We start from the raw sequence: 264,982 nt of genomic DNA, 5'->3' as shown, positions 1-264,982 counted from the left end.
CTCCCCCTCCCCTTCACACCAACCCCCTCCCCTCGGCCCCCGCCCCCTCCCCTTCACACCAACCCCCTCCCCTCAGTCCCCTTCCCCTCCCCTTCACACCAACCCCCTCCCCTCAGTCCCCTTCCCCTCCCCTTCACACCAACCCCCTCCCCTCGGCCCCCGCCCCCTCCCCTTCACACCAATCCCCTCCCCTCAGCCTCTTCCTCTTCACACCCTAATCTAAAGGGTTAACATTTGCAGGTTCCCGCCCATAACCCTCCTCTAGCCTCCTCCAATCAGAAGGCCCAGTAAGGGGTAGCCCCGCCCCTTCACTTCCTACTGGCTCAGAGTTCTCGAGCGCGTCTCATACGATGGAGCTGGCCAATGAACGCTGCCGCCTGCCATGGTCCTCCACGGGGCCCCGCTCCCTTCCCGATGCATGCCGGGAGTTGTAGTCCGTGGATGGAGGAGCGGCGCTGTCTGCCGCAGGGTTCCGGCAGCGCGAGAACTACAAGCCCCAGCGTGCCGCGCGGCGCAGCGGGTCGCTCTCCGGGCGGCGGCGGTGCCGAGTGGAGGCAGGCTGTGACTCTCCTGTTGCAGGCACCGCGATGAGCGGGGCAGCGGCGGACAGGGCGGCCTTCCTGCGCTTCTTCCCCCAGGTGCTCCGGGACCTCACGACAGATGGGCTCCAGCACCCCGAGGTGGGCGAGGCGGTCGCCCGGCTGAAGGAGGTGAAGCGCGGACTGCGGGGGCTCGCGGTTACCGGGCCAGGGCACGGCGGGGGGGAGCGTGGGAGCTGGGTGCTAACTGCCGTCTGTAGGCTTCAGAGTGAACGTCTCGCTGCGATGAATGGGGCAGCCCCTCCCCCAAGCTATTGTTTCCGGCCGCCCGCAGGTTTACTGGACCAGCTCTATGTTCCGGTCGCTCTTGCTCTCTAGTGTGATGATTGTATGGCAGTACTGTGATGGTAAGGCAAGGCCTTCATCCCTCTGGGACCAGCGAAAGGCTCCTCCTCACAGTGCGTACCATGCAGGTGGGCTTTGTACCTCTCTGCAGCATGGGCAGGGAACTGTGGGATGAGGCCCTCCTGGGATGACTGCACAGCTTCCTTTCCCCTTGTGTCCTCTTCAGATTCTGGAATACAACACCTTAGGTGGGAAGTATAACCGGGGCCTGACAGTGCTGGCTGCCTTCCGGGAGCTGGTGGGGCCAGAGCAGCAGGACCCAGAAAGCTTCCAGTGTGCCTTGACCGTTGGCTGGTGCATCGAGCTGGTTAGTGTTTACTCTGAATCGGGCTCAACCTGGAGCTGAAGATGCTCTTATTGGGGTGGTATCTCAGTGTCAAGGTGGGATTTTGGGATGCAGAAGCTCCGTAATGGGGCCTAGTGCAAGTTTATCTTATAACTCCTTTTATTGTAGCTTCAAGCTTTTTTTGTGGTGGCTGATGATATCATGGACTTCTCACTCACCCGACGTGGCCAACCCTGCTGGTATAAGAAGGTAATAGAGGCTGTTGGGGTCTTAGTGGGGGCACTGGGGCGGGTGAGAATGAGGCTGGGGTGCCTGGGGTATTGGAGGAGAGGTGGAGGAGTCTCTAGAAAGTGGGCATGGGGGTGCCTGTGTGGCTGGGCCTGCTGGTGTAACCTGTCCTTGTTCTGTTGCAGGAGGGAATTGGTTTGGACGCTGTGAATGATTCCTTCCTCCTCGAGTCTTGTATCTACCAGTTGCTGAAGAAATACTGCCGGGGGCAGCCCTACTATGTGCACCTGCTTGAGCTCTTCCTGGAGGTGGGGCTGGTCCCTGTGCCCCCAAGATCTCCCATCCTTGGGTCACCCCCACCTCACTGCACTCACAGGCACTTCAGACCTTGTTCAAATCTCTCTGCTTTGTTCTTAGAAAGTCTCTGCCTTTCCTGTGCATTGCCCCGGGGCTGCATCCCTGCAGCACTGGAGGGGAGTGCCTGTGGGGCAGTGACAGTGAGATGGCAATTCCTGCCCCCACCTTCAGTGATGGTGAGGAGGTGGGCACTCAGGCTCCCCATGTGCTGCCTGACGTAGGTAGCTCCTGGGTCTCTTCTCAGAGCATAGTATGAACGTTGTCATGTAGGGTTGGGTTCATAACATCTCTTGTCCCCAGACCTCATACCAGACTGAGCTGGGACAGGCACTGGACCTCATCACTGCTCCGCCTGGCCACATTGATCTTAGTCGTTTCACTCTGCAGAGGTGAGGTGCTGGGGCAGAAGAATCCTGCCTGGTGAGGGAGGAGTGGAGTCCTCGGTTCTCTAGGTTGAGAAGTGACCTTAACTCTCAAATAGTCCGGTCACTTCGGAGTTCTGCTAGCTCTGTCTAGCTTGGGAGTTGTCAGAGAGGGGTGCTTACCTCTCTTCCAGGCCCATTGGGCTCTAGGGACAGCCCTGCAGGAGCAACTTCTCCCTCCAAACTAGCTGGAGAAGGGACACTGTCTCCTCAAGCTGGGACACTTGATTCCCCTGTTGCGGAGCAGGACTTGTACCCGACCTGTCCCACAGGAAGTGACCCTAGTGTCTGCACCGAGCAGATACAGGGACTTAGGTTGACCTGAGGCCAGTGTTACTGAGCGTGGATACTGTCTGGCAGGTACAAGGCAATCGTTAAGTACAAGACCGCCTTCTATTCCTTCTACCTGCCGGTTGCAGCTGCTATGTACATGGTGAGTGTAGCTCCAGCTGCTGGTTTTGTGGGTTCAAGCAGCAATGGAGAGGCCATGGGGTGTGAGCCAGGCTGGCCGGGGGGTCCCATGTTAAGAGGCGTGGGGATGGTGGGGTCTGGAAGGAGTGGGAGGCTGGGATGGAGGGGAGCTGGTGTTTGAGGATCAGGTGAAGTGGGGAAGGAAAGAAAGGTGGTGGGGAAGGATATAACAGGCTGGGGGATACATGTGCTGGAACATGCCAGCGAGTGTCTCAGCCCCTCCCGTCTCTCAGGCCGGCATTGACAGCGAGGAGGAGCATGCCAACGCCAAAGCCATCTTGCTGGAGATGGGGGAGTTCTTCCAGATCCAGGTAGGAGACTCCTCCCTGCCCCAGGGTGTTCCTGGGCACTGGGACTGGGAAGCTCACAGTGCGGAGGCCTGTAACTGGCTCTCTGCCCATAGGATGACTTCCTTGATTGCTTTGGGGATCCAAACGTGATGGGTAAGATTGGCACTGACATCCAGGACAACAAGTGCAGCTGGCTGGTGGTGGAATGCCTGCACCGTGTGTCGCCAGAGCAGAGGCAGCTCCTGGAGGTAACAGCAGCAGCTGGGTAGAGGGTGGGGAGGCAGCTTGGCGTAGGTGGGAAACAGTCCTGACCCGAGGCACCAGCTTGGCTCCAGCTTTGTTCCCCTACAGTGAACCTGTTGGCAGAACAGTGAATGTGAATCTGGAAAAGCTCGCTTCTCATGAGAAGTCCTGCCAGCAGACCCTGACACCTACTAGGCTCTAATAGTCGGGGGTTGTCACGGAGTCACTGGGCGATGCTCTGGAACTGCTCCCCACAAAGCCAGGCAGGACTTTGGGGAGCCTCCTCTCCCATGGAGCAGATTCTTGTCAGAGCAAGAAGCTCACACGGCTTCACCTCCTGGATCTTTCCTGGGAGCATTCAGCATATGCCCCTCCATGCACTTCTCACAGCGAGTCTGCCCAGGCGGGGTCCTAGGGAAGCCACAGGGTCCTGCACCTCCACTTTGCAGTCAGACGTGACTCTAAGCCAGCCAGTAAAACAGAGGTTTATTAGATGACAGGAACATGGGCTAAAACAGGTCTTGTCGGTCCAGCGAATGGGATCCCTCCGCCGGGTCCATTCTGGGGCCCAGAAAGCCAGACAACCCTGTCTGCACTCACTCCTCATCCCCAACCAGCCCCAAACTGACACCCCCTCCAGCCCCTCCTCCTCTGGGCTTTGTCTCTTTCCCAGGCCAAGAGTCACCTGATCTCTCTGTTCACCTTTAGCTATTTCCTTGCAGGGGGGAAGGGTCCTGGCCATTTGTTGCCTGGGAGACAGAGTGTCAGTGATCTATGCACACTGGCCTTTATCCCACCACCTAGAGACTTAAGAAATGCATTGGGGAAACTGAGGCACCCACACAGTATTCAGCGGAAACATTAAGAACAGTCCCACTTTGTCACAGGCATCTAGAAATATATAGTGCTGAGTCCTATGGCAGGAGGATGCAGAGCCCAGAACAGGGGGCGATGATGGCTTCCAGTGCAGCTGGTTGTGGCAGCCAGCAGCTCCATCCTGGGCTGGGCCTTGTCTGACCGTGTTCCTTGGCTTCCAGGAAAACTATGGGCAAAAATCGCTGGAGAAGGTGGCCAAGGTGAAGGAGTTGTATGAAACTGTGGGCATGAGGGAAGCCTACCAGGAGTGTGAGGAGAGCAGCTACCGCCGCCTGGGGGAGCTGGTTGAGAAACATGCCAACCACCTCCCCAAAGCAATTTTTCTTGGCCTAACCGAGAAGATCTACAAGCGTCAGAAGTGACGGGGTGGGCTAGCTCCTCAGGGCTCTACCAGGACAGGCGTTGACAGGCCTCCTTCCACGAGGCCCAGCTTCTGGCATGAGAGCTGACTCTTCAAACTCATCTGCTGTGGGAAAGGTGATGCCTCCCCTGTGCCCATTCCGTTGGGGATGACGAACCGTATACTCTCTTGTTGGAGTGTGTGGGAGAAACTGCTGTCCATGTAACGGATCAACTGTGATAGCAGAGATGCAAAGCATTTGTATCAATAAACATAATTTATTGTAGCTGCTGCCTGTGTCATTATGGGGGGACACCTGGCCCTGAGAGCCTCTGCCTCTCTCACCAGCACACCTGCCTGCATGGAAGGGAAGGGGGAGCGTGACACCTGTGCCCTGCTCAGCTGGTGTGAGCAGTTTTGCTGCCTATCTGGCCTGGGGCGGACCTGGAGTCTGGTCCCAAGGAGCTCAGCTGGCCCAGAGATGAGCTGGTGAACTGCCATAGAACCTGACCTAGCTGCACCACTAGTGTTCCTTTGGCAGGATGGGCCTGGGGAAGGGGAGCGTCTCCAATCTGGCCTCTTGGTAAAGGGCCTGTCCAGAGCATCCGCTCTCATCCCACCTGAGCAGGCTGTTGGGGAGACTCCCGCATGCAGAGGCTCCCAGGGAGGGAAAGCTGACAAATGAGCAAAGCAGGTCCTAAGGGTGGAGGGACAGATCCAGGTTGGCGGGTTGTAAGCGCTGGTTTCCTTGTGAGGATGGAGGGTTGGAGGTAGTAGAGGTTCTCTTGTGCAGGCAGTTCCTGGATTTGCAGCCAGTGTAGGGTATTTCTGCAGTGGGGGGAGGGGGGGGGGCGGACAATGGAAGATTAGTCCAGGCATGAGGATGTCTGCAGCCCGGGGCAGGGAGGGTTAATGGCAGAGGCTGGCGGAGGATGGATCAGTCATCACTGGCTCCTCCCTGCAGCTGGTGAGCTCAGCAGAGCTGCTGCAGCCTCTTTCTCCATCCCCTCCAGCCGCAGAGCCATCCCAGGAGCTAGGCAACCGTGCGCTGCCTGCAGCAAGGACAGGTGAGCATCCCCTGGGGCACAGCATGCTCCAGCCTGGCTGCGCTGCCAGCCACCAGCAGGGAGCTTGCCAGGCATCACCCATCTGTGGTGGGAACCCCTTGGTCCAGGTGCAGGACTTACACCCCTCAGGGGGCCGGTCCCCAAGCCCCACAGCGCCCTGGTGGAGCTGCAGCGCCAGTGGGTCTCACCCCCCTTCCCAGCCAGGCACAGGTGTGGTAACCCCTCTCCAGCGCCAGCCCATTACATCTCTGCGGGCTGCAGCTGATTCCCCCTGCCCCGCAGGAAGCGTGGAGGCCCCCTGTCCCTGCTGGGGGTCAGCTCCTAGCCCGTCCCCTCTCCCCTGAGTGTGCGTCCCATCGCAGGCTGCCTGTGGTCGCTCCAGGCTCAGCAGGGAGTGGCCCCTATCAGAGCCTGGCTCCAGCCCTCCTCCGATTGCTAGCCCCAGCAGCTGTGCTCTTAGTATGGACTCGGGGAGGGGGTGGATGGTGACCCCCTCACTCCGGCAGGAAGGCAGCACCAGGGGACTAGATTGGCCTTGCTGGGCAAAGCCCGGGGGCCAGGCCAGAGCAGGGCTGCTCCCTTCCCTCCCTGGTGGAGAGGCCATGCTCCTCTCTCTGCTGGGCAGGGTTACAGGATCCACTGGAGCAGAGCAGCAGCAGCTCCCTGGCACTGAGACCAGCCTCCCCTCCATGCAGCTGGGCACAGGCTATGGGCTTGTGTTGCCTCCTAAAGACCTCGCCACCTGCAGCCTGCGTGCAGGCCCTTCTCGTATTGCTATGGGCAATGTCCAGGGCCTAGGAGCCCCAGTCATGCCCCAGGTCCTCCTGGTGCCGGTTGATGTGCTAACCCGGGATGGGGCTGGGGCTGGGACAGGCTGAAGAGTCTGCATGCAGGTTACAATGTAACACCCCCACACACACACATCTGAGGAATAGGATGTTTCCTGTTGCCTGTGTGATGAGCTGGGAGTCTCTGCTGGGCCCTAGTGTGACTTTCTTGAGCTGTTCCAACCAGGACTGCCCTCCAGGGGCAGGGATTGCAGTGAGGAGCCCAGAGCTCTGTCTCTGGTTTATTTTTACAGCAGTTGTTGGGGAGGGGAGGCGTCGGGGGCTGAGCAAAGATGTCAGCAGCCCCTTGAGCCTGAGCCCAGGGCCGGCTCCAGGCACCAGCACGCCAAGCACATGCTTGGGGTGGCATGCTGCGGGGGGTGCGCTTTCAGTTGCCGGGAGGGCGGCAGGCGGCTCCGGTGCAACTCCCGCAGGCACGCCTGTGGATGCTCCACCGGAGCCACGGGACCAGCAGACCCTCCGCAGGAATGCCTGCAGGAGGTCCACAGGAGCCGCGGGACCGGCGAGCGCCAGAGCGCCCCCCGCAGCGTGCCACCATGCTTGGGGCAGCGAAATGGCTAGAGCTGCCCTGCCTGAGCCTCTGTCGTCGTTCCACCTGCCAATGGGCCCCAGCCCTCTCAGGTGTCAAAGGAGGGGTCATGTACCCAGGGTGCATTTGACACCAGGTTCTGCCTGCTGAGACTGATAGCACAGGGGCCTGGGGCTGGATTGTGAAATGTGGTTTGTGAAGAACTGGTTTGAGATCCTCCAACTCATTTCATGTGGGAGTCGTGGATTGGCACCTCCCACCAGGGCTGGATCAAAGCCAGTGTCCCCAGAGGGGAAAGGCCTCCCCTCCCATCCCCCCCAAAACCAGCCTGTCCCCGCTCTTTATTATTGGAGGGTCTCCCTACCACTCATGGCTGGTGAGTCTCTTGGAGATGCGGTAACCAACAAGCAGGAAGAAAATCCATCAGGCCATAGCTGATTCAGGCTCCACCTGTGGCTCGTCCCAGCCACGGACTCCCCCTTACCCACCCTCCCTGCCAGGGTTATGAGTTCAATCCTTGAGAGGACCATTTAGGGAACTGGGGTAAAAATCTGTCTGGGGATTGGTCCTGCTTTGAGCAGGGAGTTGGACTAGATGATCTCCTGAGGTCCCTTCCAACTCTGATAGTCTATGATTCTATGATGGCAGAGCTGGGTGTGGCATACAGAGTCCAACAGGGCTGGGCATGGTGCAGAGGGCAGGTCCACGTGACAGGAAATAGCGGTTGTCATGAGAACAAATCCCTCCTTGTGAATTATTGATGACCAGAGAGATGGGGAGGGGAGGGGAGGGGACAGAAGCGGAGGCAGGAGGGGGTATGAGTGCAGAGGCTGCCTCTTATGTTGGTGGGGTGAAGCAGCCTGAAATGCCCCAATTCCCTCTCTCCAAGCTCATAGGTGGGGGGTTGGTACCAGCAGGGGCTGGGCTGGGCTGCCACTGGGGGTGTGGGGGGGAATGAACAAATTGCCATTTGGCTGCTAGGATGTTGCAGCATCACTTGGCCTAGTGGTGCTTCCTGCAGCATTTAGCAGAACCATCCTTGTGGCCTAGGGTCAGCGAGTGCCATGCTGCGAAATTCTCCGAGGCCCCTCAGAGATCACCATACACACGCGCAATCCCCATTTGCTGCAAAGCCCTGACAGCCCCACACTCTGCAGTGGTGAGGGGACCAAAGGAAGTGGAGGGTGAGCTCCTGGGAGATTCAGTGCAATGGCCTCAGCTGACACAAAACAGCTGTACCTGGAACAGGAAGCTCAAGAGAGGCCTCAGGTCAGGAGCAGTTGCTGGCACCGGGGTGAGGCAGGGAATGTGACCTGCCTCCTGCTTTCCTTTGGGGAATGGGACCTGCATGCAGCAGCAGTGGTGATGTCTCTGTGCTTTGTCCCTTCTATCCCTGCAGTCCATTTCTCTGATGCCTGCCCATGTGTTGGGGCAAAGCCAAGCAACTCCCTGGACGCGACCCCGGCCTTTTGGCTGCTCTCCTCTTGATGCTGGGGAGCCTTTTGGCACAGCCCAGAAGCCTTCCTGACAGCGAGGCTGAGCCTTCAAGGGCATCATCTCCTTGACTCCGCATTGCTGAGACACTGGCTGACGGAGACCTGGCAGAGGTAAATCAGTCCTGCTGCCCCTGCCGAGCGCCAGTGACCCACAGAGCTACCATTCCATGTGATGTGAAATCCCAGAGAACAGCTCCCAGGGCCAGAGAAACGGGACAGACTCTACCTAGCCCAGAAATACAGGGCAGTTCCCTAAGACTGGATACTTTAGAACATTGTCCAGCGCCAAGGAGGAGTCAATTCCCAGCCAGGCCCATCTCCCTGTCCAGAGGTGATGGGGCTCTCAGCCCCGCATGGGAGATGATTCCCTGACTGGATCCATCTCACTGTCTGGGAATTCTTTTGTTACTTGCCCTCAACTTTCTCTCTCCTGATTCCATCCCATTTCTCCCAGCTGTGACCCCTTGTAGCAGCCTACACTCCCATCATGCCCTCCTAGTATCTGTGGACCCTGAAGCTGTCGCTCCCTTTAGCTGAGCTGCCCAGATCAGCCCCTTAATTGTCTTCCCATAAATTGGTCCCTCCGGTGCATGCCCATTTGGCTGATAACCTGCCTGCTCCAGTGACTGATAAGCTATTTTGCTGTTGGCAGGGAGTTTGAGCTGGGTGTTCGGAGCAACGTGCCTGTGGAGGCCTGTGACAAGCTGAGGAATCCAGGTGCTGCCAGCCAGCGCCATGCTGTCCCCAAAGAAAGGTCTGCTGTGCAACCTCAACCACATCCACCTGCAGCACATCTCCCTGGGGCTGCACCTCTCCCGTCGACCCGAGCTCCAGGAGGGCCCTGTCACAATGGCTCCGGGAGACCAGACAGGCTGCAACGACTGCCAGGAGAACTGTGGTGCCTTGGAGCAAGTCGATGCCAACTCCAACAACACCTCCATGCAGTGCCGGTGCTGCAAGTCTCACCCGCAACAGACCCCAACACTGGATCTTCGGAACCAGCCTCTCCTGGAAGATCTCCCTTCCCTGCACACTGAGGAGGAGGTGGCTTCCCCTTCAGACCCGGCTTCCTCCTCTGTCAGCAGCTGCTCTGATTTCAGTTTGAATGACACGCCAGTCTCTGTTTACTGCAAGGCATTCCCCAGTGAAGAGGCCCTATCTCCTGACAATCAGCCAAACATCGTCCCCCTGGAGGATGCCCACGATGCGCCCTCACTGACTGACAAAGGGGAACCATCTGATGGGAGAGATGCTAACCTCAACCTCCAGGTACAAGAGCGACCAGATCCTGGGGCCCGGGAGATGCCAGACAGCCTGTGCAGCAGCAGTTTGCTTGACTCCGCATCTGATGACGCTGACTCTCCCAGTGGGAGTGGGCAGGAGAACATGGCAGAACCACTCCCTACCAGCATCTGTGCTGAGTTGGACTCCAACTGCAATGCCCTGCCTGCCCTAAGAATCCAACCGTGTGGTCTGTTTGCGCTAGCACCAGGAAAGTGGGTCCCCAGTCTGAACAGTTCAGTGAGGGCTCCCCCCCCAGTGCCCCCGAGGGCTAAGAGGGGGCTGCAGGTGCTGAACAGGAGTGGAGTGGAGAGGCCTGCCCCAACAGAGGTGCCCCCTGGAGACCAGTGCAGAGATGCCACTTGGAAGAACATCACCTCATTCCATGAGTTGGCTCAGAAGCGGAAGAGGAACACGGCTGGGCCACCCACCCCACAGGCCAGGAAGGACCGAAGCGACTGGCTAATTGTATTCTCCCCTGACAAGGAGCTGCCACCCCCCAACGAGCTCACCTGCTGCAGCACCCTGTGCCCAGAGCCACTTGGGCACCAGCTGCAGCCCAACGAGCAGGCAAAGCCTCCCAGCTGCAGCCAGAGGGAGGTGACCACATTCAAGGAGCTCCGGTACCGCAGTGCCATCAACAAGCAGAAGGGCCAGCTGGCCTGGGAGCCAGGGGACAGAGCAGCATACCAGGAGCAGCCTGAGCCCCAGCAAGCAGCAATGGGCAGAGATGTCTCCAGTGGCAGCAGCAGGCTCCAGGGCCCCGGCGGGGTGCTGGCTCCACAGCTGGATGGGCACCTCCTGGCACTTACGGAAAGCCACCAGACGAGGAGGCAGTCTCGGCCTGGGCTGCAGCCCATCACAGAGGGGCTGCCGGGTGATGCAAAGGAAGGGGTGCGACCCCTGAAGGGCTACGTCCTGAGGAGAAAGATGCCTGGGTCTGGCTGTGATAAGGAGGCACTGGGCTGGAGGCTCGGGGGACCGGAGGGGGATCTCTGGGTGTCGGGGAAGGCCCAGAGAGGACACAGAGCCTGCAAGGAGGGTAAGAGCACCAGCTGCTATCAAGGCACTTCCCCCTCCTCTGCTGTAGGGGTTCCCCAGAACTGGACTGGGGTTGGGGACATTTCCCCATGTATGGAGGCCTGTGTTCCCTGGGGACAGAGCTGCAGAGTCCCCATGGGGTTAATACAGGGTTTCCTCCTCCTGATCCTGGCACACCCCCATCTCCATCACTAACCCCACCTCTCTCTCCACTTGCCTCATTCCTGGCGGGCTGCAGGGCTGGGGGATGTGGAACTGGCTTCGGCTTGGGGTGCAGGGTCCTGGCACAGGCAGACTGCGTTAGGTGTGCCTGAAATGGGTGTGTAGGGCTGAGCTGAGGCAGTGGGGCGGGGCTGGGATAGGTTTATGGGACAGATTGCCAGAGTGAAGTGGTGGTGAATGCATGTTGCATCTGTGCACTGAGCTGGCCAGTTCTTTGCTATGCTGTGCAGATGATTTCTGTGCAGCTCAGCTGCTTTGCAGAAGCCAGAGCCCCTTTACTGGGAGGAGGCATCCCACCCTTACCCTCCTTGTCCTAGCCTCTCCTCGCATACACTCCCTGCCCTCCCGGCTGCACTCTCCTTCCTCCATGGGTGTGCTGCAGCTCACCACTCCAGTGCAAACTCAGGCATAAGGGGCTTGGAGCCTGTTTGACTGCAGGGGGAGAGGGACGCACTGAGCCAGGTGGCAGACAGAACCCAAGGCCATGGGTTAAACAGCTGATCCATCTGCAGCTCCCTGTGTGTTGACTTGGGGAGACAGCCTGGCCCAGGTTCCCTCAGATAGAATGTGGTGCAGGCAGAAGTCCTCCCCTAGCCTAAGAGCTCTGGGATACCCTGAGCCTTGTGGGATCCCTGAGCAGCTTCTGCCCAGGGACCATCGGGGATGCACTTGGTTGCCTTATTGGGCACGAGGCTTTGCTGGGGTCGCACGCTGCTCTGGGCTGAGAGATGAAATGGGCTCTCAGTGGGGTGGGTGTTTCCAGCTGGGGGGCTGAAGGGGATTTTTTAGGGGCAGGTGATGGAGAATGGCTCAGGATGGGGGACAGAGCACTGCAGGGAATGCTGATAGCAGAGCTGGGCCCCGCTTCCAGCCAAGGTCCCCGAAAGCCCTTGGGTTGGCGGGCTCCTAGGGCTGTCCTCGGTGTCCGGGAATAGCTTCTTTCTCCTCCTGCGCCCTACCTGGGGTGGGTGGTTCCTGGTGCTCCGTTGGTTCCTGTGGGTTGGTAGGAGGAGCCCTTGGTTCAGTGGCTCCAGAGACCCTGAGCAAATCAAGTATCTCTAGGGAGAACAGTGGACATTGCTGGCCCACCGGGCTGCAGTGTTGTGCCTGAGTGGCCATGTCTTGGCACTGGAGGAATGTCTCTGTTAGTGGGGGACAGCACAGCCTTGGCTCCCTGCTCCTGAGAAGGGTGCTCCAGGACTCTGGGTCTGAGGGAGACCAGGACTGAATTTCCCTTTCTCTGAAGGCTGCCTCCATATTTTCATCATGCTCAGCCGCTTGGCCCTTAGCACCTCCCTCCCTCTGTCCTGTTCTCTTGGGGAAACCTCCCAGGGGCTGGGGCTGGGGCTGGGGCTGGGCTCCCACAGACCCTTTCCCGATGCAGGTTGGGGCCTGTGCAGTGACAGAGGGCACAGGCGTGTCCATGTGTCGTCATGGTTGTGAAGTTGCTGTGTGTGTGCTGTGACTCCTCTGAGCTAACTGTCTCTCCATCTTTCTCTCCTCCCCCTGCCACCCTGTCGCTGCTGCCCTGGGAATGGCTCACTCTGATTTATTGGGGGGTGTCCATTTTCTGTTCCATGCTTCCTGGTTTGTTTGATTTCCACCCCGTTGTTCTCCATGCCCACATATCTGCCTCTCTCCATTTCTCCCGCTGTGTTCTCCATGCCCCCATATTCCTCCCCACTGTGTTCTCCATACTCTCCTTTCCCCTGCTGAGTTCTCCATGCCCCCGTATTCCTCCCCCGCTGTGTTCTCCATACTCCCCTTTCCCCTGCTGAGTTCTCCATGCCCCCGTATTCCCCCCCGCTGTGTTCTCCATGCCCCCGTATTCCTCCCCACTGTGTTCTCCATACTCCCCTTTCCCCTGCTGTGTTCCCCATGCCCCCATCCATATTCCTCCCCCGCTGTGTTCTCCATGCTCCTGTATTCCCCCTTCCCCCCACTGTGTTCTCCATGCCCCCCTGGTTTTGGTTGCATTTCTTTGCAATGTTCCTGCCTGCAGTTGGCTCTCCCCTCTCTCGCTGCCCCAGGCCTCAGATGCTGCCGTTCCAGCCTCTGCTCTTCCATTTCTCGGCCGACGGGAAGCCTCTCTACTGCAGCGCAGACCCAGTGACACCTCCCCTGCCCTTGATCCCCTCCCTTAACTCCAGCTTGGAGAGCATTGAGCTGAAGTCTCCTGCCCTCTTCACCCCATCATTTCGCCCCACGCTGAAGACCTTGTCCTGTGATGAAGTCTGCCTCCTGGCCAGCAATAAGGGGAGAGTCTTGGGCACCTTCTCCCCAGAGGAACTGCTCCCCATCCGCCTGTCCCCCATAGGGGCCTACTCCCCCCCACACCGGGAAGTGCTGCCTTTCCTGGACAGCTCAGACCTGTCTGTGCTCTTCTCCCCGCTCTTCCCACGAAGCAGAACCTTCCCAACTATGGCCTTCCCCTCCCACCAGGTCCCAGAGCTGCCACTCGGCATGGAGGTGTCCAGAGCCTGCTGCCCCAGGGGAGAGGCATGTGCACATAGTCAGGCTGGAGCACGCTCTGGGGCAGCGTCTCCTGAGAGAAAGCAGAGCAGAGGGGCCAAGAATCCAAGACCTCCCAAGCAACGTAAGCCGCCCGTTTCCTTTCCTAGCTTGCAGTCTGAGCACCTGCTCTTCCTCTCTGCGCTGGGACCAGGCACCCAGGAAGCAGCTGTGTGTGGTGATTGGGAAGTTATGCCGGGAAGATGGGCAGAGAGGATGGGACAGTGCAGGAGAGCAGAGCATGGTAGATGGGAGCAGTGTATGGGGGCCAGCTTCCTGGAGACCCGCACACAAGGTTGTGTCTGGAAGGATTCTAGGGGCTGTGATGTAGGCAGGGCTGCTCCTCTGTGCCAGGAGCCAAGCACTCAGGGGAAGGCTGCAACAAAGACAGGCAGGATAGCTTGTGATTTGGGTCGGGCACTAGCCTGGGACTCTGGACACCTAGGTTTAATTTCCCTGTCACCTCGCCTGTCTGGGCCTTCGTTCCCATCGCGACAGTAACACTACACTGCCCTGTTACACAGGGGCACCTGATACCATCTTGCAGGCTCGTTCCAAGGGCTGGGGATGTTTCTGGGGTTCCCTGGCCCTCTCAGCTCTGCTCCTTTGTGCCCCACGCTGTTTATCTGAGAGTCAAACTCACCTGACAAGCTCTGGGATACCTAGCTAGCAAAGAGTAACTTGGTCAGGTTGTCGGTTGTTGTCCCCAGAGTGCGCCTCGGTGTGGAGCAGGGGAGCTCTCATCGGATACTGTGCTTCTAACGCCCCACTCCCCATCCTGGTTGGCTTGTGTGGTCACCACAGGGCTCAGACACACCGCACATTTCTTGTGTTACAAGCTCAGAAAGCCTGCGTGTGTGTGACTCGAGGTGTGTGTGCATGATGGGCTGGGAGCATGTGGCCCCCACTCCCCAGCTAACACTGAGGTTTCTCAGTGAGTACCCAAGGGGGGCTTGGAGCAGCAGGAAGGAGGCTTAGGCTGGGGGATCCTGCTAGACTTTGTGCCAAGGGACCCAGCACACCTGCCTTTTGGGGTCTGGACAGGGTGCTGTGCTCGCTCACTGTCCCCTCCATCTCTCTGTCCATCTGTCTGTCCTTCTGCCCCATTCCCTCTCTCCCACTGTCCTTTGCCCTGTCACTCTCCCAGACCTGCCTGGCGGAGCCCAGAGCCATGTGCACCCCCCCAACCCCAGCACTGGTGCAGATGCCCCGTGACTGTGCCCCTCCCAACCCCAGCACTGGGGCAGGGGCAGGTGCCCTGTGGCTGTGCCCCCCTAACCCCTAGCACTGGGGCAGGGGCAGGTGCCCCATGGCTGTGTCCCCCCAAATCTCCAGCACTGGGGCAGGGGCAGGTGCCCCGTGGCTGTGTCCCCCCAAACCTCCAGCACTGGGACAGGGGCAGGTGCCCTGTGGCTGTACCCCCCCACCCCAACCCCAGCATTGGGGCCCTGCTGCCTCCCGATTGGAGAGCCGCAGTCAGCTGGGCACTGACATCCTGCCCCCATAGCGGCCTCTCGCATCTGCTGCTGTCACACTGTCCCTGCCCAGGCTGGGGGGCGCCTGTAGGTGAGTCCCATACCCAGCGGGAGCCTCTCCCCTTGGCTGCCCCCTTCCCTGGCCCCTGCCTTCCAGCCTCCTCCCCCCGGAGCTGCTGCTGAGGCTGGGCAGTCACTTCCTGGTGCATGGGGCCTGGCAGGTGGGGAGCTGTGCTGTGCCCAGGTGCCTCCGGATCAGCCGGTACCTGCCAGCTCAGCACCCCAGACCCCCAGCCCTGGGACCGGTTCCCTCCAGCTGTGCCTCCCTCCAAACCCTCAGTCCTGGGGCAGGCTCCCTCCAGCTGTGCCCCCCTCCATACCGCCAGCCCTGGGGCAGGTTCCCTCCAGCTGTGCCTCCCTCCGAACCCTCAGTCCTGGGGCAGGTTCCCTCCAGCTGTGCCTCCCTCCGAACCCTCAGTCCTGGGGCAGGTTCTCTCCAGCTGTGCACCCCTCCATACCCCCAGCCCTGGGGCTGGTTCCCTCCAGCTGTGCCTCCCTCCGAACCCTCAGTCCTGGGGCTGGTTCCTTCCAGCTGTGCCTCCCTCCAAACCCTCAGTCCTGGGGCAGGTTCCCTCCAGCTGTGCCCCCCTCCATACCGCCAGCCCTGGGGCAGGTTCCCTCCAGCTGTGCCTCCCTCCGAACCCTCAGTCCTGGGGCAGGTTCCCTCCAGCTGTGCCTCCCTCCGAACCCTCAGTCCTGGGGCAGGTTCTCTCCAGCTGTGCACCCCTCCATACCCCCAGCCCTGGGGCTGGTTCCCTCCAGCTGTGCCTCCCTCTGAACCCTCAGTCCTGGGGCAGGTTCCCTCCAGCTGTGCCCCCCTCTGAACCCTCAGTCCTGGGGCAGGCTCCCTCCAGCTATGCCCCCCTCCATACCCCCAGCCCTGGGGCTGGTTCCCTCCAGCCGTGCCTCCCTCCGAACCCTCAGTCCTGGGGCAGGTTCCCTCCAGCTGTGCCCCCCTCCATACCCCCAGTCCTGGGGCTGGTTCCCTCCAGCTGTGCCTCCCTCCAAACCCTCAGTCCTGGGGCAAGTTCCCTCCAGCTGTGCCTCTCTCCGAACCCTCAGTCCTGGGGCAGGTTCCCTCCAGCTGTGCCCCCCTCCATACCCCCAGCCCTGGGGCTGGTTCCCTCCAGCTGTCCCTCCCTCCAAACCCTCAGTCCTGGGGCAGGTTCCCTCCAGCTGTGCCCCCCTCCATACCCCCAGCCCTGGGGCTGGTTCCCTCCAGCTGTGCCTCCCTCCGAACCCTCAGTCCTGGGGCAGGTTCCCTCCAGCTGTGCCTCCCTCCGAACCCTCAGTCCTGGGGCAGGTTCCCTCCAGCTGTGCCCCCCTCCATACCCCCAGCCCTGGGGCTGGTTCCCTCCAGCTGTGCCCCCGTCCATACCCCCAGCCCTGGGGCTGGTTCCCTCCAGCTGTGCCTCCCTCCGAACCCTCAGTCCTGGGGCAGGTTGCTTCCGGCTATGCTGCTCTCCGAGCCCTCAACCCTGAGGCAGGTTCCCTCCAGCTGTGCTCCCCTCCGAGTCCCTCAGCCCTGGGACTGGTTCCCTCCAGCTGTGCTCCTCTCCGAACCCCCAGCCCTGGGGCTGGTTCCCTCCAGCTGTGCTCCCCTCCGAGCCCCCAGCCCTGGGGCTGGTTCCCTCCATCTGTGCCCCCTTCCGAACCCCCAGCCCTGGGGCAGGTTCCCTCCAGCCGTGCTCCCCTCCGAGCCCCCAGCCCTGGGCCAGGCCTGGGTACCGCATGACTGTGACCCCCAAGCGTCCTGCGCTGCGGCAGAGATGGATACCCACTCTGGGTCACCACAGCACTAGAGCCAGGGTGCGGGCTCCGTGGGGAGCAGAGTGGGAGTTAGTTCTTTGCCATCCCAGACCCTGCCGCCTCCTAGGTCTCCCTCTGGTCTCTCTTGCCTGGGTTTGTGGGATGCCCTTGGAGGGAGCAGTGACCTGCTGGAAGAGCAGCAAACGCCCCTGCCTCTCTGGGAGCTGGGCTTGAACTCCAACTCCTCTCACACAGGGACAGCTGCTTACCAGGGGTCTGTATATGAGTGACTCACTTACAGGGCCTGTTACAGGCTCCCAGGGAGGGCTGTATCCCTGGGCAGCTGTCCTGGTCTCCCCACTCTCGGGAGAAAGTGTTCCTAGCTTGGAGGGAGGCTGTGGCCATAGAGGAATTAATTCGGCAAGCCCCATGTCCACAGCAGCTCAGGGATTCTGGCTTGTAAGGGCCAGCGCTAGGGGCCATGCCGGGGCCAGCGTCAGGGGCTGTGCCAGGGCCAGAGTTAGGGGCCGGGCCGGGGGCTGTGCCAGAGCCTGCACCAGGGGATGTGCCAGATCTAGGGCCAGTGCCAGGGCCCAGTGCCAGAGGCCGTTCTGTGGCCAGTGCCTGGGGCCAGTGCCAGGGCCAGGGGCTGAGCTGGGACAAGTTTCCTTTGCTGGGGATGTTTCCATCTTTGTCCACCCTGGGAAATCTCTTCTGAGCAGCTTCCCCTCATCTCCAGCTGCCGAGCCCTTTGCTCTGGCCTGGGAATTGGGGTCTGGACGCTGCACATACCCATTCAGGGCTGAGCTCCCTGAGCCACTGGCTAGTAACCTGGAACATACTGTGCAGGCTTCTCCATTGCTCTCCCCCCCCTCATCCCAGCCCTGACACTGACCTGGCCTCATTTCCCTACGCTCTGGCTAAGGACACCCAGGAGTCCATGAGAAGGGGGAGGTGAGACTGAGGTGAATGAGGGACCGTCTCCCTTCCCAGGGATGGATGCAGCCCCGCTAGCAGGAATGTGCTGCACTGGCTGGCTCATAGAAAGGCCTATGAGGAAGGACCCTGCCAGCCCCCAGTGACTGTGGCCGTGGTGCTGTTTGCTCCCGGACAGGGCGTGCTGGGCCCGGCCCCTGTGGTGCCTGTGTCACATAGCCCCTGCCAACTGACTGACCAGGTTTTCTTTCTCTCTCTAGTCAGACATTCTCAGTCCTTTGCTGGTGTTCCAGGGGCAGGCCAGCACTGGATGGCAAATACAGACAGAGCCTATGACCATCTGAGAGAGCAAAAGAAAGGTAACCGTTGCCCACCCTGAAATCTGTGCAGGGGGAGCCCTTCCTTGCTCTTGGAATCCAGATGGGTGGGAAAGTCCTGTTCTTGAGGGGGTCTCGTTTAATTTCTGAATCAGCTTTGCAAAGGCACAAGCAGGCCCAGCCCCCTGGGACATCAGAGCCCAGGTGACTGCCTCAGACGTGGAGTTTTTCACTGTCCATGCCATCTGGAACGCCTCTCCAGAACTGTAACAAGGAATTTTTGCACCCGAGACAAGGGCTGGCTCCAGGCTCTTTGGCAGCAATTTGGTGGCGGGTCCCTGAGTCTGTGTTGGAGGGAAGGACCTACTGCCTAATTGTTGCTGCCACTTCATTCATTCCTTGGCGGCAATTTTGTGGCGGGTCCCGGAGTCCCTCTCGGAGAGAAGGACCTGCCGGTGAATTGCCATCGAAGAATGAATGAAGCGGTGGCGGCAATTTGGCAGCAGGTTCTTCCCTCCGACACAGACTCAGGGAGCCGCCACCGAATTGCTGCCGCCGAAGCGCCGCCGATCGCCATAGAGCTGCGCCCCTCCTCTTTGCACACCCGAGGCAAGTGCCTCACTCGTTTGGCCCTTGTTATGGCCGGCACTGCTCCTCTCCTACCACAGGGTGATACTTTTGTTATAGACGCATCGATTTTAAGGCCGGTAGGAGCTATTCACTTAAGAAATAAATTGGTAAAGTCCAGGTGGGGAACAGTCAAATGAAACAGAATCCTATTTAAATCTAACATATGAAGGCAAAGAACTAAATATTGACAAAATGTACAAGTGCTTACATACAAATACTAGAAGTCTAAATACTAAAGTGGGTGAACCAGAATACTTGGCATTACAGGATGATGTCCGTATAACAGGCGTCATGGAAACCTGATGGAATGAAGATAATCCATGGAACATGGAAATACAGGGTATAAAATATGTAGGAATGACCGAGTAAGTCACACTGCTGGGGAAGTGGCACCATACATTAAAGAAAGCATAAATCTTACATGAAATAAATGGTACTATGGAATCTCTTCGGTTAGAAATTCCATGTTTGACTAAAGAGAGTATAGTGGTAGGACCATACTATTCATCATCTGGCCAGGAAAGTGATAGTTCTTGTGAAAAGCTAAGAGAAGTTAGAGAAGCCACAAAAGCAGGAAGTGCAATAACACTGGGTGACTTCAACGATCCTCATATTGACTCATGGCATGATGCAGAGAGAACATTTCTAGACACCATAAATGACTGGTTCTTGGAGCAGCTAGTCCTGGAAGCCACAAGGGCAGAGCCAATTCTTGATTTAGTCCTAAGTAGACCACAGGATCTGGTCCAAGAGGTAACTATAGATGAAGTACTCGGTAATAGTGACCATAATGTAATTAAATTCCACATCCTTGTAGGGAGATAATACCAAAGAACACCCCTCACAGGAACATTTAACTTTACAGAGGGGAACTACACAAGAATGAGGATATGCTTGTTAGACTTAAATTGAAAAGGAGCTGTCCCAAGTCGTAAATGCCTGCAAGCATCCTGGGGACTAGTTAAAAGAGAGTAAGGGGACCTAATGAATGCCACTCTGAGTAAACAGCAGAGTAATGAAGGCTGTTGGCGGCAAAAAGGCATTGTGTAAAATTTAGAAGTCAAATCCTATGGAGGCTAATAGTGTGATGTATAAACTCTGACAGATTAGTGTAACAGTATATTAAGGCAGGCCAAGAAAGATTTGAGAAGCTACTTGCTAAAGACTCAGAAAGTAACAGTAAGAGTTTTGTAAAGTACCTCAGAAACATAAAACTTGCCAAACAGGCAATGGGCCAGTAGATGACCAAGATTTTAAAGCTGGTGTCTCACCAAAATATTTGGGTCCAATAAAAGATACTACTTTATAGCATATCAGGGTTGGAAGGGACCTCAAGATGTATCTAGTCCAACCCCCTGCTCAAAGCAGGGCCAATCCCTAGACATAATTTAACCCTGGTTCCTTAAATGGCCTCCTCAAGAATTGAACTCATAACCCTGGGTTTAGTAGACTAATGTCCAAACCACTGAGTTATCGCCCCCTCACCTTGTCCTGCCAAGGCATTCAAAGAGCACTCAAGGAAGACACAGCCATTGCAGCGAAGCTACATGAGTTCTTTGCATTGGTCTTCACATAAGAATGGCCACACTGGGTCAGACCAATGGTCCATCTAGCTTAGCATCCTGTTCTCCGACAATGACCAATGACAAATGCTTCAAAGGGAATGAACAGAACAGGGCAATTACTGAGTGATCCATCCCCTGTTGTCCAGTCCCAGCTTCTGGCAGCCAGAAGTTTAAGGACACCCAGAGCATGGGGTTGTGCCCCTGACCATCTTGGCTAACAGCCATTGATGGACCTATCCTCAAGGAACTTAGCTAATTCCTTTTGAACGCAGTTATACTTTTGGCCTTCACAATGTCCCCTGGAAATGAGTTCCACAGTTTGACTGTGTGTTGTGTGAAGTACTTCCTTTTATGTGTGTTTTAAACCTTCTGCCTATTAATTTCATTGGGTGACCCTGGTTCTTGTGTTATGCAAAAGGGTAAATAACATTTATTCACTTTCCTCACACCTTTCATGATTTCATAGACCTCTATCATATCCCGCCTTAGTTGTCTCTTTTCCAAGCTGAACCTCCCCCCAGTCTTTTAAATCTCTCCTCATGCGGAAGCTGTTCCTAATCATTTTGGTTGCCCTTCTCTGCACCTTTTCTAATTCTAATATATCTTTTTTGAGATAGGCGAACCAGAACCGCAGGCACTATTCGAAGTGCGAGTGTCCCATGGATTTATATAGTGCCATTAGGACATTTTCTGTCTTATTATCTATCCCTTTCCTAATCATTCCTAACATTCAGGGCCTGCTCCAGGCACCAGCAAAGGAAGCAGGTGCCTCGGGTGGCCAATAGAAAGGGGTGGCACTTCGTCCGCTGTTGGGGCAGCATGTTCAGGTCTCCAGCGGCAATTTGGCGGCGAGTCCGTCCCTCGCTTGCCCTTCGGCAGCAACTCCATCGCTCCGCTTCAGTCTTCAGTGGCACTTCTGCGGCAGCTCAATCAGGTTTTAATTTTTTTTTTCTTGTCCACTTGGGGCGGCAAAAAAGCCGGAGCCGGCCCTGCTAACATTCTGTTCGCTTTTTTGGCTGCTGCTGCAGTTGAACAGATGTTTTCGGAGAACTATCCACAATGACTCCACGATCTCTTTCTTGAGAGGTGACAGCTAATTTAGACCCCATCATTTTGAATGTATAGTTGGGATTATTTTTTCCAATGTGCATCGCTCTGCACTTATTAATGTTGTATTTCATCTGCCATTTTGTTCCCCAGTCTCCCAGCTTTGTGAGAGGCCTTTTGAACTCTTCACAGGCAGCTTTGGACTTAACTATATTGAGTAATTTAGTATTGTCTGCAAACATTGTCACCTCACTGTTTACCCCCTTTTCCAGATCGTCAATGAACATGTTGAAGAGCACAGGTCCCAGTACAGAGCACTGGGGGACCCTGCTATTTACCACTTTCCATTGTGAAAACTGGCTTTTATTCCCTACCCTTTTTGTTTCCTCTCTTTCAACCCATAACTGATCCATGAGAGGTCCTTCCCTCTCCCCCATGACTGCCTACTTGGCTTAAGAGCCTTTGGTGAGGGACTTTGTCAAAGGTTTCTGGAAGTCCAAGTACACTGTGTTGACTGGATCACCCTTGTTCATCTGCTTGTTGACGCTATCGAAGAATTCTAGTAGATTGGTGAGGTGATTCCCCTTAAAAGACTTGTTGACTCTTCCACACCCTATTGTGTTAATCTTTGTGTCTGATAATTCCGCTCTCTGCTATAGTTTCAATCAATTTGCCTGGTACTGAAGTGCCAGAATTGCATCTGGAGCCTTTTAAAAACATCAGCATTATGTTAGCTACCCTCCAGCCGTCTGGTACAGAGGCTGATGTAAGTGATAGGTTACATACCACTGTTAGGAGTTCTGCAGTTTCATATTGGAATTCCTTCAGAATCTTGGATGAATACCATCTGGTCCCGGTGACTTATTACTGTTTTCTATCAGAGGGGTAGCTGTGTTAGTCTGGATCTGTAAAAAGCAGCAAAGAATCCTGTGGCACCTTATAGACTAACAGACATATTGGAGCATGAGCTTTCATGGGTGAATACCCACTCTGTCAGACTTTGTCACCCATGAAAGCTCGTGCTCCAATACGTCTGTTAGTCTATAAGGTTCCACAGGACTCTTTGTCACTTATTACTGTTTAGTTTATCAGTTTGTTACACAACCTCCTCTACTGACACCTCAATCTGGGACAGTTTGTCACCTGAGATGTGGGAATCTTCTTCACATCCTCTGCAGTGACGACCGACTGATGTAGAGAATTCATTTAGCTTCTCTGCAACAGCTTTGTCTTCCTTGAGTGCTCATTTAGCAACTTAGGCCATGTCTACATCTAAAATTTAGCAGCGCTGGTTGTTACAGCTGTATTAGTACAGCTGTATAGGGCCAGCGCTGCAGAGTGGCCACACTTACAGCAACCAGCGCTGCAAGTGGTGTTAGATGTGGCCACACTGCAGCGCTGTTGGGCGGTTTCAAGGGGGGTACGGGGAACGCGAGAGCAAACCGGGGAAGGAGACCAGCTTCGCCGCGTTTTGCTCTCGCGTTCCCCGAACCACCCTGCAAACCGCAGGGAAGGAGACCTGCTTGCTCGGGGTTGCGGGAACGAGAGAGCAAACCGGGGAAGGAGACCAGCTTCGCCGCGGTTTGCTCTCCCGTTCCCGGAGCCACCCAGCAAACAGCAGGGAAGGAGACCTGCTTGCTCGGGGTTCCGGGACCGAGAGAGCAAACCGGGGAAGGAGACCAGCTTCGCCGCGGTTTGCTCTCCCGTTCCCGGAGCCACCCAGCAAACAGCAGGGAAGGAGACCTGCTTGCTCGGGGTTCCGGGACCAAGAGAGCAAACCGGGGAAGGAGACCACCTTCGCCGCGGTTTGCTCTTGCATTCCCCGAACCACCCTGCAAACCGCAGGGAAGGAGACCTGCTTGCTCGGGGGTTCGGGGAACGAGAGAGCAAACCGGGGAAGGAGACCAGCTTCGCCGCGGTTTGCTCTCGCGTTCCCCGAACCACCCTGCAAACCGCAGGGAAGGAGACCTGCTTGCTCGGGGTTCGGGGAACGCGAGAGCAAGCTGGGGAAGGAGACCAGCTTGATTACCAGAGGCTTCCTCAGGTATGCTGGGATACCTGCTTATTCCACGGAGGTCAAGAAAAGCGCTGGTAAGTGTCTATACTTGATTACCAGTGCTGGATCACCAGTGCTGGATCCTCTACACCCGAGACAAAACGGGAGTACGGCCAGCGCTGCAAACAGGGAGTTGCAGCGCTGGTGGTGCCCTGCAGATGTGTACACCTCCTAAGTTGCAGCGCTGTAACTCCCTCACCAGCGCTGCAACTTTCTGATGTAGACAAGCCCTTAATCATCCAGTGCTCAGCTGACTGTTTGGCAGGCTTCCTGCTTCTGATGTACTTAAAAAAGTGTTCACTCTCTTCCAGTTCTTGTTTGGCTTTCCTAATTATACTTTGACACTTGACTTGCTGGAGTTTATGCTTCTTTCTATTTTCCTTAGTAGGATTTGACTTCCGTTTTAAAGGATTCCTTTATGTCTCTAACCGCTTCTTTTACTCTGCTGTTTAGCTATAGTTAGGGTGACCAGACAGCAAGTGCAAAAAAAATCAGGGTGGGGGTAATAGCCTGTATAAGAAAAGACCCCAAAATCAGGGCTGTCCCTGGTCACCCTAGCTATGGTGGCATTTTTTTGGTCTTCTTACTGTGTTTTTTGTTTGGTTGTTTGGATATACATTTAGTTTAAGCCTCTATGGTGGTTTTTAAAGTTTCCATGCAGCCTGCAGGCATTTCATCCTTGTGACTGTTCCTTTTAATTTCTGTTTAACTAGCTTTCTCATTTTTGTGTAGTTCCCTTCTTTGAAGTTCAGTGTCACTGTGGTGATTTTCTTTGATATTTCCTTCCACTCCCACAACAAGGATGTTCAATTTAATTGCATCCTGGTCACAGTTACTGAGCAGCTCACCTATATTCCCTCTTGAACCAGATCTTGTGCTCCATTTAGGATTAAATCAAGAATTGCCTCTCCCCTTGTCGGTTCAAGGACTAGCTGCTTCAAGAAGCCGGCATTAATGGGGTGCAGAAATTTTATCTCTGCATCCTGTCCTGAGGTGACAGGTACCCAGTTAATATGGGGTCACTTGAAATCCCCCATTATTATTGGGTTTTCTGTTTTTGTAGCCTCTCTAATCTCCCTGAGCATTTCACATTCACTGTCACCAGCCTGGTCAGATGGTCGGTAGTATATTCCCACTGCAATACTCTATCCATAGAGATTCCATGGTACAGTTTGGATCATTTAAGATTCTTATGATATTTGACTCTTTGCTTTCTTTCACATATATGCCACTCCCACACCATTTAATATCAGGCACTCAAGTTCACCCATCTTAGTATTTAGACTTCTTGCATTTATATATGAACACTTATAATATTTGTCAATAGTTAGGTGTCTGCCTTCATGCGGTGTAGTTAAATGGGGCTCTTTTTCATTTGACCTTTTTCTCTTTAGTTCCTTCCAGTGCTTTATTAACCTCCAGCCTTTCCTCTTTATTAGGATATAGAGTGAGCATTGGCCTGCTAAACCCAGGGTTGTGACTTCAATCCTTGAGGGGGCCATTTAGGGATCTGGGGCAAAAATTGGTCCTGTTAGTGAAGGCAGGGGGCTGGACTTGATGACCTTTCAAGGTCCCTTCCAGTTCTAGGAGATTGGTATATCTCCAATTATCATTATTTTTTATTTATTTATCCTCTCCTAAGGGACATCTTTGTCCAAATCATGTGCTCCTCTGGAACTGTCAGCTTTCCCCAGCCCTCAGTTTAAAAACACCTCTACAGCCCAAAGGAACTATTAGGAAATTATAGAAAATAGGACAGAAAATATCATAATACCACTGTATAAACCCATCGCATACCTGCACTTTGAACACCGTGTCCCAGTCTGGTCGCCCAGGCTCAGAAAGAATGTAGTGGGCCTGGTAAAAGTTCAGAGAAGGGCAGAAAGATGATCAAGGCTTTGGAACCATCCATAGTAAGAGAGACTAAAAAGACAAGGGCTGTTCAGCTTGGAAAAAAGATGATGAAGGGGGGGCTATGATAGTGGTCTGTAAAATCATGACTGCCATTTACAAAAATGACTATAGAACTATTATTTATCCTTTTTCACAAGACAAAAAACAGGGGTTACCCAATGAAATTAATAGGCAGCAGGTTTAATACAAAAAGAGGAAGTACTTTTCACACAATGCACAATTAACCCGTGGAACTCATTGCCAACGGATGTTGTGATCGCCAAAAGTATAACTGAGGTTTTGCAAAGAACTAGATAAGTTCATGGAGGATAGATCCATCAAATGGCTATTAGCCAAGATGACCAGAAATGCAGCCTCATGCTCAGGACCACCTTAAACCTCTGTCCACTGGAAACCAGGCGAGAAGATGGGTGGATATGTCGAATTGCCCTGTTCAGTACGCGCCCCATGAAACTCTGGCTTTGGTCACTGTTGGAGACACGATACTGGCCTAGATGCACCACTATTCTGACCCAGTGTGACAGTTCTTAGGTTCTTATTCTGCTCCTTCAGCCAATCTCCTGCATGACAGGACAGATAATTCCACTCAGCAATTCCTGCATCCAGCCAGTAATGTGGGTTAGCAAGAGCGTATCTTTGAGAAACCCCCAATTTTGACCCAAAGGCTCCAGGTGCATCCCAGAGAACCCGCTGCCCCTAGGAGATGTTGCCCTGTGCAATCAGCCTTGCCCTTACAAATTTGTACCTTATCTGCAGTTTCAGTTTGTCTAACTTGGCCTTCCAGCGGCAGGCTTCACTCTCCTTTTGGCTGGGAGATTAGCGGGCTGGGGGTTTATGGACTAACATCCCACCCTCTTGGTACCTTTTTTGGCTGATGCATTCTTGTTTGTGACCTGGAGTTGTGGCTGTGGGGAGCTCCTGGAGACTAGTCTTTGGGGAATCATGCTCCCAGTCTTTTCCAGCAGGTGGAGCTGTTGAGCCTGAAAACTTGGAGCCCCAGGTGAGTAGACTGGTGGGAGTGGCCCTGGATTCTACAAACACCTTTAATCTTCTGTAGCAAACATTTGCATCTTTGACTTGTGTCAGGGTAACTGCCAGTTTCCATTGCACCTTTATTCTTAGACTCCAAAGAATTGCTAAATAGATGATGGTTCCCATGGCAATGCCCTGGGTTCCCCAGCAACTCTGGTGCATCTACACAGAGCTCAGCAGTCAGCCTGCCCACCAAGGGTGACAGACTTGGGATTGCAGGGCTGGCACTAATGCTCTGAAAATAGCTGTGTGGAAGCTGCAGCTTGGGTTGGAGCTGGAGGAGGCGCACTGCCAAGGGCTGAGTAGACTTACCCAGAGGCTGGAGCCACCCCGAGGGGCCCAGGTTCTGTGGCTCGATTCAGTCCCAGCCAACAGGGGGCACTGAAGGGAATGGGGAGAGAGTTTCACAGGGGAGAGGGGCCGAGCCCTGTCCCAGCCAGCGGGGGTGCTGCAGGGAACAGTCTGGTAGAGATTGCAGGGGACAGGCGCTATCCCTGTCCCAGCCAGCAGGGGGTGGTGCTGCAGGGAACAGTCCAGCGGAGATTGCAAGAGACAGGCACTGTCTCTGTCCCAGCCAGCAGGGGGCGGTGCTGCAGGGTAAAGTCCAGCAGAAATTGCAGGGGACAGGCGCTATCCCTGCCTTAGCCAGCAGGGGGCGGTGCTGCAGGGGACAGTCCGGCAGAGTTTGCTGGGGACAGGCACTATCCCTGCCTTAGCCAGCAGGGGGCGGTGCTGCAGGGGACAGTCCGGCAGAGTTTGCCGGGGACAGGCACTATCCCTGCCTTAGCCAGCAGGGGGGAGGTGCTGCAGGGGACAGTCTGGCAGAGTTTGCCGGGGACAGGCACTATCCCTGCCTTAGCCAGCAAGGGGCGGCGCTGCAGAGTATAGTCCAGCAGAAATTGCAGGGGACAGGCGCTATCCCTGCCTTAGCCAGCAGGGGGCGGTGCTGCAGGGGACAGTCCGGCAGAGTTTGCCAGGGACAGGCACTATCCCTGCCTTAGCCAGCAAGGGGCGGCGCTGCAGGGTATAGTCCAGCAGAGATTGCAGGGGACAGGCGCTATCCCTGCCTTAGCCAGCAAGGGGCGGCACTGCAGGGTATAGTCCAGCAGAGATTGCAGGGGACAGGCACTATCCCTGCCTTAGCCAGCAAGGGGCGGCGCTGCAGGGTATAGTCCAGCAGAGATTGCAGGGGACAGGCGCTATCCCTGTCCCAGCCAGCAGGGGCTGCTGTGGGGAATGGGGGAGGTTCACAGAGGAGAGGGGATGCTCCTTGCCTTAGCCAGCAGGGGGTGGTGCTGCAGGGAACAGTCCAGCAGAGATTGCAGGGGACAGGCGCTATCCCTGTCCCAGCCAACAGGGGGCACTGTAGGGAATGGGGAGGGAATGTCACAGGGGAGAGGGGCCGAGCCCTGTCCCAGCCAGCGGGGGTGCTGCAGGGAACAGTCCAGCAGAGATTGCAGGGGACAGGCGCTATCCCTGTCCCAGCCAGCAGGGGGCGGTGCTGCAGGGAACAGTCCAGCGGAGATTGCAGGAGACAGGCGCTGTCTCTGTCCCAGCCAGCAGGGGGCGGTGCTGCAGGGTACAGTCCAGCAGAAATTGCAGGGGACAGGCACTATCCCTGCCTTAGCCAGCAGGGGGCGGTGCTGCAGGGGACAGTCCGGCAGAGATTGCAGGGGACAGGCACTATCCCTGCCTTAGCCAGCAAGGGGCGGCGCTTCAGGGTATAGTCCAGCAGAGATTGCAGGGGACAGGCGCTATCCCTGCCTTAGCCAGCAGGGGGTGGTGCTGCAGAGAACAGTCCGGCAGAGATTGCAGGGGACAGGCGCTATCCCTGCCTTAGCCAGCAGGGGGGCGGTGCTGCAGGGTACAGTCCAGCGGAGATTGCAGGGGACAGGCGCTATCCCTGCCTTAGCCAGCAGGGGGGCGGTGCTGCAGGGTACAGTCCAGCGGAGATTGCAGGGGACAGGCGCTATCCCTGCCTTAGCCAGCAGGGGGTGGTGCTGCAGAGAACAGTCCGGCAGAGATTGCAGGGGACAGGCGCTATCCCTGCCTTAGCCAGCAGGGGGCGGTGCTGCAGGGTACAGTCCAGCGGAGATTGCAGGGGACAGGCGCTATCCCTGCCTTAGCCAGCAGGGGGGCGGTGCTGCAGGGTACAGTCCAGCGGAGATTGCAGGGGACAGGCGCTGTCTCTGTCCCAGACAGCAGGGGGTGTTGCGTGGCAGGGACCAGTGTATGAAGTGATGCTGTCCAGCCCTAGCTATTCAGGGCTCCCTTTCCATGGTCGTGGGCTAGGGTGACCCGATGTCCCGATTTTATAGGGACAGTGCCGATTTTTGGGTCTTTCTTATATAGGGTCCTATTACCCCCCACCCCCTGTCCTGCTTTTTCACACTTGCTGTCTGGTCAACCTATCGTGGGCTCACATGCAGCTTTTGTGGGGTTACATGGTTGGACCTGGTGTAGGGACTCAGCACAGGCCTGACTTGTCCCTTCTCTGTCCGTCCCAGCCCTGCTGGTTGGCATCAGCGCCTCCGTGGAGAAGCTCATTGCTCACTTCAGCATGGCAAGGAGCCTGGTGCAGAAGGTAAAACGCTGGGCAGGGGTGGGGTCTCTGGCCGGGGCCGTGGATCTGGTGGAAGAGGCTCAGCTGCTGCCTTGACTATTAGCTAGGTCTTGTCCCCTCCCTGCTGGCTGGCTGGGTGGGTGGGGCTATGTGGGCATCGTGGGCACCCTGTTCCCTGGCCTGTGTCTCATATGCCATGAATGGCGGGAGCTGGAAGCAACATGGCGGGCTGTCCCAGGCAAAGGGAACTCACCATCCCTGTCCTGCCTGTTCTGGGGGGGGGGGAGGGGAGGGGACACGACTCCTGTCTCCCCACCACTCCAAACCATCACCTGCACCTCTCCTTACCCAGACACAGCTGGGCGACAGCTGGCTAAGCCCAGATGTGAGCTACCTGCTGCTCAACTCCCTGTGCCCGGCACTCTATGCCCTGGTGGCAGATGGGTTGAAGCCCTTCCAGAAGGACATCATCACGGGCCAGAGGAGGAGCTCGCCCTGGAGCATGGTGGAGGCCTCAGTCAAGCAGGGTAGGTTGGGGGGGATGTTGCTGGAGGGGGCTTAGTCTGGCTCCAGAAGACACCATCGGTTTCCCCTGGTCGAATAGCGAGATAAAGCGCAGGGGGTGTGTGGGAAGGGCCAGCCAGGTGCCTCCAGCTCCAACGCACCAATACATTGGGATGCAGGTGACTGGGGCCATGTCCCCAATGCCTCTCATTGGCCTGATGCAGCTGTGGCTGTTGGCTGCTCTCTGAGCAGGGCTCCCAACTCCACGCCAAGCTTCCAGGAGGGAGAGGAGCCAAACTCAGGGGAGACCGCTGTTGAGTGGCTCTGTGCTGTGTGTTCTACAGGCCCCGGCACTCGGCCCCTGCACTCGCTGTACAGGCAGGTGTCCCAGCTGGCTCACCTCCGCAGCAGCAGGCAGAGGTTCCACGCCTTCATACTCGGCCTTCTGAAGTAAGTACCAGGCTTGGGCACTGCTTTGCCTCCCTAGGAGAGACTGGGAGAGCCTCTGGGCTCCCCAGGCAGGATGGTCCCTGCCAGGGGAGTGCTGGGCTTGGGAAGGGGGTGGTTCTGGTGTCTCGGAGCCCTTCTCCGTGCCTCAGCCTGCAGCTGCTGGACTTACTTGTGGGTGTGGGTGTGCACACTCTTGTGCTTGTTCTCATCCTCCTGCTCACGGGTGCTCCCGTGTGTGGGCGTGTGCACTCTCTCGTGCTTGCTCTCATCCTCCTGCTCACAGGTGCTCCCGTGTGTGCTGTCTCTCAGTTTCTGCCATTCTCTCGCTCGCTCACACTCATGGCCATGGCCTCACTCATGTTTACGGTCCTACATTTGTTCTCAGCTGAACACTGGGACTTATTCAGGGTGAGATGGGACGCCTCAACCCAGGGGAGAGGAGCTGGGGTGCAGGCAGATGGGGGAAGGAGCTGATGCTGGCTCCTGCTGTATGAAGCACCCAGGTTCAGTCTCAGGCCTGGTTCAGGGCGCAATGGCGCCAGAAGCTTCGCTCTGGTATGACACTGGCACAAATGAGCAGAACTTGGCTGGGGACACCCTCGTGTCTGCTACCTTCAGACGGGGATCCCCCTGTGCCTCTTGCACACTCCAGGAGCTGGACCCTTGGTAAAAGACGGTTACTCACCTTTGTAACTGTTGTTCTTCGAGATGTGTTGCTCACATTCATTCCAGTTAGGTGTGCGCGCCGCGCGTGCACGCTCGTCGGAAACTTTTTACCCTAGCAACTCCAGTGGGCCGGCAGGTCGCCCCCTAGAGTGGCGCCGCCATGGCGCTCCATATATACCCCTGCCGGCCCACCCGCTCCTCAGTTCCTTCTTGCCGGCTACTCCGACAGTGGGGAAGGAGGGCGGGTGTGGAATGGATATGAGCAACACATCTCGAAGAACAACAGTTACAAAGGTGAGTAACCGTCTTTTCTTCTTCGAGTGATTGCTCACATCCATTCCAGTTAGGTGACTCCCAAGCCATACCTAGGCGGTGGGGTCGGAGTGAGAAGTTGCGGCATGGAGCACTGCAGATCCGAAGGCCGCATCCTCTCTTGACTGCTGGACCAGGGCGTAGTGAGAAGCAAAGGTGTGGACCGATAACCAGGTCGCTGCCCGACAGATTTCCTGGATGGGCACACGGGCGAGGAAAGCCAGCGACGACGCCTGCGCCCTGGTAGAATGCGCAGTCACACGGCCCGTAGGAACGTGGGCCAGCTCATAGCAGGTCCTGATACAGGATGTTACCCATGAGGATAACCTCTGAGAGGAAATGGGAAGCCCCTTCATGCGGTCCGCTACTGCCACGAAAAGCTGGGGGGATTTGCGGAACGGTTTGGTCCTCTCCACATAGAACGCGAGAGCCCTACGTACATCAAGCGAGTGGAGTTGTTGCTCCCTGCCCGAAGAATGAGGTTTCGGGAAAAAAACCGGGAGGAATATCTCTTGGTTGACGTGGAAGGCTGAGATCACCTTGGGGAGAAAGGCAGGGTGTGGCCTCAGCTGCACCTTATCTTTATGGAAGACTGTATACGGGGGGTCTACCGTGAGAGCCCGGAGTTCTGACACCCGTCTAGCTGAGGTAATAGCTACTAGAAAGGCAGTCTTCCAAGAAAGATAGAGTAGGGAGCAAGTAGCTAACGGCTCGAAGGGGGGCCCCATGAGCCGAGACAACACCAAGTTAAGATCCCAGGTCGGGGCAGAGAGTCGGACGTTAGGGTATAGACGTTCCAGCCCCTTCAGGAATCTAGTCGCCGTCGGGTGAGAAAAAAACAGAGCGGCCATCCCCACCCGGGTGAAAGGTGGAGATAGCCGCCAGGTGGACCCGCAGGGACGATATCGCCAGGCCCTGTTGTTTGAGGGACCAAATATAGTCCAGAATATTGGCCACCGAAACTTCCCTCGGGAGGAGACCTTTCTCCACGCACCAACAGGAGAAACGCTTCCACTTGGCCGAGTATGTCGCTCTAGTGGAAGGCTTCCTGCTGCCCAAGAGTACCTCACGTACCGGGGTGGAGCAGCGCAACTCAGAACTGGTCAGCCATGCAGGAGCCACGCTGCTAGGTGCAGCGACTGGAGGTCCGGGTGACAGAGAGTCCCGTGGTCCTGGGTGATCAGGTCCGGGTGAAGGGGCAGGGGAACAGGGTCGGCTATGGCCAGGTCCAGCAACATGGGGTACCAATGCTGTCTGGGCCACGCCGGGGCTACCATGATCACGCAGGCCCTGTCCCTGCGCACCTTCAGAAGGACCCTGTGGACCAGCGGGAACGGGGGGAACGCGTAGAACAAGTGGGTCGTCCACGGAATAAGGAAGGCGTCCGCTATAGACCCGGGTTCCCGGCCCTGAAAAGAGCAGAATGCCTGGCATTTCCTGTTCCCCCCGGACGCGAAGAGGTCCACATGGGGACAACCCCACCTCTGGAAGATCGAGAGGGCAACGTCCGGGCGAAGGGACCACTCATGCGAGAGGAAGGATCTGCTCAGGCGATCCGCCAGCGTGTTCCGTACTCCGGGGAGGAAGGAAGCCATGAGGTGAATGGAGTGGGCTATGCAAAAGCCCCAGAGTCGCATCGCCTCGTGACATAGGGGAGAGGATCTGGTGCCGCCCTGCTTGTTGATATAGTACATGGTCGTCGTGTTGTCGGTAAATACCGCGACACAACGACCCTGAAGCTGGTGACGGAACGTTTGACAAGCAAGGCGGACCGCTCTCAACTCCCGCATGTTGATGTGCAGCTTCACCTCCTGTGGGAACCACAGGCCCTGTGTTCTCAGGGTTCCCAGGTGGGCCCCCCAGCCGAGATCTGAGGCATCCGTCGTTAGGGACACCGAGGGCTGGGGCGGGTGGAATGGGAGCCCCGCACACACTACGGACTGGTCTAGCCACCAGCTGAGAGAATCCAACACCCCTTGGGGGATTGTGATCAGCATGTCCAGTGGTTGCCTTGCCGGCCGGTAATGTACGATGAGCCACGACTGGAGGGGCCTCATGTGGAGCCGAGTGTATCCGGTCACAAATGTGCATGCTGCCATATGGCCTAACAGGGTTAGACATGTCCGTATCGATGTCAAGGGGGCTGCCCGCAAGCGCTGAACGATCGCCGACAACGCCTGGAACCTTGGCAACGGCAGAAGGGCCCTGGCCACGGTGGAGTCCAGGACGGCCCCAATGAACTCCACCCTCTGCGAGGGGAGCAGGGTGGACTTGTCCATGTTGATCATGAGGCCCAAGGTAGCAAACAGGCCGGTGATCCTGCGTACGTGGCTGCAAACCTGTAGCTCCGACGTGCCCCGAATTAACCAATCGTCTAGGTAAGGGAACACGTGGATACGACTGCGCCGAAGATGTGCCACAACGACGGCCATGCATTTTGTGAATACCCTCGGAGCCGTAGAAAGGCCAAATGGGAGGACTGCAAATTGGTAGTGAAGGCGGCCCACCACGAATCGAAGGAATCGTCTGTGGTGTGGCCATATGGCAATATGAAAATAAGCGTCCTGCATGTCGAGGGCGGCATACCAGTCTCCCGGATCCAGGGATGGAATAATGGTCCCCAGGGATACCATGCGGAACTTCAACTTCGCTAGGTACTTGTTGAGCTCTCGCAGGTCGAGGATAGGCCTGAGGCCTCCCTTGGCCTTGGGGATCAGAAAGTAGCGGGAATAAAACCCCTTGCCTTTCTCGTTTTCCGGGACCGCCTCTATAGCTCCTTTGTTGAGGAGCATCTGTACCTCCTGCCAAAGGAATTGCTCGTGAGAGGGGTCCCTGAAGAGGGACGAGGAAGGGGGGGCGGGAGGGAGGAAATAATACAAACTGCAGGCGGTATCCCGTCTGCACCGTGCGTAAGACCCAGCGATCGGATGTTATTTGGGTCCACGCCTGGAGGAAAAACGAAAGGCGGTTGGAAAACGGAGGGGAAGGATCCATGGGGGAAACTGGTACTGCGCCCTCGGGCGCACCTTCAAAACGAAGGTTTGGGCCCAGGCGGGGGCTTGGAGGAGCTTTGATTGTGCCCCCCTTGGTTCCCCGACTGTCTGCGCCTTCCATTCCTGCCGCGGCGCCTATTAAGGTCCTGCTGCTGGCGGAACTGGGGGTATGGCCGACGCTGCTGCTGTTGTTGCGGCCGGAAGGGTCTGCGCTGCGTCCCAGGCGTGTGCATCCCAAGGGAGCGCATAATGACCCGATTGTCCTTAAGACTTTTCAGTCTGGGGTCTGTCTTTTCTGAGAACAGGCCCTGGCCTTCGAACGGGAGGTCCTGGATGGTGTATTGGAGCTCCGGTGGAAGGCCAGAAACCTGAAGCCAGGAGATGCGGCGCATCGTTACCCCCGAGGCGAGGGTACGGGCAGCCGAGTCTGCAGCGTCCAAAGAGGCCTGCAACGAGGTTCGTGCAACCTTCTTGCCCTCGTCAAGAATCGCCGCGAATTCCTGACGAGCCTCTTGTGGCAGCAGCTCTTTAAACTTGTCTGTTGCCACCCATGAGTTAAAAGCGTAGCGTCTAAGAAGGGCTTGCTGATTGGAAACCCTGAGCTGAAGGGCCCCAGCCGAGTAGACCTTGCGGCCGAGGAGGTCCATATGCCTGGCCTCCTTGGATTTGGGGGCTGGGGCTTCCTGTTCGTGACGCTCCCTCTCGTTCACCGACTGCACCACCAGGGAACATGGTGCCGGGTGAATGTGGAGGTACTCATAGCCCTTGGAGGGGGCCATGTACTTCCTTTCGACGCCCCTCGCCATAGGGGGGATGGAGGCCGGTGACTGCCAGATTGTATTGGCGTTGGCCTGGATCGTCCTAATGAAGGGGAGGGCGACCCTGGTGGGAGCATCGGAGGAGAGGATGCTGACGACGGGGTCCTCAATCTCAGAGACCTCCTCGGCTTGCAGGCTCAGATTCTGTGCTACGCGCCTGAGGAGGTCCTGATGTGCCCTGAGATCTAGCGGAGGAGGGCTATTGGAGGAAGTGCCAGCCACCGCTTCGTCAGGAGAGGAGGATGAGGAGACCCCTGGCAAGAAAGTGTCCAGTGGGGGGTCCGCCTCAGCCCTCGCCTCTGGCTCAGGAGGAAGACCAGGGTCTTGCTGCTTCGATCCTTCCTCCCCATCCGGGGAGGGAGGGGGGCGGGACAACGACGCCTCCGGCACCCTGTGCTCCGCCGTTGCAGGCCTAGGAGGAAGCTGTTGGGGGCCCTGGGCTTGATGGTACGCCCAGGGTGTCCAGAACCCCCACTGCTGCGGACCTTGGTCTTGTTGCGGAGGGTCCTGGAAGAGACCTGCTTGTCTGTCGGTGCCCAGCGCATATACGCTGTCCGCCTGTGATGACACTGACGGCTGTCTGGAAGGCCATGGCGGGGCTGACCGCGGCTGGTAAGAGTCTCCGCGGTCCGGCACCGAAGATGTTCTCGGTGCCGGGGACCGGTACCGGGAGTCATACCGGCGCCGGGATCGGGACCGGGTTCTGTCTCGGTGCCGGGATCTGGACCGGTACCGGCCGCTGCTTCGGTGCCGGGATCGGGACTGGGACCTGCCACCGACGCGGTGCCGGGAGGTCGACCGGGACCGGGACCTGCCACCAGCTCGGTGCCGAGAGGTCGACCGGTGCGCTGAACGACGGCGAGACTGGCTCCTAGAGTCCCGGTGCCGGTATCGGCGGCTGGAACCAGACCGTGACCGTCTGGAGGCTGATCGGTGCCGCGAGTACGACCGGTACCGCCGAGGGGAGCGGTGCCGGGACTGTGAGCGGCGGCGGGATCTCGAGTGACCGTGGCGTCGGGACCTCGATCGCGAGCGTGAGTCCCGAGACGGCGCCGTCATCATGGGTTTGCCCCTGGACGCTACCCGCACCGGAGGTACCAGGGGTGGCGGCTGAGTTGACTCAGTCAGGGCAATAAGGTCCCGTGCCGAGGCGAAGGTCTCTGGAGTGGATGGGACCAATAGCTCAACCCCAGATCTTATGGGGGAGCTTGGCAGGACCGGACTCAACGGACCCACCGGGCCCGGAGTTGACGGTGCCGGTGGTGCCGCGGCAGATGTCGATGCTGGGCGCTCCACTCGAGTCTGCCTGGCTGGAGTCGCAGACTTCGATGGTCTTGTTTCTGCACCCGGTGCCGGGGAAGGTCGGTGCCGGGGAGTCTTTCCGGTGCCGGTGCGATCCGGTGCCGGTGTAGAGAGCACGGTCTGCGAAGCTGCTGGGTCAAGTGCCACTTCCATTAGGAGAGTCCTGAGTCTCTGGGCTCTCTCCTTCTCTGTTCTGGGCTTAAAAGCCTTGCAAATGCGGCACTTGTCCGACCTGTGCGATTCCCCCAGGCACTTTAGACACGCGTCGTGAGGGTCGCTGGTCGGCATCGGCTTCTTACAGGCCGCACATTGCTTGAAGCCTGGCGAACCAGGCATGAGCCCGGTGCCGGGCGCCGGGAAGGGCTGCGGCCCAAACCAGCTAACAACTATGTACAATATTATTTACACTATAAACTAAATAACTAACTATACTTAACCATTAACTAACAACGGTAGAAACAACGGTAGTAACAAGGAGAGCTAGGTACGTGGAGGACAGCAATGCCGCGCTCCACAGTTCCAACGACCGACACGGCGGTAAGAAGGAACTGAGGAGCGGGTGGGCCGGCAAGGGTATATATTGGGTGCCATGGCGGCGCCACTCCAGGGGGCGACCTGCCGGCCCACTGGAGTTGCTAGGGTAAAAAGTTTCCGACGAGCGTGCACGCGCGGCGCGCACACCTAACTGGAATGGATGTGAGCAATCACTCGAAGAAGAAGCCTTGTGTTCATCTAAGTGAACCCAGAGACCCAGCTGGGTGGGAGGAGCACTAGGATGTTGCTGCCCCTAGGCAGACGTCAGCAGATGTGGGCCCTGGACTCCTGGGCCTGCTCCAGCTAGGGCGGCCCCCGAGTCAGGCAGTTTAGTGCTGTTGGCACGGCCCAGTCTGGGGCTGTCGTTATGAACAGTTGTAACTTGGACCTTTTCCGTCTCATTCAGCATAAAGCAGCTGGAACTGTGGCTCTCCCACCTGCAGAAGAGCTCAGGTAGGGAGCAGTGGGCTCTGTGAGCCCCCCAGGGCAGTGCCTATCTGGGGCTCCTTTAATGGGACACAGGAGTCCTTTCCCACCACCATGCCTCAGCTGAGGATCCCGGGCAGCCTGGTTGCTGAAGTACAGATGGAAACTCTCCCCCTGTACAGGCTGCTAGTGACAGACCCAGAAGAGACAAGCTGGTGTCCCAGGGTGGAGGGGTGGGATGCGGGGGACTTGGTGGGGTGGTTCTGTGAGGTGGGGGGAGTCTGGGGGTTAGTTATGTGGGAGGGAGCTCAGTGGCGTGGGGTGGCTCTGAAGAGTGGTTCCATGGGGGAGCTCTGTGAGATGGGGGTCTTGGTAGGATGGGAGGTTTCTGTGCGTTGGTTCTGTGGGATGGGAGGGCTCTGTGGGGTGGTTCTGTGGGATGGGAGGGCTCTGGGTAGGGTGGTGCCATCTCACCCTGCCTGTGTCTCTTAGATGTCATCTCTGTCTTCTACCTGCCCACGGCCTTCTTCTCTCTGAGCCACGGCCCCTGCCCGCACTTGGCCCGTGAGCTGTTGCTCCTCGTCCAGCCCCTCTCTGTGCTGACCTTTCACCTCGACCTGCTCTTCGAGCATCACCACCTGCCCATGGATGTGCGGCCCCTGCCCCGCAGGCCGGACTCTCCCCACAGCCACCCTCTTGGCCCTGCCCTGGTGGCTGCTCCCGCACAGGGCCGGGACCCTAGTGACCAGGCCGAGGGGGCTGAAGGTGGTGCTAGCCCAGAGCACCAGCTGCCCACCAGTGGCCCCAGGAAGGCAGCCCTGGTGGGCTCAGAGGAAAGTGCTAGATCCCAGTACAGTGCAGCAATCATCAAATCACCTCCCAGCCTCCCGGCAGGCGTCGCCCTGAAGCAGACATTCCAGCAGGTGCTGCAGTGGGGGGAGCAGATCACCCAGACGCTTCTGGGACCTGAGTGTCCTGCCGAGCCTGAGAAACGGCAGCAGCCTGTCCCACAGGACACAGGAGAGAGGCGGGGCAGCTGGTGGGAGCAGCTAAGCCAGACCTCCGAGGTCTACACCACGGCCATGAAGGAAAGGTTTCCCTTCGCCTGCTGGACAAAACTGCGGGTGGCTGCAGGGGACACCAGCTCCAGCCTCGCTGCTCCTCCCCACGGATCCAGCCAGGCTTCCGCGAATGAGTTCGGTGCTCGGGGAGGGGAGGGGGCCAGCGGCACAGACCTGCAGCTCCTCAAGCCCAGAGCTGGGGAAGGTGGTGCTGAGGCTCCAGGTCCAACATCCTTCAGCGAGGCAGGAAGCTTGGAGGCTCCTCGTGCTGAAGAGCTGCCGCCGCAGGCCAGGAGCAAGGGATGCGCAGGCCCCAGGGAGACTGAGCCATTGGAGCCCTCTGCCAGCAAGCCATGCCTGCCCCCGTCCAAGGACCCAGCCCCTGATGGGAGCCCGTTGGCCACGCCCAACCTGAACATGGGCGGCTCCCCCATCCGCCCTACCTGGCTGGGCCGACTCTTTGGGGCCACGTGTCCGCCTGCCAGAGCCTTCCCCGCCGACTCTGACACCAGTGTAGCCAAGTCCAGGTCAGTGCCGGGCGGGGCGGGGCAGGGTGAGCCCTTGCAGGGCTTCCTCCTTTTTCAGGGCAGTGGCATGGCCCATGCCCCGCAACTGTGTCCAGCGAACAGCCTGCAGCATGGGGCGTTAGCAGCTTCTCAGTTACAGGCTCTTGGGTGCTATTGCATCTAATGGTACCTGCCCCCCAGGGGAGGGGCTGCGGGCTGCTCTGTGCGGGGCCCAGTGGAGGAGCAGGTTCTGGTCCGTTTCCCCGATAGACATTCAGGCCTTTTGCTCAGCCTTTGGCATCACTTGCCCAATTCCAAACTCACGTGGGATGTTGCTGCAGGAGAAGAAATGCCCAATACTGTTGGGTCAGTAACACCTCTCCCTCTCGCCCCCGGCGCTTGCACCCAGCTTCGCCCATGGGTCCAGGACGGTTTATACCGGACCTGGTGGGAATGTTATGGGGGGGGGGGGAGATTCCAAATTTTGGACACAGTCTTTGAAAATGTGACTCTTTCTTGCAGTGTTTTAGTTGAGGGGCCACACTTGGGGACCTGGGGATCTTGTCCCTCCTTCTTTGCCCTTGGAGATCTGTGAGCCTTTCTCTGTCCCATCGAGGTGTTTCTCAGACTTTCTGGTGACTACCTCTGCTCTCTGGCAGGAGACCTTCCAGCTGGCTGCCCCCCAGTGTGAACGTTCTCGCCCTGGTTCTGAAGGGAGGGCCCTCTGAGAAGGGCTGGCCTCAGGAACAGCAAGAGAAGAAAGTGTCTGACTCGCCCCAGCTGCACAGGTGTCCGGGGGGCTTCCAGTGTTTGGGATTGGGTGGGTTGAAGACTTTGATGGATTTCTGAGTTCGCAAAAGCACTGGGTTGGTGCCAGGTTCCATGTTCTTCTTCCTCACTGTCCTTCAAGTCTGCAGCCCCTGCTAGCCCAGCCCTGGTCTGCCTCCACATGCGCAGCCTTGTCAATGTGTCCCAATCCCAATCTGCAGTCCCCTTCTATTCCAGGTCTCTGAACTGCACAGTGGCTTTGTGAGGGGGATTCTTGACTGAATTTGTCTAATTGACCTTGGGAGCCATCTGGACTAAAGGCCCTGGTGTTTCCTCTCTGGGACTCCTGGCTCGAGTACGACAGGGCATCGGATGTCTCAGGTCACTCCACAATGTCTGGTCATGGGTCAGCACCTGTTACCTCAGTCTTGTTGGAACCTTTTTCTTGGCTTGTGGACTGCAGGTTACTCACCCTTTATGTATCCCGGTTTGTGGATTGCCAGCCACGATCCCTCTGTGGAACCCCATCAGAGTCTGGCATAGGGTTGCCAACCTTCCAGGATTGGCCTGGAGTCTCCAGGAATTAAAGATTAATCTTTAATTAAAGACGCTATCATGGGATGAAATCTCCAGGAATACATCCAACCAAAATTGGCAACCCTCAACCATGCCCCTGCCCTATAGGCCTCCTCCCGTGGGTCTAGCCCCTAATTGAGCCCTTGTTTGTTGTGCAGGGTTGTGCGGGCGCTGTGTGACCACACCGGGGCTGGAGACGATCACCTGAGCTTCAGTAGAGGGGACGTCCTGCAGCTCCTAGCCACAGTGGATGAGGACTGGATCCGCTGTTGCCATGGAAACAACACCGGCCTAGTTCCTGTTGGCTACACGTCCCTGATTTTATGAGAGGGAATCCCGCGTGGAGCATCTGCCAACCCCAGGGCAATGGCCGTGACCCTGTGATTTCCCTAAGCAGCTTTGGGGGGCTAGTTCCAGGACACGCGTACAAAGGGTTCTCTATTGTCATTTCTCTGCAGTTTAGCAGCACCAAGCCGCAGGCTCTAGCCAAGAGGTGCATCCTCACAGCAGTGCCAGATGGCTCCCTGCCACCCATGCTTCTCTGCAGCAGTACACAGTTAACTTAGCGCCCGCTCTGAGCCCTGCCCCTGCATCGCAATAGTCCTTCTGTGTCTTGTCTCAACTGTTGTCCCTCTGCTCCTGTGCAGTAATTACACTTGAGTGTGTATCTTCCTGCTGCCTCCTGTCAGCCCAGCATGCCCGAGTGCTGCGCCCCCGCCTCCCAACCCCAGCTGGGTTATGCAGCACGCAGGCCCAGGCTGCAGCAGGGCAGTGGTTGGGGCCTTGGCTGGTGGGGGGCTTAGCCCCAGCACCATGTAAATACTAGTGATCATGGGAACAAAAAAACACTGGGCACGAATGGGGCAGAAATAAAAGGTGTAACTGAAACACAACCACCTGTCGCTGGCTCATTGCAAACCTGGTGCTGTGCACAGACCGCAGGCAGGCCCCCAGAGCGCCTGTCACAACGCCCCTCCCCGCTGAACCTGTGCATCAGCTGTCCCTCCCGATTTTATAGGGACAGGCCTGATAGTTGAGGCTTTTTCTTACACAGATGCCTATTACCCTGCACCCTCTGTCCCAATTTTTCACACTTTCTATCTGGTCACCCAGCTGCAACTCAGAGCTCCAGGGCCCAGGCTTCCACTTTCCTGGGCACGAGCATCTCTAGGGCTGTGCTGCCATTTCTGGGCAGCAGGTGGTAAAAGGTGCAGCAGGTGCAGGCCAGTGTGTTACCTGCACCCACAAGGGCTAATTGGGATCCCCACGGAGGGAGGGAGGGCGAGGGTGTGGGGGGTGTGGGTCATGGAGGGAAGTGAGGAGTAGTGTGCGGCGAGTCACAGGGAGCGGGGGCTGGGTTGTGGTAAGAGCAGTGTAGGGGAGTACACAGCTGGCGTGTGGTGGCTAATGGCGGTACATGGAAGGGGTTGGGGGGGTGGCTATTGGGGATGGAGGAAGGTCTTGAGGAGCAGGGCTTGAGTGCTGGCTGGGATGCGCAGTTGCCGCTTGGCCAAGAATTGCTCTGTATTCCCCAGCCTGCAGCTTTTCCCAGCTGTTGCTCAGGTCTAGTGAACCCACAGAGCAAGGTCAGAGCAATGGAAATTCCTCGTGGTTCTGAAATGAAGCCAGCGAGGCCCTTGCACGGGGCGACAGCGCTGCCTCGCCCGCCCCCACAGGCCCCAGCTCCAGACACCCCAGGGAATCAGGGGTGCTGCGTTGGGCAGTTGCGTTTTTTTTTTTTCCCTAGGCAGTTAGTCCCATCTCAAGCTAAATCCTGCTGGGTCTGTGCTGCTTGTAAGGGGCTCACAGTTAGTCCCTGCTGGACTCTGGCCCAGCAGGCTGCACAGTAAGGAATCGACCAGAGTGCTGCGTGCGGAGCAGGAGCTGTTTACAGCTTTTATCCCCAGGCCCAGATGGAATCGCTTTCCCTAATGCAAGCCACGTTGTTTGTCTATTCTTGGCTGTGAGGGATGTGACCTCAAGTAACCTTTCTGGGGCTGGGCTGAGGCACCTGGGCTATAAGAGACTGTGAGAGGATTGCTGTGTGGGTTTGCTGCCCTTGTCTTGTCACCAGCTGATGACTGCACCTGATGTGGTCAAGGGGGTGCCAGTTACTGCACAGGCTGCATAGTGTCAGGGAGGTGGGTTAAACCTCCGAAAGCAGGGATGTGCTTGTACAGCGATACCTCAGGGAAAGATACACCACAAACTATGGCCATGAAATCCTACAAAGGAATGAGCTGAAGGGGGTGAAGCCCAAAGGTTGAAGGCAGCAGGAGGGAGGTGCGGGCTGCTCCAAGAGTGTGGATCTAGGCTCAAGGGAAAATATAACAGGCATAACTGTGACATGTTTCCCTAATGGCTTGGGGTATGCAGAATGACACAGGCTGGTTGCTGGACAAGCCCTGACCCAGCCACGAAATAAGCCACCTAAAGCCTGTTGTTTCCTGGTGCAGCTATTCCACCTATTGAGCTTGCTCCCAGGAGACTGGAGTGAATTGCACTAAGACACAATTGAGCCATCACAGTGAGCTGAGCAGGTTGGCTGTGGCCAAACATGGTGCATGGGCACAAGCCTGCTGAGGGGGCTGTAGGGTTCATGTTCCCTCCTCTCAACACAATGCAACTGCTGGTGACTGCTCGGAAGTCAAAGCTGGCCTCGTCTGGCAAAACAGTAGTCTAATGTGAGTCTGTGCTTTGAGCCAGTGGGATCCAGAATTTGGATTCTTTTTTAAATCTTTTCTTCCTAGCCTCTGCACTGCTGGGCGTATACTGATCCATTCATACTGCCATCCCTTAGGTGGTGAGGGTTGTCCCCGTGCTTGGCTCTATCACCTGTTAAGACTAGCTTCTGCTACTTGAACACAAGTGCAGCCCTGACCCAATATGGTGTGGGGAGGAGTTCAGGAAGCCTGGACAAAATATGTCCCCCTCCAGCCCTGTCACACCCATGGGAGGGACTGATGTCGGGAGACTATGCTAAGTGAGGCTGCTCCCAGACTCATGCCAGCTGGTTTTTAGCAGAATGTCACAGCAATCCTGCTAGGGTGCCAGCAGCATGGGCAGCCTACATGACACTAGAGGACCAGCATGTGAAAGGGCTGATGGGTTTTCTTTTGTGCGGGGTGAAGGGAAGTTGCCTTTGTGTGCTTGAACATGACCAACACATGCAGCTTCACAACTGACCATTCCAGAAAAGGCCTGAAGTGTCTCTGAGCTGCCCTCCCCCGTGCCTCCTGCATTGCCAGTGAGCTCTTATTTAAGTCTGGAAGGGGCAGCGGTGCAGCGTCGGCTCCCCATGCACAGAAATGAGCAGGGCTCATGTCCTAGCAGCGGATGCTGACTTCAATGAGGCACAGCACATTGTCTCTTCATGCTGTTTGTCAGTCCCTGTGTCTCAACTTCTTGGTGGCTGGAGGAACATTTGAGTTTCTCATATGCGAGTCAAGTACCAGAAATAAAGTGTGCTGGAGCCTGCCCAAAGGAGACACAGGTCTCCAGGCACACATGCTGTGAGCCCATGCTAAAAGTCCCACACCCTGCAGTGTGTCTAGTCTACACATTTGGTGTCTGCCTCTGCTCCTCACCCCACACCTCCTCCCATGTCACCTTGATTTATCTTCAGTCCCTATTTACCCACTCATTCCTGCTCTTAGTTTTTAGTGGGCACAGCTGCAGAGGCCCCAGTGTATTGGGTGATGCTTACTGCCCCCCCACCCCCCAAGACACACCCTGCTCCAAAGTGCTTACAGGCTAAACGAACCAGTTAGACAAAAGGTGGGCACCCAAAAGCAGCAATAGTCCCATTTTACAGATGGGAGTCTGAAGTATACAGACATTAAGTGACTTGCCCAAAGTCATACAAAGAGTCAGTAGCAGAGCTGGGCATTGAACCATGATCACCAGAGTTCCAGCCCAATCTCTTAACCCAACCCTGGCTTCCTCAACAAACTAGTTGTTGATTGCCATGATCATGCAAGAGGGAGGAGCAAGCAGACCCATCTCTTTTATATGTATCCTCAATATCTCCCCAGATCCAGTCTCCTGGATTCTTATGCTCTTGCCTTTATTTCCCTCGTCTCTTCATTCCAAGATGTCTCTTTATTACTCCCTGCACCAAGGCACTGCTCCCACAGCAGCAGCTATGGGATACACTTTCCCCATATTCCCTGTGGCAGCATCTCTCCCTGTCCCAGGGATAGGGGACACTGGACTTCCCTGCTGGGCTGATAGGGTGCTTGCCTCTTTTTGAGAAGGGACAAGTTCACTGAGGGCATCCATAATGCGGATAGCTTGGGGCCAGGCAGCCACCCCCCCTTCCATTCCTGCTTGCTCTGTCATGCTGGCTTGCTAGCAAATGTCTTTCCTGAATGGACTGGGCTTCATCCATTTGTCTCCTGCAGGGGAAGAAGTCTATGGTTGACTGGTGATACCGTCATGAATGGGATGGAGGAGGTGGGGGCATGTAGGGTACTGCAGTTCAGATCCTCCCCCACAACAAGTGTATTTCCGCTCCACCTTATAACAGCTCTACATCCCTTGGGAAAAGCAGTGATGTGCTTGTGACATGGAGGTTGACACAATCAACAGGCAACACACTAGCCCTGCTGAGTGATTGAGTTTCCCATTTACGAAGGACACTGCATTCTTGACATGCTCTGAGACCACTGTACATGTGCCTGGGAACCTGGTTGTCTGCAGCATGCTTTGTGCCTCGGAAAGAAGGTGACCTCAGAGTACCTACCATAGCAGATGTGCAAGCAAGAGCCAGGCAGGGCCCATGGGCTGCATAACAAGCTACTCTCAAAACTGGTGCGGGGGCAACAGGCCAGTGTGTGGAAGTGCCTTACTCCCACATTAATTAATTTACCCTCTCACACACAAGGAGTGAGTCAGTGTCAGAGCCAGGAATAGAGTTCAGGAATTCCTGGTTCCTAGTACTCTCTCTGTTGACAGGGCCTAGGCTCGCTCTTCATCTTGCCCTTGTGGAGGCTGTAGTAGGAGATAGTCCTGGGCCTGACACTCAGCTGTTGACCATTTGTATTTATCAGCAAATTGATTAAACATACACATTTACTGAGAGCCAGTGTCTCACCAGTGGTACCTGCCCCACAGGACTATGAGCATTTCCAATAGTTTATTTGCAGGACGAATATTGTACATGCTGCGAAGAGTTAGAAGAGACACCCCAAGTCACTGGACATCTGTCTCAGTGTTTGGGATTTGAGCGCTGGCACATGAACCAATTGCCAGTGAGGGCCTGTGTACCCTCCCTTCCCACTCTACGGAAATGTGATTAAAAGTTGGTTGCATGCCAGTATAAATGAGTGGTTTACTCCTAATTGTGAAGTTGGAGTTGGTGCCTGTGGAAAGTCTGCTTCAAGGTGGCATCTCATAGAAAAACAAAGCACAATTAATCTGGGATTCTTTCAGTCAACTGACCACAGAAGAAAGTAGTTTTCCCCAGTAAGAAATTTCCATAGCTCTCTCCATGGCTTAACTAGTTTCTTAGTGAGCACCCCTAGGCAAGCCAGAAATGACCTCAGAAAGGCTGAGTCATCTATCCTGCTCTGCTACAAACTAACACAGATGGTGTGTGGGGGCACTCAAAGTCTTTGGTTCCTCTAATGATCACAAATATTACATGTACAATTACTGTGTGTGGCACCTGCACTGACCAGGTCTATGAACTTTGGCAGAATAATAGAGTTGGACTGAATGGTGCCTGAGTTGATAGCCTTTTCCATCTCCAGTGCCCATGATTAGGCACATATTCTTTGTTTCACGGTTTTCAATTGTTTTAGGCCTAATCAAGGTTTCAATTTGTTTCAAATGGAATAACTGGGCATAGGAATTACTGTCCCTCAGAGTTCAACCCCAAGGAGATCCTGACCCATAGCTGCTGGTGAAAGATTTTCTTCAGTTCTATGTCAGGTAGCATTTAAGTGGGTTCCATCTGAAATATATAACTCCTATTGCCAAAATATCACTTGCCAGTTGGAGCTGGAAATTTGCTTGTCTAGTCCTGGCATCTACCCTGCCTTTTCCTGCTGTTGGGGTGTGAGATGAGTCTAGCCCCCTCGAGCTCTGCCTTGTACAGAAGTATCCTCATGTCCAGGAGACCAAAGCCAGGTATTGTTACAGTAATGGAAATGGTGTAACCTTAAAGCAATGCTATTTGCTTATTCCTTTTCTTGGTATGTTCAGCACTGGAAACTTAACTGGCTTTGCATTTCCCATCATTGCTATGGATGCAATACAGAATGCACACTATCCCAGTTTCTGACTTGAAAAGTTGATAGCCGCTATTCTTAGGACCCAGCTTTCCTGCCACTGGGTTTCTGAATGACCACCTAGGCCAGAGAGACTTTTAAACCCTTTAAATGAGATTTTAATAGCATGAGTCAATATTTTGGTAACTGGTCGTTGTTCTATATGACAGGATAAAGGGCTTATTTTATTCTGGTCTTACTTCCAGCTCTCTGTGTAATTCTTAGCCTTAGACAAGGGACACTGCATCTTAATTGGAATGTTATTTTGCTTGCATGTGCTGTGTATATGTATGACTGAATTCCACAGCTGTCTCTGGACTCTGAAATGGGGTCAGCCTGGCAGGAGATGAATCCGGGTGCTTTTCAGTTATTTGTTTAATAATACAGTCTTTGAGATGATATCTGCAGCATGGAGGGAACAAATGCAAGTGTATGGGTCAGATGAAGCATTTTAATAGTAATACAGAGAGTCAGCCTGGGGCTGGGCTCCCATATCAGTATGCTTATTTTTCTGTATGTTACATTACAGCAGTTGGCAAGAAACCATTCTGTCCTCAGCGACCAATACAAATAGACAGCAAAATGTTCCTGGTGACTGCTCCATTTTCCTGTGAAATACAGGAATTCCTTAATATATGGGAACTCTGGAGGCCATTAAATTAACAGAGCAGGATAGTGACCTGAGTCTCATTGTCACCTCCTCCATGTGCAGCAGAGTACAGGCTAAGCACTTCAAAGGATTCAGAACAGCCTTCTTGGAAGGTCATGGTCCCAACCTCAGAGGGAAGAGCTGAGTGGACTGACTCCAGGTGAACTTCTGAGAAATGGTGTGACAAGGGACCTAGTGCAGTTTTTGGGAAGCCAGAACCAGGGATCAGGTTATTAGAAATGACCCAAAAAATGTGATTTCTAAGGGTTTTTGGTGTTGTCTCCTACATGCATTCCACTCACAATGTGTCCGACAATGCAACTAGACTCTCCTGAGGAGAGTCAAAAGGCCCATAAGGGGATGGTAATACTTGGCCAGGCTGAATTCTTCAAGGGACTCCAACTGTCCCTTATTCTTTCCTAGATCACCTTTTTGTTTTTTTGGCTATTTCCTTTTATATGGGACATGGTTAGCTGTTACAATGTCAATGTATTTATCTGGCACGCCCTCTGATCTAATATTAGTGGCAGTGAATATGCAGGATATGGTGCCACTTTGAGATTAGTTTGTGGTTATTGGCATTGATGCAGACAATTTAGCAGGAATTGGGGCAGTGATCTGAGTTCCTCTTGATTTTGGATATGGGCATCATATTTATAGGTTTAATGACTCATACACCAACCTGCCAACATGTGCAATCAAGGTTATACATCCCTCTGCTTAGTAATACTGGATGCCTGGGCCTTGTGCTGCAGCTCCATTTAGGCTCCTTACACCTCCACTGCGATTCATATCAAGGTGTATTCAGTGCCTGCACACATGGCTGTCAGCATCCTTTCTACGACGGGCTGTACAGCAGCAGGAAAAACAACAGCACCCAACTATATCTGCTCAGTATGCCAACAGTGATCAGGCAATGTGATATTAAAAGGAGATGGGGCAGCCATACAACTTAAAAAAAGGCTGTAAGAAGCTCTGAACACATCACAGGAACTGTTGGGACAAAGAAGCAAAAAAGTGAAATCAAGAACATGTGAAAGAAAAAAACCCACAAGTCATTAATAGGAAAAGTTTTTCCATTTAATACTAGACTCTCTCAGGATTGAGATGCAGGCTTTTTATGCAATTACATCCAATGTTAAAATTGGTAATACATAATTTACAAAGATTAACATCAAAACAATGATCTATTTAGATATGCTTTTGTAAAAAGGAAATATATTAGCAGCATTTATTTTCAGCAATCACACAGCCTACACCCATGCAGACTAAGAGTTCATATCTATTTGCAATAATGTAGTGCTTCCTGGTCTTAAAACAGCGATCCTGGTGACACACTGGTCTTCTCATTATTATAAAATAACCAAAAAATAAAAAAAGTCATTAATTTCTACACCAGTAAGAAAAACAATTCTTTGCACTTACCTAACATTTGATTGTCTAAAAAACATTTTGTTTAGTCTTTCAACAAAAGAAAGATAAAATGACAGAGCTAGTGTCTTGCTTCTGTACGCACTTTATTTTTTAAAAAGTTTTTAGTGTTTAACACCGTTTGAGACAATGATTTCTGTTATTAACTAAATGAGACAACCCAAAATTTTGGACATGCGATATTCCTACTACACGCATGAGTATTTTATACTCAGGGTTCCTGGTACTGTACAGTGCTTCTCTACAGTAAGAAAATATTTCAAACTATTTTCTTATTTCTTTTTTTTTTTTAATAAAATATTTTTTTCCTCAAAGGGTTTTTTCCTTTCTTTTTTTTTCTTTTTAAATCAACACATAAAAGTTAATGGAATGAGTCATGTTCCACTAAGAGTAAAATAATAATTATAATAACAACAAGAATGTACATTAGGACAAGCTTGGTCCATTAAAAAGGAACATGTAACTACCGTATTGCTTTACATCCACGCAGCAGATATATACAACTTGGCACATTAAAAACTGGTTTCTCTTATAAGAACATCTAAAACAGGACTGTATATGCATATGTACGTCTGAAAGACAAAAAAGCAAAGCTATTTTAAAGGGGCAGTGTATGCCTACTGCCCCCTCCCTTTGCCACTAGCAGGGCCTGACCCAGAGACAGATGACAGCTTCATGGCACTGGCTATAGGGGAAGGTTACATGTTGAAATACAGGGGATCCCAGTACAGCACTAGTTTATGGCAAACTATGGCAATCACAATATCATGCAGTGAAAAGTTAACGCCTTGGCTGTAGCCTTTGGGAGCAACACTTTCATAACGGCAGAGAGAGGGAGTGGTAAAATACACTATCTCTTTAAGAGACAGACGCTTTAAGCTGTACAGTTAGAACACAAGAATAGTGTTATTAGTTGATATATTCTACAGTTCACAACAAATACTCGCTCTGAATACTGCTTGACGGTTCATGTAGTGAAGGTTTCTTTTTTTATCTTCTTTTAACAGATTTTCATTTGCACAACACATTGGACACACAAGAACCACAGCTTATCAAAAAACCAACAGCAATGGTGTCGTCAGGATTCGACTCGCTTTATAAAATTTCTCTGCAGAAAAAATGTGAAAAATTACACACCCCCATTTCAGGATGTGGAACAACAAGTGCTTCGAACAACCAACTCTTGTTTCACTCTGAGCTGACTGGGGGCTTTTCCTCTCTACCGATCAAAGGAGCATCTGGGCACTGGCCGTTTCACGGTGAACCTTTTATACATCCTGGAACATTTCCTTCCTCTCTGAACTTGTGCAAAACTGAGGCCGCTCCTTTAGGACAGCCTTTATTTTAATCCACTGGGCCTTCACTCTCCCTATGGACTTCATACATTGGTACATGCCACTGGCAGTGCCAACGGTATCTTGTACAATCATAGGACAACTGGTCTGTATGGGGCATATTTTCATCAGAGTAAATCAGTCCTCATCCTTCTATTTACCCCCTCTTTTTCCCGCCAAGTGGGGACATTAAGCAAAAATAAATTAAATCTGACCATCTTGGACAAATAATCACAAGGTTTTCTCAGTACCTAACATCAATACAAGGCACGGCCAACAACACACACACCATAAGAGCACTGCAGAGCAAGGCAGGGCCACCTGCCTGTCCAGACTTCTAAGTGCTAACTGTATTTATGTCAGTTTTCTTCTACCCATCTCTCCTTGGTTGTACAGGAAGGAGGGAGCTTCCCCATCAGTCTCTAGCAGACCTGGTAGTGGACTCCAGATCACAGTCTGCTGCTGGGACATCACTTCCGGAAGCTGCTCTCCAGGATGGTGAGAGTACGCCTCCTCAATTTTCTTCCTGATCCTTCCTCCAGCAGGTAAGTGACATCAATAGCTGCAACAGACCACAGGGTTCTTAGTAAGGAGCTGATACAGTATTACTCATTGTACCTGATGCTCTAGTATTAATCCCTGTAACATGACAGAGAAGTGTGGTCTACTGGTGTGAGCACAGAAACTCCTAGGCTCTAATTCTGATGTTACATTAAACTCTTTCTAAGGCATAGGGCAAGTCTTTAAAGAACTGATCCAAAGCCCACTGAAGTCAATAAGAGTCTTTTAATTCACTTCAGTGGGTTTTGGATAAAGCCCTCAATCTCTTGTGCCTTTCTCTCAATCTTCTCATCTGTAAACCAGAGACAATAATAATTAAACTATCTATCTCATTGGAGGGAGGGAGTGAATAATTAGTAATGACAATGCAAATTCAAAAAGTCCTATATAAATGCCTGTTTCACTATTAACAGGAGATTTCACTCATCTATTTAGTGGGAATTGCAAATGCTTCTTATATAAGGCCTAGCAAATTCTTGGTCTATTTTGATCAATTTCATGGTCATAGGATTTCAAAAATCATACATTTAATGATTTCAGTTATTTAAATCTGAAATTTCACAGAGTTTTAATTGTAGGAGTCTTAACCCAAAAAGGACTTGTGTGGGATGGGGGTCGCAAGATTACTGTATGGGAGGTGTGGTCAGGGCCGGCTCCAGGCACCAGCTGAGGAAGCTGGAGCTTGGCGTGGCGTATTCTATGGGGCGGCATTCCGCCCAAACCTAGGGCAGCACGGTCGTTTTTTTTGTTTTTGTTTTGCTGGTCCAGCCGCCCTGTAGGGGTGGCAGTGCGAAGGAGGGAGTGCCCTGCAGCAAACTGGGCAGGGCAGCCCCTGTTCTTCCCTCTCCACTGACTGGAGTGGCGCGGAGCCCTCCCTGCAGGCGGCACAGTGGTCGGGACCACGGGACAAGAGCCCCGCTGAAGCCTTGGCCGTCCCCCTGCTCTCTCTCTCCCCCGCTCCCTTCCCTTCCTCCCTGCTAGACTGGGTGCGCACTCTGCTGCACATCTGCAGCACAGGGAGTCCCCCTGCACCCTGGCTCCGGCTGCCCAGTAGGCGTTTTTTGGTTATTTTTTTCCCCCAGCTTTGCCGCTCTGGCCATGCTATAGGTCCCTCCTCCCCGCTGCTCCGGCCGCGCTGCAGGTTTTTTGTTTGGTTTTTTTCCCTCCTGCTTTGCCGCTCCGGCCATGCCACAAGTTTTTTTGTTCTGTTTTCTTTGCCGCTCCGGCCGGCGCTGCAGTTGTTCCCCCCACAACTTTGCTGCTCTGGCCGCGCCAGAGGTTTTTTAATTTTGTTTTGTTTTTTTCCCCTCCTGCTTTGCTGCTCTGATCCCCCGCCCCCCGCGTTTTTGTTTTTATTTTTTTTTGCTTGGGGCGGCAAAAAAGCCAGAGCCGGCCCTGGTTGTGGTACTGCTACCCTTATGTCTGTGCTGCGGCTGGCGGCGGCACTGCCTTCAGAGCTGGTCAGGTGGAGAGAGGTGGCTGCTGGCCAGAAGTCCAGTTCTGAAGGCAGAGTCACCGCCACCGGCAGGCAGCACAGAAGTAAAGATGACAGACACGGTATTGTCACCTTTACTTCTGCGCTGCTCCCTGCAGAGCTGGGCCCTCCGTCAGCAGCTCCCACTTTCCAGCCACCCAGCTCTGAAGGCAGCAGTGCAGAAGTAAGGGTGGCACGGTATGGTATTGCCACACTTACTTCTGCACTGCTACTGGTGGGGCATCCCCTTCAGAGCTGGCCACCTGGTCAACAGCTGCCACTCTCCAGCTACCAGCTCTGAAGGCAGTGCAAGAAGTAAGGGTGGCAATACCACAACTCTCCCTAAAATAACCTTGCGTTCCCCCTGCAACTCCCTTTTGGGTCAGGATGCCCCAATTCTCACCTGTGAAATCAGCACAGTATAGGGTAAAAGCACCTAAAAGACAAGATTTCATGGAGGAAGACCAGATTTCATGGTCTGTGATGTGTTTTTCATGGCTGTGAATTTGGTAGGCCCCTATTCATAAGAATGGCCTACTGGGTCTGACCAAGGGTCCATCTAGCCCAATATCCTGTCTTCCAACAGTGGCCAGTGCCAGGTGCCCCAGAGGTAGTGAACAGAACAGGGAATCATCAAGTGATCCATCCTCTGTTGCTCATTCCCAGAAAACAGAGGCTAGGGACACCATTCCTGCCCATCCTGGCTAACAGGAAACGTTTGTTAGGAGAATTCTGGACACAAATCGTGTCCAGTAGCAATGAGTTCAGTTAAAAGCATTTGCTTTACTAATATGCCATGCATGACTCCAAAAACAAACCTAGAGAGGAAATCATTGTATTGCAGTGTATTGAGGGAACGGGTGTTTGCTCACCATTTTTCCCTGGGATTTTCTCTAAGAGGTTGAGCAGGATTTGATTAAGTCTCTCTCTCTGAATATGCCGCCTTTCCTCTGGAGTGCACAGTTGCCTTGTGACAGAGTTACTTTCCTCCACCTTTTTATCATTCTCACAGCCCTCACTAGAGACTGCCTCTCTCTCTGGCTCTTCCAGGCTGCGCATCTCATTTGAAGCTTGTTCTTGGCTTGCTAGCACATCCTCAATGAGTGGAAGAGGATCTTCTTCTTGGTTCAGGTCTTTGATCTGTGGCTTTGAGCGGTCTGTCTTCCAGGATGATCTAGCAGGGAGAGAGAGGTTTAAAGATCATAGTTTTGGAGACACTTGACAGAAAGGTCTATTGTCAGTGAGTCAGTAATCCCAACTGTGGAGGGTCTTATGAATTTTCTGTGGTTTGGAGCCAATCACACAGTAGAATCCATGAAGGGGAAATCTGCAGCCAGACACAGTAATTATAAAGCATGAGAGGCAATGCCCATAGCATCAGTTTACCTTGCAAAGCTGCAAATGTTATTGCACATTTCCTGGGTTACTTCTGCATATTTAAAAAATAAAACATAATTCTCCTACTACCCTGAAAAAATATTTTTTTCCCAAGTGCCTAACCTCAGGATCCACTGAGAACTTTCTCTCTAATCTTCAACAGTCTTGACTAGGTGTTTCTAACCCCCTAAATGGCATAAGACTGTGGGATCTCTTTGAGCCTCATCCTGTTGTCAATCTGCACCACCCTCTGTTTAGGAATCTTTAGTGGCTATTCTGCCTTTGCAGTGGTGGGCCCTAGGGCTCCCATGACACGTCTTAAACTGCTTCTGCCCACTTTCAAGAGCACCTAACCCCACTGTCTTTCTGCAAATGTGTTTTAGGAGGATTGCTGCTGGCTCCATATTTATTACCGTTCCCTCATGTTCCCTATCACTCGGATCTGTTTGAATTTTGAGTGGGTTGTTTTTAATTACTTGGCTTTACTGTTTTTACAGCATCTCAAGGGTACTGATAGGGCATGGGTCCTTTACAAATAAAAACAACTATCCCACCTCTTTCACTAAAGAACAACTCAGTAGGTAGGACTCACCTGCCTCCATTTCTCTTGTAGTTGTCTGGTACATAATGAGGCTACAACAATAATAAAGGTCACAGTTAAACAAAGCACTAAGAGCTCAGCATTGGACAGTATAAAAATATCACAAATTAAATCCAATGTAGAAGGAAGAGATGGCGTGCCTCATGCATTGGAATTTAGTGGCTTAGGAAAAGGGATTGAGACCCATCATGATAAATACAGGGTGAAGGCAGAGAACTAATCACCCTTTAGCACCAGTCCTTATTACTCATCTCTTAACACCGCAGCCCTCTAGGTTTCCTGGGTAAGCTTCAAAACCAGTGGGATATTTTGCTATAAAACACTCCTATTCAGAGAGCCTGATTTTCCCTCTGCAGGAATATGGATAGAACCTCTAGATCAACTACAACAGCTTGTTGCTCCTGAGGAGGAGAAACAAGCTCAGCTCTGAAAGCTCTGCCAAGGGTGCTTCTGAGCTTGGGGACTAAGCTGCTGACACTGCTAGGGGAAGGGGTGTGTACAGGAAGCAGCTCGTACTTCCAGGGTATGGTGTGGTGAATGAGAGAGACAGGGAAATGTGAAGGTATCAATGCTTGAGATAGAGAGGGGCACTGCACTTCATGGTCTGGTAGCCTATCTGGAGTTCTCTTCTTGATAACAGACATGTCATTTTCAGTGCTGAAGGTCAATGATATGCAATTTGATGGAGCTGAGAGAAAAAAATTGAAATTGCTCCTGTTCTATTGAGAACTGTTGTTTAGGGTTGGCTGCTCAAAACAACTTTTAGCAGAGCCCGGACTTGGGATAGTTAGACACAGAATGTGAGATGCGCTTACACTGTAAGCAGCTTGGGACAGGGAGCAAGTCTCTAAATAAATTAATGTTAATAGTGTTACTATTAATATTAATGCCCAGGAGTACAAAGCCAGCACAGACAGGGTCACTGTGGGGCTATTTTCTGTGAAGTTCACTGAAATATGAAAATGTGCTGTGACTGCTGAATTGTTGCTTGAGTCAGGGTTCAAGTTTTCTCCAGCCAGGAATGTCCTTGGTGAAAGCAGCACTGGGGTTTCTGTTGGAAACCAGGATGTTTTCGGCCGTACACATCTCCATTCATTCTAAGTGCATTTTCCTGAGAATTGGCAATGGTCTGACTGCAATCAATTTTCTTTTCAGATTATTTTCTGATCAACTTTCTATCCAGTCTGAGTGTAGTGTTAACATGTCAGTTCTCCTTGGTTTACCAGGCTTCATTCAGAAGCAGGGAGGCAAGAGTTTTCCAAGACTGTGTTCTGTCTTACATTAAGAAACTGAAAGGTCATTAGAAGAGACACTTACTGAGAAGTCTCTCTTGGGTGTGAGTTTCTTGGGGAAGTGGTCAAAGGCATACGGCTTGGTGCAGGCAGGATAGTGATTCCGGTGGATTTTATAGAAGAGGTGGGCTGATTTATCAAGGCGGTAATCACAGATATACACATCCGGCTCCTTCACTCCTTTTGGCCTCCCTGCAGTTACAGCAAAAACCAAAGTACATATAGCATTCCAGGACAAGAACAAACAGCATACACTATGGTATAGCGATTTATTGTGAGCACTTACACTGAAGTCCCAGCTACTCTTGTTCTATTCAATTCAGATTCATAACAAACAGGGGAATCTTTAATTCAATTTAAGAAAGAAACTTCCTTGCTCTAATCCCACTATGCACCCATCCCCACGTACAATATATTAAAAAAAACTAATGAGAAGGAAAATGCAAGGAGGTGGGGCTGAGGAGAGCTGATGTGAAAGGTAAAAGAGGAAGAAGGGAGCATTCTCTACTGTAAGTGTTTATTTTCTCACCGAGTAAAGCCTGCTTACCTTTACAGTAGGTGTAGAGGTCCAGCACACAGCAAGTCCCCACCACAGCCTCTAAGGGGATAATCTCATACAGTGGCACCCGGAACAGCTCATTGTGATAAAATCTTCGGGAAGGCGAATGGTGGGTTTCATGTGGACGGAAATAATGATGACCAAACGCAAACCGCTCCTCTCTGTTAAAAGGTGTGAGAGACAATTTCCCTTGAGCTGTGGTTTTGACTTCACTTCATGCCCTACATTCACCACGCTTTTTGAGTTATCTATATTGCCCTTTTAGCATTGGTTATGACCACAGACAAGGTCACATCAATGTGCCCTGTGTTTTCTTGTTTACCCCTTCAGCAAATACCAATTCCAGTCTGATCTCTAGACCTTGTGTCATAAAAAAACCAACTTTTCTTTACACTATTTAAAGAAGACTATTGCAAGTTATTCTATTTTTGGCAGATACCCAAAATGTCTTGAGTGCAGAAAGTGCCTTGAACATACTTTTCATTTTTCCAAAGTTTTTCTATGCGGAAGATATCAAGTTTCTCCCTGTTAATGTGTGATAGCAGCCGGTAGGACTGCCGGACAGGATGCCCATCTGGAGTTCTTCGGCTGTCTCTCATCAGATATACGCAGTCACCTGGCAATAGGCACAAGAGACACATCCTGTAAAGAACGTCTCGTGTGACACAGCGGCCAAAAAACAAAGAAGAGGCAGGTTTAGTTAAAACAATAACATGACACAGCTGCCCCATATTTAACTCTGGAAGAGTAAAATACAAGTAATGCAGAGCAAGCGAACAAGGGTCAGATTGCCCTGATTTCCTTCATGACACATTCTACTAGCAGAGAATGAAACATAACGTGAATTTTATGTCCCCAGCCAGAAATGATGATACAGATTCATTGATTCCAAGGCCAGAAGTGGTTTGACCTCTTGTATAACACAAGCATAGAACTTGCCCAAAGTAATTCGTAGAGTATATCTTTTAGAAAAACATCCACTCTTGATTTCAAAATTGTGAGTGATAAAGAATCAACCATGACCCTTGGTAAATGGTTCTAATGGTTAATTACCCTCACTGTCAAACAGTTATCCTTACACCCAGTCTGAAATTGTCTAGTTTCAACTTCCAGCCATTCGATCATGTCATACTTTTTTCTGCTAGACTGAAGAGCCTATTTGTTTTCCATATAGATACTTACAGACTTTACTCAGGTCACCCCTTAATTATCTTTTTGTTAAACTAAACAGACTGAGCTCCTTGAATCTCTCACTGTAAGGCAGGTTTTCTAATCCTTTAATCATTCTTATGGCTCTTCTCTGAACCCTCTCTAATTTATTAACATCCTTCTTGAATTATGGGCACAAGGAATGGACACAGTACTCCAGCAATGGTCACACCAATGCCAAATACAGAGGTAAAATAACCTTTCCAGTCCTACTCGAGATTCCCTGATTTATTTTTCCAAGGATCATATTAGCCTTTTTGGTCAGTGTCGTACTGGGAGATCATGTTCAGCTGATTACCCATCATGACCCCCAAATCTTTTTCAGTCACTACTTCCAAGGATAGAGTCCCCCATCCTGTAAATATGGCCTACATTTTTTGTTCCTAGATGTACACATTTAGCAGTATTAAAACACATATTTTGTCTGGCACCCAGTTTACCAAGAGATACATGGTGCTCTGAATCAGCAACCTGTCCTCTTTATTATTTACAACTCCCCCAATTTTGATGTTATCTGCAAACTTTATAGTGAGGATTTTATGTTTTCTACCAAGCCATTGATAAAAGCATAGGGCCAAGAACAAATCCTTGCAGGATCCTACTGGAAACACGTGACTGATGAAGATTCCCTGTTTAAAATTATATTTTGAGACTTATTGGTTAGTCAGTTTTTAATCCACTTAATGTGCACCATGTTAATTTTATATTCTAGTCTTTTAATCAAAATGTTATGTGGTACCAACTCAAATGCCTTACAGAAGTCTAAGTATATTATGTCAACGCTATCATTTATCAACTAAATGTGTAAACTTATCAAAAAGATATCAAGTTAGTTTGACAGAATCTATTTTCCATACACTCATGATGATTTCCATTATTCTCTTTAAATTATTTTTTAATTGCGCCCTGTATCAGGCACTTTATCGTCTTGCCAGGGATTGATGTCAGGGTGATGGGCCTATAATTACCTGGGTCATCCCGTTTATCCTTTTTAAAAACAGATACAGCATTAGCTTTTATCCAGTCTTCTGGAACTTTCCTCATGCTCCAAGGCTTATTGAAAAATCAACATTAATGGTCCAGTGAGCTCCTCAGCCAGCTCTGTTAAAATACTTGGATGCAAGTTATCTGGACCTTCTGATTTTAAAATGTATAACTGTAGTAGCTTCTGTTTGATGATGATGTGCTAGCACCACATGATAAGACTATATCATGTTTTTTCCCCAAATACAGAACAGAAATATTTATTGAAAACTTCTGCACTTTTGCATTATTAGTGATGATTCTACCATTTCTATCTAGTAATAGATCAATACCTTTGTCAGTATTCTTTTTGTTCCTATATATTAAAAAAAACCCTTCTCATCATCCTTAACTCTGCTGGCCATAGATTTCTCTATGTGTCCCTTTGCTTCCCTTATCATTTTTCTACAATTCCGAACTTCTGATTTATTTTCATTACAATGAATTTCCCCTTTCTTCCAATTTTGTTTTATTTTTATATATATGATGATGATGTTCGTCCATCGTGGTCGATGAAGACCTCAACAACTCATTTGTTCGATGACCGGGCTCTGTGCGTCCGAAGATGACTGATCAGTCCGGGCAGACATGTGATGGCACTGTCAATGATGTCACATGTCGGGCAGCCCTGGACTTGCGTAACTCACGCTTTCTTTCAGCCTCAGCAGTACGCCTCGCCTCAGAGATATTACTGCCTGTGTGAATGAGGCTGCGCCATGCTGGACGGTTCAGTGCGAGGGTTTCCCATGTGGCAGTGTTGATCTTGAGGGACTTCAGAGAAGTCTTCAGCGTGTCCTTGAACCGCTTCTATTGTCCTCCATGGGAGCGCTTTCCCTGGGTGAGTTCTCCATAGAAGAGCTGTTTAGGAATGTGCTCGTTTGATATTCTCATGACATGTCCGGCCCATCTGGTCTGGGCTCCCATCAGCAGTGTGTGAACTGACGGCAGACTGGCTCTGGTAAGGACTTCAGTATTGGGCACTTTGTCCTGCCATCTGATTTTTAGAAGCTTTCGCAGACAGGAAATGTGGAAGTGATTGAGCCTTTGTGCATGACTCCGATAGACAGTCCACGTCTCGCAGGCGTACAGCAGAGTTGGAAGCACTACTGCTTGGTAGACTTTCAGCTTCGTTGGTAGGCTGATCCCTCGACGTTCCCAGACGTTGCAGTGCAATCGGCCAAATGCAGAGCTGGCTTTAGCAATTTGGCAGTTTACTTCATCATCAATTGACACTGTTCGGGAAAGGGTACTGCCCAGGTACGTGAAATGGTCCACTGCCTGAAGTCTCTGTCCATTTACAGTGATGGACAGTTCTGAGTACGGAGCGTGGGGAGCTGGCTGGTGCATGACCTCAGTCTTCTTGATGTTAATGGTGAGACCGAAGTTGTTGCATGCAGATGAAAACTTGTCCATACTGGCTTGCATTTCTGGCTCTGTACTAGCATTCAGAGCACAATCATCGGCAAAGAGAAAGTCTCGAAGTACAGTTTCCTTCACCTTGGTGATGGCACGCAGTTGCCTCAGATTGAATAGTTTCCCGTCAGTTCTGTACTTCAGGCCTACTTCTTCAGTGCAGTGTTGAAAGACATCAGTCAGAGTGGCAGAGAATATCATGCTGAACAAAGTGGGTGCTAAAACACACCCTTGCTTGACACCGTTGGTGACTGGGAAGGCCTCAGATGTTTCACCATCATCCAGGACACGGGCCATCATACCGTGATGAAACTGACGTACCATTCGTATGAATCTGTCTGGACAGCTGAATTTCGACATGATCCTCCTCAGGCCCTGGCAACTGACAGAGTCAAACGCTTTCGTGAGGTCCACAAAAGTTATGTAGAGTTCACGATTCTGTTCTTGACATTTCTCCTGTCGCTGACGCGCAGCGAAGAACATGTCAATAGTCCCACGTCCCTTGCGAAAGCCGCACTGTGATTCTGGTAGTAAGCCCTGCTCCAGGTGAGTGATCAATCGTTTCAACAGAACCTGTGCAAGAACTTTCCCCACTGTAGAGAGCAGCGAGATTCCACGGTGATTGTCGCATACCTGGCGATTGCCCTTCCTCTTATAGAGGTGCACGATGGACGCGTCTCTAAATTCCTGTGAAATGGATCCCTGCTTCCAGAAGGACTGAAACAGCTCAGTGAGTTTCCGTAGCAGCACAGGTCCACCGACTTTGTACACCTCTACTGGTATGGCATCTGACCCTGGGGCTTTGCCACTTGACAGCTGGTTGATGGCTTTCTTTACTTCGTCCTCTTCTGGTGAAGCGTGCGCACGCACGCACGCACACACCCCCTCCCCCGGGTTTAAAACAAATAAAAGGAAGTTCTTCATGCAGCACACAGTCAACTTGTGGAACTCCTTACCTGAGGAAGTTGTGCAGGCTAGGACTATAACAGCGTTTAAAAGAGAACTGGATAAATTCATGGTGGTTAAGTCCATAAATGGCTATTAGCCAGGTTAGGTAAGGAGTGGTGTCCCTAGCCTCTGTTTGTCAGAGGGTGGAGATGGATGGCAGGAGAGTGATCACTTGATCATTGCCTTTTAGGGCCACTGGATACTGGACTAGATGGACCTTTGGTCTGACCTGGTACGGCCGTTCTTATGTAACCAGCACAGCCCTATTCCTCAATTGTGGCTAGTAAGGAATTCTTAAATGATTCCCAATTATCAATCACATTTTTCTGATTAAATTCTTCCTCTCAGCTGATTGAGCTCATAATTGTTTTCAGCTTTGTGAAATTCGCCCTATTAAAGCACCAAGTGAATATATATATAAATAACTTGTGCATTTTATTCTGCTTGCACATTATACATGCAAAGCAGCAAAGAATCCTGTGGCACCTTATAGACTAACAGACGTTTTGGAGCATGAGCTTTCGTGGGTGAATACCCACTTCTTCAGATGCATGTTTTCCACCCACGAAAGCTCATGCTCCAAAACGTCTGTTAGTCTATAAGGTGCCACAGGATTCTTTGCTGCTTTTACAGATCCAGATTAACACGGCTACCCCTCTGATACTATACATGCAAAGAAGTCATAGTCATGTGCCCCCAAGTTACTATTAATTATTAGCTCAGTTATCAGTTCTTCTTTATCTGTTAGGATAAGGTCTAATAAAGAATTCCTCCCTGTTGTCTACAACATATGAGAAAATAAAAATAAATTATCAAAGGGGTTAGGACTGACAGCAAAAGAGGATTTGGCTAGTAAAACATGTTATTCAAATTTGTAATCGTAACTGTACTGTTCTCCAGGCTAGCCAGAGAACAAGTCATTGATGGGAAAGAAGATAATTGATCAAAAAAGCACTAAACCTCTGACTACTCTCACAGAACTCTAACAGGAGTAAAGCTCCTGAGAGATACATGCAGCTCAGAGGAAATAGATTAAAGAGGGCCGAGCAAAGAGATCATTCTTCAGAACTGTGGCTCTTTGCTCAGTGTAATCATGGGACAATTCCATGAACTTCTGCTTGTTCTTTACCAATGAAAGGAAGAAATAGCAGGGAAGTGAGTGTGGCCCAGAACTCAGAGCAAGCGAGAATGCTAGAGAAATGCACAGTGTCGTTTAAAATGCCACAGGATTTAATGTGCAATATTTTAAGATATTTCCAACTACATTTGAATCCATTCACAATGAATGAAAAGCTGTGAAGGCCCCAGGACAGCAAGTTCTTCAGCTCAAGACAGTTAGTAGTTCTGTGTAGGGCCCTGCGAAGCTGAGTCCTTTTTACATGCAGACAGAAACTGGTGTTTGTTTGCAAAACCCACTATCCATTTGTATTCTCCTCACAGACTGATATCATCTGGGAAGGGGAAAAAAAATAGCCTTTTCAACTAACTTCTCCCACTTCAGTTCAGAGTAGGTTCAGTCTGTGCCTTGGTTACTTCCAAAACTTCACACAAGAGATGCCAGGCCACCGGGGCTGCAGTCTTCAGAAGTCAAGTTCCATGAAGACCTGAAAGGTCTCATGATTCCTGGGCCTTTTCAGTCAATTTTTGGATTAAAGTTGGAAAAAAAAAAAAAAAAGTTAAATAGATCATTTGTCAAATTTGCACATATTAAAAAGGAGCTCTGAGACTCTTCCCCTCAAATCTATTTCAGGGATTTACACTGCTGCCCATCACCAAAGTAACTGAGATATATATACTGCAATATGTCAAGAAATGATAGACATAAAAATGAAAGCTCTTTTTTCCTATTTAGCCTTAACACGTACCCTGCTGCCATAGGCCTCTCTTTAAACCCTTTGGCACACGGAGTTAAGGGCTTTTCTTCAGGAAACACTTCCTTTTCCTATTAAAAGGGCTGTAAGGCAAATCTTCCATGCTGAGATAGACTGCTGGCCACTCAGCTGAACACCAGGAAGCAAATCAGTATTTTTAAAATCTTTGACTTATTAAATGAATAAAGTTTCAGTTTTTAAAAACAGAGAAGCAACTTTAGACCCCTCTGCCACCCACAGGGAGACAGCAGAACAACTCCAGTATCCACTGTACATGACTCTCACCTTTTACAGCATCCTGAAGTAGAAACATGGCCAGATCGGTGAGGGGGAGAGTTGTGGCTCAAATGCATTTCGTCATTGACTGCTGGACACAGGGAGAGCCTGTTCGCAAAGCCAGGGCTCAGATGACTAAGTTCTAAGCATATTTTCATTTGGAAATTTACTCAAAAATTACTCATAGGTGAAACAGGAATAACTCCCCCTTGGCCCTGAAAGGCAGTTTGCAGCTGTGAGAGTGCCTCTGTGCCACTGTTCCTGCTCCCTAAGGTGTCCCAAGAGCTGTGCAAATCTCAGGCCACAGGTGAATTTACGGTATGGAAGTTCCTGTTTATTCTACAGAGTACAACTCCAATTGCAGAGTTTCCTAGCTCTGTATGTTGGAAAATCTGCGCTGCCCTGTTATTCTGACAGGTCTGTATTGAATGGGTGGTTCAAAATTGACCTCAGTAGATTAATAATACTTTGGGTGTCTCAAAAAAACCAAACAAAACAACAACAACAGAAAAACCTAGCTGAAACAGAGGAATTAGACGAAAGAGAAGGAACAAACCTAGAAGCCCAACATCCCCCCAGTCAGCAACCCAATGACAGAAACCAAAACATAAAGAGGAAACCAAATGTCTTTGATGTGGCCAAGATGGTTGCCGCAGAAGGATTCTAAGAAAGGTTGAGGAAATGAGCATCCTAGAGTCCCACACAAATGATGGAGAAGGCACTGCTCCTGGTCTCATTTTTAGTTACTCTCTCCTCTCCTGAAAAGTCTCCCATCCCCCCACACCCCTTAATAAGCATACCAACTGGTTTAACTCAATCTTGATCAGTTCTTTTTATACTGTATGAATCTCTTTCTAACCTTGTCTGTATCTGTGGGATGAAATTAAGAAAAAGAAAAATTCAGGTTCAATATCACGAAAAGTCTCCTGACAGAGACCTCTACGAGAGCTGACTCCTACAGGGCTTGGGGCTTTGAAACAATGACTAGAAGTATACACTGTGAGGAGCAGAGGAAGGGATGGATGATCTAATAGGTCTTTTCCACGTCCAGCTTGTATGATCCTATGATCTATTCAGCTTGGTACCAAAGTGCGGCTGAAGCCCATGCCTTCCTTCTTTGACTTGCTCTTTCCTGTTAACTCCCAGCAGCTGTCTCAGCTTTCTCTCTTTGGTCAGAAGGAAGCCTGTGCCTCTGCTAAAGAAACATAATGCCCACCCATCAATCAATATGTATCATCTCAACCTCCTCACTATGTGTCACCTGCATAATAGCTAAGAGCACAATTTCATATTCATATGAAAGATGCATGTGCTTGAATCAAGGTCAAACCAGAGAGCTCTTTGTATCTCCCTTTCTGATGGAAATCACAGCAGTCACCAGAGAATGCACACACCTTGGCGCAGCAACAGGTCATCCCGTAACAGACAGATGAAATAAACACAGCCAGGCTGGGCATAATGGGGACGAGGAATCATGGGGACCTCCTGGCAAAAGAAAGAAATGAACTGGTGAGCTGGGGTGACCCTTTCATTACATCATTTACAATCTTTCCAGCACTGGGGCAGAGGTCAACCATATATGCTGCCCTTTTGGAAATGCTCAATAGAGCTGGACACGGAATAAGAATTAATATTTAACAGAATTAAAGAGGACTCAAGAAGATTGTAATGTAAAGCTGGAGCACCTCAGATGCGCATTTTCTGTCATGTTTGAGCTGCCAAAAGCTCTGGGCCTCATAATTCTATACTGGCCTAACCAGACTCTTCTGCCTTGGAAAGAGGGGAAATGCTTCTGTGCAGTTTCTCTTTTCCTGGGATAGGAGATGTAGGATTCTGACTATTAACTTGCTGCCAACTTGATTAATGTTGCAGCTGCTAAAATCTGGCACGGGTTGCTTCAGAAGCTTGCTTTCTACCTTTGCTAGCCCAAGAGAGAGAACTGTGAACTGATCCCACACTACTTGCAGGCCAGCACAAAGCTGAGAGCAATAAGAGTTCATTCTTCACTAATTTCATAGATTAGTTACACTCTGACTAACTGGCACATGCAATAATATAAATGCAAGAAGTATTACAGTTTATGATTGTTACATCAGAGCAAAAGCAACTGAAAATAGTTTACCCTGTCCACAGATCGAGGGTCACACTGTTCACACAAGTAGTGTTCAACATCAGAATTCACACCCATGCAATCGCAGTGCTGCCAAACCTAAAAAGAAATCCCAATTAGGAAGACATGGGTTATAATTTGTAAATAAAACACACCTCCTCATGAGACAGATTAAGAGAGCATAAGAACAAGCAACCAAAAGGAAATGCAGAGCTTCCTGTGAAATATTTCAGATATTGTCAGATGAAAGACAATAAGATCCGTATGCTGTTGGCTTTTATTCATCATTGCTGAAGTTTTGACTTCTCTATATAAAGGTATTGCTGGCTGTTTCATGAGTGTTAGCTCCTATCCCTAGTGATTTATTTGCATTTCCTGTGTGGAAAAAGCGGTGCTAAATTCTCTTAGGGAGTCTGCCCTATCAGCTGTGTGGAAGCTGTGGGTATAGGAACTATTCACTATGGGGAAGGTGAAGCTGGGCACTCCCACTCCCTTTTGTTTCCCCTTACCATGCACTTGTCACACTGGATCATGAGTCCTTCATCTTTGTAAAGGCCACAGATGCAGCGGATTACATCCTCATCTTTCTCATGCCCATTCTCCTTCTCACAGATGGACGTCTCACTGCTGTCGGCTTCGCTTGCTGTCTCCCCCACAATTTCGTCGATCTGGGCAGAAGCCTCATGGCGAGCATTGTAATATGCCTTCCGTAGTCGGCACACGTCACGTCCAATCGGAGACTTCCTGCCATAGTATTTCTGAATACAAACAAAAGAAGCAACTCAGTCTTCTGAACATCCCCTACTTTGGGCACATTCAACCACTCTGCCCACTTCAGTGTGCATCCTTGGAAGATGACTTGCTTTGTGCGCCTCATGTACCTCTGGGTAGGTGTGTTCACTCTACCCACTGCCATGTTTATGGGTCAGATGTCCCTACCTGGCCAGCTGTTGTGTATCTCTGGGGCCTGCCCCATATGTCTTAGAGGCAAGTGCGTGTGTCCTGGCTATCCCTGTATGACCCTGAAATACAATTTAGTTCCTTTGAGAAGCACCATGGTCTCTTCAGGCTGGAAAGATGCACACTATTCACAAGTCTTTACTTTGTTGCCACCATATAGCTGGAGCAAGTTGAGAGATCAGGCTGAAGTGAACAAGTTACTAGTATCATCTCTCTGCTCTCACTTAGCTTGTCAGAGGACAGTTATCTGAATCTCTCTCTCTGTTGCAAGAATCTCTGTTGCCATGACCATTAATTCAGGTCACATCCACATTGCCTGTGCAGTAGCTTTATGCCTTGGCAACCTCACCTCAGCATTCCGGAAGACCTTCAGCATGTCCCCATCAAAAGCTTCCACGGTTTTATAATACCCAGTCAAGATCTGCTTCTCAATGGTGGCAAGGTCCAAGGGATCAGAGATCTTCTCATAGTAATCTGCATTTCTAAAAGAGGAGGGAATCTATAGTGTTATTTTCACCAACCCTTCAAAGATGCACAAACCTGTTAGAATAAAATTACAGACTGATTTGAAAAGCAAGAACTTACTTTTTCTTAGGAGGAAGGTTCAGCAGTGGAGCTGCGAGAGCCTGCCTGGAAGAGTCTGTAAAGGAAGCACAGAGTTGAACAGTGCTTTGCCATATCAGAATTAAACACGAGATGTAAACAGTGAACTCAGTCTAAAGAGAGCCCCCTTTTCACCCTCAGACACAGGAAACAGGAATTGTTGGGTATTTTAAGGAACTGGCTATTGGGCACTCTTCACATGTACAGCATTGGAGATCAGTTCACACTGCAGCAGCATCTTGCACACTGAATCATAGAGCTAAATCTATGCAAAATAACTTTTGTAGGACAGCCCCACCTGTGGTAGCAGGAGAAAAAATTGTGGGAAATGGAGGGTGGAGCTGGGGGTAGGATAAGGGGCAATGGAGAAGGGGTTGTTTGAAGTCCTGAAATAAATTTATTCTTCTTTAATACGATATGCTCTGAAGACCCTCATCCCTGTGTTCTGAAGAGTGATAAGGTCTCAATGCAGGCTGATAGCAGAGTGTCTGCTTCACCTTTGTAGGAGATGATGCTATCACAGATCTCCTTGAAGATTTGTGCAAGGCGTGCAGCACGAGCCACTTCAATGTTCTCTTCAGCTGCAGCCAAGCGCCGTGTTCGCACAGAACGGGAGGTTTGGAGGGCTGAGAACTGTGTCATGAAGACATCTGAAAGAAGGGACAAATACAAACCTTTATATAGAAGTTCTACCTCAAGAGGAACTAATGTCCTCTTCTCAAATTGAATACTTAAGATGACACCAGATGGTGTCTCCTCTCCCACACCACTGACACTGATTTGGGTTACAATTAAAAGTAATGGGTCAGATTCACTTGTATTTTCTGGCTATTTTGTGCTGCTCTAGCCAGCTAAGCTGGATTTATGGCTATGTTGTGTTGCTACAGTGGAAAAAAGGAACCAGAACAAACTAGGGAATGTGAACCAAGGCATGTGGGTCCCAATTTCTCACTTAGCTGCCAGAGGGGAGCCAAATGCTGGAATGGGGTTGCAGGGGTATAACTGAGGGCAGTATTTGATCTTCTGAATGGAGCAGCATTTTGGAGTGGGGCTTGTAACTTTCCTGTGGCAGTCATGTCCCATCCCCATAACAGATGGCAAGCCAGAAAACCTTGTTTCCCAAAGGCCTAAACTCAGAGATGCTCACTGTTATGAGGATAATGAGAACTCTCAAAGTTAGTGTGGATTGCTGCTGCAGGTGCTGAGCAGCTCTTTTCTCATTAAGGACCAATCCTGCCCTGCATTATTTATGCTGTTATGCCAATTCCCTAAAATGTCCACATCAGGTTTCTCCTTCTCTGAAAAATCACCTGTGGGAAGAAGGGACAGGAATTCCAAACGAACAATAGCATTTCCAGTGGGAGCTGTGAGCCTTCAGGATCCAGCAGAGGAACACAGGAATTTCTGTACTGAATAGACCAGTGGTCTATCCAGTCCAGTCCCTAGTTCTGACAATGGCAAAGGCAAATACCAGATGCTTCAGAGGAAAGTGTCAAACCTCATAACAAATAATATTAAAATAATATGCCTACAGAGGGATTTTCTTCCTCACTTAGGGTGACAGTGAAAACAGATCTGTATATAAACACCCCGATCAGTATTTGAAAAGCTATTTGGACTTGGCAGCAACTTTCTATTGGATCTGAGAACTAATTTGAATTATCCATCTGTAAACTTTCACACCAATGTGATTTGACTAGGTCCCACAGAAGAAAGAGGTAACAGCAGGAGACTGTGCAGGCCTCACCAGATTTGATGTTGCCGTCATCGCGGCAGATTCCATTCCAGCGATTATATAATGATGCGGAGTGGATGTTGTCACTGACATGTTTCACTTCCTCTTGTTTTTGCCTAATCTTCTCCCAATTCCGTACCAGAAAAACATGACGTTTTAGCACAAAATTCCTGCAAAAATTAAAAACATTCATTTTCACATCACCTCAGTCTTAATGTTGGCTATGGGAAGGAGAAGAAAGAAGACAACAGCTTAGATATTCCCCCATCTATTTGGAAGTACTGTTGGGATACCACATGCCATCTATTATGCAGCACGCCAGAACTCAATTTGGAGGTATTGATGGGAGCCCTTTGTTTCAAATGGGTTCATGACAGTCTAAGGCTTGTTTTCTTGGTGACTTTTGAAATTGGTTGATCATGTGTTATTGAAATGGTAACTAAGTGGTGACGACGGTGTGTCTGGAACTGCCCTCCAGTAGTGTGGTTCTTATTAGTGACAATGATAATGATAGGTAAATGCATGTCCAGCAACGAAGAGTTTGAAATGTTGCATCTCTCAAGTTTCTGTTCTGTCACCTCTGTAATACCTTTTGGAGAGATAATTCCTAAATATATCAGTTTGCTGATAACACAGTTATAGATCCGTAGATTCTAAGGCCAGAAAGGACCATTGTGATCAACTTGTCTGACCTCCTATATAACGCAGGCCAGAAAACTTCCCCAAACTAATTCCTAGAGCAGATCTTTTAGAAAAACAACTGCTCTTAATTTAAAAATTGACAGTGATGGAGAATACACCATGGCCCTTGGTAAGTTGCTTCAATGGTTGATTACTCTCAGTGTTAAAAATTTACAGTTCATTTCCAGTCTGAATTTGTCTAGCTTCAACTTCCAGCCATTGGATAGTATTATATCCGTCTCTGCTAGACTGAAGAGCTCATGATTAAATATTTGTTCCCCCTGTAGGTACTTTTAGACTGCAATCAAGGTGACCCTTAATCTTCTCTTTGTTACACTAAACAGATAGACTCAAGGAGCTCAATCACTAGAAGATATGTTTTCTAATCCTTTAATCATTCTTGTGGCTCTTCTCTAAACTCTCTCAACTTTATTAATATTCTTCTTGAATTCTGGATACCAGAACTGGACACGGTATTCCAGAGCAGTCACACCAATGCCAAACCCAGAGGTAAAATAACTTCTCCACTTTTACTCAAGATTTATGTAGCCAAAGATGACTTAGCCCTTTTGGTGACAGGTCATGTTCAGCTGATAATCCCTAAATCTGCTTCAGAGTTACTGATAGAATCTCTCATCCTACAAGTATGGCCTACACTCTTTGTTCCTAGATGTATACATCTACATTTAGCCATATTAGACCACATATTGCTTATTTGCACCCAGCTTACCAAATGATCTAGATTGATCTGTATCAGTGTCCTGTCCTCTTTATTATTTCGCACTACCCCAATTTTTGTGTCATCCGCAAACTTTATCAATGATGACCATGTTTCTTTCCAGGTCATTAAAAAAAAAATTAAATGGCATAGGACCAAGAACCGACCGCTGCAGGACCCTGCTAGAAACACACCCTTTTAGTGACTGCCCCCGTTAACAATTACATAGACTATTAGGGTTAGAAGGGACCTCAGGAGGTCATCTAGTCCAACCCCTTGCTCCAAGCAGGACCATCCCCAGATTTTTACCCCAGTTCCCTTAATGGCCCCCTCAGGGATTGAACTCACAACCCTGGGTTTAGTAGGCCAATGCTCAAACCCCTGAGCTATCCCTCCCCCCCATGTTAAGACCTATCAGTTTAGCTGGTTTTTAATCCATTTAATATGTGCCATGTTAATTTTACAGCTTTCTATTTTTTAATCAAAATGTCATGCGATACCAAGTTAAATGCCTTACAAAAGTCTAAGTATATTACATCAACCCTACTATATTTATCACCAAACTTGTAATCTCATAAAAAAAGGTGTGAGATTAATTTGATGGGATCTATTTTCCATAAACCCATGATGATTGACATTAATTATAATATCCTCCTTTAATTCTTTATTATTTGAGTCCTGCATCAGTCACTCAATTATCTTGCTTTGTGAATCCTGATAGCTGGGCCTCTTTTGGAGGGACTACCTTAAAGACAGAATTCTAGCTTCTGGGTAGGGAGCATCAGTATGAGGAGGGTCTCTTTTCCTTTGTGTCCCCACTCATGATGGGGTATCTTTGGAGGTTGTGAAGTAGGTTTCATTATTTTCAGTCACATTCTTTCCATGAAAAGGAAGGCTATTTACATTATGTAGCTTTGATTTTCAGCAGCATAATTTGCACAGGCTGTGTACTTACCGGTATTTACCCTCTGATAACTTTACCAAAGAAACACACATATTCCCAGCAAGGGGCCATTATTTTCCTTTTCATTTACTAGGGACCACTTGTAGCTGCTGCAGATTACAGCAACTAACTGCCCAAAAGGTCTAAGAGCTGCCATCACATCATGCCTGCCACCCTGCGTTATTTATGCTGGCTGCCTGAGGAAGTAGTTGACTGAGTTTAAAGTGGATCTGGACAAACTGTAAGGGACTAGGGCACAGGCAGTTTGGCCTAGTGATCACAGCTGGGTTGGGGTCCACACATCAGGGACATGAGCAAGGGTCGGAGGAATCACTAGAGCCAGGTTCAATAAGCATGAGTCAGGATCAACCTCAGGCCAGGGTCAGAGACCAGAGATAGTAGCAGGCTGAAGTCAGAGTCAAAACCAAGCTGGAGTCTGAGTCCCGAGACCAGAGGTAGTACCAAGCTGGAGTCAGTAGGCAAGGGTCAGGGTCAGAGCCATGCTGGGATCAGAGGCCAGAGATCAGGAGCTGAGGTAAGGTGTGGAATTGCAGCAGGCCCAAAGTCAGACAGCTTCCTGGGGCATCCTCCAGGGTTAAATAGGGCACTTGGCAGAGGGTGGTAGGGTACTGTCACTCTGGGTCCCTTGGGCTGTACTTACTGCAGCATCTAGTCTCCACAGTGCTCCCTGGTCATGGCTCTCAACGGCCCCCTGGTGGCACTGTGGGAATGTCAGCTATCTCAGGCTCTTCAGACCCAGGTTCTAGTCCATGGATCCTTACAGCCTCATCCTGATGGTAATCTGGGCCCTGACAGTTCCACCACTGTATTGGTGAGCAATGCTAAGGTGTTGAACTTGCTCTTCTGGCACATCTCTCCCCACTTTTAATATATGCTGCATAAAAAACATTACACATTATCTCCCTACTATTTGCCTTTCTAAAGAGGTCTTAATAAATGCATCAGGCCAAACTGCTGCCTGCCCTGTTCTACTCATTGCCAGCCATGCTAATGCAATGAATTTTGTTAGTTGCACAGGAAAAACCTTTGTGTGGTTGGTTCCACTCAAACTAGTACTTCATGTTGATTGGTTCTGCTTCGCTAAGAGCGGATTTCCTGCCAGAACAGCAGCAGAGGGCAGGCTGAGGCATTCTACACTGGACTGAACAGGTGTGCCTGATTCCAGCAGTAACATAGTAACACATTACCCAGGAACAATGTGAACACTGATGAAGTGTGCGCATTCTCCACCCCACTAGTAATGACCCATTCTAAAACAGTGATTGGAAAGGCCATCCTAATACTAATGCCGCAATTTCAGATTGAGGACAATGGATCCTATCTGATCCACAACAGATCTTAATATTTAATCTACTTAACACAGATCCCAGCACCCCTTCTTCTTCAACTGGACATTCTGTGATGCCTTTTTTAATGGAGAAAAGATTCATTTTGATTTTATAGCAACCCTGCATTGCTGGGGAGAATAACAACACTGAAATCCTTCATTACCTTTCTCTGTTGGACATGGGCTTCATCTGAAGCTGTGGGGTTAGCCTATTTGGCGTGTTCACACTTTCACTATTCTCCTCTGGAATGTGGCCCCTCTGTAAAACAGATAATTCTGGTGAGAGAAACCAAGGACAAATGGTACAACAATTCATTTGAGCAACAATCTCTGAACATCGTTTCTTCAGTTTTCTATGCACATACGTAACAAATATATTTCACCTTGGTCTGGTTGAAACAAACTGACTTCCCAGTAACCTGTTTATGAGAGAAGAGTTGGCTTCAGTACTCACCCCCTTCTTTAGTTTGTGCTTTGACTTTCTCTTCTCTTTCGATCGTCCAGGCCTTCTGTGTGTGGTGACAGGCTGGGTGGTTTTGCCTGAGAGTCCATTCATTCGCTGACTCTTGCCCCCAATTATTCCTCTGCATTTGTCAAAACCACACTTGCAGAGTTGCTTTGAAGTAAAGAGAATAAATTATTTTTTAATAAAATCACAACAATGGAAAAATCTGTCAATATTACCAAATACAAGCTCACTCACATATAACACAGTGTGGCATTGTTAATAACCCCTAATCTGCACAGAATTGTTCATCTTTTGTGAGACTCATCGAGGTTTAGTAGTGTGAGCCTCACCTGTTTTTCAACATTAAATGAGTGAAAATTGTAGTCGTAAGTCAGTTCAGTACCAGCAGGCATGTCCTTAAGTGCGTACAGCCCAATCCGGTAGACACCATTAACAGACCTGTAAAGAAAATACAATGAAAATGTCCTGGCTTTTATGATCACGCAGGGATCGCAAAGTCTGGAGGTGGTCGCTTAAAGAATTGGTGGTGGAGCGAAATTAGGCTTGTCCATAAGAACATAATCACAAATCACATTAGGCACCACAAATTAAAGAATCGCATGCCAGCACCAAAATTCACTTATTTTCAGGGCTTTATTCTGAACCAGAAACTAACACTTGACCTCACATTATCATTGAATATATCTATTAATTCTATTACTTTCCATAATTGTTTTTGTGTTGAGTTTTCCTGTTCATATAAAGGAAAAACTAATTAGCACTGGGTAAAGCCACACTAGGTACAGACAAGCAGGGCAAGCTTCCACACCATGCTATCCTTATTATAAATCCTATTATGCTCACCCAACATTCCAGTGTAAAGCCACCCCTGCAAATCTCTGCTAATACACTCACTCCCTACCTGCTGTATTTCCTGCTATCCTAACACTAGGGTCTTTCCTAAGTAGACAATAGTGGTAACAGATAGTGGTAAATTCTGACTATTTTACTATTATCCTAACTCAAATACATTTGAACTGTCAGAGGGGAAGAGCATATGGATTTATCTTATTGAACCATCTAGTCTTAATGATTTATAATATCGAAGCAATATGACATACATAATGTAGGAGCTTCCATACCAGAACAGACTATTTAGATCCATGCAGGACAGCAGCCTGCCTCAGAGATGACATTTACCTGACAGCAATATGGTACAAGTCTTGCACAATACAAGATCCTTTGTCAATATTTTGATGTTGTTTCAATCTCTGCCCAACTCACCTCTTCCCTATTTCGATACCAACTTCTCTAAGGGTACGTCTACACTACAGGATTATTCCAATTTTACATAAACCGGTTTTATAAAACAGATTGTATAAAGTCGAGTGCACGCGGCCACACTAAGCACATTAATTCGGCGGTGTGCGTCCATGGTCCGAGGCTAGCGTCGATTTCCGGAGCGTTGCACTGTGGGTAGCTATTCTGTAGCTATCCCATAGTTCCCGCAGTCTCCCCTGCCCCTTGGAATTCTGGGTTGAGATCCCAGTGCCTGATGGGGAAAAAATCATTATCATGGGTGGTTCTGGGTAAATGTCGTCACTCATTCCTTCCTCCGGGAAAACAATGGCAGACAATCATTTCGCGCCCTTTTTCCCTGGATTGCCCTGGCAGACGCCATAGCATGGCAACCATGGAGCCTGTTCAACTTTTTTTTTACTGTCACTGAATGTGTACTGGATGCCGCTAACAGAGGCATTACTGCAGCGCTACACAGCAGCATTCGTTTGCTTTTGCATGATAGCAGAGACTGTTATCAGTCGTTCTGTACCGTCTGCTGCTATTCTAAATTGGCAATAAGATGATGGTTATCTGTTGTTCTGTACTGTCTGCTGCTATCATGGGTGCCCCTGGCTGAGGTCGGCCGGGGGCGCAAAGGCAAAACTGGGAATGACTCCCCAAGTCAATCCCTCCTTTACCGTTTCTAAAAATAGAGTTAGTCCTGCCTAGAATATGGGGCAAGTGTGCTAGAGAACCAGTGTATCAGAGAGCACAGCTGCTCCATGTCAGATCCCGCAGAAATGATGAGCTACATGCCATTCATGGGGGGTGCCCCTGCAACAACCCCACCCGTTGCTTCCCTCCTCCCCCAACCTTCCTGGGCTACCGTGGCAGTGTCCCCTCATTTGTGTCATGAAGTTATAAAGAATGCAGGAATAAGAAACGGTGACTTGTTAGTGAGATAAAATGAGGGGGAGGCAGCCTCCCGGTGCTATGACAGTCCAGGCAGGACATTAAGCGGTGTGGAGGAGAGGAGTCCAGCATCCCGCTGCTATGATAGTCCAGGCAGTACAGAATCTTTCCTTTACACAGGAAAGGGAGGGGGCTGATGGCGCTCAGCCCCGAGTTGCTATGATGAGGACGATTACCAGCCGTTCTATACCATCTACTGGGAATGACCAGGAATCATTCCTATTTTTACCCAGGCGCCCCCGGCCGACCTCACCTGAGGCCAGCCAGGAGCACTTACGGGGCTGATGGTGACGACGGATATCAGTCATATTGTATCGTCTGCCACCAGGGAGGGGAGAGGAGTGGATACTGCTCTTCACTGCTACAGCATCGCATCTACCAGCAGCATTCAGTAGACATAGGGTGACACTGAAAAAAGTCAAGAAACGATTTCTTTCCCTTTTCTTTCACGTGGTGGGGGGAGGGAGTAAATTGACGAGCTATTCCCTGAACCACGCTGGACAATGTGTTTGAACCTACAGGCACTGGGAACTCAGCCAAGAATGCAAATAGTTTTCGGAGACTCCTGTGGACTGTGGGATAGCTGGAGTCCTCAGTACCCCCTCCCTCCCTCCGTGAGCGACCATTTGATTCTTTGGCTTTCCGTTACGCTTGTCCCGCAGCACTGTGTAGCCTGGAGATTTTTTTCAAACGCTTTGGCATTTCGTCTTCTGTAACGGAGCTCTGATAGAACAGATTTGTCTCCCCATACAGCAATCAGATCCAGTATCTCCCATACGATCCATGCTGGAGCTCTTTTTGGATTTGGGACTGCATTGCCACCTGTGCTGATCAGAACTCCACGCTAGGCAAACAGGAAATGTAATTCAAAAGTTCGCGGGGCTTTTCCTGTTTACCTGGCCACTGCATCCGAGTTCAGATTGCTGTCCAGAGCCGTCACAATGGTGCACTGTGGGATACCGCCTGGAGGCCAATACCATCGATTTGCGGCCACACTAACCCTAATCCGATATGGTAATACCGATTTTAGCGCTACTCCTCTCGTTGGGGAGGAGTATAGAAACCGATTTAAAGAGCCCTTTATATCGATATAAAGGGCCTCGTAGTGTGGACGGGTGCGCCGTTAAATCAGTTTAATGCTGCTAAAATTGGTTTAAACGTGTAGTGTAGACCAGGCCTAAGATGCTCATCCTATCTACATTTTAATCACGGGTATAGCCAGAGCTCCAGCATGTACAGTATTTGTTTCTTACCATTTCTGCATCTCGCAGTTAGGATTACAGCTGTGGTTGATAAATCGAGCCTCATTGCCCATGCGATAGCTGTCAATCACCATCCCACTGTCTAAGTTCAGGCAATAATGATCACTGTGATTATGGTACTGTTCAATCATCCGGTTCCTAGAAAGCAACACAGGAAAGTTCTTGTGATTTCAACTGTCAAAGCAAAGCACACACATAGAAACAGAATGTGCAGAAACTCTGGGAGGTGGCTTTAGAGAGACAACTGAAACACTTTGCATTTACATCCAGAGATAGGGGATAAGCATTGTCATCTCTGTTTTTACAGATAAGGTAACTGAGGCACAGACAAGGGCAATGATTTGACCAAGGTCACTGAAAGAGCTGGGATTAGAATTTGGGAGCTGTTCCCTCCAGACCATGCTACCTCTTGTTATGCAAATTAATTGTACAGATTTCATTTTGGTCACATGCACATGGCAGTGGACTGTGCAAGTACAAGGCTGTCTGGTTTGTGTGCATGTATGAACAATTGGTATATATTCTCCAAAATTATCACTTCTCTTCATCTTGGTTTTCTGAGTATGACGTTACACCCCATAATGCTTTACAGAAATATACTTATGAGTGCAAATATGACATAACTGCAATATGTTTTACATTAGATATGCCATGTAACATATCTTTGCAAAGGTTATGATCTACTGAGTGTGTTCATCCTATTGTATGAATGTATAATTCTTGTATCTGAAACTAGGAATATAAAATATAACTCTGAGGTCCTATTGTAGTTATGCAAAGTGTGGGCCATTAATGGTGATTTGGAATCTTGATGGCTCCCATTAACCAGGACAATTGGTTGTAATTGGCTCTGTTTACTTGTAAGTCTTCCTGTATGTGTGTGTGCTGGCAAGTGGGTAATTAAGTCTTATAGTGACATGTGATTATGTCATCTGAACTGGAATCCATCTTTAACCTGGTGCTTTTCCATTTAGAAAGATGGGCGGTAACCCAGAGAGGGACAAAGGATTCCCGCCTTGAGCCAAAGATATATAAGGGGGTGGAACAGAAGAAAGGGGGCTGCAATCATGAGAAATCCCCTAGCTACAACCTGAGCTGGAACAAGGAATGTACTGGGGGAAGGCTTGGGCCCAGACTAGAAAGGAGTCGAGTCTGTGAAAGAAGCTTATTGGAACATCTCTGAGGGTCAGGTTTTATCTGTAATCAGTTTCTTACGTATTAGGCTTAGACTTATGTATTTTTGTTTTATTTTGCTTGGTAATTTACTCTGGTCTGTCTGTTATTACTTAGAACCACTTAAATTCTACTTTTTATATTTAATAAAATCACTTTTTGCTTATTAATTAACTCAGAGCAAGTAATTAATACCTGGGGGAGCAAACAGTGGTGCATCTCTCTCTATCAGTGTTATAGAGGGAGAACAATTTATGAGTTTACCCTGTATAAGCTTTATACAGAGTAGAACGGATTTATTTGGAGTTTGGATACCACTGGGAATTGGATATCTGGGTGCTAGAGACAGCAGCACTTCTTAAGTTGTTTCAGTTAAGTCTGTAGCTTTTGGGGGACGTAGTTCAGACCTGGGTCTGTGTTTGCAGCCATAGGCACTGACTTCCCCTCTTTCCCATGGGTGCTCAATCCCCCTCTGCCCCCTGCCTGCCCCCACTCCATCCCTCCTATGAGGCCCCTCCCCTGCTCCATCTCTTCCCAACCCTGCCCCACCCCTATTCCAACCCCTTCCCCAAAGTCCCTGCCCCAACTCTGCCCCCCCGCCCCTATTCTAACTCCTTCCCCAAATCCCTGCCCTGACCCTGTCTCTTCCCCTGAACATGCCACATTCCCACTCCTTCCCCTCCCTCCCATAGCATGCTAACACTGCCAAACATCTGTTTGGCAGCGGCTGGGCGGGAAGCGCTCGGAGGTAGGCGAAGGAGCGGGGACACAGCATGCTCAGGGGAGGAGGAGGAGGAGGAGGAGATGGGGTGGCGGGTGAGGGGAGCTTTCCCCATGGGTGCTCCAGCTCTGGAGTGCCAACGGAGTTGGCGCCTATGTTTGCAGCAGGCTAGCATGTCTGGCTCAACAAGACAGGGTACTGAAATCTCAAGGTGCCAGGGAAAATGGGCTCAGAGCTAGTCTCAGCACATCACGTGGCAGTCCTGAGGGTTTTTTTGTGACCCAGCCCATCACACCGGGGTTGGATAGTGTCCTGGGGTAAGAGCTACTCCTCCTTAGCAGTGCAGAAATGGGTTCAGCCATGTCAGTAGCTCACTCTTCACGTAAACATTATATCTATCTCCTGACTGAACCCTGACAGTAGTTGGTAGGTAGTTAACACGACTAGGGATTTATTCCTTTCAACAAGTATTAACCATCCCACCTGTTGTTCTTTGTCTCTATATTTGCTTGTAAAGGCTCATTTCTTTTCCTAAGCAATGCTGCTTGCTGATTGTCTTGTACAATTGGAATCCTGTACAGAGCTTGTTTCTGTATCAAATTCATATTCACTTGTGGCATTGGACATTTACAGAACAGATGTTGCAGGCACTATGTTGCAGAGGCTAATAACCTTTCTCAACTTGACTGAAGAAAAGTTTATTGATTAAAATGATAAATTCTATGCGTTCTACCTGGTGCTAGTGGACAGAAAAATATTGCCCCTTCCGTCCCTCCTCATACTTAGTAACTAATTCCCTACAGGGGATAATATGTTCTCAAAGCTACTTAGTGAGTCTGCCATTTGAAACAGTAATGGTAAGTTTCTACCTGAATTCTTGTTCACTAACAACTTCTCCCAAATATTCGATGATAAACTGTCCTGCTTTCAGTGGCTCTTTAGTGCGAATACCCCATCCTTTTTCTTCAGCACGGAATCTTTCCAGACACTGCACCCACTCATGTCTCTGAATCCTCTGGTTACAACATTGTTCACCACAAGGGCAAGTGTTAGGGGAACACTCGGCAAAGATCATTCTAAAATCAAAGACAAACAATCTAAAGAAAGATGGTAAACATACATGGAGAGCTGATGTTCAAGCAAAACACACTGTAAATCTTTTTAAAGGTGTCACTTTTCCCCAAATCTCTGATGACAATGGGATGCCCTTTCCTTCCTCTGTCACAAAACTGATACTATCTCAGTTCCAGTTCCTATCTCAGAAGTAGCAATGCAATGAGCTGTCTATCACATGGAAATTTGTCGGTCTACACATCCAAGTGAAGATGCAGAGCCAAAAAACCCTCTAATTAGAGCTGACTGGGAATTTTTGACACAGCTTTTTTTGGTAGTAAAATGGCAATTTGTCAAAACAGAAATTCTTCGTGGGAAAGGATTGGTTTCGGTAAATTTCTCAGTTCAAAAATTTTTTTGAAACAAGTTTAGAAATTGTTGAAATATCTCATTTCAATATTTTCAAAATAAAAACTTATGGTTATAGGTTCAAAATGCCTTTTTGTTTCAAAAGTTAAACTAATTATAATACAATTGTCCTTTTTAAATAAGAAGGTCAAAACTGAAATTAAACATTTTGATTGATCTGAAATGATTTTTTTCCTATTAATTTGTAAATATTTTTGAGATTTGAATTTTGAGTCCTGATTGGGGATGAATTTTTTGAGATTTTGAAAAATCTTCCCAGGATCAGAAAAGCATTTCCTGCCCTGCTCTACCGTTACTATGCTTCTTACAGGGGATTGTGGCATAATTTATGTATAGCATTTCAACAGTCTCCAGTCCTGATTCTCCACTCTTTTATGTCAGTTTAGCTGCTCTGCAATTTCAACAAAGTCACACCGTGGTGAAGAGAATCAGGCTCAATATCTCTCGCATTTTAATTGCTAGTAAAAGGTATAGAAATCCTTTACACTAATCTCTGGATATCTATTCTACATTTGTGCAACCTGTTTTTTTCAGAGTCCCCTGTGGATTGGCTCTGCTTCTGGGATGATGAACAACAACATTTTTGGTACAGTGTTCCATTTTAATTCTTCCAGTTATGCTGTAATACAGGCCTGAATTGGAAAGGGCAGTGGACTCTATGGCAATGTGTTCCAAGGAGGATGAGTAAACTGCAGATGCTTCATTTGAGGGACATGTTATGCTGAACAGGAAAACCTGATCTTTTCATACCTTCTGGGATAAAAGATTAGAAAATTTAAATAAATTCTTAGAAAAATCACATTTTTTCTGATGCCACTTTGCTGAATGGCAGGAGAGCTTTGAGGGACAGGAACACTGGGGAGATAGGGTGTTGTTTAGATTCAGGAACAATGGGAAATTAATGAAATTATCATTTTTTAAAAATGTAACCTCTCCGGTAAACTAAATTATGAAGACTAGAGCTGAGCTTAGCATGCAAGATCTGAAGAACTTTCATAAGCAAAGTTGATTTAATCATAATAAAATGGCAAATTAGTCTAAGATGTTATTACTAGTCCCTAATATTGAAGAAATGTCATGCTCTTCCCCACAGAGAACTGTTCTGGTAGTCATGAATGGAATCGAAAATCCCTATAATGTGTCTCTGTTCATACTTTCTTCCTGGCTCTCCTCTTTGTGATAATGACTGCATTCTGTTTCTCTCCTCCTCATGGGAGTCCTGCTCTTTCTTCATACCTTCCCTTCCCTCCTGAGTCATCCATTTCCAGCTCCATCAGCAACTGCTCTTTTCTGAACATAGATCTGACCTCTGAATAACTGAGAGATTCCTTCCTGCCCTCAAACTAAAGTTCTTCAAAAGGAAACATCAAAACAATGGCTTCTACTATTGTCCATAGAGTAAAATGGGTCTTTGAAAGCTTCAAGCACAGCCCAATAGACTGCTTTCCTGTCTGAGGAGGGGAAAGAAATAGCATGCTCTCTTATTATTAAAGCGGTAGCCAGTAAAGGAAACTATGCTATATGCTTCTGTATCCACACTTCGTTGTACTGGGATCATTTCAGACTGACGAGCTTCAGATCACACACATCACATCTCTTTAATTTTCAAATAGTATTAGTTTATGGCGATAAGCCTGTTCAGGGGAATTCCCCTATTCTCGTTAGTGAGCACATTTCCTACCTGTTAAGACAGTCATCTAAACAGCCCTTTCCATTGCTATCATCTGGTTTCTTACAATTGCAGGTGGTGGCCTCATAGCCAGAAAGAGGCTTAACATCTACATAGACATCTGGAAAAAGAAAAAAGGAAAATAAATCATTTTTCCAGATTAAAACAGCTATTTGAAATGCTTTCACCCCAATGACAGAAAGCTGAGAAGAAGATGGACAGCCAGTCCTTTGTGGAACACAGGGTGGTGGAAGAGTGGAAGTCATGTCAACGTTCCATAGTTACACTGCTTAGTGTAAGGCACATGTATAACGACACCCTATATTAAGTAATAAATAAAATAAATAAATAATAAATAATAATAATAAATAAAGTTACTTACTAGAACGGATTTTTTTATAAAGTGGGACATCTGGCTTTTTGTACAACTAAAAGGAAGAAAAAGAAAGTTCTTACTTAATACATTGCGCAACTGCAACCGCCATTCAGAAGTGTCAGGAAAATGATGGGCACACTGTGTTCATATGTATATGTTTATGTTAATTACTGGATAAAATATATGCATAAAGCTTTCTCTTCATTAGTTCAGGCTATTTCTCTGTGTGCAGACATCAGAAGAGAGATTAAAAATGTATCTGAATAAAAAATACCTAAGTTTAGAGTGCTCATTGAACACAAGTTCCAATATGGTTTATTCCTCCATATTGTCTGACCATAGCAAGCAGGAAAAGTCAAACAGAGTATCTATGCAAACAGACATAGCTCTTTGGGGTACTAATATTTCCCTCAGCATTACAGTGAAAAATACTTATTTAAAATAACTTTGAGTAGGGGCACCCGCTCTTGTGGAAATGCAGTACACTTATACTCAGTACAGTGGGAAGGAGGGGGAAATCAGAATTCAAGACCAAGATCTCTGGGTTGGAACCAAGGGAAATGCAGATCCTTTCGTCAGAATAATTTGCTATATATAAGGAGAGGACAGGAGACAAAAGGGAGTTCCCACTGTTATATATTTACTATACAAGCTATTACAGAACTAGATTTCAGCTAATAATTCAATATAAAGTAAAAGACGGTTACTCACCTTTGTAACTGTTGTTCTTCGAGATGTGTTGCTCATATCCATTCCAATTAGGTGTGTGCGCGCCACGTGCACGTTTGTCGGAAGATTTTTACCCTAGCAACACTCAGTGGGTCAGCTGGGCGCCCCCTGGAGTGGTGCAGTTATGGTGCTGGATATATACGCCTGCCAACCCAACAGCTCTTCAGTTCCTACTTGCCGGCTACTCTGACAGAGGGGAAGGACGGTGGGTTTGGAATGGATATGAGCAACACATCTCGAAGAACAACAGTTACAAAGGTGAGTAACCGTCTTTTCTTCTTCGAGTGCTTGCTCATATTGATTACAATTAGGTGATTCCCAAGCCTTACCTAGGCGATGGGGTCGGAGTGAGATGTTGCAGAACGCAAAACTGCTGAGCCAAATGCTGCATCATCTCTGGACTGTTGAACTAATGCGTAATGTGCGGCAAAGGTGTGAATCGATGACCAGGTAGCTGCCCGACATATTTCCTGGATGGGGACATGGGCCAGGAAGGCAGCAGATGAAGCTTGTGCCCGAGTAGAATGGGCAGTGAGGTGGCTAGCCGGAATGTGAGCCAATTCATAGCATGTGCGGATGCAGGATGTTACCCAAGATGAAATCCGTTGGGAAGAGACCGGTAGGCCTACAAAGAGCTGACGTGACCTTCGGGTTTGGTTCTCTCGATATAAAAGGCGAGAGCCCTGCGGACATCCAGGGTGTGTAGCTGTTGTTCCCGAAGCGATGGGTGCGGCTTCGGGAAGAAGACTGTGAGGAAGATGTCTTGGTTGACATGAAAGGCGGACACCGCCTTAGGGAGGAAAGAGGGGTGTGGTCGCAGCTGTACCTCGTCCTTATGGAATACTGTGAGTGGGGAATCTGCTGTCAAAGCCTGAAGCTCAGATATTCGTCTCACCAAAGAAATAGTGACGAGGAAGACTGTCTTCCAAGAAAGGTACAGCAGCAAGCAGGTAGCCAGTGGTTCGAAAGAAGCACCCATAAGCTTGGCTAGCACCAGGTTTAGATCCCAGGTAGGGGTCGGGCATCTAACTTGAGGATACAAACGTTCCAATCCTTTGAGGAACCTTGAAACTATAGGGTGCGAGAAGATTGATCGGTCATTTTCCCCTGGATGGAAGGCGGAAATGGCTGCCAGATGCACCTTTATGGAAGAGACCGCTAGGCCCTGCTCTTTTAGGGACCAGAGGTAGTCCAGGACAGTGGGAACGGACACCTGTCTGGGGACTAAGTTACGCTGAGCGCACCAACAGGAGAAACGCTTCCACTTGGCGAGATATGTCATCCTAGTGGAAGGCTTCCTACTGCCCAAGAGCACCTGCTGGACCGAGGCAGAGCAATGCAATTCAGATTGGCTCAACCACTCAGCAATCATGCTGTGAGATGAAGGGACTGCAGGTCCGGATGGTGAAGCCTGCCGAAGTCCTGAGTTATGAGGTCCGGCCAGAGTGGCAGGGGAATCGGGTCTGCCACTGAGAGGTTAAACAACGTGGTGTACCAGTGCTGCCTCGGCCACACTGGAGCAATCAGGATCAGGTGGGCGCTGTCCCTGCAGAGCTTCATTAGAACTCTGTGGACGAGTGGAAACAGTGGGAAGGCATTAAGTAGGTGCCTGTTCCACAGGATCAGAAATGCGTCTGAGAGGGAGCCCGGGGAGTGTCCCTGGAAGGAGGAGAACACCTGGAATTTCCTGTTCTCTTGGGAGGCAAAGAGATCTATGTGGGAAAAGCCCCACTTCCGGAAAACAGAAGGGATGACGTCCGGACGAATTGACCACTCGTGAGACAGGAAGGATCTGCTGAGGTGATCCGCCAGAGTGTTCTGGACTCCTGGGAGAAAAGACGCTACCAATTCGATTGAGTGGGCTACGCAAAAGTTCCAAAGGTGGACGGCTTCTTGACAAAGGAGGGAGGAGTGTGCTCCGCCCTGCTTGTTTATGTAAAACATGGCCGTTGTGTTGTCCGTGAACACTGACACACAACGGCCTTGGAGATGGTCTCGAAACACTTGGCATGCTAGACAGACTGCTCTCAGCTCCCGCACATTGATGTGTAAGGCCAGTTCTTGGGGCGACCAGAGGCCTTGAGTGCGAAGGCCCCCAAGGTGGGCACCCCAACCCAGAGATGACGCGTCCATGGTTAGAGCCATCGAGGGTTGTGGTGGGTGGAATGGCATCCCTGCACAGACTAGAGTGGGGTCTAGCCACCAAGATTAGGGAGCCCAGAACCTTCCTGGGGATAGTGAGCACTGAGTCCAAGCTGTCTCTGCGTGGTTGGTATACTGAAGCAAGCCAGGCTTGGAAGAGACGGAGGCGTAGCCTGGCGTGCTTGGTCACGAAGGTGCAGGAGGCTATGTGACCTACTAGGCTGAGGCAGGTGCACACCGACGTTGTCGGGAAGGTTTGAAGACTTTGGATTATTTAAGCCATTGCCTGAAAATGTGACTGCGGGAGGCAGGCTCTGGCCAGATTGGAGTCCAGAACCACTCCAATGAAGTCTATTCTCTTCGTGGGTGTGAGAGTAGACTTTTCTGTGTTGATCATGAGGCCTAGGCTCCTGAAGAGGTCTCTGACCATGTGTAGGTGCTGTGATACTTGCCACTGCGAAGTCCCTCGAATGAGCCAATTGTCGAGATACGGGTAGACGTGTACTCAACGACACTGGAGGGAGGCAGCGACTACAGCCATGCATTTTGTGAAGACACGCGGAGCTGCAGAAAGGCCAAACAGAAGTACAGTGAACTGAAAGTGTTGGTGGTTGACCACAAAACGGAGGTACCATCTGCGTGGTGGATAAATACGCATCCTTCGTATCGAGGGTGGCATACCAGCCTCCCGGATCCAGGGATGGGATAATGGTCCCCAGGGATACCATGCGGAACTTCAGCTTTATCAAGAATTTGTTGAGTTCTCGCAGGTCTAGGATTGGTCGTAGACCTCCCTTTACCTTGGGGATTAAGAAGTAGCGGGAATAAAATCCCTTGCCTCTCATGTCCTTTGGAACCTCCTCTATGGCTCCCATGGCTAGGAGCGACTGGACCTCTTCTATGAGGAATTGCTTGTGAGAGGGGTCCCTGAAGAGGGATGGGTAGGGAGGGTGGGAAGGCAGGGTTGAAGCAAACTGGAGGTGGTATCCCCCTTCCACTGTGTGCAGGACCCAACGATCTGAAGTTAGCTGGGACCAGGCAGGGAGAAATTGGGAGAGATGATTGAAAAAGGAAGGAGAAGGATCCGGTAGGGTAACTGGTGGGCCGTCCTTGGGCATCCCATCAAAAGTTCTGCTTCGGCCCCACTGGTGGTTTAGGGGGCGCCTGATTTTGAGGTCCTTGAGGGCCAGACTGTCTCAGATGATTCCCCCTGCCACGCCTTCTGGTAACGTCCTGACGCAGCCTAGGCTGGGCATAAGGACGGTGTAGCTGGGGCCGGAAGGTCCTGCGTTTGGGTCACTGGCGTGTGCATACCCAGCAAGCGCATTATAACGTGATTGTCCTTCAGACTTTGCAACCTGGGGTCAGTCTTGTCTGAGAAAAGGCCCTGGCCTTCGAAGGGTAAATTCTGAATAGTTTGTTGCAATTCAGGGGGAAGGCCTGATACCTGAAACCAGGAGATACGCCTCATCATCACTCCTGACGCCAGAGTTCTGGCTGCAGAGTTCGCTGCATCCAGAGAGGCCTGGAGGGAGGTTCTCACTACCTTTTTACCCTCCTCAAGTAGGGCTGTGAATTCTTGACGGGACTCCTGGGGAAGAAGGTCTGTAAACTTCCCCAAGGACACCCAAGTGTTAAAGTTATACCTACTTAGGAGGGCTTGTTGGTTCGCCACCCTAAGTTGGAGGCCCCCGGCTGAGTATATTTTTGCGGCCTAGGAGGTCCATGCGCCTAGCCTCCTTTGACTTAGGAGCCGTGGCTTGTTGGCCATGACGCTCCTGTTCGTTCACCGATTGGACAACTAGAGAGCAAGGAGGTGGGTGAGTGTAGAGATATTCATACCCCTTTGAGGGGACCATATATTCTCTCTCTACTCCCCTTGCTGTAGGTGGAATTGAAGCTGGGGATTGCCAAATAGTGTCCGCATTAGCCTGTACCGTGCGGATGAACGGAAGAGCGACTCTGGTAGGTGCATCAGCCGATAGGATGTCCACGACCGGGTCCTCTATTTGAGGGACCTCCTCCACCTGCAAGTTCATATTCTGAGCCACTCGCCTCAAAAGGTCCTAATGGGCCCTGAGGTCAATTGGTGGAGGGCATGAAGAGGATGTCCCCGCCACCGCCTCATCAGGTAAGGAGGAGGAGGAGAGGTCCGGGACCAAAGGGTCCTGTGGTGGCTCCTGTACTTGAGGGGCATCATCTGCATCCGGTGGAACCTTGGTGACTGCAGATGGAATTAGAGCCTCATCCGTGCCTGTGGGGGTGGACGGCTTACTATCGCCTCTTATACCCGGTGTTCTGACGGTGTCGACCGTTGAGCCACTGATGGTGCACCTTGGCTTTGGTGGTATGCCCATGGTGTCCAGAAGGACCAGTGATGAGGCCCTTGCTCGTGGCTCTCTCTCTCTGAGAATATATGGCTGGGGATGTCAGAGTCACGCTCCTGATGATAGGATACGCTACCAGCCTGCGATGACACCGATGTGTGTCTGGAAGGCCACGGTGGTGCCGATAGGCCCTGGGAGGGAGCCACTGTTCTCGATGCTCGGGCCCGGGGCGGTACCGGGAGATATAACGGCACCGCGAGCGAGACCGGGACCTTCTACCGTATCGCAGCCGGGAGGTTCCGGAGCATTAACAGGTGTGTTGTAAACAAGACACGAGAAGTCATTCTTCCGCTTTACTCTGCGCTGGTTAGGCCTCAACTGGAGTATTGTGTCCAATCCTGGGCACCGCATTTCAAGAAAGATGTGGAGAAATTGGAGAGGGTCCAGAGAAGAGCAACAAGAATGATTAAAGGTCTTGAGAACATGACCTATGAAGAAAGGCTGAAGGAATTGGGTTTGTTTAGTTTGGAAAAGAGAAGACTGAGAGGGGACATGATAGCAGTTTTCAGGTATCTAAAAGGGTGTCATCAGGAGGAGGGAGAAAACTTGTTCACCTTAGCCTCCAATGATAGAACAAGAAGCAATGGGCTTAAACTGCAGCAAGGGAGATTTAGGTTGGACATTAGGAAAAAGTTCCTAACTGTCAGGGTAGTTAAACACTGGAATAGATTGCCTAGGGAAGTTGTGGAATCTCCATCTCTGGAGATATTTAAGAGTAGGTTAGATAAATGTCTATTAGGGATGGTCTAGACAGTATTTGGTCCTGCCATGAGGGCTGGGGACTAGACTCGATGACCTCTCGAGGTCCCTTCCAGTCCTAGAGTCTATGAGTCTATGAGGTCGACCGAGATCTTGAGTCCCTCCGTCTGGAGCGACTGCGGGATACATAGTGCCAAGATTGGTGCCGTGAGCTGGATTGGTACCAGGAGTATATGTCCGGCGAACGAGATGTCCAACGGTGCCGCAAGTGCGACTGGTACCGTGATGGAGAGCGGCGCCGGGACTGTGAGTGGTGCCGGGAGCGGGAACGGCGCGATTGAGAGCATCTGCGAGACTGGGATCTTGAATGACGTCTCTCTGGTGGACCAACGGAAGGAGGTCTTATCATGGCTGGCTTGCCGATGGATTGTATGACCCGCACCGGTGGTGCCGGGGGTTGAGGCCGTGTTGACTCCGTCATTGCGCTGAGCTCCCTTGACGTGGAGAAGGTCTCCAGCGTACAAGGGAGGGCAAGCTCAACCACAGCATGAGTCAGGGAGCTGTCAGGCATCAGACTCAACGGCCCTTGTGGTACAGGAATCGACGGTGCCGAGCTTGGTGGAGCCGCAATCTGTGGTGCCACAGTCCACGGTGCCGCGGCAGATGATGGTGCCGGACGAACCGTCTCAGAAGAGCGCTCCTTCCGTGGAGCAGAAGTTGAAATGCTATGTTGCTTCTTGGGTCTCGGGGACAGGGAGCGGCACCGAGCAGATGTCGGTGCCGGGACTCCTTCTCGGTACCGGAGTGGTCCGGGGCCGAAGGGGTGCTCCTGACCAAAGCAGTCTGTTGGGCGCTCAGTGCTGACGCTGCAGGACTAAGTGCCGACTCCATGAGAAGCTGTTTCAGTCGAAAGTCCCGCTCCTTCTTCGTCCTTGGTTTAAACGACTTGCAGATGCAGCACTTATCAGCAAGGTGGGATTCCCCATGGCACTTGAGGCAGGAGTTGTGGGGATCCCCTATTGGCATCGGCTTTTGGCACGCAGAGCACGGTTTGAATCCCGGTGCCTTGGGCATGGGCCCGCACTGAGGTGGAGGAAAGGGGCTAATCTCCGATCCCCCCTTAAACTATATACACTAACTATAAAGACAACAACTAATACTAATTATAACTACAAGAACTCGAACTATACACACAGTAACAGCAAAGAACTACGAGTAGCTAGGGATGTGGAAATCAGCAAAGCTGCGCTCCACAGTTCCAATGACCGTCACGGGCGATAAGAAGGAACTGAAGGGCCGTTGGGTTGGCAGGGGTAAATATCCAGTGCCATAGCAGCGCCACTCCAGGGGGCGCCCAGCCGACCCACCGAGTGTTGCTAGGGTAAAAACCTTCTGACGAGCGTGCATGTGGTGCGCGCACACCTAACTGGAATCGATATCAGCAACCACTCGAAGAACATTAATTACTTCTTTTAATTGTGTTTTAAAAGAAAAATTACAATTCACTTTTTGTGTGTACTGCACTAGTAGCCCCTTTCAGTACCAAATGTCTCAGATATCATATTACAAAATGAACCTATAAGTGTTCAGATATTAGGTGCATAAGGAGTGTATACAATTTTTAACTATGCAATATTATACTATAGATAAGATATAGCTAGAGGTAGATAATCTTAAAGTCGAAGCCAGGAACTCTCTCCATGTAGAATGTTAACAGCTTTCATTATTTTAAGATTAGCCTTTGGTGGTATTCTGATGAGCCACATTACCTTGGGAATTTGTTTAGTTTATTTACATGGCAAGGTTACATCTCCTAGAGCTCATTTCTTGCTGTGGATTTGGAGATGGATTTACCCTGCCTGTGTTAAATCACCTGTGAAGACTTCTCAGTTAAGAAAAAGAAAAGAAAACCCTATTTTTAGTCTTACATTCTTTTTAAAGGTTTCAGAGTAGCAGCCGTGTTAGTCTGTATCCACAAAAAGAACAGCAATACTTGTGGCACCTTAGAGACTAATAAATTTATTTGAGCATAAGCTTTCGTGGGCTACAGCCCACTTCATTGGACGCATACACTGGAAAATACAGTAGGAAGATTGACAAAGTTTTTCCTCTACCTTTGTGGATCCTGCGCTTATTGGCAGATTTGCTGACCTCAGTGATCTTCCCCACAGTGTGGGTCAACTCCTCCTGTGTCTGATCAGGAGTTGGGGGGTTTAGGGAGAACCTGGGCTCACCCTCTACTCCGGGTTCCAGACCAGGGCCCTGTGGATTGCAGCTGTCTATAGTACCTCCTGTAACAGCTGCATGACAGCTACACCTCCCTGGGCTACTTCCCCATGGCCTGCTCCAAACACCTTCTTTATCCTTACCACAGGATCTTCCTCCTGGTGTCTGATAACGCTTGTACTCCTTAGTCCTCCAGCAGCACAGCCTCTTACTCTCAGCTCCTTGTGCCTCTTGCTCCCCACTCCTCGCACACACTTACTCTCCTCTGGCTCCCCCCTTCCTGACTGGAGTGAGCTCCTTTTTAAACCCAGGTGCCCTGATTAGCCTGCCTTGATTGGCTGCAGGTGTTCTAATCAGTTTGTCTGCCTGAATTGGTTCTAGCAGGTTCCTGATTACTCTAGTGCAGCCCCTGCTCTAGTCACTCAGGGAACAGAAAACTACTCAGACAGTGACCAGTATATTTGACCTCTACCAGACTCCTGTACCCCACTGGCCTGGGTCTGTCACAGAAGATATATATATACACACACACAGAACATGAAACAACTGGTGTTACCATACACTCTCTAACGAGAGTCATCAGTTAAGGTGAGCTATTATCAGCTGGAGAGAAAAAAATCTTTTTATAGTGGTAATCAAAATGGTCCATTTGCAGCAGTTGACAGGAAGGTGTGAGGAACAGTATGTGTGGGGGAATAAACATGGGGAAATAGTTTTACTTCGTGTAATGACCCATCCACTCCCAGTCTTTATTCAAGCCTAATTTAATGGTGTCCATTTTGCAAATTAATTCCAATTCAGCAGTCTCTCGTTGGAGTCTGGTTTTGAAGTTTTTTTGTTGTAATATTGCGACTTTTAGGTCTGTAATCGAGTGACCAGGGAGACTGAAGTGTTCTCCGACTGGTTTTTGAATATTACAATTCTTGACATCTGATTTGCGTCCATTTATTCTTTTACGTAGAGACTGTCCGGTTTGGCCAATGTACATGGCAGAGGAGCATTGCTGGCACATGATGGCATATATCACATTGGTGATTCACACTATCAGAGGCTCGTTCACCTGCACATCTACAACTATTTTCCCATGTTTATTTCCCCCCCACCGCCCCACTGTTCCTCATACCTTCCTGTCAACTGCTGCAAATGGACCATTTTGATTACCATTACAAAAATATTTTTTCTCTCCTGCTAATAGCTCACCTTAACTGACCACTCTCGTTAGAGTGTGTGTGGTAACACCCATTGTTTCATGTTCTCTCTGTGTGTGTGTATATATGTATTTTCCTACTGTATTTTCCACTGCATGCATCCGATGAAGTGGGCTGTAGCCCACGAAAAATTATGCTCAAATAAATTTGTTAGTCTTTAAGATGCCACAAGTACTCCTATTCTTTTTAAAGATCTTTAAAGTATGTAACTGTTAGACACTCTCTCCAGTCCCCTCAGTATGAAAATTTCAGCTTGCAAATGAAAAATAAATTCCATTCTGCTGGGACTGATTCAAGAAAAATAAAGCCTGAAATTTCTCAGTGCTCTTGGCAGTACATCTGAATTCTCCTGAGGCGCGTCTAAAACAAGATCCTTATAAAAAGTAGGCGGGCTTCCAAAACAAAAGTCCATTGCAAAATTAAAGATGGGCTTTTTCAGAAACCCAGTGGACCACTGCTATTTTGCAGGGAAGGGAAAAATGGAAATTGTTCACATTAAATATATACATGCAAATTATTATTTTTTCTCATTAATGTCAACATGAATATTTACCAATATTCAGAAAATGTAACTGTAGCTGTGGTATAAGAACCCTAGTCTATTTCTAGCATTTCTGAATGCAATCTTACCACTTAGTAACATTTTTGTCTAGTACCTGATTATGTTTCCACTGCCAGAGGATGTCGTAGGGCAGCTGGAAATCTATTCTCTTCTGTCTCAGATACTTCCCTGAAACAAAATGGTTTATATGTCACACACTCATTCACATATACTCATGAGGAAAGAGGGCCACGAATGGGCACAGAGCCCAAATTCTGACAGAGCCCCTCAGTCTCTGAAAATAGTAAAAGGCAGAACAGCAGAAATCCTCAAAGAACATTTTGTTTATTAGGGGCAACACAGGAAACATGTCAGTAAAGAATCCTTCAAAACATGCTGGTGTTGTTGGCTTTCCTCTAGTGCCACAGCTAGGTTTATTCTTATGGGTACTGAATGAGTTTTTTTCACATTGTAACATCCTCAATGTTATTACTGGGACAGTGTGTGCAGTGGGGTCCTGGTGACCCAACAATGCAGTAACAGATCTTTTCCATTAGCCTCTTAAGTAGGGTCACATAAACTGTACTTCCAAATATGAAGATTGGTTTGCTGGGGAAGGTGAGAGGGGAAAGGCACTCTGCTTTCTGCAGAGAGGGGACTTAAACTGTACTTTGATGACTGGCCTTAGAGAGAGATCATAAAACTCTGCTGTTTGCAGCTAAACTCCTGACAACGCCAGGAACTCTGCAGGGGTTCTCACAGTAGAGGTCATTGTAAAGCAAGAAACTGGAAGGCCAGAATACATTTTACAGATATAAAAAGACTTACCTTTTAATCTTCAAAAATCTATTTTCCTCAAGAAGGTACCTACTCTGGTTTTGCAGTATTTTTCACATTGTAACATCTCAATGTTATTACTGGGACAGTGTGTACAATGGGGTCCTGGTGATCCAAGAGTGCAGTAACAGATCCTTTCCACTAGCAATTTTCATAGTTGTGCTTTTAGGTCAGGACTTCATCCTGACATTTGCTTTTCAAAACTCCCTTTCTCCAAACAATGTACTAGTATGTAGAGGATGAGTCTCTCCCCCCTCCCCGTCCCCCACCCATGAATGCACTGAAATGGGATCTCAGTTAAATTTCCAAAAGGTGCGACTATCCTGGATTTTTTCCCAGCCAGACTCAAAGTGAACTTTTCTGATCCATGAAGCCCTGCCCTCTGTCAGAGAAACACTGTGGAGAATTTATGTTGCCAATCCTCATTAAAAATGTACTTCCTATCAGTGTGAGATGTCTGTAAAACAAGTAACCGATGCTGTTCCTTCTGCACTGATGCTGTCCATTCTTCTGGAAAATCTGACCAAGTCATCTCGATAAAGTACTCAATTGGATGCGCCTAAGAATCAGCTGAGACCCCATCAGTGCTTCCCTTGCTCCCAGTATATAGAACTTAGGTGGGCAATACAATTGCGTGTACTAAAATATATGGCATGTAGAAAGTGAATAGTGTTCTTAAGCATTCAATCTATTTTACATTAGGTTTTATCCAGTCAGATTTTCTCAGGAAGGCACATTTTTCCCCTACTTATTTTACCGAAGTGAGCACTAAGACTATTACTATGTATATACTGTTTATTATATGACATGAAAAAAGATGTTGGAAGAAAAGAGGAATTCTTTAAGCACTTTTGATTTACTAAATCGTACAATGAAGAGAAGAGAGGATGGATGGAAGAGACAGAACAGTTTGCACTGAATTACACTTTGTAAAGAGAGACAAGATAGTGGCTGGGTTGGTTCTTAAGTATCTAGACAAGAATTCCAGAACTATGACCAGACTTGATTTCTTAACCAATGAGACAGTGAATGGCTCTTTTGCTGGCATTATGCTGCATAATTTAACAAGGAGATCTCTAAAAACAATCGTATCTGCCTATGCAGTGCAGGGTTTCAGTATATATGAAGTGCTTCCTGACTCCACGCTCCACATCTTCATATCACTTCCTCTTTCCTAACCAATATAAGTGACCTGAATAAAACCTGTTGTACAAATGTTCTTTTTGGAGAGGTATCTACAGCCCATCCCACTGTTTTTGTGTAAGAGATATTCCTTCCTATTTCAACAGCTGGTGTCAAACAGTAGAGGACACAGATACTGCATAGTACAAATCTGTTGTAACTTCCAGAAATGAAGTTACTTAAGGAGACTTACTAAGGAAAACAGCTATCTGACTGGAGCAGAGAAGCTCTGTCTCATACATTATTCATCAGTAACTTCTAACTAGGAAATCTCAAATAAAGTTTGATACTCTCTCTTTAAATCTCATTACTGTGCCCAAAGAACTAGAATGATCTAGCACAGATAACAAATATATACAAAAAGTTTCCACAAGCCTAATTTACACAATAGACCAGAGGGAATCCATTAGGGTCTAATGTACTAACAAGAGAATCCATTAGGGTCTAATGTACTAACTCTCAAGCCTATTACACCCTAAGAATATGAACCAGTGCTGAAAATGACGTTCAGTAATTGGTTACTATGAACTGGTATTAACGGTGGCTTAAATGTTAAGTGTCGATTTGACAAGGCCATTCCTAAAAATGTTTCAAGGGGACATGGTATTGAAAAAACATGTTCAGAAATAGTTCAATTTCTTGGTGTAAGCAAAGTTTCTGCCATGAAGAACCTGGCTACTACAAGTGTCAGGGTTTGACACTGCAAACACCAGGACTTTCAAAATTAAGATTAAAATGTTGTCCTGCCATTTTGTTGGGATATCGTTGCACAGATCTGAAACCAAAAGGGGTGAATAAATATGAAGTGTCAGCCCAGTGCCCAAACATCCTGGCTTTCCTGGATCTAATCAAGCCTCTTCATGTTCCTCTAGCAATAATTGTTGTAGTTTAAATTAGATTCAAATGCATATCTCCATCACTGAGAAAACTGGAAAATAAAAATTGTAATGTTTTCCTTACAACTTACTCTTAAATTAGTTTTTATTTTCAAATCTTTTTTTATCCTCAGCAGGTTCCAGGAAACAGCTAAATCTGCTGGGAATTTGCTTTCACTTCTATGACCTCACTGAGTGAAACAAAAGGCTCTTTCAAGTGCCCTGGCACTGAGCCTGGAGAAAATGGAACATTCTCTAGCCTTCATTAAGCAGGCACTAGTAAAGTTATCTGGGAGAATTAAACCTTGTAACACTATTCTGCAGTTAAACCACTCTCCAGCTACTCAATACAGAGTAATTAAAGCTGCCTTATCTTTACTGTAGAAGTTTGTGTCTGCTAGTACAAATAAACTGGAGGTCGGGGCTTTGCATGGAAAAAAGAGAAAAGGATCATTGCATTGCATACTAAACCTGAGCCTCTAGAGAGACAGTTCAATTGTGGGACAAAGCCACATGAACTAATAAAAAAAGGAGGAACTTATTGAGAAAGTTCACAGATATCTTGTTAATATCTTTAATTCTGAAATCTGAATTCTTAAAAGTTCATGGTTATTAATTTACACATGAAGATCTATCATATCCTTCAGCTGTTGTTTAATTGAATAAGCTAACTCACAACACAACACACAAGGAGTTGGCTAAAGCAGACATTCTAATCAAACAAAAGCATTTGATGGCACAAACATTCTGTCTGAACAATGCAAAGTTCCCTACAAACCCCTTTTCCCAGTGTAATGTTGCAGTAAAAATCAATAGAACACAGGGAGTTTACACTTATTAATCCTGGGGGAATTCTGCACCACTGACCACGTGCAAAATTGATGTCCCCCACATATTTCTTTGCTTCCCTGCAGAAAAATGACTTTCTGATTGGGAAGCAAAGGGAAGACACAAGTGCGGTCATGCAACCCTCTCCCAACAGCATGTTTTGGGTGCCCAGGGCAGTTGGCAGACATGTAAATCACTGTGGGTCAGGAGGCGGAACTGGGGAAGACCCGGCTGGTGGCTCCTACTCTGTGCCTGGCTCAGCTGCTAGTCTGCGCTGGTCTGAGGAGGATGGGACTTCCTCTTCCCCTGCACAATATCCAACGCCAAGTCAGACCCACCACCAGATTTCTTCCCCAGCTGCAGGAAGCTCTGCAAACTCCCCCTCCCCCTCTGCGTCCTACACTTTTTGCTCCTCAGCTGCAAGGGGAAGGATCCCAGTACAGTGAGCTGCTCTCCCATCTTTCCAACCCCCATGAATTCAAACCCTCTCATCCCCAGACCCTCCCGCTGAGCCTCACACCCCTGCACTCAGAACCCCCTGATAAGCCCCACTCCCCCTGCATCTGGACCACCCAGATCCTCACCCCACCAAGCCCCAACCAGTGGCACCTGGATCCCCACCCCACTAAGCACCACTCCCCCAGCATCTGAACCCTGTACTGAGCCCCCTACACTGAGACCCCCCCCGGCCAATCTCCCTACCCCTCACATCAAGACTCCCCCCCTCATTGAACCCCAAACACCTTCACTTGGACCCCCCCGCAAAGTCCCATTACCTTTGCACCCAGAACCCCCCAAGAAGGGCCTGTGATCTCTCACCTCTGTGCAGCTGGTGACCTGTGCTTCCCAGTGCTATGCTGGAGCCTCCGCATTTATTTGACAAATAACATTTGCAGAATTTTAAAATATTGTGCACAGCATTTTAAATTTTTTCATGCAGAATGTCCTCAGGAGTAACCAACATGCTCTGCTCAATGCACTAGACAATTGTGTTCAAAAGTCATTTTTGATTGGTTGCTGCTATCCTGGGAAGTGACCTGTTTCTGAAAGCCCTCGGTCTGGAAGTCCTATGTCAAACTATAAACTAATAAGAAGCAGTATAATTTAGTTGTCTGAGTATGTGACTAAGAGCCAAGAATTTGCTGAGTTCTAATCCTAATGCTACCACTAGCACATTGCGGGTAAAACTGACCTTTGTGAAAGAGAGTCAGCACAAGACGTATCCATCACGTAAGTCTTATTTAAACTCTCAAAATAAGACTGAAGTGATGCACAGGTGATGCACTTGCCTTCTGCACAAAGGTGAATTTCAACCTGTGTGACTTAGAGCAAGTGACTTAACCTCTCTATACCTACTCTTTCCTCATCTAGAAAGTGGAAGCTAAAAACCTTCACAGGTATGTGGGAAGGATTTATTAATGTTTGTGTTTTGTTTTAGAGATGTAACGGGGGTTCATTATTTTACTGGTTTCCATCTGGTTTGAAAAGAAAATTATTGTACAACATTTAAGCAAAGTATATAATGTTTAAAGAATAAAGTATATAATATTTTCTGATTAAAAACACAGTAGGAAAACTAGATTAAGATCTTGATAATGCAGATTAAACAGAAAAACTGCAAACAGTAAAATCCAAACAATAATTGAAGAAAAGCTTTTATTGTATTTCTCATCCAGTCCATCTTGTTCCCATAGAACTCTGAATGATGAAAGCATTCAGAGTCTGAATCAAATGAGTTTGATACAATTTTGGGGGCAAGAAACTTTGGTTACTGAAGAGCTACAAAGCCATTTCTACACAAACAAACCTAAAACTCAGAATGCCCTTCAGTCTGAACTGTTAGGCTGAAGACAGTTCACAGAGAACAGAGGAGTGAGTATGAGTTCTGACAGTTAAAGAGTAGATGAAATGAGTGACCCTACAAGAAACAGGCAGAAAAAGATGGGGAGGAAAAGGAGAGAAAGAACAGAAAATCTAAATGGAAAAGTTTAACCCCCAACTTGAGGAGTGGGACTTGATTCTCAGCAATAGAAAACACACATGAAGTACTCACCAACATGAATAGGAGCTGGGAACAATCCATGTTCATGCTCTCCAGGAGTGTACTCCAGCTTCTCTTTCTTTAATTGGATCAGGCGGCTCTTTGGGCTGAGAATGAGAGGCAGAAAGAAGCAGAGAAAGCCAGAGTGAGAGAGTTTTATCACTTGTGAAAACAACACTTTCTGTGCTAATGAAGGTATTAATCCTCTAGTCTGTCAGATAGTAATTGTCTGTACCGCTTTTCTGGACCTCTACACCATGCTTGAAAATCAGGCCTTTTCTTGGATTCAGGGCTTCTGAAGGTCAGGCCACTTGTATTTCAGTGTCTAAATAGGAATGTAGGGATCTTTAGGCATACTATTTTGAAAACTGTAACCTGGACTCATATAGCTTATTTTTATATGTCATATTTACATGGACTAAAGAAGATACAAACTCCAAAAGCCTAAATCAACTTTCCAAGATGTTTTCCACGTAGATCTAACCCCCTGTTTCAGGACTAATGGTCAAAATTATTTTTAATTGTATAATTTCTTTGTTGACAATACTTAATCGGAAAACATCGACTTGAAAAATCACATTTCCATCTGAATATTTGTACTTACAGTTGTTATAAGTAATGCCCAAGATTACTAGAACAAAAAAGGTAAGAGATTACATAAAATAATATACTCTTTTTTCAGTTTGCGTACTTAGTGCATTTGATAGCATTTTGTGTATAGTCAGTTTCACTGTTTTATTGACTGCATATGCCTTCCTCCAAACCCTTCAAGAGGTTGTTAACTAGTAAAACAGCGGAAGAGCTGAAACTAAACAGACAGCAACCAGCAAAGGAAAAGATGAAAGGAAGAAGTCAGCCTGGGCACATTTGGTATTGTAGATCTGAGGCATGCTCAACAGGCCCATCTAAACATGAGCAGGGGGACAGAAAAATTCTAGCTTTTATTTGAAGAAAAATTTTAAACAACATACCATGGCATAGTATTTAAAGGATACTCAATCAGAAAATTGAATGTTTAGTCATCAGTTAAAAAAACCCAACTTGACATTGATACCAGAATTTAAAGCAGGGAGGGGCAAACTTTTTGGCCAAGGGCCACGACATGGTTGCGAAACAGTATGGAGGGCTGGGTAGGGAAGGCATAAAGTTAAGCATGTGCATGAGTTTTTGCAGGTTTGGGACCTAAATAAATAAGAAAAACAAAAAGGTGGGAAAAAGTATTAACAACTCAATTCTACATATGGAGAATTGAGACACAGAGAGATTAATCGACTTGCCAAGGTCACAGAGCAAGTCTATGGCAGAGCAGCGAAGTGAACATAAAGTCCCAAAGCAGTGCCTTATGCACAGAACCATTCCTCCCCCTCTTTTACATTATTATTGTACTTTGCTCTTAGTGCCTTTCATCCAAGCACTTTATTACTTGAGAAAAAATTAGGATGATTCCCACCCTATAGATGAGGAAACTGAGGCATGGGCAGATTAAGCAACTTTCTCAATATCACACAGTGAATCAGTGGCAGATGTAGGAATGGAACTGAAGTCCCATCACTCCCAGTCCATTATTCTACCTACTAGATACACTTACATTTGTTACTTAATTCCAAGTATATATCCAACTTTACTTCAAACTCATTTATGCATTTGCTTCTACATCATTATTCTTTGACAGTGTTACTGGATAAGGTGGAAGCAGATGATGTGCTATATGTGATTTTAGTAAGACTTTTGACACAGTCCAATGTGACATTCTCATAAGCAAACTAGGGAAATGTGGCCTAAGTGAAATTACTACAAGGTGGTGCACAACTGGTTAAAAGACCATAGTCGAAGTGTAGTTACCAACGGTTTACTGCCAGATTGTGAGGGTGTATCTAGTGGGGCCCCACAGAGGTCAGTCCTGGGTCTGATACTATTAAATATTATAATTAATTACTTGGATAATGGAGTAGAGAGTATGCTTATCAAATCTGCAGATGACAGCAAGATGGGATGGGTTACAAGTACTTTGGAGGACAGGATTAGAATTCAAAACTGCCCTGACAATTGGAGAATTGGTCTGAAATCCACAACATGAAATTCAATAAAGACAAGTGCAAAGTACTTCACTTAGGAAGGAAAAATCAAATGCACAACTACAAAATGGGGAATAATTGGGTAAGTGGTAGTACAGTTGATAAAGATCTGGTGGTTACAGTGGATCACAAATTGAATGAGTCAACAATGTGAAGGAGTTGTGGAAAAGGCTAATATTTGGGAGTGCATTGACAAGAGTTTTGTATGTAAGACACTAGAGGTTACTGTCTTGCTCTACTCAGCACTGGTGAGGCCTCAGCTGGAGTATTGGGCACCACACTTTTGGAAAGATGTGGACCGACTGGAGAGAGTCCAAATTTGACCAACAAAAATGATAAGGTTTAGAAAATCTGACCTCCGAGAAAAGATAAAAAAAACAGGATACATTTAATGTAGATATCTTCATATACATGCATGTTTCCTGAGACTGAAAAACATCTTCCACGTCACAAGTACCCAGTGAAATCATTATAGCCTCCATCGTGTCAACTACCTCTCCTGTTTTCATTTCATTTGGGGCAAGACTGTGACCAGCCACTGTACCTATGTTCAAGAGCTTCCTCAACCTTTTCATCCCCTGAACAGAACCCAGCCACAATACTGTCCATGGACTTTCCTCAGTTGCAAGGACTACTCCTTGCAGTACCACCCTTGGTGACAGCCATGCCAAAAGATGTGCGGATTCACTTTTTTGCACACTAGCAAGTCAGGCTGAGCACATACTGCTCCCTTGAGGATGGGGAGCTCCAAGAGACATAAAACTCCTCTTGGTGGCAAAATGTTACCTGAAGATCCCTTGGAGCACATAGGCACAAGTGAGTCATTGGTCATCAAATACTGTATTGTTTGATATGATATATTTATATTGAACTTGTGGATTTTTAGCTAAGTGATGCACAATTTCTTCCCTAATAAACCATTCCAATATGTTCTCTCAGACAGAATTCAATTATTGGTCTGCAGTTAAGAGCTCTCCCTTGCAAGCTTTTTCAAAAATTGGTATATCATCTGCTTTCCTCCAATCACCAATAACCTTTACTGTATCAAACATCATAAAAAATAAAGATACCAGTGGCTCTGCCACTAACTTATTAAAGAGGACCTACGAAAGGTGTGTTACTTTCCCCACCTGTATAAGGGGTACAATATTTACCCACCTTTTTAATATGCTTGGAGATCCTTGGATGAAAGGTGCCTTATAAGTGCAAAGCATTATTATTATTATTATTTAATATGAAAATACAAGAGTCAAACAGTTTCAGTATATTTTCTTATTATATATATAGTGCCACAGGTATGCACAGTGTTTTACAGATAAAAATAACCAGAGTACAAGGAACTTAAGAAGGGTCTGAGTTGCTAACAAAAATATGCAATTTATCATTAAAAGAGCTGCTGTGCCAGACGAGTGGAGGGTAGAAAATATACTCTGCTTTATCTCCGGTACCAGGTAAACTGAGTGAAAAGATAATTAACGACAGAATTATAAAATACCTGCATGAAAAATAATAGGATTGAGACAAAGCAGCATGGCTTAAATAAAGGAAAAAATGTGTCTCTCCAATATAATAGAATTCTCTGAGTGTATGAACAAAATAATAGATAAAGGAGGACTGAATTACAACTTATCTGGACTTTCAGAAAGTCTTAAAATAAAGACCCACTCAAGAGACTATTCAGGAAGCTAAGTGGGCACAGCGTCAGTGAGCAGAAATTGGCTGAGTCAGAAAACAAAAAGAGTAGGATAAATGATGAATTTTCAACCTGGCAGTGGGGTGCCCCAAAGTTCTAGACTAGGATCTGTGGTTTTTTTAAAATCTCTATAAGAAGATTCCAGGACTGGAACTGTGTGTCACTCTGAAGCCTAGAATGTCTGTTGAGTCAGTGTGAAGTGATGGAAACAGCTACAAGGATGGTTGAGAGCTCTGTTTTTTAGATTTATCACCTTGTTCAAACATCACTGAGATTTGCATTCTGTTACCATCAAACTATTAAATTCTCAGCCATTTTGACCTTACAATCGACACCCTGAGACAGCATGAAGTTTCAGCTACAATAAGACATGTAGCTATGCCATGCCAAGAGGCCTAGACCACTGTGATATTAGATAACTCAACCAATCACCACCCTTACCCTATAGCTGATTTGTATGTAACAATTTCATTAGTTGTATGAGGGAGACAAAACAGATGGTGGATTTCTTGGCCCAATTGCCACAGTGCCTCAAAACCACCAATAAAACAAAACCAGCATGCATACTAACCCCAAACACATATAGCACCTCACCACAGCAGATGCTCCTCAGTCTCCACCTGCACAAATCAACATAAATCTCCTTCCACAACCAATGAAATTGCTGCATGCAAATTAGCTGACAGTACAAATTATACCCATGTGACAAGATGGGCTTTTCGATATAGTATATTTACTAATGACCTGGAAAAGAGGCTTAGCAGCGAGATGGCAATGTTTGCAAATCACACAAGATTATTTAGGAGAGTCATAACTGGAGAAGACTTTGAGAAACTCCAGAGGGACCAAACTAAGGATGGTGAGCAGCCAGCAATGGCAGATGAAACTCAGGGTTGACAAATTTAATAATTTAAATTAGAAGCAATAATTTGAACTATTCATGCACCTTACTCTCTAAATCAGCGGTTCTCAAAATATGGGGTGGGCCTCTGAAGGGAGGCATGGGCATATGTCAAGGAAGGTGTGAGCTGTGTGCTTTTTTTGTGTGAGTGTGAAGAGCTCTGGTTGTCAGTCCTGGAGGTTGGGGGTTTGTACAGAAGGAGGTGGGAATAACGGAGACAGACAGAGCCCTGCTACCCGGGCTTGGGCTCTCCTCCCCCCACCCCAATCCCTCACTGGGAGGCAGCCTACGCTCAGGCTCTCCTCCTCTCCTGCTGTATTCCTCACCTGGAGGCAGCAGGCTGCGGGTGTCAGCAGCAATGTAGAACTAAGGGTGGCAATGGGGCACTAAGTCTGCTGTGAAAAATGAAATTCATGAATATCTTTTTACATTGCCACCCTTACTTCTGCACTGCTGCTGGCGTGCAGCTGCCTTCAGATCAGGGTGCTCTCCACTCTGTTTCAGAGCTGGGTAGTAGTATATGTACTTGGGGTTGAGGGCACATAAATGACTACAGACACAAATAAAGGGGGTGCGTGATCAAATAAATTGGTCATAGATCAGTGAAAGCTTCTGTTTAAAGTGCAGTGGTGGTTAATAAAGCAAACAAAATGCTAGGTTGCAACAGAAAAATAATGCTGAAAAAGGTAATGATGCTTTTATATAAATAGATGGCATGCCCTGATCTCTAGTTCTGTGTTCAGTTCTGGTCAACTATTTCTCAAAAAAAGATGCAGTAGAAATGAATGGGGTACAAGAGACAGAAGGCCAAAATTATTAAAGGCCTGGAAAGACTTCTATATGAGAAGCCACTGCAAATATTAGAGTTGTTTAGTTTAGAAAGAAGATGAATAAAAGGTAACATGATAAAAGTATATGAAATAATGAATGGCATGAGAAAGGTAAATTGTATGGCACATTTTACCATCTCATAATATATGAACATGCGGATAGCCAAGGAAAATTAAGGGGAATAAATTTAAAACCAGTGCAAGGAAATACTTTTTACACAGAAATCAATTAGCCCATAAAACTCATTGCCACAAAATCCCACTTAGGCTAAGGCTTTAGTAGATTTAAAAAAAAAAAAAAAAAGATTAGACATTTATATGGATAATGAGAGCAACTTCACTTACATAATATATGATAAAACATATACATATAAATATTCCTGCTTCAGGGCATAAGACAACTACCAACTGAAAGAGACAGGAGAAGTTTCTTACTAAGGGCAGATTATTCTGTAATGTTGATTCTAGAGACTCTAGGTCTTCCTCTGAAGCATATAGTACTCTCCAGTTATACAGATAGGGTATTGGACTTCATGAAATTCTGGTTTGGCAGTTCAGATATTACACACAAATGGAGGATACTCTAAGGAGAAGATAAATTTTTATTTATATAAAAATGTGTGCCTGTTTCTCTGCAGTTTCTAAAGGATTAACATTAGGTGCAAACACTACTGACTTGGAAAGGGTATAAGATATAGACGAGTTATCTTGGTAAGGGTGAATTTTAATGAAAAGGAAGTTAAACACAACGTCAAGGATGAGAAGCCACAAATAATGGGAGTTAAGGTTCAAGTTTTATAAACATAAATACAGTACAAGTGAGTTCAAAGGAAGGTCTCTCATAACACTATACATCAGGCGAATGTGTTGCGTAAATCAACAGCAGTATGTCCACATGTTCACACTGGGACGATAAAAGACAATGAGTTATGTTGGGTAGGAGTTTGTGGGAGGAAATGAAGGTTTTGTTTTTGTTTTTATCAATGATCTTTATGGGAAAGAGATCTCTCTTTCATTTCACAAAGGCAAAATGATGGCATGTCAGAAACTCAAAGGCAGTGTTCCCCGGGTGCCCATTGGGCTGCTTTCTGTGGAGATGGTTTTATCAGGGAAGAGTCAGTTTTCTTTTTGGACCAAACATGGAAGTTTAGTAAACAGATAAACCTCACTACAGATGGTAAGTGCAGTAGGAATACCCAGCATTCACACTCACTGATACAAATACCTGCGGGGGCCAATCTGCTGCATGCTATTGATGAGGACAAGCATCTAATTATTTCCATGCCTTACACTTTATGAAGTATTTCCCCCAGTAAGTGAGTACAAAGAACTATTCTAGCTGGAGGCGAGCATTATAGATAGGGGACTCTCCAAACAGGCAGCACATGCCACACCCATTTTCCTTCACAGACATGAGCACTAGATTAGGGCCCAGGGTGGCACGGGAGTCTTTAAGGCCATGAAGCCGTGCACTGGTCAGCTCTGAAAAGAGCCCTTCTCCCTCAAATGGAAGGTCCTGAAAGGTAGTTTGCATCTCCTGGGACAGCCCAGAGGACTATAACCAGGAGCTGTGCCTCATGAATGATCACCGTGGAGGTGACTACCCTGGCTGCCTAATCTGTAGTGTCCCAGGCCATCTGGAGGGTGCCTCTTGCCACCACTTTGCCCTTGTCTACCAAGGCGGCGAACTCCTGGGCTCAGTCCTGTGGGAGGCCCTCCTTAATCTTGCTGATGGAGTCCCACAGGTTGAAGTTGTACCTGCCCAGCAGGGCCTGATGGTTAGACACCCAAAACTGCAGGATGGCTGTTGAACAATTTTTCCTGCCAAACAAGTCCAGCCTCTTGGCAACTTTATATTTTGGTGTGCCACTTGCCTGTCCCCTTTCACTGATGGTGGACATGACCAGAGATTCTGCTGGAGGGTGGTATACAGGTAGTCAAATCTCTTTGCGGGCACATAGTACTTCTTTTCTGCCTTGTTGGAGGTAGGCGAAATGGAAGAGAGGGTCTGCCACACATATGTGGTAATTTTAATGACCCCTGGGTGGAGGAGCAATGCAACCTGGGCCAGGGTGGAGGAGGGTATAACATTAAAGAGGCTGTCTGATTCCTCTGCTAGTTCCTTGACCTCCAAGTTAAGGTTGGCAGCCACCCTTTTGAGCAGGTCCTGGTGCTCCTTGAAGTCGTTGGGGGGGCTATTTGTTTGCAAGGGGCCACCGCTTTGTCCGGAGACAACAAAGATGACTGCACAGCAGGGGGAGCAGCAGCTTCCCCTTTCTCATCCAGGGACGGCTCCTTGGGTGTTAGGGCCCACTGTGTCACCCCCGCGTTGGATTCAGTTCCGTGTTCCGACTTGGGTGCTGGCTGTGCCAGGGGCAGCTTGTCTGATGCAGCCTGGGAGGAATGGTGGGAGTATGGGACCAGCATAACAGGTAAACTCCATGGGTTCCAGTATTGCCACTGAGTGGGCCATTGCCCCTGCCTTCATACCACCATCGCTGCAGGAGTCATGCTGGTCTCGCAGGCCAGTGGCTGTAGTAAGATGAGGCCCTGAAACATAAACTCTTGTATCAAAGGCCCAGTCTGAGGCTTGAAGCCTGAACCAAAGTACTTCCAGGCATTGCTAAGCAAAAGCTGGTCTGTGAGCCAGAGGCAGGCCCCCTCACAGAAGCTGGTGAGAAGAGCGTTGCTAGAAGCAGGTGCATCCACACATAAGTGCTAATAAGAGGAACTTGTGCCAAGATGGCATGAGAACACTCCACAGAGATAACAAGAAACAGGCTGGTGCATCTTAAAGACAGGGTCAAAAGGACAACATGATGGATAGATTTGTTTGAACCAACATGATCAAAGAAGGAGACAGCCCCCAATGAGTCAAGGGGCTGTACTTCAATACGTCAGGAGGGATGAGTAATCTGTCCTGTAACTGTATAAAAGTAGGTCCCGGAGTGCACATCTTTGTCTGCCCCAGGGGGCAGTGGAAAGTCCTGCCACTGACTGAGCCAGTCCATTGCCAGGGGGCACAAATTTGTAATATGTCTTGTAGAGTCTACAGGAAACTATTACTGTGCTTCGTTTGACAATAAACCTGGCTCGGGTTCCTTTGTACCTTACTAGAGTCTGTGGTCTTTGGGGGTTCTCTCGGGGTCTGCTGTGTCAGCTATCAGCGCCGAACTGGGGCATCACACAGAGGGAACACACAAGCAGCCAATTGTTATCATCATCAAACAAGAGCAGAGCACCACACCAGTAGCTACTGACAACAGAGGCGATTTGCCTTTTATAGGCGAGGAGCTGAGCTCCGCTTCAGGCTCAGACCATTGTCCTCCCAGTGACCAGGGCCGAGTTGCAGATGCCTGAGTCTGCTGACAGACCCTCATCGGCGACCGGTAAGGAGAGGGCAAGGACTGGTGCCTGCCCAAAGAGCAATACTAGGGAACCGGAGACCAGGGCCGTGGCCAGGAATGATCCTGTACCGGGGGGAAATTGATGCCTGGGAGACTGCCTAGGCGATGGTGATCTGTGCAGTGGTGAACTCTGGCAGGAGGCTGTGTGCTGAGCTTGTGTTTGTCAGTCTGTTTGGTTTGTTTGTTTGAAGGACCGTGTGCTGTAGCTGGCAGTTGGAGGTGGAGCTACTAGGAAGGTTTGAAAGCTAGAAGCCTCTGGTAATTGGCTGAGCCTTAACCAGTGGGCGGGGCATTCACTCAGGCCAGGGCTTTATAAAGCTGCGCACAAGTGTCCAGGGAGCTTAGCGAACAGGAGCTGCTAACAGGGAGTTTTGCAAGGGAGTTTGAAAGGGGAGTAGGAAGGGGGGGGAGTCCCTTGTCGGTCTCATCTGTGACCCATTGGTCCCCTGAACCTATAAACTGAGCCACATCCAAAACCTTTCTGTTTACAGCAGAGCAGAGCAGACAGGGAGCTGTAGACAGGAATTTGAGAGAGTTTGACAGGGAGGCTTACAATGGTGAGGAGGACCCGCAACACCTGTGCCAGCACTGTTTCTGTCTCCTCCACCTGCGCCTGTAGCCAGACAGAGCACCAAAACATGGATATTTTTACCCAGATTCTGGTGTGGGCTTGCAAAGACTGTCATTTGCAATTTCCACTTACTGATATCCAGGCTGGGGGTGGCATCCAATGTGAAAGGTGCCTACTGGTGGAGTCTCTCAGGCAGCAGGTGGGAGAGCTACAGGAGCAGGTGGCTAGGCTGAGGAACATCCATATCCATGAGCAATTCCTGGACAGTATCCATGTGGAGACAGCTGATGGTGCTGTCCCAGTTGACAGGACTACCGACACACCAGTGGAGGAGGAGGCTCAGGGTGGACACAGCCAGCTGGTTACTTCTAGCAGCAAGCAGTGCTCCACTGCTGCTGCGAACCCTCCTGCTGTGGTAAAAGATAACTGTTATGCTCTTGTTGATACAGGAGAGAAGGAATCATCCCCAACAGTTAAGGAGGTGAAGCCTTGTACCCCTAAGGCTGGGAGGTCTGCTGCCACCACTGATAAGAAATGTAGGGTAGTGGTGGTTGGAGACTCTTTGCTGAGGTGGACGGAGACACCCATCTGTCGCCCTGACCATTCATCCCGGGAGGTATGCTGCCTGCCAGGGGCCCGTATCTGAGATGTTACAGAGGCATTGTCGAGGATTATCCAGCCTTCTGACTACTACCCCATGCTACTCATCCATGCGGGCACAAATGATACTGCGAGGTGTGACACTGAGCAGATCAAGAGTGACTATAGGGCTCTGGGAGTACGGGTTAAGGAGTTTGGAGCGCAGGTGGTATTCTCTTCGATTCTTCCTGTTGAAGGTAGGGGTCCGGGCAGAAACAGATGCATCGTGGAGGTGAATGCCTGGCTGCGAAGATGGTGTTGCCAGGAGGGCTTTGGCTTCCTCGACCACGGGATGCTATTCGAGGAAGGACTGCTAGGAACAGATGGCGTTCACCTTTCGAAGAGGGGAAAGGCCTTATTTGCGCACAGACTGGCTAACCTAGTAAGGAGGGCTTTAAACTAGGTTCGACGGGGACAGGTGAGCAAAGCCCACAGGTAAGTGGGGAACAAGACCTGGGAGATGGGTTGGAAACAGGAGGGAGCACGGGCTATAATGGCAGAGAGGAAGGAGGGTCAGGGCGAAGCTGGGAGGCAAGATCAAACCAGTATCTTAGATGCCTATATACAAATGCAAGAAGTATGGGTAATAAGCAGGAAGAACTGGAAGTGCTAATAAATAAATACAATTATGACATTATTGGCATTACTGAAACTTGGTGGGATAATACACACGACTGGAATGTTGGTGTGGATGGGTATAGTTTGCTCAGGAAGGATAGACAGGGGAAAAAGGGAGGAGGTGTTGCCTTATATATTAAAAATGTAAACACTTGGACTGAGGTGGAGATGGACATAGGAGACGGAAGTGTGGAGAGTCTCTGGGTTAGGCTAAAAGGGGTAAAAAACACAGGTGATGTCGTGCTGGGAGTCTACTACAGGCCACCTAATCAGGTGGAAGAGGTGGATGAGGCTTTTTTCAAACTAACAAAATCATCCAAAGCCCAAGATTTGGTGGTGATGGGGGACTTCAACTATCCAAATATATGTTGGGAAAATAACACCGCGGGGCACAGACTATCCAATAAGTTCCTGGACTGCATTGCAGACAACTTTTTATTTCAGAAAGTTGAAAAAGCTACTAGGGGGGAAGCTGTTCTAGACTTGATTTTAACAAATAGGGAGGAACTTGTTGAGAATTTGAAAGTAGAAGGAAGCTTGGGTGAAAGTGATCGTGAAATCATAGAATTTGCAATTCTAAGGAAGGGTAGAAGGGAGTACAGCAGAATAGAGACAATGGATTTCAGGAAGGCGGATTTTGGTAAGCTCAGAGAGCTGATAGGTAAGGTCCCATGGAAATTAAGACTGAGGGGAAAAACAACTGAGGAAAGTTGGCAGTTTTTCAAAGGGACGCTATTAAGGGCCCAAAAGCAAGTTATTCCGATGGTTAGGAAAGATAGAAAATGTGGCAAAAGACCACCTTGGCTTACCCTTGAGATCTTGCGTGACCTACAAAATAAAAAGGCGTCATATAAAAAATGGAAACTAGGTCAGATCACGAAGGATGAATATAGGCAAATAACACAGGAATGCAGAGGCAAGATTAGAAAAGCAAAGGCACAAAATGAACTCAAACTAGCTATGGGAATAAAGGGAAACAAGAAGACTTTTTATCAATACATTAGAAGCAAGAGGAAGACTAAGGACAGGGTAGGCCCACTGCTCAATGAGGAGGAGGAAACAGTAACGGGAGACTTGGAAATGGCAGAGATGCTTAATGACTTCTTTGTTTCGGTCTTCACTGAGAAGTCTGAAGGAATGTCTAGTATAGTGAATGCTTACGGGAAGAGGGTAGGTTTAGAAGATAAAATAAAAAAAGAGCAAGTAAAAAATCACTTAGAAAAGTTAGATGCCTGCAAGTCACCAGGGCCCGATGAAATGCATCCTAGAATACTCAAGGAGTTAATAGAAGAGGTATCTGAGCCTCTAGCTATTATCTTTGGGAAATCATGGGAGACGGAGGAGATTCCAGAAGACTGGAAGGGGGCAAATATAGTGCCCATCTATAAAAAGGGAAATAAAAACAACCCAGGAAACTACAGACCAGTTAGTTTAACTTCTGTGCCAGGGAAGATAATGGAGCAGGTAATCAAAGAAATCATCTGCAAACACTTGGAAGGTGGTAAGGTGATAGGGAATAGCCAGCATGGATTTGTAAAGAACAAATCGTGTCAAACTAATCTGATAGCGTTCTTTGATAGGATAACGAGCCTTGTGGATAAGGGAGAAGCGGTGGATGTGATATACCTAGACTTTAGTAAGGCATTTGATACAGTCTCGCATGATATTCTTATAGATAAACTAGGAAAGTACAATTTAGATGGGGCTACTATAAGGTGGGTGCACAACTGGCTGGATAACCGTACTCAGAGAGTAGTTGTTAATGGCTCCCAATCCTGCTGGAAAGGTATAACAAGTGAGGTTCCGCAGGGGTCTGTTTTGGGACCGGTTCTGTTCAATATCTTCATCAACGATTTAGATGTTGGCATAGAAAGTACGCTTATTAAGTTTGCGGAGGATACCAAACTGGGAGGGATTGCAACTGCTTTGGAAGACAGGGTCAAAATTCAAAATGATCTGGACAAATTGGAGAAATGGTCTGAGGTAAACAGGATGAAGTTCAATAAAGATAAATGCAAAATGCTCCACCTAGGAAGGAACAATCAGTTTCACACATACAGAATGGGAAGAGACTGTCTAGGAAGGAGTATGGCAGAAAGAGATCTAGGGGTCATAGTAGACCACAAGCTTAATATGAGTCAACAGTGTGATACCCTTGCAAAAAAAGCAAACGTGATTCTGGGATGCATTAACAGGTGTGTTGTAAACAAGACACGAGAAGTCATTCTTCCGGTTTACTCTGCGCTGGTTAGGCCTCAACTGAAGTATTGTGTCCAGTTCTGGGCACCGCATTTCAAGAAAGATGTGGAGAAATTGGAGAGGGTCCAGAGAAGAGCAACAAGAATGATTAAAGGTCTTGAGAACATGACCTGTGAAGGAAGGCTGAAGGAATTGGGTTTGTTTAGTTTGGAAAAGAGAAGACTGAGAGGGGACCTGATAGCAGTTTTCAGGTATCTAAAAGGGTGTCATCAGGAGGAGGGAGAAAACTTGTTCACCTTAGCCTCCAATGATAGAACAAGAAGCAATGGGCTTAAACTGCAGCAAGGGAGATTTAGGTTGGACATTAGGAAAAAGTTCCTAACTGTCAGGGTAGTTAAATACTGGAATAAATTGCCTAGGGAGGTTGTGGAATCTCCATCTCTGGAGATATTTAAGAGTAGGTTAGATAAATGTCTATTAGGGATGGTCTAGACAGTATTTGGTCCTGCCATGAGGGCAGGGGACTGGACTCGATGACCTCTCAAGGTCCCTTCCAGTCCTAGAGTCTATGGGTATGGGGATCAGTGTTGTGACTCAAGTGTCCCGTGCCTTGCAGGCAGAGACCTTGGCATCAGGGATCTGTGTCTTCTAATCAGGGACTGAGGCTGCAGTGCCAGGGTGCGAGACTGTGGTGATAGGGACCGACACCTGCAGTCCAGTGATCAGGGATGCTCCACTGCTTTAGCGGGCTGTTCCGTAACCTACCTGTAGATGCTGGGGCCTTGGCTGGGTCTGTCACCTGGCTTGGTGTCTGCAGTGCTGCTGGCCTGCCTGCTCTTTGGCCACCAGGCCCACTTCGGGCACAGATGACCCTACTAGGGGCTGGGACCCCCTGCCACTCTCAGAAGTCGTGGAGGGGTCCCTGGTTGGACTAGAGGGTCCAACCGCAGTGATACTCCTGAACAGTTCTGGGGTGGGCACATGGCCTGACACAGGCCCTCTGCCAAAGGCCCCCTTTTTCTGTAGTGCTGGCAGGCCAATTGACTTCAACTGCTTCTTAGGCACTGGGAAGGGGGAATGGTGTCGGGAGGGTTCTGGTGCTGGTGGTGCGCTGTGTGCTGACGCTGAGATGCTGGGCGTGGAGTCCGATCGAGAGAGCTCTGAGGTAGGATGAAGCGCACTCTCCATGAAAAGGGCCCTCAAGCGGATATCCCGCTCCTTCTGAGTTTGAGGGCAAAAGTTTTTGCAGATCTGATCCTTTCTGTGGGACAACCCCAAATACTTTAAACAGCTCTCGTGGGGGTCACTAATGGGCACTGCCCAGCTGCATGATGAACATGGGTTAATGGCATGCCGCATTCTGAGGTGAGGTCCCAGCTGGGATTCTAACTCCTAAACAATTACTCTAACACTTAATTTAAAGGTCTAAGTACCTATCAACTAACAATAAAGGAGACAGAACAATGGACTGTAAGAACAGCTAACGCTCTTGCAATGCAACACAAGGCGCTCCAACCAACCATCACGGGCATTGAGAAGGAACTGAGAGGGCGTAAGGCTGGCAGCGCCTAATATACCAGCGCAAGAACGCGGCACTCAAGAGGGTGCTAAAGCTGACCCTACAGATACCACTAAGGCAGGAGTCCACAACGCGGTGCCCTGGGCCCCATGACGCCCGCTGGGGCGTCTAAGTGTGCCCGCGTACTGGCTGGTGGACGAGCATCCGCCGAAATGCCGCCGACAAGCTGTGTCATCCAGAGGCATCGCTGCCGAAATGCTGCTGATTTTCGGCGGCATTTTGGCGGCGAAGCCTTTGGATTAGGCTGCTTGTCAGCAGCATTTCGGTGGTGACGCCTATTAACGTTGCCGCTTGTTGGCAGAATTTCAGCAGATGCTCGTCTGCCGCCACAGTCCTCCATGGCTCGAAAGGTTGGGGACCACTGCACTAAGGGAAAAATCCCTGATGATTGTGCATGTGGGCATGCACACACCTAGAATAGAAACAACATGAACAAGCACTCAAAGAATAACTTTTAGTGCTCCAGACAGCGTGCCAGGGTGCACTAGGCCCTGAGACACCTGCTGGAGACCAAACTGCCTCAGAAAAGAGTATTGGAGAGGGTCCTCCAGTTGCCTAGAGAGGCAGCATCAGACACAGCCAATCAGGAGAGAGGCTGCAGGGATCAGCCAATCAGGGTCCAGCAAGCTTGTATAAAAGGAGCTGAGGCCAGAGTGAGACTGGGTGATCAAGAGGTGCTCCTGGCTGGCTGCAGGGGCTGAAAGGGCTGGATAGATCAGTTGCTGTCATGGACCGTGAGAGCCAGAGAACAGCTCTTGGTTCTCTGCTGGGACTAAGCAGGTAGTTACTGGCAGGGACCAGGGGAGTGAGGAAGGAGCTTCTGGCTGGCTGCTGGGACTCAAAAATAGGCTACAAGGAAGTAGCCCGGGGAACCATAGGGCAGCAATTAGTAAAGGGACACAGCATGAGGCTGCTATACTTAAAAGGTCCCAGGGTTGCGACCCAGAGCAGTGGGTGAGACTGCTATGCCCTAAGGAAGAGAATTAGAATTGTGGCAACCCAGGGAAGGAGACTGCACTGGGACTGACTCAGTGGGGAGCTGTGGACATTGAAGTGAGTCCAAGAGTGAAATTTTTGGTGAGCTTAAACTCAAAAAGGAAGCTTACAAGAAGTGAAAATTTGGAAAGATGACTAGGGAGAAGTATAAAAATATTGCTAGAGCATGCAGGGGTGTAATCAAGCAGGCCAAGGCACAATTGGAGTTGCAGCTAGCAAGGGATGTGAAGGGTAACAAGAAGGGTTTCTACAGGTATGTTAGCAACAAGAAGGCGGTCAGGGAAAGTGAGAGACCCTTACTGAATGGGGGAGGCAACATAGTGATAGATGCTGTGGAAAAAGCTGAAGTACTCAATGCTTTTTTTTTAACCTCGGTCTTCAGAGACAAGGTCAGCTTCCAGACTGTTGCACTGGGCAACACAGTATGGGGAGGAGGTGAGCAGCCCTCAGTGGTGAAAGAACAGGATAAGGACTATTTAGAAAAACTGGACATGCACAAGTCCATGGGTCCAGATCTAATGCATCCAAGGGTGCGGAGGGAGTAACTGATGTGATTACAGAGTCATTGGCCATTATCTTTGAAAATTTGTGGCGATCAGGGGAGGTCCTGGATGACTGGAAAAGGGCAAATATAGTGCCCATATTTAAAAAAGAGAAGAGAACCTGGGGAACTACAGACTGGTCAGCCTCACTTCAGTCCCCAGCAAAACCATGGAGCAGGTCCTCAAGGAATCCATTTTCAAGCACTTGGAGGGGAGGAAGATGATCAGGAATAGTCAACATGGATTCACCAAGGGCAAGTCATCTCTGACCAACCTGACTGCCTTCTATGATGAGATAACTGGTTCTATGGATATAGGGAAAGCGGTGGATATGATATATATTAACTCTAGCAAAGCTTTTGATACGGTCTCCCACAGTATTCTTGACGGCAAGTTAAAGAAGTATGGATTGGATGAATGGACTATAAGGTGGATAGAAAGCTGGCTAGATTGTCAGGCTCAACGAGTAGTGATCAATGGCTCGATGTCTAGTTGGCAGCCAGTATCAAGCGGAGTGCCCCAGGGGTCAGTCCTGGGGCCAGTTTTGCTCAAAATATTTATTAATGATCTGGATGATGGGATGAATTGCACCCTCAGCAAGTTTGCAGATGACATTAAGATGGAGGGAGAGGTAGATATGCTGCTGGGTAGGGATAGGGTACAGAGTGACCTAGACAAATTGGAGGATTAGGCCAAAAGAAATCTGATGAGGTTCAACAAGGACAAGTGCAGAGTCCTGCACTTAGGAAGGAAGAATCCCATGCATCGCTACAGGCTGGGGACTGACTGGCTAAACAGCAGTTCTGCAGAAAAGGACCTGGGGATTACAGTGGATGAGAAGCTGGACATGAGTCAGTGTGCCCTTGTTGCCAAGAAGGCCAATGGCACATTGGGCTGTATTAGTAGGAGCACTGCCAGCAGATTGAGGGAAGTGATTATTCTGCTCTATTCGGTAATGGTGAGGCCACACCTGGAGTACTGTGTCCAGTTTTGGTCCCCCCACTACAGAAGGGATGTGGATGAATTGGGGAGAGTCCAGCAGAAGGCAACGAAAATGATTAGGAGGGTGGGGAACATGACTTATGAGGAGAGGCTGAGGGAACTGGGGTTATTTAGTCTGCAGAAGAGTGGGGGGATTTGATAGCAGCCTTCAACTATCTTAAGGGGGGTTCCAAAGAGGTTGGAGCTCGGCTGTTCTCAGTGGTGGCAGATAACAGAACAAGAAGCAGTGGTCTCAAGTTGCAGTGGGGGAGGTCTATGTTGGATATTAGGAAACACTATTTCACTAGGAGGGTGGTGAAACACTGGAATGGGTTACCTAGGGAGGTGGTAAAATCCCCATCCTGAGAGGTTTTTAAGGCCTGGGCTGACAAAGCCCTGGCTGGGATGATTTAGTTGGTGTTGGTTCTGCTTTGAGCAGGAGATTGGACTAGATGACTTCCTGAGGTCTCTTCCAACCCTAATATTCTATGATTCTAAGAGGGATGGCTCAGCAGGAAGGCTGGGATCACTGAGGACTCAAGGAGAGGCAAGGAGCCCCCACGGAGGAAGCCCTAGGAGCACTGCTCAATACCAAGGTAGGAACCTTGCAACCCAGCTGGACCACACGAGGGTACCGTGACAGGCCCTGTTGGACTGTTAAAGACTGAGCCCAGTGAGGGCTGCAGGACACTAAGTATGTTTTGGACTGTGTACCCCAGGAGACGTTTGTTTGTTTTGTACATGGACAGAATGTGACTCAGCCAGAGGGCTGAGGCACCAAAGACCAGCTTGACAAGTGCAGCGGATGACAGAGGCACTGTGAGCGGAGGAAAAAACTGCAGGCAGACACACTCAAACAGGAGACTCTTGCGTGAGGTGAGTGCAACCCATTACACAGTCCAACTTCTGTCTCTGGTCAAAAGTAAAGCTTTGCCATGACAAACACGATGACTGTGATGCAGTATTAAAAAACTCCAGTAAAAACAAAAGGAATCATATATAGTTTAAAGACACATAAGTGAATCTTAAAATAAAATTCATGCTGCAGTTAAACTTTCAAAGAATTTATTTAGACTTATAAGGAGGTTATGTTTTCTTCTGGTATGGGCAAAATAGGTGTGGTGGCAGCACCACAGGAAGATGATCTACTGCTGTGCAGCTGGAAGTATGGCTGGCAGCGTCACAAGAAGACTGCCCACAAGCATTTGTCCATCACAGCATTCTTTCATCTGTTCCTAAGAAAAGAAATAGCCCCAGGAGCATGTGGACAAGACACTAAAACTGAAGAGGGCTGCAATTCTGCTAACAAACAATTTAAGGAGGCGCCATGAGCACACATATTTCCAAGGGTTTCAAGCAGAGGTAGGATGGCAATCTTTAGGATACGCTATACCCATCAGACCTTAACTCAGAACTTCCCTTAGAGAAGAGAAAAACTGTTTATTGTTCTTATTTTGAATGATAACTCTCTGTTAAAAATGTCATGAGCTGAAGAGATCTCCTGTCTATGATATTTATTGCCTTGTTCAGGACATTAAATCCAAGAGCATTATGCAACTTCGAAGAAACCAGCAAGCATACAACAAAAAGCCAGAAAATTATAGACCCAACAGGTATTCTGACCTTAGAATCTTAGCTTATATTAGTTAATATTTATATATTTTCAATACTATCCCCAGAGGAACATTACTCCCAGCGTAGGAAGAACATCTCTTGCATAAGGTAGTGACCCCAAATTTCCATTAGCAGAGGTACTCCACTGTAACTATTTCCCCCCATGAGCTAAAACAATTATTAAATATAATTGGGGAAGGAAGATGAGAGAGACTCTGAACTCCTTCACAAAAGCCACTGTTGGGTGAATAGCAGTGATTGCTTTCCACAATCTTCCTTTGTTTTCGAGGCCTCTGGCTTGCACAGGCACACATTGAACTTTTTTATCTATCTCATAACGTTGTAAAGAGTAATCTATGTATTTTCAGAGACTTTTTAAAGTTTTGGGAGCTTCAGATAAAATCTGATGCAGGTACCCCATTCTCTGAGGAGGAGAGGCCTTAGGTGCTCATCTTCTATAAGACTCCAAATGAGCCCCAATATAGGTAAGATCCCCAAGTCTATGCTTTCTGGACATATCAAATCAGGATGCATCTCGTCAGCAAAAAGCCTTTATTATTTTTCCACTGGTAGTTGAAGACTGGGGAAAGCCCACCTGTACACTAATACCATACCTGCTATCCAAGGCAGTAAAACCACCCTAGGAAATAGAGCCTGAGGTAGATCTTAGATAACATCCCTTTAATTCTTGGTTCTCTTCCCAGAAATTAGGCTCCACTGATGCAATGCACTGCACATCTGGGCTTTCTTCAGCTTACTGTAAGAAAACCTCTATATCTAGTTGAGTTGAAAGAGTGGGATCCTACAGTGGCAACCTGTGTAATTCAAATTCCATAAGCATAGGCAGCAGAGGCAGAGAAATGAATGCAGATCTTACCCCTGCAATGGCAGGCTACAGCTTTCAATGGCACTACAAACATTTTCTCTACTATCTTTTAACTGTTGGCCCATAACTGATCCAGGGAGAGCCTCCAAACAGAAATGACAAAGCTCAGCAGAGCTGCAGCTACTGCAATTGTCCTCCCACACTGCAGTGCAGGAAACCAGTTTTAGAGGTGCCAAAATCTCTAAAGTTGGATAATGTAAAGAGCAAAAGGGAATAAGTGATTGATACCACACTGGAAAAATGTAAGAATGCAGACATTGGCTTCTAGTGGAAACATGGACAAGCACTTAACTGTACCATCACTAGAGGGTGCTGTGCCATTGTAACAGTTGCATTCTTCCCAAACCATGATGTTTTTACAGCCAAAAAAACATGGGTATGGGTGAAGTTACATGAAACCTAGAAGAACACATATTAACAGCTGCTCCTTCCCCAACTATTAGTCCTATGATTTTTAATGAAACACCAAATAGTAGCTACAGAGGCTTTAATCATAAATGCAGCAACTCCAATTCATGCCTGCCCAAGAGATGGAAAATAAGATTGGGAAATAATTAAATTTTCTTTTATGGATTGTTATCAATTTTTTTACTTACTAAACTGTTTTAATAATTTGATTAAAAGTGGCTTACTGGCTAAGGGTTGAGAATCATTCCTCTCCCGCTTAGGATTTTAACTTGCAAAAGGGAAGTGGAGGAGCAAGTCTCAAGTTTCAACCAGCAAGTAAAGATTTTTTTTGGGGGGGGGGGGGGGGCGGGGGTGAACAAACAGAAAAGAGGGCCACACACAAATCCCACTTTCAGGTGATTCGTGTCACCCTAATGTCAGTCCTCTTCTAATCACTTTTACTGTAGCAGAAAGGGAAATGGGTGAAGCTTAGTCCTGGGATAGAAAAGGTGATCACATTTATTCAAGCAAATAACTTATAAAAATATTGTGATAAATTGTTGCATGGTTGCCCCCCTTAAAAAAAAGGAGGACCAATACATTGGTGAGAAGAATGGGAAATCCATTTAGGACATTACAGTAGACAGTGGTAAAAGGGAATTAGGTGGTTATGAAGAGATCTTCAGTGTATGAATATCTTCTCTGTGGATCATTTAATTTACTATTACATTCAGTTTCATCATTCCAAGACATGGAACAATCTATTAATTTAATAAACCACAGTGAAAACCTTGTCGTTTTTAAAATAAAAAACATTATACTAGATGCCAGATTGCAAACCCCTTACTCACACTGGTAAGCAGTTACTCATGAGTAGTTCCACTGAAGTCAATGAATTTGTATAAGTAACTGCTCACCGATGTTAGTAAGGCACTCACAATCTGTCTCTAAATAAAAACCGGAAAGTCAGGTGTGCTTAAGAGAGATAGATTTTTTAACTTGGATCATAGTCAGGAATCTTTGGTGTGGGTTGTGAAGGGGATATATCACATTTATGTCTTATAGTGATTTTCATACACCCTGATTTTCTTAATTATTTTGTGCATGTTGACAGTTACATTACAAGTTTGTTTAAAAGACAGATGTAAGGGATTCTTTTTTAGCTTTGCATGGGACCAAAGAACAACTTCCCAGTTTACAGTTCAGTTTTGTAGAAGCTTATGATATGCAAAATACTAGCAGCAATTTTTTAAAATGGTGGTATGCAGTCCAAGAGACAATAATTAGTTACTGACTTCAAGGATCCTGCTAGGATGCATCCTCTAATACAGGGGTGGCCAACCTGAGCCTGAAAAGGAGCCAGAATTTACCAATGAACATTGCCAAAGAGCCACAGTAATATGTCAGCATCCCCCCATCCGCTACTGCCCTCCAGCCCCCAGCCCACCGGCAGCCCCACCAATCAGCGCCTCCTCACTCCCCCCACCCGCTGCAATCAGCTGTAGGGGCGGAGCGAGAGCATAGCAGGCTCAGGAGAAGGGGCAGGGGTCTTGGGGGAAGGGGTAGAGTGGTGGCAGGACCTGGGGCAGAGCAAGGGGTTGAGCAGTGAGCGCTCCACAGCACATTGGAAAGTTAGCATCTGTAGCTCTACCCTCAGAGTCAGCACCTATACAAGGAGCTGCATATTAACCTCTGAAGAGCTGCATGCACTCAGGAGCCACAGGTTGGCCACCCCTACTATAATACATTCCACTTGCAAAGAACTCAGCCATTGCAGATCAGTTACGTCATTTTCAGTCAGTTATGGCACTGACAGTCAAAGCTGTCTCTTTTCAGTTTAAAGAGAGACTGGTGATTGATTTAAATCAGTCAATTTTTTAAAAATTTTAAGATGATTATTATGGGCCAGATGCCACCATCTTTATGCACACTGAATAATATTTTACTTCACGAACAGTTTGATACCAATGGAACTATTTATGGAATAAGGTCCTACTTATTTTGAGAAAGGATGTAAAAATTGGCTCTAAATATCTATATTAATAAACAACCATAGCAGGGAATTTCTCCACATCCTTTTTGGAGTTCTTAAGGTTCACATTTCTTCCACTCTACACCTATCCTTGAAGCCTTCCATGGCAGCAATGTTATTTCTGTCAAAAGACTGGGCACAGGACTTAGAGTGGGGAACTCTGTAAAGATTTAAAACATGTTATCTAACTCTTCTGTACCACTCTAGATACTATAGTGATAAGCACACCTATAAATGCTTAATTAGACGGTTTCTTCATCTGTAAAAGGAGGATAATAATACTTACTCATCTTTGTAAAGTATTTTGAGATATAGGCCTTGATTTTCAGATGTGCTAGGCATTCACATCTCCAAATGAAATCAACAGGAGCTGCAAGTACTCAGAATCTCTGAAAATCAGGTCCCTACTGTAGAAAAGTGCTATATAAGTACTATTATTATTTATCTTTTGGAGCTCATCAACACTGCTTTCTTAAGAGTGAAAATTTGCCCTGTGCAGAGGACCAGCACAAGGTCTAAGTACTATGTAAAAGAATCTCCTTAGTTATTTTCCCTCGACAGTAGGAGACCCCAGACATGCTCAATTATCTACATGGTATTGGGGGGTGGACTTATATATAGGCTCCTTGTTTCTTAGTCCTTATAAGGGGGAACCATGCCCTTCTTAAGTCTCTTCTGATGGGGACTCAAAAGGAAAATTAAGCATTTCAGCTCACCCAAGAATAACTTCTTCTTGGGATCAACAGTACCTTCTTAGTTCTGGGCTATCTGCACAGCAGATTCCAAGGAGTCCTTCCGGCTGGGCTGCTGAATCTGGCCCACTTTGTCAGGCTTTCCCTGGGAGTTTGCTAGGCTCCCCACAGGGTCCTCAATGGAGATCTCCTGGATACTAGTTTGCCCGTGGCTTCAGGAGTTGCTCCAGCAGTTTCCTGCTCAGGGTGATCTCTCTCCCCTGCTCACTACAGTTTCCTCCTTTTTAAAGGCCTGGTCCCTACAATACATAATTGACAGGGCCGGAGGGGCAGGGCTAGTCCTGCACATAGGGCGTCTCTGGCACTTTTGTCATCAGTGTGGGATCTGTACACTCCATCACATTGTGTTTTTAGAATTTAAGGGGTTAGTAATAGTATACAGGTTTTGTGTTGAACTTCTCTACGTTCATGCCCAATTCTGATAAATCTAGAAATTCACTTGAACTTTTAATTAAAATTTGAAAAGTGACATGTCTGTCCACCAAACCTGCAATGAATGCTCCCATTGTCTGGGTAGGCTTCTGGCAGGATCATTAACATTTTATTACAAAGAAAAAATAGATTTTCAGTTCCTCAGCCATGGTAACATGTCTATCTGCTCCAGTGGGAATATACTATTGCAAACAAAAATGCTCAGACGCTAGACATTTAACGCTTATTTTCGGAAAAGACTCTAATCTTTAGAAACAGAACATCCAAAGGAGAGTACCATTATCACAGCTTGGGGAGGAGGTGCTTTCTAACAAACAATCACCAACAGCTGAATAAAAATACAACTGCAGTCTCATTTTGGTCAAAACAAGAACCTCACAGCTTCTTCCTTAGAGTCTTGCTCAAATAACTACATTTTAATGTGAAAAGAGATGTAATCAGGAACAGTTACTAAACCATACACCAGTATGTCTCACTGTAGTCTCTGAAGCATTTGCTAATTGTCTATGGAGAGCTCACTGGTCACATGATACCAGCTCTCCTCTTCATTTCCATCTGCCAAATCTCATTAAAAGAAAACTAAAAATACAATATTTTACTAACATAAACAATTGCTGTAGCTGCGGCAGGGATGTTATGTGATCACAAATGGGAGGGGAATTGGGTTCATGCAATCAGAAATGGGAGGAGAGAAGTCCATGAAACAATCTCTCTATTAAGTTGAGAGCTACATTGTGAAAAAAAAGTTTCGGAACCTCAGTTCTTTACATTAACCATCACGTATAAAAACTAGCAGATGAACAGCACTTAGCTATACAATGAATAGGAAGCAGAAATGCATCATTGGTAAAACATGAAGTTCCTTCACTTTACAAGCCAGTCACACTAAACATGATTGTGTTATCATAAATCAATAAAAGCAAGACAACTAAAGGCACTTTTTATGTTGACACTGTGCTCAGTACCTGAGTATCTCAAGCTCCACCAGCCCCTTTATTGTCATGATCTTTTAGGTTGTTGAATAAAGCTGTCTTACCTTCTTCAAGGCTGATACTCAGCAACACTTTCAGATTGCTGGAGGTTGTTTGCTGACTGGGGTTACATTTTAAATCTTCACTGGGTCAGATTCTGATAATTATCATGCATGTAATTTTTCACAGGCTTGAATTAAGTTGGTGGTTTTATTTCAGCTGCTTATTAGTAGCAGCTCTTCAAGGTTCTAGTTGAAAGAAGAGAGTTTCCTCTGGAATATCAGACAGCAGCGTTTCACTGGTACTACTTACTCTGTTGTTTTGTACACATCAGAGTACAGCCCCGCCTTCTGGTACTTCTTCTTTGGGGGCCTAGGAGCCTTTTTCTCACGCTGGGTAAAAGTAGGCAAATGCTGCTCAGTGTTTTCAGATTCATGCGCCTTCCCAATGGCTTCTAGGTGACTAGGTGATTCAACTGATGTCTCAGAAAAGCTGGAAGAAAATGTAAAGATGAACTTAATGCAACAGTATTATTCTATATCGTACAAAGAAGCCCAACAAAGAAGTCTCTGCAGATTGTTAAATGGACAGATGTCTTTATCAGATTAAAACTTTTTTTGCCAATTTTTGCATTTCAGACAGGATATTTTACAAGTAACAATTAACATTGTACAAAAACAAGAAATCAACTTTATTGGAGTGTAAAGCACAAAGTAACTTAAATATCTGTTTTATATATGTATAATCATAAACAGGTGTCTAGCAGTCTGTGCACGTATATACAAGTAGGCACACATGCTCACACCATGTTACTAAATTTCTCCAGCCTATAGAGAGAAATATTTAAAACTTTAGAACTAATTTCATTTCAACGTAAGTTCATTTTTGGTTCTGGAAACAGCAAGCTGTTTGTTGACAAACTGATGAAGTTATCCAGGACTCCTCCAGAATTTTAAGATGGTTATTTTCCTCATAGTCATGAAGACCTAGGGCTTGATTCTCTCTCATTGACACTAGTATAAATCAGAAGTGACTCCACTACAGTCAATGGGACAACCTAGTGTTGGTGAGTGTAACCGAGGGTATGTCTACTCTGCAAATGAAGATGTGACTGCAGTGCAGGTAGGCATACCCATGCTAGCTTTAGTCTAGTTAGCGTGGGTAGTAGTAGTTGTGAAAACCAAATGGCACAGAATCCAGGGTGGGCCAGGAACTTGAATACGTACCCAGAGTCCCCACCAAAACCTGCGCTGCCACATCCATACTAACGTTACCTGCGCCAATTAGATTAAAGCTAGAGTGGATACATTTACCCATGTTGCAAACACCCCTTCATTTGTGGTGTAGACATACCCTGAGGATAATCAGGTCCTTGGTTTCTAAACAGGGCTTGACGTAGTGTCTATGAAATGCCCTGATGATGAAATAATATTCAATTGTTATAAAATTTGAGTATTAAACATAGGCTATGTCTACATTGCATGCCGCTGGCAGTGGTATGTAGGTTATTTGTTGCTACATGCTGCAGTGAAAAGCAGGTTGCGCCCATGCTGCAGTGTCTAGCTACACACATCAGTGAAAGACTTAGGACGGTGGAGCCAGCAGGGAAAGGCTCTGGCAGCAGGAAGCTGCCAGAGCCTTTGCACACTGCCTCCTTGCTCCCAGAGCCTTTCCTTGCTGCTGAAGCCTTTCCCTGTGGCAGAAAGATTCCAGCAGTGGGGAGGCAGCAGGACATGACATTGCTAAAAATAGCAGTATAGACAGGTGAGGCATTGCTTGGGTGTGTTACAGAGCTGTGTAGAGTACCTACCCACAGGGTTCCTATTTATACCTGGGCTAAAGGGCATGCAGTGTATGTACTCTGCTTGCCACCATAAAGAGTGTGCAATGTAGACATATTCAGAATGGTCTTACCCACGTCAGAGTTCCCTATTTTGATGGGCCTGGTCTGCAACCCCATACAATATAGACAACCTTAAGCTTTGTTTCTAAAGCTATTGTGAAAGTAAGAATGACAGCTTGCTGCTGCATAGGTTGAATTATTAGCTAATGAATGTTTGAAGTGGATGCTCACCCAGTATGGCCATTCTTATGATGTCTCATAGACTCATAGACTCTAGGACTGGAAGGGACCTCGAGAGGTCATCGAGTCCAGTCCCCTGCCCTCATGGCAGGACCAAATACTGTCTAGACCATCCCTGATAGACATTTATCTAACCTACTCTTAAATATCTCCAGCGATGGAGATTCCACAACTTCCCTAGGCAATCTATTCCAGTGTTTAACTACCCTGACAGTTAGGAACTTTTTCCTAATGTCCAACCTAAATCTCCCTTGCTGCAGTTTAAGCCCATTGCTTCTTGTTCTATCATTGGAGGCTAAGGTGAACAAGTTTTCTCCCTCCTCCTGATGACACCCTTTTAGATACCTGAAAACTGCTATCATGTCCCCTCTCAGTCTTCTCTTTTCCAAACTAAACAAACCCAATTCCTTCAGCCTTCCTTCATAGGTCATGTTCTCAAGACCTTTAATCATTCTTGTTGCTCTTCTCTGGACCCTCTCCAATTTCTCCACATCTTTCTTGAAATGCGGTGCCCAGAACTGGACACAATACTCCAGTTGAGGCCTAACCAACGCAGAGTAAAGCGGAAGAATGACTTCTCGTGTCTTGTTTACAACACACCTGTTAATGCATCCCAGAATCATGTTTGCTTTTTTTGCAACAGTATCACACTGTTGACTCATATTAAGCTTGTGGTCCACTATGACCCCTAGATCTCTTTCTGCCATACTCCTTCCTAGACAATCTCTTCCCATTCTGTATGTGTGAAACTGATTGTTCCTTCCTAAGTGGAGCACTTTGCATTTTATATGTCATTTTAAGCAATGCAAAGTCTTGCTCCTTAAGAATCAAATAAGGGGCAACTTGTGATCTGTGGTATTATATACAAATGTTAACAGTAAATACTGCCTGGCCAACACATCCTGGACAAGCAAGGGGAAAGTTCTACCCATATCTTACTGAGGGACACAGAGAAATACCAGCACTGCGATTTGTCCGTCTGTTGGTGGAGACTAAACTGATGTAGAATTTAGCTTTCCAATATAAAGGACTGAATTAGGTGGAGATGATGAAGTACCACGGTTATGACAGGGTTCTATTTTGCACTTAAACTGAGAGTTCAACCTCTTTTTTTTGTATGAAAAAGACAGTATATCTGCCCCAATTTTTCAGTACATAACCTCTGAATAAAAAAGACGGTTACTCACCTTTGTAACTGTTGTTCTTCGAGATGTGTTGCTCATATCCATTCCAATTAGGCGTGTGTGCGCTGTGTGCACGTTTGACGGAAGATTTTTACCCTAGAAACACTCGGTGGGTCAGCTGGGCGCCCCCTGGAGTGGCGCCGTTATGGTGCTGGATATGTACGCCTGCTGACCCAACGGCCCTTCAGTTCCTACTTGCCGGCTACTCCGACAGAGGGGAAGGAGGGCGGGTTTGGAATGGATATGAGCAACATATCTCGAAGAACAACAGTTACAAAGGTGAGTAACCGTCTTTTCTTCTTCGAGTGCTTGCTCATATTGATTACAATTAGGTGATTCCCAAGCCTTACCTAGGCAGTGGGGTCAGAGCCAGATGTTGCAGAATACAAAACTGCTGAGCCAAATGCTGCATCATCTCTGGACTGTTGAACTAATGCGTAATGTGCGGCAAAGGCGTGAATCGATGACCAGGTAGCTGCCCGACATATTTCCTGGATGGGGACATGGACCAGGAAGGCAGCAGATGAAGCTTCCGCCCGAGTAGAATGGGCGGTGAGGTGGCTAGCCGGAACGTGAGCCAATTCATAGCATGTGCGGATGCAGGATGTTACCCAAGATGAAATCCGTTGGGAAGAGACCGGTAGGCCTTTCATCCGGTCTGCAAAAGCTACAAAGAGCTGAGGTGACTTTCAGAAGGGTTTGGTTCTCTCGATATAAAAGGCGAGAGCCCTGCAGACGTCTAGGGTGTGTAGCTGTTGTTCCCGACGTGATGGGTGCAGCTTCGTTGAAGAAGACTGTGAGGAAGATGTCTTAGTTGACATGAAAGGCGGACACCACCTTAGGGAGGAAAGAGGGGTGTGGTCACAGCTGTACCTTGTCCTTATGGAATACCGTGAGCAGGGGGGCCGCTGTCAAAGCCTGAAGCTCAGATACTCGTCTCGCCAAAGTAATAGCGATGAGGAATACTGTCTTCCAGGAAAGGTATAGCAGCGAGCAGGTAGCCAGTGGTTCGAAAGGAGCACCCATAAGCTTGGCTAGCACCAGGTTTAGATCCCAGTAGGGGTCGGGCATCCAACTTGAGGATACAAACATTCCAATCCTTTGAGGAACCTTGAAACTATAGGGTGAGAGAAGATTGATCGGTCATTTTCCCCTGGATGGAAGGCAGAAATGGCTGCCAGATGCACCTTTATGGAAGAGACTGCTAGGCCCTGCTCTTTTAGGGACCAGAGGTAGTCCAGGACAGTGGGAACGGACACCTGTCTGGAGACTAAGTTACGCTGAGCGCACCAACAGGAGAAACGCTTCCACTTGGCGAGATATATCATCCTAGTGGAAGGCTTCCTACTGCCCAAGAGCACCTGCTGGACCGAAGCAGAGCAACACAACTCAGACTGGCTCAACCACGCAGCAACCATGCTGTGAGATGAAGGGATTGCAGGTCTGGATGGTGAAGCCTGCCGAAGTCCTGTGTTATGAGGTCCGGTCAGAGTGGCAGGGGAATCGGGTCTGCCACTGACAGGTCGAACAACGTGGTGTACCAGTGCTGCCTCGGCCACGCTGGAGCAATCAGGATCAGGTGGGCGCTGTCCCTGCGGAGCTTAAGTAGGACTCTGTGGACGAGTGGAAACGATAGGAAGACATAAAATAGGTGCCTGTTCCATGGGATCAGAAATGCGTCTGAGAGGGAGCCCGGGGAGTGTCCCTGGAAGAAGCAGAACACCTGGAATTTCCTGTTCTCTCGGGAGGCAAAGAGGTGTTTGTGGGGAAAGCCTCACTTCTGGAAAACAGAATGGATGACGTCCGGGCGAATCAACCACTCGAGAGACAGGAAGGATCTGCTGAGGTGATCCGCCAGAGTGTTCTGGACTCCTGGGAGAAAAGACGCTACCAATTCGATTGAGTGGGCTACGCAAAAGTTCCAAAGGTGGACGGCTTCTTAACAAAGGAGGGAGGAGCGTGCTCCGCCCTGCTTGTTTATGTAAAACATGGCCGTTGTGTTGTCCGTGAACACTGATACACAACGGCCTTGGAGATGGTCTCGAAACACTTGGCATGCTAGACAGACTGCTCTCAGCTCCCGCACATTGATGTGTAAGGCCAGTTCTTGGAGCGATCAGAGGCCTTGAATGTGAAGGCTCCCGAGGTGGGCACCCCAACCCAGAGATGACGCATACGTGGGTAGGGCCACTGAGGGTTGTGGTGGGTGAAATGGCATCCCTGTACAGACTAGAGCAGGGTGCAGCCACCAGGTTAGGGAACCCAGAACCTTCCTGAGGATAGTGGGCACCTAGTCCAGGCTGTCTCTGGGTGGTTGGTATATTGAAGCAAGCCAGGCTTGGAAGGGACGAAGGCGTAGCCTGGCATGCTTGGTCATGAAGGTGCAGGAGGCCATGTGACCTACAGGGTTGAAGCAAACTGGAGGTGGTATTCCCCTTCCACTGTGCGTAGGACCCAACGATCTGAAGTTAGCTGGGACCAGGCAGGGAGGAATTGGGAGAGGCGGTTGAAAAAGGGAGGAGAAGGATCCGGTAGGGTAACTGGTGGGCTGTCCTCGGGCATCCCATCAAAAGTTCTGCTTGGGCCCCACTGGTGGTTTAGGGGGTGCCTGATTTTGAGGTCCTTGAGGGCCAGACTGTCTCAGACGATTCCCCCTCCCACACCTTCTGGTAACGTCCTGACGCGGCCTAGGCTGGGCATAAGGACGGTGTAGGTGGGCCCGGAAGGTCCTGCGTTTGGGTCACTGGTGTGTGCATACCCAGCAAGCGCATTATAACGCGATTGTCCTTCAGACTTTGCAACCTGGGATCAGTCTTGTCTGAGAAAAGGCGCTGGCCTTCGAAGGGTAAATTCTGAATAGCTTGTTGCAATTCAGGGGGAAGGCCTGATACCTGGAGCCAGGAGATACGCCTCATTGTCACTCCTGACGCCAGAGTTCTGGCTGCAGAGTTCGCTGCATCCAGAGAGGCCTGGAGGGAGGTTCTCGCTACCTTTTTTACCCTCCTCAAGTAGGGCGGTGAATTCTTGATGGGACTCCTGGGGAAGAAGCTCCGTAAACTTCCCCAAGGACACCCAAGTGTTGAAGTTATACCTACTTAGGAGGGCTTGTTGGTTCGCCACCCTAAGTTGGAGGCCCCCGGCCGAGTATATTTTTGCGGCCTAGGAGGTCCATGCGCCTAGCCTCCTTTGACTTAGGAGCCGTGGCTTGTTGGCCATCACGCTCCCGTTTGTTCACCGATTGGACAACTAGAGAGCAAGGAGGTGGGTGAGTGTAGAGATATTCATACTCCTTTGAGGGGACCATATATTTTCTCTCTACTCCCCTCGCTGTAGGTGGAATCGAAGCTGGGGATTGCCAAATGGTGTCTGCATTAGCCCATATCGTGCGGATGAACGGAAGAGCGACTCTAGTAGGTGTATCAGCCGATAGGATGTCCACGACCAGGTCCTCTATTTCAGGGACCTTCTGCACCTGCAAATTCATATTCTGAGCCACTCGCCTCAAAAGGTCCTGATGGGCCCTGAGGTCAACTGGTGGAGGGCCTGAGGAGGATGTCTCTGCCACCGCCTCATCAGGCGAGGAGGAGGAGGAGGAGAGGCCCGGGACCAAAAGGCCCTGTGGTGGCTCCTGTACTTGAGGGGCGTCATCTGCATCCGATGGAACGTCGGCGACTGCAGATGGAATTGGAGCCTCATCTGTGCCCGTGGGGGGGGGGAGAGCGGCTTAATGTTGCTTCTGGTACCCGGTGTTCTGATGGGGCCGATCGTTGAGCCACTGATGGCGCACCTTGGCTTTGGTGGTATGCCCATGGTGTCCAGAAGGACCAGTGATGAGACCCTTGCTCATGGCTCTGTCTCTCTGGGAATATATGGCTGGGGACGTCAGAGTCACGCTCCTGATGATAGGATGCGCTACCAGCCTGCGATGACACCGATGTATGTCTGGAAGGCCACGGCGGTGCCGACAGGCCCTGGGAGGGCGCCACTGTTCTCGACGCTCGGGCGTGGGGCGGTGCCGGAGAGCGGTACCGGGAGCTATAACGGCACCGCGAGCAAGACCAGGACCTTCTACCATATCGGTGCTGGGAGACTGACCGAGATCTCGAGTCCCTTTGTCTGGAGCGACTGCGGGATACACGGTGCCGAGATCAGTGCCGTGAGCTGGATCGGTTACAGGAGTATCTGTCCGGCCAACGAGATGTCGAACGGTGCCATGAGTACAACCGGTACCACGATGGAGAGTGGCGCCGGGAGCGGGAATGGTGCGATCGAGAGCATCTGCGAGACCGAGATCTTGAACGACGTCTCTCTGGTGGACCAACGTAAGGAGGCCTTACCATGGCCAGCATGCCGATGGATTGTATGACCTGCACCGGTGGTGCTGGGGCTTGAGGCCGTGTTGACTCCTCCACGTCAAGGGAGCTCATCGCAATGACGAAGATCTCCGGCGTAGAAGGGAGGGCAAGCTCAACCACACCATGAGCCGGGGAGCTGTCAGGCATCAGACTCAACGGCCCTTGTGGGACCAGAATCGACGGTGCCGAGCTTGGCGGTGCCGCAATCTGCGGTGCCACAGTTGACGGTGCCGCGGCAGATGACTGTGCTGGACGAACTGTCTTGGAAGAGCACTCCTTCCGTGGAGCAGAAGTTGAAGTGCTATGTTGCTTCCCGGGTCTCAGGGACAGGGAGCGGCGCTGAGCAGATGTCAGTGACGGTAAGGGTCGGTGCCGGGATTCCTTCTCGGTTCCGGAGTGGTCCGGGGCCGAAGGGGCGCTCCTTACCAAAGCAGTCTGTTGGGCGCTCGGTGCCGGTGCTGCAGGACTAAGTGCCGACTCCATGAGAAGCTGTTTCAGTCGAAAGTCCCGCTCCTTCTTTGTCCTTGGTTTAAACGACTTGCATATGCAGCACTTATCAGCAAGGTGGGATTCCCCATGGCACTTGAGGCAGGAGTCATGGGGATCCCCTATTGGCATCGGCTTTTGGCACCCCGAGCATGGTTTGAATCCCAGTGCCTTGGGCATGGGCCCGCACTGAGGTGGAGGAAAGGGGCTAATCCCTGATCCCCCCTTAAACTATATACACTAACTATAAAGACAACAACTAATACTAACTATAACTACAAGAACTCGAACTATACACACAGTAACAGCAAAGAACTACAAGAAGCTAGGGATGTGGAGATCAGCAAAGCCGCGCTCCACAGTTCCAACGACCGTCACGGGCGGTAAGAAGGAACTGAAGGGCCGTTGGGTTGGCAGGGGTAAATATCCAGTGCCATATCGGCGCCACTCCAGGGGGCGCCCAGCCGACCCACCGAGTGTTGCTAGGGTAAAAATCTTCCGATGAGTGTGCACGTGCCACGTGCACACCTAATTGGAATAAATATGAGCAAGCACTCGAAGAAGAATGTATACACCTCTACCCCGATATAACACCCCGGATGTAACGCGGTAAAGCTGCGCTTCTGGGGGCAAAGGGGGCGCGGGGCTGCGCACTCCAGCGGATCAAAGCAAGTTCGATATAATGTGGTTTCACCTATAACGCAGTAAGATTTTTTGGCTCCACAGGACAGCATTATATCGGGGTAGAGGTGTATTTGAAAATCCTCAGAAAATTCATCTGTTAATTTCTGGGTTCTAATCAGTTTTAAATTAGCCTAAAAAGATCACATTACTAAGTCTCACGATAATTTGGGCCCCTCTAGGTTAAAAACTAAAAACACATTTTTAACTTTCTACAATGAGAGTTTGGAGGTCTGGGGTAAATGTAATTTGTAGTTATTTAAAAACAAACAATTATTGGCATTATTTGTCATAATTTAATCTTTATGTTCTGCAGTTAGCTGATGGAAATAATGGTTTATGTTATCTACTTCCATTCTCCAGTGCAGTATGTGGAAACCTTTTTGAGCAGTTTAAGAAAGGAGTACGACTGCCTCTTGACATATGCCCCCGTTATGTTCCCTGCATCCGAAATTGGGTTATGCCCACCTTCCAGAACCCTCTTCCCCAAACATAAGTTGGCATGATTTTCCAGAACTGTGCGGAATACAGAGTAAGGGAAAGTTTGAGGCAAATGTGGTCTGTTTGTGGTGATAAGTCTGGGGAAGGAGGCACTGGAAAAGTGGCATCCCTTCTAGGGAAGAGTTATATATGTGGTCATCATCATAGCTTATCACTTCATTGTCTGTGGTGTACAGTGACTGTTCTAGTGGTAAGGTGTATGCTTTAACTTTTCTTTGTTTGGTTTTATGTTGGGTATGTCATGTACAGGTCGTCCTTAACTGACACGGTTTCGTTATTAATTTATATTGGGTATATGCCACACTCAGAGGTGAAAGTAAGCCAAAACGGTCCGGTCCGGCGTACCGGCAAGAGCTGGTACATAGATGACCATATCGGCAGGAGGCAGCTTCCCCAGGCCAGTGATTTTAAGGGCTCGGGGCTCCCGGCAGCGGCCGCAGCCCCAGGCCCTTTAAATCACCGCCAGAGCACCGCTGCTGGAGACCTGGGGTAGCAGCAGCAGCTGGGAGCCCTGGGGCTCCGGCAGCGATTTAAAGAGCCTGGGGCTCCCCACCGTGGCAGCCAGATCCCCAGGCCCTTTAAGTTGCCACCAAAGCCCCGCTACCAGAGTCCTAGGGTAGTGGTGGTGGCTGGGAGCCCTGGGACTCCAGTGGCAATTTAAAGGGCCTGGAGCTCCTGGCAGTGGCTGGGGCCCCGGGCCCTTTAAATTGCTGGCAGAGCCCCGCTGCCATAGCCCTGGGATAGCAGTGGCGCCTGAGAGCCCCGGGGCTCCCAGCTGCCGCTGTGACTACCACTACCATGGGGCTTAGGCGGTGATTTAAAGGGTCTGGGGATTTAAAGGCCCCATCTCTTCCGGCTGAGGCCCTGCCCCCCTGCTCAGGACTCCGGCGTACTGGTAAGTCCTTTAAGTTACTTTGATGCCTGGCCACACTTGAACAAAATTCAAATCAAAGATCTCCATGATGATGGAACTGTTATTTTCACTTCTTCAGTGGGTGATGTAGGGACAATCTTTGTTATAACCTTTCTGTCACCCAAACTGTCAACTATAATTATGATAGCCTAAAAATATTCTTTGCTAATCAAAGAGTCAGACAAATAATTTCCATTAATTGCTCCATTTGAAGCAGAAGCCCAGAGGGAGAATAGGTTTCACCAAGATTTTTTGTATCCAGTGTCTGCAAGTCTAAATGTTAGAATTACTTTAGATGCGCTCTCATTTTGGTGAGTTATATTCAATAGTTTAAAGATCCTATCTGAGATACCTTAAAGAGGGCTGATTTTCAGAAAGTGTTAGGCACCCCACTTCTGAAAATCAAGTTCCTTTAAGTTTTCTCAAATTTGGCACCCTAATATTGAGGCATTCCTAAAAAAACAGTTACTTCTGAAAATCTTGGCCACTGCTTGCTTCCCATAGGGGGTGAGGAGAGGTGCCTTTTGCTACACATTCGCAAAGATGCAGCTGTGTTCTGCCCAGCACAGCTCTACTGTCATGAGGGACTCTCTGGGCCACTCGTGCGGCTGGCAGTGCATATGGTCTCTCTATCCCAAACCACCCAGTTCCCAGAAGCCATATTATGGCTGCTCCCTGCACTGATTTTGAGGATGACTGCTCCCTACACTCTATTCCCCGTTAGCACATGTAATAGAAGGCCCATAATTTGATACCATGTGAAACAGGTCAACTATTGTAATCATGAAGGTTGAGGAACTGGGTCGCTCAGGTTAGGTCTTCAGTTCAAATCTAGCCCAAAGTCTTTATAATCTGGTTATGATTATGAAGGCTGTTTCAGTACCTATATACAATTAGTTAGTTTCAGTTCAGTTTCTAGCAAACAAGTATGAATTTAAACCCCATCATCTCAACTGCATTCTTTATGGTATTCTCAACAGAGAAGTAAAAAATCAAATACCATGGACATTGCATGGCAATTAACTCCCTTCTAACCTAACCAGGTCCAGGCTGAAGCACACTGATAGAGCAATGAATGGGAAATTTATCTATTTAGGTACTTATATGGCTCTCATCATTATCATATCTGAGAGCCTCATAAGCATTAATTAATTTTATCCTCAGAGGCAAGTTTTATCCCTATTTGTAAATCTGAGGCACAGCACACATTCAGTCATTTGCCCAAGGTTACACAAGAAGTCCATGGCTGAACCAGGAATTTATAGGTCTCTTAAGTACAAATCTACCAACCTTTCTCCCTACAGAGCCACTGCTGCCCTGAGTAGTACAGAGAAGAAAAGTACTTTGGTCTTCAGGGCTACTGATTTAGCACTTTTAGTGAACACCAAATTCACTTTAACAAAAAACAAAAATTAAAAAAGAAGTTATAACTTAAAACTAGCATATGCTGATTCCCTCTGAATTGATCCCCTGTGTCAGAGAAATGTACCTAGCAGTGTATGTAAGATGGGGGATGGAATAGTTGAAGTTTTGGAGAAACACATTTCCTACAGGTTTCAATTGCCTATTCTTTGAAGGTACAAAAATGTAAAGAAATTACCTTTTATTACTCTCCTGCTCATCTTCTGGTACAGACTTCTGTCTTTTCCTGGCCTGTTCCTCTGCAAGCCATCTCTTCCTCTTCCATCCTTTTCTGTGCTCTGCATTCAAGTTCACACTCTGTACTACAGCCTCGATTACATCTGCGACAGTATCAGGTCCAAGGTGTAAAGTGTTGCTCTCTTTCCTTCCCTCTAACTCCTGACTGACAAACCGAGCTGCCTGGAAAGCCTGCATTGAAACTACAGCCTGTAGTGGGTATTTCCGGGGCCTGCCTGGCTTGCGCTTCACAAAGTTATTCCCTGTCCGTGACTGCCTTTGCAGCTTTTTGGCTTTTAGAATTTTATTGACGTGGTCCAGATTTTTCTTGGTTGCCAAGATCTTGTAACTACACATTTTTCTAGCCTGTCGCTGCATAGCTTCAACCACACTTCTCTTCAGATGATGTGGGGAGTAGCTGCTTGGTAATCTGTCTGAAAGAAGTGAGATGCCATCATTGCAAGAATCACTTGGAACTGTAGGAACTAGCAGACTGTCCTGTTTTCCCAGGCCTCTCTCCCTGTTGTGGTTTCGACCAGGGCTAGCTGAAGGTGGAACAGATACATTTGCAATGACTGCTTCTATGGTTTTGTCCAGTGCAGCCTGGCTGTCATGTTGTGCCATGCGCTGCAGTAAACTATCCACTGAATCATCTACAGCAATGCCCAGTTTTGTTCCTCGTGTGGGTATTCCAATCACTGGAAAACACAAATAAACATAAGCATACTAGAACAGATTTTAGTTATGATCATCACTAAATTCTATCAGGTTTAAAACAAATTCCAATAGCTGTATATCCCCCTTGATCTCAGAATACTTAGGAGATATTCCAAATTTTAATTTCTTATAATAGAGCTTCTAAAAATTACATATTGTAAAGATACTTGTTTTTGTAACAGTCTTACTAGGTAGGAGGACTAGGGATGGAAGTAAGAGGGGTACCTGCATTCTGTTTTATGAATTTCTTTCACATTTTTCTTTTCTCTTTGATCTAAGCGGATCAGCACACCTATTTTTCCCTCTTCTGTTTCTTTCAGGGCAGAATGATAAAGACATTGTCAATTAAAGAAAAGCCTGAAAGGATGCATTAGTCTGCAGCAGTAAAGTGCTTAAGAGTATGCCACTTTTCTTCTCATGTTCTGATCCTGCAAATACTTATGCACATGAATTCAAGTGTGAAAGTGTTTTCAGGATTAGGGGCTTTGAATTGTAAGTTCTTCAGGGTAGGGATCATGTCTTTGTATGTGTTTGTACAGTACCATGAAAGGAGCTGGTCCAAACCATTATCATAATTATAGTTGCCATCCCCCGCCCCCTGGTTAGATGGTGATCAGCATTTGGAATCTGGTCTCAGAACTGACTGCAGAATCCAATATATTAGAATTAAAAAAAAGAAAAATAGCGTGGACACCGAGGATGACCTGGAGAGTAAGTGGGGTAGGACTCATGATCACAAGCACTGGAGAAAAAAAGACTGCTATTGTTGGGTTCAGAAACAAATTTTCCCCCATGAGATCAATTCCTATACAAATAATAACAGTCTCAGAAATTCTGTGAACACATAATTTAAACGCTGATCAAATGTTAAGCACTATTTCAAATCATTAGCTATACTGCTAATGAAACTGACTGTGCATTAAGGAAATGACCTGGAATACCCAGAGAAAGCAGCAAGATCATTTACACAGGAAACAAACATAGCCCATTTTTTAAATGTGAAGGCTATTCTATGTGCTTTGGATCTTCATCTGCACACTGTTACTTGAAAGAGAGAGTTTCCAGATCAGCCATGCTGTTGATGCAGTATAAGAAGGGATTTGTTCCAAATGAGCTGTTTCCCAAAGATGCCATGTTGGTTTTTACAGATAAGATTTATTAGAAGAAACTCTGCTCTCACTGGAATAAAAAGAATGCTCTTAGTCTTTTCCTAAATATATTTCAGTTACATATTTGCATTTACAAAATGTTACAGTTATTATTGCCAATTACTGAGATTACATTTATTTAAATGGCTGGATGGTAAGACAGTAGAGTGTGTTCTGGTGTAAGCATAACTTTTAAAGGAAAGACACCATGAAGCTTTGCTGTCAGCAAAGTTTGTATTTTCTGGCAGGAGGGAGACTGTGCATTAGCTCAGTGGTTCTCAATGAGGGGTACATGTACCTCTGGGGGTACACAGAAGTCTTCCAGAGGGTACATCAACTCATCTAGATGTTTGCCTAGTTTTACAAGAGACTATATAAAAGCGCTAGCAAAGTCAGTATTAAGATTTCATACAGACAATGACTTGCTTATACTGCTCTATATACTATATCAGCAGTTCTCAAACTGTGGGTTGCGACTCCAAAGTGGGTCGTGAGTTTGTTTTCATGGGGTCGCCAGGGCCGGTGTTAGACTAGCTGGGACCCAGGGCAAAAAGCCAAAGCCAAAGCCCAAGCCCCCCCGGCCTGGGGTTGAAGCCCAAGACCAAGCAACTTAACTTTGTGAATCCCTCTGTGGTGTGGGACCCCAGGCAAATGCCCTGCTTGCCACCCCCAATGCTGGCCCTGAGAGTAGGAATAGACTCTATGTGGAGAACAACATAATAGTTGCTGTTGCTTCACTGGCTCCTAGAATGGCAAGTCTCACAAGTGAAAAACAGGCTCAAGTATCACACTGAAATATAAGTACAATATTTATATTCCAGTTGGTTTATTTTATAATTATAAGGTAAAAATTAGAAAATAAGCAATTTTTCAGTAGTAGTGTGCTGTGACACTTTTGTATTTTTCTGTCTGACTTTGTAAGCAAGTAGTTTTTAAGTGAGGTGAATCTTGGGATACGCAAGACAAATCAGATTCCTGAAAGGGGTACAGTAGTCTGGAATGATTGAGAGCCACTGCGTTAGTTGACAGATAAGACACAGAGAGTTTAAGATAAATGTTTGTGTTCACCAGTCCAAGTCAAAGACTCAGAAGACAAGAAAAAGAATATTAATGAAAATGTACACACCACTGAGTTCTCAAATTAATAAATCTACAAACACAATTGATAATAGTTTTCAGAGATGGAAGGCAACTTAAATGAGAAAGAATCGGCCATTCAACTTCTAAAATCTTCTTATGACCAAATCACTTCTTAAAGGTGTTTGGAAAGAAATACAAGAACATGTGATAGGTCACAGCTATTAGTGTCAACTGTGAACACTTCGTAAACTCAGCAACCTCATTCTCACTGAAACAAGGGGAAGATTCACACTGTCTGCTTTCAATTTTAGATGCAATATTAAAAACAAATAAATCATCCTTAGCTCTGTTACAACTTTTTAGATAAAAAATGTTGAGGAAATGGAATGCCTCTGGGATTCCTTATAGGCACACCATCTGTTTAGTAAACTTAGCTATGTAAACAGCTGCACTAACTGAAGATAATCAAACTATACAACACAACACATTTTCGGATGTGTAATTTGATGGCTTGTCCTTGAACTGGTGTTCCTGTTTTGAAACTAATCCAAAAAGGATCAGACAAAACGTATGATCCCAATGACAGCTGCAGCACTGGTCATGCATGCCTAGAGCACTTGGTAACAAAGATGCTTTCTATGACAAAAACACTGAAATACACAATGTGCTCACAATCTATAAAGAATTTAAAGACACAAATGGTCACATCAGAAGCTCTAACAGCTTCATCTCTATGGTGATGATAAATTTGCCATTCAGTTTTCTATTTGTACTCTTCTTTCACAAGAGACATCCTGAATTTTCAATGTCTTCCTGCACACAGACTTGTGCCAGTGGATTAAATTAACTGTTTTTAATTGTCTCTTTAAAATGAACATGTAAAAAGTAAGTCAGTCAGTCAAACGGGACATCTTCGCTCTGTATAGGAATATGCTAAAAAAAAAAAAGAACTTTAAATTTCGCTGTTTAAATTAAGGCTCTGAGCAATCTTGGCACCTTGTGGACCCTTGGAAATGATAAAAATGAACAACAATTTCTGCAATGACTGGTGGCTGTGCCACCAATCCAATTTATGTTGTAAGAGATAATGAATGCTGCCAATCAACTGCATATGGCCACGCTACCAGTTTACATAAGTGCACTTGAATCCAATTTACACAGCAAAAAACAGCCATACTACTAATCTAATTACATACTGACATAGTCTGTTTTTGGATTTTCAAGGTGCTCACCACCGTATTTTTTAACAATTATATTCATTTTTTAACAAATACAGTCATTGTGATAGGCACTATACAAGCATACAATAATGATAGTACACTACCCAAAGAACTTATTATGAGGCTTGGCAGAATTCTATTTTTATTTTTTTATAATTTAAATGGATATCAATGTTTATTTTTAAGCTTTTTTATGTTTATCTATTTAAATTTTCACAGTTGTGGAAAATTGGGGATGGGAATCAGATAATAATTATTTAAGAACAGTAAACACTGAGATTCAAAACCTTAAAGCTTTATAATCATTAATGACAAATTGTGTATGTTGACATATGACATTGACAAAGTAAATATCCTTAACTAAAAATCTCAAGTTCTCATGAAGTGTTTTTCTTACTTTGCCTATCTGTACATTTTGATTAATATTAGTGGAAATATTTTTTGTTGTTGGTTTGCGTGTGTGTACACTCAAATTGACATTTACCAATAAAAATCTAATCCTCCCTAGCCTATATATAATATAAAACATAAGAAGTGACAAGTGGATGAGACAAACAAGCCAGGGTAACAGGGAGACAGGGTACCAAATATAATAGGATGTGCACAGTTCTTAGTCATTCTGTAGCAATGATCACACCTTGCCATCTGCCAAGATGTTATCACGTTGCTGTTTTCTGTATGCATTCTGCAGGCGGTGAGCTTTGAAGAAGGGGTGGTAACTTCATAGATTTTGACTGGGCACTTTACCCACATAGGAGAGTGCATGAATGGTTGGTCAGAGAAGAGGACGATTGAGGCTGCATCATTGCTCATGATTTATTAAACTTTCCAGTACCCCTTACTTCAATAAGCAGAATTATTCTTCACTGGTGTCTTCCAGGAGAAATGTTACTGAACTATTCTGTAGTCACCACATTAGAGGGAAAGTATACATAGAGATGAGAAAGAAGTGTCAAGTCTTTGTGTCATCCTTATGTAGGGTGACCAGATGTCCCGATTTTACAGGGACAGTCCCGATTTTTGGGTCTTTTTCTCATATAGGCTCCTATTACCTCCCACCCCGTCCCGATTTTTCACATTTGCTGTCTGGTCACCCTATCCTTATGTCTGGTAAAAGAAAATGCACTTTTTCATCTCTTCCTTCACTAATAATAGCCGATCTTGTTCTGCCCCCTTTTTTCCCTTCATTTTTTAATTTTTTTTTTTTAAAGGAAATAGCCTCTTTACAGAGAAAAGGTATGGCCAATTCCAGACCCAAAGATGACAGTATCTCAGAGGAATGGCCCAATCAAAAGCAAGGGCTACAATAGAAACTGTTTTGCATCATTAAGTGTAAAAGTCACTCCTGCTTTAAGAAAGGGCATGAGACACAACTGAAAGTGTCTACTGGGGTGGGGGGCCCAGCATCTGTGTGCTGAGGCACTATTGTTGTTAGGTCTCCTCTCGTACTGCTGCCTTCCCTGTCTATTGTAGTTCAGCCCTCAGCATAGTATCTATCCTGACAACCTTGGTGAAGAACAAATGTTACTTGCCTGTAGAAGACGTGCTCTCAGAAGTAGATCTCTTTCTGGAAGGGCTGCAATTTGTGCTCTCTGGCTGTCTCTGGGAGGGCTTGTCCTGTGCTGGCAGGGTGCCTGAAAAGCAGAGGAGGGAAAACAAAAGCCCAAGAGAACTTAAATTAACTTAAAATTAGAAATGCCAATGAAACACATTCCAGATGTCAAATGTTTAAAGCAGGATAACAATTTTTACCAGAAATAACACTTGTTTGTATGGGGCATGCAAGTGGGGAAAGGCAGAGTTTCTCAGGTCCCATGGTTAGTGACAATCATAAACACTACCCTCCTAGATAGAGGGGGCTGTTTTATATTTAAACTAACTTTTACTATATGTAATTCAGATTAAAGACTTTTAAACTCATGGTTGTATATCAGCAACAGTATACACACTCCCCCAATACCTCACTTTGCAGGAAAGTAAACAAGATTAGAAGAATTCTTGCATCTCTGGGTACATACAAGGGTTTGTATATTTAAAGTGTTAGTGGAGCTATCTGTATCTGCAAAGTGCAATGCGTTATATGCACAAGCACAAGAGGAGGCTGGGTAGAGAACCACATAGAAATTTGGCACTTAATCTCCAAAAATAATATGTAATAATAATCTAAACCATATTACAGTTCTAACGTACATAAATGAGCTGCCTGCATGAGACTGTGAAATACTTAACAAATTTTATCCATGTCTTAGCTGAATATTTCCTTTCTTGGAATAATGGGGGCCACAGACCGAGGACATTGGGTACTCTGCTCTATGCAGCCTTGGAGGCAGACTAACCCTGTCAATCAGAGGCAGGGCAGCTGTGGCAGGGCAGGGCAACCTCCGAGAAACCGTCAGTTGAGACATTTCCATAGCCTAGGAAAAATGAAGCACGCTATATCAGTAAGGAAGATGAGTCATTAAGCCTAAACAGAACAAGGAATTCTGCAGAGCAAGGAATTAAGTTAATAAACTTTGATAATAAGTCAGTATCTTTTCCCACTTAACACCCCATTTAGTGTGGATTGAATCTGTGGACCTCATTATTCTAAGAAAGGTAGTTTTCAGGTAAGACATGGATACATTTTCCTTTTCTTATACGTAATGAGATCCCCAGATCCATGACACTGGGATTTTATAGCAGTGTTCACTCAGGAAGGGAACTATATACAGACATTCACAGAGGTGAGAGGGATAACCCTTTCCAAATAGTTACAAGGATGCTACAGTGAAGAGCACCGTCTACTGAAGGCAGCGGCAAATGATGACTGGATGTTCAACTTGTAGGATTTTAAAGGTGGCATGAACAGATGACCAGGTGGCTGGTTTACAGATTTTCTTGTATGGGGCACATGGTCTTTCTGCCCATGAAGCTGCTTTGGCTCTGAGGCAGTGAACTCTGATATTGGAAAATGCAATTAGGCTTTTTGACTTGTACGCCTCTGAGATACAATATCTCAGCCACTTGGAAGGGAGGATTTTGAAGCCTTCTTTCCCTCTAAACAGTGGATAATAAAGCATAAAAAAAGTGTTTGCCATTCTGACCTGTGCTCTGTAGTGAATATATACTTTGAGATCTCTGCAGACATCCAAAGTATGTCACAAATTCTCTTTGGAGTGTGACAGAACTTGACAGAAAGAGGGAAGAATAATTTCCTGCTCTAGGGAGCTTGGAGTTTATCTTGATTATGAAGACAGGGTTGGTTCTGAGGATCACTTAAGCCTTATAGAACATGCAGTAATGAAGTTCCAGGAAAAGAGCTCCTAACTCAAACACCCTGCAAACAGATGTAATTCTCATGAAACAAAACCATTTTAAATGGTTAAAAAGTAATTACACACCTTCACTAATGGTTCAAATGGAGGCCCTATGACAACATTCAGAACCAGGTACGATCCAATAAAATAACTTTATGTACATCAGGAGGACGTAGATGAGATGATGCTCTCATAAGAAAAATGCTGGATAACTGGGTATGATGAAAATTCACGAGTTGTCTATTGCACAGGGGATAATAGATAAAACAGCAACTTGATCTTTGTGTTTGAACTGCCAGGCCTAACTTTAAGTCAATTCTGAAGATATGTGAGAATCTGTGGTACCAATACAGGTGTAAGCGGATGAGGAGAGGTCAGACCTTTGACTTGGGACCAACGGTTAAAGCTCAACCAGGCCCTTGAATACACTGAATAGATTTATTTCTGGAAGCTAAAATTGTGGATATTATCTCTCCGAATTACCTCTGACTTAAGAGGCTCTGTCCAAGAACCATACAGCTAGTCTCAGACTGTCTGGATTTTGATTGGCTCTTGAAATATCATCTCTCTTCTAGATGGAAAGTAGATGAGTGATCTCTGTACCCTGTGAAGAGGATAAAAGAACCAAGGCCTCCTTGGCCAGAATAGGGATAACAGAATTACCGGTGCTGCTTCACTCCTAATCTTCTGTGGAATTCTGAGGAGGACAGAAAAAGGGAGGGAAGGCATGTAAGAGTCCCTTTTGGCCATCTTTGCAACAAGGCATTTGTTGCATTGGGTCTGTGATCCCACCAGTAAGAGAATAACTCTGAAACCATGCAATTCAGGTGGGGGGCAAACATATCTATTGCTGAGAGAGTACAATTTTTATACTAGGAGATGAAACACGTCTAAGGCGTAGTTTTCATTCCGGATGTTCTAGCTTTTGCTTCTTGAGCTAGTTGGCTGTCGCATTCAATTTTGCCTTGGATAAGAAAAGAGTGAATTGAGTGCAGATTCTCCTTTGCCCAAGTCATCAGGAGGTGAGTTTCTCTTCACAGGAGAGTAGACCTTGTTCCCTTAATCTGTTGATGCATGATACAGCTGAGCTGTTGTCTATCTTGATCAGCACTTGAGGTAAGTCCAGAGATGGGAGCAGAGCCTTGAGACCACACTGGATTGCCCTGAGCTCTCCTCAGTTTATGGTATGCTTGTGCTATTGTTTGGATTAGATTCCTTGTACAATCTCTGTCCCTTCGTGAATGACCTGAGAATTCTCCTGGCATGATATACCTTAGTTGAGCAGTGGATAAGAGACAGTTGAGGGAGGGATAAGATGAAGTTCTGTAGTGGCCTCACGTGAGCACTGATGCACTAAGAATATCCACACAGGAGATCACTAATCCCAGAAGAGACAGAAACATATGAATGGATACTCTCCCCTTGAGAAGTTGACCATTTTAATAAAATGGGTCTGCTTCTCATTTGTTTCCTGCAATTTGTAGAGGACAGTTACTGTTCCCACTCAGACTGTGAATATGCTGAGACTGCAAACTGACTCTCATAAAACCATGGCTCTGCAGCCCTTATTGCTTTGATAGTACAATCCATGACTGACTGAATGAGGCTCAGGAAAGGAGGTCACCCAGAAAGGGGTAGACTGGAAGCCATCCTTTCTGATGGCTGATATTAACACTAGCAGCATTTTTGCAAACACTTGCAGTGCTGTTGCCAAACCAAATAGCAAGGACTTGTATCAGTAACATTGTGCTCTGAGAGCAAAGGTGAAGCAGCATCTGTGAGACTGAAAAATTGAGTCTCATAGACATTCAGACAGGCATCCTTCAAATCTACAGATATCATGCAGTTCCCTCTGTGGATGGCAGTTAGTCTGGATTTTAAAGTCTCCATCTTGAATTTATTTATTTTTTAATCTGTGGAGATACCTGACATTGAGAAGTGCTGTGTAGCCTTCTGATTTTTTTTTTTAAATGAGGAACAATATGGAATAAGGCCTTCTTTCTTCTGAAGAGATGTGGACAGGTTCAATTGCTCCCATTTGCAGGAGATGTAGGATGGCTGTCTGTATGCCCTGACTACTTCTCAGGCAAAACCTCCTAGGCTGTGCAAATGTTTTTTGCACAGCCTAGGAGCATTCTTTGATAGGATAACGAGCCTTGTGGATAAGGGAGAAGCGGTGGATGTGATATACCTAGACTTTAGTAAGGCATTTGATACGGTCTCGCATGATATTCTTATAGATAAACTAGGAAAGTATAATTTCGATGGGGCTACTATAAGGTGGGTGCATAACTGGCTAGATAACCACACTCAGAGAGTAGTTATTAATGGCTCCCAATCCTGCTGGAAAGGTATAACAAGTGAGGTTCCGCAGGGGTCTGTTTTGGGACCGGCTCTGTTCAATATCTTCATCAACGATTTAGATGTTGGCATAGAAAGTACGCTTATTAAGTTTGCAGACGATACCAAACTGGGAGGGACTGCAACTGCTTTGGAGGACAGGGTCAAAATTCAAAATGATCTGGACAAATTGGAGAAATGGTCTGAGGTAAACAGGATGAAGTTCAATAAAGATAAATGCAAAGTGCTCCACTTAGGAAGGAACAATCAGTTTCACACATATAGAATGGGAAGAGACTGTCTAGGAAGGAGTATGGCAGAAAGAGATCTAGGGGTCATAGTGGACCACAAGCTTAATATGAGTCAACAGTGTGATACTGTTGCAAAAAAAGCAAACGTGATTCTGGGATGCATTAACAGGTGTGTTGTAAACAAGACATGAGAAGTCATTCTTCTGCTTTACTCTGCGCTGGTTAGGCCTCAACTGGAGTATTGTGTCCAGTTCTGGGCACCGCATTTCAAGAAAGATGTGGAGAAATTGGAGAAGGTCCAGAGAAGAGCAACAAGAAAGATTAAAGGTCTTGAAAACATGACCTATGAAGGAAGGCTGAAGGAATTGGGTTTGTTTAGTTTGGAAAAGAGAAGACTGAGAGGGGACATGATAGCAGTTTTCAGGTATCTAAAAGGGTGTCATCAGGAGGAGGGAGAAAACTTGTTCACCTTAGCCTCCAATGATAGAACAAGAAGCAATGGGCTTAAACTGCAGCAAGGGAGATTTAGGTTGGACATTAGGAAAAAGTTCCTAACTGTCAGGGTAGTTAAACACTGGAATAAATTGCCTAGGGAAGTTGTGGAATCTCCATCTCTGGAGATATTTAAGAGTAGGTTTGATAAATGTCTATTAGGGATGGTCTAGACAGTATTTGGTCCTGCCATGAGGGCAGGGGACTGGACTCGATGACCTCTTGAGGTCCCTTCCAGTCCTAGAGTCTATGAGTAATTGGTTGACAGAGATCATACTTGCCATACTGTCCATCAATATTAGCACTGCAGGGCACACAGGGTATGCCTGCATGGCAAAATCATCATCAGCGAATCTCAGAGCCTGGGCCAACTGACTTGAGCTTGCACAATGGGGCTAAAACCAGCACTGTAGATGTTCCTGCTTGGGCTGGGGTTCTGAAACCGGCAAGTGGAGTGGGCCTCAAAGCTTAAGCTCCAAACCAAGTTGGAATGTCTACACATTGTTTGTAGCCCGGTAATGCAAGCCTCGGGAGCCCAAGTCAGTTGACCTGGCCTCTGAGACACACTATCGCAGGTCTTTTCTTTTTCTTTTTTTTGCAGTGTAGACATACCCTTAGGGCAGGGGAGGGCAAACTTTTTGGCCTGAGGGCCACATCTGGGTATGGAAATTGTATGGTAGGGCTGGGGCAGGGGATTGGGGCTCAGGGATGTAGGCTCCGAGCGGCACTTACCTCAAGCAGCTCCTGGAAGTAGCAGCAAGTGCCCCCTCCAGCTCGTACGTTTAAGGTCAACCAAGGGGCTCTGCGCGCTGCCCCCACCCCAAGCGCTGCCCCTACAGCTCCCATTGCTGCAGCTCTCAGCCAATTGTAGCTGCGGGAGCAGCACTTGGAGTGGGGACAGTGCATGAGGCCTCCTGGCTGACCGTAAATGTAGGAGTCAAAGGGGGGCATGCTGCTGCTTCCAGGAGCTGCGCAGAGCCGCCCCCGACCTCACTCCCCAGCTGGAGTGCGGGAGTGGGGCAAGCCCCACACCCTGCTTCCCAGAAGGAGCTCGAGGGCCAGATTAAATCGGCTGGCGGGTTAGATGTCGCCCGCAAGCCGTAGTTTGCCCACCCCTGCCTTAGGGTGTTAGATAACAGTTCTCTTTTGTTTATATATTTATTCTTCCTAGACAGATGCCCTCGATAGTGTTTATGCCTGAAGGAGGCTGGAATTATGCCTGCCTTGACCTGGCTGCCTACAAAGGGCCTGTATAGTGAGGAGGCCCCTCTTTCAGGTAAAAGTTTTTCCCAGTTAGAAATGATGAGTACTTGACCATCAGGGGAAAGGGCACATATATCTTTGGTAGTGATACCAGGATAAATTTTGACTGATGCATACTGAGGAACCTTCTGGCTTCACAGAATGAAGCCCAGGGGACATGTGGGATAGAAGATATGGTGGGAAAAGAGCAATAACTAGTACATTAGGACCTGGTGATTCACAGCAACAGCTGAAAATGACAATCCAATATTTAAGACATGGCGACCTGCAGTGGCAGCTGAAGACAACAGCACAAAGCTTTTCCAGTTTTTAGGTCTGACAAGAAATCCTTATTCTACTATTACACATTCACAGGGTGCATGACCAGAGATATATAGCTATTAACCTGTCGAAGACATCTGCAGAGATAAACGCAGTTCACAATACACTTTCCCTGAAAGTCTATTCTTTGTGTAGGGTTACCCCCCAGTATTTTATGAATTGAGCTGATGGATGTGTTATGTGATCTGATGTGCTGGCCTTCCTCCCCTAAGCAGAGAGAATTTCCTTTGTGGGGTTGTGTGTACAAATGCCTAGAGGAAACAGAATATGTCTTTGACTTGGTCTTTTTTGCATTGATTTGCCATGCTGCACTTTATGAAGGAGAGCAGGGGAGCTAAATGTTGGTGGATTACCCTGGGCTGCACTCCATGAAGGTGAGCAGGAGAACTAGGTACTGAAGAATATTTGCCCTGTCACAGTCCATGAAGCTGAATAGGAGAACAAGTTGCTGAGGATTTTTTCCCTGCTGCCCTCCATGAAGGTGAGCAAGGGAGCAAGGTGCTGAGGATTATCAGACTGGCTGCACTGCACAGACTTATGCAGTTTGAGGGAAACAGACTCCACTTTTTGCCTCTAGAGTGCCTCCTAGAGGAATCCCCTAAATCAGACTTTTCAGTAGATGAAGAGAATTAGGGGCTCATGAGTGCGTGCATGCACTTTATGTTAGGTTGTCTAGATTGGTGTGAACATCTGAGACCTCTTTCTTACGACTCCCCTTGATCATCCTCCTCCTCATGAGGGAGAGAAATTTCAAACTGATGGTTCCCTGGAAGGGAGCAGGGCCTTGTGATTATTCTTTTGAATGGCTTTCTTGCCCTGAGAAACAGGAGTTTTGTGCTGGATTGGGTCCAAAAGGCAACTTCCCAGGTCTCAGGCTCTGTGTAAGGGAGATTCCTGGATGTGGCCCAGAGATAGGTTGAGCCCACCCAAGGTGGCCAATACAAAGCCACCAGGCTTCAACCCTGGACATTCAAAGGGAGTCGTTGACCCATTTGCTGCACTCGAAGACATCTCTGGGCTGACATTGCTGTCAGGGTGTAACCCTGAGCCACTGCAGGCTTGGGCAGTGGGCATGCTATAGAATGGAGGAAGGAGTTGGGTCCAAGGGCCCCTTACTAGGCTCTCCTTATTCTGTCTGTGAATCTTTGACAGTACAGTAGCTCCCTGCCACTGTAGAAGCATGGGGGTGGGACTGGGCAGCTGCTTCAAGGTCAACAGATGGGGCTGTGAATGTGAGCTCCAGTGGTTGAGAGGAAGCTTCCTTTGCCTTTTGATACTGTGGGTCCACACGGGGAGCAGCTGCCAGCACTGCTTGCTGATCCCAAGTCTGACTGCTGCTGTCACCTGTGCCAGGCCTGGGGGACTTTGCTGCTGCTGAGCTACTGCCACTGCTTCCTGGGAGTTCTCCTGCTCAGAGGAGGAGGCTGCTGGAAAACCTACCCCTGTCTGAGCATCTGAGACAGACCTTGGTCTTCAAAGAACAGGCACAGATCTCTATGCAGGTATTTAATCAGCAGAGAAGGTTCAGGAAAAATCTGGTTCTCCCCTCTCAGCCTTCTCTGCCATGCTTCACTTGGTGTAGGTGAGCAGGGAGCATGGAAGGTCCCAGCAAATGAGGACAAAGGGAATCCTCTCTGCCAATAAAAGCAAACCCCTATAAGCCTAGAGATTTTAAGCTTTTTTCCTCTTCTTTTTCTTTACATATGACTTGCAACAGGGAGGAGCAGGTCTGCCTGCCGGTAGCTGGAAAGGCAGATGAAATCTGGAGGGTTTCTCAGAGATGGAGCCATACCTCCCCTGCCTATGAATGGCAGGTTTGATTTGCCTCCAAGGCTGCATAGAATAGAGCACACAAAGCCATGGATCTGTGGACCTTATTATAAATAAGAATTACTTCAGGCAATTAAATATAGAGTGAAATCCTGGTCCTATTGAAGTCAATGAGAGTTTTGCCATTGACTTAAATGTGGCCAAGATTTCACCCACATACTGTATGCATTAGATTTGTAATAATATAGAAAATGGAGATTAATCTTATGTTGCCATAGTAAAGCCAATATGCCAGTTATGATGGTGGCTGTGTTACCTTCAAGTAGTACTGAGAGATTCTGGGTATGTCTACAGTGCAATCGGGAGGTGTGACAGCATCACACATAGACATACCTGAGCTAGCTAGAGTAAGTATCCAAACTTATGGGTAGATGGTGCTAGCCTTTGTAACTGCCTGTTTTGCTATGATTTCACTGCTATTGTTTCTCAAGCTAGCTTTGATCAGTATCTACATGTGCTGCAATGACAACTCTAGATTTCAGTGTAGATATATAGCCTAATAGGCAAGATAGCTCTTCAGGACAAGGACAGCCTTCATCTCATGTGTCTGTACAGAACTGTATGAGTGGCGCTCCTAAGCACTATTACATTAAAAATAGATAATAAAAATAATAATATAAGTCCTGTGATAGACCCAGGCCAGTTGGGAACAGCAGAGTAGTCCTGTATTCGAAGCCTGCCCACTGCTGAAGGACCTCCCCCCAGCCTAAGGGGAGGATCCACAGGTCTGTAATACCAAGTAATTACAGGGGGCAACTAATGAAAAAACAGGATCGGGAGTGAGGTCATAGGGCTAAACGAAGGGAACCTGATGGGGACACCGAGCAGAGAACCCCGGACAACGCCCACTGCTCCTCGAAGGCGTCAAGGGAGCCAGTGGACGCCGCCCAGAGGAACTCTGCCCGGATGCGTGAACAGATGGAGGAGAACAGCACAGTAGTAGAAGGGAGATATACTGGCCACTGGAGAAGCAGTTGTCTGTTCCCTGAGTGACCTGAGCAGGGGCTGCTCCAGGCTAATGAGAACACCTGACTCCAATTAACCTGCTAAGAGTCAGGTGAGGCTGTTAAGCAGCTGACTCTAATTAAGGCCCCTCTGATGCTATAAAAAGGCTCACTCCAGTCAGGCCAAAGAGAGCCAGGGAGCCAGAGGAGAGGAAGTGCGTGCGAGGAACTGGTAGCAAGAGGTGTGCAAGAAGCTGAGAGTGAGTAGGCATACTGCTGGAGGACTGAGAAGTACAAGCGTTATCAGACATCAGGAGGAAGGTTTGGTGGTGAGGACAAAGAAGGTGTTGGGAAGAGGCCATGCAGAAGTACCCAGGGAGTTGTAGCTGTTGCACAACTGTACCAGAAAGCACTCTTCACAGCTGCAGTCCACAGGGCCCTGGGCTGGAACCCAGAGTAGAGGGTGGGCCCGGATTCCCCCCAAACCTCCCAACTCCTGATCAAACACAGGAGGAATTGACCTGGACTGTGGCTTCTACCAGAGGGGAAAATCTTTGGGCTGTTTCCTGACCCACAGGGTGAATCTGTGAGGTGAGCAATCTGCCAATAAGCGCAGGACCCACCAAGGTAGAGGAGGAACTTTGTCACAGTCCATTGTCAGCAATGAAAGGCTAAAGATTTTTTTCCTCAAAGTACCCAAGCATGCTCTTTACCATGAATCTTCTTAAATACTTTCTTAATCACTGTCTTTAGTGAGCAATTCATTACTAAATTATAACTGTAAAGAAGTAAAGTTGAACTAAGAACTATAGTCAAAGACTTAATAAAAAAGGGCCCATATACTTGGTAAGAAGAGTGTTGCAACTTTCATATAAAATTGGCTTACAAATGTCTCATCTAAAGAAACTCCCTTAAGCAGATGGCAGAAATATATTTGGAGGCATGGGTTTCAACCATAACTGAGAACAGGCGTTTACATCCAAAAAGATTCACAAATACAGGAGTAGATCCATCTATATGTAACATGCAGATATGGTCAGACACTGCTTAGAAGAATCAAAACCAAAAAAAAAATCTACTTTTTTGTTGGCTCCTTACTGCTCTCCAGATAGAACCTAAGAACCTGAATCACAGAAATGGTAGCCAAATTCTTTCACTTGCAGACTTCAGGTAAGGACAAAAGGAAAACTTCACAATTAAAAGAGGGCAAACTGACATAGGTTCCAAGGAGACAGAACTGGATAAAACCTGACAGCTAACCCAACAGAGATTGTATAAGAAATATGAGAGGAAATGGTTCTAAATAATGTTTAAAAAAATTTCTCGCTGTGGACTTTTTTTTGCCTGTGTTCTGAGACACTAATAAGTGAGAGAGGGTCCTCCTCTAGATGACCAAATCCGCAAGAAGCAGCTGGCCAGTAAGGATCAGGAAGAGTTTTGGAAGCCTCTGCTTGTCTCCTCCCACTATGCTGCCACAGCAGGTTAGAAATTTTCATGGATAGAAAATCTTGCAAGTCATGGAAATGCACAATCAAATCCATCTGACTATAGTATCGTTGGAGACTTACAAGACCTTTCTTAGGATTCTGCTACCATAAAAAGAGTTCAGGTTTTCTCCATGTCTTAATCTTGTAATCACACAAACTGAAGGCTTCATATATGCCTAGGGAAAACCAGCACATTTCTATAATGTTCTTTGGGTTAGGGCAGAAAATAGAGAGGAAATTTCTTGGCCAGTGTGCAAGGGACAGATCACCTTAGGGAGGAAGGAAAGCACAGATCTGAGACTAGGACTAGATAAGAGCAGATAAAGCCTGTGAGACATATTTTCAAAAGTGTTCAGAATTCAGCAGATTCCATTGGAAAAAAAGGTAGCTAACTGGGACCTGAGCTCTTTTGGAAATCTGACTGCTGATTTAGGTGCCTCAAATGAGAACTATTGGGTGCTGAGCTCCTTTGAAAATCTGTCCCTGTGATCCTCTGCCTGCACTCTGGTCAGACTTGACAGCTACTAGAAGACGTCAGGAACTTTAATAAACTTGGAGATCTAGGAGATCTAAGAATTTGCTAGCCACAGCTGGAGAGTAAAACTGGTTTAGAAGGATGTTATGACTCTATAGGGAATGTATCATAACCACAGGCACGGGCCGAAATAAAACAGCTCTGTAAAATCTGGAAATGGAGGAAGATGGTCAATCTATTTTCTGCCTGGTGTCAGAGCTTACATCTGGACCGTGAGAGTGGATGGGCCTTGCCCTATGTCCAGAGGGCCAGTCCTGACAACAGAAAAGCTAATATACATGTCAAAGATGTCTCTGGCCTCACACCAAGAGGAAAGGCACATTATACTTTGGAAAAGGAGGACAATACTGAGGCCTTCCTTGAGTTAATTTGAAGTGAGTACCTGTTACTTTTTTTGAGATAGGGCTGGGCTCTGTAACTGTATCCTTTCAGTGGTCAATATCTTTGAGAAAGTCTCTAGTTCTCCATACAGAGCCAGTCTGGAGCCATTAGGATAACTGTTCTCCTCCACTTTCCAAAAACTCTTTGGAATTAAGGAACCAAATGGAAAGAAAAAATGTCCTTTGGACTCTCCTGACTGCTGTCATTTCCAATAAGCTGATGTGTAGGAGGGATTCCCACTGAAATATGTCCCATTTGCTAAGTGAACACCATATAGCTTGCTACTCTGAGGTAGACATTTTAGGTAAATTAATTACTTGTTCTTTTGTCTAGATTGAATGGTTTTACCCAGGATGTCACAAACTGTATTACTATGGGAGGAAGGAAGGTCCTCCCCGGTAGACCATATTTCTTGGCTTTGACTTTTCTGGTGCTTTTATTTTATTTTTGATCTTCTCGGAGAAAGAAAAGTTTTGCCTTGAGCAGCATCTATGAGGATCCAGATAGTCCAAGGTCTGGGACAAGTGGTGCCCCCAAGGCCATCCCCTCGAGCCACACCCCTCCCCCCCGAGTTTTAATCAGGGGTATATAGTAAATGTCATGGACAATAAACAAAAATTCACTGCCCGTGACCTGTCCGTCATTTTTACTAAAAATACCTGTGACTAAAACGTAGCCTTAGTCATCAGCTATAGTCCTACTGGCACGTTGTCTTGTGGTGATGGCCATGACCACCATAAACTTTGTAAAAACTCTTGGTGCCATTGTGAGCCTGAAGAGTACAGCCCAAACCCAAAACTGGTATTGACACATTGCAATGGCAAACCTGAGGGGGGAAAAATGTCTTTGATTTAGCTTTCCTGCAGTGCAGCCCCCTCAAACATATTAGCATCCACACACTACATATTTATCTTGGGGAAAAAAGTGAACTCCCTCTCAAGTGGAGTGGGGACTTGACCCAGGGGTCTCCCACATCCCAGATATGTATCCTAGCCATTGGGCTAAAGTTATGAGGGAGGCCATCCTCCTCCTCTTCCCCCTCCATCCCCCTAGCCTGCAGGTTGAGTTAGGCAGAGGACCACCTATCTTCTCTCAGTTCATGTTTTGCACTGGGGCTTATGTGTCTGGACACTTGGCATGGGGCTGTAGCATGCATGCTCAAAGGCAGAAACATAGGTGCCTAGAGGAATTTTTACTGCTAAAATTTAGGCAGCAAGGGTTTTTTAGGCATCTACAGGGCTTGGGAGCAGCTGGGGGTGCGTGGGTTTGTGAATCTCAATGGGGCCTGATTCTGGGATTTAGGAACCTAAAGTGGGAGTTAGGCACCTACATCCTTTTGTGAATCTACCCCTTAGTTCCTGACCATTTGGCTACAAGCAAATAAAGACAGCAGACCTCTAAAACTATGCCCTATATCAGGAACCAGTACCATTATGTAAGTAAATGAGAGACAAGTGTCTCAAATGCTACACAATTCTGTGAGATCTTTGGGAACAGGGGATGAGAGAATCTTAAGAACTGGTAGATGAGACTGAGTCAAAACTTAGTCAGAGACCTTTTACTTTCTGAGATCATCTTCTAGATGCGTATCTCCTGTCTTGCCTCTGAAAGTTTTCAATCATCACAGTAACTTGTAGTATAACATCTGGGATGCTTGCGAGTGGAGAAGTTCCTGGGTTTTCTTGGGAGATATAGGAGAGGACTTCATTACTAAGCAAGTTCTTTGAGGTTACAGGTGAAGTATCTCCAGATGGCTAACCTCTCTTAAAGGGCAGAGAAATTAAGCTAAACTTCTCTACTAATTCTCCTCAATAAGGCAAGGGCCATAAAGCTTTATATGCCATTGAGTTGCATATCGTGCCTGTGGTGAAGATTTTCAGACTGTTCTGAGAGGTGTCCTTGTAAAAAGATGCTGCCCGTGAGCACTTGAGGGTTTTTGCTTTCCTATGTCTACATCTCTCAGGTGTGCGTGGGGGAAGATGATGTGATCATTAACATTCTAAGCATAGAGAGAGTATACATGTGACTGCTAGTAGGAAAGAACAGTCAATTTTTTTCTTAGGGAAGTGTCAATCATTTTGTCAAGCAGATGTCTTTGGGAGCTATCAGTAGGGGAATATTAGCTAGAATATTAGCCCAACTTGAATTTGACACCACAGAGAGATCTACTTTGGGATAGTGACCCAATATGGACTACATTTCCTTGGGAAATTTGTGCAGCCCAAATGCATTGTGAGTGACCAGATCTATATGTTTCTACATTGCAACTATATATTCCTACATTAGAGAAACTAGAGAGTCTACTCCAGAATGGACAGAGAAAGAGTAATTCTCCACCTGTTCTTCCAGGTTAATAGTACTCTTTGAGTGTCAGACAAAGAGAATGACTGCTGGAGACAACTGCAACTATACATACAAAATGATGGGATCTAAATTAGCTATTACCACTCAAGAAAGAAATCTTGGCATCATCATGGATAGTTCTCTGAAAACATCTGCTCAATGTGCAGTGACAGCCAAAAAAGCTAACAATGTTAGGAACCATTAGGAAAGGGATAGATAAGAAGACAGAAAATACCATAATGCCACTATCAAGATCCACGGTATGACCACACCTTGAATATGACCTGCAGTTCTGGTAACCTCATTTCAAAAAAGATATATTAGAACTGGAAAAGGTGAAGAGAAGGGCAACAAAAATGATCAGGGGTATGGAACAGCTTCCATACGGAACACGTGTTTGTGTTATACACCAGACTATGGCTTACAGGCCTGATAGAAAAAGCAGATTCTCCTTTAGCTGACTAGATAGAGAAAGTACTTTTGGATGCAGAGAGTTTTCTTCCAGGAACAGAGTAATCATAAAGATGGCTTAATGAGATTAGAGTATGTTTAACAAACTACAAAGATGAACAAATGAGTTTTCTAAATAACACTGTGTCTTAAAATAACATCCAGAAAAGAGATAAATTCAGAACTTTTAAAAAAGAGGTATATAAGCAATACAATAGCTGTGACCAGACTGTTCAATTTAGGAAACTAACAAATCAAATGCACAGCTGGATGTGAATTTCTTAAGGAATTAGGGAGGACACTGGGAGAAACTGTGTTGATAAAAAGGTGCTAGGCCTGGTCTCAGGCCCACTGTGAATCCCAGTTAGACTTGTACTCATGCATCCTCTGGCCTGGCCTACCTTATTGGCACCTCATTCTTCTGACAAATCCAAAATCCTAAGCAAACAGCAGGGGGGTCAACTGTCAAAAGTAGAAGCTGGCAGCGTGAAGAAGCTGACAAGGAAACCAGAATTTGCTCTTTGTAAAGAGGCAGGCCAGCAGGTGTGTACAAGCAGGTAGAGAGTATGAACCCATTTCTGCCCATTGAGAGCAGCATGTTTGTCTTCCAACTGTCATGAGATTGGAAGGTAGACTGGGACACATTAGGAGAAAACCTTATTTTAGACACGTGAAAACAAAATGGGGAAATAAGGAGGGGATGGCGCTTGTGGGCCCTCATTATAAATATACTCTTCCTCAGTATCTCAGGCCAGAGTTCTAAGGATGAGTATATTCTTCTGGATCCTAAAGTTGCAATGAGGTATCAGATAGACAACAGATGGGCTGTTAGCTCTTCTATGATGCAAAGTAACCCTACAGAGGCTCTCTACAAGGAACACTACGAGACTATGTATGTCTTACTGGAAGTTAGCCCAAAGCACAATTATTTGGCTTACTTACATAACTTTACTGCACTGCATTCCCAGCTGTTAGGAACTGATACACAAGTGATATCGCTAAGCATATGTCTACACTGCAGTTAGACACCCCCATGCCAGCTGACTCCGACTCATAGGGCGCAGGCTAAGGGGCAGTTTAATTGTGGAGCAGGCTTGGGCTGCAGCCTGAGCTCTGGGACCCTCCCACTTTGCAGGGTCCTATAGCCTGATCTTAGTTTGAACCTGAACATCTACACCACAATTAAATAGCTACTTAGCCTGGGTCAGCTGGCATGGGCCAGCTGTGGGTTTCTAATTGCAGTGTAGACATACTCTGACAGGAGAACACTGGGGCCTTGAATAATTAGGGCATGTCTATGTAAGCCCATGGTTTGAACTCAGGGTCAAACCTAGTCTCCCTTCTCTCTATGTGCAAATCATGCTAACCCAGGACTTGGACCCAGAGTAGAAGGATCCCACAGGGGCTGAAGGTCCAAAACTGAGCCAAGCCAGGATCCAGAATTCAATTCCTATTGTTCAGTACTGTGGACTTGTGCTCTGGGAATCCAACAAAAGTATCCCACGATCCCACTTTCTTTGTCCTCTGGACAGTCACGTTAGGTGGACAGTCAAGTTTTCCCACACTGCACCACAAACAAAGAAATAGAGTGGCCCCATTTTGGAAAGGTGCTAGGAAGTTTGGGATATGGGTGGTTGGACTCAGGCCCGCACAAAACAGTGTAGACGCTAAGTTCCCAGTTGGGACCCAGGGTTCAACAACTCCTAATCTGAGGTTACAAATTAGTATAGACACTCAAATCCTAGATTAACAAACCCAAGGTCTGCTAACTTGAGTTTTACTAACCCTAACGTTTATACTGCAGTGTAGACATACTCTTAGGGTATGGCATACCCCACAAAGGGTCCAAGAGCCCAGGCTCCAGCCAGAGTGTTTACACTGCAATTTTACAGCTCAGTAGCCCAAGTCCCACAAGCCCAAATCAGATAACATGGGCCAGCTGTGGGTGTTTGACTGCAGTGGAGACATACCCTTACTGTCCAAGCCAGACTCTAGTCTTGTCATTTAAAGGTGAACTGCAAAGGACTGGTGATTTTTGAGTTAGTATGGATTTACATGCTGAATGTTTCTGCAAAGAAATGCAATGTATCACAAAAAACTTTAACTTATCTTTTGAATTATTTTTTATTCTCTGTGAAATCCTGACACTTCCTGGTTTACTACTTGCCCCAGAATGCATGCATCTGTGATGCTACTGATACTAGATATCCTGTAAGACTTATGGGATCAGTAACATCCCAGAATGATGAAAACACCTGTTAATAGCTTCAAATGGTAGACACAAACCTTGTGTGACTGATGAAAAGACTATTCCACCAGGAAGAACACTTTATGGAGTGGACAGTTTAAAACAGAATATTGTGGTTGGCCCCAGTGACCATTTACAACAATTTTAAAAGACATTCCCTACCATTACTTGCACTTCCTACCAGTCATTTTAACTGCTCTGATTCAATCTTCTCTCCATGATGGCACATAATTTACATCTGCTTTAATAAAATGAACTCACTTTATTATGCCAGAAGTTTTCTCTTCCTTTCACCTTATTGTCTCTAAAGTGTATACAAATCTGAACTTTTTATGAATACTTGGTGTTTCAGAATCATATTCATGTGATGGTAAAAAAGGCAAAAGCAAACATGAAACTGACACTGATCTTTTCATAAAACTCTTATTATGGAACTTGTTCCTAGATGCAGTTCTTACGGCCTTTGCTGTCTCACACTGCTGATATGCAGCACTAGAAACTTCTCGTGAATGAGCTGAATGCTGAGCTAAAAGCTGGTTCAACAATAAAAACAGCTGGTTCCAATTGTGGGAAATACACTTACTGAAAGCAATACATTTCATCTGACTCACCAATTATATGCACTACAAGAGGGAGGGTGATTCAGAGCCTACACCAGCAGGTTTTAACCTAAAATGTCTCTACTTTTCCTCTAATTAGACTGTCTCTAATAAAACCCAAGTCAGATCATTCACCATAATGGAATTCCTCAGGAAATTCCCAGAACTGCACTAACTACCACAACTCGTTTTCTACCCTTAACCCCTTGATGACTTAGCATTTTGGAGCTTTCTTCATAAATAGCAGGAAGAGCTACATAAATTTAGTTCTTATGTAACTAAAAGATTTTTAATAATCTGAAATACAGAGATAGGAAAGTCACAATTATTATGACTACACATGAATACACTACCAATCATCATGGTATCTGGCATTTTACATGGGTTACATTGGACCACTGGGTCATAACACAAACATATGCTTCAAACAACTAATATAATTTACTCAGATTTACTTTTTAAACAAACACAGAAACAAACAGCTAATCCTAATATAATTTCTGCAAGACAGCAACCCAGCAAGCACTAAGAATATCCTCTATCATTGGCAGGAAACACACAGTCATGTTTCTATTGCCATTTCTTTAAAAATTACTTTCCATGACTTAAGAACCACTGGTGAGACACATCTATGCAATGAGCTTTGACTTTTGCTAGCCTGAGACTCCATTAGCTACCTTTTCATTTTTTTTTTAATTACCACAATTTTCTTTCTTGCTGGAGGAAGAAAAAGAAGCACTTCTATATTGCTTAGCACAGTATTCAAAAGACAAGAATCAACAATATTAAAGCTGCCTGTGCAACCTTAACTCTGCCTCCATGCATACGTATTACAATGTAGACTTTTATTATAGGGATCACATATTACTTTTTCAACATATCTTATGTGCAAATAAGCAGGACTCCTTAAGTGCACTCTCTCTTTCACTAATTGTATAGAAGTGTGTAGCACTGCATAGAAACTTTCTTTACTCTAACATTCCAAGCTTCTGAGCAGCTTCAAACAGCCACCATTTTAAAAATTTCAACCTGCCAAACAAATGACTAGTTTTTTCCCTTCCAAATGTGGAATCCCCATTCCACTCTCCCAAGTCTCATAATGGACAATATTTGGTTCTGAAGTTGTGACGGGCGTAAGAGCTAATATTTCTGTCCTAGCAAAGCTAGAAATTAGAGCTTTATATCACTGGAAAAATGAAAATCTTCCCATTCCAGCGGGGGACACAACACTTTTATAGCTCTAGAAGGGCAAGATATACCTGATTTTGAAGTTATGATATTTTTATGTACAGAAAAGGTACAAAGTCATTAAAATAAGTTTTTAAAAACTAATATAGCTTTAATATATAAAATTAGATATATAATATAATCATATATATTAATTAATATAGTTTTTCACTTCCAGGGAGACCTACATCATTTCACTCATGATAAACTAAGGCCACTGTCTTTTACAGGAGGAGGTATAAAAGAAATTGTCCCACTGACAATTCAAAAAACCTTAATGTCACTATCCCAACATGTGTTTTATATATATATATATATATATATATATATATATACACACTTGTGTAGTAAATATTTAACTAAGTTATGATTAATCACTGCTCTGTTCCTTTACATGCTGTACCTGTTGATGCCTTTCTTCATATGAAAGCCAACTTTCTATTACTGAAATCCATGAGAAGTCTAATTTGCCACTTCCTGCCCATAGGCAATATTTCAGGCTGACTATATGATACTTGGGCCTAACTGCATTCTCCAGGAGTCCTTCAAGAGGGAATCTCTTTCAATACATCAGTTCATAATTGTGCTGTAAGGGCCCAATTACTTACACTATTTATAATGGTCTTTACTGCTACATCTAAAACTGTGATTATTTAATTTTCAAGCAGCTGATTAGCGATGGCTGTAGCTTTAAGTGCATACTGGATTCTGGAGAGACCAATCAAATGGATCCTTTGTTTAATTAGTTTTCAATTTTTACCTTAGAGACAGAAGTTTAGAACACACCGGAGCCCTTGGCAGCTTTTGATGTTTACAAGCAGCTTCAAAAGAATGTCTGTTCGAATAGTTTCTTGTTGGAAAACTTGAAAAGTTGCTCTAGCTAATTTAACTGTCTCTGTTTTCTGTCCAATACTGGAAAACAAGGTGCTTTCTACTCCAGCACCTGAAGATGAGACATATCTTGTTTTTGTGCTTCTACGTTTTCTCCAGATTAGAGATAAGAAGAAGTTTAGCTTGAGGTTATCTTCTTTACAAGTTAAATTTACAGACATGTGGTCAACAAACATACATATTGACCACTGCTTTACCATCAAATGTGGTACATCCAATCTGTTTATGTGCATGCATCTACATCACTACATTGGACTAGATGACCTCCTGAGGTCCCTTCCAACCCTGATAGTCTATGATTCTGTGATCACCAATCACCTCACCTACATCAACTCACCAACTTATTAAAATTATTTGAAGGGGTCAAGAAACATGTGAACAAGGGTGATCCAGTCGACACAGTGTACTTGGACTTTCAGAAAGTCTTTGACAAGGTCCTACACCAAAGGCTCTTAAGCAAAGTAGGCAGTCATGGGGTGAGAAGAAAGGTCCTCTCATGGATCAGTAACTGGTTAAAAGATAGGAAACAAAAGTTAAGAATAAATGGTCAGTTTTCCATAGTGGAGAACGGTAAATAGCGAGGTTTCCCCAAGGCTCTGTACTGGGACCTGTGCTCTTCAACATATTCATAAATAATCTGGAAAAAGGGGTAAACAGTGAGGTGGCAAAGTTTGCAGACAATACTAAATTACTCAAAATAATTAAGTCTAAAGCTGACTCTCAAAACTGGATGATTAGACAACAAAATGGCAGAAGAAATTCAATGTTAATAAATGCAAAGCAATGGACATTTGAAAAAATAATCCCAACTATACATACAAAATGATGGGGTCTAAATTAGCAGTTACCACTTAAGAGAGATTTTGGAGTTATTGTGGATAGTTCTCTGAAAACATCTTCTCAATGTGCAGTGGCAGTCAAAAATGCTAACATGTTAGCAACCATTAGGAAAGGGACAGATAATAAGCCAGAAAATATCATCTGTAGACAAAAACTTTTCTCAAAGTGATCACTTCATATCTGATCTTTCAATATTCATATTCACCCTCAAAGCAAGCCTGCACACCACCACCTTCAAAACCCAACTCTGGGAACTTAAGTTCATAATGTTGCTGGACACTAAAAACCATGGACTTAATGGGGACCCTGGTTTCATGGCTCATTACAATGATCTGTAACACACACCTGCCTATTATCCCTTAATGGCTCACTTCAAATCTCTTTTGCATAACAATCTAACCCTTATTGCCACACCATCTCAAGTGACCTCCTACAATGTGTTATCACTTATGCTTAACTATCTGTCTCAACTTGTATTTAGCTCCAGACATTCTGATTTTTCCCCCAAACCTGAAGAACTCTGTGTAGTTTGAAAATTAGTATCTTCCATCAACAAAAGTTGGCCCAAAAAAGATATCACCTCACCTACCTTGTGTCTCTCATATCCTAGGACCAACACGGCTACACCACCATTGTAAACAGGTTTGAAAATTATAGAGTGTATGTATATTCTGAACTGTAATTCAGTAAAAATGCCGTCACAGGATTCTCGGTTTATTGTCTCATGTTAGCTTTCACTTCAACTTTGCTCAAGTTATAAGTAAAAAGATAGTCAGATAACTTCTCAGTTATGTAAACCAACCTGGAATAGTAATATTAAGATGTATTCTTCCTGGCTCATGCATCGCCACCATATTACTGTGATTATTTTGCAGTAGCGTCTAGAGACCCCACTCAGGCATCTAGGCTGCACTGTAGTAAGCACTATAAACATGTGACCAAAGGAAAGTTCCTGTCCCAAAGAGTTTACAATTTAAAGCTATGTCTACACTATGCATCTTTCAGCAATACAGCAGTGCTGCTACAGCCACACTGCTAAAAGATGCGCGGTGTAGTCGCTCTTTGTCGGCATGAGAGAGCTCTCCCGCTGACAAAAAAATTCCATCCCCAACGAGAAGCAGTAGCTTTGTCAGCAGGAGAGCTCTCCTGCCGATAAAGTACTGTTCACTCTGGCGCTTTTCGTCGGTAAAACTTCTGTCGTTTGGGGGGTGTTTTTAATCACACCCCTGAATGACAAAAGTTTTACCAACAAAAGTCTAGTGTAGACAAAGCCTAAATATAATATGAGAGACAACAGGTGGATACAAAAAACAGATGACAGCACAAAATAACTGAGAGTTTATGATGATAAGCAGCAGTCAAAGCACACCAACTGCCTAGTCACCAGTAATAAAGATTCTGCAATTGGCATTTAGTTAACAATTTTGTTGATGCACAGAGTATTAAAGAATCCAGCTGACTCTCCCATAACTGCATTGACTCCATAGTACCATGGAGAGTAAAATAGAAAAAAATATTTTATTTGGTTAAGCAAGTAGATATGATTTACAAACACAAAAGGATAAAGGATCTGTTGTACAAAAAGGTGCTAATTTTATACAGTTATTTTTATGACCATTACCATAGTTTAAAAACTGAACTGAGTTTATAAGAGTAAAGAAAAATCTGAACATTTTCTTACAGCACAGGGGGAAAAAAGTGTATTACTGGCTAGCTCAAAACCAGCCAAACAAAATGTTATCAAATTAAACACACACACACAAAAAACCAACACGCTTCACTTTTAGACTGGAATCAAGCATGAAAAATTTCAATCCAAAGAACAATTTTCCCAGAAAGTTAAAAGTGCTGAAAAATAGGAGCTTATAATGAAAGTGCATCCTTAATCATAATGATAGTATTGTTACAGCAAAACAATAATAAAGGATTGTGTGAAATTCCACTTAGGTAATCTTGATAATGTCTCTATGTATAAGAAAGTACAATACACTGTATCAGTACGGTACAGGACAGTATTCCAATATAGTGGAGATGCTCAAAGTGAAAAACAGCATTTCAGAACTCCATTATACTGGTAGTTTCCTAATATAGGAAAAATTTTATAAGCTAATGTAACTTTTACCACCAAACCTTTTAAAATTATCTTATTAGATATGGAATACAATAATATAGTAATACCATCAATGAGAAGGGAGGTAGCATAAAAAGCTCTCCTACCTGATAGTGACTGTAGTGCCTTTTCAATAGAAGGCAACGGGTCCTTTCTGAGAGGTCGGCTGAGTGAAGCCTCCTGTGCACTGAAGAGTCCAGGGCCGTCAGTTAACTTTTTACGTCCACTAGTGCTGGTAGAGTTAGTGACTCTGCAGCTGCCTATTGCACTTGTGAAAAGATTTGTGTGTTCATCACTGGTAGCTGGCTCAGAGCTAGGGGTAAATCCTCCCAAGGACAGACCTGCAGAGTTTTCAGAACAGTCTATCTGTAATGGTGTCTGTAATCCCAATGCTAATGAATTAGACTCTGAAGGCTCTCTCCTGACCCACTGTTCCTCTCTGCTTAGCAAACCCTTTGAAGGCGAAAGGTGTGGACAAGACATATGACATCTGTGCTTCTCTTTATGTTTATATCTCTCACCAACAGCCTCCTTCCCAAATCTGTAGCGCTTCAAGGATTCCAGGACTGTTCTGGAAGAGCTGTTAGCTGTTATAGTGTCCATGGAAACCTGTGGTTGCTCTGAAGAACGATGTTCTCTATGTTTATGACGATGTCTGTGTTTATGTTCAAGCATCCAGCCATAAGCCATTTCAGGTGGAACACTGGGGTAGGTGCTCATAGAGAGGAGTGGAGTCCTGCTAGTTGTGAGGAAGGCTTCTTGACGTAGAAGCTTATGCTTCTTCTTGTGGTATTTGGCAGGATTTAGAAGCAAATGGCCTGTATGCATGTAAGAAGGTGGTGGCAGTGGGGTAGTAAAAGAAGGAGAAGGTGGTGGAGGATAAAGAGTTGGAGGATACCTTCCATAATAACCTAATCCTATTGGAGTAGCTGCAAGGGGAGAAGGAGAATAAGGCAAGCCATAAGAGGGATAGAATCCAGTACTGGAAAGAGGAAAACTAAGACTATGCATGAAAGGCATTTCTGCCATAGCCTCCCGCATCTTGGGGGGTCTGCCTCTCTTCTTCTTTAAATCAGGTTTTCGAATGTAGTGCAAAGGATCTAAAGGAAATGTTGGATGAGTATAGAAGCTATTGAAGTTTATCCTAAAAATAGTAGGCAGTAGGTCTCGGGGTATAAAATGATGACTTCTGTGGGTTATTCTAATTTCACTCAAACGACTTATTAGTTCCTCTAACTCAGCAAGGAAATCAGGGTCTTGCCTACCTCGGAGCTGAGGATATTTCTTTTTCCTTTTTCGCTTCTGTCTTTTCATTTTATCGTAGCTGAGGTAATCATGACCCCTGCGCTTACATTTATGTTTATGTTTTTCTTTTAGGCTACTTAAAACTGTTGAGGTTTCAGGGGAAATGAGGGAAACATGCTCAAATGAATGTCTTTTCTTCTTCTGCCCACAGAATTTCTCTGCTCGGTCTGAAGTACTGTTATTATCTGTTCCTATTCCACTGTCACTGGGAACTGTCTCATCACTGTGAGACTCACTAATTGGTGAAGGAGTGGCTTCCTTCAGAGATGTCAGTTCACTTAAGTGAGAAGGAGAGTTTGGCAGTAAAGTAGGAGGAGATAATCTCCTCCTTCCCTTGGAGGCCTTTTTCATTGCAACGGTCTGAACTACACTTCCTTGTCTGGAGTGTAGATGTAAATATGGCACTGAACTGGGCTCAACAAATCCTGCATCACTGCTGACAGGGCTCTGCGCCCCACTTGCTGCAGAAGACTGAGAGCATACTGGAGATGGAAGAACCTCTGAATTATTAGCTGCTGAAGGCAGCAAAGGAGGAAGTACTTGTCCCAGTATTGTCCCCGCTGTTTCCTGGGTAGTATTCTCAAGAACAGTTAAACTGGCAGAATTACTAGTTAAAATACCATTTAGGACAGCTTTAGGTTTCCTACCTCTCCTCTTTCCTATGTAAATGGTTCCTTTCTTGCTGACATTTATCTGCTGCCCTAATCTTGAACCAAATGTGGCAGCAAGGGTTGACACAGTATTGTGGAGTTTTGATTGCACTTTCCCTTTGTTATTTGGCTCCACTGTGCTAGAGAGGATTTGATTCAAAAGCTTTTTTCGCTTCAGAGTTTTCATTTTGTTTATTTTTCGGATAATTGTTTTCATTAATTGTCCATTACTTCTCTTGGTAACTTTCCTATCTGATTCTACCTCAACATCTCTCATACTACACATAGTTTTCTGAGCTTCCTCTGGACCTCTGACTTGGTCCTTCCTCTCAAAAAAATTCCCACTACATTGCTGATCACTTTCAGATTCCATTTTGTTTGAATTATCTGTAGCAACAAAAGATGCCACAGACAGAATAGGTGGTTTCATTTTAACAGCTGATCTGATCTGTCTTTTAGGTCTCCCTCTCTTCTTAGGAAAAGTCTGTCCTGTTAAGTTTTGTTTTAGGGAGGGAATTTCTATCTCTGGCTGCAGAACAGGAGGCTCCTGCTCTTCCTTTGACTGCACTGAGAAGACTTTTGATGCTGGAATTTTTAGGGTTCTCTTTGGGGGACCTTCCAGCTGGGGCATCTCCTTTGATTTAGGCCTTCCTCTTTTGGGCTTATAAACTTCTGGTAAAATGTCATCTGACACACACACACTGGAGGGCTGTTTGTGAGTACTATAGAATTTTTGAGTCTGTCTGTCAGCTTCAGTTAACAGAGCAAGAGACTGTCCGCTGCTAGATTTGCTCAGTTTTGGAAACTGATGTTTGACAAATTCATGCTCTATAAATGAAGTTGACCCTATATTTTTCAAGAATTTAGCCTGCTCCAGACTACTGTTTGATAGTGCAGTGCATGAAATGTTTTTAAAAAGCTCTGACCTTTCTAATTCTAGACCCTTTGGAGGCTGACATATGTTTCTAGACACCACTTTAGTCCATCGTGGTTTCCTTCCTTTTCTTTTCTTTAAAGATTTTGACTGAGTAGCACTCAGGTCATCAGCTCCTTGGCAAGGTTTCCCTGATGCAGTTATTGCACCAATCTTTAGAAACTGTTTGGTATTAAACAAACTTGTGAAGCTAACCACTGAAGAGGTGACGGTAGCATGAACATTTGATTCAGTTGCCAGACTGTTTTTTTTCCCTATGGAGGGACTAGTTCTTGTGGTGTCTGTGTGTGTGGCTTTTGAATAATTTAATTCTTTATCCACACCTTTAAAATCAGTGCTCAGACTGTGACTCAATGACCTGCTCAGGTTCAGAAGTGTACTGTCTGAAGAAAACTGAGTCTTCCCAATCTGCTCAGAAATTCCTTCTAAGACATCTGTTGTGGTGGTACTTGTATGTGATGGATTTGAAGCTAACTGAGAGGAGGTTGCTGTGGGGCTCCTGTTTAAGGTAGTAACAGACACTGTGGGTGAGGGTGATGGGAGGTTTCCTTCTCCAACAGCACTAAATGGGGACTTTGCTGTAGATACATCTGAAGCGCCTCCTGTTCTGAAGTCTGGTGAAGTGCAATATACTGGAAGCTGCTTTTCATGCTTAGATGTTTCATAAATCCCCTTTTCATTGGATTGGAAACAATCCTGCTGAATACAGGTTCCTTCATTAAATATTTCTTTGTCTATACCAGCAACCTCTTTTCGAAATGAAATCTTTTCCAAGATATTGTCTTTATTCTGTCTTATAATATGTTTCTCAAAAGTTTTACTGCTGATATTATCTTTCAATAATTCTGTAGTCTCATGGCTTTCAAGATTATTGAGGTTTGTACTGCAAGAAAGCTTGAAGGGCTCTGAGGCAGGACTGAGAGAATCAGCTTTCAGACTTCCAGAGTCCTTGTTAGTTAATCCTGCTGAAATGCCAATCCCTGTCAGTTTCTTCCCAGAGTCCTTGTTAACTAGTCCCACTGGGGTGCCAATCCCTAGCAGCTTCTTCCCAGAGTCTTTGTTAATCAATCCTGCTGGGGTGCTAATCCCCAGAAGCTTCTTCCCTGATTCTTTATTTACCAGTCCCACTGGGGTACCAATCCCCAGCAACTTCTTCCCCAACTCCTTGTTAACCAATCCCACTGGGGTGCCAATCCCCAATGACTTCTTCACCAACTCCTTGTTAACCAATCCTGTTGGGTTGCCAATCCCTGGTAGTTTCTTCACAGAGTCCTTATTAACTAATCCAGCCACAGAGTTAGTCACTGGCTGCTTCTTCCCAGAGTCCTTGTTAAGTAATCCAGATTGAGAGCCAATCCCTAGTGGCCTCTTTCCACAGTCCTTGTTAATTAATCCAGCTAAAGAGCCAATCCCTGGTGGCTTCTTCCCAGACTCTTTGTTAACCAATATGGCTGCAGTGCCAGTCCCCAGTGGCTTCTTCCCTGAGTCCTTGTTAACCAATCCAGCAGCAATGCTAGTTCCTGGAAATTTCTTTACTAAATCCTTGTTAACCACTCCAGCTGCAGTTCCAGTTCCTGGTAGCTTCTTCCCAGAGTTTTTAACCAATCCAGATGGAGATCCAGTTCCTGGCTTCTTCTGCTTTGTTTTGGAAGACTTTGAGGGGGGGCAAATTGCAATAAGTTGAGCCAATTTTTCTGTTACAGTTGTTGCTCCATTAATTTGTGCTCTATCCTTCAAGTCAGGATCACGGCTACCAACACGAGTAGGAGGAGCTGACTTTACATAATCTGTCATTTCAGTGGGTGGTGGAGAAAACTTAGGTACAGGACTGGTTTCTCCTTGTATGTCTTCCTCAGCATGGAATTCAACTGTTGCAATTTCTCCAGCTTTCTTGCAAAACTTTGAAGGGTCCTAAAAGTTTAAATAAGAAAAATACTTTAGAAACCAAGTAAAAACAAAAGTTAGTTTTCTCTAATCATACTACTCTATAGTGTTGATGTAATTAATCATTGCTGTTTGATAAGGGATCACTGTGAATGAGATGTTGCATCTCAATGAACTGTATCGTTTTTAAAAGAACACATTTCAGTGGACAAATACAGGCTTTTATAAAACAACTATCACTCACACACCTTCACAACATCCAGTCCAAGTAACTTAATCTGTTCTATTGATTGGAGTGGTCATGGGCTTTCAGCACAGTAGACTGCTAACTGTGCTAAAATATACTGAACTGCATGGTGGTTTGTACACTGGAAAAATGAGGACTAGAGACTACCAAAATTATTTGCAGCTGTGGCTCAAACTATATTTGAAATCTAGTCTCGAGAGGGGAAAAGCTATGCTAATACAATAATCCATTACATCACTAAATGTTTTTGGGGATGTTCCAGTAAATTAACCTTTTCCTTACAGAGGATTTTCACCTCTTATATACCGCTCCCAATAGAGATCCTAGAAATGCATGACATGTATTAACTTCTATTGGGAGCTGGGGAAGGAACTGATACTCATTTCTTATAATTATCTGGTAATGAAGTAGAAAGTACAAGGTTTGAAGAAACTTACCTGACACCTACTGGCCTGAGGATTAAGCCTATTATCCAGGGTGAAAAATATTGGTGCTACCATGCTCACCCAACATCATCCTCCCTGACATTTAAATTAATACAAAAATTGTACACAGTTTATTTTTACTGTACTTAATTGACAATCAATTTTGTATTTAATACATTTTACAAAAGTAACTTGGGCTGGCCAAATAGCAGAAAAAATATTTGTTGAATATATTCAAATGTCACCATAATTCATTTAATATTATTTGGTGAACAGGAGGTAACAAGCAATAGAGCTGCTCAAATACTGAAAAACAAAACTGCTGAGATATACCAGTGATGTTAATGTAGTAATTATAATATATTAGCAGTGTTCTTTTGACCAGTCTTACTTTCTTCAGTATCGTGCTTTTGATAGACCTTTTTTCCCTTCCTGGCTTTACCCACTCTTTTATGCAGTCTTGAGCAGCTAAAATTTTGATTAGAAAAAGGAGGCTAAATTTAGGCTCCTATGTTCATGTAAAGTCAATGGGATTTGTGCTCCTAACTGACTTAAGCACTTTTGAAAATCCCATAACTAAGGCACCTATATATGGACTTGGTGTCAGGAGTAAGGCCCTCAGCCGCATCTGCTCAGTACTCCTGACACCCTAATGAGCCAGCCAGGTTGCCTGATAGATCACCTTGCCTGACTGGCTGAGGAAGCCAGCAGGCCAGCTCTTAAACCTAGCAGCAGCAGCTACTCGCTGGCTGCTCAATGCCCATGCCCATGGGACTCTGCCTCCCTAAGCCTCTCTGAGCCTGCTCCTGCTCCTCCACATCTCCAACCCAGACCCTGTTCTGCACTCAGCCTTGCTCCTGCCTCAGAACCAGCTCTGCTTCTGCCATCCCTGACTCCTGGTAATCTGGCTCTGACCCTCAGCTTTGACACTGACTCCACCTCAACCCCTGGCTCTGGCATTCGGGCTCTGACTTCAGTCCTGACCCTCGATTCTGATTCCTGTCTTCAACTCTGTCTTGCCTCTTGTCTCTGGCACTCGGATTCTGACCACTAGGCATAACTGCTTATGACCCAGTCCACTGACACCTAGGAGCCTAATTTGTGGCTCCTATTTTCAAAAATTTTAGTCAATAGTCTATTTCCTCTTTTCCTTCTCTTTCTCCTACAGCCCTCTTTCTTTCCCTTTTGATACATTGTGGACTCTGACTCCTACCTGATATTTCATGTTTCTCCCTTCTTCTCCAATATCTCTTTACATGCTGCACTTCTCTTTTCTAATGTGTCCCATCAATCTCTCCCCTTTTAGACCCACCCATGCTCCTATACACAGGACTTGGAAGTTTTACTAGACAGTGAAGTATTTGAGACCTCACTGTCTGGGGCAAAACCAAACTGAGAGGCAATCCCTGCCCCCCTGAACTGCTGGGATAGGGAATTATACTAGAAATCTTGTCCTGGAACCCTGCTCAGTTTGCCATATTTTGTAGAAGTCTTTGGCTAGCAAGAGTGATAAATTGGAAGGCCTCCCCTTGCAAATCCTCTGACTGTCAGAAGGGACCCGAAGGTGCACATTCTCACTCTCTATATATGCCTGTGTCCCTCCTTCAAACCCAGGGCTTGTTTTCTTCAGGAAGGTGCCTCAGCTACTCTACCCTTTTCCCAACTGTCTCTTGTTGGTCCTGCTCCTCAGTGAATAGTTCCAGCACCTGCCTCTACCATGGTTCAACTCAGAGCATTGTAGCAAAATTGATTTGATTCCTGTCAGTTTCACAAAACTGGAATATTTTCCAAAAAGGATCTGAACAGCAGCAGTGAAAATGGAGAAGGCTGATCAATTTTCATTTTGTTGCAGGTTGGAAAGCTCTGAGCAGCTGTAGATACTTCATGTGTCTGTTGGCAGATTTAGGAAAACAGCACTGCACTTAGTTTACCCTCAGGTCACATTTGAAAAGTTGTTTCAAACTGTAAGAACTCAAACTGTCCTCTTCAAGTCATGTACTAATTTGGACCAAGTCCCAAAGCATGTGCACAGGTTTTGATTGCCTGCAATATATTATTGGAGAAAGGTGCAGATCAAACTAGTCTTCCATGGGAGGGGAGGTCAAGATCTTGAAACTTTGTTATTAAACGAGCACAGATTTTGCAGAAATTGATGGCACTCACCCTGAAAAGCTTCTTCCTCATCCTGAGTGAGTGCATATTTCAAGCCCATAGAAAATAATTGTCAAACACAGGGGTGGGGGGAAATAAACTGAAACTGCTGCTGAATTAAAGACAAAGAGGTTGGAGAAACCTTTATTTTTGCCTGCAACTCCAGAAACCAAGCCTCTGTCCTAGTTTGGAAACCAAGTATTTTTAATTTTACAGTTAAAAAAAATCAATTAATCACAGGTACGTTAACAGAAAAGATCTGGTTTAACATACAGTTTTTGTGAACCAATTTCATTTTGTTAATTGGATATAAAATAAAACAAATCCAGTTAATAGAGACATTTTGATATTGAGAACATTTTGTCTCCCTAGGAGACTTCTATATCAATAGACTGCTAGTGTAGTTACAAACCCATTATGAAAGGCAACATTTATAACCTGGATCAACAGAACAGCTCTTTGTTAACCCTATTCTCTGGAATGTTAAATAATTGAGGGCTGGTGACATCAAGTGATTTATGTAAATAAAAATAAATCACTCACATGCTATTGTCTGACTGATTAACTTGCTGAACCATGTAAACAGTCAACTGAATTGCAAAGACAGTATTTCACCACCTTTCCCAATTATCAATTGCTTCAGAGCTCAACCAATCAAAATATATTTAATGCCTGAAGCTTCTTTACTGCAACAAGTGTCTGGTGTTCAAACAAAGGTAGGATTTTAAAAAATTAAATAATTTTGATAATTTAAAAAAGTGATTTCTAAAATGCTCCTAGATGAACCTGGGAATACTGCTGAGGTACTAAGGCTTTTCACTTCACAGATCTCTCAACATCAATGGGAGTCCACCTCCTGCTTATAAACATATACCATTACTAAGGTTTGTACAATTATCTATTTTTATGATTGGTTTAGTCTCTCATAACTCCTTATTTGCTTCACAGCACCCAAAAGTGTCGTAAATTGCCTTCCTAACAACAAAAACACATGGGTCCTACCCTGAAGTGCTTATAATTTGACTAAAGATGAAGAACAAGGGTATGGAGAATGAGAGAGGAGGACAAGGGTTGCAATAGCAAGATTGTATGATTGCACAGGAAGTATTGCAACCATCTTAATGAATTTAATGTTGTCTTCTTTGAAGATGTGTTTTACACTGTTTAATTTATATTACAAAAGTTAGGAGTTTGTGTCTGAGCACTTGGGGTTGAAGTGTGATAGGGGAGTGGTGGGAAGGAGAAGTTGCAGGAGTGAGAGACAAGAATGCCTAAAGGGAAGCTGAGTGAGAGAGAAGTGGAAATAGAAAAGGAGGAAGGGAAGATTAATAAGAAACACAATAGATAAGAGATAGTGAGGATGGGCAGCTGAAGGATCACAGTGATAGGAGAGGGGTGATGACACTGGTGGCTGGTCCACCTTTACAATACAACAAACGTGAAAAAGCATCCTGACTACAAGATCTGGTTGCATCAGTGGCTAGGACATTAACCCTAGCTGCTTCTGGACTGGACAGTCCAACCTCCTTCCCATTAGCTACAGCTCCCTCATTTTAGAAGAGGGGACTGTTTGTTGGCAAGCTGCTGACAGCCCTTTGACCCTGGAATTCAAAAGTGATGCATACAGCTGATGATAACTGGAGCACTAAGAATTTTATTATTTTCAAATACTTTCTTCAACCAAAGGCTTTGGTCTTTATCATCACCTAAAGTATACAGATAATCTTTGGAGGCACAACTAGAATTTCTGATCTTCCTGCAATGTTGCAGACTTTAACATCTTTATTGCCCATCAATACTAAACCAAAGAAACTGGACTCATTTACCACTTCCTCCCACCTCTTGGTTGCAGACCTATCTTCAAACTGCCTCCCAGGCTGCATCTACATTGATCATTTAGATAAGTCTTCCACTAATCTGGCATCAGTCCAACTCCAACAGTTCTAGCAATGGTGTGAATGCTAGTATAGACAAATAACAATGTCATCAAACATTGCTCAGATTAGGTCAGACAACATGGCAGTATACATGTCTGTGGCCAGCCTACATTACAATTTAGATCCTTGCAAGTACCTGTGCTAGATCAAGGGTGGGAGAATTGTCTAAAAATCTCTGCATAGACCAGGCCCCAGTAGCTGAATGTCACTTTACACAATGCTCACTGTCCTGCTGGCCCAAGGAGTGACTCCAGAAATCAAACAGCCTTCCACAAAGCAGTGATGTGTTCTTGATTAAAGTCCTTTCTAAAGCAAAAACCTATTGGGTCAGATCCCTCTGGCCAGAGGTTGGCAAACTATGGCCTGCGGGCCGGATGTGGCCCACGGGACCGTCCTGCCTGGCTCTTGAGCTCCTGGCTGGGGAGGTTAGCCCCCGGCCCCTCCCCTGCAGCCACGCGGGCAGCGCTCTGGGCAGTGGGATTGTGCGCTCCTGCAGAGCAGAGCGGCAGCATGTCTAGCTCCGTCTGCGTGGCACGGCTGTCAAACATGCTGCTCTGAGCGGCATGGTAAGGGGGCCGGGGGCTGGATAATGGGTGGGGGTTCCAGAAGGCAGTCAGGGAACGGGGAGCAGGGGGCAGTTGGATGGGGCAGAGGTTCGGGGGGAGTCATTAGGGGACAGGGAAAAGACGGTTACTCACCTTTGTAACTGTTGTTCTTCGAGATGTGTTGCTCACATCCATTCCAGTTAGGTGTGCGCGCCGCGCGTGCACGCTCGTCGGAAACTTTTTACCCTAGCAACTCCAGTGGGCCGGCAGGTCGTCCCCTGGAGTGGCGCCGCCATGGCGCTCCATATATACCCCTGCCGGCCCACCCGCTCCTCAGTTCCTTCTTGCCGGCTACTCCGACAGTGGGGAAGGAGGGCGGGTGTGGAATGGATGTGAGCAACACATCTCGAAGAACAACAGTTACAAAGGTGAGTAACCGTCTTTTCTTCTTCGAGTGATTGCTCACATCCATTCCAGTTAGGTGAATCCCAAGCCATACCTAGGCGGTGGGGTCGGAGTGAGAAGTTGCGGCATGGAGCACTGCAGATCCGAAGGCCGCGTCCTCTCTTGACTGCTGGACCAGGGCGTAGTGGGAAGCAAAGGTGTGGACCGATGACCAGGTCGCTGCCCGACAGATTTCCTGGATGGGCACACGGGCGAGGAAAGCCAGCGACGACGCCTGCGCCCTGGTAGAGTGCGCAGTCACACGGCCCGTAGGAACATGGGCCAGCTCATAGCAGGTCCTGATACAGGAAGTAACCCATGAGGATAACCTCTGTGAGGAGATAGGAAGCCCCTTCATGCGGTCCGCTACTGCCACGAAAAGTTGGGGGGATTTGCGGAACGGTTTGGTCCTCTCCACATAGAACGCGAGAGCCCTACGGACATCAAGCGAGTGGAGCTGCTGCTCCCTGCCTGAAGAGTGAGGTTTCGGGAAAAAAACCAGGAGGAATATCTCTTGGTTGATGTGGAAGGTCGAGACTACCTTGGGGAGAAAGGCAGGGTGTGGTCTCAGCTGTACCTTATCTTTGTGGAAGACTGTATACGGGGAGTCTACCACAAGAGCTCGGAGTTCCGACACCCGCCTAGCTGAGGTGATAGCAACTAAAAAGGCAGTCTTCCAAGAGAGATAAAGTAGGGAGCAAGTAGCTAACGACTCGAAGGGGGGCCCCATGAGCCAAGACAACACCAGGTTAAGATCCCATGTTGGAGCAGGGAGTCGGACGTTAGGGTATAAACGTTCCAGCCCCTTAAGGAATTTAGATACCGTCGGGTGAGAAAAAACGGAGCGGCCATCCCCACCCGGGTGAAAGGTGGAGATAGCTGCCAGGTGGACCCGCAACGACGATATCGCCAGACCCTGTTGTTTGAGGGACCAAACGTAGTCTAAGATATTGGCCACCGAAACTTCCATAGGGCGGAGACCTTTCTCCACGCACCAACAGGAGAAACGCTTCCACTTGGCCGAGTATGTCGCTCTCGTGGAAGGCTTCCTGCTGCCCAAAAGCACCTCCCGTACCGGTGTGGAGCAGCGCAGTTCGGAACCGGTCAGCCACGCAGGAACCACGCCCCCAGGTGCAGCGACTGCAGGTCCGGGTGACAGAGAGACCCGTTCTCCTGGGTAATCAGGTCCGGGTGAAGGGGCAGGGGAATTGGGTCGGCTATGGCCAGGTCCAGCAGCATGGGGTACCAATGTTGCCTGGGCCACGCCGGGGCTACCATGATCACGCGAGCCCTGTCCCTGCGCACCTTCAGAAGGACCCTGTGGACCAGAGGGAAAGGGGGAAACGCGTAGTACAAGTGGGTCGTCCATGGAATAAGGAAGGCATCCGCTATAGACCCGGGCTCCCTGCCCTGAAAGGAGCAGAACGCCTGGCACTTCTTGTTCCCCCCGGACGCGAAGAGGTCCACACGGGGATAACCCCACCTCTGGAAGATGGAGAGGGCGACGTCCAGGCGAAGGGACCACTCGTGCGATAGGAAGGATCTGCTCAGGCGATCCGCCAGCGTGTTCCGTACTCCGGGGAGGAAGGAAGCCGTGAGGTGAATGGAGTGGGCTATGCAAAAGTCCCAGAGTTGCATCGCCTCGTGACATAGGGGAGAGGATCTGGTGCCGCCCTGCTTGTTGATATAGTACATGGTCGTCGTGTTGTCGGTAAACACCGCGACACAACGACCTTGAAGCTGGTGACAGAATGTTTGACAAGCAAGGCGGACCGCTCTCAACTCCCGCATGTTGATGTGCAACCTCACCTCCTGCGGGGACCACAGGCCCTGTGTTCTCAGGGTTCCCAGGTGGGCCCCCCAGCCAAGATCTGAGGCATCCGTTGTCAGGGACACCGAGGGCTGAGGCGGGTGGAAGGGGAGCCCCGCACATACTACCGACTGGTTCAGCCACCAGTCGAGAGAATCTAACACCCCCTGGGGGATTGTGATCAGCATGTCCAGCGGCTGTCTTGCCGGCCGGTAATGTTCGATGAGCCACAACTGGAGGGGCCTCATGCGGAGCCGAGCATAACCGGTCACAAACGTGCATGCTGCCATATGGCCTAACAGGGTTATACATGTCCGTATGGATGTTAAGGGGGCTGCCCGCAATCGATGAACGATCGTCGACAATGCCTGGAACCTCGGCAACTGCAGAAGAGCCCTGGCGACGGTGGCGTCCAGGACGGCCCCGATGAACTCCACCCTCTGCGTGGGGATCAGTGTGGACTTGTCCATGTTGATCATGAGGCCCAAGGTAGGGAACAGGCCGGTGATCACGCGGACGTGGCTGCAAACCTGCAGTTCCGACGTGCCCCGAATTAACCAATCGTCTAGGTAAGGGAACACGTGGATACGACTGCGCCGAAGATGTGCCACAACGACTGCCATGCATTTTGTAAAGACCCTCGGGGCCGTGGAAAGGCCAAATGGGAGGACTGCAAATTGGTAGTGAAGGGGGCCCACCACGAAACGAAGGAACCGTCTGTGGTGTGGCCAAATGGCAATGTGAAAATAAGCGTCCTGCATGTCGAGGGCGGCGTACCAGTCTCCCGGATCCAGGGATGGGATAATGGTCCCCAGGGATACCATGCGGAACTTCAACTTCACCAGGTATTTGTTGAGCTCTCGCAGGTCGAGGATAGGCCTGAGGCCTCCCTTGGCCTTGGGGATCAGAAAGTAGCGGGAATAAAACCCCTTGCCTTTCTCGTTTTCTGGAACCACCTCTATAGCTCCTTTGTCGAGGAGCGTCCGTACCTCCTGTCGAAGGAATTGTTTGTGAGAGGGGTCCCTGAAGAGGGACGAGGAAGGGGGGTGGGAAGGAGGAAACGATGTAAACTGCAGGCGGTATCCCGTCTGTACCGTACGCAAGACCCAGCGGTCCGATGTCATTTGGGTCCACGCCGGAAGGAAAAACGAAAGGCGGTTGGAAAACGGGGGGGGGGGAAGGATCCGTGGGGGAAACTGTTACTGCGCCCTCGGGCGCACCTTCAAAATGAAGGCTTGGGTCCAGGCGGGGGCTTAGAGGAGCTTTGATTCTGCCCCCGTTGGTTCCCCGAATGCCTATGCCTTCCATTCCTGCCACGGCGCCTATTGAGGTCCTGCCGTTGGCGGAACTGGGGGTATGGCTTGCGCTGCTGTTGCTGCTGTGGCCGGAAGGGTCTGTGTTGCGTTCCCGGCGTGTGCATCCCTAGGGAGCGCATAATGACCCGATTGTCCTTGAGACTCTTAAGTCTCGGGTCTGTCTTTTCCGAAAACAGGCCCTGGCCTTCAAACGGGAGGTCCTGGATGGTATGTTGGAGCTCCGGTGGAAGGCCAGAGACCTGCAGCCAGGAGATACGGCGCATCGTTACCCCCGAGGCGAGGGTGCGGGCAGCCGAGTCTGCAGCGTCCAACGAAGCTTGCAACGATGTTCGTGCAACCTTCTTGCCCTCGTCTAGGATGGCCGCAAATTCCTGGCGGGCGTCTTGTGGCAGCAGCTCTTTAAATTTGTCTGCTGCCACCCACGAGTTGAACGCATACCTACTGAGCAGGACTTGTTGGTTCGAAACCCTGAGCTGCAGGGCCCCAGCCGAGTAGACTTTGCGTCCAAGGAGGTCCATACGCCTGGCCTCCCTGGATTTGGGGGCTGGAGCTTCCTGTCCATGACGCTCCCTGTCATTCACCGATTGCACCACCAGGGAACCCGGTGTCGGGTGGACATGGAGGTACTCGTAGCCTTTGGAGGGGGCCATGTACTTCCTCTCGACACCTCTCGCCGTAGGGGGGATGGAGGCCGGTGACTGCCAGATTGTGTTGGCGTTGGCCTGGATCGTCCTAATGAAGGGTAGGGCGACCCTGGTGGGAGCATCCGACGAGAGGATGGTGACAATCGGATCCTCGATCTCAGAGACCTCCTCGGCTTGTAGGCTCAGATTCTGAGCTACTCGCCTAAGGAGGTCTTGGTGCACCCTGAGATCCAGCGGGGGGGGGGGGGGGCAAAAGGAGGAGGTGCCAGCCACCGCTTCATCAGGGGAGGAGGATGAGGAGACCCCCGGCAAGAGAGTGTCCAATGGGGGGTCCCCCTCGGCCCTCGCCTCTGTCTCAGGAGCCAGAGCGGAGTCTTGCTGCTTGGACCCTTCCTCTCCATCCGGGGAGGGAGGGGGGCGAGACAACGAGGCTTCTGGCACCCTGTGCTCCGCTGTCACAGGCCTAACAGGAAGCTGTTGGGGGCCCTGGGCTTGATGGTATGCCCATGGGGTCAAAAACCCCCACTGCTGCGGGCCTTGGTCCTGTTGCGATGGGTCTTGGAAAAGCGCCGCCTGCCGGTCGGTGCCCAACGCATACCCGCTGTCTGTCTGCGAAGACACCGACGGCTGCCTAGAAGGCCACGGCGGGGCCAACCCTGGCTGGTAAGGGTCTGCGTGAGTCGGCAGCGAAGATCTTCTCGGTGCCGGGGATCGGTACCGGGAGTCATAGCGGTGCCGGGACCGGGACCGGGTTCTGTCTCGGTGCCGGGATCTGGACCGGTACTGGCCGCCGCTTGGGTGCCGGGATCGGGACCGGGACCTGCCACCGACGCGGTGCCGGGAGGTCGACCGGGACCGGGACCTGCTACCAGCTCGGTGCCGGGAGGTCGACCGGTGCGGTGAATGACGGCGGGACTGGCTCCTGGAGTCACGGTGCCGGTATCGGCGGCTGGAGTCCGACCGCGACCGTCTGGAGGTCGATCGGTGCCGCGAGTGCGACCGGTACCGCCGAGGGGAGCGGTGCCGGGACTGTGAGTGGCGGTGAGATCTTGATCTGCCGTGGCGTCGGGACCGGGATCGCGAGCGCGAGTCCCGAGACGGTGCCGACATCATGGGCTTGCCTCTAGATGCGACCCGCACCGGAGGTACCGGGGGTGGCGGCTGAGTAGGCTCCGTTAGGGCAATAAGGTCCCATGCCGAGGCGAAGGTCTCCGGCGTGGATGGGACCAATAGCTCAACCCCAGATCTTATGGGGGAGCTCGGCGGCACCGGACTCGACGGACCCGTCGGGCCCGGAGTCGACGGTGCCGGCAGCGCCACGGCCGATGCCGAGGCCGGGCGCTCCAGTCGGGTCTGCCTGGCTGGAGTAGCAGACGCTGACTGTCTCGGCTCTGCACCCGGTGCCGGAGAAGGTCGGTGCCGGGGAGTCTTCCCGGTGCCGGTGCGATCCGGTGCCGGCGCCGAGATCATGGCCTGCGAAGCTGCCGGGTCAAGTGCCGCCTCCATAAGGAGAGTCCTGAGTCTTTGGTCTCTCTCCTTTTTTGTCCTGGGCTTGAAAGCCTTGCAGATGCGGCACTTGTCCGATCTGTGCGATTCCCCCAGGCACTTCAGGCACGCGTCATGGGGGTCGCTGGTAGGCATAGGCTTCCTATAGGCCGCACACTGCTTGAAGCCCGGCGAACCAGGCATGAGCCCGGTGCCGGGTGCCGGAAAGGGCTACAGCCCCCGACGAATAACTATCTACAACACTATTTACACCTAATTACTTACTAACTACACGTAACGATCTAACTAACAACTATAACAATAACGAGAGTTAACAAGGAGAGCTAGGGACGTGGAGGACAGCTATGCCGCGCTCCACAGTTCCAACAACCGACACGGCGGTAAGAAGGAACTGAGGAGCGGGTGGGCCGGCAGGGGTATATATGGAGCGCCATGGGGGCGCCACTCCAGGGGGCGACCTGCCGGCCCACTGGAGTTGCTAGGGTAAAAAGTTTCCGACGAACGTGCACACGCGGCGCACACACCTAACTGGAATGGATGTGAGCAATCACTCGAAGAAGAACAGGGGGGTTGCATAAGCATGGGTGTCCCAGGGGGCCTGGCAGGGGTGTGGATAGCAGTCAGGTGACGGGGAACGGGGGGGCTGGATACTCGTGGGGTCTCAGGGGGCCGGGGTGTGGATAGGGGTCGGGGCACTCAGGAGACTGGGAGCAGGGGGTTGGATAGGGAGTGGGGTCCCAGGGGGTGGTTAGGGGCAGGGGGTCCCAGGAGGGGGTGGTTAGGGGACAAGGAGCGGGGGGGTTGGATGGGTCGGGGGTTCTGAGGGTTGCGGGAAGTGGAAGGGGGCAGATAGGGGATGACGGCCAGGCTGTTTAGGGAGGCACTGCCTTCCCTACCTGGCCCTCCAGACAGTTTTGCAATCTCAATGTGGCCCTCCGGTTAAAAAGTTTGCCCACCCCTGCTCTAGGCCCTGCCGTTTCAGAGGGTTGATGCCTCCAGGAACTTCTCAATTGTTTGCTTTGGAAGCTACTAGTGCTAGAGGGATTTTGTAATATGGAGAACAGTTTGGTACTGAGCCCAGCTTTTCCACGGCAGCTGCAATCTTATGTAAATTGTACCAGGGCTTCACATTTCAGAGGAGCTTTTTTCCTTTGCACACACAAAACAGACAGCTGTGGGGGCAGCCATGATCTGTCCTACGGCCTGGAGACTAAACAAGATGCCACTCTTATTTCCCAAAATAACATAGCGTGGAACTATATGCTCCCTTAAATGGAAAAGGAGTAATCCAAAGCTCTCTCCTCTTGGGTTGACCAACCACAATGTAGCAGGGTGTGCTTTCAATGAGCAAAGCATTTTAAAGGTGCAATGGTTTGTTCGGCGAGGTTCGTCAGCCCTATTGATATATATCCAGACTATTGCTTTCCTTTTTTGTTTCTGCAATTCTAAGCTGGCCCACATGCAGATGATTTAGCATTTCACTTCCCCTTGTTGCATATTGTGGTTGAAAAGTCTGCACTGTTTTTAATGGATGCAAATAGGGATTTATAACTCAAGAAAGTATTTCTTATTTTCCTGTTGATCTAACTAATGAAAATTACCCAAATCAAGGGTCTTTACTAAAGAGAGCTAACAGGAGACATTCCCAGATAAAAACCTCATTTTGGATGTCTTGCTAGGGACATTTATGCCTATATGTTCTTACTTTTTATTTTTAATAACTTTAAATCATGATGAGATGTCCACACTGAAGCTGTCAAATAAGCATGCATGATTACCTAATACTGAACTATAGCAAGCAATGAAAATTAATAATACTTGATAAGAATAATGTGTATGTTTACATGAGGAATGTAAGATTTAGGATATACTTAACTATGCTTTCTTTACCATTAAATGCTCGTGTTTTGTAAATGACATAACATTGACCTTACTTAGCAACAACAACTGTTGTTTGAAACAAGTTTTTTGTCTTGGAATCTCTCTTCTCTTCCCCACCTCAACTTTTGAAAGCCTTAAGCAAGTGCAATGAAGGGATCACTAAATTATTAATAAAAGTTAAGAAGTGGCACTGCCCTATTAATTATTTATATTATTGCCACGCCTAAGAGCCCCATGTGCTAGATGCTGTACAAACACAAAAACAAACAAAAAAAGGAAAATAGAAGATATCAGATTCTGGCCTGGTAAATGTTGTAGGGAGCAGGGTTTTGATTTTGTGGAAAACTGGTATACCTTCTATAGTGAGAGGCAGATGTAAAGCTTGGATAGCCTCTGCCTCAGTAGAAGGGGGATAAATTTTTTTGGAGACAGGCTGACTAGAATAGTTAAGTGGGCATTAAATGAATAGTAAAAGTGGGTGGTAAAAAGAGAGAGGATATGAGCATTCAGCACAAAAATTGAGATGTTGAGAACAAAATTAATCAAACAACCTAAGGACATGAAGAGAAAAACAATCTTTAATTGCCTATTCATCAATCTATAGGAGCCTGGGTAACAAACAAGATGAACTGGAATTGCTCATTTATGAGCATAAATTCAGTCTAGTTGCTACTCCTGAAATTTGAAGGGATGATTTGCATGATTGGAATGTTAAAATCAATGGTTACAACCTATCTAGGAAGGATCGAGTGGGCAAAAGGGGAGGGAGAGGGGAACTCTATAAAAAATGGCATTACTGTTTCTGAGTCACTGATAACTTGGAAGAAAGTGATCATGAAAGCTTATCTCTCAATGTCCTAGCAGATAAAGCACAAAATAGGGTATCAGTTGGTGTCTGCTACAGACCACCAAATTCCACCAGGGAACAGGAAGACTATACCTTTACACTCCTATCTATAATGTGTAGGGAAAAAAGATGAGTGATAATGGGGGACTTCAATTTGAGTGACATATGCTGGGGGTCTCATGCTGCCAGTACTAAAACATCATTGTAATTTCTAAACGTTATAGATAATAATTTCCTAACCAAAAGTATGTTGCATCCAACATGGAGGAATTTTTTTTATTAGGCCTTGTCCTAACAGATAAAGAGGAACTCATCACATAACTAAAAAATAGTAGCTTAGGTACAAGTGATCATGACTTGACCACATTTATAAAGTGCAAGGAGAATAAAGTCCACTCCAATAATAATAATAATAATAATAATAATAATAATACTTGGTGCTTTAACAGGGCCAATTTCACAAAGTTTAAAACAATTATGAGCCAAATCAGCTGGAAGGAAGAATTTAATCAGAAAAATGTGAATGATAATTGGGAATAATTTAAGAACACCTTACTAGATGCCCCCAAATCCCACAACTGAGGAAGAAGGCACAGATGATTTAAAAAAACTGGTTTAGAGGGGAAGTTAAGGCAGCTATAAAAAAAGACAGCTAGACTGAAGAAAAAAAAAAAGTGAAAGAAAGAGGAAGTTGATAGTAATGAATATAAATCAGAAGTCAGGAATTGTAGAAAATTGACAGGTAAAGCAAAAGTACATAAGCAGGAATCTATGGCCAGCAGAGTTAAGGACAATAAGAAGGAATTTTTAAAATATATTTGGAACAAAAAGAATCCAGAAAATGGTACTGGTCCATTACTAGATGGAAAAGTTAGAATTATCCATAATAATGTAGAAAAGGCAGCAGTATTCAATAAATATTTCAGTTCTGTATTTGGGGGAAAACAGAAGATCTCGTCTCATCATAGGGTGGTGACATTCTTTCCACTCCACTAGGATCTCCAGAAGACATTAAACAAAAACTAATAAAGTTAGATATCTTTAAATCAGCAGGTCCAGATAACTTGCATTCAAGAGTTTTAAAAGAGCTGGTGGGCAGCTTGTTTGACTGTTGATGCTGATTTTCAGTAAGTCTTGCAGCACAGGGGAAAGTTCCACATAAAGTGGTCAGATAGCAAGTGTGAAAAATCAGGACAGGAGGTGAGAGGTAATAGAAGCCTATATAAGAAAAAGACCCAAAGATCAGGACTGTCCCTATAAAATCAGGACATCTGGTCACCCTAGTTCCACAAGACAGGAAGAAAGCTAGCGTTGTGTCAATATTTAGAAAGGGTAAATGGGATGAACCAGATAATTATAGGCCTCTCAGCCAAACATCAATTCCTAGCAAGATAATGGAGCAGCTGACACGAGACTTTATTAATAAAGATTTAAAGGGGGTAATGTAATTAAAGAAAATCCATGTACACTGATGGAAAATAGAGCCTTCAAACTAACCTGATACCATTTTTGATTAAATTACAAATTTGGAGGATAAAAAGGTAACAGTGTTGACATAATATACTTACACTTCTGTACGGTGTTTGATTTAGCACTGCACAACATTTTGATTAAAAAACTAGAACATAAAATTAACATGGCACATGTTAAATGGATTAAAAACTGGCTAACTGATAGGTCTCAAAATGCAATTGTAAACAGGGAATTGTTATCGAGCGGATGTGCATTCAGTGAGATGCCAGAGAGATCAGCTATTGGCCCTATGCTATTTAACATTTTTATCAGTGATGTGGAAGAAAACAAAACCATCACTGATAATGATTTCAGATTACATAAAGATGGTGGAGTGGTAACTAATGAAGGGGACAAGTCACTAATGCAGAGCAATCCAGATCTCTTGGTAAACTGGTGCAAGCAAATAATATGCACTTTAATATGGCTAAATGTATAGGTATACATCTAGGAACAAAGAATGTGGGCCATACTTACCAGATGGGGAACTCTTTCCTGGGAAGCACCTTCTCTGAAAAAGATTTGGGGGGTCAGGGTGGATAATCAGGTGAACATGAGCTCCCAATGAGACACTGTAGCCAAAAGAGCTAATGCGATCCTGCGATGAACAAATGGGAATCTCGAATAGGAGCAGAGAGTTTATTTTACACCTATATATTGGTGCAACTGCTGCTGGAATACTGTGTCCAGTTCTGGTGCCCACAATTGAAGAAGGACGTTGATAAATTGGAGAGGGCTCAGAGAAGAGAATGATTAAAGGATCAGAAAACATGATGTATAAGATAAACAGACTGAGCTCTTTGAGTCTAACAAAGAGAACATTAAGGAGTGACTTGATTACAGTCTATAAGTATCTACATGGGGAACAAATAATAATGGGCTCTTCAATTGATTAGAGAAAGTTATAACATGATCCAATTGCTGGAAGTTCAGGCTAGACAAATTCAGACTGGAAATATGGCATTAATTTTTAACAGGGAGGGTAATTAACCATTGGAACAATTTACCAAAAGTCATGGTGGATGCTCCATCACTCAAAATTTTAAAATCAAAGTTGGATATTTTTCTATAAGATATGCTCTATGAATTTACGGAATTTCTATAAGAACAGCCCTACTGGATCAGACAAAAGGTCCACCTAGCCCAGTATCCTGTCTTCCACCAGCGGACAGTGGCAGATGCCCAGGGCAGGTGCAAGGATGTTTCATGCCCTAGGCGAAACTTCCACCTTGCCCCCGCCCACGAGCCCTATGGCAGCTCTCCGCCCCCTCCTCCACCCTGAGGTGCCCCCCCTGCAGCAGCTCCCCCCGGCTCAGGGAGCCGTGCGGCAGCTCCCCGCCCCAGTTCATCTCTGCTCCACCTCCTCTCCAAGCATGCTGTTGCCACTCCACTTCTCTCGCCTCTCAGGCTTGCGGTGCCAAACAGCTGTTTGGCACCGCAAGCCTGGGAGGGAGAGAAGCAGAGCAGGGCGGCATGCTCAGGGGAGGAGCTGGAGGAGAGATGAGCTGGGGCGGGGAGTTCCCCTGCGTGCCTGTTATAACCTTATTCCCAGATCTGGACCTTAGCGTCCAAAATATGGGGGTTAGCATGAAAACCTCCAAGCTTAGCTACCAGCTTGGACCTGGTACTTGCTGCCACCACCCAAAAAATTAGAGTGTTTTGGGGCACTCTGGTCCCACTGGAAAACCTTCCCTGGGGACCCCAAGACCCAAATCCCTTGAGTCTCACAACAGAGGGAAATAATCCTTTTTCCCTCCCCCCCCCCTCCAGGTGCTCCTGGAGAGATACACAGACACAAGCTCTGTGAATCCAAACAGAGTGACTCCCCCTCTCCCTTCCCGGTCCTGGAACAAAAGGACTTTCCTATTCCCCCAGAGGGAATGCAAAATCAGGCTAGCCACTTCAACACACACAGATCTCCCCTGATTTCTTCCTCCCACCAATTCCCTGGTGAGTACAGACTCAATTTCCCTGAAGTAAAGAAAAACTCCAACAGGTCTTAAAAGAAAGCTTTATATAAAAAAGAAAGAAAAAATACAAATGGTCTCTCTGTATTAAGGTGATACAATACAGGGCTTATTGCTTAAAAGAATATTGAATGAACAGCCTTATTCAAAAAGAATACAAATCAAAGCACTCCAGCACTTATATTCATGCAAATACCAAAGAAAAGAAACCATATAACTTACTATCTGATCTCTTTGTCCTTACACTTAGAAACAAAAGATTAGAAAGCAGAACTACTTCTCCAAAGCTCAGAGAAAGCAGGCAGCCAGAAAACAAAGACCCCAGACACACAATTCCCTCCACCCAAAGTTGAAAAAATCCGGTTTCCTGATTGGTCCTCTGGTCAGGTGCTCCAGGTGAAAGAGACATTAACCCTTAGCTATCTGTTTATGACAGTGCCGTGCCGCCCCCCCCCCCCTTACTTGCTGCAGGGGGCCCTCCCTGCACCCCCCTGCCCCAGCTCCCTCAACTTAAATGCCAACAATGACCGGGGCAGCCGAAGATCCGGCTGCTGCGGTTGCCACTGAAGGACCCGAAATGCTGCCCCCCAAATGCCAGTGCTCTAGGCAACCGCCTAGGTTGCCTAATGGGTTGCACCGACCCTGCAGGTGCCCCAGAGAGACTGAACAAGTAATCAAGTGATCCATCCCGTGTTGCTCACTCCCAGCTTCTGGCAAACAGAGGCTAGAGACACCATTTCTGCCCATCCTGGCTAATAGCCATTGATGGACCTATCCTCCATGAATTTAGCTAGTTCTTTTTTGAACCCTGTTATGGTCTTGGCCTTCACAACCTCCTTTGGCAAGGAGTTCTACAGGTTGACTGTCTGTTGTGTGAAGAAATACTTCCTTTTATTTGTTTTAAACCTGCTGCCTATTAATTTCATTTGGTGACCCCTAGTTCTTGTGTTATGAGAAGAAGTAAACAACACTTCCTTACCTACTTTCTCTATACCAGTCATGATTTTATAGACCTCAGTCAGATCTCCCCTTAGCCATCTCTTTTCCAAGCTGAAAAGTCCCAGTCTTACTAATCTCTCCTCACACGGAAGCTTTTCCATACCTCTAATCATTTTTCTTGCCCTTTTCTGAAACTTTTCCAATTCCAATATATCTTTTTTGAGATGGGGTGACCACATCTGCACACAGTATTCAAGACATGGGCATACCATGGGTTTATATAGAGGCAACATGATATTTTTTGTCCTATTATCTATCCCTTTCTTAATTATTCCCAGCATTCTGTTCGCTTTTTTGACTGCCACTGCACATTGAGTGGATGTTTTCAGAGAACTATCCACACAACTCCAAGATCTTTTTCTTGAGTAGTAACCGCTACGTTAGCCCCCATTGTTTTATATGTATAGCTGGGATTATGCTTTCCAATGTGCACTACTTTGCTTTTATCGATATGACCTGTGTTATACAGGAGGCGAGACTAGATGGTCATAAGCACGTAAGACTGGCCATACTGGGTCAGACCAACCATTCATCTAGTTCAGTATCCTGTCTTCCAACCATGGCCAGTGCTAGATGTTTCAGAGGGAATAGACGGGACAATTATCAAGTGATCCATCCCATGGCCCAGCTTCTGGCAATGACAGGTTTAGGGACATGTGGGGCATGGCATTGAGTCCCTGACCATCTTGGGTAATAGCCATTGATGCACCTATGCTCCATGAATTTATTTAATTTTTATTAACCCAATTATACCTTTTGCCTTAACAACATCCTCTGTCCACAAGTTCCACAAGTTGACAGTGCATTGTGTGAAGAAGTATTTATATTTGTTTTAAACCTGCTGCCTATTAATTTCATTAAGTGACCCATGGTTCTTGTGTTATATGGAGGGGTAAAACTTCCTTATTCACTTTCTCCACACCATTCATGATTTTATAGACCTCTATCATATCCCTCCTTAGTCATCTCTTTTCTAAGATGAACAGTCCCAGTCTTTTTAATCTCTCCTCATATGGAAGTTGTTCCATATCCCTAATCATTTTTGTTGCCCTTCTCTGTACTTTTTCAAGTGTAACACATCTTTTTTGATATGGGATGATGAGAACTGCATGCAGTATTCAAGGTGTTTATATCACAGCATTATGACATTTTTCCGGCACCTCCATAATATGTATATCTATATAATTTGGTCTGCGTTTGGCGTGGGTAGTGTTGGTTTGAGGTTTTTGTTTGTTTCTTTTGAAACATTTATAGCCAAGAGTTAAATTAAACTAAAATAATTTTTCACCCAGTTCCAAAAAGCACAGTATGATTTTTAATTTAATCTAGATTTTTATTAAAAACTCCAAGCCTAACCAAACTTCCTCCCTGACAGCCAGATAGAATAATCTTAGATAAAGTCTATATGGGATCTGAAACCTCAAACTGAATTTTTACATAGACCAAGAAAAATTATTGTGCTCTGGTACGCAGGCACAAATTAAAAAACCATTGCTCTAGTTTGCAGGATACAGGTGTTCAGGAAAGAGCTTGAAGGACATAGTAGTTCTAAGAAATCATGCTTTTCTATTCTAATAGGGAAACAGGCAGGATGTTGATGTTGTCCATGGTGACTGAGAAAGGAGGTAGTGTGGAGGATTTGGTGGGGAGGGGAGAGGGAGACTGAGACAGGGGGAGATTAAAAGCTGTTTCATCCATGTTGAGTTTGAGCAGACAGCTAATTGGTTTCTGGGGAGCCCTGCCTGATTCAGTGCACACCTGAAAACATGTATGTTCACTACCGGGATCGACAACCTTCCAGAACTGTGTGCCAAGTCTTCATTTATTCATTCTAATTTAAGGTTTTCCATGGTAGTAATACATTTTAACATTTTTAGAAGGTCTCTTTCTGTAAGTCTATAACGTATAACTAAACTATTGTACGTAAAGTAAATAAGGTTTTTTAAATATTTAAGAAGCTTCATTTAAAATTAAATTAAAATGCAGACCCCCCCGGACCAGTGGTCAGGACCCAGGCAGTGTGAGTGCCACTGAAAATCCGCTTGCATGCTGCCTTCGGCACATGTGCCATAGGTTACCTACCCCTGGTTCACTACATAGCTTAGTTAGTACATGCACTTGTTGGTGTCACTAAGCATAATCCTAAGTAACTCGGGAGGGTGGAAGGCCACAAGGGTATGGAGCCTTCCTGGTTTTAGGCCTCAGCAGACAAGAGTCCCTCCATGTTTGAACTTTAATCGACCTAAAAGGCCAGGTGTAACAGCCGTTATCAGTTGCAACAGTTCTAACTGGTCTAAAGCAGAAATAATGAGGCCTGTGCACCTTTAGCAGAAGGACAAGATAACTTACAGAAGGAAAACTTACTAACGAGCTGCCACGGCCAAGATTACTTAATGCACCTGCGCTTACGTAATTGCTACAGGGGGAGGAAGGTGGAGGGGGGGGGAAGAAAGAAGAAAGAGAAAAAAAACATATAAAAAGGGAAAAGCCACTTGTGTAGGAGGGCTGGATCTGAGGCATGTCAAGTCTCCCAGCACCGCTTTGAGATCTCAAATAAACTTTGCTTGCTTCTCCACCCTGGTGTGTGTTCATTGGCGCTAAGCACTCCAGGCACGAACCACTGTTGCTTGCCTCGGGCACCCTCTGTGCCTGCAACAGTTTTGGCGTCCCTGGGTGGGCCTCGAGGCTAAAATCGGCCCTGCCTGGACCCCTCTCGGTGGCCGGCGGATCGTAGTGACGCCCGACGCCCAGCGCGCACCGGTGACTTCACCGGGGGCCTCGGCGGAGACGCAGTTCGATCGACCCCAGAGGGCACAATGGTGCAATGCGCTCGAGTAGTGGAGAAGCAGTTGAGGGCGACGGTGAGGAACCAGTCCCTTGGATAAGGTAGGAATAGTCCAGTGGTCTGGATTTTTGCCTGTTAAGACCTGGGGACGCCCAGTGTCACCCTAGGATATGGGGCAGGGACAGAGTACAGGCTGGGCATGGTGTACACCCTTAGAATGCATTCTAGCGAATTGGGAAGTGTTTGGATCAGATCCACTAACTAAAAGCAAACTAAAAAGTTCTGTATAGTAGACTGGCCTCAATACCAACTAGAGGACCAGAAAGGTGGCCACTGGAAGGATCACTTAATTATAACACGATCCTCCAATTACTCCTGTTTTGTCAGCGAATGGGTAGCTTCTGAAGCTGTTTGTATGGAGAGCTCTTGTAAAAATCCCCCACCGTAGCTCCTGTTCTCCCCCCTGTCTGGTGGAATGCAAGGATTCAAAAGCAGGTTAAGGATAGGGCAGGGACAAAGGAGGGACCTGTTTAGAAAGGGGAGACCCTATGTCCTAGTACACTCTCTCCTTGTTGTAGCTAAAAAGCAAGATCAGATGCAGAATGGTACTGGGGGCCAGTGTGAGTGACTGTTAACGGAAGACACCCAGAGTACCCTGTGAAGCAAAAGCTCGTGACCAGGACTACTCTAACGCAAGCCCGGTAACTAGTGGATCTTTAGGAGGTCCGACCCATGGTGGGCTGACTCGGCCTGGCATCGTCTGGTGAGGAAGCTGCCTGGGTCTAGCAGTGTGTGTACCCATCTTCCCTTCCCCTTTCCTTTCCGTGTGGGCTACTGACAGTCTGATCATCTCACTGGATGCAATCAGAGTAAGCGGCGCCGTATCCCAGAGACTAGCCGACGCTCTTTGCTGAAGGGAGGTGTAGGAGGGTCGTGGCCATCCTTGTTAGCCTCTCCTGTGTGAGTACCCTGTAGGGAAAAATCCTTAGTTTATGAGCCGCTAGTGTGGACAGGGCACCCTCCCTGTGTGTGTAAGTGGAAAATGGGCGGGGGGGGGGCAGTCTAAACATTCCATCTCATCCCCTAAGGGTACTCCCGCATATTACATGTACATACATTATGGTTCATCAACCTGCAGGTATTTAGAGAATTGGAATATTTACACGCGTGAAAATCCATCTAAACAATGCCCATTAGAAGGTACTTCAATCTAGATAAGATCATACATCTAAGAGGAGCGTTTAATCACCAAAAAGCCCTGACAGAGCGTGAGCAAATTTCTCTGTTGAGGAAAGAAACGGGTTAATTTAAAAATCATCTTGGCCCAGGGATGGAAGGGGGGGGGTTGCTCTGCGTTCAAGGTCAAGAATCAACGCAGACTATGCTAAGTACAAAGAAAAACTGCTTTCGGCCCCAGCTGGCTGTGAAGGAAAAAATATAGACAGAGGAGAACCAAAGGCAATACAAGTTACAGAACTGAGATTACATTTGCAAAGCTTAACTGTCCAGTAAGATCCAACAGTGTGCCTTTGTGACCCCGGAGTCGGTGTGGCTTGGTTACACCAAAGAAGCCACAGGCAGCCGACCTGGACTGGAATCTCTGAAAGAGACGCCGCAGGAGATTCCAGGGTGTAAGAGAACAGCCCTCCCAAGAGCAGAAGCATGTTGGAAATTCTCGACAAGCTGTATACAGGATAATCTCCTATCCACCTCTCCCCCTTCTCTGAACATTATACACAGAAGTGGCCAGTCTGGACGTACGTGTGTGAGTACGAAAGGGGCTTATGGCATTAATATTTTCCTGAGTGATGAGGGAGCGTTCCCAACACTCTCCGTTGTTGTTTTATTATTGGAGCTTTAAAAATTCAGTTATATGGTGTGTTTTCTTTATCTTCCCCCAATGATCCTGTAGCGTCAGCCTGATCACCTGACACGAGGGATAGATTGGTAACAGAAATTTGTCACTGTTTGGTGAGCAAATAAGAAGGGGGGAGCCATGCAGAATTTACACCATCTATTTGTTTTACCCTTGTTATTTTACGTTTGCTTTGCTTGGTACTGTTGGTGTTATATGTTGAGAACTGCATGAGTAAAAGTGAGTCCTAATAGGATAAGAAAACGCTATCTGGTTCTGTTCTGTTTAACCGGTTACTGTTGTCTGTCTGCTCTGTTCATTTGGGCGTTAGGAGTGTGGGCGGAACTGAACCTCTCGTTCGTAATTCCTCGGAGTGGAAGCCATGCGTGCGAGGAAGCTCTGAGGTCGAATTGAGATCCTTCTGTCCCGTCCCCTGTAGCGGTCAGTGTATAGAAGTGGGAAAGCCTGGCTTAGACTGTAAGTTCCTTTGCTCTGTGTAATTCTCTCTTCTGTTTAAGTGTCAGCAGACAGATGGATGGGTCTTTGGGTAAACCTCTAAAGGGGTTTGGATTATATGTTAAGTAAATGGCCTTTGCCCGATGGGCCATGTGTTTTTGTCCAGGTGACAAGCCTCATGAGGGAGGACTTGGGTAGTTTTGTGAGTAAGAATGTTTAAGGGAAGAGACCAAGAGGGGTGGGGGCTAGTTGAGAAGCCCACCCTCCTAGCTAAACTGGTAGTGGAACAAGTTGGTGCCCATGGAAGGGACGGTTCAGCAAGAAAAGCAGGATCGGGCCTAGGCGGGCAGGCAACAGACAGAGAGATTGGAAAACAGATTGGAAAACTTTAAGGGTGTAGTGGAAGGAAGGAGTCAGTAAGTGTAAGCATGGGGATTTCAAATACCCAGGACTTACCTGGAATGGTGAGTTAAGTTGATAAAAGTGACTGTTGAAAGACAAGCAAGTGATTTAAGGGAGAGTGAGAAGTGAACTCTGTAGTTGCTGGAGGGAACAGCAGTTGAACTTTGTAAAAATGCTAAAGAAGAAAGTTCTTGGTGTCTGTGAAATGTTTGTAAATAAATTCAGGCAAAAATTATTGGATTGCAATCATTTGGTTTGGCTATGAACAATTTAGTTGAATTAGTTGAAGAATGTATACAGTGTTATGTAATTGAAAACCTGGGCTGCCTATGAAACAAATACAAGAAAATATGGGGTAATTCCTCTGTTTTGCCTGAAGTCAACAAGGATATTTGTATATTTCAAGCGATGATTGTCTGCCCAGAAGGGGTGGGTAGACCTCTGTTTTTTTGTCTTTCAGATAACCAGAAAAAACTGAGGCCAGCTGAACAGCATTCAACGTACCATGCATTTACTGGCACAATAGGAATCATGTTTTGTGTTCTATGTTCTGTCCTGTGGTGTTTGTCTTGTGGCTGGAATTGTTGTGTTTAATATTTTCATAGAATAGTCTATTTTAAAATTAAACAAAAAGGTTAAATTAAAATGCAGATACTTGTCTTGTTCAACTTGGAATACAAAGTGTTTGAATAAATCAGGAGAATGTGATATACTAAAGTCTAATGCATTTCCTTAAGTAAGGAAAAGAAACTTCATTGGCCAAGTTGTTAATTGCAAAAATTGTTGTTAAAATTTGCATACCAACAGTCTTTGAAAGCAAAGACATGAAAAGTTAACCCACTCCCCATATTGTACATGGGATCTTTCTGGCTACCTCAGATTTCTAGCCAGAGGGCTGGGGATGGTGGGAGGCTATTGGACTAGAGATTGAATTGAATGAACTCCTCAAAGTGGATGTGCTTGTTCTAGCTTGTTGCTCCAAAGTTCTGTAATAAGGTTATTTTAGTAAAAGGGTATATGTGGCATATATTGAATAATAAGACTAATGTACTGTATAATGACAATGTGTAGGTGTTCATTGCTGGGAAAAAGGTGTATAAGTGAAAAGTGGAAGTTTCCTTTGCAGGTTAAAAGAAGCCAAGAAGGGAAGAAGGACAAAGAACAGAATGAATTAACTGGAAAAAAGAAATAAAATAGCAAGCTCAGGCTATAGATAAGACACTGACTCCATTCAAGGACACTGCTCACAGTTAAGACTTGGCTAACAACCAGGAAAAGGAGGGCTTGAATTTGCCCACGCAGCTATGAGATTTGCAAAACTCTGCCAGGCACTAATGAAATGTGTTAAGTTTCTTTTCTCACAGGTAGAGAAGCGCTACCCAAAGACCCTAGCAGCCCTGCCACTCCTTGGAACCAGGAGACGGGATTGATGTAAAGGTCCACCAACGAAAGACTGCTCTGGCTCCACCCTGGAAAGGCCCTTATTAAGTCCTGTTACCTACCAACACCACTGTGAAGTGCCAAAGATTGACTGCTTGGACCCAAGATTCTCACTGCAAAAAGACCCCTCCACATCGAGAGAATTCTCCTACTGATGATTAGCCTATTTTGCCTTCTAGCTCCACTGTGCCTTCTGGACAGCAGGGAAAAAGTACAAGGTGAAGTGCTAGTAACCTCTCCCTTGTCCACTGACAGATCTACTGTGCCTTTGAATTTTTCTAGAAGAATCAAAACCATTACACGGTGATGTGCTAGTAACCTCTCCCCTGTAGGACGCTGAACCATGACTGTTTCGGGAAAGAAGAAGGAACACTCAGAAATTGCCGAAGTCCAGGAATTCCTGACTAGAAAGGACATTAAGAACTGACCCTGGTGAAGAAACAAAGAATTATACACTGGCTAGAGGACATTTGTGGGACCCATGCTTGGGAATGTGGTATTGAGTGGAGCTTGGGGTTTATTCTACAGGCTGCATCCTGTGTCCTGGAGAGTGACTAATAATGTAACCCCCCCTCCTATGCTATTAATGTCGATGCCTTTTGAAAGTACCTGAGAATAGTTAAATAACAGGTGTATTATAGTACTACACCAAGGAAAGATAGTATTGAATATCACTGAGGCTGGGAAGGCATTGCAGTGGGATCTAATATGTTTAGGAATTTGGGATTTCCTGAATGACCAGCTGATGGCCATTTGGAGTGATCTTGAGTACCAGACTTAGCCCACTGCCCTTACAGACGCATCAGAAATACCATCTGATCTGTGATCGAGACCTACGTGGACACTTCCTGGGTGGAAGTGTGGCTTCCCAGGGCGGGGTGTGCGCCCTTATAGGGGATGAATGCTGTACTTATGTCCCAGAAACAGCACAGGATATTAACAAGCACATCCTGTCAGCCAAACAGGCTTTTGAACAGTGGAAGGCCCAGGAAAGGAAACCCACTATTTCTGATTCCCTCTGGGGCTGGTTACCCAACCTGGGAGGACTAGGGGAAGGCATTGTTCACCTCCTGCTCACTGGTGTGGTGTTGTGTATTGTTACTCTTCTCTTGCTTGCTTGCTGTAAAGCACTTCAGCTCCCTAGAGCTAAATCACATGTTATCCTTTAAATGTGAGAACACTCAGCCAAAAGTTTGTTGAGTATTCTCAAAGGAGGGAGTTGTTGGTGGCAATAAGCATAACCCTAAGTAACTTGGGAGGGTGGAAGGCCACAAGGGTATGGAGCCTTCCTGGTTTTAGGCCTCAGCAGACAAGAGTCCCTCCATGTTTGAACTTTAATCGACCTAAAAGGCCAGGTGTAACAGCTGTTATCAGTTGCAACAGGTCTAAAGCAGAAATAATGAGGCCTGTGCACCTTTAGCAGAAGGACAAGATAACTTGCAGAAGGAAAACTTACTAACGAGCTGCCACGGCCAAGATTACTTAATGCACCTGCGCTTACATAACTGCTACAGGGGGAGGAAGGGGGGAAGAAAGGAGAAAAAAAACTTATAAAAAGGGAAAAGCCGCTTGTGTAGGAGGGCTGGATCTGAGGCATGTCAAGTCTCCCAGCACCGCTTTGAGATCTCAAATAAACTTTGCTTGCTTCTCCACCCTGGTGTGTGTTCATTGGCGCTAAGCACTCCAGGCCCAAACCACTGTTGCTTGCCTCGGGCACTCTCTGTGCCTGCAACACACTCACAGCCACCTTAATTTCAAATTCTGATAAGAAAGTTCTAAAAATATAGCAAACTCAACACCACACTCAAGATTAGCACACAGGTCTTTTGGTTCCATAGCCATTGCCTAATCTTCCATACCATAGAACCACTCAGATAAATCACTATGATTTAGTTACTGAATCTGAAAATTGTGGCTAATAGCATTTGCTCTTATACATAAAATCTTCCTGAAATGTAAGTGGAATTCTTGACTTTTATAAAGTGCTTTTAGAACTGCTGAAAAGCTCTGTATAAGATCTAGGTATTATTATGATGATGATGTCAATGTTCATGCTAACATTTCCACTTCTTGCTTTTGGAAATACTTTAGTTTATGATCATAAAAATATTAAGTAGAACCTTTGAAAGGCTGTATGTGTGTATGTTTAAATATAAAAATAGTTTATTAATAGAGAATTAAAATATTTCTTAGGGTTACATGACTCTACAACTTTCCACATATTGCTTAAACTGAATGTGAATTCTTAGAATAGTTATTTCTTCATGTAGTTTAAACTGGTCTTTGCTAATCTCAATTTAAGGTCCACACAATATGTGCCCATTTGCAGTTTTATCAAAAGAAACTAAAAACAGCATTGGGATGCTGTGATGCAGTAGGGAGCGGGGTGGACTGACCTGGGAATGTCATTTAGTTTTACTGGAACTGTCTGCGTGGGGGATGGGAGAGCAGGGGATGACTTTAGGTGAGGGACGGTACCTGAGCCTGTAACCTGAGCCAGGAGGAGGTGGGGCGAGTTAACACCTTTGCCATAGAAACTGGACCAAGGGAGAGACCCTGCTGGAGGGGTTTTTGGCTTCAGTTTTAGGCTGGCTGGGAAGAGGCAGGGAACCCCAAGTTTGGGGTCTAAGATCCTTGCCCCCCAGAGGGACCTGGCTGAGGGGTTCTGGTTGTATCTACAAGCCCTGCTTGGGACTGTGTTCCTGTTGTTTAACAAACCTTCTGTTTTACTGGCTGGCTAAGAGTCACAGTGAATAGCAGGAAGTGGGGGGTGCAGGGCCCTGACTCCCCTACACTCCGTGACAGATGTAAAGCATGCTTCTTTAGGGTTGTATAACTTCACTGAATTTACCTCCTGTGCTGTTCATTTCATTGTGGTCCATGGAAGTCTACACAGAGATTCTGGTCTCTAATATGTCAGCAATCATGTACAGCAGCCAATTGTACAAAACACACTCTCTTATGTATTAAATAAAAATAGCTGTGTTATGAATTCATAACATTATAGGCAAGATTCTTGGTCCTCGTAGGGTCCCTTTACATTTTTTGGGATTGCCTGGCCACTAAGAATTCCCCTGGTGCAAGGATATCTTCTTGATGACAATTTTATAGTGGGGCTGTTGACAGCCATTAAACCAAACTGTAAACCCTATATATGATGGAAATCACTTCAAGTCAGGGGGTTCAGCAGTACCTACAGTACCCTTACTTCCAGCACCTATGCCCGACCATATCAATTCCAGAAATCCCTATTTACGGAAATGGTGCCTATGGGCTGTTGGCAACTAGCATTGTATAGAGGAGCCCTGAAGCTTCTCTAAACTATGCTGATGACTGGACCAGCATAGAAATGGTCAATATGAGGGAGAGGGTAGGAAGGGGATAGTCCCATTTTGCACATGCTGGATCTTGGATAGGTGGGATTTAGAGAGCTTTATCAGTGTTGACAAATGCAAAGTAATGCACACTGGAAAAAATAATCTCATATAAAAACATGAGATCTAAATTAGCTGTTACCATTGAAGAAAGAGATCTTGAAGTCATCATGGATAGTTCTTTGAAAACATCTGCTCAGTGTGCAGCGACAGTCAAAAAAAGCTAACAATGTTAGGAACCATTAGGTAAGGGATAGATAATAAGACAGAAAATATCTTAATGCCACTATATAAATCCATGATATGCCCACATCTTGAATACCATGTGCAGTATTGCTCTAGCAGTTCTGGTTGCCTCATCTCAAAAAGATATACTGGAATTAGAAAAAGTACAGAGAAGGGCAACAAAAATGATTAGGGGTATGAGACAACTTCCATATGAGGAAAGATTAAAAAGACTGAGACTGTTCATCTTAGAAAAGAGACAGCTAAGGGGGGGGGGACATGACAGAGGTCTATAAAATCATGAATGGTGTGGAGAAAATGAATAGGGAAATGTATTTTACCTCTTCACATAACACAAAAACCAGGGGAATCGCCCAATGAAATTAATAGGCAACTGGTTTAAAACAAACAAAATGAAGTACTTCTTCACGCAGCACACAGTCAACCTGTGGTAAGGCCAAAGATATAACTGCATTTTAAAAAGAATTAGGAAAAAGTTCATGGAGGATCAGTGGCTATTAGCCAAGATGGTCAGGGATGCAACTCCATGCTCCACGTGTCGCTAAAACTGTGAATGCCAGAAGCTGGGACTGGATGACAGGAGATGGATCACTCGACAAATTTCCCTGTTCTGTTCATTCCCTCTGAAGCCTCTGGCACTGGCCACTATCGGAAGACAGGATACTGGGCTAGATGGACCATTGGGTTGACCCAGCATTCTTATGTTTTTATGCAATAGTGGCTCCATAATTAGGGCTGCATTGAGATCAGAATTTAAAGCAGAGATTAAACCTGATATGTATGAGTAATAAAGTGTATCCATTCCAAATTTATGTTCAAAATGATTTCTGAGAATTTTCAAGTAAATGTTAGTTTACAAGTTATAATCACTTTAGATGACTCCAATAAGATCCCAAGAGAAAAAAATTTTTTATTTCCAATATGCAAAAAAGACTAATTTAGGTATTGTAGCAAGATAAAAGACACAGGGTATTCTTTAATGTGTTCATATTTTATTAACAGTATGAATAACTATTTCTAGCCACATTGCAGTGATAGCCAACTAATATTTTCATTGTCAATTATTTGCTTTGAGAACCTGTCTAGGAAGGAGTATGGCAGAAAGAGATCTAGGGGTCATAGTGGACCACAAGCTAAATATGAGTCAACAGTGTGATACTGTTGCAAAAAAAGCAAACGTGATTCTGGGATGCATTAACAGGTGTGTTGTGAGCAAGACACGAGAAGTCATTCTTCCGCTCTACTCTGCGCTGGTTAGGCCTCAGCTGGAGTAGTGTGTCCAGTTCTGGGCACCGCATTTCAAGAAAGATGTGGAGAAATTGGAGAGGGTCCAGAGAAGAGCATCAAGAATGATTAAAGGTCTTGAGAACATGACCTATGAAGGAAGGCTGAAAGAACTGGGTTTATTTAGTTTGGAAAAGAGAAGACTGAGAGGGGACATGATAGCAGTTTTCAGGTATCTAAAAGGGTGTCATCAGGAGGAGGGAGAAAACTTGTTCACCTTAGCCTCTAATGATAGAACAAGCAGCAATGGGCTTAAACTGCAGCAAGGGAAATTTAGGTTGGACATTAGGAAAAAGTTCCTAACTGTCAGGGTGGTTAAACACTGGAATAAATTGCCTAGGGAGGTTGTGGAATCTCCATCTCTGGAGATATTTAAGAGTAGGTTAGATAAATGTCTATCAGGGATGGTCTAGACAGTATTTGGTCCTGCCATGAGGGCAGGGGACTGGACTCAATGACCTCTCGAGGTCCCTTCCAGTCCTAGAGTCTATGAATCTATAAACCTAAATTTTCATTTTAAAAATGTTTATAGTCCTTATGGTTGTGAAGAAAACCTAAGTGTAAAGCAATACAGTATTTACTTCCTGAATCTGCTCATAGCTTCAATTTTTTTCTCTAACATTCTGCATTTTTGTAGGTGTGTTGTGTACACTTCCAATTTTTTTTCTAATATGTATTACATATGATTCTGATTTAAAGTCAAACATATAGAGGTTTGCTTTTGAAAAAAAAATTCTGACTATAAGTCACCTTTCTATTCTCAGCATCATAGGTGAAAATGCTAAAACTGAAATTTTAAAACTGTAATTGTCATTAAGTTATTAAATGTAGCACTGGAAGATACAAGTTAAGGACAATTTTCACTTCTTTGAGTGCACTGAAGGTGATGGCATTGTTGAATTGAGAGTGGCTGCATTAAGAGTATTAGGCCTTGGTCTGGTCTACACCTAAACCATTGGTTGATCTAGGTTTGGTCACTCAGAGGTTTGAAAAATTCATACCCCTAAGAGATGTAGTTAAATCGACCTAAGTCATAGTGTATGTACCATTAGGTCAAATGGAAGAATTCTTCCATTGACCTAGTTACCAACCCTCAAGGGATGGACTTATACCAATGAAAAAACCCTTTCCATTGCTGTAGTAAGCAGCTATACTACAGTGCCTTATGTCCACACCAAAATGGTATTCAAAGCGATTTATTTAGCATCTTAGGTTGCAGTAAGTAATCCTCCTTGGAACAAGAGTAACTCCACTTTGCAGTCACTTCATTTGCTCTAAAGTTTGTGTGGACCAATTTCTAACTACTGTGCTGTTGGCAGTCCTCCAGCTAGTATCCCAAACTGCACTACTTCACACCTGGGTTGACCTGCTTTGTACTTGCACTCTCCATTGCTCCAGGCCATCTTGTCTTAATGTAATATCTCTGTTTAAATGCTGGCAGGCAGACAGGAATGCCCCTTTTCAATACCAGACAATAGTGAGATCACATACTGATGATAGCAGCCGTGCTGCCCCCATGCTTCCATGTGGAAACATGCAGAGGTCCTGGACTTGGTTGGACTCTTTGGAGACATACATATGCAGTTCCATCTGAGTAAGCTTCATTGTAATGCTGACATCTACAAGGCCCAGTCAGCAAAAACAAAGGTGAATGAGCACTTTCAGAGCAGGTCCCAGTGCAAAAGACAAAGCAAAAGGAGGTCTGGAATAAGTACCTGAAGATAAGGGACCAGGACCTTCAGTAATGCCACTACTACTTGTCCATATTATGAGGAACTGCACCACATTTTTGAAAGCAATACCATCACTGAACATAAAGATCATGTGATAGATAGCACCGCACACCACATGGCAAGTGCCCAATAGTGCCAACTCCTTGCTTGACCTCAAGAATGCCATGCTGTCCAACCAGGAGGAGATTTATCATGGTAGCCAAGAACTACAGGACTTGCTTGATATGGACAACGCACAAGAATTCCATATGGCTGTCTGTATTGGAATCACTCTGGAGGAGGGCTCTACCATCACCCTGTCTGAAACTGCTGCAGAGGAAAGCTGTGACACTAAGAATTGTGTTGTACTATAATATAGCCACTCTGGGGAATTTAAACTACTTTTTCCTGATATGGGATTTTCAGCACCAACTTGGGCAGAGTTTGAAGACCATCTTCACCTGCAATGCATTTAAACCCTCTCCCTCCCAATATGCTGTCCATGTCATCTGTGCCACTCAAACTTTATTTTTTTAATTCTCTTTTGTATCTAACCCTACAGCCACCAGTACCTTTTCTGCATCGCAGAAAACCCATTCTTTATTGAGACATTTTCTGCTTGCTTGCCCTTTCCTACACCCCATGCCTCCTTTGCTCAGGATGTTGGCACCACAGGTGTTAAGAAAGGAAGTATACTGCATATAAAGCATCTTTAGTGTAGCCCCACATACAAACAAAAATGAGAAAAGGTACAGTGATTTACGTTCATTAGCGCACTCAGGTGTTACTGAACTTCATAGAGTTCATGAGGTAAATGCCTCAAATCAGGCTACAGAGACAGTCAAAATGCACAGATATTTTAAAGCACTATAATATATTAGGTGTGACAGGGTCTTGCCAGATGGATACAGGAGTGTTAGAAGGCAGATATATTAGTCCCAGATTAAGTAGATCCCTTTTCCCTGGGTAAGGTAACAGGGGCAGTTCCAGAACAAGCAGGAACTTGCTAGAATCAATTAAGGCAGGCAGGCTAATTAGGACACCTGGAGCCAATTAAGAAGGAACTGCTACAATCAATTAGGACAGGCTGGCTAATCAGGGCACCTGAGTTTAAAAAGGACCTCACTGGGAGCAAGAGGCACTAGAAGCTGAGAGTGGGAAGATGTATTGCTGGAGGATTGAAGAATACAAGCATTATCAGACACCAGGAGAAAGGTCCTGTGGTGAGGATAAAGGTGGTGTTGGGAGGAGGCCACGGGGAAGTAGCCTAGGGAGTTGTAGCTGTCACGCAGTGGATCCAGGAGGCACTCTAGACAGCTGCAGTTCACAGGGCCCTGGGCTGGAACCTGGTGTAGAAGGTGGGCCTGGGTTCCCCCCAAACGTCCCAACTCCTGATCAGACACAGGAGGAATTGACCTGGACTGTGGGTTCTACCCAAGCAGCAGGTCTCTGGGCTGTTCCCTGACCTACATGGTGAATCTGTGAGGTGAACAAATCTGCTAATAAGCACAGGACCACACAGATAGAGGAGGAACTTTGTCACATTGGATACAGAGTACTTAAAGCAGAATTCTATTAAATTTTGCAGTACACTTTAAGCCGACCTATAGGAGTAATAAAAGAATTCAAGACAAAAAGATAGTGTTAAATTTTTGCTCAAAGATTGCCTGGCAAAGCAGCTCTATTAGGGTTCCCCATATAGCAAGGTTGTTCCCTTCTAATCTTGCAGCAGCTGCAGAGAAACCATCCATTTAAATGACAGCATTGCATATCTTCTCCTTTTGCCCACTGCCTTTTTGAATAGGAATTTTCTCTGTCTACTGGTGACTTGGCTAAACGTGATGTCATCCAACATAAAAACAGCCTGCCGAGCTTCACGTGCAATTACTAATGCGCCACCATCCATCTAAAAAGAGAGAAGATGCATCCAGCCATCAACCTTACAGTCCACAAGAAAAACTAAAAAAAAAAAGAGATACTTCCAGGCATCCACTCTACAAATTTCAGGCACCCCTGAAAACTAAAAATAATGCCAGACACCACAAATATTGTGAAGTAAGTCTGAAAACATCTTACCATCTTAAAAGGAATCACACAGTGGGAAGAGATGATGGGAATGGCATTCCAAAATTGTGGGAAAAGGAATTTTATTAGTATTGGCTTTCAGACTACCAGGGACTTATTGTTCCATTCCTGTGTTGTTTTTTTTTTCTGATTTCCCTTAAAACCTGTAATTGCACAGAAAGGGGACTTGTCACCCACAGAGAGGCTATCAGAAAAACAAAATGATGCAGATGATCTCTTCCATTAAGTATTCTCCTCATCAAAATAGAGGGCCACAATGAATGAGCTTTGCTTGCAGAGGGCTGGACCTGCTAACTGGAGCAGCCACTAGGGAGAAGTAGACAGACCAAGAGTGAGTTATGCATAAATAAGAAACTGTTTGGGACACAAGTCTGAAGGGAGATAGATGGGTACCTCATTGGAAGGTTGGGGGATGGCCCAGTATTGAGCTGGGTTTGCCTTCTCTGTTTCAGGGCTTAGCACCTCCAACTCCCATATTGGGGATAAGACTGAAGGGACAATTACCTGGTGTGACAGAGCCCCACTACAGTGGGCTGCAGAGGCGAAGACTTCTCCCTCCTGCCAGGAAACCGGCGGCCTTGTCAGGGCCCCTGGAAAGTCCACAAGGAGCACTGCTCATCCCACACTTTCAAAGTAGCATTGTCACTTCCCTCACCCCTGCTATTCAAATGCATTTAACAACTTAAAAAAGTAATTCACATACAGCTAAACTCCTCCAACCTTTTCAGAAGGTAAGCTGGGTCTCCAAGAATGACAGGAATAAGCATAACTCCATTAATGTCCGGTGTTCCAATGAACAAAAGTTCCTTTGCTCATTCAAGAGGACAGGCATGAATTTTTAAGTATCTTTGCATCATGGACCTTTCCAGATCGCTCCACATTAATAGTGGCAAATCTTTCACAATGATCAAGCAGGCTGCCATATCATGGAGAAACACCCCTTCCTGTTAATCAAGTCTTTGGCCTGGTGCGGGGTGCAAAGAATAGGAATGCGTGTCCCATCAATAAACCTAATACAGTTTGGGAATCCCATCTGTGCAAATACATCAATAACCTCCTGTGCACTGCCAAGCTTTGACATAACAGCATCCTCCTCATAGCACCTCCAGCAGTTGATTTACCCACATCAACCTGGATTCCCTACCAACCGGTAGTAACTGGGAGTGGCAATCTTCCAGATGATGATGGTAACATGTTTCTCCATATTAAGGAAAGCTCATGTTAGTCTTCTGCCACTGAAACTCAGAGATGAGATCTGCACAGATTTCTAGGAAAGTTGAAGCAAGTTGTGTCACTACTGCTAGTCATCTCAGTTCTGCATCATTACGCTTTCGCACCAGTCAGTGATAGCTGGCCAATACTAGAAGTGATGTCCCACCGAGTACAGGTGCTCCACATATATGCTCTGCAGAAGCAAATGCTCAATTTCATCCTCAGCCATTAGCCATACCACTGCAGCATCAACGGCTCTTTTAAAGCTGCAGAGCCAAACTGATCCACTTGAGCAACTCAGAACGCATGTATATCATTCTGTTCATATTAATGACCGTCATGATCATGGTGCTCAGCACTGGATCCTCCAGGCTGCCTGACATCAGTTTGAAAGTGGTGCTGGCAAAATGGAATGGATGACAAGAAAGGAATCATGGAAATTTGTTAGTTGGACCTCAAATTCTGTGTCCTGTAGTTTCTGGTATGCATCCGACAATGCCCCACAAGAAAAAAAACCAGAGCAAAGCAGCAGAACAGTACATCATGGGATATTTGCCCAGTAATGCTGAATGGCTAGTGGACACTGCTGCCGAGCTATGTGGATGCAATGCCCAGTAATGCTGAATGGCTAGTGGACACTGCTGCCGAGCTATGTGGATGCAATGATCAACAATGGACATGCCATAAAGTCATGTGGAAACACTTCAGTCCACTATTTTTAAATCACAACAGAGCAAACAAACTACAGAGTTGTAACATTGCCATGTAAAGGTCTTATTGTGTTGCTGAATATTGTGATGGCAGTGGGCTAATTCTTGGACATTGGAATTGTTGCTTATGATTTCCTTACTTATAAATATTTGTTGTTGTAAGGAAACAGTTGATCAAATTTAATTCAAAATAAACAATTTTTATAGGACTATGGTATGCATCAGAAAGCTATTATTATGGAGGCCTACAGTGGCAAACAAAAAACAGTGACAGTAACCTCATCTCACTGCCCTCCACTTTCAGTCCACCCTCATCACCTAATGCCTAGAAAAATAGGCTTTGAAATGTGCCTAGAAATTTAACGAATGCGTGCTTTGGTAGATCAAGCAGATGAATTCCAGAGCCAAAGATCCCCCACATGCAGTAAGCCCTGCCAACATCCTTCTTCCATTTAAACAAGAGGAGTTGTAGCTCAAGTGTCTACTGCTCACAAATGCAGCAGTACCACTCTCAGAGAGAGTGGCACTGTCTCAAGCGACCAGGTCCACTTAAAAATCAGTACCTTTAATTCCACCCGAAAAGTGACAGAATATAGATTACATAGAACTGATGCAATGTGCTGAGTGGCTTGTGGCTTAATAGAAAGGTGTGGTATTTTAAGCTTCCATATGCCCTCACAATACAGGTCCACTGAGGCAGCACTGCAGTAGCCTAGACTTGAAATGAAAAACCATATATGAAAAAAGTTGTAGCACTCATCTTGTCAAAAACCAATGAAATTCTTGGTCAGTGCCACTGTAACAAATAGCTGACACATGCTCTCAATCGGAAGTGCAGATGTAATCTTTGAAAACTCTTCATGTTGCTTCCCCCAAACTACTACTGTTATCTCAGTCTTGTCAGGGTTGAGCCTCAGTGAACTGGCCCTCATCCAACAATTTCATTTAGACCAGGTCATTTGTTCCAGTGTCATCAGCCAGTTCAGATGAGATGGAGATGCAGAGTAAGATGCCATCAGCATACTAAAAGACACCACAGACCACGATTCCATGCTAACCTTCCTGGTAATTTCATATAAACATTCAACAGGAAAGAACAGCATGAAATGCTGCAGAACCATCCATGAAAAGAGATCTCAGGATAAAAAGCAACTGCCCAAACTACCACCTAGAACCTCAGGACTAAGGAGAACCTCCAGTCACCTGTTACAGTCCACTTTGTGGTCAGCTGTATGTAAGACAGCTGACAGAACAAAAGGGAATCAAAAAGAACACTTTATTCAAGCATAATCGAATACAGTAGAACCTCAGAGTTACGAACCTTTGGGAACTGAGGTTGTTTGTAACTCTGAAATGTTCGTAACTCTGAACAAAACATTATGGTTGTTCTTCCAAAAATTTACAACTGAACATTGACTTAATACAGCTTTGAAACTTTAGTATGCAGAAGAAAAAATCATTTAAATTAAGATGGTTAAAAGCAAGACAGCTTCCTTATCTTGTCAAAAAAAATTAACCCCTCACCCCTACCTTTTAAAAGTAGTTTACATTTCACACAGTACTGTACTATATTTGCTTTTTTGTGTGTCTTGTCTCTGCTGCTGCCTGATTGTGTACTTCTAGCTTCAAATGAGCTGTGTGGTTGAACAGTCAGTTTCTAACTCTTGAGGTTTTATTGCACTATCTCAGAACACCAGCTCTTTATATGTGAAGAATGTTTATAACATGCCTTCATACCCAATTCCTCAGCAGTAAACACAACAGGGACAGACTTGAAAGGGAAAAACCTGGATATGTCATCTTCGTTGCTTCCTTATAATGCATAATGATGACTTTTGAAAGTGTTTTTTTTTAAAACATTTTAAATTGCAGGTTTTGCCTAAGCTAGAAAACTCTACAGCTGAGTCCCCACGAGCTTCAAACACCACTCCCACATCCAACAAGTGAGCTACCTTGAGCTTAACACTGCACTTAATTTGAGCTAGCAATTGTGTGTGTGGATGTGGGTCTGGCTAGGGATAACCTTCAAGATATACCTTGAGCTAATGATGCAGTGAAGACATATCTATCTATGTTTACTGGAGAACTAGAGCAGAGTGTGAACATTATGTAACTGAGAGGGAAAAGAGGGAAAGAAATTATTAGTTAAGCAATCTAATGTGTTTGTTTTCCTCTACTTAACTTTAAATGCTAAAAATTCTTGAGAAAGAAAGCCTTTGATAAAGATTCAGTACTTCCACTGTTTCAATTAAGGTGTAAAAAACTACCAATGTACATCTTCTATGACCAACACACTTTTTTAGCAAAAATATGCAAAAAGACTATAACTTACATTCCTTATATTTGAAAGACAAGGTGGCTGAGGTAATATCTTTTATATTGGATCCAGACCTAAAGAATACCTCCATGTAGCTCAAAAGCTTGTCTCTCTCACCAGCAGAAGTTGGCCCAATAGAAGATATTACCTCACCCACCTTGTCTCTCTAATATCCAGGGACCGATGCAGCTACAACACTGCATATATTCCTTGTATTTATAATGTTAATAGAATGGCAGAAAGAGACATTATAAAAAAGGGTTTCAGACTTTTACCTATTATTGAAAAACAAAAAGAACAAGCTCCATTTTAAAAAAATCCTTTGCAAGTCACTCAGAGTAAAAGAAAAATGGTTCTTAACTGCTCTGGAGAACAATTGGAAGGGCACTCTGCTGTTTTACCCTCAATGGTTTTTTAACTTAAAGGGATATACACTTCCATGTTTAACAATTAAAAAAAAAAAAGGTTTTCCACACACTATTTTAATATGGCTTGGCATGGCACGAAATTTTCTGTTTAATTTCAGTACTACTTTACGGGAATAACAAGCCAAACAAAGTGTTGCCAAGTGTTGAAGACACAGACCCTCTCAGGTCTCTGACATAGGATGGAAAGTGCTCAAGATGAGGTTTCACAGTGTTTAGATTTTTATCCCATGTCCATTGTCATTAGCATGCATTCTTAATTTGGTGGTAATCTGATATCTAGAGTGATGTTTGGAAAAGAACTGGAAAGGGGCAGGGGCAAAATTAGTTTAGAATTAAAATAATATTAAAATGAAGACATTCACTTCAAGCCCTTAATTTTCAGAGACGTATTTTATTTATTCCATTTTTACTGTTTTCTTTTTTGTTTTAAAAACCACACCTGAAGCTCTAGGTATAGTTCCACATGACAAGTTTTAAAAAAATAAATTCAAACAAATCTTTAAATTCTACCAACTTATCTCAAAACTCTTAAATAAGCCACTTCCCATCAAAATGTATCCCTTTTCCAAGGAAAAGCCTGGAGAACAAATAGGCCTTGCAGCACGACCATAGATTCAGCCTATGATGATCCACAGACTCAGCCTATGATGAACTGAGATGGGAGCAACTTTCACACCTCATAGAAAATGCACTCTCTTCAAACCACAGCAATTAAACCTGAGAGATGTTAGATCAAATGCACTGGATGATCCAGTCTAACATGTGGAGAAAGATGATATCCAAAGGCAGAGCATTAAGAGCATTCCAGACACATTTTATGTAGGATTCCTCTTTCTTCTTTAGTAGTGGTCTCTGCAATCCTTCTGATTTGACTCTCCACCTGTCTACTCTCTCACTTTCTAGGACTTGTCTACACTGTGATGTGGTTGACAAACCTTATGTCTTTCAAGGGTACTTAAAGACAAAACTTTTGCCAACACAAGTGACAGTGTGAACGTGACTTTGTCGGCAGGAGTGCTCTCCTGCCGACAAAGCTAACACCGCTCGTGGGGCTGGAAGTATTTTGTCGGCAAAAGTGCTGACAAAAAACCGACAATGTGTTTACACACGCTGACTTTTAGCGACAAGGCTGTGTTGACACAGCCTTGTCGCTAAAAGCTGCGTACTGTAGACAAGCCCTAGCTGTTTTGTTTTGTTTTAAACAGTACAGCAATCTAAGAAGTGGGGAGATGAGCCACTGAAGCCACCTACAAGTTCCTTCATTCTCTGGCACACACGGCGAAAGGACATTCTGAGCCAGTTCACCTTGACAACAACATGGGAATGGAGGCCTGGGGAGTGGAGCCAAGCCACCTGCAGTGCACAGCAAAAAGCTCCATTATCAAAAAATAAAAACTGTGGAAAATAATCAGTGAATTTTACACTGAAGTATTTTCAGCTATGAGCCATGAACTGTGTATATCTGTATGGGGTTGGGAGGGATGCAAATAAAGAGTATTTCATGGTAACAAAATAAATTAACGTTGTCATAGAATTTAGGAACTGTTACCAAGAAGCAATCACCAACCTGTCTGTAAACCCTTGCTATAATCAGACTGTTAAAAATGACAAAAGATTTTTCCATGGCATAGACAAGGCTTGAGAATCTTATATCTTTTCTAACTACAACATCTTATTTTTTCACAGTGACAAGTACATCTGTTTGGAGTAACTTTTCCTGACACTGTTAAAAATGGTTTATTCCTGCCTCCATTAGCATTTTATTATTTATTCTTTATATTATAGTTGTACCTAAGGATCCTAATAAAGGATAAGAGACCCTTTGTGCTAGGTCCTGTGCAAATATGTAGTAAAAAGACAGTATCTGTCCCAGAGCTCTTAGAGTCTAGGTTTCTGACATAGCACACAGCTGAAACATTTTATAGGTGGGGTGAGGAAGAGCAAAAAAACTAATGTGTTTTGCATAATAAGTATTAGTCTCAGCTCACCATCTGGCTAGACATGATCAGATGGCAGTGTTCAGTAGTTACTACAGTAGAGAAGAATCTGATGGAAGGATAAGGTGGGTGGGTTTATGGATTATAATGGGGAGGTTTTCCCCCATCAAAGTGCGAGACATGAGACTGAGCAAAGGTGCTTATAGCAGTTAAACTGTTGTCAATACCAGCACAGCTGCACTTGTTGCTAACAGGTATTGGGGCCTTGTCCACCATTATTCACCACCAGTGCAGCTCCACTGTATCTAACCCTGCTCAGCCTACACAAGGACAGAGAGATGCACTTATTTTAAGTCCCTTTTTATATATAATTAATCCTGGTCTTTTCACCACCGAATAAGTATTTAGCAGAGTATATCACTTGAGTGGAAGTTATTGGGCCCATTTCCCTTCTTGGGTAGAAGGTAATATTGTACCTGGTAGCCATCTTGAAGGAGACACCAGGGCCTGCATTTTATGCTTTTACATTTAGAACTGCAAAAACAAATAGCTCCCATTGAAACTATTTACATAAAACTAACTAATTTCAACTTTTTTTTTTAAAATAAAACACAACAAATATATCACCCATATCACTGAGATTGTTCATTCTCTGCTTGGGATCTTCCCCTCCTCCTGGACCTCTTTCAAATCCCCCTAGAATGATCTATCATTCCCCACTCCCACTCTGCCTGATTACTATATGCAGGGGAGCAAGAATACATTCAACTATGGGCTTCTTTAAAGTTTGCACTTTTATTCCTGTGGAATGACTTTTCAAACAAATCCAAGCACAGCTGACAAAATGTTAGTAAGATGTTTCTACTACTATGATTTGCAGTGAAATAATTAATATTACTATTTACCTTGTTATCACTGTTTTTCTAATTTACTGCCCCATTTTGCTGAAAAAGTCAATTCAAATGTTTGAAGGCTATTGTCTGGGGACAGTCTAGACTTTGAAAAACAGCACTGGATTGCAATTGGGTAGCTATTTTTGCAACCTGAAAGTCTACAAATATAAATTTCTTTAAAATGAAAGCTTGAAACTTGCATATATGAGAAAAAAAAATCTGGAACTATCAAGGTATGTCTGGTTAAACTGATAAACTGGGAATCATCTTTGTTACCCAAATTCTTCCTCATCCCTATCCTTCTAGGTATATGTTATCCCTACTTGTCCGTCAAATCAATCACTTAGACTTTTAGATTTTTGGGGCATGCACCTGTTTTGTGTTTTCCATGTAGCACTTAACATAACTGTGCACTATAAGTAATTTATTCAAACAACTCAAATATATATAGATACTCTACATTTACATCTTCCTTGGCATGTATTTGCAGTGGCTTCAGTGATAACTTTAGTGGCACGGCAGCATGGTCTTGGATCTGCAACTAGAGTTCAGGAATGTGGGAATTATATACCAGCGTAGATTGACTTCGAATTAAGGTGATTTAAAACCTCATATTTTAATCCTGATTTAAATCAGCAAGCAGGAAACCTTATATTAAATTATCAATTTTAAGTCTTGTTTTGCATTTGTACTTTTTAGTTATCTTCCTAATGAAAGGCTGATTCTTATTGATTGGTAATCATTAAACCACGTGGATTTGGAATGAATTATAGTCTTTACACTAAAATTGGAACTTCATTTTGCTAACCAGGAAGATGAACTGTATCTAGACACATTTACTTAAGCAATTTTAATATACATTAGGATTCCTCATTTTTATTATGTTAGAAAATGATGAATGACACCGTTTCCCATTTACTAGATGATGATGGTTATTTTACTTATGATTTGTCTCAAGCTCTATTTGGATGGAAATTGTAATTCAATTAGAAATAAAAAACAGCATTTTAATTTTTTTTCTTTTATTAAATAAAACTACCTTAAAATGTTCTGATACATAAACTTTTTTTCCTTTATCAAAACATGTTTGGCATTTAAAACTAACCTATTTATTAAACAAAGGAAGTATCTGTAACTAGTGAGTTGTACTGATTGTTTCTGATCACCTTATCCTTCAAGATTTTAGAACTAATAGATCTGATCCTCTCACACCTTCACATACTGGAAGAGGAAAATAACCTTTCCTTCTTTTTCAATTCCCAATCAGTGTCTCAACTTTGACCTGGTCACTAAACTGATCTAGCTGAATAAACTGAAATGAAGAAAAATATTCTCTCGGCATTGCAGAAAAAGCCACTGCTGTCAAAAGCTGGTTAGCACTTCAACAAACTCTGGTTCCAGGTGCTAGTCAGTGACTTCCATCAGTTCAGTGGTTTGACTTTCTTTAAAACTTCAGCAGCAAACATATATTGCTTGAATATTTTTTTCAAGCTTCAATGTTATTTTTAAATTTATGTTAATACCAGAACTTTGGAGCGGAGCCCGGAGCTGAAGTGCAGAGCAGCTCCGGAGCAGTGGAGCTGCAGGTTTTTGCCTGGAACTGGAGCAGAGTCAGAGCACAGCTCCAAAGCCCTGGCTAATACAGTATAGTAAATTTAGGTCTTAACACAAGTCGCCATCATTTCAAATTTAAATTTTTTAAAAGGTTTATTTTAAATAAGAAAAATGTATTTAAGTATAAATATGAGTTTATTTTTAAAAAGTCATCCATTTTTAACTGTCCTGTTATATCCAATATTGGAATTATTCACAGAAGTACATATCGGCGTGAAATTTGTTTCTGCTTCCTCCCATGCAGTGAAAATCCAAGGGGTCTGACAAAAAATAAAATAAAGTTTTATGCTATTTGCCATGGTGTTTTTAATAAGCTTGAGACAAAGTAATTTCTGACATGCAATAGGTTCACACCGATTAACCAAATGAATATTGGCCAGCAAAACACAGAGGAGGTTGCCTTTGCTTTATACGTGCAACTTTTTGCATGATTTAGTCTGGAGGAGAAGGAAGGAGACTTTAGCTATCACTGTTATTACACTGTATCTATTCTTTAAAGGCAAGGACAAATGCTTAAAGTTGAGAATGTGCTTAAGTGTGACAGTCTCTTCAATGGGGGAGGGTATGTGTGTCAGCTAGTAGAAAAATCAGGTCCTTAACACCACATGACCAAAGAGTTCTATTCTGCCACCTCCAGTGTGTGGGTTCTGCCTGATACATGTTGCTGGCTATGTTTATATACAGGCGACTTAGCTGGGGAAAGCACAGGACAGGGAAATGGAACACCCTCCAGTCTTGGGAGCTTCCCACAGCAGCAGCAATGTGGAAATTAGGGGGACTTGTGTTGAGAATGGGAGCTGACTGGCAGGAAGAGGTGTGGCATATTCTCAGGATGAATTGTCCAGGGTTGCCACATGGAGTGAGGGTAGATAATGGAAGGATGCTGAGGGAGTACAAAGAGAAGCAGGAATAGTCAGGGAGGTTGGTAATAAGGGGAGATGGATATTTAAGGAGGGTTGGTTTAAAGGGGAGAGGACTTGGCCCTCAACTCAGCATAGTACTTCAGCACGTTTAACTTTAAACTTCAACAGAATGTAGGCACCACACAAATGTTCTGCTGAATCATGGCCTTAGATAAGTAGTGAAGAGAGGCAGTGAAAAGGGCCACTTTGCTCCAGAATAGTATTTTAGTTGGTTGGGGAAATTTTTATGCATATTGGGAAGCTTATTTTGTAACAAGATGTGTATATAAAAAAGTAATCAATCATGCACACTTATTTTTGTAATCCTTGTCAACTCATCCTATTTATCCCATCTATTACTGTAGCTCTTGTTGCACATCTTATCAGAACAAGAGTTCCTTAAAGCGGGGGCTGTCTTCTCATATTTGTAAAACACCTAGCACATTTTGGGTGCTACTGAATTATAAGCAGTAAATTGTAAGTCTTCATTCCATCAGATCCAATGTTTTTTTTCCCCTTCCAAACACTGACTAATGAGTAGCAATATCAATGGCGAGGATCTAAGCATTAAAATAACTGTTTAGTAGGGAAACTAATATGGTTACTATAGTGATGAACATGGTATAAATACACAGTTGTCACTGTAAACGTAGGCAAGAGACTAAAAACGGTACTGCTATTTACTCTGGTCACATCCACTTAGGATACCAGCAAAAACTAGTTTTTACTACTGTAAATACTACAACAAAGTCAAACTAGCTAATGAAGAACAAAATGAATTCTCTGCTGAGTCAACCATCATCAACAGAATGGCCATTAAATTCTGAGACCAGAGTCTTCATTTCTTGTAATGATACACAAAGCAGTCAACATACCGCACGATTTGTGCTGGAGACAGAAAATCTTTGTTTAGATTAGTAATTTTGAGTTGACTTGACCTGGAAATTATTAGCAGATATTAAATATGAAATGGGGAGATGTCACTTCTCTGTCCATAACTAGAGTTTAGAATGAAGACTATTCCTCAGATATGTATTTTATACAGGGGCGTAACTTGGCCAATAGCACATACAACCCCTCACAGGATAATCTAGGAGTCGGGAAGCATTTAATAGTATATAAACACTACTCACTTGTTTTGAAGGACAATGTTCGTTCTTCTCATCTGTCATCTTCCCACTCTTTGATGCCTTTCTTGGTTGCTTGATAGTGGTTTTTATGGCAGGCCGGCACACATAATTCTCCAGGTTCTTAGGAGGCTTTTTAGTTCTCTTAGCTTGAAGACCAATTTTCAATTTTAAATTTCCCTCTGAAAAATTTGTTTCTTTCACTGAAAACTGTTGCTGTGCATCAGTCAGACCCTCATTCTTCCCAGTCTCAGTGTTGCTCCCCTCCCAGTTCTTCTTCTTAATATCTTCTTCCTCCTTGGTGCTACTCTCTAGATCTACTTCTCTCTTGCCTATCACTATGTCAGCGTTGTCTGCAGAGGGGCTTTTCCCAGAAAAACCTTCGGAATCAGAACCCAACCCTAACATAGCAGTATTCTGAGGGTCCATCACAGGTGCAGTATATGCCTTCAGGGGATTTTAGGGAAGGTTTACAGAGGTATGTTCCACAGAAAAATCTCTTCTACAGCTTGCAACCACATCTTTTATACTGTAAGAGAAACACAAAAAATAGAATAAACGATTTTCTATTTTACAGAAGAAATTAATGAAACATTCTTATTATTGCTTTCTGGTCAATAAACATAAAAAACTTATTTCTCAACAAAAAGTTCCAAACAATGAGCACCAGATCCATTCAGAGGGTATGGCAAACCCCACAAACCTCTGCTGAGCTACAGCAGGAACCTACCAGCTCTCTTCTGTCAAGCCATCATTTTTAGGTATTAGCTAGTAAAATTTAATCTTATTACTAGTTTAAAAGCCTGCAACTGTAGGCCCTATAGAGCCTTTTCAATTGAAAGCTCCTGAACAAATACAGCCAATGTCAAAATTATTGATCAGTGGCACTTACCCACTCCACCCCTACAGCCCCACTGTAAAACTGGAAGCATAAACCTACCCAGTTTTCCATCCACAAATCTCACCCCCGTTGGTTTTTTTTTGTTTGTTTTTTTGAGTTATAGGCAACTTTTGATCTCAGTTGTTATTCAAAAATCCAAGTCTCAAGACTGGGAAAAATAATGGGATAGTCTGTTTCCTGGTGTTTGTGGGAGATAAAAACAGTTATAACACTTAATGGTGAGATTTGCCATTCAAAAAACTGTTTTCTCCCTTCTAGCTAACCCCATTTCTAATACAACTGCTAATGAGGCATCTCTACTCAGCACAGATTCATTAAAAGACAACATAGCCATTGCTCACCCCAGAGGCTCAGACACACAAACTTTAAAGTAGACACTAGCTCCTGATTGTGTTGGAGAATAGGAAATGGCAATTATGACAGAAAGGAAATCTGCTAAATGGCAGCTCAGAACTGCCACCCACTACAAAATGGTAGAATACCACCATTATTTACTGTTTAATCATCTGCAAGAAATTAAGTAACCTTTTATGGTTCCAATTTCACACTATAATACAAGAAAAAAATCTCTCTTTTAGAAATGATAAATATTTTCTGTTCTAGACAGGACTATTACCCATTAGTATTTCTTCATATTTATACATACATACCTTTAAAGGGCAGAACACTTTTAAAGACTGTTGTCATGGCAACATTCTCCTACCATGAAATTTGATCAGATTTGCTTTCTTTCAAGTTTCTACAAGTTGCAACTTCCACTGCACCAAACAATCAAGCAATCTTTTTTCTTAGCAACTTTGCATTTAATAAATTACACATACTGACTAAGTTGGAGGCCAAGCACTCAAACAGAAATGACCCGGGGGTTAAAATAGTACTTGAGATAGTGTTTTCTGCTAGATTTCAAGAATTACTTTCACACACTAAAAAAGCCACCCAAACCCAAAAAACTAGTTGTCCTCTTATCCAGTCAGTATGTGTTTTAGTTTTGGTTTTTGCTCAGCCTATCCCTCTGTTCCATCTCCAATATATCAATCTAACTCAGTTCTCGCTTATAAGACTACAATTAAGAGGAAGGTTCTAGAAAGTTTCTTATCTGTAGTTGGAATGGTTACTACAAGTGCTCTATCACTGAAAAGTTATGAAAGGTTATTCCCAATTCAAAAATAATTCTTAGAGCACACTGATTATTATCATTCACACCCCCACGAAATATTTAAATTACAGAATAACCATAGCGAATAGTAAAATTCTCCTCGGGGGGGGGGGGAAGAACCCTACAAAACTTGCCAGTAAGAAATCATCGCTGTTCTAGAGTTCCCCAAAGAAAACTCAGATTAAGTATTCTTCTAAATCTTCTTGGAGGGTAACTGGATCGTGACTCACATGGCTTACAGATTTGTGTAGAATATTTACTGAAAGGTCCTGTTCAAAATCCACATCTTTCTACTGTTGCAAGAGATATGGGCACCCACAGGAATCCACTACTATGTCTCAATATGTGCTTTCTTTCTCAAGATCAAATAGGACATTTGGTGTGAATTTAAATTGCACTCATAATACTTTACAAAAATATCATTTCTTTGTTGACAAAATACCATATATACTTGTTCATAAGCCGAATTTTTTTTGTAAAAAGGGAAGCACCAGAGACGGGGGTTGGCAGGAGAGGTGGAACACATCCTCTCCCCCCTACAGAGGCAAGGGCGGCTCTAGGCATTTTGCCACCCAAGCACAGCAGGCAGGCTGCCTTCAGCAGCTTGCCTGCGGAGGGTCTGCTGGTCCCGCGGCTTCGGCGGACCTTCGCGGGACCAGTGGACCCTCTGCAGGCAAGCCGCCAAGGGCAGCCTGCCTGCCGCCCTCACAGCGCCAGCAGAGCGCCCCCTGCGGCTTGCCACTCCAAGCAGGTGCTTGGCATGCTGGGGCCTGGAGCCGCCCCTGAACAGAGGGAACAAAGAGAGTCAGCACAGCCAACAGAGACAGAAGGGAAGAGACAGGGCCAGAGTCTCTCCAGTTCTGGCCACACTGCTTTCCCCCCAGCCTCTGAAGCAGCTGCAGCTCTGGGGCTGGCAGGCTGCAGCCACACTGCCCGGTCTGGCCCACCGGAGCAGGCTGCGGCCAGGTCAGACATCCTCCTCTGGCCCCCCCAGATAAGGGGGGGAAGGGGCGGGATGGGGAGAGTGTGAGGGTCCCGGGCTAGGGGTGGGGTCATGTGGGGGGTGGCCACAGGGGTTACTCCTGACTCCCAGCTTCTCCCTCATAAAAAATTTCCCCACCAGTTGCTGTCCTGGCCCGTCAGGGTAAAAAGTTGGCGCGCTAGGACAACTTTGTTTACTTAGGTTTACCTTCATGCCTGTGGACGCTCAAGGTAAACAAACCATCTTGGCCCACCAGCAGCTTATCCTGATGGACCGGGAGCCAAAGAATGCTGACCCCTGAATTATAGGGTCAGCTTATGAACGGGTTATAATTTTTTTTCATTTTTACTTATCCATCTTGTGTGTGGGGGGGTGTCAGCGTATAAAGGAACCAGCTTATGATCGAGCATATACGCTATGTCTGAAGTCTGACAGTTATAATCAATATGTACACCTTGCCCATTAAGATTCTAAGGCCAATACAAATATCAACCATCACAGGCTTGGACTAATATTCAGAAGTTTAATTTGACTTTGTCTGTCCAGAGATGAGACATATCTCTGGCTCCTCTTTCATATCCTTTTTGAATAGGACAGGGAATTCTAACAGAGGTTATATTTAAATTTTATTTTAGAGTATGCTAGAAGAGAAGCAATGAAAAGCAAATGGAAAGGCAACACATTTTTACAGGGAGAAGGAAGATTGTGTGTATTTCTTTTGGTTACTATTCAAGGATGTGCAGAACTTAAAACACAGGAAATTTCTGAAGGGTGGCAGGATCCTGGTTTAAAAATACCAAATTTGAATTTCTTTACTGCGTATTGACTTTTCCAATAATTTTATTTCCTTGAGATAAAGAGCAACACTAAACGCATTAATATAAGGATTAGGGATTTCAGACATACATTCTGATCATGTTGTTCTTTTTCATTGGTTCTAATTTCATTACCACGTCGGACTCTAACTCAATATGCACAAAACTTGACAAGCTTTAATTTCTCCAAACCTGGCAGATCACCTCCTTACCAATATAAGGAAATGGAACACACAACTCCCATTCTCAAATCTTCTGTGTTGGTCTATTCCACTATACAATACAAAATGATAGAAAATGGTTGTTTCTAACTACAGCTCCAGAGCAGGTTTCAACAGTTGATCACAAGGCGCTGCTGACCTTCTTACATGACAGAAATGCAATAGATGATACAACACTACAATGGTTTGAAACATGACCCAAATAGCATTAAGGGCAACTGATCCCCTTCCCTAAGATTTCTCACTTGCAGAGTCTGGCAGGAATCTACTCACCCTCAACATTTACATGAGAGCAGTTGAAGAGATTGTGAGATAATACAAGCTACACTGCCAACAGTATGTTGAGGACATCCACCTTTAACTAACCTTTACAACAGTGGTTTCCAAACGTTAAACAAACCTGTGAACCCCTTTCACTAAAATGTCAAGTCTCACAAACCTCCTCCTAAAAATTAATATTTCCAAGGATTTTCTCCTTTACCTGAGTATAAAAGCAGTAATCTTGGAAATATAAAATTTGTTTTTATGACATGCTTATTACACACTATTATGAATTATTATTTATCATTAAAGTATTTGTTACATTATGAAAATGGCAACACACTTCCAAGATCTCACTTTCGTAGCTTGTTATCACTTTGAATAAGACTTATTAGACAAGGCTCCTATGTTTCATCAAGGAGTATCAGATGTGAAACAGCATGAAGGTATCTAAGAAGCCAACTCAAAGTGTTCCTCCCACACAAGCATTCAGGTCTTGAGCAGTCCAGGCAAATGACGCACATTACAACAAAGCTTAAACTTGTTCTTCATAATAATTAATTTTAAAATCAATACTAGCTGCCTATTTAATTTAAAAAAACAGCAAAAAAAATCCACTTCCCTTTCCATTTCTTATAAAGAGTCTTGAAGTTTAAATCTCAGTGTGATAGATATGCTTGCTTTGATCTGCTTAGCTCTTGGTAGTCCAGGGGCTCCGGGCTGCTGGTACTGTGCTGCCAGGGGTCCATAGGGACAGCTCTGTCCACCATTAGGGAATTCCCCCCGCCCCCCAAGAACCCGCTGTAACATTTCGTGAACCCCAGTTTCAGAACCACTGCTTTACAATAAAAGCAACAACTCCATCTCAAGAGAGATCCCAATGCCCGCTGGATATGTTCAACTGGCTGATTAGTAACTGCACAAAGAAAACTAAGGAAAAAAAAAAAAAGAGTAGAACAATGTTGATGGGAAGAGGGAAGTGTCAAGGAACTGGCCAAGCACTGATTTCTTACTTTTGTCATCTGCCCTCCATTCAAAATAGTATAAGATATTGGGGCTCTGCAGATTTAACCTTAGAAGATCAATTAGTGACAATGGCTAGAAATGTTTTCTTTCATCTTCAGCTTGATACGAAACTGTTACTTATTCTCAAATAAGGATACAGCTCCAGTCATCTATATTTTCATCTCCCCATTCCCACTACTTTGATACAATAGCTGTAGCAAAGGAACTGAATTTTCCACAATTAGCTCTGCTGCCGGCAAAATCCATCCAATTTGCTCTAGCAGATTCTAGCTAGTAGAACATAGCAGACCACCTTCTCACTGAGGTAAGCCATTAGGGTACATCACTCCATTGGTCTGTACTCTTTCATTGGTTCCCACTGCAGTTAAATGATAATTCAAGCCCGAGTGCTAATACTCAAAAATATTTTTGAATCAGGACTCAGTTACCTCTGAAATTGACACTTTCACCGATGACTCAGCGAGACAGCTGCACTCTGAGAACTATACAGCTAACAAAGTCTAGTTTAAAACATGTGAGAATCGGAGCATGTTTTTGATCAGGTGGGATGAGGTACCAGAGAAGAAGCCAAAGTCTAACTGCTTTTCAAAACACACTGGAAGACCCACCTATACCCTAAATGTCTTCCCACCATAACCAAATCAAAAGAGAAGTAGGCATGGGAGCGAGGAGAGAATCACACCAAGCAGTACTTTGCAGAGCCAGAAAAGGTTCTCTGGAGCATATACTCTCTCTTAGTTACTGTTCAAAATGGACAACAATGTATATCTAACTTACCTGCTCACTGGTAAGGTATTATGTAGATGGCCTCTACCAAAAAGCTTAAGACAGATAGAAAACAACTGTAGTGATCTCTAAAGTTTTTCTAGTTTTACCAGGTCAAATTTTACCTAGTCAGTCATTGACAGATAAGAAGATCCACATGACTGGAATGTTAAAATCACTAGATATAAGCTGTTTAGGAAGGATCGAATGGGCAAAAGGCAAGGCAAGGCGAACTGGCACTGTGTCAAAAATGGCACTGCCTGTTTCCAAGTCACTAAACAACTCGGAAGCAAATAATCCTGAATGCTTATAGATCAATATCCTAACAGATCAAGACCAAGATGGGATACTAGTTGGTGTCTGCTAGGGATCACCAAAAATCATACTAGAGAACACAATGCCTGCATCACCTATCTATAATGTGTAGGAATAAAAGATTTATTATGAGGGAGTCTGAGTGACATACGCTGAAGGTCTCATTCTGCCTGTACTAAAATGTCCTTGGAATGTCTAAAAGTTGTAGATTTCCCAATTCAAAAAGTGCTGCACTCAACATGAGGTCTAATACAGAATTCCCTTATCTTGACAAGTAAAGAGGAACTGAACACAGAACTGAAAATCAGTGGCTGCTTAGGAGCAAGTAATCATGACTTTATTACATTTGTTACGTGTAAACAGAATAAAGTGCAAACCAGTAATATGTACACTTGGTGCTTTAAAAGAGCCAAACTTCACAAAGCTGAAAACAATTATAAGCCAAATCAGCTGGGAGAATTAATTTAAAGAGAAAATTGTGAATAATAATTGGGAACTGTTTAAAAACATTTTACTACATGCCCCAAAAGCCAGGATCCCAGGATTGAGCAACAAGACTTCATGGGTTAAAAAACAAAAACAATCTGGTTTAGAGAGTAAGTGAAAGCATCTATAAAATATAAACATATATAACAAATGGAAAACAGAGGAATTTGATAGCAATTAATATAAACTAGAAGCTAGGAATTATAGTAAAACTGTAGGGAAAGCAAAAGGACACAAGGAGAAATCTATGGCTAGCAGAGTAAAGGACAAAGATAAAGAAATCAGAGTGATACAAAATCAACATGTTGCACATTAAATGGATTAAGATCTGGCTAATGGATAGGTATCAACATGCAACTGTAAATGGGAAACTGAGTGGGTGTAATTTTAGTGCAATCCTGTGGAGACTGATTCTTGGCCCTACACTATTTAGCACTTATCAGTGACATGGAAGAAAACATACATCATCACCAATAAAGACTGCAGATGACACAAAAATTGGGGGAGTGGTAAATAATGAAGGGAACATGTCGCTAAAAGAGAGTCATCTGGATTGTTTAGTAAACTAGGCACAAGCAAATAATACATGTTTTAATATGACTAAATATAAATGTACGCATCTAGGAAAAAAAGAATGTAGGCCATACTTACATAATGGGGGCTCTATCCTGGGAAGCAGTGACTCTGGAAAAGATTTGGGAACCGTGGTGGATAATCAGCTGAACATGAGCTCCCAGCACGACACTGTGGCCAAAAGGGCTAGTGTGATCCCTGGATACATAAACAGAGGAATCTCAAGTAGGAGTAGAAAGGCTAATTTACCTCCGTATTAGGCACTGGTACAACCACTGCTGGAATACTGTGTCCAGTTCTGCTGTCCACAATTCAGAAAATATGTTGATAAATTGGAAAGGGTTCAGAGAAAAGCCAAGAGAATGATTAAAGGATTTGAAAACATGCTTTACAGTGACAGACTCAAGGAGCTCAATGTATTTAGCTTAAGGAAGAGAAGGTTAATGTGGACTTAATTACCGTCTCTAACTATCTACACAGAGAACAAATATTTGATAATGGGCTCTTCAATCTAGCAGAGAAAGGTATAAAACACTCCAATGAGTGGAAGCTGAAGCTACACCATTCAACCTGGAAATAGGACATACACTTTTAATAGTGAGGGTTATTACCCACTGGAACAATTTACCAACTGTTGTGGCAGAGTCGCCATCACTGGCAATTTTAAAATCAAGACTGGATATTTTTCTAAAAGATATGCTCTAGAAATTATTTTGGGGAAGCTGCATGGCTTGTGTTATACAGGAAGTAAGACTGATGATCACAATGCCTCCTTCTGCCTTAGAATCTATGTATTAGTCTACTAAGGACCTGACCATCCCTATTGATTTTATGTGAAAGATACTCAGATGCTCATATGGAAGATGCTAAGGCTTGGAAGGATTAGATTTTTCTATGTCAATTTCACCATACACACACAAACCAATGAAAAAATATTTCCATAGGTAATCATCAAAATTCACAGATAGGCAAAGTAAGAAAAGCACTGTGAGAATTTCTTAGAGTTTGATTTAAGGATATTTACTTTCTGTATTTTGACTTGTGATATTGACAATTTATGTTTTAACGGTTATAAAACTTTTTGAATTTCAACATCTACTGTCATTAAATAATTGTAGGACCATCCGAGAATTTCCCACAACACTGAAAATTTAAATAGTTCAAAATTTAAAAAAAAGTTCAAAACCCATAATTTTGTGCAACTGCAAAATTTAAAAATCAAAACAGAAAAAATGCTTAAAAATATTGATCAGTCAAAATGATAAAAAAAATCCAATTCTACTGAGACTAAAGATACTTTATGGGAAAAATGTTTGTACCACTAATCTTGCATCTTTCTTTAAGACAGTAAGATCTTTGGGGTGGAAACAGCTTTTTACTGTCTGCATAGGTCCTACCACAATAGAGCTCCAGATAAATCTAACTGTAGCCTCTAGGCACTACCGTAATCCAAATAAATACATTAGAACAGCTAGCAAACACTGAAATCTGATTGGACAGGAAGCAACATACTGCATTTTCAAAGCACTGAAATCTACTCAGGGCTTAAGAGTGTGTTCAACTCACCAACAGAAACTAGTGTTAGTTGATGAGAAAATACAGCAGAAATATTTAAATCACAACAGTTACTAGACAAAATCTTCATGGTAATTGTATTTCTGCACTGAGCATGTGTCATTTCCAAATTGATGACTTGCTAGTTCATTTGCCATTTGAACAAGCAGATGCAGTAACCATCTATAGGCATGACTTTTCTGAGGCCCTCTAGTGGTGAACCATTTCTAGAATTAATTTTCTTCAGCTAAGACTTCCAAATACTTGTTCTTTGGAAAATAAATGCATCAAACTGTTTTCAATACTCTACACGTATGTGAGCTGCAAACCACACACAGCTAAGAAACAAAATGTAAGCAGTTTACGAGCCTATATCAAAACTTATAAAGTATCCAAATTGCAATTCTTTTCATGATGGGTTGTTCTGTACTTGGCTATTACTGCTACAGAAAGACAATCAGCAGATAAGGCATCTCTTTTTCAGCTCTTCATGTGCCAGCTTACAATTAAAGGATCTGATTAGCAAATCCTCAACTACAATATATGAAGCTATATCTGCAAAGAAAATTGATAACATTAGTGTTCTCACTGACCCTAAAGAAAATCAGCCAGGACTTGCAGCATTGAACACACAAACTTTCCTGCAACTGATGCTGAGTACCTGAAAGCTCCCGGAAGATGCTGCGGATGAGCTGGTGATGCCTGAGGCACTGGCCTCCATGATTAATATCTCCCATTCTACCTCTCTAAAAGCCTCTCAGCTGAACATGGTGACATGCTGTAACCATCACTGATGAGAGCTGGAGATCCTCCTGGAAAGGATGATCTTATCTAGTTGATCTAGAGATGCTATTAAAATAAAGACAGAAAGAATATTTTGCTCCAACCAACACCAACCAGCCAGAGCTTTTCAATCCCAAATCCTCTTCCAGACAAGACATCTTTGATGTTGCTGCTCTCAGGCTTTCAGAAAAGATCCTTATAAACATCAGCAGGGAAGCAGAAAACCCTAGTATTTTTTTTTTTTTAAATTCTAAACTGCTACTTAAAGGTCTGTCTAATTTGAAAAAAATCTAGTTTCTGACAGTCAATTAGTCAAGTTGAAAGCATCTCTAATTAATCCTCACACCACTCACAGGAAGTAAATGGATAAGTATTATCCTCATTTTACAGATGGGAAAGTAGACACAGTGCTTGCGATTCGCCCAGGGACATAGAGCAAGTCAACAGTAGAGACGGAATTAGAACTCAGAAATTCCTGGCTCCCGTCCCTATATATATTCAAGACATAAGACCAAACTACACTTCCAAAAAGTGATGTTTTCTACATACTGATAGGCAAATAAAAACTTGGTGAGAGGATAAATAGATTTAAACTAGCACATGAATTTTCACTATCTAGAGTGAAAGTACGGAATGCTATGGAAACTTCATGTAATACACACCTCTTGGATCTATGCCCACTCAAGTGTTTTTTTCTCCTTCTCTGTTCTCCTAGCGAACACTATGCAAAATACCTCCAACTCTTTACAACTGTTTACTTGCAAATGAAATATGTTGAATCCACCAGCTTGTAAAAGAATCAACACATTTTTAAAGTGATTGAAATCTTACTGTATTTTAGACTAAGCTGGACGTGAATAAGCACTTTGTCTCTTGCTGCTACATCTGGCTCCACATTTACTCAAAATAGCAAGACTTTTTTTTAAAAAAGGAGTAGGAAGAATCAAGCTCACTCACACCGAGCTTGCAATTGGCAAGATCAGGGTAAAGTTCACATTTGAATTTAGAGGCTGAAGGAGAAATGGACTGAAACCTGATTTAGCAACAACGAAATTAGTAACTATATTCTAAACAAATTCACAAAATTGATAATACTTATGAACACATGCCAGGTTCTATTATTTACTCATTAATTCCTTTCAGATAGCAAAAACTCATTTAACCACTCATTTTCCTTCATTACTGCAATCTACTCCTCTCTGACCTCTCTGACACCCACACAATCCCTCTGCAATTCATACAAAATGCACCTTGAAAGATGATTTGCCTAACCTGATCTGACCAAAGTTTTCATTTATTTGAATCCCAGTGATGACCTCCCTTCTTCACCTCAAAGTCAAGATTCATGTAACTGCCTTCAAATCCCTACATAAAACTTTGCCAATGCCTCCTGGTCGGCTCCTGTATCCCCTCTGCCTCATGATGCCAGCTTATATGTCCTTTAGTCCACTTCTCCAGCTAATATCTCCATGCTTTCTTCTGCACTGCTCCTTACACAAAGAACACTCCTAGAACAGGATGGATAAACAAATGCAATTTAAATTTGATAAAAATCTGCTTTTTAAAAAAATCATTGATTTTTTTAAAAAGCAGATTTTTATCAAATTTAAATTGCAATTTTAAAAAAAATGCTTCTATTTAAAATTAATTTGAAATGTCAACCTATGTTAAGACCTAAACTTATGACAATTATTAAAATCATTCAAATTAAATAAAAAATATTAAGCAGTGCACATTTGGTGCTAAAGTTTTAAAGAAAGTCAAACCGCTGAACTATCTAGCTGGAAATCACTGGCTAAGCACCAGGAACCAGAGTTTGTTGAAGTGTTAAACCTACTTTTGTTGGCAATAGCCTTTTCTGCATGCACAAAGAGAATATTTTCTTCATTTCAGTTTATTCAACTAGTTCAGTTATGACTAGTTCATTCAAAGTTAAGAAACCAGGTAGAAGCTGGAAAAGCAGGAAAGCATGTTTTCCTCTTTCTATGAACAAACACTAAGTGTCAGAATGAAATCTACTAATTCTAAAAACAGTCAAAGACACAGGTAACCATAAACAATGAGTGTAATTCTCTAACTACAAATAACACTTCCTTTGCTTAATAAATCTTTTAGGTTTAAAGGATAAATACATTTTGATACATTTTTCTTCTTATGTCTCCAGCATTTCTGAGGTAGTTTGATTTAACTTATAAATTTAAAATGCTGTTTTTGTGCAATTTTTAATTAAATTGCAATTTTCATGCAAGTACAGTTTGACATAAGTCATGAGAAAAAGTTATTAAACATCTAGAAAATAAGAAATGCATAATTCACCATTTTTAATTATAAAAATGTAAAAATTAAGAACTCAAATATATGTTAAGCTATATAATCACTTAAATGTGTTCAGATACATGTTTCCTTCTGGTTAACAAAGCACAGAAATTAGTGTAAACTAATGGTTATATTTAGTTTCAGATGAACATGTTTTAAATGGTTACCAACCTATGAGACATTTCATTAGGAAAATAATTTAAAAGTGCAAATGCAAAACATGATGATTTAAATCAAGGTTTCCTGTTTGCCGACTTAAATCATGATTAAAATCAGTTCTTTAAAATCGATCCACCCTGTTCATCATGAATCCACAAGACCACTACCCTCTCCTCTTTCAAGTCCCTTTTTAATACACACCTCTACTGTGACCCCTACAAGAAAAAAATCAATCAATGAATGATAGCTATGGTTGAAAGGCAATTGGGGATAGCTTTTATTTATTTATTTTAAAAGTTCAAATATTTGTAACTATAAAGTTGTGCAGCAGGTAACTATCTGATGAAACCATGTGATGTTACCTACACTACCCATGTTCTGTCTTCCAATGTTCGCTCTACCCACTATGAAGTCTTTTTTTCAAATCAGACAGTAAACATTTTCAGAGCAGAGAACGTACCTTTCTATGGGTGTGCACACCATCTAACAAAATGACGTCCTAATCAAGGCCTTTGTGTACATCCATAATACGATAAGTAAATAGCAAAAGTAATTATATTGATCTGGTATGCCCAACATGACTATGTTAAACCAGAGCGATGAATGCTGACTTATGGTCCATAATCATGAAAATTGTTTAAGACTTTTATACCTTGACATTTAATCATACTGTTTCTCACCTGTTCCTTTCTATTTTTGTTCTAGGGTATGCGCAGTTTGTGATTTTATGTGAGAGTTTATGGAATATTTACTTTATAAAAAAGAAGCGAAGATAACCTCTTACTTCAGAAAGGAATAGCTTATAGTATTCTGAAGCTTTCAACTACATTGTTCAATTAATTTATTGCTGGATGGTTCAAGTCACCAGATATTACTGTAGATTTTGTTACCTCCTCCAATCCCTTTCAACATTCTTGTCACTGTCACTATTCCGATCTAGAAGCCAGCTCTTATACCCTCACTATTATGTTTCTATTCTTATTATATGGGACTTATATCCATTGAGATTCTCCTTCATGGCCCTCTCTATTAAGAATTTGTCTTTCAACAGGGCACAGAACACTCTACCTATTCAAGCGCATTAACTAGTTTGTAGGAAGCAGTGTGAAACAGTGGCTAGATCACTGAACTGGAAGCCAGGAGATCCTGAACTGTATTCTTTTTGGTTGTGCCAATGACCTGCTATGTGATCTTCAGCAAGAAATTTTACCTCTCTGATTCAGTTTCCCCATCTGTAAAACACATGTATGTATATAGTCTACAGATGAGAAATGCTGTAGAAGTTAAATACTATACTAGAATGGAGGGTTGGATAGGTCTATAATGTATATATGAAATATAAGGGCCGAAATATTAATTTCACTGTCTTGTCAATTAAGGATGCATTACATAATATGACATGGTTTTATAGGTGTCACATGTAGTGGGTGATGCACATATTAGAATGTCTAATGAGAGTTCAGGCTTATAGATTATGAAGAAGTACAGAGTGAAAACATAAGACTGTCTCATGCCATTGGGCTCTAGAGAGTGGGCAGAAGAATATGAGAGCAGATTTAAGGGTCTTTGGGCCACCTTACCTTTGTGTTTCCAATTTTTAATTAAAAAAAGTGTTAACTTTTTTTTTTTAAATACAACTTGTTAAGTTCTCTCACCATCTTTTAATCATTGATATATATATTTACTACTTTAACTTGAGCTTTATTATTTACGCCCTGCTTTATGAAGGATATGGTACCAGAGATAGTAAATCAATATTTCATTTTGAATTCTCTCTATACTGCAAAGAGAATGCCTTTAGTAATGCTTAACAAGAACTAGGATTGCAATATGGAATTTAGGAACAAAGACTCAAGTTTTGTTTTCTAAAGGTGTTATACTAGAGGAAAGTATCAGAGGGGTAGCCGTGTTAGTCTGGATCTGTAAAAGCAGCAAAGAATCCTGTGGCACCTTATAGACTAACAGACGTTTTGGAGCATGAGCTTTTGTGGGTGAATATCCACTTCGTCAGATGCTAGAGGAACAATTTACCAAACTTTCACCAGCTATAAGATCAGCATTACCCGGTTAGGATAAGAGAATCAGGCTCATAATGGTGTAATTCTGCCTCTCTCCAACTGTGGGGCAAAACATGGAGTCTACATTCCACCTCATATTAATGTCCAGTTAACAGCACTGAAGTTCTGGAGCAATATATTACATTTAATTTTCCATAATTGTAACAGCATCATGATTTGTATCAATGGCCCTGTGGCACGTCAATTGTTTAAACTACTTTCTATATACTCATAAAAGTGGTAGACATGAACAGTTTCAGTTCAGCAACTAACAAATAATGAGAACATCTTCCTTTTTATAAAGCATAACTAAATGCATTTTGCTGTTCAGTATTAATGCTATATTAAGTGATTTTTAGACAACTGTTGGCTCCCAGGAGGAAATCAAGTAGAACTGAAATATAAAAATTTTGGAATAAATTTGTCTTTAAAACTGGGGGAAAAAACCCTACCACCAAAGAGCCTTTTTCTTACATTTACATCTTAGAAAAGCGAATGTGTTTTTAAAAAAGCATAAGTTTAAAAACCAAAACAAAACACTAGGAATTAATCATTCTACTAATTTTTCTATACTAATATCTACTAGAGAAGGTTCTTGGCTTCTGTGCTCTTCACTTCTTGCTAGAAGAAAGTGGAAGAAATTCACTGCATAAGAAGAAGAGAGATTAGAATATTTGTTGTAGTATTATTAAGGAAGTTCAAAACAAGTGTTGTTTGGCTTACCTGTTACTCTTTATTGTTTAGTTACCTTATAAAGTAATTTGAATTTTGTTATAACAAAATTAATCTGGAGAAATAAATCTAACCTCTGTTGAAACAGCATATTTGAAATGATTTTTGAATGTTTCCACAGGAATCCTTCCCTTATTCACTACACAAATTGTATATAAATGACTTATTGCTAGTCTATCTGACAGAGTAACACACAGTGGAAGAGGCTACAAAGGTGCAACTAGCGTAGAAAGCACTTCTAAAAATCAGGCCAGTTCTATTTAAGTGTCTAACTATGATTTAGGAGCCTAATATTTAGATTTGAAGATTCTGGCCTGTGTTGTAATACATGCTTTACAAAGGGGGCAAAGTTAAGATTGCATGAGCAACCCTAACATTGGCATTTCTTTGCTCCTAGTACTATATAAACACAAAGTAAGAGAGAATCTTGCTCCAAATAACTTAATTCACCTCATCCACATACCATGGGCCCAGATTCATGTACAATAATAGACTGTCCCAGAAATAATACAAGCAACAGCCCCTTTTCCCTTCCATGGCTACCAAAAAGGCAAGGTGAATTCTTTGTGGAATCTGAAATGTCCAGATAAAGTGTCCAATTAGTAAATAAGATTATAGATAAGAGTACAGACTAGATGACTATATAGATCTATAACCATCACATAAGAACAGCCATACTGGGTCAGATGAATGATACATCTAACCCAGTATCCTGTCTTTCAATAGTGGCCAATCCTAGATGCTTCAGAGGGAATGAACAGAACAGGTAATCATCATGATCCTTCCCCATCACGAACAAAGGGGATTCATTTGAAGAATAACAAAAGGGACATTTAAACTGACCACAAGCAGATAGTGCATTTTCCCATTAAAATATGCAGCTGTGGTCCATTCTGTAGCTCATGCATCCCAAGAATTCCCACATAACTTAGGAGAAACCACAGAGCCCCTCAACCCTGTTAAATACAGGCCCCGCGGTCAAAGGGCCTATCTGAACTCCACCAACAAATTGCTGACCATACTATTGAGCAGTCCCCCACAAAAAGTCCCATAAAATCTGCCTCTATGCAAGAAAGTAAGAACTCCAGCCCTTCAAAATAAAACAATCCACTAGGTTAACATGCTCCCACTCCTTCACAAACATGAGTAAAATCCCCTTCCCCCTTGTTCAAACACAGGTTTAGCTGCATCATTGGTTATCTTGCAGATAGCAGATGACTTCAGGGAACTCGGAAGCATACTGAAGAAGAATGTCCAAATTAACTTCTCTGTGATCCCTCTTGTCTCATAAGCAAAGGAATACAGAAGGCAGAAGATTCTGAAAGAGGTGGAGGGTTTGGATTTGTGAAATATTGGTCCACCTTTATGCTGACAGACAGATGTATAGTTTGGATGGCCTCCAACTCAGCAGAAGGGGGACCAATCTTCTTGGGGATAGGCTGTCTAGAGTAGAGTAGTTAAACTAATAACAAAGAGGGAGGGTAAAACAAGGGAAAATATGAGCACTTAGCACAACAACAATTGAGATGATGAGAACATAATTAATCAAGGAACCTAAGGACATGAAGAGAATAAATTATTTAATTGCCTATAAACCAAAGCTAGGAGCCTGGGCAACAAACAAGAGGAAAAGGAATTGTTCATTTATGAGTATAAATTTGATCTAGTTAGTTATTGAAACTTGGTGGGATGATTCTGAGTGGAATGTCAAAATCAGTTGTTATAACTTTGCACAGTCCACAATTTTGCATGCATTTTGAGTATGCAATTAGTACTGCACTAACATTAAATGCCTGTACAATGTAAAAGGCGGAAGTGACTGGACTTGGACCTTCTATAGCAGTTGTGTTAAAACTGTTAGTCTTCTGAATTTTATATTGCACGGGTCACGTTTTATTTTTTAAATGAATGTAATATAGTTGCAGCAAAATGTCTGGTTATCAAAAAAATTAGTAGGCATAACATAATACTGGAGCGTTTATATATCATTCCAGCAATTTTTTCTTAAACAAATAGGTCTACCCTGGCTTTTCCAAACTGCTGCTATTAATAAAGGTCCATTATTACTTTTCTGTGATATTCCATGTCTTGTCCTCAACTCAGCTGCAGTTATTTTACCTCTGTGTTTGGCACGGGTACAACCACTGCTGGAATACTATGTCCAGTTCTGGTGTCCACAACTCAAGAAGGATGTTGATCAACTGGAGAGGGTTCAGAGAAGAGCCAGGAGAATGATTAAAGGATTAGAAAACATGACTTACAGTGGTAGACTCAAAAAGCTCAATCTGTTTGGCTTAAGAAAGAGAAGGTGACCTGATTAGAGTCTATAAGTACCTACATGGGGAAAAAAACATTGATAATGGGCTCGTGAATCTAGCAGAGAAAGGTATAACATGATCCAAGGGTTGGAAGTAGAAGCTAGACAAACTTAGGCTGAAAATAGGGCATACATTTTTAACAGTAAGAGTAATTAACCATTGGAACAACTTATCAAGCACGGTGGTAGAGTTTCCATCACTGACACTTTTTAAAACAAGACTTTTTCTAAAAGATATGGTTAGGCATGATTTTGGGAAAGTTCTATGGCCTGTGTTATATAGCAGGTCAGACTAGATTATCATAATGGTTCCTTCTGGGTTTGGAATCTATGAACTGTTAGGGAATCAACCTCTGAATCACAATATTTCCTGACTCCTGACTGCCCTATTCACCCATGTTCAAATATAGGCCTGACCATGAACAATCACCCCTTCTCCAAACACAGGCTTGATCCTCATGGATCTCCTAGTTACTTACACTGCCCTATCACCATGGTGCCTGAGCACCTCAAATATTTAAAAAAAAAGAGAAAATCTCTCTCCCACGCACTTTCCAACAATAGGAGAAATAGTCTGATCAGTTCATTTTTTTAAACGTATGTGTTGTGAGCCTGTCTCTCTGTGCACAAAAAGCTTATTGAGGGAAAGCCAGGCCTAAGATGGGTTGTGCATGGAGTTCTGTGGTCACTTTATCTACTGCAGGAGAGTTCATAGACTAAGTCTACCTCCAGTGCAAGTTGAGTTTCTAAGGCATGAGCTTTGCCTATCAGTCTGCCACCCAGTCCCCTTCAAACACGTGTCCTACTGTCAGGATCCCACTCTCTGCATCTCAAATACAAGGCACAAAGTCAAGTATTCCACACCTCGCCCTGGCCTGTCAGGATTTCCATCTTGCCCAAAGCACAAACATCTCTGCTAGTGATCTTACACTTGAAACACAGGGCTTCCCAACAGAAATGCCCATCTCCAACACAAAACTGATTGGCAGGAATTCTCTTCCATGTTTAAATACAGGCACAACCATCATGGATCCTTGGCATCCAAATGTCCTACTTTCAGAGAACCTTGTCCCTCAAACACAGGCAAGACTGTCAGTGATTCCCCCAGTCCCTTTCTGTGTTATGCAGGAATTCAGGCTAGATGATCAAATGATGTCTTCTATCCATAAAATGTATGAGTTTACCAATCCCAAATATAAAATCAGTTTGTCAGAAAGCCCCTCACATCTCTGTCTAAAACACAGGATAAACTGTTAGGGTTTCCCTGGCCACCAACCACAGGCTTAAGGAGGGGACATCCCCATCTAAAACACTGGCTGAAATGTCAGAGAATTTCCTGCCCCTTCCCCGCAACCACAATCTTGCTGGGAATCTTCCCTTTCCCAAACACAGGCTGACTTTCAGGGGTTCCCCTTGTCAACTCAAACAGATCAGATTGCCTGGGATTAATCCTGCCAACCTAAACACAGGTTAGAATGTCAGGTAGCCACCTCTCTTATCCCTTTTGACACAGGCTGGTCCAGGGATTTCTCTCCACAGAAACACACAGATATACGGAAAAGCAGCAAAGAGTCCTGTAGCATCTTATAGACTAACAGACGTTTTGGAGCATGAGCTTTTGTGGGTGAATACCCACTTCGTTGGATGCAGATATATGGAGCTGTCATGGACCCACCCCCTCTCCACTCATGGAACTGACTGACTGAGGTTCCCCACACTCACCCTTCACCCAGAGTCAGGAACATCATCAGTGATCTCTTTCCTCCCAAACATGACTCCCAAATATAGGCCTTATCAAGACACCTCACAGGCCTCAAGGGGTATTTCTACACAGCTGCTGGGAGCAAGCCTCCCAGCCCAGGTAGACACACTTAGACATACTTGTGCTAGCATGCAAACAACAGTGTGGATGCTGCAGCTCGAGCTGGAGTTTAGGTTCTCAAGTCGATGGGGTTGAGAGACCAAACCACAACATCCACACTGTAATTTTTCGTGCACTAGCTCACGCTCTGTTAGCGAAAACATGTCTTCCTAGGCTGGGAGGCTAGCTCTGAGCTACAGTGTAGACATACTGAAAGTCAATGATCCCTGATCCCTCCAAACATAGACCTATCAAGGATTCCTCACCCTCACCCTAAACACAGGCCTGTAAGGGATCTCCCCTGCAAATACAGACCCATCAGGGATTTCACTCCCCCACATACTCCGAACACAGCATTTCCCAATCCAAGGTCATGCCCCCAGGAAGAGTCAGACTAATGCAATGAGGATACAGAACAGATGAGAAGAACTGGATGACTCTGAATCTGACTACTGATCCTTCCCACTAAAAACACGTGGCTGTGGGCATTTCTGTGAAAAGCACTTGCTTTCTACCCCTGCTACCAAAGGGCTCCTAATTAAACTGAATGGTCACAGGAAGAGCTAATTGGCCTAAATGCTCTCACACAAGCCTGACTACTGAAGAACTCCCTGCTTCCTAACACTCAAGCCAGGTTGTGATGGAGTCCCCTCTCTCAAGGCACAGGGCTCTCAGTGATCTCCCCCTTCCCACAATGCACTGGGGATGAGGCTGGCTGTCAGGGATCCCCCCCGCCCCAAGGCACAGGACTGGCAGTCACAGATGACCTCCTCACCCACCCCAAGACTCAGGCATGGCTGTCAGGGATCTCCCTCATTCCCTCAATGCAGGTACCCCAGCTGTCAGGAATCTCTCTCACCTACCAGGCACACCCGCCCAGCCTATCAGGATATCCGCCCTCCTAGGCATGGGACCTCAGCTGTCAGGGATATTCCTCCCCACTCCCCCACCAGGCAGGGGCCCCGGCTGCCAGGGATCTCTCCCCGTCCAGCTCCCGCAGGCGCAGGCCCCGGCCGTCCGGGATGTCCCGTCCCGCCCCCCCAGCTCCCGCAGGCACGGGCCCCGGCCGTCAGGGATTCCCCCTCCCCCGCCCCCAGGCACGGGCCCCGGCCGTCAGGGATTCCCCCTCCCCCGCCCCCAGGCACGGGCCCCGGCTGTCAGGGATTCCCCCTCCCCCGCCGCAGGCACGGGCCCCGGCTGTCAGGGATTCCCGCCCCCGTCCCCAGGCACGGGCCCCGGCTGTCAGGGATCCCCGCGCCTCTTCTCCGCCCCCACACGGGCCTAGCTCTCAGGGATCCCCCCCGCCTCTCGCCCGCCCCCAGGCACGGGCCTGGCTGTCAAGAGATTCCCCGTATGTATCCAAGGCCCAGGAGAAGGGGCTGGCGAGGGCCCGGGCGTCGCATGCGTGTGCTGTTGAGCGCCACGTTTATCGGGGACAGGGTGGGGCGGTACCCCTAACGCGGACCCCCTGCCCAGGCTCCCCTCCCCCCGGTCTCCGGGCCTGTGGAGGCTCCGGTCCCCGCCCGGCCCAGCCCGACACGACCCCCTCCTCACCGTGTCAGCGACAATACGGCCAAGGCCGGGGCCGCGTTCCTCCGCGCCGCATCCCCCCGGCCGCCCTCAGGGACGGGGCCAGGGCGGGACCCGGACCAGCCCGCCGCCGCTTCAGCCCCTTCTCAGAGAGCAGAAGCAGCGAAACCAAAATGGCGGCGGCAGCGGCAGCTCCTGCCTCAGCTCGAGCGAGCGCCTCATGCCCCGCCCTCTTCGCGTCTGTCCACGCCCCCAGCAGACACACCTCTTGGTTTGCTCGGCCCCGCCTCCTCTGCAGATCTCATTCCCTTCCCGGGCTGGGGGGGAGGCTGAGGGCGGGTTTAACCTGCTGGGGGTGGGGCGCAGAGAACCCTAGTCCCCGTCTCCGCGCGTTATTGTTCGCCTTTCTGGTTTGTCCTCTCAGAGCATCCGTAGTAAGCAGATCCCTGCATTACTTCCTTTCCTTCCTCTGTAAGATGGCGGCGTCTAGGGGCGCGGTGGGAGCGGTCTAGTGTCTTATGCGGAGTTCCCATCTGCTGGTGAGGCCTCGCGAGGTCGTGGGCTTGGGCGACAGAGAGAGGCCCTCCGGCACGCGGGCAGCTGTATCCCGTCGTGACCCCGCGTTTAGGGAGGGGCTGGGGATGCAGTGTGTAGCCGCCCTGGAGAGTGGGGTCCCAACAGAGCGCGGCTGTCATGGCCCAGCTCGCAGCAGCGCCCCGGCGTGACGGGGGAAGTGCTGGGTCTCCGAGGTTTCAGAGGCCTCAGCCATGTGCCCTCGAAAGTTCCGGGAGAGGGAGCCAAAAACACCCATCGGGACAACGGAGCTGTGACCCGAGGCACCCTGCAGGCTAGTGGCTTGGGGGATAGGGCCCCAAATTTAACGCCCTCACTCGTGGTGTCTTCTGCTTTTGTCCTCATTTATATTTGTTTCCTCCCTACAGGCTCTTCCCTTTGCTATGACCTCTTCTCTATTTCACCCACCCAATAGTGTGGCCCTTTGGAGTCTCACTGGATCCCAGCTTGGTCCATCCATGCTATTGCTTTACCTCACAGTGCTGAACTTTCTTTGGCACAGCTGCCACTTCTCCATTATATGTGGCTCCTAATGTGTCTTCCTTGGGGGGAAGGGATAGCTCAGGGGTTTGAACATTGGCCTGCTAAACCCAGGGTTGTGAGTTCAGTCCTTGAGAGGGCCATTTGGGGATTGGTGGTGCTTTGAGCAGGGGATTGGACTAGACCTTCTGAGGTCCCTTCCAACCCTAATAATCTATGGTTCTTGTTGCCCTCTCAGTAATTTCCACCTTTTCCCTCCAAATGCCATGAAACCTTTGGGTCCCAGTATCCCTTTGCCACTCTTCTGAAGGGGCCTTCACCCCAAATTTGAAAGCCTCAGATTTTAGTGTTGTGAAGAACCTTCACAATGTGGCTGATTCCGATGCTATTCATAACAGAGACGTCAATGGTTCTGCTCAGTGATTCCCAAGCGGCTATTAAGCAAAAACTAACCAGTATCTTCAGTTCTTGCTGCTGCTGCTTTTGGGTCCTCTGTGGGCAGCAGTGACATTGATAGTCTGATCACACTGTGCTGCAACCTGCAAAAGCTCTGAATAGACTAAACACTGGGGAAAGATGAAGCTATAGTAGGATCAGGAATAGCAGTTTGGCAGAACTGTCAGCTTTTTCACTTTCCTTGCCTTCTGGGTAGATTGGGACCACCATTTTTCATAGCAGTCTGAGACTATTTTTAGTTCTTTGCATATTAGATACCTGAAACCTTTGTATGCCCATGTGGGGTAGCGTGAGGGGGGGGGGATTGATGGTACACATTAGAAGAGTATGGTAGAGATATTTGGGGAAGAGCAGAGGGAGAGCATACGTGAGCAGGGTAGAGAAAACAGTGGAGGGAGAGAGAAGATTCAGTATGTGAATCTTCCATGGAGGGTGTGTGGCTTCTCCTGCCATATCATTTCATTTGGGGGTTCTTGAATCTGGTGGTAAATACACTGGTACTAAACATCCACTTTTTAATACTTAAGAAACTTGTTTTTCAGATTAATGTAGGGAGAGACACACCAGATTAGGGTTTCTCTGAGGTGGAGATGCTTGTATGTATCCTTCATGGAGTTTTCACTGGTAAATTAATTGTGTGGCTGAGATGCCTCCAAAATTGCTTGCTGTTTACTTTTTAAAATGACTATTCACAAGCAATTTCAAAATAATGTGCAAACTTTAACAGTGAGGGTAACTAACCATAGGAACAATTTATCTACTAACATGGTTGATTCTCCATCACTTGAAGTCTTTAAATCAAGATTAGATATCTTTCTAAAAGATGTGTAATAGTTCAAATAGAAGTTGGGGGTTTGATGCAGAAATTATTGGTGAATTTCTTTGGTTTTTCTCATACAGGAGGTCAGAATAGATAGTCAGAATGGTCCCTTCTGGCCTTGAATTCTATGACTCAATAAGCTGCCTCTTGCTCTCCAGAACCAGCAGTAGTTGGTGTTGGTGAAGGGCCTTGTAATGATCTTCAGTGACACCCCCCTCCCACACTCACGTATATGGTGGTTCAAAGTTATGCCTGGTTTGAGATGGATTCTCCATGACTTGAGGAGGCTTCCAAGTAACACAGTTGATGCTGCTGCTCTGAAAGTATTCTCAAAAGGCTGAATTCAGATTTCTTTAGTGGCAGAATGTGAGTGGCATCCTGGATTGTTTTTGAACTTAGTCCTTATTTTAATAAGACCAGGCACAAGTTAGTGAAATATCTATTATAATAGAGAAGTTCATGACTCCTAGACAAAAGGGTTAAACTCTTGTGAAAAGTTGAATTACTCCTTTCTGTTCCTTACCAATGTCTTGTTATCCTTCTATGTGCTGGCACTGGAGAGTAGAAGGAACTAAGAATTTCAGCAAGTTTTTTTAATGTGGCAAAACTAAAACTTGCTCTTTTAAATTTGTTTCTTACGGATTGCTCAGTGTGAGATCAGAGGATCTCTTTACAAGGCTAATGTCATCCTTCCTTAACTGTTCAGTTATTTTCCTTCCTCCTCAGCATAATGAGAATTCCAGATACAATTCCATCCAGTTAGTAACCTTTGTCTTATTTCATAAATTAGCATTTGTGTTTCTTCTGTGCAGAAGCTGTTAACTACAGGAAGATCAATTGGTTCCTGAAAGTCATCCACTCCTGAAAGGTTAGTAGCTTGCTTTAAATGTATTCTATAATAACTTCTCACAAGTGAAATTTTTTTTTAAATCCGTTAATTTTATGTTGTATTCTAACATGCTCTTTAGGATAGTGCTATGAAGACAGCCTTGAGCACAAGTACCCTGATTAAACTGATTTTTTGGACCCTCTGTTCTTGCCTCAATCTGTCTGTTGTGCATTTTGCTGCTTTTCCTTCTGTCATGGTAACCAAAGCTGACTGTTGAGCAGCAGACTCTGACAGATGGAGCAGCAGGAGCGAATTGAGAAGCTTTCTGTGTCTTAGTGTTGTCTTGCATGATTCCTGCTTCATAATATCTAGTAATATTAAACTGACTTCTCTTATTCAGAAGGAAGATCACCTTTTGATTCTGCCTGTTAAAAATCACAAGGAAAGGGGAATATCCATTCCTCAAGATAGCTGAGCACAAGACAGAGGCTTTCAGTCGTTAAAGCTACTGATCAAGTATGGTGCTTATTGCATCTAATGGAGAAGGGTATTTTGCAGAGATATTTGCAACTGCTATGCTGTCCCCCAAGGCAGTGCTGCTGTTTTAATAACATGCTTTACTGCTGTGAAGCACATACACACCACCTAATGCTTTGTCGGAATCTTATTGGTCTATTTAACGGTAAGTTCATTGGGCAGGAACAGTTTGTCCTATGTTGGGTATAGTTGGCACTAAACAAAAATCATATTTCCCAGAGTCCTTCACCTTGGGATTTGGGAGATGCTTACATGTAAAGTTTTTGTATGATATTTGACATACTTTTAGCTAACTTTTGGAAGAGCGTTGACATAGGATTCTGAGTAAAGGAAAACCAATTGTTTGCAAGTAGTTCTAAAGCCAGAAGGAGACCATGCAAAGTTTGTTTTCACACTCATTGATGTAAGAAATACTTTATGCCCATCTGGATACATGGTTAACCTGACTTCATTTATTCTTTTTGGAGGACTCTAGGATTCTCTTCATGGAACAGGCTCACAGCATGACTGATGAGGGAGAAGCTGGAAGAAGAGCTCTTTGTAAGCTCGAAAGCATGTGTCTCTCACCAGTGAAGTTGGTTCAATTAAAGATATTACCTCCCTCACCTTCTCTCGCTAATATCCTGTGACCAGCAGGGCTACAAGAACACTGTATACACCATGGCTGATGACAGTTCCTAAGACACGCATTTGAGAACTTGATAGGAGAGATCAGATATTGTGAATTGCTGAGAGTAAACTCCACTCTTGTCTCTGCAGGGATAATGCTGAGAAGCGTGAAAGGAGTGATCTGCCAAGGGCCCAAGGTGAGTCCTGCGCTGGCTCTGTGAAGTATCCCCTTTGCTGGATCTCTGTCTTGGGATCTGGAATGATTGTCACTAAAGGTCTATTTTTTTTCACATTGTACTGCATAATATAAGTCATTTTGAAAACAGACAATCTGCTGGATTTGCAGTAAAGGCATCCTTTCTCAAGATCATTGAGCAGCATTACTCTTGATAAGAAGATCCACTACTGATGATGGCCTTGATTCTTTACTGTGCCTCCTGAGGGGGTATGGCCCAAGAAGTGGGGGGTAAAGATGGGGCAAAGATGGCTTTTATATGTTCTTTACACCTCTGGGCTTGGCTGCAGGCCTATCTGTCCCCACTTATGGGTCATCCTCTAGCCCAAAGTAGCTGAAGTGCAGAGTAATGTGGTCCTGTTCTGGCCTGCCCCGCCCCTATCCTGGGGACTGTGTTGGAAGTAGAATCATGGGGTTATCTTAATGACCTTATGCTTGCTAGGGGAACTCTTTCTGCTCTGGTCTTTGTCCCTGGGGACCAATTAAACTGGCTCTATGGCCCCTTTATGGCCAACAGCAGCACAATAGTGAGGACCTTTCTCTTCCAAAAGATTTTACCTTCAGAGTAACAGCCTTTTGCATGTCAGTCTAGTCTAGTCATATGACTACCTTCCTGCAGCTCTTATGGCCTTTAAATCTCAAATGTCCAGTGACTGAGGTATGTAACTTCAGCTGTCAGCAAACCTGCAACCCTAAATTGTTCCAAGTGGCCAGGAAGCAGGCTCCCAGCTTCTGAATGCAAATGGATTATAACAGCCGCTCATCTTGCCTATTTTCAAGCTGTAAAGTTATTTGTGCATTTATGCGTTTAATTGTAGGATTTTTGCCCGCTTGTGTGTAAACTAGGAATTTAAAAGCCAGGGCTGGATTGAAGCATAGATACTTTAGGCCCATGTCAAGGTCCCCATCTTCTGGAACCATGTTACATCAGACTCTAAACTGTATTTTGAAAAAAAGTAAGGGCTTGTCGACATGCAGTTTTTGTACCAGTTGAACTGCTTGAAACCAGTATAGTTAAAACAAGCAATACCCCCCTTGTGTGGATGCAGTTATACTCATATAAAGGTACCTTCATACCAACAGACTCATCCATATTAGGCAGTTATGTTGCTTTAACTCTTTTGGTAAAAAGTAGTGTCCCTAGCCAAAAAGGGGAAGTTTGGTACTACCCAAACTGTATACAACTATAGGCCTGAGTTTCTAGCCCTTGCGATGGCAAAGAAAAGCTTGAATATGTGAACCAAATAAAACCAAGACAGCAATATCTTCCAGAATACAGACAGCATGAAAAAATGAGGTATGAACTGCTCTGTGCATCTCAATTAGGTGCTAACCTCAAGATCCAGTGCTGGGTGGTTAAGAAAATGCCAGTGCCACCCCAGAAGAGGACTCTGTGTACCAGGAGGAAAAGAGTGCAGTGGGCCCACCAGCTCTACCGAAGCAGATACATCCAAGTTGCACAGAGTTCTCCTTACTGCTATCTCTCTGTCTTTCTGGGAAGTGAGGAGGGGGCTTAGTGCCACAGCCCTGCCTATTTATGGACAGAGTCCAGAGTCTCCGTCTGTTTTGCACTAAGAATATTCCCTTGCATCACTAGCTCAAAGATTAAACTTGCACACTCAGCATGTGTGTCAGTACACTAGTCTCAGGATACAAACAGTGAGCAGGATTTAAAGACCTAGTGCACTACCTCAGAATGTAAAATCTACAGCTTTGTGAACACAATGCTAATGCATTAGCTTTGCCCATTTGGGGTGAATCATTAATAGTGAAGAGGATCTTCTAGTTGTTTGTTCTATTATTTAAATCAATCAGAGTGACCTCTTTTGAGATGACTTCTAAATGCTCTTTTTTGTCAAGGACTGTATCATTCCTGTACTGCAAAGGGAGAATATACAAACTGGTTGTATCCAGAGATAAGATTCCTGTTGTGCAGTGCCATATTTATCACTGAGATCTGCATAGAATGTAGGGAATTACTTTTATGGTGATTTATTGAATAAGTGCATGGCCAGTGAGGTGCAGGGATTCATGTAGAAACAGCTCCACCTTATGGTGTTTGGTTTCTTGATGAATCCTTGGTTTAGTGTGTGATAGGTGGCTTGCCCTGTAAGAGGTTTGAGTTAGAGTGCTGTCTTCTGGCCAACAGCAATTTAATATAAACGCCACTTGCTAGGACTGAGATCAATTGTCTTCAGATCTCATTTGAACAGCTTGTTCAGTTTACATATGTTTTTCAAAATTAAGTGAATGGAATCCTATGATGAACTGAAGACAGACATACACAAGTATTCCATGTGAATAGCTTTATAGCCTTGAGGGTGAAGTTGTAATTTAAAAAAAAATCAGGACGTGTATGTAAATTAATTGTGGTCTAGCTGTAAACCTTTTGAGGTACAAAATAAAGCTTTACAATTCCGCAAACAATAACTGGCAATCTTTATCAGTACCTCTTCCTCGCTCATTTGCTCTCTGTGACATGAGAATCTGTCAGTTCCAAGGACTGAGTGACATTTGTTGTTCCAATATAGGAGCATCATTACCTGTAGAGGGGGAAAAGGAACCCTTGGTAGTACAATGCCTAGTGAGTTACTGACAATTTTCTCTATTTGTCAATGGTAACTCCTTCTGAACATGAGACTGAAAATATTTATATTCAGGTGCAGCAAGGTGACAGTTTGAAGACTTGATTTTGTTGATGTTGAATTATTGTAGAGTATTGGGAATGTTTTAGTTTAACCACTTCAGTGGCTTGCAAAACCAAATTGACCAATAAACCGAAGTGAACTCAGAAAATGCAGATGTGCATCATTAAAGCTCTAGGACAGTTGTTAGAGCTGTTCTGTTATGTTTTGGGGAAGATTGGTACCCATCACTCAAGAGGCTTGTAATTTGGTTCTCTGTCCATTCTAGCACATTTAGATGGACTGTGTGTCCAGGTATATTAAAAGCTGCATCTATGGGATGGTGCAGAAAGGAGTCTCCAGATGGAAACTGCCAAAGCAGTGTGACAAACAACGAATGTTGTGCAGGTGATCCTAAGAAATACATCATGCTATCTGTCTTTGGAACAAAGAGAATGGTCTTCGCTTCATGTAGAATCCAAGCTTTACTGAGGCTATGGGATTTTGCTTTGGGAAAAGTGGAATTGGCAGTGCTGGTCTCAAAGCTGTGTAAAAATGGAACCAAAATCTTACTCTGTTTACTGGAAGGCTTATGTGGGCAGGCATTGGGAGGAGTGAGATGGGGAGCAGGAGGTCTGACAGAAGCTCTTGGTTATCCTGACTTGTCTATATAGAGCATAGAACTTGGCTTTCATTCAAGCCATGGTGGATGTGGGGGAGGGGGCCAATAGCGGACTAGTGCAATAACTTTTCATTTCTGTGACCCAGGCCAAGATTTGAACCGAGTTCACTAAAGTCCTGACTTGTCTACATCACTGATCAGCCACACAGTGTGAAGCACTTTGAAGTCTCAAGTAGGAGAGATGCATATTTGGAGTAGCAAGGGATGTTGCAGGGCAGGCTTGAGCTGCATTGGCAAGGCTGTGAGGGAAGGAATCAAGACCAAAACAGCATGGGTGGTAGATGGTTGAAATTGAGGTACCATTGGCAGAGACTGGGAGGTTGTGGGGATGGGAAGGACTAGAACTGCAGGAGTTGTACCAGGTCATGACGTAGGTGTACTAGCAGAGCAGGTGGAAGGTACTTTCACAGCCCCAGTTGTTGACACTGCTTGACTCAAGTGAGTGCTCTTAGTTCTTTGCTCTCACAAGCACCAAAGTCATACATCTCTAAGTGAAAATAAAATCTTAAAAAAAGCCAACGAGACATCTCTCCAGATTGCGTGCTGCTAAGGAGAAAAGGGCACCCTGGGAGCAAATAGAGACCACCTAGCCATATGATGATAAACCTGAAGATTGGTGGTATAAACAAGGGTGTTTACCTGCATAATGCCCACTATCACTAAGATTAGTTAAATAGGTATGTAGAGTGGAGAATACAAACTGGTTTTGTTCCTTCCCTAAGCAGAGAGCTGAAATGCTGAATCAGGAGCACAGTCATATTTAATTTGGATGTGAGTTAATCTGACCATTCTGCATTCTTCAAAGCTCTGTGATGCCTTTCAGGTGACCCCAAGTAAGACCCTCAAATGCTGATGGCAGAAAAGCTGCATGACACAATGTGGAATTAAGCAGCTGTTCTGTGTCTAAATCTTGGTGTTTTGGCTTTACACAGTGCTGCTCTCATCTGTGCTGGGGAACAAATGGACTGTACAGGGAGGCAGAGCAGGAAACTGCTTTCTTTGTATCTTGAGTTGGAGACAGCAACTGTTGCTGTCTGTAATGCTTAAGCAGGTTATTTGTTTGTTTGTTTTGGCCTCTCCTCAGCCTCTCTACCCTGAGTGTGTGGGACACTTAATTCATTGTGTTATCTCTGAACTCAGTTTCTACATTCACCTTTAACATTTTCTTTCACCTTGGCCTACTAAAAACTCTTCTTTTTATTCCTTGCTACCCTTAATCCCCTGCCCTCTCTGGCTGGGACTTACAGGCACACTTCATGAGGTTCCTATAGAGTAGCTTGTATTCGCTTAGCTGGCTGTTTGTTTCATAGTAATAAGCAGGAAGAACTGGAAGTGCTAATAAATAAATACAACTATGACATTGCTGGCATCACTGAAACTTGGTGGGATAATACACGTGATTGGAATGTTGGTGGGGATGGGTATAGTTTGCTCAGGAAGGACAGACAGGAAAAAGGGACGAGGTGTTGCCTTATATATTAAAAAATGTACACACTTGGACTGAGGTGGAGATGGACATAGGAGACGGAAGTGTTGAGTCTCTGGGTTAGGATAAAAGGGGTAAAAAACAAGGGTGATGTCGTGCTAGGAGTCTACTACAGGCCACCTAACCAGGTGGAAGAGGTGGATGAGGCTTTTTTTAAACAACTAACAAAATCATCCAAAGCCCAAGATTTGGTGGTGATGGGGGACTTCAACTATCCAGATATATGTTGGGAAAATAACACCGCGGGGCACAGACTATCCAATAAGTTCCTGGACTGCATTGCAGACAACTTTTTATTTCAGAAGGTTGAAAAAGCTACTGGGGGGAAGCTGTTCTAGACTTGATTTTAACAAATAGGGAGGAACTTGTTGAGAATTTGAAAGTAGAAGGAAGCCTGGGTGAAAGTGATCATGAAATCATAGAGTTTGCAATCCTAAGGAAGGGTAGAAGGGAGTACAGCAAAATAGAGACAATGGATTTCAGGAAGGCGGATTTTGGTGAGCTCAGAGAGCTGATAGGTAAGGTCCCATGGGAATCAAGACTGACGGGAAAAACAACTGAGGAGAGTTGGCAGTTTTTCAAAGGGACACTATTAAGGGCCCAAAAGCAAGCTATTGCAATGGGTAGGAAAGATAGAAAATGTGGCAAAAGACCACCTTGGCTTAACCACGAGATCTTGCATGACCTACAAAATAAAAAGGAGTCATAAAAAATGGAAACTAGGTCAGATTACAAAGGATGAATATAGGCAAATAACACAGGAATGCAGGGGCAAGATTAGAAAGGCAAAGGCACAAAATGAGCTCAAACTAGCTATGGGAATAAAGGGAAACAAGAAGACTTTTTATCAATACATTAGAAGCAAGAGGAAGACCAAGGACAGGGTAGTCCCACTGCTCAGTGAGGAGGGAGAAACAGTAACAGGAAACTTGGAAATGGCAGAGATGCTTAATGACTTCTTTGTTTCGGTCTTCACTGAGAAGTCTGAAGGATTGTCTAACATAGTGAATGCTTATGGGAAGGGGGTAGGTTTAGAAGATAAAATAAAAAAAGAGCAAGTAAAAAATCACTTAGAAAAGTTAGATGCCTGCAAGTCACCAGAGCCTGATGAAATGCATCCTAGAATACTTGAGTTAATAGAGGAGGTATCTGAGCCTCTAGCTATTATCTTTGGAAAGTCATGGGAGATGGGAGAGATTCCAAAAGACTGGAAAAGGGCAAATATAGTGCCCATCTATAAAAAGGGAAATAAAAACAACCCAGGAAACTACACATCAGTTAGTTTAACTTCTGTGCCAGGGAAGATAATGGAGCAAGTAATTAAAGAAATCATCTGTAAACACTTGGAAGGTGGTAAGGTGATAGGGAATAGCCAGCATGGATTTGTAAAGAACAAATCGTGTCAAACCAATCTGATAGCTTTCTTTGATAGGATAATGAGCCTTGTGGATAAGGGAGAAGCGGTGCATGTGATATACCTAGACTTTAGTAAGGCATTTGATACGGTTTTGCATGATATCCTTATCGATAAACTAGGCAAATACAATTTAGATGGGGCTACTATAAGGTGGGTGCATAACTGGCTGGATAACCGTACTCAGAGAGTAGTTATTAATGGCTCCCAATCCTGCTGGAAAGGTATAACAAGTGGGGTTCCGCAGGGGTCTGTTCTGGGACCGGCTCTGTTCAATATCTTCATCAACGACTTAGATGTTGGCATAGAAGGTACGCTTATTAAGTTTGCAGACGATACCAAACTGGGAGGGATTGCAACTGCTTTGGAGGACAGGGTCAAAATTCAAAATGATCTGGACAAATTGGAGAAATGGTCTGAGGTAAACCAGATGCAGTTCAATACAGACAAATGCAAAGTGCTCCACTTAGGAAGGAACAATCAGTTTCACATATACAGAATGGGAAGAGACTGTCTAGGAAGGAGTATGGCAGAAAGAGATCTAGGGGTCATAGTGGACCACAAGCTAAATATGAGTCAACAGTGTGATACTGTTGCAAAAAAAGCAAACGTGATTCTGGGATGCATTAACAGGTGTGTTGTGAGCAAGACACGAGAAGTCATTCTTCCACTCTACTCTGCGCTGGTTAGGCCTCAACTGGAGTATTGTGTCCAGTTCTGGGCACCGCATTTCAAGAAAGATGTGGAGAAATTGGAGAGGGTCCAGAGAAGCGCAACAAGAATGATTAAAGATCTTGAGAACATGACCTATGAAGGAAGGCTGAAAGAATTGGGTTTATTTAGTTTGGAAAAGAGAAGACAGAGGGGACATGATAGCAGTTTTCAGGTATCTGAAAGGGTGTCATCAGGAGGAGGGAGAAAACTTGTTCACCTTAGCCTCTAATGATAGAACAAGAAGCAATGGGCTTAATCTGCAGCAAGGGAGAATTAGATTGGACATTAGGAAAAAGTTCCTAACTGTCAGGGTAGTTAAACACTGGAATAAATTGCCTAGGGAGGTTGTGGAATCTCCATCTCTGGAGATATTTAAGAGTAGGTTAGATAAATGTCTATCAGGGATGGTCTAGACAGTATTTGGTCCTGCCATGAGGGCAGGGGACTGGACTTGATGACCTCTCGAGGTCCCTTCCAGTCCTAGAGTCTATAGTTCTGTTTTAATGAAAAATTCTGTATGCTGGGACACAGTTAGCCAGGAAATCAATGCAAGGAGTTTAATTATAAATACCAAATAGTGGGCAGTGCTGCATTAATCCTGCAGTAATTGAAGCGATTATGGATTACTAGGCAGCTTGAATTTGCAAGGTACTAGCTGCCATTCATCACTGTAGGCAGAAACCTTACGGGAACATCTCAGCTATAAGACTTTAATGGCTGCACTGTGCTCTTGATCTGTCCTTAATGGGATAAAAAACGAGGAGTCCAGTAGCACCTTAAAGACTAACAGATTTATTTGGGCATAAGCTTTCATGGATAAAAAACTCATTTCTTCAGGCGCATGGAGTGAAAATTACAGATACAGGCATAAATATATCTATCTATATATATATATATATATATAGATAGATATATATATAGGCACATGAAGAGAAGGGAGTTACCTTACAAGTGGAGAACCAGTGTTGAAAGCCAATTCAGTCAGGGTGGATGTGGTCCACTCTCATTAAGGACAGCTATTATCTATATCTGGCTATTTGGACTCTGTCCTCAGACCCTATGCTACCAGCACTCCTAGTCATCTTCAAGACATCACCGACTTCCTGAGGAAACTACAATATATTGGTGATCTTCCTGAAAACACCATCCTGGCCACCATGGATATAGAAGCTCTTTACGCCAATATTCCACGAGGATGGACTACAGGCTGTCAGGAACAGTATCCCTGATGAAGCCATGGCACACCTGGTGGCTGAGCTTTGTGACTTTGTCCTCACTCACAACTATTTCAGATTTGGGGACAACTTATACCTTCAAGTCAGCGGCACTGCTATGGGTACCTGCATGGCCCCACAGTATGCCAACATTTTTAGACTGACTTAGAACAACACTTCCTCAGCTCTTGTTCATTAGCACCCCTCCTCTACTTACACTACATTGATGACATCATCATCATATGGACCCATGGGAAGGAGGTCATCCCTGAACAATTCCACCTGGATTTCAACAATTTCCACCCTACCATCAACCTCAGCCTGGACCAATCCACACAAGAGATCCACTTCCTGGACTCTACAGTGCAAATAAGTGACGATCACAGAAACACCACCCTATACTGAAAACCTACTGACTGCTATACTTACCTACATGCCTCCAGCTTCCATCCAGACCACATCACACGATCCATTGTCTACAGCCAAGCCCTAAAAATACAAGACCTACAAGATCTCTATCAAGCATTCTTAAAACTACAATGCTCACCTGGGGAAATGAGGAAACAGATTGACAGAGTGAGACAGGTACCCAGAAGTCATCTAGTACAGGACATGCTCAACAAGGAAAGCAACAGAACACCACTGGCCATCACATACAGCTCCCAGCTAAAAGCTCTCTAGCACATCAACAGCAATCTACAACCTATCCTGGAAAATGATCCCCCTCTCTCACAGGCCTTGGGAAGCAGGCCAATCCTCGCTTACAGACAGCCCCCCAACCTGAAGCAAATACTAGAAACTATACAGCACACCACAGAAACACTAACCTAGGAACCAATCCCTGTAACAAATCCCGTTGCCTTCTCTGTCCCTACATCTACTCTAGCGACACAATCATGGGACCCAGCCACACCATAAGGGACTCATTCACCTGCACATCTACTAATGTGATATGCCATCATGTGCCAGCAATGCCCCTCTGCCATGTGCATTGGCCAAACAGGACAGTCTCTGTGTAAAAGGATAAATGAACACAAATCAGACATCAGGAATGGTAACATACAAAAGCCAGTAGGAGAACACTTCAGTCTCCCTGGACATTCAATAACAGATATAAAAGTAGCCATTCTTCAACAAAAAATCTTCAAAAACAGACTTCAAAGAGAAACTGCAGAACTACAATTCATTTGCAAACTTATCAGTTTGGGCTTGAATAGGGACTGGGAGTGGCTGGCTCACTACAAAAGCAATTTTCCCTCTCTTGGTATTGACACCTCCTCATCAATTATTGGAAGTGGACTACATCCACCCTGACTGAATTGGCCTTCAGCATTGGTTCTCCACTTGTAAGGTAACTCCCTTCTCTTCATGTGCCAATATATATTTATGCCTGTATCTGTAATTTCACTCCATGCATTTGAAGAAGTGGGTTTTTTACCCACGAAATTTTATGCCAAAATAAGTCCGTTTTTAGTCTTTGAGGTGCCACTGGACTCCTCGTTTCTGTGGATACAAACTAACATGGCGGCTACTCTGATACTTAATGGGATAACTCATTTAGATAGAGAGCTCAGCTTTGCAAGAGTGGCAGATGGACTTAAGTGAATTGAAGGGGTTTAGAACAATGCAATTGAACTTACAGTAGGGCTATACATAACACTGAGCTTTACACAATGAATTTCCTATATATTTTAATTGCTATGATCCCTACTTCCAGAGCAGGGCATGTTACATTGACTCTTCTCTGATGTGTACAGTAAGTGTGTAAAGCTTCAACAGTTAACTAGATTTTTGCATGTAATTATGGTCTTTCAATTGCTGAGAAATGTTTTTCCTCTGTAGTTGGATTCTGGGTATTTTCTTCATGCCAGTGCCAGGGCTTGGTTAAGTGCTGCGGTTAATCAGGATGTCCAAATCCCAGCAGAGAAACCCAGAACAGTATTCCGCACCAGTGAGAGCAACCCGGTGAGTTATGCCATATGTCAACGAGCCAGTTCCCTAAGTGCATCAGTGTCTGTTCTTAGGCACCCTGGACCCAGTGGTCCTCACTGACTGAGATCATATGCTACTTACGAGTGGGAATGAAGCGAGTAGGTGGTTCTTCATAATAGCTATTTCCTGCTCCTTTAGGGTGTGAACAACAAACCTTCAAAACAGGGCCAAGACCCTTTCTGAAATCTCTTTGGAACATGTATCGATTCTTTCTCTGCAGCTGTACAAATGAAATGGGCCATGTAGTACAGCAGCTCAGATGTGGGTGAACTTGGCATCGGACACCATTAATTTCAACTTCAGGGTTATTCTTTTCTGACTAACCTCCCCAGATTGCCTATTAAGGGAAAAAATAACCCAGCACACCCTACAGGCTTTATAATTCTAGCTGTAGTCTCACCTTCTCTCAAGCACAAAATGAAGTGAAATAAATGAATGAAATAAGTCTTTGAGGAGCTTTTCCACTGCCTCTGTAATCGGAGTCTCTTGCACTGCTGATTCCTTTGAGGTCTCTATGGAAACAGCAGCATGCAGATGATCCAGTCATGTGATCAGACCATCTCTATAGACTGCACAGAAGAGCCCAGATGGCAAGAATTGTCTCCACTGTCCTAGGTCTAGGATTTATGTTGCCAAGCAACTGGCTTCAGCATTCCGGTTGCACATGTCTGATATGTTTGGCAACAGCAGCCAATGCGTCTTAATGAATCAAATCCATGTTCCTCAAGCTTGTCCATATTGTGGATCACTTCTTACTGTACAGATTCTCCTGTGGTTTTATCTTCCCACCTCATTCTACAACTTTCCTCTAGAAGTTAAAATGCTTGGTTACAGGAAAGTTTCACTAAACAGCACTGAGGTGACAGTATGAAAGCTAAACGCTCAAAAAAGACTGTAGAATTGGCACCTTCTTACTTAACAGCCCTGGTCCCTGTGTGTATTCCCAAATAATATTTTGATAGGGTGGAGGTATGATTGACTTGTCTAGATCAAAACTGATTAAAAAAAAAATTGTGAATCCAGGAGACACCCTGGACTGTGCTACAGCTAGTAGGAAGCACTGCTGCTTCCAGACTTGCATATACTTCACCACTGTAAAAGAAACCATTTTGTGGACCACCACCACTGCTAAATAAATAAAACCTAGAAGCAAGTGTATTCTGACTCTGAGCAATATGATGATTATTCTGCCTGGGTTGTACTTTACTGCCCCACTCTTAAGGGAACCTCTGTACACAGACAGATGTGATGGCTCATCTAGAGTTCAGCAACCCATGGTTGTTACAATTTGTATTTTAACTTCACAGGCCAACCATGCAGAGCAACATGAGGGTCAACACTACAGCATCCCCCTCCAGGAGGTGAAGGTGGTGTTTCCACATGGACTGCCCTGCCGCTTCCAAATGCAGGTACTCTGTTTCCGCGCTGGTTGGGGAGATGTGGGGAAGCACTGGATGTGTAATAGAACTGCGATATGAGGGATACAGGCACCCACATTCCTGAGGCACCTTCACTGAGAACAACACCGTTGTTTTGGGTCCACAGAACACTGGATTTTCTTTTGGCAGTGATGGCATACAGTCATGAGTGATCCTTCCATGGGAGGGGGCTGAGCTGAGAGAAGATTGATCTTGCTTTGCATAGTGGAAGGGGGCTGGGGAGTGGACATTAGTGGGGTGTGATTTAAGTTTCCTCAGTCTCTAACTTATGAGTCTATAACAGGGGTAGGCAACCTATGGCACACGTGCCCAAGGCGGCACGCAAGCTGATTTTCAGTGGCACTCACACTGCCCAGGTCCTGGCCACCAGTCCAGGGGACTCGGCATTTTAATTTAATTGAAGCTTCTGAAACATTTTAAAAATCTTATTTACTTTACATACAATAGTTTAGTTATGTTATAGACTTATAGAAAGAGACCTTCTAAAAATGTTTAAATGTATTACAGGCACGTGAAACCTTAAGTTAGAGTGAATAAATGAAGACTCGGCACACCACTTCTGAAAGGTTGCTGACCCCTGGTCTGTAATGTGCTATGGGTCCAGACTGTCTGAGCACAACCCCTCTTGGGGACTTCGATGGTGTCATTTCTGTGTAAAATAGACTTGCTCATAAATTGGCTTTAGATCAGCAAAAAAATATCATGCTCTTTCTTTCCATCTGTGACACAGATCTCACTCTGGTGGGGTTTACTCTGCAGCTATCGCATACTGTTTAAAATGCATTTCTGGACTCAGAAATGACCTCTGAATCATTAATGTAAATGAACCAATGACAAGGAAGCAAGGCACCTAACGCCACCTGTTAAAATATTCCAAGAAATTCAGTGAAACATCCTATGCCTGAGCACAGTGGGTCTCCTCCTCTTAACACTTGCATGGCTTTTCTCTTCATGCTGTGCTGTAATTAATACTGCAGTATCGATTTCCTGGCTTTGGTTTATTGTTGGGCCCTTCTTGTTCCTGATAGCATCTGAGTGCAGATAATAGTGTATGTGCTCCCAACATAATACAGCGACCGAGTAAGTTACAAACCTTATGGTTTGTGTAAACTACATACTGTGGCCTTTTAAAGGCTCAGTTAAACATCTGGGCAAATTTTTTTCTTTTCAGAAAACTAGTACATCTCTACCTCGATATAATGCTGTCCTTGGGAGCCAAAAAATCTTACCGCATTATAGGTGAAACCGTGTTATAATGAACTTGCTTTGATCCCACCAGAGTGCGCAGCCCTGCCTCCCCGGAGCACTGCTTTACTGCGTTATATCCAAATTCGTATTATATCGGGGTAGCAATTAAAGCTCATTATAGACTGCCATTTATGTTTGCCTTGCTTATTTAGATTTAAATTTAAATTCAAGCTTTTTAATTAAATGCAGAGAAAAGTCTCCAGCTGGGAAACATTTAAGGCAAATGGTTCTTCCACATATAATGTAGCTTATAACAATGTACATGCAGGTGAATTACGTTTGTGTGCTTGTTAAGCAACATCTGCCATTAGTCACAGTGCTGATATGGTACAAGGAAAAATAAGGAAAAGAAAGTAGTGACAACAGTAGTCTGAAGTGGGAAAACTTTGTGTTCATTGATCATTTTACTTTCAGCTACTAGTATAATATTAAGATTGCAACAGTGTCCGATATACTCCAGGATTGCAGAATTCACTGTCAAGTCATCCTTTATTGCAGAATTGTGCTCCAGAATTTAAGCGTTCATTTAAAATAATTTCCAGTACTTGTGGTTATGAAGAAATCCTTAGACAGGGGAACCAAATGTAACCAAAGAATGTTGTCTTCCCGAGTGTGCTAACTGCCTGAAATACCACCTTGGAAAGGTGCCAACTGTCCTGTGCATCTTAATAAGTTGCTGACTGTGAAACCTAAAAATGACAACACAAACATCCACTGTAAACTAGTATAGCCCAGAATTCCAAAGTGCTTCTCATGCACTCTCTGCTGCCAAAAGATGCAAATGGCACTAAGTGGCCAAAATCTGAAGCTTCCCTTCTCTGTTACCCAACCTTCTGATATGCATTTATGCACTGTCAAGAAAGAAAAATCTGAAGCATCAAGAACAAACTACACAGCTGTGTAAAATTGAACTGGGGGTAAAATCCTGGCCCCACTGAAGTCAATGGAAGTTTTTTTACTGAATTTAATTCACCCATAGTATGAAAATAAATGGGCTTCTGTCTTGGCACATATTTCATATTTAGTTCTTTTAATGTTAGTTTTAAAATTTAAATGCAGCTATTGCAGAATTTCCAGTCTGCCATAGCAGAGTGCATGGTTAGGGAGTATGAATATCTTGGGCCTCAAGACATCCTCTGATCCCTTCAAGGGTTGTAAGGAGATGTTTCCTACCATGTGCAGCATTGCATAACTGGCTTAGGAGCGTTAAGGCAGGAGGACTTGAGGACTGAGGTGGTTATCTTCTTCCTTTGAAGCTTAGGGTATTGGCCACTGGATACTGGACTTGAGGGCATGTTGCAAGTTCCGTCTTTAGGGAGGCAGGCAGGCAGAGGTATTGTTTAGTGTAGCTGGTAATTTTCGGACTTCAGACAGGGAGCAGATTGTTTACTATTTGGCAAAGATGCTTATAGCCCTTGATAGGTGCTCTTTTGAATATATTGTAAATCAAAATAAATTGGTCTGTTCCAATCTTGGCAGGTCCTATGAGATTGGGATTTTCAAGTTGGTTAGTTCTATTATAGCATTACTAGTAAGTATGAATTTTAAACTAATCTCTGTAACATGTTAATGTGGAAGCAATTAATAAATTCCAAGGCCAGAAGGAACCTTTGTGATCATCTAGTTTGTAGGGTACTTATCAGGAAAGTGATTCTGAATAAGACAGGGCAGAAAAGGTGAAGGAAGGTCATGATACAAACTGGAGGGGTTGTGTCACAAGTACAGGACACTTCTGTCAGGGCGGGTGTTACTGCAGCCCTGAAAGACTATTGTATAACTCAGACATAATCAGGGTAGGAGCTGCTGATGTGTGCTTAATATATGGCTCCTTGTTCCTATACTGTCTCTTGTCAGATGAGGACGTTCAATGAAAGCTGCCTGATGGTGCGGAAACCAGCTCTAGAACTCCTTGGTTATCTGAAAAACACCAGCTTTGCCCACCCAGCTATCCGATATGTTATCTGTATCCTTTCTTCATTTGTCTTGCTCTAGAATGCAAGTTAAATAAGAGCAGCTGAGCTTCCTGCACACAGAGGGAGATGGGATTCTGACCTCATGTTGGGTGGCATGGGTCAGCCTCCCACCTTCCTTAACTATGTGAGGAAAGGGCATTGGTGGGGAAGGTGGGAGGCTGACCCATGCCACCCAACATGAGGTCAGAATCCCATCTCCCTCTGTGTGCACGGGGGAAAAAAAAAATCCATAGCCTGGAGACTCTCCGTCTGAGGTTTTCCTTGACGGTTTATGCTGGAGATGGGGAGAAGGGAACGGGGAAAACTATGACGCTGTGCCATGCTGTTCATTACTGTGCAAAACAGGACTGGCTGGTGCTGCATATTCCAGATGGTAAGTACTCTGGTGATACCTCTGAATGCATAATGTTTTGTGTGATGTAACTAACCTACAGGGAAGGCAAAGCAGCTGAAGACATTATAGACTGGGAAATTTTATTCATCATGGTTTTCCCATGATTGGGATATAAAAAGTTAGAGTAAAACAGAGAAGAAAACAGAGGCATTGAATAGTGTTGTTTCCCCTGTGCGTGCGTGCGTACACACACACACCCCCTCATGCTCTGTCAGTACAAACTAGTCAATCTGGTATGGATCCCCTGAGTTATGGATCCTGCTACATTTGGAGGTTGTGGCGAAATCCTGGTGAATGTTTGCTGTGTGGCTATATCCCCAAGGGTGGGGTATACTCATTATATGGCATAGTGGTTTTCCTTTAGTGAATACAGAATGAGGAAAAAGGACCAGAAAGAAAGCATGCAGTTACTCTTAGCTAAACAGGACAATTGTGTCTCTTTTTGTTTCTGCTTCACAGCTCACCTCTGGGTGAAGAACTGCAGGGAGCTTATGCAGTCCTCCTATAACAAAGAGCGGTTTGACCAGCCTCTGGAAGCATCTACCTGGCTTAAGAATTTCAAAACTTCAAATGACCACTTCTTGAAAGAGGTCAGTAGATTCTATTGAGCCCACTGGATTAGGAACCAGGGGAAACCTACAGGAACAGCTTCTTCTGGAAATTTCATGGGGATGTGCTCCTTCCCTTGGAATCTCTCTCCAGTGGAATGGGGTCCACAGATCTGTTCATTTTTTTGAAAAGTATTTCCTGGGTTGATGGTGAATGTGCATTCACATTGGATTAATGATAAGTTATCATGTAACTTATTTGGATGTACGTTTCAGTGGGGTTGGAAATGCATTAAAGATCCCTGTGTTTGCAAAGGGGCCTCATCACTGGGGGAGATCTGAGATTTTGGTCATTATATCACTGAGGGATGCTGCACCAAGAAATACCCTTCTGCAGCTATCTTTCCCAGCACCTCTGGAGCAGAGTGGGGGCTCCTACTGCCCAGGTTTGTTGAGTTGCCCCTGAAGTGGGAGCTTGGCAGTTCACACTCTCTAGCTGTGTTCAATTACCCTACCTCCTGCCCCAATTCTCCTTTTATCACAGATAAAAACACAACAGACATACATGTGGAGCAAACGGGAAAGCACTGAGAAGGGCAGACCACTGGGTGAAGTGGTGGAACAGGTGAGGGAATGACAACTGCCTATGATATTGCTGGAACCTGTCAATAATATGAAAATGAGATATGAGCCCTGTAATGGGGTTGGGACTCACCACCTGGCGCCTCCGGGAATTAGCTCTGTCTGGCGGAGCGCCCCCTCCTGGTGGTGTCCCATCCGTCTTTCTGCCCTCAGTTGCTGTCTCTGGACTCGCGTTGCTCCCTGCTCGGCAGCATCCTCTTCAAGGCCACTGCCCTCCAGCAGTGCCCCTTAGTCCATCTGCACCCCCTTCCGGGGTCAGTGATCAGCACTCCTACACCCCAGCCACATGTCCAATTGCCCTCTGAATCCAATCCCTTGTGTCAGGGATCTGGTGTAGTACCATGGCTGCTCCCTATAGCCAGTGGCTGGGTGTATTGCAAAGGGAGAAACCCAGGCCCACCCTCTACTCTTGGTCCCGGCCCAGGGACCCTCTGGTGGCAGCCTTGCTGTCCTCCTCCTCTCCCCCCCGCTGTCTGTTTCCCTGGGCCGCTTCCTGTACGGCCCCTTGCACCTGCTAGGCCCTTCCTTTCAGGGCCTGCAGGCTACAGGCTCAAGATCCCTAGCCTCTCGGAGCCCGGCCAGCACTGCACTGTACACGGTGCTAGTCTCCACCCTGGGAGACTGACCTTCCCCTATCAAAGGCCTGGGACAGACTGTCTGCTCTCCTCTTGGGCAGCCTTCTTATAGGGCTGAGCCTGGCCCTGATTGGCTGTCTCCACTCTGGGCGCTGATTGGCTCACAATAAGCCCTTCTTTAATTGGCTCCCTGTCTGCACAGGTGCCCTGGCCTGTCGCAGCCCACACTCACAGGGAGTGGGGCAGTTTGCCCCACTACAAGCCCAGTGAAGGGAATGGGAAGAACTATATTTACTGCTTCTAAAGCATTGTGCAAGCATTAGTCCTGGGAAGTTGGAAGGGTTGTTATCTTCACCTTGCAAATGGGAAGACTGAAGCATGGAACTAGACCCCTCAAGGAGTACACACACACAGTCTGTGTCAGGGCTGGGATTAGAACTCAGGAGTTGCTGACACCTATCCCTATTCTCAATCTATTTATTAGACCACGCTGCCCCTTTGGGAGCGGAGGACAGAGTCTTAGGTCTCTCCTGTCTCATCTTTCTGCTCCTCAGAGAGACGTTGGTGTCAAAGCTTCCTGATTGCACATGGCCTGCATTCTCTCCCTTTGCTAATGTTGTGTACCCATCCATTTGTAGGGTTTAACTCGAGTGAAGAATGCCAGTGATGCTGTGGGGGTTGTGCTGAAAGAGTTAAAGAAGCAGTGTCCTCTTGGTTCATTTAGACTTCTGGTGGCGGTAGATGGAATCAATGCTCTCTGGGGACGGACAACGTTGAGGAAGAAAGACAAAAGTGCTGTAGGAAATTACCTTCCTTTCTTGTGGCTAACAAAAATGGAGAAACCTAAGGGGAGGGTTTGGTTCCACCTTTGGATGATGATTGTTTCCAGGGCTGTTAAGTTCTAGCAGTAATAAACAATATACCAGCTTCTCTAACTCAGAGGATTCTGCAATGCAGAATATGAAAGTGAATGACTTCACACAACCAAGAACAGGAGAGCATTCATTTGGCTCAACACCCTTGCCAATATGCAGCTTTATTTTGTATAGTTATTTTCATACAATCTGCTTCTCCAAAATTCTTGAGGTTAAATATGACAGTGGTAAATAATAGCAAAGGAAGAAGGCATTTACATGATATAAGCAAACAAGAGGCTTCCAGTCTGGATTTTGAAGGAATTGGAGAGTCACTGAGGCAGAAATAGGCAAGGAGCATGGTTCAGGTGGAAGGTGCTGCAGAGGAAAAAGTTCTCACGCCTACACTGCTGAGAGTGTGAAGGCGGGGCGGGGGGGGGGATCTAGCTGAGATGTGAGGAGAGTAACCTTGTATAGGGGTTCAAAAACAGGGAGGGCAATTTTGAATTGGATCCTGAAATGCAAAGAAACCCAGGTCAGTATGAGGGAGAAGGTGGGACGGGAGTAGCCTCATTGATTTGGAGAGGCCTTATCAAAATTGATAAATGCACAATAATGCACATTGGAACAAATAATCCCAACTATAAATACAAAATGATGGGTCTAAATTAGCTGCTCCCACTCAAGAAAGAGATCTTGGAATTGTCATGGATCACTCCCTGAAAACATGTTCTGTGTGCAGTGGCAGTTTAAAAAAACAAAACTAACAAAATGTTCGGAACCATTAGGAAAAGGATAGATAATAAGACAGAAAACATCTTAATGCCACTATATAAATCCATGGTATGCACACATCTTGAATACTGCCTGCAGTTCTGGTCGCCCCGTCTCAAAAAAGTTACATTAGAATTGGAAAAGGTACAAAGAAGGACAACAAAGGTGATTAGGAATATGGATCAGCTTCGGTATAAGGAGAGATTAAAAATACTGAGACTGTTCATCTTAGGCCTTGGCTACACTCACACTTTACAGCGCTGCAACTGGGGTGTGAAAAAACACCCCCCTGAGCGCTGCAAGATACAGCGTTGTAAAACGTCAGTGTAATCAGGGAAGCAGCGCTGGGAGCACGGCTCCTAGCGCTGCACGCTACACCCGTAAGGGATGTGGTTTACATGCAGCGCTCGGAGAGCTCTCTCCCAGCGCTGCCGCTCTGACTACACTCACACTTCAAAGTGCTGCTGCGGCAGCGCTCCCGCAGCGCTGCCAGGGCAGCGCTTTGAAATTCCAAATGTAGCCATACCCTTAGAAAAGAAATAAGTAAGGTGGGTGACGATATGATAGAGATCTATAAAATCATGAATGGTGTGGAGAAAGTTAATAGGGACGTGGTATTTACCTCTTCACTTAGCACAAGAATTGGAGTCACCCAATGAAATCAATAGGCAGCAAATTTAAAACAAACTTCTTCACATAATGCACAGTCAACGTATGGAACTCATTGCCAGGGAATGTTGTAAAGGCCAAAAGTATAACTGGGTTAAGAAAAGAATTAAAAAAGTTTATGGAAGATAAGTCCATCCATGGCTATTAGCCAAGATGGTCAGTAATGCAACCCCATGCTGCAGATATCCCTAAACCTGTGACTGGACAACCAGAGATGGATAACTTGATAATTGCCCTGTTCATTCCCTCTGAAGCATCTGGCATTGGTCGCTGTCAGAAGACAAGATACTGGGCTAGATGAACCTTTGGTATGGATGTTCTTACGTTAAGAATTTTAATAGTCCAGGTGAGAAGGGAGTAGGGCCTGGGGTAGGTCTAGCACATGACTAGATCTGCAGACACAGGAGATGTGGAAGAAGAGACTGATATCAAGGATGATGCCAGGCCTACAGAGAGGGAAAGCAAGTCGAAGTCCTGAGTTGAGAAGGGTTAAGAGTAAATAATAGTGTTAGTCTGTTGAGACACCAGAACTGCTCTTTGAGGTTCTTGATAGGTGGAATATTTTGCTCAGTTGTAGATTTTCCCATAGAAGGGTGACATAATCGCCTTAATCAAATGAATTCAGGTTATGTTTGCCATGTGGCTAACGAATTCAAATTTAGTAGTGCCTGTATGGCATGGAATGGATCATCTTACCAGTATCCCATTCCCAGAAACTGATCTCATGGCAGGTGGCTGCCTATGGAAAAGCTTCTGCCTTCGTCCCGTGCATGCTTTGTGTTTCGGACAGCCCCTAAAAATCTCAATGGCATCTCTGAAGGAAGCTCCAAATAGTTCTTGCACTGCAGCCACTGTTAAACTGTTGTGCTCTGTTTTTTTTACTTGTTTAAGCATCCAAAGGAACCTCATGGGTGGGAGAGGAACTGGGAGACAGGTACAGCTGGCTGGAGAAATCACCGACATTCTGTCATCATTAGGTATCTCCAGAGGAACTGACGCTAGTCCACAATCTGAGGAAGATGGTGGTGAATGACTGGGTGAGTGCATATGTGGGCTTGCTGGCAAGTCATTGCACAATGTTCAGAGCTAAATGCTGACGTCCAGAGCTGAGACCTTCTGAGGGGCTTCCTGTTGGGAATTTACAGAGCTGTGTGACTTGGGGGAGTTACCTCTGATTAGTAGTTTTACACTTATTCCATTTCTTCCTTTCACTGACAGTTGTATTACAGGAAAAGCTTTTAAAGAATGTGGTGGAAAGATGTTTCAGTTGAAAGCTTTTTAAACAACCTTGACTGCATAACGGAAGCCTCACTTTATTGCAGGGGTGGGCAAACTTTTTGGCCCGAGAGCCACATTGGGGAATAAAAATTGTATGGCAGGCCATAAATTCTCACCAAATAGGGGTTGGGGTGCGAGCTCTGGGGTGGGGCTGGAGATGAGTTTGGGATGTAGCAGGGTGCTGTGGGCTGGGACTGAAGAGGTTTGGAAAGTGGGAGGGGGATCGGGGCAGGGTTCTGTCTGGGGGTGTGGGCTCTGGGGTGGGCTGAGGATGAGAGGTTTGGGGTGCAGGAGGGTGCTCCAGGCTGGGATTGAGGGATCTGGAAAGTGGGAGGGGGATCAGGGCTGGGGCAGGGGATTGGGGCATGGCTCAGGGGATGCAGGCTCAGAGTAAGCGGCTCCCAAAAGCAGTGGCATGTCCCTTCTCTGGCTCCTACGCAAAGGTGCACCCAGGTGGCTCTGCACACTGCGCCATCTGCAGGCACCGCCCCTGCAGCTCCCATTGGAGTGTGTAGGATCCAGAGCAGGGCCATGCCACAACTTCTTGGAGCTGCGTCGTGCGGTCCTGACCCTGCAGCCCACAGGAGTGCTGGAGCAGGGCTGAGCCACATGGTGCGGCCCCCAACCCAGCATCCTGGCCAGAGCAGGGCCAAGCCGTGTGGTGCAGCTCATGGGCTGGCTTAAAACAGCTTGTGGGCCGTAGTTTGCCCACCCCTGCTTTATCGCCTCCAGATTGCTTTTTATTTTGTGCTGAATGTCTGGTCATAATGGCCAGGCCTGGAATGACTGGGAAGCCATCATAGCATTGGTCCCCAACGTAGTGCGTGTGGGCACCATGGCGCCCGCCAAGTGCCCAGCAGGGGAGAGAAGCCGCGGCACCATGCCTGCTGGGGACAGAGAACTCTGGGGCTGCAGGCTGTGGGCGCCAGTGTTCTCTGTCCTCCCGGCTTCTCTCTGCATTGCCCAGAACTGGCACCAAAAAACCCCAAAACACAAAACCAAAACAAACCGCTCTGACTCTGCAGAATGGGAGGAATGCCGCCCCATAGCATGTGCTGTCCCAGGCACGTCCTTGCTCCACTGGTGACTGGAGCCGGCCCTGTATGTGAGTAATTGTTGGTGCCCGCCACACTCTTCTGAAAACATGAATGTGCTACTGGCCACAAAAAGGTTGGGGACCACTGCATCATAGCCTCTTCTCAGATTCTGTACAGTGCCACCTAGTGAAAAAGCTATTTCAGTTCCAGCTTCTCCCAATAGAGGTAGTGTGGAGATCCTATAACTACTTCACTCCCATCCTGAAGTCTCTGTAATCAGTCCCATTCCCTTCAGCACTGTCTCCTGGGAAGAGCTGCCCAAGAACCAGTGCTGCTTCCTTGCTTTCTGCCCTGCATCCTGCTGGAACTAGAGTAGTTGGGTGCTCTTCACAGCCAGTACTTCTGCTCTGTTCCACACATTGTCTAGGAGAAGCTGGGACTAAAGGTAATTACAGGATCCAGAAGGAAAATGCAGGATATCACAGAAGACAGTTAATGATTCTAGACAGGTGAGGTATCTGTCCTGTATCTAAGGCTCCTTCTAATACAGCTCTGTGTTTCAGAATGGAGGTGCCATTGTGACCACTCTTAGCCAGACAGGCTCTCTCTTCAAACCACGTTCCGCTTATTTGCCCCATGAGTTGCTGGGAAAGGTGAGTTATGGCCTCTGGCTTCCTCTGCATTGATACATGTAAAGCAATGGAAATAATAATACTGGTTTGAGACCTACCTCCTCAGTAGATACGATGGACTGAATCAGTCTTGCTCTGTTTAGTCATTCTTGCATGCTGTCTCTTATGCTTGGCTTAGTCTCCCTCAGGGCTGTCCCTAGCTATTTTGGTGCCCTACGCAGCCCCCCTGTGGGGGTGCTGTGTGGGGCCCAAGGACACTGTGGGTGGGGCTGTGTGGGGCCCCGCCCCAAGCCTCCATGTGGTGGGGGAGGGCGCTAGCTCCAAGGGGAAGTGGGGCTGGCCACTTCCTGCGAGAAGTGGAGTGACCCGGCCCCAGGCTGCTCTGCTCCCCTGGCTCCCAGACTTGGGGGGGGGGGAACTGCCCCCCAGCACTTGCCGGCGGTGTGGCTGGGAGCCAGAGGAGCGGAGCAGACTGGGGCCAGGTCGCTCTACTTACCGGTGAGTGCAGGGTGCCTCAGGGGAGTGAGGGCAGGGCTGGGGTGGGACAAGGTGGAGCAGGGGCGGAGGCCCTGGGGAAGAGCTGGAGCAGGGGCTGGAGCAGCACGCAGCTGCGCAGGGCACCAGGAAATTTGGTGCCCCAAATTTCCTGGTGTCCTACGCAACTGCGTACTTTGGTATGGGTTAGGATGGTCCTATTACCATGTGGCTACCAACCTCTATATCTTTCAAAATGTTCCTTAAACTCTTTATCTAACTTCATCATAGTCTTATTCTTCAGCTTGGCCTGTGTGAAAGGGATGGGGGGAACTTGCCTTTGAACATGGTGAAACAGGTTGTCCAGCCGAGTCTGCCCCAGTGCTCCTGCTTTTTGACTTCTCATTCTCAGCTTTTTGCTCTTTCATTAGCCTGTTTCTGCACAAATAACTGGCGTATTTCAGAGTTCACTTAATCTCTGCATTTTAGTTGCCTTCCTGGGTTACATGAACCATAGAGCTATTCTTTTTTTAAGCAGTTCTACTTAAGCTTGCTCATGGCTAGGCTGTGCCTTATCTCTCCGCAGCTCAGACCTTTCCCTCTGTCTGCCTCAGTTTCACTTTTCCCTTCCAGGAAGGTTTCGACACACTGGATCCCTTCATTCCCATCCAGGTTTCCAATTACAGTCAGCGAGAGTTTGAGAGCTGTTATCAGTATTACCTTGACCGCAAGTGGCTTCAACATGAGAGAGGTGAGTTCTGTCCCCCTCCCATGTGACGGAATGAAGACAGCTGCATATACTGCAGTACTTTCAACTTCCATCTCCACCACAGAGAAAGGTGAGCTCTGTGCCCTTCATACCATTATTCCAGCTGTTAACCCAAACCAAGAAACTTCTCGTTTTTAAAGCTAAGTGCTAACAGTAAAGCTACCTATTGTATTTATAAAATCCAAGAATTTAAAGGAGTAGGGACAATCTAGATCTTATGATGCCCTCATAATAAACATATGCATTATCACCAAGCATAAAGAAAGGCATATTTCATCAAACACAAACCTTCTTTTCCCAATGGATTTTTTTTAAAAGGTCATATTTAGATCCTGAAATGAAGGTAATCTTTTATGGGTTATAATTAATTAGAAAATAGCATTGCAGTATCTTGCAATGTACATTCCTTTTTTAGAGACGTGCTTAAACATTTCAACATTCTCAAGCAATTATATCGAACCATTTCTATACAGTGTATAGTTAAATCTACATGTAGAGGTGATCTTGCATTTGAGGCTGATCAGGATGCCATTGAGATGTATGTTCCAATTTCTTTCACAAGAGCTTTGTGGATATATTTTGAGGTAAGAATACAGATACACTAGTAGTGCAATACTATAGCTCTCTAGATTTAGAAAAGTATATTGAGTGCATAATGCTGAGGGAGAGAAGAGGCAGCAAATCTAATATTATAATGATGATATTGGGAGACATTAGTTACCCACATATACACTTGCCACATGGCATAACAGCACCAAGTTTAGAGAATCAATTTCTCATCATTTAAAGTGTTCCTAGCAGAGTTATTTCTTGACCACAGAAGAGGAAAGGCTATTCTCAACTTACTACTTAATGCTTCGGTGTAAGAATGACAGTTGCTGAGCCACTAAATAATAATGATCATAATACCATAATTAGGTTCAACATCCTATGGGGATGTAGGATAACAAAGTAACACAGCTACACTAAACTTTAAAAAGGGAGATTGCATTAAAGTGAGGAAACCAGACAAAAGGTCCTAAAGTCAAAAGCAAAGAAAGTGGAATCCTTAGATATGACATGGATGCTACTTAAAACCATATAAAGCCTGAAATAAACCAGTGTGGCTCAATGATAAGGTTGAAAACTTAGACACACAAAGTGAGTGAGGTAAAATCCTTTATTGAACCACCTTCCCTTCACCTCATAGACTCACAGACTTTAGGGTCAGAAGGGACCAATATGATCATCTAGTCTGACCTCCTGCACAAAGCAGGCCACAGAATCCTACCCATCCACTTCTGTAACAAACCCCTAACCTGTGTCTGAGTTACTGAAGTCTTCAAATTGTGATTTGAAGACCTTACATTGCAGAGGCCTATCCACACCTGCGCTCCCCTGCCCCGCCTGCGCAGGGCCTATCCCCGCCTGTGCCCCCTGCCCCAACTCCGCCTGGCCATTCTCCCGCCTATGCCCCCCTAATTCGAATCCGCCAGGCCTGTGCCCACCTGCACCCCTCTACCTCGACTCCGCCCGGCCTTTCCCCGCCTGCGCCCCCCAACCCGACTCCGCCCAGCCTATCCCTCCCTGCCTGTGCCCCACCTAAGCCGACTTCGCCCGGCCTTTCCCCGCCTGCGCCCCCCTAACCCAACTTCGCCCAGCCTTTCCCCACCTGAGCCACCTAACCCGACTCTGCCCGGCCATTCCCTGCCTTCGCTCCCCTAACCCGACTCCGCCCAGCCTATCCCTGCCTGCGCCCCCTGCCCTGACTCCGCCTGGCCTTTTCCCGCCTGAGCCCCCTTGCCCTGACTCCGCCTGGCCTTTTCCCGCCTGAGCCCCCTTGCCCCGACTCCGCCCGGCCTTTCCCTGCCTGCGCCCCCCTAATTTGACTCCACCCGGTCTTTCCCCGTCTGCGCCCCCTAACCCAACCGGCCTGTCCCTGCCTGTGCGCCCTGCCCCGACTCCGCCCAGCCTATCCCTGCCTGCGCCCCCCTAACACGACTCTGCCCAGCCTTTCCCCGCCTGCACCCCCTGCCCCAACTCCGCCCGGCCTTTCCCCCTCCCCCGCACCCTGCTGCCTCGACTCCACCCGGCCTATCCCACCACCCGCGCCCTGCTGCCCCAACTCCACCTAGCCTTTCCCCCTCCCCCACACCCGAGACCAACACTGCTACAACAAGGTTCAAAACTTGGAAATCTAACCCTAATGAAGCCAATAAACAGGAACATAAGTTACAGCAGGTAGAATGTTGAACTACTCAGATACCCTCAGCATTTTGAATTAACAGTATAAACTCAAAAAAAACCTGGACACCATTGTGGAGTGGTTAATGAAGATCTTGGCTAACTGCTGCTGTGCTCAAAAAAGCAAACTGTTACAATGCATAAGGAATAGGATGAAGAATAATACAGAAAATGTCATAAGTCAGTGGTTTGTCTCTTCTGGAATACTGTGAGCAGTACTAATCATCCCAACACGAAAAGGATATTGTAGAATTAGATGGTTTTGAGAGAAGGATAATGAATTATCAGGGGCCTGGAAAAACTCTTGTATGAGGCAGATTTAAAAGATTGGGATCACTTATCTTAGAAAGGAGATAAATAAGAAGGGGTGTAGTTTTAAAAAACAGTGAAAGGTAGAGTGGGAGCTTCTGTTCTTCTTGTTTCATAACATGGGCTATTTCAGTAAAAGTGAAGGGTGACAAATTCAGAACTGGCTGTGGAATTCAAGAATTAGCAAGAGTCAAAGAGGGATTGAACATTGATAACTTTTGGATATTCTTGTTATAGTTAATGTTGCCAAATTTTGGAAGGGATATAAAACCTCCTGCTTCAGGTTTTAAGCCAATTGGTAACTATTAGGACTAAGTGAGTGGGAGTGATGGGGGCAGCAAGGGTATGTAACAGGTTGCTGACATATCTAGATCAATTGGTAAACTAGGTGCAAACCAACTGTGTGTTTTGAAGATGGCTAAATGTATGCATCTAGCAACAAAGAATGTAGGCTATTCTTTCAGGATGGAGGACTCAATCTTAGAAAGCAGTGACCGAAAAAGATTTGGGCGTTGTGGTGGATAGTCAGACGAACATTTGCTCACATTGTGATGCTGTGGGTAACAGGGCCAGTACAATCCTTGATTACATAAAGAGGGGGCTCTCAAGTGGGAGTAGCAGTGTTATTTTACCTCTGTATTTGGCACTTCTGCAACCACTGCTGGACTATTGCGTCCAGTTCTGCTGTCTACAGTTCAAGGACGTTGATGAATTGGAGAGGATTCAGAGAAGGGCCTTGAGAACAATTAAAAGATTACAAAATGTGACTTATGATGATAGACTCTAGGTGCTCGATCTATTTAGATTATGAAAGAGAAGGTTAAGAAGTGACTTGATTAGTCTGTGATATTTGATAATGGACTCTTCAATCTTGGCAGAGAAAAGTTAACATGGTCGAATGACTAGAAGTAGAAGCGAGGCAAATTCAATCCAGCTACGAGGAGCAAATATTGGATAGTGAGGATAATTTGAAACACTGTCCTGATGGTTGGGGTTGAGCCTCCATAACTGACCATTTAAAAATGAAGATGGGATGTTTTTAAAAAAGATGCTATAGGAATTCATGTGGGGAAGTTGGATGGGGTTGTGTTATACAGTGCATCAGTGATCACAGTGGTCCCTTCTGGCCTTGGAATCTATGAGTTTATAATAAAGCTTTAAGGGTCAGTACACTGAAATCCTAACACAACTGAAGAACTTGTTGCTGGTGTGGTATTGACAGGGTTCCTTTTCTCTCTTTGTTTCAGCCAGTACAGAAGAAGGGAGAAAGGAACTGCTGTTTCTCAGCAACTCCAACCCCTGGCAGATGGAACGGATCTCTGCTTATCTCTGATACTAAGGCATCTTTGCTGGCAGCCACTGCTGCCTTTTAATCATAAGATAACCAGTCCTTCTTGCCGCTCTATCATATGCCCCCTTGGCTACTTCGCTAGGCAGAAAGAGCTGGGCTCTCTTTCCCAGCCCTGACAAGGAAAGACTGTGGAAAAGCTGGGTGAGGAGGTGAACTCTGCACCAGCCAAGGAGAGGCTGAAGGGATAGAGGGGGAAAGAACAGGGTTGGGGTGGGGCTTCTGCACCTGACCCTATCAGGGTTTCTCTAGGAGAAGCTGTGATGACCCTGCACCAACAATAAATGGAATGTGGTGCCGATCTGTGCTGTCTGAAGTTGAATGAGTGACGGGCTTGTGGGCAGTCTCTAGCTGTTCACTCTCCTGGCTGCATTTTCTGTGGTGCTGGCAGGTAGCGGCAGCTCCGGGGGGAGGAGACATCTCAGGCCAGGTGGGGCTGGCAGAGGTGTCATGGGGCTGGCTCTATAAGTGCCCTGGTGGGGAGGGGAAGTCTCAGGCCAGGTGGGGCTGTCCAGTGGAAGGTTTACAATGGCCCCAGTGGCTGCATAGAACCAGGCCCATGCTCAAAAGGGGCCCCGGCCTGCTCCGCTTGCACTATGCCCCAAGACCCTGCCACCTGGCCTCTCTGTCTGGGGACTGATCTCACACTACCGTGCCCCACTGCCTGAGCTGGCCCCTTGGTCTGGGGGCTGATCACACCCCGCTGTGCCCCAGTGCCCAGCTGGCCGCCCTGCTTGGGGGCTGATCTCACCCCCCCATGCCCCAGCTGGCCCCTCACCCCGCCATGCCCCACTGCCCTGGCTGGCCCCTGCGGTCTGATCTCACTCCGCTGTGCCCCAGTGCGTGGCTGGCCCCTCGGCTTCAGGGCTGATCTCACCCTGCTGTGCCCCACTGCCCCAGCTGGCCCCTCGGCCTGGGGGCTGATCACACCCTGCTGTGCCCCATTGCCCCGGCTTGCCCAAGTGCCCAGCTGACCCCTCGGCTTGGGGGCTGATCTCACCCTGCCATGCCCCACTGCCCCAGCTGGCCCCTCACCCCGCCGGCCCCACTGCCCCAGCTGGCCCCTCGGCTTCGGGGCTGATCTCACCCTGCCGTGCCCCACTGCCCTGGCTGGCCCCTCACCCCGCCGGGCCCCACTGCCCCAGCTGGTCCCTCGGCCTGGGGGCTGATCACACCCTGCCGTGCCCCATTGCCCCAGCTTGCCCCATTGCCCAGCTCGCCGCTCAGCTTGGGGGCTGATCTCACCCTGCTGTGCCCCACTGCCCTGGCTGGCCCCTCACCTGGCCGGGCCCCACTGCCCTGGCTGGCCCCTCACTTGCCCTGTCCCAGTGCCCAGCTGGCCGCTCGTCTTAGGGGCTGATCTCACCCCGCCATGCCCCACTGCCCCAGCTGGCCCCTCACCCCGCCAGGCCCCACTGCCCCAGCTGGCCCCTCGGCCTGGGGGCTGATCACAGCCCGCTGTGCCCCATTGTCTCGACTTGCCCCAGTGCCCAGCTGGCCGCTCGGCTTGGGGGCTGATCTCACCCTGCTGTGCCAGACTGCCCCAGCTGGCCCCTCGCTTGCCCTGCCCCAGTGCCCAGCTGGCCCCTCGGCCTGGGGGCTGATCTCACCCTGCCGTGCCCCACTGCCCCAGCTGGCCCCTCACCCCGCCGGGCCCCACTGCCCCAGCTGGCCCCTCGGCTTCGGGGCTGATCTCACCCTGCCGTGCCCCACTGCCCTGGCTGGCCCCTAACCCCGCCGGGCCCCACTGCCCCAGCTGGTCCCTCGGCCTGGGGGCTGATCACACCCTGCCGTGCCCCATTGCCCCATTGCCCAGCTCGCCGCTCAGCTTGGGGGCTGATCTCACCCTGCTGTGCCCCACTGCCCTGGCTGGCCCCTCACCTGGCCGGGCCCCACTGCCCTGGCTGGCCCCTCACTTGCCCTGTCCCAGTGCCCAGCTGGCCGCTCGTCTTAGGGGCTGATCTCACCCCGCCATGCCCCACTGCCCCAGCTGGCCCCTCACCCCGCCAGGCCCCACTGCCCCAGCTGGCCCCTCGGCCTGGGGGCTGATCACACCCCGCTGTGCCCCATTGTCCCGACTTGCCCCATTGCCCAGCTCGCCGCTCAGCTTGGGGGCTGATCTCACCCTGCTGTGCCCCACTGCCCTGGCTGGCCCCTCACCTGGCCGGGCCCCACTGCCCCAGCTGGCCCCTCGCTTGCCCTGCCCCAGTGCCCAGCTGGCCCCTCGGCCTGGGGGCTGATCTCACCCTGCCGTGCCCCACTGCCCCAGCTGGCCCCTCACCCCGCCGGGCCCCACTGCCCCAGCTGGTCCCTCGGCCTGGGGGCTGATCACACCCTGCCGTGCCCCATTGCCCCAGCTTGCCCCATTGCCCAGCTCGCCGCTCAGCTTGGGGGCTGATC

The 264,982-nt window shown here is 46.1% G+C and overlaps 4 protein-coding genes across 20 annotated transcripts; 3 read left to right on the top strand and 1 right to left on the bottom strand.

The window, feature by feature from the left end:
- Positions 1-514: 514 nt before the first annotated feature.
- Positions 515-4,743, top strand: FDPS (farnesyl diphosphate synthase). Of its 2 annotated transcripts, none has more exons than XM_030542385.1 (9): positions 515-710; positions 1,111-1,251; positions 1,399-1,479; positions 1,644-1,766; positions 2,116-2,204; positions 2,598-2,670; positions 2,942-3,019; positions 3,112-3,246; positions 4,279-4,743. In XM_030542385.1, the coding sequence occupies exons 1-9, from the start codon at positions 588-590 to the stop codon at positions 4,477-4,479; spliced, it is 1,044 nt and encodes a 347-aa protein (XP_030398245.1). In that variant the 5' UTR covers positions 515-587; the 3' UTR covers positions 4,480-4,743. The 2 variants fall into 2 exon arrangements, with proteins under 2 accessions (XP_030398245.1, XP_030398246.1); XM_030542386.1 differs by lacking the exon at positions 515-710 and adding an exon at positions 741-1,012.
- A 650-nt stretch (positions 4,744-5,393) lies between these two features.
- On the top strand, positions 5,394-40,605 carry RUSC1 (RUN and SH3 domain containing 1). Of its 3 annotated transcripts, none has more exons than XM_030542074.1 (12): positions 5,394-5,524; positions 8,301-8,508; positions 9,050-10,720; positions 12,944-13,537; positions 17,933-18,031; positions 28,741-28,817; positions 29,149-29,323; positions 29,645-29,750; positions 36,782-36,828; positions 37,294-38,389; positions 39,028-39,188; positions 39,871-40,021. In XM_030542074.1, exons 3-12 carry the CDS (start codon positions 9,133-9,135, stop codon positions 39,918-39,920), a joined length of 3,993 nt encoding a protein of 1,330 aa, XP_030397934.1. In that variant the 5' UTR covers positions 5,394-5,524; positions 8,301-8,508; positions 9,050-9,132; the 3' UTR covers positions 39,921-40,021. The 3 variants fall into 3 exon arrangements, with proteins under 3 accessions (XP_030397934.1, XP_030397933.1, XP_030397935.1); XM_030542073.1 differs by having other exon boundaries at positions 5,397-5,524; positions 39,028-39,156; positions 39,871-40,605; XM_030542075.1 differs by lacking the exon at positions 12,944-13,537 and having other exon boundaries at positions 5,400-5,524; positions 39,028-39,156; positions 39,871-40,605.
- A 7,086-nt stretch (positions 40,606-47,691) lies between these two features.
- On the bottom strand, positions 47,692-230,942 carry ASH1L (ASH1 like histone lysine methyltransferase). 7 transcript variants are annotated; one of them, XM_030541934.1, is made up of 28 exons: positions 230,756-230,936; positions 209,928-210,450; positions 160,246-164,938; positions 137,823-137,924; positions 132,088-132,823; positions 120,597-120,776; positions 96,192-96,286; positions 90,532-90,605; positions 80,491-80,536; positions 80,121-80,229; positions 77,827-78,033; positions 75,055-75,201; positions 71,899-72,007; positions 71,555-71,716; positions 71,265-71,359; positions 67,423-67,580; positions 66,173-66,325; positions 65,658-65,712; positions 65,422-65,554; positions 64,622-64,870; positions 64,125-64,211; positions 63,397-63,487; positions 55,740-55,878; positions 55,251-55,423; positions 54,729-54,895; positions 53,403-53,443; positions 52,306-52,607; positions 47,692-49,960 (listed from the first exon to the last, which is right to left on the bottom strand). In XM_030541934.1, the coding sequence occupies exons 2-28, from the start codon at positions 210,348-210,350 to the stop codon at positions 49,869-49,871; spliced, it is 9,018 nt and encodes a 3,005-aa protein (XP_030397794.1). In that variant the 5' UTR covers positions 210,351-210,450; positions 230,756-230,936; the 3' UTR covers positions 47,692-49,868. The 7 variants fall into 7 exon arrangements, with proteins under 7 accessions (XP_030397794.1, XP_030397795.1, XP_030397800.1 ...); XM_030541935.1 differs by lacking the exon at positions 230,756-230,936 and adding an exon at positions 217,501-217,525; XM_030541940.1 differs by lacking the exons at positions 209,928-210,450; positions 230,756-230,936 and adding an exon at positions 199,286-199,369.
- Positions 230,943-231,141: 199 nt separating this feature from the next.
- On the top strand, positions 231,142-262,883 carry DAP3 (death associated protein 3). Of its 8 annotated transcripts, none has more exons than XM_030541902.1 (15): positions 231,151-231,165; positions 233,873-233,928; positions 234,894-234,966; positions 235,186-235,232; positions 245,247-245,369; positions 246,704-246,805; positions 249,938-250,046; positions 250,337-250,429; positions 250,910-251,040; positions 251,543-251,623; positions 252,854-253,012; positions 255,490-255,549; positions 257,391-257,480; positions 258,567-258,684; positions 262,482-262,883. In XM_030541902.1, the coding sequence occupies exons 3-15, from the start codon at positions 234,912-234,914 to the stop codon at positions 262,565-262,567; spliced, it is 1,254 nt and encodes a 417-aa protein (XP_030397762.1). In that variant the 5' UTR covers positions 231,151-231,165; positions 233,873-233,928; positions 234,894-234,911; the 3' UTR covers positions 262,568-262,883. The 8 variants fall into 8 exon arrangements, with proteins under 8 accessions (XP_030397765.1, XP_030397762.1, XP_030397763.1 ...); XM_030541903.1 differs by lacking the exon at positions 231,151-231,165 and adding an exon at positions 231,172-231,270 and having other exon boundaries at positions 258,606-258,684; XM_030541901.1 differs by lacking the exon at positions 231,151-231,165 and adding an exon at positions 231,172-231,270.
- The last annotated feature ends 2,099 nt before the right edge of the window (positions 262,884-264,982 follow it).

Source organism: Gopherus evgoodei, chromosome 24 (assembly GCF_007399415.2).
Source record: "Gopherus evgoodei ecotype Sinaloan lineage chromosome 24, rGopEvg1_v1.p, whole genome shotgun sequence".
In the NCBI taxonomy this organism is placed as follows: Eukaryota; Metazoa; Chordata; order Testudines; family Testudinidae; genus Gopherus; species Gopherus evgoodei.
This window is presented reverse-complemented; position numbering and strand designations above follow the sequence as displayed.

Excerpts from the sequence above, each read along its gene's own strand:
- FDPS (XM_030542385.1), top strand. The coding sequence starts at position 588 with ATGAGCGGGGCAGCGGCGGACAGGGCGGCCTTCCTGCGCTTCTTCCCC. Across the intron at positions 1,480-1,643 it reads AACCCTGCTGGTATAAGAAG|GAGGGAATTGGTTTGGACGC; the intron begins GTAATAGAGGCT and ends GTTCTGTTGCAG. Across the intron at positions 3,247-4,278 it reads AGCAGAGGCAGCTCCTGGAG|GAAAACTATGGGCAAAAATC; the intron begins GTAACAGCAGCA and ends CTTGGCTTCCAG.
- RUSC1 (XM_030542073.1), top strand. The coding sequence starts at position 9,133 with ATGCTGTCCCCAAAGAAAGGTCTGCTGTGCAACCTCAACCACATCCAC. Across the intron at positions 10,721-12,943 it reads ACACAGAGCCTGCAAGGAGG|TTGGCTCTCCCCTCTCTCGC; the intron begins GTAAGAGCACCA and ends TCCTGCCTGCAG. Across the intron at positions 29,751-36,781 it reads TTCATACTCGGCCTTCTGAA|CATAAAGCAGCTGGAACTGT; the intron begins GTAAGTACCAGG and ends CGTCTCATTCAG.
- ASH1L (XM_030541934.1), bottom strand. The coding sequence starts at position 210,350 with ATGGACCCTCAGAATACTGCTATGTTAGGGTTGGGTTCTGATTCCGAA. Across the intron at positions 75,202-77,826 it reads GTTAGTGAACAAGAATTCAG|GAACCGGATGATTGAACAGT; the intron begins GTAGAAACTTAC and ends GTTGCTTTCTAG. Across the intron at positions 54,896-55,250 it reads CCTCTACACCTACTGTAAAG|GGAGGCCAAAAGGAGTGAAG; the intron begins GTAAGCAGGCTT and ends CTGTAACTGCAG.
- DAP3 (XM_030541902.1), top strand. The coding sequence starts at position 234,912 with ATGGAACAGGCTCACAGCATGACTGATGAGGGAGAAGCTGGAAGAAGA. Across the intron at positions 250,430-250,909 it reads GGTGCTGCATATTCCAGATG|CTCACCTCTGGGTGAAGAAC; the intron begins GTAAGTACTCTG and ends TCTGCTTCACAG. Across the intron at positions 251,041-251,542 it reads ATGACCACTTCTTGAAAGAG|ATAAAAACACAACAGACATA; the intron begins GTCAGTAGATTC and ends CTTTTATCACAG.